The sequence below is a fragment of the Chiloscyllium punctatum genome, chromosome 1 (genome assembly GCF_047496795.1).
Source record: "Chiloscyllium punctatum isolate Juve2018m chromosome 1, sChiPun1.3, whole genome shotgun sequence".
Taxonomy (NCBI): Eukaryota; Metazoa; Chordata; class Chondrichthyes; order Orectolobiformes; family Hemiscylliidae; genus Chiloscyllium; species Chiloscyllium punctatum.
The window spans coordinates 146,786,835-147,075,192 of NC_092739.1; the positions used below are offsets into that span (position 1 = coordinate 146,786,835).

Here is a 288,358-nt window from a genome sequence, read left to right on the forward strand (position 1 = left end):
GATACGGCGGAGGCGGAGAAATTGGGAATACGGGATGGCATTTTTGCAAGAGATAGGGTGGGAAGAGGTGTAATCCAGGTAGCTGTGGGAGTTGGTGGGTTTGTAAAAACAGTCAGTGTCAAGTCGGTCGTCATTAATGGAGATGGAGAGGTCCAGGAAGGGGAGCGAGGTGTCAGAGATGGTCCAGGTAAATTTATGGTCAGGGTAGAATGTGTTGGTGAAGTTGATGAATTGCTCAACCTCCTCGCAGGAGCACGAGGTGGCGCCAATGCAGTCATCAATGTAGCGGAGGAAGAGGTGGGGAGTGGTGCTGGTGTAATTATGGAAGATCAACTGTTCTACATAGCCAACAAAGAGACAGGCATAGCTGGGGCCCATACATGTGCCCATGGCTACACCTTTGGTCTGGAGGAAGTGGGAGGATTCAAAGGTGAAATTGTTAAGGGTGAGGACCAGTTCGGCCAAACGAATGAGAGTGTCAGTGGAAAGGTACTGTTGGGGACGTCTGGAGAGGAAAAAACGGAGGGCTTGTAGGCCCTGGTCATGGCGGATGGAGATGTAGAGGGATTGGATATCCATAGTGAAGATGAGGCATTAGGGGCCGGGGAAACGGAAGTCTTGGAGGAGGTGGAGGGCGTGGGTGTCTCGAACGTATGTGGGGAGTTCCTGGACTAGGGGGGATAGGACAGTGTCGAGGTAGGTAGAGATGAGTTCAGTGGGGCAGGAGCATGCTGAGACAATGGATCGGCCAGGGTGGTCAGGCTTGTGGATCTTGGGAAGGAGGTAGAACCGGGCAGTGCGGGGTTCCTGGACTATGAGGTTGGAAGCTGTGGGTGGGAGGTCTCCTGAGGTGATGAGGTTCTGTATGGTCTGGGAGATGATGGTTTGGTGATGGGGGGTGGGGTCATGGTCGAGGGGGCAGTAGGAAGAGGTGTCCTCGAGTTGGACAATACCATAATGTCAGTGTCACCCCTGGAGAAGGTGGGTGCCTGGGGAGGTGCCTTCTGGAACTATTGCAGTGATTGGGGTAAGGAAGGAGGTTCTAGCATTTTAATACAGCTACAGTGAAAGAACTAGTGACATACTTCCAACTCAGGATGATGTGTGACTTGGAAAGGTGCTTACATAAGGTGGTCTTCATATATATCTGTTGTCCTTTTCCTTCTAGGTTATAAAACAAGGCAAAATAGATAATTTTAATGAACCTGTTCAGATATGACACATTTCTGGAGCAGGTGGAACTTCAACTTGGGTCTTTTCGTCCAAAGATAGAGACATGACGACTGGATCACAACAAAGTAATCTAAGTACACCAGTATATCGGCTAGTTCATGCCAATTTGTGTGATTCATGTCTGTTACTGTTCAAAAGTGTTCAGATTTCCTGGGATACTATCAATTCACTTCTTTATTCACTGATCCATCTGAGAGTCTGTCTGATATATTTGGGACATTCTCGTAATGGGGAAAAGACTGGGGTAGTGAAGATCCAAGGCTCAAATCTAGAAGCAAAAGCAGGGAAATCACTGAAGAGAAAAGGTCACTGGACCTGAAACATTAAAACTCTGCTTTCTCTGCACTGATGCTGCCAGACATGCTGAGTTTCTCTAGCTATTTTTGTTTTGTTTCTGATTTCCAATATCTACACTTCTTTGGTTTTACTTTCTCAAAATTATACCAAGGCTGAAAGAGAGAGGGTACTTTAGAAATGACAGACCAAAATGAAGTCTATCAAATAAGACTATATACAGTTTTTTTCTGTTGTTGCATTCTTGTTAGTAGTACTGTTCCCATACAACAGTCTTCTAAATTAGCATTCCACATTCTGGGAAGACAACTCCCTAGTGCCATTATTAATGAACAACTCTAACCCTACACATTTCTTTCTTCATTCATTTTCAGGTTGTGGCTATTGCTGACAAGGCGAATATTTAGTATTGTTCATCTAATGGTGTGACATGGTGACTCAGTGGTTAGCACTGCTGTCTCATGGCGCCAGGGACCTGAGTTTGATTCCAGTCTCTCTGTGTGGAATTTGCACTTTTTCCCAGTGTCTGCATGGGTTTCTGCTGGGTGCTATGGTTTCCTCCCACGTTACAAAAAATGTGGATTAGGGAAATGCAAGGATAGGGTAGGTCTGGGTGGAATATTCTTTCGAGCATTTGTGTGGACTTGATGGGCTGAATAGCCTGCTTTCACATGGTAGAGATTCAGTGTTGTTACAACTAAGTGATATGCAGACTCCTTTGAAGAATCAATGTAGTGTAGGTGGTATAGGGCAGATTGGATAAAGATGACAACCTTAATGCAAAATGATGAAATTACTCCAATAACATAGAACAAAAGGCAAGCAAACAGCTAAGACAACATGGATGGAGTTACAAATTAGAAAAGGATCTGCACACAACCCAGATGATTGATAGATTACTCGGCAACCATGAGTTTTTAGAAGATTATTCCATAGGATATAGTTTATCAATGGGCTACGGGGTGGTTGGGTTGGTTGGTCCGGGTGTCCCAGAGGTTAAAAGGAGTTTGCACATTCTCCCCGTGTCTGCGTGGGTTTCCTCCGGGTGCTCCGGTTTCCTCCCACAGTCCAAAGATGTGCAGGTCAGGTGAATTGGCCATGCTAAATTGCCCGTAGTGTTCGGTAAGGGGTAGATGTAGGGGTATGGGTGGGTTGCGCTTCGGCGGGGCGGTGTGGACTTGTTGGACCGAAGGGCCTGTTTCCACACTGTAAGTAAGTAATCTAATCAACTCTGTCATTTACTGTCGATCACTAATTGTCCTTGCAAAGGTGGTGTTGAATCACCTTGTTAGACTATTGTAGTTTATGTGGTGGTGTATCCTGTGGTCCTCGAAGATGGGCAAGTCCAGGACTTTGACCCAATAATGTGAAGGGAATAGTGGGACTTGGACTGAAACTTGCCCATGGAGATGATCCTATGCCTGTGGTGACAGCACTCCAAATGAACAATCATTCAGGTTTGCAAATCTGGCTGGCTCCCACAGGCAGACAGTGTTCTCTCTTTCAAACCAACACCCCTAGACCTCGGAGGATTCCTTACCAGCAAACGTTTTAATAACATGCAATTGATTCAATGTCTTTAGCACGTAGCTGGTGTGCAACAAGGAAACTACAGATCAGTTCACGCTGCCATGCAGCAGATTCCCAAGGAGCTCCATGATGCTGTCATTCTTCCACATTCCAAACTGCTGGATGGAGCTGGAGCAGCCTCCAGGAATGGGAAACATAAGATACTCACCTTAAACTTAGCTGAAGATACCCAAGGAAGCATAAAAGTGTATACACTACTGATAGCCATTCGTATGTATGTGTACACAGATACGCTCAGCCTTGGTAGATTACACAGTACCTTTCCATACCGGGATCATTCTCAGCATGCAATGATCGTTATGGAGACAACTAACTTTTCCAAAGAAATGATTAGATTACTTAAAGCGTGGAAACGGGCCCTTTGGCCCAACAAGTCCACACCGACCTGCCAAAGCACAACCCACCCAGACCCATTCCCCTACACCTAACACCATTGGCATGGCCAATTCACCTAACCTGCACATTTTTGGACTGTGGGAGGTAACCAGAGCACTCAGAGGAAACCACACAGACACGGGGAGAATGTGCAAACTCCACACAGAGAGTCGCCTGAGGCGGGAATTGAACCCAGGTCTCTGGCGCTGTGAGGCAGCAGTGCTAACCACTGTGCCACCATGCTGAACTTTCAGTTAGCAACAGGAAACGTAATGCAACCAAATTCATGTTTATGATATTTTGTTTATTCGTTCACAGGTGTGGTGTCACTGGTTAGGCCAGTATTTGTTTCCCATCCTAAATGCAAGGCCCCTTCATAGAACCCCTACAGTATGGAAGCAGTCCATTTGGTCCATCGAGCTCAATCGAACTAACCTGCACATCTTTGGATATGCAGACCCAGAAAGAATATGCAAATTCCACACAGACTGTCACCTGAGGGTAGAATCAAACCCAAGTCCCTGGCACTGTGAGGTAGCAGTGCTAACTACTGGGCCACAGTGCCACTCCTTCAGAGTCAGTCATATTGCTGTGCATCTGGAGTCACTTGTAGACCAGTAGGTTTAATGCACTAAAGGGCATTAATAAACCAGATGGGTTTTTTTAAACAGTCTGCGATAGCTATGTCACTTGTTGTTCAATTTCAATTCCCTCTGCTGCTGTGGTGGGATTTGAACACACACCCTGAAGCATTTAGTCTGGGACTCTACAGGCCCAGTCCAGTGACATTACCACTACTACCTCTCCTGTTTGTATCAGAAAGCTAAAAACATTATCTTTGTTGGCAACTTTTTGCTTTAAGCTATGGATTGAAACACCCCCTTTTTATTTTTAGGATAACTAAAAAATGTCACAATTTGGATATCGAAGTCATTGTTCTCCAAGATATTAAAAATCACACAACACCAGGTTATAGTCCAACAGGTTTATTTGGAAGCACTAGCTTTCAAGGTGCTGCCTCTTCATCAGGATCTCCAAGAAGACATTAACTTTCCCTAGCCAAAATGATCATTAGCTCCCAAATGTTTACTTCTGTACTTATCCTGTATCAGCCTGGTAACTCTCAGAACTGTCCTTCACAATGACAATCCATTTATAATGCACAGCTTCATCATACTGAGATGCTACATGTTCTTCTTTCTGACAATAATCTATTCAATTAGATGCTTTAAAGTAAAACACCACCACTAAACACATCTTCCCCTCACTCCTATCTACATTTCACAGGGATCGTTCCCTCCAGAATACCGTCGTCCATTCCACAACCACCAACAGTATCCCCCCTCTTAATGGCACTGTCCCATGTAACCGCAGAAGGTGCAACACCTTCCCCTTCACCTCCTCCCCACTCACCATCCAAGGGCCTAAACAGTCTTTCCAGGTGAAGCAGCATTTCACTTGTACCTCCTCCAATCTTGTGTATTGTAGTCACTCCACCCAATGTGGCCTACTCTACATTGGAGAGACCAAATGCAGGCTGAGTGATCACTTTGCGGAACACCTCCGATCTATGCACAAGCAGGACCCCAACTTTCCCGTAGCCAGTCATTTTAACACACTGTCCTGCTCACATGCTGACATGTCCATCATTGTCATGCTGCAGTGTAAAACTGGAGGACCAAAGTCTCATCTTCAGACTAGACACTTTACAGCTTTCGGGACGTAATGTTGAGTTCAACAACTTCACATTGTGAACAAACTCCTCTTCCTTCCCTTTCTTTTAGGTTGGTACATTCTGTTATTATGTCCTCTGTGCCCTTCCCCCATTCAGTGGACTGTCTGTCCTATCCACGCTGTCAAATGCCACCATTGTTCTGCCATTCTCACATTCTGATCACTTCAACTGAACTAGCAACATCTTTTCTTCACTAGCCACTGCGCCCTCCACCTCCCCTCCCCCCAAATGATAGAGTAAATGCTGTCCCATCCACATTTTACTTCAGCTCTGATGAAACCATCTCGACATGATACGTTAGCTTGCTCGCTGTCCTTGCATGCTGTCTGACTCACTGTCATCTCCAGCAGTTGTTGTTTCCTGTGTTCAATACACTGACCAATAAAGGCAAGTATACCAAAAGCCTTCTTCTCTATCCTGTCTACTTGTGACTCCACTTTAAAGGAACTATGAACCTGCATCTCAAGGTCTTTTTGTTCAGTGACTCCCTCGGCCCTTACTATTAAGTGTATAAGTCCTGCCTTGCCCTGCCAGTTGAGATGGCTGGGATGACTCTGGATGACCTTAATGTCATAAGCACCCGACCATACATAATGTTCCACAACACTTTGTCTTTAGAATCTTGCAAATTCATCTTGAAGTTTTCTGACCACTTTGGCAAACCAGTCTTTGCCATTAAGAATTGATGGATCCTGACACACTGGCGTGGATGTACTGTAGGCACCCTCATTTGGTTTGAACCATCTGTCAAGAATTTTTGTGGTAATGGGAGACATAGACTGCCAGACAGAACCAAAGAAAAGTAGCTTGCTCTCTCTCCATGGATGCTGCCTGACCCACTGTGATCACCAGCATTTTACTCTTTTCAATCTAAACAGTAGGAAGGTCATCTCTTACACTCCTGACCTGTCTCCACCCAGAACCCTGTTTGACACAGAGTCAGATACAAGAGACATAATGATGCCAATTTCCTGGTGCTAGAAAGTTAGGGGAAAATGTGTTGGCCTGCTTGTTTTGTTTCTGGCTTGCTTGCTGTCATGAAATTCAGAAGTGTGGTGTTATTTATGATCTGCCTACAGAATTATACATGCAATAATTTGTAATCCCTCCCCCACCACATTTGGCACTGTTAACTGCTGTTTTCCATCCTCACACCAAACAGTTGCACTTCCCCAAAATTTATTTGGTGTAAAAGGTTTGTCTGACAGTCATCATTTATGCCAATTGCAATCGCTAACAATGAGTAATATTGAACCCAACAATTGTCCCCTGCTGTGCACAGCACTTTAATTCCAATTATCACATCAGGTGATGACGGGTCCCAGACAGAGGAGCCGGAAGATTGTCATTAAAATAATGCAGAGAGGAGATATGAATGCATTGAGCATTTTGTTAATAACTATAATTTCTGCAGCAAGGTTTTAACTTGTGCCAAGAACCATTTCGACCAGAGTTCATGAGTACTTGATGTTCAGTGCTAAAAAAAGTAGCAGTACTGTATAAATACATGCTGATTTCCTAATTACTGCCTGGCACGTACAGATTTGAATGATGCATGAAGTGATTACTGTCATTTCATGTAAGTGAGGGTTACAGTGCCCTAATTGTTAACGTCCTGCACCTTTTATGTTTTATGCATGTTTTTGTAAAATGGCACGCAAATCTTGGGGGATTTGAATTTTAGAAGCACCAGTTCTTTTTGGGGCTAAGCAGGTAGCAGCCTAGGTGAATGGCCTCAGATGTATTGGCTCCAGTTTTCTTTTCAGATGCTGTTCCCTGAATCGACAATGTGCAGCATTGTTACCTTACATGCCTGGAGCAAGTGGGATTTAAACTTAGGGCTGCCGGGTTCCAGGTGCGCCACAAGAGCCCCTCTAGTATTCTGACTCAACTTCCTCAAATACGTCTACGATAACCTTCCAGAGCAGGTTGGTCCTGAACCTGGACCTTCCAGCCCAGAGCAGCGACTCTAATACAATGCCACAAGGGCTCAGCACCAATCATCTTTTTGTGCATGTGAACTTTGAGATGAAAATCAACGATCGATGGGGAAGGCCACTCAGCTTGGTCTACCATTCTTCCTAACAAAGTTGCATCTTAACTGATGCCAGGGATTTGACCTCTGGTGGCTTACTCATAAACCTATTTTTTACATGACACATTCATTGAGGAGAGTTTAACCATCTCTCAGCTGGACGGGAGGGAGGCAGCACAGTCAGCTCTGCTGTAGTGCGGGAGCCCATTCTCATGCAATCCTGTGTTATAAGAAAATCACATAGTAGCAGCACCCTTTAAACCAATGGGGCCGGAACTGCCTAGTAACCAATACATGCTTTAAAAGTTTGTGCTAGAGAAGCCTAATTCATCAACTGCGTTATAGCTAATTCGCATTAACGAAACACACCTTATAGCAGAATAACCTGTAGTCAAATTACAGGAAGAGGGAGAGCTGATGGCTGAATAGTATGTTCGTTGGACTGTTAATCCAGCAACCCAGGTACAATCCTGGGGGCTTGGCTCCAAATCCTGACTTGATGGCTAGTGGACTTTGAATTCAATAAAAATCTGGTATTCAAAGTCTAACAATGACCAGGAATCCATTGCTGATTACTAGGGGGAAGCCCATCTGGTTCACTAATGCCCTTTAGGGAAGGAAACTGCTATCCTTCCCTGCTCTGGCCTACATGTGACTGCAGACCCACAGACGCTCTCTTCTCACACCTTACTGACAGTAGGCCTGGAACCAGACAGATTACCCAGCTCCTTGTGGAGAGCTGCCAGTTATGTGACATTTAACAGCGCCATTGGCATTTTGCCAATATCAGATCAAACTGTCCCATCAAGGGAGCAGGTTATAGATAAGTGTACTTGTTATAGTCACTGCAGTAGATTTATGGTTCCGTTTATTAATGGAGTTTAAATTCTATCAGCTGTGTTTGAAAGCACAGCTCAAGAGAATTGGTCTGGGTGACCGATCCTGAGACATTTGCACTTTGGCACTATGAGACTTTATAAAGCAATCAGGAGCTCACGAGTGGAGAAGCAGGTACCACAAGCCCAGACATATCTTCAGACGGGTTTTCATTCTAACATTCGGCCCTTTAAGTATTAAAAAATAAATTTCTTATCTGCTGTAATCCCATATCTTATCTGCCTGCTTAGAACATAGAATATTACAGGGCAGTAAAGGCCCTTTGGCCTTCGATGTTTTACCGACCTGTGAAACCAATCTGAAGCCTATTTATCCTACACTATTCCATTTTCATCCATATGTTTATCTAAAGACTATTTAAAAAGCTCTCACTGTCCACCCTATCCAACCCTCTAATTATCTTCTATGCCTGCTTTAGCAGTGACCACCATCCCTGCTGATACTGTTAAGCTGCCATCCCTCTGATTGGGCTGGCATTGTTGGAGGGAAGCTGCCTTCCTTAACAGGATGGCACTCTGAGAGCTGCCACTTAGATGGTTGTCATCGAGACAATAGTGTAGGGAAGTCCCATCTCTCTGCCTGGTCGATAACCTTCAGACTAGTGTGCAAAGACAACTCTGACATCATTTGTCTTTCCTTGTTGGAATCAGGATAAGATTGAAGCAGAGAATTGTTGGAGTTCAGGTAGAGGTTATTTGAATAGACCTTTCTCCTTAGCGAGAGATCAATAACTGGGAGCACAGTTTTAAGGTAAGGAGCGGGAGGTTTAGAAGGCTTTTTGAGGTAAAATGTTTTCACCCAGAGTGTGATGGGTGTCTGGAATTCGCTGCATAACAGAATGGTGGGTAAGGGAATCCTTAAGATATTTCAGGACTACATAGCTGAGGCTTGATGTCCCGTAGCAGGCAAGACTATAGGCCAAGTGCTGGGAAATGGGATGAGAATAGATGGACATTTAATTAATAACATGGACATGATGGATTGAAGGTCCTCTTGCTATGTAAAAACTCTATGACTCACTACCTCCATAACCCTGGAACTCGTTGACCTTTTTCTGCTGTCATGTCATATCCTAGATTCCCAATTCCTGTTGATGCATTTTAGATAATGTTGGGATCAGTATTTTCTCCCTCCTATGTAGACTTGCTAATTGATATGTGATGAGATTTTTGTGAATCATATACAGGAATTTACACACGGTGTCACACTCTTGCTATTGCCTGTAGCATCTTCTCTCACTCACTTTCGTTTCCCTCCAACCTCCTATGTCACTAATCCTGCCTGGCCTCTGAGCTGCCTATTCACTTGGAATAGTTCAACAACTCTCTCCCACCTGCAACTGTGCTAATAGCTGTGCTGCCCACTTTCACCTCACCCAATCCCTCTGTTCACTCATTCAAGATGCATACAGCCAATGATAGAGCAGGGAAAGCCCATATGAGTGGAAAGGTTCCAACATCCATGTCCTAAATGCCATTTGAGGAGAGAATCCTGGTCCTCACAGAAGAAGTCCAAGCCAGATCCTGTGGGAATGCCAAGCAGATTCCATACCCCATCAACCGAATAAGTGTTACTCATCATGCTACTGGTTACGATGCCTTAAAACCATAAAACCATTAAACAAAGCAGCAGAAGTAGGTCATTCAGCCCATTGAGTCTACTCCAGCATTCAGTGTGAGCATGGTTGCTCTGATAATCCTCAAACCCATTCTCCTGCCTTTTCTCCTTAACCATTGATACCTACGTGTCTAGACAGGGGTCCTCCAGCCTTAATGCAGTATTACGATTCAATATGGACACACTTCAGAGTCAATCGATGATGAATTAAACTGTAACTAGCAGACTTCCCTGCAAGATTGGGTGAGACCATTCATTTTAGATTTGTGAAAGAGAAGTTCTTCTCGTGAGAGACCAGGGGCTGAAAAAGGATTAAGAACAATTAAGCGCTACATCATGAGTGGCACGTTGGATCAATGGTGAGCACTTCTGCCTCACAGTGCCAGGGTCCCAGGTTCAATTCCAGCCTTGGGCAACTGTCTGTGTGGAGTTTGCACATTCTCCCTGTGTTTGTGTGGGTTTCCTCCCACGTTCCAACGATGTGCAGGTTAGGTGGATTGGCCATGCTAAATTATCCATAGTGTTAGGTGCATTAATCAGAGGAAAATGGGTCTGGATGCGTTACTCTTCAGAGGGTCGGTGTGGACTTGTTGGGCTGAAGGGCCTGTTTCCACATTGTACATAATCCAATCTGAAATGCTTGCACTTATGCATCACCTTAGAATGTCCCAAATTATTTTAAAACCAATAAATTAGTTTTGAATTGTAACTTCTGGTATAATATAGGCAACCAAGTTTGTGCAGTGAAAGGCCTCATAAACTATAATGTGATAAAGCAAAGGTAACCTGGGTATTTTCTTTGAGTGAAGTTGGTTCTGAATGTGAATGTTCACAGCATTGAGAACAAAGCAGATGAGCTGACAGCACAAACAGAAATAAATAAAAAACATCTTATAGCCGTTATAGAGACATAATTGCAGGATGGCATGTACTATACTGGGGTATACAAGATGTATAACAAAAGCACGGGGCTAGGAAGAGGTGGAGGGGCAGCTCTGTTAATTAATAGGCGTAACTAAAGAGAAAGGGACATCCTAAGTTTAGGATACCAGGAAGTAGAAGCAGTTTGGGTTGAGATGAGAAATAATAAAGGCAAGTTAAACACAGTATAAACTTTAAGAAAAACCACATGATACATAAAGATTTTTGGTCAGCAGAAGATTGGACGGAGTATAAAAGCAGCAAAACAAATGAGTAAAAGGTTTTGAAGGCAGGAATGTTTGAGTGCAGGAGGAAGGTAAGCTTGAAATATAAAACCAGATAGTACGCAATTTAATAGATATTGGAAATGGATAGATATTAATAAAATGTACAGTGGTCCTTTATAAAGTGAGTAACAATAAATTATTAATGAGAATGGGATCTAATAATGAAAAACAAAGTGACTACAGATGAATTGAACAGATATTCTGCATCAGTTTTCACTGCGGAGAATACAAGTAGCAGCCAAGAAATAGCTGTAAATAAGGAAATTGAAGGAGGAACTAAAGAAATTTCTTTATCACCAGGGAAGTGATACTGAGCTGATTGTTGATTCTGTGGTTGACAAGTCCCCAGGAGCTGATTGACTTCATTCTATGATCTTAAATGAAATGGCAAGGGAGATAGTTGACTTACTAATTTAATTTTTCTAAAATTCCCTAGATTTGCAGAAGGTTCCAAAAGCTTGGAAGATAGTGAAGGTAACTCATTTGTTCAAAAACTGAAGGAGACAGAAAGCCAGAAAAGCCAAAAAAAAGGACATTTTGGCTTAAGATCTGTCATAAGGAAAATGTTAGGAGCTACTATTAAAGGCATTATAGATAGATACTTAGAAAGGTTCAAGGTAATCAGATAGAATCACCATAGCTTTGTGAAAGGAAAATGATCTTTAACTACCTTATTGAAATTCTTTGAGGAAGTGACATAAACTGTGGATAAAGGGAATGGATATTTATCCCTAGGTTTCCAGAAGACACTTGATAAGGTGCCACATCAAAAGTTATGGTAGAAAATAAAGCTCATGGAGTACAAGGTACCTATCAGCATGGATACAATTCTGGCTAGCTAACAGAAAATGAAGAACAGTCAAAACGTTTTGAGTTGGCAAGATGTACCAAGTGGTATTGCCACAGGGATCAGTGCTGCAGCCTCAATCTTTCACAATTTAACCAAATGACTTGAATGATACAACAGAGTGCATGGTAGCACAAAGGTAAATAGAAAAGTAAGTTGTGAAGTCTATATAAAGAGGCTACAAAGGGAGAGAGATAGTTTAAATGAGTGGGAAGTAAAATCAGAAGTGAAGTACTATGTGGAGATATCTGAAATAAAAGAGAAACACATTTTCTAAATAGTTATTCAGTAGCATAGAACATTTTAGGGCTGTGCTTTTTTGGAGTGAAATCAGAAAACATTTCGCCACAAACTAGGGCAGTGTATGCAACTCTTTCTCTTAGAAGGCTGAAGATGCTGGGGCAGTTGAAAGTATTAAGACTGTAATTGATAGATTTTTGTATGGTAACGATGTCACATGGAAAGGCATTGGAGGAGAGACACAGACCTAACAGAATAGTAGAAAGGGAATGGGGTTGATTGGCTTAATTCTGTGCCCGAGTTGTCGTGCTGCTTTGCATTCCTTGACAAGGTCAATGCAGAGTCATTTCCTGTAAAGGCTGCAAAGTCCAGCAATCTCCTATCATTCTGAATGACTCAATGCCTGACATCATGGACTAGTCACATGACTCCTCTCTGCCTCAATGCCAGGCAATGGTTTGCCTGGTTCAGTGAGTAGAAATTGTTATATTACATAACCAGCTGTGGGACCAGATTACACACTGATGATCATAACTACCTCTGACTCATAGTCCATTCTTTTGACTATTGCTCAACTTTTAACTTTATCCTGTACTTTTCTTTCACCATACACATTTATCACAGTTTATCACATTTTATTACATTCAACTTTATCTGATGCATAAAATAATCAGTAGGTTAGATAGGGTGGACAGTGAGAGTCCTTTTTCCTCAGATGGTGAAGGCTAACACGACAGGACATAGCTTTAAATTGAGGGGTGATAGATTTAGGACAGATATTAGGGGTAGTTTCTTCACTCAGAGAGTAGTAGGGGCGTGGAACAGCCTGCCTGCAACAGTAGTAGACTTGTCGACGTTTTGGACATATAAATGGGCACTGGACATACACATGGATAATAATGGAACGGTGTAGGTTAGGTGATCAGATTATTCTCACAGATTGGCGCAACAGCGAGGGCCGAAGGGCCTGTTCTGCACTGTAACGTTCTATGTTCTATGTTTATTCGTGCAATACTTTTGCCATGTGTTTCAGCCTAACCGTAGTTTATCACATTTTGTCACATTCAACTTTATCTGTCATGGATTCATCCATTATTTTTACTTAGCTTCTGTTGTCACTCCTGGCTTTGGTTCTCAGATTCAACTGCCCACCCCATCTTATAAAACTTTGAAAAATTTCAGTTGATGTTACCGGGACAACAAAAGAACAAAGAAAATAATCAATGCCTCACTTGTGTTAGATTGTGGCTGATGTGTGCCTCAAAGTTACTTACTTCTATTTGTTTCATATCTCTGGACATCCATATCTGACAGCTTTTGTCCTGGAGATTCTTACAGGCTTATCATCTGTAGCCATTTCTTAGAGTCACAGTTTGGGAGCCCTCTATGTTTCGTATAAGGGAATGCTTTTAGATTTGATACTGAAAATACCCATTTCAACTTTTAAGATTGTCCCCTTCTCCTAATCTTTTTTTTTCTGTTTAAATAATCATCTATTCTCTTCTTGAATGCCTCAGTTCAAAATGCCTCCATCACATTCCCTGGCAGTGTGTTCAAAACTCTTAACTACTCACTAGGCCATAATGGTATCGCTCACACCATCTTTTGACAAGTCCCTTATACCTGTCCCTGACGTTCTCAGGAACAGCTACAGTTTCTATCTGTTCTAAACAGACCACTCATGATTATGAAAACTTGCACTGAATCCCTTCTTAGCATTCTCTTCTCCAGGAAAAAAATGTTTCCAGTTTCTTCAATTTATCCTCATAACTGAGGTTTCACGTCCCTGGAACAATTTTTGTAAACCTCTGCTGCATTTTCCCCAATACTTCTTAAGGTGAGGCTCCAGAACGATACACAATACTCCAGCAGAGGCCTACTCGTGAGTTCTACAAGTTGAATGTAACTTACTTGCTCCTGCCTGTGTGGCACTTTGATAGTCAAAAATCAGAAGGATAGAGTTCAAAATTTGCAGATTGGATGGAGAGAGAGGAACGTACATAAAGAGGAATTGTGCTCCCTCAGTGTTTTACTTGCTTCTGCTGGTCTGTAGAGAGAAAAATGGTGCTTTAGATACAAGTGAGTAGCAAAAGTGTCTTAGCCCATCCCGATCTAGCTGACCAGGAACTCCAAATGTGGTTGTGGCACAGTGCACTCTGTGTGCATGGTTGATAGGATTAAATTAGATTTAGACAACTCTCTTTCATAACCCATGATCCAAGTGGTTATGCCTAATGATGTGAGTCCACCCAGTTGAGAACCCAAGCGATTGCCTGAATGCTTTGCTAATGAAACAGGAGACAGGCTCCATTCCTACTCCTTCAGGGCAGTTGTTGGTTCAGGTACACAGATCTTTAAAATGCAGTGAGCACATGCAGAAAAGATTCAAGAAGACTAATGAATTCTAGCTGTCCAGAAGTCCTTAGAGAGAGAATAGGGCACCATGTTGGGGTACAAGAACAGCTTCTTACCTGCTGATATTAGACTGGTGATTGGACATCTATAATTTCAGTCAAGTGTTGACCTTACCTTCGTGCACTTCCTGTGCAGCCATAACCTTGTATGCCTCGTTCTGTCTAAACATCATCCGTCTGTCCTTGTTTGTTATGATCTGACTACTGCTTGCAAAACAAAACTTTTCACTACACTTAGGTACATGTGATAACAATAAATCAAATCAAATCAATGCTTTTTTTCCCCTTTTAATTCCTTCTTGGTTTAGTCCCCTCCATCTCTCCCTAGCTCTTCCTGACCTTTGATGGTTTGCATTCCCCCTAAGAGGCTCTGCATGTAAATTGTTCAATTGGAAAACACCGGAGGAGGTTAATAGATAAAAAAAAACATGGGTGGTTTGGTGAGGGGAGAAAAAAAATTCAGCTCTGTGTAAGAGCACTTTTGGATACAAAGGTCACTTAGAAAATTTTAAGAACTGGAAGGCTGGCCTTTGTATCTGGAGGACTGAAGTATAAGAACTCAGATATTCTGTTGCAGTTAGTCAAATCCCTGGTTATACCCCATTCAAGGGGCTGTGAACAGATCTTGCCTTCATTGCTCAGAGCATTGAGTTTAAAAGTTGGCAAGTCATGTTGCAGCTACATAAAGCTTTGTTAGCCACCATTTGGAGCATTGTGATGGCCACTGTATAGAAAGGATGTGAAAGGGTGTAAAACAAAGAAACAAAGTACCACCAGGATAATGCCTGGATTAGAGTGCATTAGCAAGAAGGTAAGAGTGGACTAACTTGAATGGCTTTCACTTTGGAGGCTGATTTGGAGCATTGAAGATGGAAGGATGGCCTGATAGAAGTATATCAAATTATGAGAGGTATGGATAGGGTGGATAGTCAGAAACTTTTCCCACAGTGCAGGGGCATAGATTAAAGGCGAGAGGGGGATGTTTAAAGGAGATGTAGAGGATGGTTGGAGCTTGGAGCATGTTGTATTTATGACAAAATCTAATTCTAACTCTAGGGCGCAATGTAATAGCAATGTTTAAGACACATTTGGACAGACACATGAATAGACAGAGAATAGAGGGAATCTGGATTAGTGGTGTTGGAAGAGCACAGCAGTTCAGCCAGCATCCAAGTAGCTTCGAAATTGACGTTTCGGGCAAAAGCCCTTCATCAGGAATGATGAAGGGCTTTTGCCCGAAACGTCGATTTTGAAGCTACTTGGATGCTGCCTGAACTGCTGTGCTCTTCCAGCACCACTAATCCAGATTCTGGTTTCCAGCATCTGCAGTCATTATTTTTACCTAGAGAATAGAGGGATACAGACCATGTGCTGGCAGATGGGATTAGTTGAGAATGGAATCATGGTGGGCCGAAGGGCCAGTTCCTATGTTGTACTGTTCTGTGTTCTCTGGTTATCCAGGCACAACACCTTAGGAGGGATGTATCAGCCAAAGAGGGGGTGTAATATAAGTTTGCAAAGATGATACATGAACATCAGGGGTTAAGCTTAGAAGAGAGATGAGACAAATTAGGCCTATTTTCTCTAGAATTTAGAAAGTTAAGGAGTGATCTGAGCAAAGTCTTCAAGACAATAACAGGAAAAGGCAGGTTAGATAAAGATAATCTATTTCCACTAGTTGCTGATTCTAAAACAAGGATCATAGTCTAAATATTAGGACCAAACTGTTCATGAGAGATGTTAGAAAGCACTTCTACTCACAAAGGGTGTTAAAGGCAGTGGTGGAGGGTCGCTTTCCAGCCTGGAGGCCTGTGACCAGTGGTATGCCATCAGGTACTGGATCAGTACTGGATCCACCGCTCTTTGTCATTTATAGAAATGTTTTGGATGTGAATGTAGGAGGTATGATTGCAGGTGACACCAAAATTGGAAGGGGAGTGAACAGCGAAGGTTACCTCAGAGTACAGCGGGATCTTGATCAGATGGGTTGAGGAGTGGTAGATGGAATTTAATTTAGAGAAATGTGAGGTGCTGCATTTTGGAAAGGCAAAGCATGACAGGACTTATACACTTATACACTGGGGAATGTTTCTGAAACAAAGAGACCTTGGAGTGCAGATTCATATATCCTTAATAATGGAATCTCAGGTAGTTGGATAGTGAAGAAGGCATTTAGCATGCTTTCCTTTATTAGTCAGAGCAATGAGTACAGGAATTGGGAGGTCATGTTGTGGCTGTACAGGACATTGGTTAGGTCACTTTTGGAAAATTGTGTCCAATTGTGAAACTTGACAAAGTTCATAAAAGACTTACAAGGATGTTGCGAGGGTTGGAGATTTTGAGCTATAGGGAGAGTTGAATAGACTGGAGCTGTTTTCCCTGGAGCATCAGAGGTTGAGGTATGCCTTTGTAGAGGTTTATAAAATCATGAGGGGCATGTCTTTTCCCTGGGTGTGGTGGAGTCTAAAAGTAGAGTGTATGGGTTTAGGGTGAGAAGGGAAAAATATAAAAGGGACCTAAGGGGCAACCTTTTCAAGCAGAGGGTGCTGTATTTATGCAGTGAGCTGCCAGTGGTGGACACTGGTACAATTTCAGCATTTAAAAAGGCATCTGAATGGATATGTGAATAGGAAGGATTTAGAGAGTTATTGGCCACATGCTAGCTTAGTTGAGGATATCTGGTCAGCATGGACAAATTGGACTGAAGGGTCTGTTTATGTGCTGTATAACTATATGATTATTCTGGATAATCCAAGATGGAGGATGGGAACAATTTCTGGCTGTAAGAGCTGCTCCTTTTTTTGAGGTATTTGAGGTGCTAGAGATGATTTCCTCGAATTCCAGGAGGAGCAATTACTGTGTTATATGCTGTTGCATTGTTTTGGAACTTTGGAAACAAAAGTCAAAACAACAGCAGTTTTAAAAGGGAGAAGAACAGACAAAGGAAGCACATGGTGAGGACAGTGCAGGAGAGAGAGAGAGAACCTTCACAGTTACTGCCTTTGTTGTTCGAATTCATGTATCGCTGGACATCGGAGTGCGTCTGGGAAAATTAACAAACAGTGAAATTCACAACTAATCTTGGAGGAACTGTTGGGCAAAGTTCACAGCACAGATTCAGATAAGTTAATTGTTGTTTTAAGTGTGTCCAATAGAAAGGCTGCAGTAGTGAGTAGAGTGGGTTCGTTCTTGATTATATGTTTTTGGAGAAATGTTTCTTGATTAAACTTAAAATATATGCCATAACTTAATTTAACCTGGGGCAGTGTTTGTAGAGGAATAAGATGGTGTTATTTTCTGGGTCTGTAGATTGTGGAGGAGCAAAAATGGCCTTTAGTACAGTGATATGTACTTCTTGTCAGATGTGGGCATTTACAGAGAGTTTGAGGGTTACTGCGGATTATATCTGCCATAAATCTGTTAGATGCGATTCTTATCAGATCAAATGGATCAGTTGGAGAGACAGTTAGAAGCGATGAGGAATTTGCAACAGCAACAGTATGTGATGGATGGCAGTTAGAGGAAGGGGGGAAAATCTCAGATACAGTCACATAGATGGGTTAACTCCAGGAAAGGTAAGAGAGGTAGGCCCCTAGGGCAGGAGTCTTTTGTGGATATACCCATTTCAAACAGGTATGCTGTTTTGAAAAATGTAAGGGGTGATGGATTCTCAGGGGAATGTAGCACGAATAGCCAAGTTTCTGGTATTGAGACTGGCTTCAATGCAACGTGGGGTATGTTGGGTTCCAAGAGATCAATTGTGATAGTGGATTCTGTAGTCAGAGGAACAGGCAGACGTTTCTGTGGCCAGCAGAGAAAAAGTGGAATGGCATGTTGCTTCCCTGGTGCCAGGATCAAGGATGTCTCAGAGAGGGTGCAGAATGTTCTCACGGGGGAGAGGGGCCAGCAAGGGGTCATTGTTCACATTGGAACCAACAATATAGGAAGGGAAAAGGCTGAAACTCTGAAGGGAGATTACAGAGAGTTAGGCAGGAATTTAAAAAGGAGGTCCTCAAGGGTAGAAATATCTGGATTACTCTTAGTGCCATGAGCTAGTGAGGGCAGGATTAGGAGGATAGAGCAGATGAATGCATGGCTGAGGAGCTGGTGTATGGGAGAAGGATTCACATTTTTGGATCATTGGAATCTCTTTTGTGGTAGAAGTGACCTGTACAAGAAGGACGGATTGCACCTAAATTAGAAGGGGACTAATATACTGGCAGGGAGATTTGCTAGAGCTGCTCGGGAGGATTTAAACTAGTAAGGTGGTGGGGGGGGAGGTGGGGGTGGTAGTGGGACCCAGAGAGATTGTGAGGAAAGAGATCAATCTGAGACTGGTACAGTTGAGAAAAGAAATGAATCAAACAGTCAGGGCAAGCAGGGACAAGGTAGGACTAATAAATTAAACTGCATTTATTTCAATGCAAAGGGCCTAACAGGGAAGGCAGATGAACTCAGGGCATGGTTAGGAACATGGGACTGGGATATCAAAGCAATTACGGAAACATGGCTCAGGGATGGGCAGGACTGGCAGCTGAATGTTCCAGGATACAAATGCTACAGGAAGGATAGAAAGGGAGGCAAGAGAGGAGGGGGAGTGGCATTTTTGATAAGGGATAGCATTACAGCTGTGCTGAGGGATGATATTCCCGGAAATACATCCAGAGAAGTTATTTAGTTGGAACTGAGAAATAAGAAAGGGATGATCACCTTATTGGGATTGCATTATAGACCCCCTAATAATCAGAGGGAAATTGAGAAACAAACTTGTAAAGAGATCTCAGCTATCTGTAAGAATAATAGGGTAGTTATGGTCAGGGATTTTAACTTTCCAAACAAAGACAGGGACTGCCATAATGTTAAAAGTTTAGATGGAGAGGAATTTGTTCAGTGCATACAAGACAATTTTCTGATTCAGGATATGGATGTACCTACTAGAGAAGGTGCAAAACTTGACCTACTCTTGGGAAATAAGGCAGAGCAGGTGACTGAGGTGTCAGTGAGGGAGCACTTTGGGGTCAGCGACCATAATTCTATTAGTTTTTAAATAGTGATGGAAAAGGATCGACCAGATTTAAAAGTTGAAGTTCTAAATTGGAGAAAGGCCAATTTTGATGGTATTAGGCAAGAACTTTCGAAAGCTGATTGGGGGCAGATGTTCGCAGGTAAAGGGATGGCTGGAAAATGGGAAGCCTTCAGAAATGAGATAACAAGAATCCAGAGAAAGTATATTCCTGTCAGAGTGAAAGGGAAGGCTGGTAGGCATAGGGAATGCTGGATGACTAAAGAAATTGTGGGTTTGGTTAAGAAAAAGAAGAAAGCATTTGTAAGGTATAGACAGGATAGATGGAGTGAATCCTTAGAAGAGTATAAAAGAAATAGGGGTACACTTAAGAGGGATATCAGGAGGGCAAAAAGGGGACATGCGATAGCTTTGGCAAATAGAATTAAGGAGAATCCAAAGAGTTTTTACAAATACATTAAGGACAAAAGGGTAACTAGGGAGAGAATAGGGCCCCTCAAAGATCAGCAAGACGGCCTTTGTGTGGAGCCACAGAGAGTGGGGGAGATACTAAATGAGCACTTTGCATCAGTATTTACTGTGGAAAAGGATATGGAATATATAGACTGTAGGGAAATAGATGGTGACATTTGCAAAATGTTTAGATTACAGAGGAGGAAGTGCTGAATGTCTTGAAACGGTTAAAAGTGGATAAATCCCCAGGACCTGATCATGTGTACCCGAGAACTCTGTGGGAAGCTAGAGAAGTAATTGCTGGGCCTCTTGCTGAGATATTTATATCATCGATAGTCACAGGTGAGGTGCCAGAAGACTGGAGGTTGGCAAACATGGTGACACTGTTTAAGAAGGGTGGTAAAGACAAGCCAGGGAACTATAGACTGATGAGCCTGACCTCGGTGGTGGGCAAGTTTTTGGAGGGAATCCTGAGGGATATGATGTACATGTATTTGGAAAGGCAAGGACTGATTAGGGATGGTCAACATGGCGTTGTGCATGGGAAACAATGTCTCACAAACTTGATTGAGTTTTGAAGAAGTAACAAAGAAGATTGATGAGGGAAGAGCAGTAGATGTGATCTATATGAGCTTCAGTAAGGCATTCGACAAGGTTCCCCATGGGAGACTGATTAGAGAGAACTAGCCATTTGGATACAGAACTGGCTCAAAGGTAGAAGACAGAGGGTGGAGGGTTGTTTTACAGACTGGAGGCCTGTGACCAGTGGAGTGCCACAACGATCGGTGCTGGGTCCTCTACTTTTTGTCATTTACATAAATGATTTGGATGCGAGCAAAAGAGGTACAGTTAGTAGGGTTGCAGATGACACCAAAATTGGAGGTGTAGTGGACACCGAAGAGGGTTACCTCAGATTACCACATGATCTTAACCAGATGGGCCAATGGACTGAGAAGTGGCAGATGGAGTTTAATTCAGATAAATGCGAGATGCTGCATTTTGGGAAACAAATGTTAGCAGCAGTTATACACTTAATGGTAAGGTCCTAGGGAGTGTTGCTGAACAAAGAGACCTTGGAGTGCAGGTTCATTGCTCCCTAAAGGTGGAGTTGTAGGTAGATAGGATAGTGAAGAAGGCGGTTGGTAGGCTTTCCTTTATTGGTCAGATTATTGAGTACAGGAGTTGGTAGGTCATGTTGCGGCTGTACAGGACATTAGTTGGGCCACTGTTGGAATATTGCGTGCAATTCTGGTCTCCTTCCTATCGGAAAGATGTTGTGAAACTTGAAAGGGTTCAGAAAAGATAGACAAGGATGTTGCCAGGGTTGGAGGATTTGAGCTATAGGGAGAGGCTGAACAGGCCTGTTTTCCTTGGAGCGTCAGAGGCTGAGGTGTGTCCTTATAGAGGTCTACAAATTATGAGGGGCATGGATAGGGTAAATAGGTAAAGTCTTTTCCCTGGGGTCGGGGAGTCCAGAACTAGAGGGCATAGATTTAAGGTGAGAGGGGAAAGATATAAAAGAGACCTAAGGGGCAACTTTTTTCATGCAGAGGGTGGTACGTGTATGGAATGAGCTGCCAGAGGATGTGGTGGAGGCTGGTACAATTGCAACATTTAAGAGTCATTTGGATGGGTATATGAATAGGAAGGGTTTGGAGGGATATGGGCTGGGTGCTGGCAGGTGGGACTAGATTGGGCTGGGATTTCTGGTCAGCATGGACGGTTTGGAGCGAAGGGTCTGTTTCCATGGTGCACATCTCTATGACTCTATGACTGTATGACTCTCTGTTCAGAACTCTCCTCCACCAATGGCAGTTGACATTGGATCAATTGTTAATTTCAAACCTGAGATAGATAAATTTTTGTTAATCAAGGGTATAAAAGGATCTGGGTCAAAGGCAGGTATATGGAGTTTGAGCATGTCATCTCATTGAACGGCAACAGAACAGGCTGAAGGAACTAAACGGGTTTCTGCTGTTCCTGTGAGGCTTTGTTGTCGGGTTGTCTTAATTTCAGTAGCTTTGAAATATATTGGGAATGTGAACATTTAGCCATCTTTCACTTCATGATAATGTGGCTTCAGTCTTCTTAAAAGTGCATTTGGTGGTTTCAAACTAGTAAATTCACAAGGAATTTTCATAAAGTCTGGCTTCACCTCAGTCATAATTGATCATTTGTTTCATTGAGGAACAGTAGGACTGTCACATTCACCAATGTCACACAATAAAAATAATGAATGTTTGTGTATCTATTCCATTTCATGTGTTCCGGGTAGGGTCTTATAAATGCAACTTGTACCATTCTGTAGAATTTTCTAATCCCGAAATAAAAAATGTTTCCTGATGTGATTTGTTGTCACAACTTCAGTGCCCCATTCCTTCTCCTGCAATACTTACTATTTCTAATTTACTGCATTTGTAACTCTTATTGCTCAGTTAAACCTATTTTGCTTTGCCCTTTTATGTTTCAAAAAAAGACTCTTCACCAATTCTTACAGCCACTCTCCTTGTGATTAAAACCAGGTTCCTAAGGACAGGATTGTGAAACACCGTACAGTTGACGTCAGCAGAACCGAATAGCTGGTGGATTATATAACAAATGTAAATGTCATTTTACATGGTTGTGAATTTCTACTCATGTGCAATTACATATCCATAGACTCATTCAACACAGTACGATGCCAATCAAGCCATCATCCCTGTGTGGGTTCTTGTGAAAGGTCAATACCCATCAGCCTCACTACCTCCGCTCTTTGCCCATAGCTCTGCAGATTTCTCCTTTTCAAGTACTTATCAATCTCCCTTTCGAGAGTTTAACTGAGTCTGCTTCCACCTACCTTTCAGGAGCACACTCCATGCTCACTGCACCACATTATGTCTAACACATTCTTTCCAGGAATCAAATTGTAATACTTATTCACACAGCCCTACAATCCACTGAGTTTTTCAACTCTTGCAATCTGAACTCTGCCTCTTGATTTATTTTGTCTTCTCTCCTGTTCTCTTCAACCTTGGCCATATCTCATACCGTGAGCTGTGATCCTTCACCTCCTTTCTTCCGATAAACAATACGTTTTGCCAACTGCGTTTTGAATATAGTTTTCCCACTGATTCTCTGCTTACAGTTTTTAGTAAACAAGCCAGCTATTCGTTTATCTGTGGGTAAAATATGTCTCCAGTTGCAATCCAGTCTATCCAGGTTATTGTATATGATTAAATCTGGTAAACATAGAGTGAACTAATTCTTTAATCATAGACTTTGGGCTGAACACTGCAGGCAGCAGGGTAGCTGACACCTACTTTATCTGCCTGTAGTCACAAGCAGAATTTATTTACACCTGAGGCCAGTTCAGAAGGGTCTCAGTGATGTGGCAGGGTCTCCCGCAGCTATCCAAATGCAATCACGTGTTGGTGCAGATAATTAATGAAAATAGCAGGAGGTGGCATACATTGACATGGCATGTGATGCCTAACACAGATGCAGGCACACCAGAGGCAGAGGACGCTGTAAATGTTGGAGCTGTGAGGGGAGCTAGTTGGTGAAGCTTAATGCAATTTTAAATAAATTGTTATGTCTCATTGGTCTTGGACAAGATGCTTGTTACGCGTACAGTTTAGATTGGGGCTGAGGGAGGTGTCGCCTGGTACATCAGTGATAGAGTTCCCTCCAGGCAGGGTTAATGGTGTAGAGTGATGGTGTTAATATTGAGCGCCTGGAAGAGGCCAACTCAAATGACCAAGGAGGCACAGACACTCTTCGTTTCAGTCACAGGCAGTACATCAGCTGCCAAGGGAGGGACAGCTCAAATGGGTCCGGTTCTGCCACAGAACGAATGACCTTCTCTGAATCTCAGGAGGAGTCTGATAGCATGCAACAGGGACTGCAAGGTGGCTGTGCAGCTCAATGTGTGCACCCGCAGCGGCTGCCTCACTGAATTTGTGCAGGTTTTAAAATGAAGAAGAAAGAAAAACACAGCACAAGAACAGGCCCTTCAGCCCACCAAATCTGCGTGGGCATATTTTGCCCTTATGTACTATAACTGTCTTCACCTACAGGATCCATGTCCCCCTCGTTCCTTCCTATTCATGTATTTGTCCAGTGGCCTGGCTTGGTGGTCTATGCCTGGCCTGGTGTTCTAGGCCCGGAACGGCAGTTTCAGTCTGGAATGGTGATCTCTTCCTGATCGTTTCGCGAGCGTATTCCATTGTTCCTTAATCAGCCTTTCCCAATCCCAGGAGCCATTCAACAAACTGTGATAAACTTTGTCTTAATTTTACGGCTTTTTTATTATCATGTATGTCTTCTGTCATGATATATATGCTGTGGTGCGGCAATTTATAAAACTTTCCATGTAAAAGTACATGTGACAATACATGACTATACTATTCTACTTACCTAAATCCCTTGCAATTGAAACAGTTTCCAGAGCCCTTTCAGGCAATGCATTCCACATCACAACTGACCACATAAACTCCTTTCTGCTAATGTCTTCTCTTACACCTCCATCCACATATTACCATGAATCCATGTTCTCTAGTAACTCACCTTTCTATAAATGGTTTACCTTTTACCTTTTTCCACAAATCCCCTCTAAACCTCCTGCCTTTCACCTTAAAATGATGATCTTTGTATTTTGAGCACTTCTCTTCAATTTTCCCTGAAGATTCATTGCTGTAGAGAGAACAATCTTAACTTAGAGTCATAGAGTCATAGAGATGTACAGCATGGAAACAGACCCTTTGGTCCAACCCGTCCATGCCGACCAGATATCTCAACCCAATCTAGTCCCACCTGCCAGCACCTGGCCCATATCCCTCCAAACCTTCCTATTCATATACCCATCCAAATACCTCTTAAATGTTGCAATTGTACCAGCTACCACCACATCCTCTGGCAGCTCATTCCATACACGTACCACCCTCTGCGTGAAAAAGTTGCCCCTTAGGTCTCTTTTATATCTTTCCCCTCTCACCCTAAACCTATGCCCTCTAGTTCTGGACTCCCCGACCCCAGGGAAAAGACTTTGTCTATTTACCCTATCCATGCCCCTCATAATTTTGTAAACCTCTATAAGGTCACCCCTCGGCCTCTGACGCTCCAGGGAAAACAGTCCCAAACTGTTCAGCCTCTCCCTGTAGCTCAGATCCTCCAACCCTGGCAATATCCTTGTAAATCTTTTCTGAACCCTTTCAAGTTTCACAACATCTTTCCAGTAGGAAGGAGACCAGAATTGCACGCCATATTCCAACAGTGGCCTAACCAATGTCCTGTACAGGCTGTCCCAAAATGCAGCACCTCACATTTATCTGAAATAAACTCCATCTGCCACTTCTCAGCTCATTGGCCCATCTGGTCCAGATCCTGTTGTAATCTGAGCTAACCCTCTTCGGTGTCCACTACACCTCTAATTTTGGTGTCATCTGCAACCTTACGAACTGTACCTTTTATGCTCGATTCCAAATCATTTATGTAAATGACAAAAAGTAGAGGACCCAGCACCGATCGTTGTGGCACTCCACTGGTCACAGGCCTCCAGTCTGAAAAACAACCCTCCACCACCACCCTCTGTCTTCTACCTTTGAGCCAGTTCTGTATCCAAATGGCTAGTTCTCCCTGTATTCCATGAGATCTAATCTTGCTAATCAGTCTCCCATGGGGAACCTTGTCGAACGCCTTACTGAAGCTCATATAGATCACATCTACTGCTCTGCCCTCATCAATCTTCTTTGTTACTTCTTCAAAACAATCAATCAAGTTTGTGAGACATGATCTCCCACGTACTAAGCCATGTTGACTATCCTGAATCAGTCCTTGCTTTTCCAAATACATGTACATCCAGTCCCTCAGGATTCCCTCCAACAACTTGCCCACCACCGAGGTCAGGCTGACCGGTCTTTAGTTCCCTGGCTTGTCTTTACCGCCCTTCTTAAACAGTGGCACCACGTTTGCCACCCTCCAGTCTCCCGGCACCTCACCTGTGACTATCGATGATATAAATATCTCAGCAAGAGGCCCAGCAATCACTTCTCTAGCTTCCCATTGAGTTCTCGGGTATGCCTGATCAGGTCCTGGGGATTTATCCACTTTTAACCATTTCAAGACATCCAGCACTTCCTCCTCTGTAATCTGGACATTTTGCAAGATATCACCATCTATTTCCCTACAGTCTATATTTTCTATATCCTTTTCCATAGTAAATATTCATGCAAAATATTCATTTAGTATCTCCCCCATTTTCTGTGGCTCCACACAAAGGCTGCTGATCTTTGAGTGACCCTTTTCTCTCCCTACCGTTTTGTCTATAATATTTTTTTAAAACCCTTTGGATTCTCCTTAATTCTATTTGCCAAAGCTATCGCATGTTCCCTTTCTGCCCTCCTGATTTCCCTCTTAAGTATACTCCTACTTCCTTTATACTCTTCTAAGGATTCACTCGATCTATCCTATCCTATCTATGCTTCCTTCTTTTTCTTAACCAAACTCTCAATTTCTTTAGTCATCCAGCATTCCCTATACCTACCAGCCTTCCTTTCACCCTGACAGGAATATACTTTCTCTGGATTCTTGTTATCTCATTTCTGAAGGCTTCCCATTTTCTAGCCGTCCCTTTACCTGCGAACATCTGCTCCAATCAGCTTTTGAAAGTTCTTGCCTAATACTGTCAAAATTAGTCTTCCTCCAATTTAGAACTTCAGCTTTTAGATCTGGTCTATCCTTTTCCATCACTATTTAAAAACTAATAGAATTATGGTCGCTGACCCCAAAGTGCTTCCCCACTGACACCTCAGTCACCTGCCCTGCCTTATTTCACAAGAGTAGGTCAAGTTTTGCATCTTCTCTAGTAGGTACATCCATATCCTGAATCAGAAAATTTTCTTGTACACACTTAACAAATTCCTCTCCATCTAAACCTTTAACACTATGGCAGTCCCAGTCGATGTTTGGGAAGTTAAAATCCCCTACCATAACTACCCTATTATTCTTACAGATAGCTGAGATCTCTTTACAAGTTTGTTTCTCAATTTCCCTCTGATTATTAGGGGGTCTATAATACAGCCCCAATAAGGTGATCATCCCTTTCTTATTTCTCAGTTCCGACTAAATAACTTCTCTGGATGTATTTCCAGGAATATCCTCCCTCAGCACAGCTGTAATGCTATCCCTTATCAAAAATGCCACTCCCCCTCCTCTCTTGCCTCCCTTTCTATCCTTCCTGTAGCATTTGTATCCTGGAACATTCAGCTGCCAGTCCTGTCCATCCCTGAGCCACGTGTCTGTAATTGCTATGATATCCCAGTCCCATGTTCCTAACCATGCCCTGAGTTCATCTGCCTTCCCTGTTAGGCCCCTTGCATTGAAATAAATGCAGTTTAATTTATTAGTCCTACCTTGTCCCTGCCTGTCCTGACTGTTTGACTCACTTCTGTTCTCAGCTATACCTGTCTCAGATCGGTCTCTTTCCTCACTATCTCCCTGGGTCCCCCCCCCCGCCCCCCCCCCACCCCCCCCAACCCCCCCACCCCCCCACCTTACTAGTTTAAATCCTCCCAAGCAGTTCTAGCAAATTTCCCTGCCAGTATATTAGTCCCCTTCCAATTTAGGTGCAATCCGTCCTTCTTGTACAGGTCACTTCTACCCCAAAAGAGATTCCAATGATCCAAAAATGTGAATCCTCTCCCATACACCAGATCCTCAGCCATGCATTCATCTGCTCTATCCTCCTATTCTCATAATGTAAATGGAATACCTGGTAATATTGCAGGTATTCCTCTGTATGTCTGTCTAAGCTAATGCCATTCTCCCTCAAGTATAATGGCTACGAAGGGAGTTTAGATGAAGTGAAATCGGTGATGCACAAAGGTTTAAAATTTTTAGTGGCTGTCAATTTTTTTCTTTCTTTTCCTTTCATCCCTTAATGTAGATTCATGCTGAACTATTGTCTAAGGACATGCAATGTAACATTCTCAATCAGCCATTCTACACCTGTAAAGACACTGCTTTCAGTAATCCAACCAGCACTCTAGGTGGGTCAGTGGTAAAACTAAATACATACAACTTCAATAGGGCATAGTTTGCAGATTTATCCTGCTCTGGTGTCAGGTTACTGTGTGGGCTCAATATCACGTACCTATGATTCTGTGATTTTGGGCATTTCCTTGTCCCGGATTCAGCCTCCTGTATCACTTTCACCAATTGCCTTGGTACAGGGCACTGCAACCTCAGATTCCAGTTAAAATCCCATTGAGGTTATTAATATTTTATCAGGCATTTCCATTGATAGATCATAGAATCATACAGTACAGAAAGGCCTTTTGGCCCGTTGACCCTGCATTTACAAAAACAAAATCTCCACTTGTTCCATTTTCCTGCAGTCAGCACATAGACTTGAAAATTATGACACTTCAAGTGCTCATTTAAGTACATTTTCAGAATTGTGAGGTTTCTTGTCTCAACTCTACCCTCCAAGGCGGTGTATTCCAGATTGTCAACATTTTTCCACAACTCTCCTCTAAACCCCCTGTCTTTCACCATAAAATGATGATCCTTGTTGCTGACCCTTCAACAGGAACAGCTGTTCTATCCACCGTGTCAATTCCCCTCATACTCTCGTTCATTTCAATCCAGCTCCACCACCCTCAACTTTCCCTGCTCTAAAGAAAACAACCTGAGCTTATCCAGCTTCTCCGAAATGCTTCATCCCAGGCAACATCCTGGTGACTCTCCTCAGCACCTCGTCCAGTGCATTCCCATCCTACCTGGGGCTCTGTTAGCTCAGTTTACTGGATGGTTGGTTTGACAGGATGGATTTGATGCCTGCATTGGCTGACCTTACCACGAAGGCCCCAGCTTCTCAACTTTGCCTCTTGCCTGACATTCAGGCTAAACCACAACAGGTTGTGTCTTTCTGATAAGAAAACAGTCCGATTGGTGACTTTATCTGACCTTTCATAGTGGGGTGATCAGAACTGCACAGTACCCCAGCTGTGACTTTACCAAATTATCATCAAGGACTCCAGTTCTCACAGTGAGCAGCCTTTATCATGTCACTAAACTATGGGGGCAACATGAGGACAAAAATGAAGCATCTGGGACATGATGGAGATTGGACAAACTTCCTTTTAATCCTCTGCCCACACCAGTCCCACCAGACAGCCAGGGTCGAAATTGAAATTTTCAGTGTCAGCACGAGGTAATTCCAGGTCAAGTACAAATATAGGCAAAACCTTTCCATTCTACCTTCAATTGCCTGCCTTCCCACCCACTGAACCCATGCAGTGACCTTTCTATTCTGCATTTCTGCTGCCTTGTGATTGCTTTGAGTGGGGCTGCCAATTATTTCTGGGAGTGGGTGTTGTTTTTAAATGTGATATCAGAGTAAGGGGTCAAAGTTTATAATGCTGGGCATCATCCTGATTGCGAAGTGTGAATGGGCGCACAAAGAAGAGGATGTCATCAAATAAATACTAAACATGGGTTTTTAAGAACCTGGAAACTGGAAGAGGAAGGAAGCACTGAACAACGGGTGGAGTTTTATAGTTACAGTCATAAGGCCAAGTGGGTGTTAGATTGTAAATGGTTTTCCTGCCAAAACTGGGAGAGATTAAAGACATTGTGCTGGAGCTTAAAAATAAGAAGTCTATTCAACAGAGTACTAAGCACAACAGTAATGACATTATGGACAGGAAAATAGTTTCCTAATTTTTTAGCTCCTGTGTAGGTTATAATGAATAATTGAGTCAACTCATTCATACAGTTTAGATTGAGGATCAGAATATATGAAAACTACTTAACATACTCAGTGGTTAATTCCTAAATCATTCACTTGAGAAGTCACTCGTAAAATTGGATTAATCTCGGAGGCTCTGGTTTGATGTTTAGTGATTTCATTATGATTTGTACAGGAAAGATAGCGAGCTAACATTACTCAAAAGCAATATTTCATCATTATGAGAAAGTTCATGAATAGAGAGAGATGGAAGCAAGCCAACATGGTGCTTAAATAGCCCAGATGACAGATGAGACAATATCAGAAAGGGTTGACCAGGCCACACCAAACTCTTAGACTATTTTAAGTGTGATTTGGAGGTGCCGGTGTTGGACTGGAGTGGGCAAAGTTAAAAATCCCACAACACCAGGTTATAGTCCAACAGGTTTATTTGGAAACACTAGATTTCGGAGCACTGCTCCTTCATCAGGTGGTTGTGGAGTATAAGATCATAGGACACAGAATTTGTAGCAAAAGTTTACAGTGTGATGTAACTGAAATTATATATGAAAAAAGACCTGGATTGTTTGTTAAGTCTCTCATCTTTTAGAATGAGGATATTGGTTTCAGTTCTTTCATACGTAAATTCCAGAACTTTCTCAAAGTTACATTCTCAAGTGAACTTTAACAATAGGTGTCATATTGGCCCAGATAAGACACTGAAGACATGAGGTGCCCTGTGCGAGGCTGTCTGTGCCCTAATTTTCAGGCTGATTCTAATCTAAAAAAGGGTTTTTGCAGAATCTTACATGGATTCATGCAGTTTTTGAGCAAAATAAAATGTAATTCTACAAGCGCAAATTCACCGTACAAACTTGTATGCGCGTGTTTGTGTGTGAGTGTGTGTGTGTGTATGCGCGCGCGTGGGGTGGTATATGAGTGTCAATGGAAGAGTGTGTGTATGTGTATGTGTGAGTGTAAAGGCATACATATCTGTGAGAGGGTGCGTGTGTGAATGTGAGAGTGTGTGGTTGAGGGTGGGAGTGTATGTGTGAGCATATGAGAGAGAGTGAAGGTCAGAGGTTGAATATCCCAGACCGCTGAACTGTTCTCTGACTTGGAGGAAACACTCCTGTCTGGTAATTGCTGTGCGGGGTCCATTCGTCCGTTGTCATAACCGTAGTTAAGTGTGCATTAGAAATTACCACGATATTACATGTCCAAACCTCTAGAAAGTGTTTTAATAGAATTATAATATTATAATAATGGATGTGTGAGGAAGTTAAGTAATTGGCTGGAAGCAATAATTACGAGGTGTGACTCAAGGTCCATGGAGTGGAATACTCCCAAAGATTTGTCGTACATTAATGCTTATGTCAGTGCCTTGTCTTACCATCAATCTGAACTGGAAAACCTCATCAATGTTACATCTAACTTCCTTTCTCTCACCATTATCTGGTACATCTCTGATTCTCCCTTGCCTTTTTCTACTACTTTGTTCCCATTTTAGGGAATGCACTCAAAATAAATATTAATTCAAGCCATAACTAACTCAACAACAGTTCCACACACATGCACACAAACAAAAACTGAAGTCGCTGGAAAATCCAGCAGGTCTGGCAGCAGTTGTGAAGAGAAAGTTCACATTTTTGGTCCGGTGACCCTTCCTCAGAACTGATGGTAGCTAGTAAAATGTTGGTTTATGTGCAGAAGATAGGGTGGGGGAGGGGGTAAACAAGAAACAACAGGTAGGGAGAGTGCCCCAAGAGAGACAAGAATATTTGGACAGACAAAGGTGTGGATAATGATCTATCTGTGAGGGTGAATGGTTGTTAATGGAGACTGTTCGTGGCTAACAATAGGCAGCGTGTAATAGCAGACTATGTGATAACAAGGCCTGGTGAGTGTGGTAGGGGGCTAGAACATGGGGGAGTTCAGGCCCTAAAATTATTGAACTCGATATTGAGATGCCGTGGTGCTGTTGCTGCAATGGAGCTGTTGTTTGAGTTATTGTGCTGCTGCAATGGTGTTATTACTGCAGAATGACTGGAATTTTCCATTTCAATAGCAGAAGACTCCCTCCTGATGCCAGGAAATTGCCGCTTCTCAAATTGTATGGCCCTTTGTTTCAGGATGTGGTGGTAAAAACACAGCAAAAAGCTCTGTTCTCTGGTGTCCTGATAGCGTAATTTTTCCCTGTTTATTGATGGCCATACCTTCTGCTGCCTGAACCTACAGGTCTACAAGTCCCTCCTTAATCCTATCCATGTCTCTACTTCTCTCTCCTTCTTCAACATGTTGCTTGAAGGCTATCATTTTGAACTCCCCTTTGGTAACCAAAAGAGAAAATGCTGGAAAATCTCAACAGGTCTGGCAGCATCTGTAGGGATAGAAAAGAGTTGACGTTTTCAGTCTAACTTACCCTTTGTCAAAGCTTTGATAAAGGGTCAGTTAGACTCAAAACGTCAGCTCTTTTCTCTCCTTACAGATGCTGCCAGACCTGATGAGATTTTCCAGCATTTTCTCTTTTGGTTTCAGATTCCAGCATCCGCAGTAATTTGCTTTTATCCCCTTTGGTAACCCGTCTTTATATAGCTTGGTGCGTACTGATATCTGATAGCACTCCTGCGAAAAGTCTTAATGTTTTACTAATTTAAAGGGGCCACCTGAATGCAAGATATTGTTGTCACACTTTAATTAGGACCCCATTTGTTTCTAACATCAGCACAAGCCACCTGAATGGGGTGGCCAACCTACTGCCTGTCTCGAACATCCACCTTCTGGAAAGTAGAAAAAATATGTTCAGTGTATATTTCATAGAATCATAGCATAGAAGAAAGCCATTAACCCCCTGTCTTTCTGCTGGCCTTCCTAAGGAGCAATTCACATATTGAATCCCACCCTCATGTCTTCATCCTACAACCTTATACATTCCTTCTCTCCAGATATTCAGACTGCTTAGGAAAGGTAGAGGTGTTTATGGCACAGGAAGAGGTCATTCGATCCACCATATCTACACTTACCAACAAACTATTTGTAGATCCATAAACTCCAACCAGCCATGATGCTATCAAATGGTGGAACAGGCTCAAGGGGCTGAACACCCTACTCACAGAGACACGGAAACAGACCCTTCAGTCCAATCATAATCAAAAACTAAACTAGTTCCACCTGTCTCCATTTGGCCCAATTCTCTCCAAGTCAAAATGTGTGGTGCTGGAAAAGCACAGCCAGTCAGGCAGCACCTCAGGAGCAGAAGAGTTGATGTTTCGAGCATAAGCTCTTCATCAGGAATGTGGGGGGCCCCAAGGGGCTGAGAGATAAATGGGAAGGTGGATGGGGCTGGGGGAAAGGTAGCTAGAAATGTGATAGGCGGATGAAGGGGGGCGGGGTGATGGTGATAGGTCAGAGTGGAGGGCGGAGTAGATAAGTGGGAAGGAAGATGGACAGGTAGGACAGGTCAAGAGGGAAGGTCCATATCCCTCCAAATCTTTCCTATTCATGTTCTCATCCAAAAGACTTTTGAATGTGATAACTGCATCCACCACTTCCCTGAAAGCTCATTCCACACACAAACCAGTTGTCCCTCATTTTCTTTTTAAAACTTTCTCCTCTCACCTTAAAAATATGCCCTCTAATTTGAACTCCCCTACCCAAGGGAAAAAGACCTTTGCCAATCTATGCTGCTCATGATTTTATAAACCTCTATAAGATCACACCTCCACCTCCTATACTCCAGTGACAAAAGTCCCAGCCTATCCAACCTATATTTATAACTCAAACCCTTCGTTTCCAGTAACATCCTGGTAACTCTTTTCTGAACCCTCTCCAATTGCATAATATCCTTCCCAGAGCAGGGCATCTAGAACTGCACACAGTGCTCCAGAACAGGCCTCGCCAATGTCCTGTACAACCTCAACATGACATCCCAACTCCTTTACTCAAAGCTCTGAGCAATGAAGGCTGTTCTTGTTTCTTATGGGTTTATAGATCCATGCAGTGTAGGCACTAATTTCTACATGCAGTAAGTTTTATTTATAGTGTTTTAGCACATCTACTCTACTTTTCAGCTATGGCTACTGGCCTTTTCCACACCTAGGTATGACTAATCAAAACATAGTGAGTATCAGTAGTAAACAGACTCACTCAAACAAACATAGACCAATTGAACTCTACAAACACATGTAGAGCACTTCACTTTCCATCAGTTGGCTTTGCAGCATGAAAAATAGGCCCCATTCCTTGACAATGGGCAAGAGATCACTGTAGGGGGCGATAGTTCTTCCATTGCCTTTAATCCCTAGTCAGTGAGGTTAAAGGCAGTTGCGCAATAGGTAAACCATTGGACTAGTAATCCAATAGCCTGGATTTGTGATCTGTTTAGAATATGAGTTCAATTCCATTGTGGTGTAAATTCAGTTTTTTTAAACAGCATTTGGAAACACAAAATATTGCTTGAAGTTGTTGAAATTTTTAAAACAACTCGAGTGATTCACTTTAAAATTCTCTGGGATAAAAATTTGATGCTGTTATTGTAATGGCTATAACAAGATCAGCCAGAGTGGACCTTAGAGACTATGTGTTCCCTGATTGGGTCTGTTAATATAGGCCAATCAGGGAGCCTTGGCTGACAGATATAAAAGTGTTAGAGATACTGCTACTCTGGTACCTGGCCCTGTACAAGGACTGTTCATGTGTAAATATAGAGTGACTTGGTGATGGAGACAGGCCTCTATGGAGTTATTTATCTTATCTGCTTGGGTCTTTGTGTGACTCTAGTCCTATGTAAATTGACTCTTACCTGGCATCCAATATGGCCCTGCAATAATCAGTTGGATACCTTCTCAGAACACCTAATCATGGGCAATTTGTCAGTCAATATATTGATAGCATACAGTGGGTCAGCCAGGAAAATGTACACTATATGCAGATAGTAGTTTATTTTGGATCTTCATAGAATTCAGGAGGCTTATATAGATAGATAAAGAGTTTCTGTGATACACCTTGAATTATATTATGGATTATATCAGAGGTTTCATTTCTTCCATTAGTGCATTTGTTAAGCCAATACTGATGCCAAGTCACTGTCTGTGGCATTTCAGCCCAGATTTTAAAGGGGTCCAGCAAGTGTATCCTGCCATGGAGACTTTGAGACAGCAGTGAATTATGAAAAAAGCAAAAACAATCAAGAGACAGCGTGGCTTGTGGCCTTAGTTCAAAAATAGCTTAGTGGAAGTTTAGGTTTGGTTTGACCTTAAAGAAAGCGACAAAAATTACTGAGTGCTTGGAGGTTGCTGACAGAAGTGAGAGGAGTTCACACAGGGGTCAGGCCTGAAAAGAAATATGGTCTTGTCAAATACACAGCAGAATCTGGTGCTTCTTCTAACCTAAACTATAAGGTACAAAAAAACCCCATCAAAAACCACAGTGATTGATCTGCAGCCATTAAACTGATTGCCTATCATCACTAGTAAAGTGTTTCCTATGGCAATGAAGTGTAACAACAAGGTCCTCATAAACAATGTGTCTCAGCTCATTGCCAAGAAGACAGAAGGATTGATATTCTTCTGGAGCAGTGACATGCTTTCATACTTTTACAATTTGGCTATGCTCTATGATCACTGTAGTTCCTTTCTATTATGTTTCAGCTGAGGAAATTCCATCCATACCTACCAGAGGATTTAACAATACCCGGGATTCGCTTAGAGAGGCAGTGGGAATTTGAAGATAATTGGGAATAAACAGATGTTGGTGAAATGCAAGGTGAACAATCTGGACAAAAGAAAGCCCCAGAAATTACTCCCTTAAATTATTACCACTTAAATTATTCCCCCGCTCGACCATTCATTTGTTTCGCTTTTTCTGATTTAAACCAAAGATTCAGGTGCAACATCTGCATTTCCAATAGCAACACTTTGACCAATCAAAGTCCACTTGTCAGTCAATCAACATTCTTCCCTCATGCAGTATAAATATGCGTTCTAATTAAGATTTGGTACTCTTGTGATTTTGTCCTGATGGTTGTAAGACGAAATGCCTCAACAGTATGTCTCTGTTTATCAGTAGTAATTAAGTTCTGTTAAAGTAAATGATAAACAATTACAGTTTGGTTAATGAAAATTGAAGGAACACAAATGTTCCCAAGTGAAAATCAATCAATATGAGTGAATGAGGCAAATTGAAAGTAGGAATGTATTGAAAGATCAGTATTCAGCCAAAATGGTGAGGTAGTGCTGCCACTTTCTACATATTGTGTTATGGATCATACCCAGACCGCCTCAAAATATTTTAAGAACATAACCTTTTCTTGGGCGGCACGCTGGCACAGTGGTTAGCACTGCTGCCTCACAGCACCAGAGTCCCAGGTTCAATTCCTATCTCAGGTGACTGACTGTGTGGAGTTTGTGCATTCTCCCCGTGTCTGCGTGGGTTTCCTCCGGGTGCTCTGGTTTCCTCCCACAGTCCAAGGATGTGCAGATCAGGTGAATTGGCCATGCTAAATTGCCCATAGTGTTAGGTGTAGGGGTATGGGTGGGTTGCGCTTTGACGGGTCGGTGTGGACTTGTTGGGCCGAAGGGCCTGTTTCCACACTGTGGGTAATCTAATCTAATCTTAATTTTAAAGGTAAATGTGAAGTGGATAGTCCAGATGTGATGCAGCAAAACACAATTTATTTAAACTATATAGTTAAAATACAAACAAAGTAGAGGAATTTAGAATAACTTAACTATTTGAAAATTTAACTGAATAATAGACACGGTACCAATTACTAGCTAACTGTTCCAATATAGTCACATAAATACACCTCTTGGCAAAAGTCAGACACAGAGTCTTGCATACCATTTAACTTCAAGAGAAAGTCACAGTTAGGAATCATTTACTGAAGCTCCAACCTTCTGGGGCATAAACAGCCTCTCACTGCTACAGCTATAAAAACCTGAGCTGGGAGAACTGACCACTCCCTGTCCATTGTTGCAACTGCTTTGAAAAAAAGTAATGGCCTCTTACTGTATTGACTTAGGCTGGCGCTTGGCAACTTTTGCACCTCTGCCTTTACATATACATTATATTGACCCTAAGCATGCAAACCTTCACTAGTAAGTTCTGTTTCAGTCCGTTTACTTCTGCCACCAAATACCTCTGCCATTCTTCATCCAAGAATATGTTGGCAATTACATTTTCCAGTTTTGCCATGTGCATAATTTTCAAACTGACTGGCTGCAATAATAAGCTCTGTCTGAACAGTCTGGAATTTTTGTCCTTAAATTTCTCCAAGAACTTTATGATCAGTACATACAATTGTCTCAGATGTATTACTGGCAATTAAATGTTGAAATGTTGTAGCCCACACCAAGTTCAAGGTCATCTTCTCAATTGTGGAATATTTCTGTTCATGAATATTCAACTTTCTGGAAAAGTTCCCAATAGGTCTCATTATCTTACCATCATCTTTTTGTTTGAGTACAGCACTGACACCCACATCACTCGCATCGATAGCCACCTTGAATGGCTTTGCATAATTAGTTTGGCTAATACTGAGGCAATGGTTAACATAGCTTTCAGGCTATCAAATGCTTTCTGACAGTCTGCCATCCACTGAAGTTTCTTGCAATTCTTCAATCAGTCAGTTAGGGGAGCACCTACATTGCTAAAATCCGGTCTGAATTTCCTATAAGACCCACTCGATCCCAGGAGTCGTAGTACTGCCCTGTTGATGGTTAGGGAAACTCCCCAATAATCTTTGTTTTCACATTTCATGGGGCCAGTCTGTCCATACCCATTAAAATGGCCCAGGAATATGACTTGCACTTTTGTGAATTCACTCTCAGCCAGGTTTATCACCAAGTCTGCCTTCCAAAGTCAATCAAATAATTTTGATAAATACGTAAATGTTCCTTCTGTGTGTGACTAAAAATCACCAGGTCATCAACGTGCACCACTCAATTGGGTAATCCAGAAATGACTTTATTGGTTAGTCTTTGAAATATGGCTGGCGCATTTTTCATATTAAATAACATGATTTTAAATTGGTACAGTCCATTGGGGGGTCATGAAAGCCAAAAAAGTCTTAACTGTTTCGGAGAAAGGTACCTGCCAGTATCCTCTGAGCAAATCCAATTTAGAAATATAAATTGCTTGTCTCACCTTCTTAATACAAATGAGGAATCAGATATGAATCAGACTTTGTAACTGTATTGACTTTGCAGTAGTACATACATAATCATTGGATAGCATCTGGCTTTAGCACCACTATGATGGGTGAGCTGCAACTCACTTCAATTATGTTGTCTTGGAGCATGCGTTCAATTTCTTTTGAACCTGTGCCAACTTTCGATGGTTAAGTCTATAAGGATGTTGCTTAATTGGAACAGCATTTCCTACATCTTCATCATACATAATTAAATTAGTACTTCCCAGCTTATTCCCACATATTTCCCAATGCAATAACATATATTCTTTCAAGTTATTTTGATTTTCCTCTGGAAGGCAACTCAACAATTTATCCTAATTTTTGTGAACTTCCTCATTGTCCAATTTAGTTTGAGGAATGCCCAATTCAGAATCCTCTGACCTTGACTCTTCACTCTGTGTTGTAACCAGTAATACATTTTTCTTTTGCTTTTGTTCCCTATCAAAATACCTTTTGAGCATATTCACATGACACATTCAATGAGATTTCTTTCTATCTGGAGTCCTTATCAAATAATTCATCTCATTCAATCTCCTTTCGATTTGATAAGGTCCACTAAAACTTGCTTTTAAAGGTTCACTTATTACTAGAAGTAACACTAATACTTTATCTTCATTAGCAAAATTGTGAATTTTTGATTTCTTGTCTGCTTCCTGTTTCATCATGTGCAGCGCTATTTTTAAATGCCAGCTCCCCTGCTGTATTTAATTGTTCCCTAAAATTTGACACATAGTCCAAATATGTGGTCTCTGAACTTTTGGGTATTCTTTTTAATTTTTACTCAGCTTGATGCTTTTGAAGAATTGTCTTTTTATTGAATTAGTTTCTGCCTATGCTGACCAGCATTGCAATCTCTTCATAGCTCATTTGCCATCTTTATTAGCACTGTGGTCTACATTGCCATATCATTCACAAAGGATTTGTAACTGTTTCTGTTTTCCTGGGGATATTTTCCCATTGATGAACTCTGATGGAATTTACTCCGACTCTCAACCTTCGGTATCATTTCTAACGACAAAAGATCATTTCCGTTGGTTGACAAATTGCTAAAAAGGTGAAATAGTTTGGAGATTATTTAAGCGATGATGTGAGAAATTAGGAATAATCTTTTCACACAGAGGAACATCAGGATGTGGAATTAGGATTCAATTCTTTCACTGAAAGGAGTGATTGTGAAAGCACAATGTCTGATTTAACATTTGATCAATGTTGCATAGGAACAGGAGTAGACCATTCAGCCCTTTGAACCTGTTCCACTATCTAATGAGATAATGGCTGATCGGTGGCCTAACTTCATATAACTGCCTTTGGCCCATATCTCTTCATACCTTTGCTTAACAGAAAATCGTCTGTCTCAGATTTAAAATGAACAGTTCACCTCGCATTAACGGCATGTGCCTTCCAAACCTGTACCATCCTTTGTGTGTAAGAGTGCTTCCTAACATCTCTTCTAAACGATCTAGCCTTAATTTAGAGACTATGCCCCCTCGTTCTAGAATTACCAACTGGTGGAAATAATTTATCTTTATCTATCCTGTCTTTTCCTGCTAATGTCTAAACTTAAATCAGATTACCCCATAACTCTCTAAATTCTCAAGAAACCAGGCCTTGTTTGTATCACCTCTCCTTGTAATTTAACCCCTGATATCCAGGTCTCCTTCCTGTAAATACACATTGTACTCTTTTCAAGGTCAATATATCCTTCCGGAGGTTTGGTGCCCAGCTGTGCCCACAGTACTCCAAGTAGGGTCTAACTAGATAACAGGTAACAAGTAAAAACATAACTGATGGTGATGGGGAAACTAATAGGAGGAATTCTGACTTCCTGCCACTCCAATTGTAGGATACAATGATCAAATTACCTTGGCTCCCATGGGCGCTATTCTTTGTTATCAGTCTCTCATGTGGAATCTCATCTAAAGTCTTGTTAATATCCAGGTCGATAATATCAAGTGTCTCATCTACACACCTTGTCACCTCTTTGAAATATTCAGTCAGACACGACTTTCCATTAACAAAACCAAGCTGACTATTCTTAACTAATCCCTGCCTCTCCAAATACAGATTAATTCCATCATAGAATCATTACAGTGCAGAAAGAGGCCATTCAGCCCATTGAGACTGCACCAACTCTCCGGGCAGTTCCCAACCTATCCCCATAACCCTGCATTCTCCATCATTAATCCACCTAACTTGCACATCCCTGAATACTACAGGGCAATTTAGCATGGCCAATCCATCTAACGTGTATACCTTTGGACTGTGGAAGGAAACTGGAGCACCCAGAGGTAATCCGAGCAAATCGTGTACACTCCACAGACAGTTATCCGAGAGTGGGATTGAACTCAGGTCTCTGGCACTGTGATGCAGTAGTGCTAACTGTTGAGGCATTGTGCTGCCCAGTGTCCCTTAGAATTGCCTCCAATACTTTCCCTTCCACCAACCTTCACAAGTTATAATTTTAGAAAAAAATGTTTTGAAAGAAATATGGACAGAAGATTCGGAAATAGGATTAAAGTAGATAGTGATAGAAAAACAATAGCAGATCAAATGGGTTAAATCTGCACTTCAGTTTGGTTTGTGTTGTTCCGAGGTATCGAGGTTCACTCTGTACATTGTAGAGACAGTTATCCTGTTTCTTTTCTGGTGATTTGTGGTCTATATTGGCTTTTCCCTTACCTATGATAAACGTTGGTAGATTTCTGCAAACTGGCTTATCTACACTGTTGTAATACTGTTCTCTGCAGCCTATGTATGGAGCTGCAGGAGATGGGGGAGATACTAAATGGGCTGAATGGCCTTACTTCCAGAGTGGACTCGATGGGCCGAATGGCCTTACTTCCGCTCCTATGTCTTATGGTCTTAAATGAATATTTTGTATCAGTGTTTACGATGGAAAAGGACATGGAAGATATTGAATGTAGGGAAATAGATCGTGACATCTTGAAAAATGCCCATATTACAGAAGAGGAAGTGCTGGATGTCTTGAAAGGCATAAAGGTGGATAAATCCCCAGGACCTGATCAGGTGTACCCTAGAACTCTTTGGGAAGCTAGAGAAGTGATTGCTGGGCTCCTTGCTGAGATATTTGTATCATCGATAGTCACAGGTGAGGTGCCAGAAGACTGGAGGTTGGCTAACGTGGTGCCACTGTTTAAGAAGCCAGGGACTATAGACCTGTGAGCCTGAAATTGGTGGTGGTCAAGTTGTTGGAGAGAATTCTGAGGGACAGGATTTACATGCATTTGGAAATGCAAGGAGAGTCAACATGGCTTTGTGCATGGGAAATCATGTCCCTCGAATTTGACTGAGTTTTTGAAGAAGTAGCGAAGAGGATTCATGAGAGCAGAGTGGTGGACGTGATCTATTTGGACTTCAATAAAGCGTTCAACAAGATTCCCCTTGAGACACTGGTTAACAGGGTTAGATCTCATGTAATACAGGGAGAACTAGCCATTTGGACACAGAACTGGCTCAAAGGTAGAAGACAGAGGGTGGTGGTGGAGGTTTGTGACCAGTGGAGTGTCATAAGGATCAGTGCTGGGTTCACTACTTCTCGTTATTTATATAAATGATTTGGATGTGAACATAGTTAGCAAGTTTGCAGATGACAACAAAATTAGAGGTGTAGTGAACAGCGAAGAAGGTTACCTCAGAACAACAGGATCTTGATCAGATGGGCCAATGGGCTGAGAAGTGGCAGATGGAGTTTAATTTAGATAAAAACAAAGTGCTGCGTTTTAGAAAAGCAAATCTTAGCAGGACTTATGCAGTTAACGGTAAGGTCCTAGGGAGTGTTGCTGAACAAAGAGACCTTGGAGTGCAGGTTCATAGTTCCTTGAGAGTAGAGTCACAGGTAGATAGGATAGTGAAGAAGGTGGTTGGTATGCTTTCCATTATTGATCAGAGCACTGAGTATAGGAGTTGGGAGGTCACACTGTGGCTCTACAGGACATTGGTTAGGCCACTTTTGTAATATTGAGTGCAATTTTGGTCTCCTTCCTTTCGGAAGGATGTTGTGAAATTTGAAAGGGTTCAGAAAACATTTACGAGGATGTTGGCAGGGTTGGAGGATTTGCACGGTTGGGAGAGTCCGTGGAACGAGCAGCATATTGGAACAGACGTACAGTATTTTCACTGTTTCAAGGTGTTTCGTAAGACTTGACTTAGACCCCAGACAAAAATTTCAAAAGAACTACAGATGCTGCAAATCTGAAACATAAACAGAAATTGCTGGAAAATCTCAGCAGCTCTGGCAGCATCTGTGTAGAGAAATCAATATTAATGTTTCAGGTCCAGCAACCTTTCTTCAGAACTTGGTTGTTGGCATGGTGGCTCAGTGGTCAGCATTGCTGTCTTATAGTGCTCGGGACCTGGGTTCAATTCCAGCCTTGGGGAGCTGCCTGTGTGCAGTTTGCACATTCTCCCTGTGTCTATGTGGGTTTCCTCCCATAATCCAAAGATGTGCAGGTGAAGTGAGTTGGCCATGCTCAATTGCCCACAGTGCAGAGGTTAGGTGCATCAGTCAGGGGTAAATATAGGGTATGGGTGGGTTACTCTTCAGAGGGTTGGTGTGAACCTGTTGGGGCGAAGGGCCTGTTTCCACACGCTAGGGATTCTTAGACCATTTTGCTTACTGCCCCTGCTAATCCACGCACTTTGGATTCAATTCCTCTGCTGTTGATTTATTTTCTTTATGCTTCAATTTGGAGCAAATAGTTGGAACAACACCTACTGCAATTTAATGGTTAAACCTTTTTGTTCTTTATAAAAAAAGTGATTGGCTTTAGATTAAAGAGAATTTGATACAGAACTGCTGAACCACAGGGCGTCCAAATTGATTACAGTTAATTAGCGTTCTAAAGTTAGCTGGAAATACACCCTTTCAGCCATCTGGGTGGAAAATGTTTTTGTTACTAGGAGTGGCAGCCCCATGTTTTGTGCCAACATGGCTCAGCTCCCTCTGAGTCAAAAAGGTCCATATTTTCAAACTTCAATTTGGGCCCTGAGCAGACAGTTTCATTTGGCTGTTCTGAGGAAGTGAGGCATTGTTCAATGTGTGCAGATAAAGTGATAAAGTCCCACCTGCCAATTTAAGGTGGACATTAAAGCTTTCATAGCACCTGTAACTCTTGGCGAACATTCACCCTCTTTAGATAACTCACCAAAATACACAGAAGCAAAAGAATGTGCAAGTGGAAAAGCAAGTTGGGTGGGATTACCCTTCTCCAATTGGCCTTGATGCTTACAGACTGTCCAAATCCATTGATCAACTGATTAATGTATTTTGAGCTGATGGCATTAGCATTTTGGCACAGTTGAGTGCTCCGTTTGTCTGGAGGTGAGGGAAGGAATGATGCTGTGGTGTATTGAAGATGATCAATGAAGACACGTGTGGCTTAAAAATCCCAAATCTAAAGTGAAAGCAATGTCACTCCACAAAAAAAAGCAATGCGAGGGAAACAATGTTCAGCTCTCCCATTGGCCTTCATTTGAGTCTGGGTTCAGTCCTGGTGCAACAGTAACATGGCATCTCAAGCATAGTCCCAGACATGTCTTTCTTCTAAATCCCATTCCTCAAGAGATAGATAACAGGTAAAAAATGCAATTCTGCCACTATGTGGAATCTCTTCTCACAGTGGAGAACATTAAGAAGACTTAGAGTCTGTATGAGCAAGGAGAAAAAATAGACCACTCAGCCCTGCTCTGCTATGACAATGACATAATTGATTGTATTTTCCATTCATTCATTTACAGGATATAGACATCTCTGGTTTGGCCCATCCCTATTTGTCCAGAGGATAGTTCAGAGTCTAAGCACATTGCTGTGGGTCTGGAGTCACATGTAGGCCAGACCAGGTAAAGACAACAATTTCCTTCCTCAAAGGGCATTAGTGAACTAGATGGGTTTTTCGTTAGACTCTTAACTCAAGATAATTATTGAATACAAATTCCACCACGCAGCAGGATCCAAAACGAGGTCCCCAGGACATTACCCAGGACATTATATGACTCTATGATTAACAGTCTAGTGATAAAACCATGAGGTCATCGCCTTCCAGTCAAACTTTTAAGTCCAGATATTAATTGAATTTAAATTCCACTACCTGAAATAGTGGGATTCAAACCAATGCCCCAGGACATTCTCTGGATCTGTCAATTACTAACCCAGCAACTATATCACTAGGCATCACCTGCCCAAGATGCTGGCATCAGCAGAACAGGATAGAACAGAATACAGCAGGGAAAGGAGCTTAAGAAAAAGACATACTTAGACACTAGAAAACTGTGAACAATCAGTGGAAATAAACAATGCTGATCTCATGAAGAGAGTGAGAGTGATGAGGAAGAGCCCAGGAAGGGTGTTAAACCTTATGGCAAAGGATCAGCCTTTAAGAGTGTTCATGTAGACATCTAATACTTTTATTTTAAACTGAGCAGTGTCTGCAAAAAAAACCCAGAAGATAAAATATATTGGCAGCTCAGGAAATTATTGAATTGAAGTCAGATCACAGTCCACAAGGAACAGGAAGGGACAGACAGGTGACTCCATAGGACAGAACTGAATCTTGAAAATTTCAGAGCCAAGGCCAGCTCATCAGGATTATTTCAAAGAGCAAACACAATGAATCAGAAGTCTTCAAGTCAATGAAGTAAAAATATCACAGGGTGATTCGGTCATCGAGTGGAACAGCAGCTCGAGTTGAGATATCATCAATTACCAGAGCAATTTGAAAATATTGAGGGCGTTCAATGAAGCCAGAAGTGACAATGTTGGAAGTAGCAGTTCCAGGCTTAGAGGATGGCATCAGGGTTGCATGCTAAGAAACATATCTGTCAGCTATTGGATCTCTGGAAATGATAACTTTGTAAGGCAAGGTATGGAAGAATTTGTTGCTAAACATTGAGGAGTTAGCCAAGGCATTTGACAAAATACTGTGGATGTGAAGCCGTAAAGGATGACTTAATCTTTAAGAAATCGTTTCACTATGGGAATCAGGGATGGAACCTTGTCTGATTTTCTTGGCTTTAAGGAAGCGATCATGCTGGAACAAGTGATCCAGTATGTTACTCATGGAAATTCAGGCTCAGAATCAGTCTACTCTTCAAGTTCTGAAGAAGACTCAAAGTGAACTTGGAACATTATCTCTGCTGGTCTCTCCACAGAGACTGCCATTCACCATTAGATCCTATTTCCTGTTGCTTAGTCAACTTTGTACCTGTCCTGCTACTGTCCCTTTGAATCTTTGAGCAGCAGATGTCCTGAGGTGGTACAGTGATGGCTGATGGAACATTGGGGGAAGCAGGTAATCTTGGTGATGAGATCTAAGGAGATCTATGTAATGAGATCTTCAGCTCTGAGTCCTATTTAGGACCAGCATTGTGAACAGTCTGGGTCAGCCAGGGCGAGCAAACAGCTTGGGAGCAGAATATGCAGCAGTGACTGAGGCAAGGTCCTTCTCAATAGTGAACTGAGAGTAAATGTCTCATCAACCAGTAACGGGGGTTGGATAAGCAGGCCGTATACACAACCTATTGTAAAATAAGGCTTTGTTCTTCACCTTGAAATAACCTTCTGAGATTCACTTGTTGAGCTGAAAGGCAAAGAGAAGATATTGAGCCAAGTGTTGAAAATTACAATAAGTGGGATATAATATTTCCTAACGATTAGGTAAACGCCTACTGTAATGTCTCTCAAAAGTATCATTGATGCAAAATGCAAGCATTCGTTTATATAATGGGAAATATTTCATTGTTCCTGAAGTTGTAGATATTGGACAAGTCATTAAGTGAACATTCATGTCAGCTTATCACTGTAATTAACAGGGCAGACAGTGTAATTATTCTCTGTACACAGAAGGTAAGACAATAATTAACTCAGTACACTCAGTGATTACAGGTATGTTGATAGTAAGTATGGATTATTGATGCCTGTTTTCACTTGTTGTTTGTATAATTTAGTAATTCTGTCATTTCTATTCACAGAAAAGTAGAATTCATTGAGAAGAATACGAGTAATTACTTAGAGATGAGGACTGAGCTGGCTGGAGTGAGCTAGGAAAGGGGTTTAACAGAAAAGATAGCAGAAAACAACGGCAGATGTTTAAGAAAACAGTTTATGGTTCACAGCAAATCCAAGTGACAAAGAGATCTTGGAGTGCAGGTTCATAGCTCTTTGAAAGTAGAGTCGCAAGTAGATAGGATTGTGAAAAAGGCGTTTGGTATGCTTTCCTTTATTGGTCAGAGCATTAAAAAAGGAGTTGGGAGGTCAAGTTGCAGCTGTACAGGATATTGGTTAGGCCACTTTTGGAATATTGTGTGCGGTTCTAGTCTTCTTCCTATCAAATGGATGTTGTGAAACTTGAAAGGGTTCAGAAAAGATTTACAAGGATTAGATCCCATTCAGAGTGGAAACAGGCCCATTGACCCTCTGAAGAGCAACCCACCCAGAACCATTCCCCTACATTTACCCCTGACTAATACACCTAACACTATGGGCAATTTAGCATAGCCAATTCACCTGACCTGCACATCTTTGGATTGTGGGAGGAAACCGGAAGAAATCCACACAGACACAGGGAAGAATGTGCAAACTCCACACAGACAGTTGCCCAAGGAGGGAATTGAACCCGGGTCCCTGGCTCTGTAAGGCAGCAGTGCTAACCACTGAGCCACCGTGCCACCTAGGATGTTGCCAGCTTTGGAGGATTTGAACTATCGGGAGAGATGAGTAGGCTGGGGCTGTTTTCTCTGGAGCGTTGGAGGTGGACGGGTGACCTTATAGAAGTTTATAAAATCATGAGGGGCATGGACAGGGTAAAGAGGCAAGATCTTTTCCCTGGGATGGGGGAATCCAGGACTAGAGGGCATAGGTTTAGGATGAGAAGGGAAAGATATAAAAGGGATTTAAGGGGCAATTTTTTCACATAGAGTGCGGTGCGTGTATAGAATGAGCTCCCAGAGGATACAATTACAGCATTTCAAAGGCATGGGTATATGAATAGAAAGGGTTTAGAGGGAAATGGGCCGTGTGCTGACAAATTGGATTAGATTAGGTTAGGATATCTGATTGGCATAGATGAGTTGGACTGAAGGGTCTGTTTCCATGCTGTATATCTCTATGACTATGATCTAAGAAGGACTCCAGGAGAGGGATAACCTAACCATAGTTAGCCAAGGACATTAAATCAAATTGTAAAAGAAAGCATACAATGTGGCAAACATTAGTGGTAAACCAGAGGAATTTTGTTTTTATTTTCGGAAAGTTTTAAAAGCCAACAAAGGATGACCAAAAAAAAGTGGAGAAAAGGAACCATGATGTTAAACCAGCAAGCAGACTATAAGACCACAAGACATAGGGACAGAAGTAGCTGTCAGGGAAGCATGGTGGCTTAGTGGTTAGCACTGCTGCCTCACAGCACCAGGGACCTGGGTTCGATTCTGCCCTCCAGTGGCTTTCTCTGTGCAGTTTGCACATCCTCCTGTGTCTGTATGGGTTTCCTCCTGTAGGCCAAAGATGTGCAGGTTAAATCAATTGGCCATGCTAAATTACCTGTCGTATCCAGGGATGTGCAGGTTGGATGGAATTACCATGGGAAATGCAGGATTACAATGATGGGGTGGATCTGGGTGGAGTACTTTTTGGAGGTTAGGTGTGGACTGAATGGTCTGCTTCCATTCTGTAGGGTTCTAGTGCTGTCTGCTTTGCTATTCAATGTGATTAAAGCTGATCTGATAATCTTCAACTTCACTTTCCTTCCGTTTCCCCATAATCTCCCTGATTAAACATCTGTCGGTCTCAGCCTTAAATGTACTTACCGACCCAGCTTTGACAGACCTCTGGAGTAAAGAATTCCAAAGATTTACTACCCTCTGGGAAAAGGAATTCCTCTTTATCGCTTCCCTCACTCGCTTTCCACAAATACTCTATCAAACCCCATTAAAGCTATGGTATGTTTCATTTAATTCATCTCTTCTGCTCAGAAGATCAAAAGGGACCATGAAATTAAACTATCAAGAGAAGTAAAAGAAAATATTGCCCTGAGACATTATGGAAATCCCTGCTGAGGGATGAAGGCTTTAGTAGATAACAAAGAATCTGGAGAGATAGCAGAGAGTGTGATTTTCAAACACGTAATTTTGTCAGGAAGTAAAGGATAGACTGAAATGTCTTTCAGCAGGTGAGGACTAAGTTTCCTGCCATCGTGGTTAGGAGTCAATGTGTACTGGTGAATTGTTTTGGTTTAAATCTTGCTGGCAGCTATACGTGCGTTAAAATGTCTAGGTCCTGGATTGCTGGGGTGTAGATATGAAACGATTGACTTTGATGGTGTGAGCCGATGAGGTTTCAGAACAGTGAGCAGGAAATGGCGGGCTGCCCATTGTGGGAGGAGAGGCCGAGAGTCATCAGCAAAAATTCAGACAGTGTCGAGTTAGAAAAGCAGACAAAGCTGCAACAGAGCTGAGCATCACCACATCTTATCTTTCAGCAGCATAGAAAGGGAAGAGATCGAGAGACTTGATGAGACCCACAGCCATTGGAACTTCTTGGCTTCATAAGTCTTGAATTTCTACAGCATATTTCAGAAACTGAACTCTCTTTTTTTAATTGTCGCAAAAAGTAAAATTAGTCCTTCTGTAGCACCACGAGTGAGCCGAGAACAGAGAATAGAGTGTAATACTGCTGCCCCATAATTTCCACCTCAAACTCCCTTCATGAGTTCATCGTTCTCATGGTGGGTGTCCTTTTATGAAGCAGCAATGAAACATTGACAGTGACCTTCTTGAATCTAAAGATGCCTGTAGTGAAGGAGCTCCCTGACCCTGTCCAGCTCTTCCAGGCAAATGTTTTAACACAAAAGGGGTCAATTCAGCTCCTGGCTCATGGCAACCTGTTAGGAAAGCTGTTAAACCCAATGAAATGATCCCTCATTATTCAGGCTCAAAAGTGTTGTTCAAACTGCATTCGTTGCTCAGAACGTGGTCTCCTCTACACTGGAGAAACAAAGCATATTCTAAGTGACTGCTTCGCAGAACATCTACGTTCTGACCACAAAAAAAACCCTGAGCTTCCAGTTGCCTGTCATGTCAACACACCACCCTATTCCCTGGCCAAAATCTCTGTTGCAGGCTTGCTGTAGTGCTCCATGGAAGCTCAGCACCAGCTGGAAGGACAACACCTAATTTTCCATTTGGAACCCTGCAGCCTTCCGGACTCAATGTCGAGTTCAATAATTTTAGGGCTTGAACTGCCCCATATCCTAGCCTCTACCCCACACACCAGGCCTTGTTATTACATAGTCTGTCATTACACACCACCTATTGTTAGCCACGAACAGTCTCCATTAACAGCTATTCACCCTCCCAGCCAGATCATTATCTAGTCCTTTGTCTGTCTAACTGTTCTTCTCTCTCTTTGGGGTCTATCAATTACTCCTCACCCTCTCTCCTTACGGGGAGAGTGCAGGTAAGTGGCATTGAAATGCCCATCAGCCATGATTGAAAGGGAGAATGGACTCGATGGGCCGAATGGCCTTACATCCACTCCTATTTCTTATGGTCTTATGGTCTCCTCCCACCTTATCTTCTGCATATAAACCAATATTTTTCTAGCTACCATCAGTTCTGAGGAAGGGTCACCAGATCTGAAATATTAACGAGATACTGCTAGACCTGCTGAGCTTTTCAGCAACTTCTGCTTTTGTTCAAATGGTGGTTTTACTCAAACCACCAAAACAGCATCATGATTCTGTGCTATACAAATTTGGTTTGTTACAGAACAACGTGACTAAAGCTGACTTCTGTAATGTTGAACTTCTGCATGGACCATGAGATGTGAGGGTGTCTGTTGATCTTTCGATAGCACATGAAAATTAAGCTGAGATCCAAGAGCATTTCATAATTGCAAGACTTCTTATTTCTCCAGTTTTGGGTAACGTAGCTCAGTTTTGAGACAGTTCCTGTTGCAAACCTGAGGCAGGTTCCGCTCCATTTCCAAACGCACAGCCTAAACTTGCTGGTGAGCAAAAGTGAGTTTTTAAGTCGAAGGGAAAGGTGATGCAGTGGTGGAAGGTGAGGCAAGTGCAGGCATTTGTCAGTTTCAGAAAGCATTGTAACAAGAAAACATGAGGGGTCTGAATCATACCGTTTTTGGCTAAGTCCAAGTTGTGTCAAATTTTTAGGTGGGTTTTTCACCGTGAGTCCTTGTGGGTTTTCTTACTGTGCCTTATCAGACATGTCTCATTAATGATCTACTACACTCCTATGGTGTTCCGCATGCCTGATTCTGGCTCCATCTTAGGTCATGCTGTTCAAAGAATAACTCACCACTCAATAGACATCCTGGAATTGATGGGCATCTCTTGTTTCCATGCCATCTTTAAGCCCATTGTGCACATGGACAAGCATTGACAATCCAGCACTGCCCTGCACAGTTCCTAATGTTTCCCTTGGACATGGCAAACAAGGGTAAACCAGTGCCTTGCTGGGTGGAGTGACTTAGAGGTCCTGCTGGATGGAGTGATGCAGATCTTCCTTCAGGATCATCAGTGGAGGCCACAATGCTAGCCCATGCTCCAAGTTTGCTCCATAACAGCCTCAGCCAGCTGGAGGAATGCACAGCACTCTGGGAAGAAGGTCAATGACCTCCTCCACTTTTTTTGGGACAGGTGCCACCATCTTCTTTCTAAGACTTCACACTCTCTCTATCTCTGTTGCTGTCTCCAACCAAAGCTCTACCACTCTCACTGTTGCCTGCAACATCTTCCCTCACTTGCTCTCATTTCTTTCAGGACCTGATGCCATCCTGCCTCCCTCTTGGTGGGGACATCTCCCCACCCAGCACCAACAGGAGTAGCTGTGCCACCCACTTTCATCTCCTACCATACCAGCCTCTCTCATTCTAGGAGGAGGAGAGCCCCAGGAGGGCTGCACAACATGAGATGGGTAGCGGGCCATGCGATATTTGGCTTTTCAGCTGTTATGAGGAGAGGATCCGAACTCTGCCTACCTCGAGTAACTGACTGACCGTGTCCAAGCCATGCACTGGCATTGGGTGTTGGGACGCCCCCTGAGTGAAGGCTACCTCTCGTGACGTGACTGAGGATTGCTGACAACGATGACAAGCTTCCTGTCTGCAGTAAATGGCACAGCAACAGGACAATAGCCTGGAATCTCTGGCCAAGAGGGCAAAAAGCAAAAAGGCATGGCAGGTTCAGAGTGAGTGAAGAGCCTAGAGATATAGCCTGGCCTAGTCCTGGAGCTGGGTGTGTATCCCTGAGTCCCCAAGGCTCTTGCAACGTCAATACAATGATAGATGCCGGTGCAGCCTGAGGTGCAGAAGCAAGAGGATCAGAGATATCTGTGAGTATGGGGTACCCATGGAGCATGTCCAACATGGAGGCCACTTGGAACAGGCAGTGAGCTGAATTTGCCTGTGCTGACATCCACATTGAGAATTCTCTTGTTTGGCAAGTTTGGAAAGATAGGAAGCTGAATATTAATTTAGTGAGTTAGGCTGACAACAAGTCACTTAACAACCAATAATCTCCCAAAATTGACAACTCTCTACTGCCTAGTGAGAATCTAACATACCGTTCATGAAAAGATGGAGCAACATTTCCTGATGTGAAGATGAGGCTTCTTGTCCAATTTGGCCAGAAACTTTGCCGTAGCCAATCCTGTTCAGACCATATCATAGAGTCATAGAGATGTACAGCACGGAAACGGACCCATTGGTCCAACTTGAAAATGCTGCCAAGGTATCCCAACCCAATCTAGTCCCATTTGCCAGCACCCAGCCCATATCCCTCTAGACCCTTCCTATTCATATTCCCATCCAGATGCCTTTTAAGTGCTGTAATTATACCAGCCTCCATCACTTCCTCTTGCAGCTCATTCCATACAGGCACCACCCTCTGCGTGAAAACATTGCCCTTCGGTCCCTTTTAAATCATTCCCATCTCACCTAAACTTAGTCTCTAGCTTTGGACTCCCCCACTCCAGGGAAAAGACCTCATCTGTGTATGCTATCTATGCCCCTTATGATTTTATAAAGCTCTATAAGGTCACCCCTGAGCCTCCAATGCTCCAGGGAAAACAGCCTCAGCCTATTCAACCTCTCCCTATAGCTCAAATCCTCCAAACGTGGCAAAACCCTTGTAAATCCTTTCTGAACCCTTCCAACTTTTACAACATCTTTCTGATAGGAAGGCAACCAGAATCCCATACAATATTCCAAAAGTGGCCTAACCAATGTCCTGTACAGCTGCAACATGACCTCTCAACTCCTGTATTCAATACTCTGACCGATAAAGGAAAGCATTCCAAATACCTTCTTCACTATCTTATCTACCTGCGACTCCACTTTCAAGGAGCTATGAACCTGCACTCCAAGGTCTCTTTTGCTTTCCCAAAATGCAGTACCTCACATTTATCTAAATCAAAGTCCATCTGCCACTCCTCAGCCCAGTTGATCAAGATCCCATTGTACTCTGAGGTAACCATCTTCAAAGTCCATTGCAACTCCAATTTTGATGTCATCTGAAAACTTACTAACTATACCTCCTATGCTCACATCCAAATCATTTACATAAATGACACAAAGCACCGATCCTTGTGGCACTCCACTGGTCACAGGCCTCCAGTCTGAAAAACAACCCTCCACCACCACCTTTGAGCCAGTTCTGTATCCAAATGGCTAGTTCTCCCTGTATTCCGTGAGGTATAATCTTGTACATCAGTGTCCCATGGGGAACCTCGTCAAACTCCTTACTGAAGCCCACATAAAGCATGTCTGCCACTCTGACCTTATCAATCCATTTTGTTACTCAAGTTCATGAGACATGATTTCCCACACTCAAAACTATGTTGACGATCCCTAATCAGTCCTTGCCTTTCCAACTACATGTACATCATGTCCCTCAGGATTCCCTCCAATAATTTGCCACCAGTGTTATCAGGCTCAGTGGTCTATAATTCCCTGGCTTTTCCTTCCCCTCTTTCTTAAACAGTGGCACCACGTTAGCCAAACTCTAGTCTTCCGGCACCTTTCCTGTGACTATCAATGATACAAATATCTCAGCAAGAGGCCCAGCAATCACTTATCTAGCTTCCCACAGAGTTCATGGGTACACCTGATCAGGTCCTGGGGATTTATCCACTTTTATATGTTTCATGACATCCAGCACTTCCTCCTCTGTATTATGGATATTTTTCAAGATGTCACCATTTATGTCCCACATTCTATATCTTCCATGTCCTTCTCCATAGTAAACAATGATGCAAAATTCTTGTTTAATATCTCCCTCATCTTCTGCAGCTCCATACAAAGGCTGCCTTGCTGATCTTTGAGGGGCCCTATTCTCTCCCTAGTTACCCTGTTGTCCTTAAAGTATTTATAAAATCCCTTTGGATTCTCCTTAACCCTATTTGCCAAAGCTAACTCATGTCCTATTTTTGCCCTCCTGATTTCCCTCTTTGTATACTCCTCCTTCCTTTATGCTCTTCTGGGGATTCATTCAATCTATCCTGTCTATACCTGACATATGCTTCCTTCTTTTTCTGAACCAAACCCTCAATTTCTTTAGTCATCCAGCTTTATCTACAATTACCAGCCTTTCTTTTCACCCTGACAGGAATATACTGTCTCTAGACTCTCGTTATCTCATTTCTGAAGGCTTCCCATTTTCCAGCTGTCCCTTTACCTGTGAACATTTGCCCCCAATCAGCTTTTGAAAGATCTTGCCTGATACTCTCAAAATTAGCCTTCCTCCAATTTAGAACTTCAACTTTTAGATCTGGTCTATCCTTTTCCATCACTATTTAAAAACTAAGAGAATTATGGTCACTGGCCCCAAAGTGCTCCCCCACTGACACCTCAGTCACCTGCCCTGCCTTATTTCCCAAGAGTAGGTCAAGTTTTGCACCTTCTCTTGTAGGTACATCCACATACTGAATCAGAAAACTTTCTTGTACACACTTAACAAATTCCTCTCCATCTAAACCCTTAACACTACAGCAGTCCCAACCTATATTTGGAAAGTTAAACTCCCCTACCATTATTCTAACAGCTAACTGAAATCTCCTTACAAATTTGTTTCTCAATTTCCCGCTGACTATTAGGGAATTCCAATAAGGTGATCATCCCTTTCTTATTTCTCAGTTCCACCCAAGTAACTTCCCTGGATATATTCCTGGAATATCCTCCCTAAGTACAGCATATCCCATATCAAAAACTCCACTCCTCCTCCTCTCTTGCCTCCCTTTCTGTCCTTCCTGTAGCATTTGTATCCTGGAACATTAAGCTGCTAGTCCTGCTCATCCCTGAACATGTCTCTGTAATTGCTAGGATATCCCAGTCCCACGTTCCTAACCATGCCCTGAGTTCATCTGCCTTCCCTGTTAGGCCCCTCTCATTGAAGTATTTGCAGTTTAATTTATCAGTCCTACCTTGTTCTCTGCTTTGTTCTTGCCTGCTCTGACTGTTTGACTCATTCCTTTTCTCAACTGTACGAGTCTTAGATTGATCTCTTTCCTCATTATCTCCCTGGGTCCCACACCCCCGACCTTACTAGTGTAAATCCTCCCGAGCAGCTCGAGCAAATTTCCCTGCCAGTATATTAGTCCCCTTCCAATTTAGGTGCAATCCATCCTTCTTTTACAGGTGACTTCTACCCCAGAAAAGATTCCAATGATCCAAAAATATGAACCCTTATCCCCTGCACCAGCTCCTCAGCCACACATTCATTTGCTCTATCCTCCTATTCCTGCCCTCATTAGCTCATAGAACCGGGAGTCATCCAGATATTACGACTCTCGAAGACCTCCTTTTTAAATTCCTGTCTACATTTCCATATTCTCCCTTTAGAATCTCATCCATTTCCCTTCCTATGTCGTTAGTTCCAATGTGTACAATGACCTCCTACTGGTCCCTCTCCCCTTTGAGAACATTCTGCACCCTCTCTGAGACATCCTTGATCCTGGCACCAGGGAGGCAATACACCGTTCTGGTTTTTAGCTGCTGGTTGCAGAAACATCTGTCTGTTCCTCTGACTGAAGAGTCTCCTAACACAATTGATCACTTGGACCCTAATGTACCCCTCATTACATTTGAGCCAGTCTGGATACCAGAAACTTGGCTGTTTGTGCTACATTCCCCTGAGAATCCATCACCCCCTATATTTTTCAAAACAGCATACCTGTTTGAAATGGGGATAGCCACATAAGATTCCTGCACTACCTGCCTAACTCTCTTACCTTTGCTGTAGTTAACCCATCTATGTGACTGTATCTGCGGGTTTTTTTCCCTTCCTATAACTGCCTTCCATTACACCCCCTTGCTCTTGTAAATTCCTCATTGCCTCTGACCGTGGCTCCAACTGATCCGATAGGATTCACAACCAAAGACACTTCCTGCAGACATTACCATCAGTAACATGGAAACTCTCCCTAAACTCCCACGTCCTACAGGAAGAGCATATCACTCTACTAAAGGCCATCTTTGCTCCTTCACAATTGACAGACCTAGAAAATAGCATCATTTTTTTTCTCTAAAATACAGTGCTCCAGGCTAATTTAGTACTTATGGTTTATAAACGTATAATCAAGAAAGTACCCACTCTACTCACGACTGCAGACTTACAGCGAGGTTACACGTAAGAACTATGCACTTATCAGTTCTTGTGCTGTGAGTTCTCCCGTACACCTTCCTCCAAGGTCAGCTGTGAATTTCGCTGTTTGATAATTTTCCCAGACGAACTCCAATGTCCAGAGATACATGAACTCAAACATCAAAGGCAGTAACTGTGCAGATCCACTACTGTGTCAGTTAGCAGTGTAGGTTTCTTTCTCTCTCTCTTTCACTGACCATGTGGTCGCTACCTTTTGTCTGTCTTCCTCCTGTTGTTTTGATCTTTTTTCCCTAAAGTTCCAGAACACTTCAACAGCTTAGAAAACAGTAATTGCTGCTCCTGGGATTCAAGGAAATCACCTCCAACACCTAAAATACCTCAAAAGGGAGCAGTTCTTACAGTCACAATTTTTCCCCATCTCCATCTTGGATTACCCAGAATCTTTTCAGATTGCACCTGAAGCATTGCTCCTGTGAGGTTAAACTGTGTATTGGTGCCGTTCTTGGAAGGAAGAGCTGAGTTCTTGAGGGAGTCATGTCATTGTGGTGTTGGTGGGCAGATTAGAACACAATTTCCCAGTTTTGAACTTCTGAAAATGCCATAATTTTGTGCCATCTACTTCCTCCTCAACTTTGTTTGAGGAACAAATAATCTTTCTGGAAACAAATTTGAATTCAATAGATATGCCATCTCTGCAATTTACATTCAGTACTTGGAGAAGCAGCAGAGTGGTGACGAATCCAGGTTTTCATCAGCATGAATTGCTGATTTGCCCCAAGAATGCTAGTGTCAGATTAATAATTGAGTGATGCAGCGTCTCCCTTTAGATCTGGATTCAAAACTAATCAATAAGGAGAGGCTGAATAATCGACCCCTGCTCCTGCATTCCTAGAATTTCATAGAGTCATCGAGCTGTATTTCAGATCAATGCTGAGTCTCACTCCTGCTGGCTGTGAAATTCCTGAGTTTAGTATCAATTCAATTTGCAATTTGCAGTAATTCTCTAATCTCGGATATGTAATTGGATTAACTTCATTCAGAGAGACTGTAGGGTCAGCCTGGGATAGGGTATGGAAGATACCAAGCGTGCAGAATAGGATGTGGTTATGCCGTTACAGCTAAGTTTGCTTTGTAGGGACAGGATGGGGACAGCTGTACTCTGTGATGTGCTGTTCCAGACATGCCACTGACTCAGAAAAAGGTTTCATTTCTCCGGAGTACAAAAGGAAAGAAGCTGATGTAGTTGCACAGAGTTTTGGTGAGTCCTCCTCCAGGCTGCTGTGTTCAGTCTTGGCCATTGCACCTCAAGAAGCTGAGGAATGCACGGTGGTATACTGCAGAATCACTGGAATAACCTAACTCCTTGAGTATAAGATGCAAAAGTGACCTGACCATACTGTTCAAATTGTTAAAAGGTTTTGATAGGCCATTTGCAGTTAAACTATTTCCTCTGCTGGGTCAATGAAATATAAGAGGATACTCTCAAAAATTGAGACTGTGACATGTGGAGGTGAATTCAGGAAGCACTTTTTTCTTAACCACTTGTGAGATATGGGTGCCATTGACTGAGCTGTCATTTATTGCCTGTCCCTAGCTGCCCTTGAGAAGGTGGTGGTGAGCTGCCTCCTTGAACTGTTGCAGTCCATGTGATGTGGTTGACCTACAATGCCATTAGGGATGGAATTCCAGGATTTTGACTGAGTGACACTGAAGGAACGGTGATATATTTTCAAGTCAGGGTGATGAGTGGCTTGGAGGGGAACTTGCAGGTGGTGGTGTTCCCTAGTATCTGTTGTCCTTGTCCTTCTAGATGGAAATGGTGTGGGCTTGGAAGGTGCTGTCTGAGGATCTTTGGTGAATTTCTGCAGTGCATCTTGTACACGGTCCTACTGAGCATTTGTGATAGAGTGAGTCGATGCTTGTGAATGTGATGCCAATCAAGCAGCTGAATGGTGTTAAATGTTGTTGGAGCCACAATCTTCCAGGCAAGTGGGGAGTATTCCATCACACTCCTGACTTGTGCCTTGTATGTAGCGAGAGGAGGAAAACTTCTTCAAGGCAGGCATCTTGCAAGAGGATTTGCAGTAGGGTTAAAATCAACGAGGTAAAAACAATAACTGCAGATGCTGGAAACCAGATTCTGGATTAGTGGTGCTGGAAGAGCAGAGCAGTTCAGGCAGCATCCAAGGAGCAGCAAAATCGACGTTTCGGGCAAAAGCCCTTCATCAGGAATAAAGGCAGAGAGCTTTCAGGCTCCACTAATCCAGAATTAACCTCATACTTTCAATGTATTATCTGAGATGACATGGCACTTGGAATTCCTGATGAAGGGCTTTTGCCCGAAGCGTCGATTTTGCTGCTCCTTGGATGCTGCCTGAACTGCTGTGCTCTTCCAGCACCACTAATCCAGAATCTGATTTCCAGCATCTGCAGTTATTGTTTTTACCTTGTAGGTAGCGTCGAGAGTGTGTTGCTGAAAAAGCACAGCAGATCAGCCAATATCCAAGGAGTATGAGAATCAACCTTTAGGGCATAAGCCCTTCATTTTCCTGATGAAGGGCTTATGCCTGAAACATCGGCTCTCCTGCTTCTCAGATGCTGCCTGACCAGCTGTGTTTTTCCAGCACCATATTCTCGACTCTGATCTGCAGTCCTCACTTTCTCCTTGTAGGCAGTGGATGTTTTGGAGAGTCAAGAGGTGGGCTACTCACTGCAGTATTCCTAGCTTCTGATCTGCTTTTGTAGCCACTGTGTTTATATGAAGAGTCAGCTTCTGGTCAACGGTAATGCCCAGGATGTTGATAGTGGGCGGATTCAGTTATGGTAACGCCACCGAACGTCATGAGATGGTGGTTAGATAACTCTTACCAGAGATGTTCATTGCCTGGTATTTTTGTGGGCCGGAATGTTACTTGTTATTTTCATACAATGAGTGGTAGTCATCTGAAGACCTGTTCCATAAAAAGCTTCAGATACAGAGTGAATGGAAAGATTTCATTCTGAGGTCAATTGATTTGTGTGAGATCAGGATATGAAGTGACATGTAGATGAAAATGAGGGACTGATAGCCTATTCCTGCTCCTACATTGTGAACATCCTTTTCCTTGAAAATTACAAACATTTAGCAGGAACAAATAAATACACCGCTCGATCATTTTTAGTATTTGAAGAGAAAGGTCACTCCTCCCTCACCTCAGAGGAGGGGTCAGTACCTTCAAAGCTAGTTTTTTAGAACACCATCTCTGAACATTGAGACCCAATAAAGCAAGAATATTCAGTAAATGGCGGAGATTCTATTTGAGAATGATTTTGATCTGAGGAGACTTCCAAATTCAGATCTGTGTGAGTGGGTTTCCTGTTTAGGGTTGGCTGTTTTAACAAAGGTTTGCACTCCATCAGCACCACCTTGTGGTGATGTCATGTACTGAGGACTCCATACTCATTCATCATCTCAGTAATGAAATCCAGAGCCACAAATTTACCAAAGTCTCAAAAATAAATGACATTGTACCTTATGTAGCTGTAGGCAAATAAGGATAAAAAAAAGATATGATCAGCTTAATTTCATGGACATAACTGTAGGAAATGGATTTCAATGTTAGCAAATGTGAGTAAATTCACTTTTGCACTGAAATAAACAGATCAAGCATTTTATTAAATGGTGTAAAAAGATACATGTCACGAACAAATGGTTGATAATGATATATAAAAGAGAGACTAATGGAATGTTGCTCAATACTTAGTGACGAGAATATAAAGGAATGATGTGATGCAGGTGTGTCAGGAATTGGAGCTTTAAGAATAATGTGACTTGTCAATTTGTGGACAGATATCTCCAAAAAACAGCTCCCTGATAATGGTCAGATAATCTATTAATTTTAATGATGTTGGTTGAAGGATATATTTATATATTTATAAAATGAGCCAGAACAGCTACAATAAATGCACTGCTCTGCTTTGAAGTAAAACAATCTTTTTTTAATTTCCACCTGAAAAGGTAGAGACAAAGTTTGTTTCACATTAATTAGATGCACATTTTGCTTTTAACTTGTCTATGACCTGCAATGAATTTCCAATGTTTTCTGTTTTTATTTCAGGTTCCAGACATATTTCTACGGTTTAGATATCAAATCCACATCAGATAGTTTATCTGATCTGACTGGGCCACTTCCGTGCTCATATGGAAGGACAGAGTGCGTTTTAACAGTGATTTAATGGTGATTGAAGATAATGAAATGCTTTTGCTTGTGGTTCTTGCTATTAATCTATGGTCCTATTAATCACTCTCTGAAAATTGTCTTGCAGCAAAGCATTGATGTCAATTATTGCACACAGCCGAGTCCAGTGGCACAGATGCTATTGAACGTGTGTTGGGTTGCCTCAATCTGATCTATTATTCAGAGGCCCTGAAGCATATGAGAAGGAAAACCATACAGAGCCTGTAATGAGCAGAAAATTCTGGTTTGTACCCCCCACCTCAAACTGAAATTTGATTTCATCCCTGAATTCCAATTATGGGTTTATACTCTGACCAATTTAGTCTTCCTGCCTTCCCCACATGAATACCCAACTCGAGCTTCGAGGGACTGAGTTTTATTGGTTCATTCCCCTCACAGTAAAGTAATTAAGGGATACGGTGAGAGGGCGGGTAAGTGGGGCTGAGACCGTGAAAAGATCAGCCATGGTGTTATTGAAAGGTGGAGCATGCTCTTAGGGACCAGATGGCTCCTAGCTCTTAGGTTCCTATGTTTATGTTCACCAATTGCTACCTGAGATGAGGTCAGAAAGTTAGTGATACTGGAACATTCAAGGTTTGAACGATTCAATAAAGTGGCTGAAAGTCATGGGACTGAAGTGCAGAATATCAAACAGTGGGGGAAGGAAGAAGTCATTTAGCCTCTTGAGACTATTCCGTCACTCAATGAGATCCTGGCTGATCCGTTGCAATCTAACCGTACACATCCACCTTTTCCTCATTGCCTTAATCCTTCTGGGTGATCATAAATCATAGGGCTGCTCTTTCATTCGAGAGAGAGAGTGCTGGCGGGCAATGGTTTAACCTGAGGGTCACCATGCCTCAGGTGAAGGGGGGGGAGGTTGAAAAGGAGAGTAACCTCAGGCAGTGCAGGAACTGAACTGAACGCACACTGATGCTATCAGTCTGCATTACAAACCAGCTAAACTAACTGACCATCACAGACTACCAAAGACAGCTTTAAAATTAATGAGAGTTACTTGATGTTTGCAGAGGAGCATGTCGAACGCTCACCAGCCTTTGAGTGGAAGAGTTGCCTTGTTTTAAACCCAAAAGGCCTGGATCAAATTGATAGAGACTGCCCATCCCTCTCATAAAGGAAATAGTGGGCAGAACTTTGCAGCCCCGTTAGCAGTGGGCGGGGATAGGAAAAGGCAGCAGAAAGCTGTGGCGAGGTGCTGGGTAGTGTGCCTCGTGTCTCCCTGCCCCAGTGACACATTGCTAACAGTGGGAGGTTACCAGGCAGCACAAACTGACCACTGAAGTGGCCAATTATAAGGGTCTATCCCTGCTTCAGTGAACACCCTGCCAGAGGAGTGGGTAAGGTGAGGTCTCTGATACAGGTGGTCACTGTCACTGAGAGCAGGGGGTGAGGTGAGGTCTCTGATATAGTTGGTTACTGTCACTGAGAGCAGGGGGTGAGGTGAGGTCTCTGATACAGGTGGTCACTGTCACTGAGAGCAGGAGGTGAGGGGGATCATGGTCCACAGTGACACCAACAACACTGGTAGGAATGAATGATCTTATTGTCGCATTATCTTTAAGATACAGCAAAAAGTGTTTTTTTCGCCACAATCCAGTACCATGTTGAGTTGCAAAAAGAATAAGAAGACATTACTTAACTAAGAGTTCATCTTCTGTTCAAGACCGGTTCCAGAGCTTCTGTAAGGTCTTCTGGTCCTCAAGGAGTCCTGCTCCTGCATACAGCAACAAGGACACTGATGGTCCAGGAGGCCCTGGTTCTGCAGCTGTCACCGCCCTCCCAACACCGCCAAAAATCCAGGGTCTGGGCCTACCACCACCAGGAGTACAGGTTCTGGTCTACAACCCCCAAGAGTCCAGGAGTACAGGCTCCAGGCCTACCATCACCTACCACCGCCAGGTCCAGGCTCTGGGCCTACCACCATCAGGAGTACAAGCTCCAGGCCTATCATTGCTAAAAGACCAGACTCTGAGCTACCACCACCAGAAGTCAGGGCACCACCACTGCCATCAGGAGTCCTGATTCTTGCCACCAATGTTGCAGTCACTGGCCCATCCACGCCCTTTCAGCCTCAAGATGAAGAAAGATAAGGAAAAGGCAATGAAAAATGCATAGAGGAAAATGTTAGCCTGCAACTGACGGGCTCCGACAAGCCTGAACACTGCCTACTTTGCCAGTGCTGCCACCTTGAAGAGGTAGGAAGAGGGATGAGGTCCTGAAGGCAGATTTCAGGGAATTAGGAAAAAAACTAAAGAACAGTAAACTCAGGATTTCTCCCAGCCCTCTCTGCTAATAAGCATAAGATCTCGCAAGGAATTAAGGGCAACAGGGACAGTACAGTTAAGTGGAATTGAAACGTCCATCAGCCATGATTAAATGGTAGAGTGGACTTGATGGGCTGAATGGCCTTGCTTCCATTTCTATGTCTTATGGTCTTTTGGTCTTATGAGAATTGATCGATTGAAGTCAGGGCTGAAGAACAGGTATAGGACACAGATTATCATATTCCTGAGACATTGGCACCAGTTCTGGGGCAGTGGGGACCTGCATAAGCTCTGCATTGACACAAAGCTAAGCAGCAATGCAGGCTGTAAGGGAGATGTGAGCTGTTTCAGGAGAATCTGGGCAGGAGTAGTGAGTGGGCTAGGACATGGCAGATGGAATATAATGTAGAAACATGTGACATTACCCACATTGTAGGAGGATCAGTTGTGCAGAGTCTTTCTAAAGTGCAGAGAAGTTGACAAGTGTCAAAATGGACCTAGGCATCAATAGCAACAAGTCACTAAAGGTTAACATGCCAGTGCAGCAAGCTATTAGGAAGGCTAGCATCATGTTAATATTTATTGTATTTGAGAAGAGGAATAGTGAAGTCTTGCTTCATTTGTATAGGAACTTGGTTAGACCACCCATGGAGTTCTGAGTGCAGCCTTGGTCTCCTTATTTCAGGAAAGCTATCATTGGAGTGTAACAACGGTTCCCCATCTTGATCCCAGGATGAAAGGATTGTCCGATGGTGCCAATGTTTGTTGTGAGAGGCAAGAACATTCTTTCACATTCCCTTGTCTTCCTTTTTTGTTAGTAGTTATTTTTCCCTTGGGGAATCTCCAACTTCACCACCTGGAACTTTCACTTGCTCCTTCCAGTACCTCTTGCACTAAGACCTCTGTATTTTCCAAGTGTGACTGGCTTTTCCCATTTTTCCCAGCACACTTCCTTGTTCCAGCTTTCCTGAAGAGCCTCTGAATGAAGTGTTGTCTTTGATGTGTTGAACTTGCCTTTTTCACAGCTACTGCTGTTTTTCTCTCTCTCTTCACAATCATGTTTTACTGAATAAAGTTGTAATACTCTTTTTAAAGTTGTAATACTCTTAATGTAATAGACTCACTTCCTTGACTTTTCTTTGTCTAGGTCATTAGGGATTCATCTCCTTGTTGTGGGGGTCAGGTCTGTACCTCAGTAATCATGTGGTATTATTTACATTGTTACCAATGGTACATTGTGATAGCTGCCATTATATGGCTCAGAAGAAGGATTGAATGAGATAGTTTGGGACCATCAATTCTCCTTTATCAATACTTTGACTTGGGCTATCTAATGGTCAGTGGAAGAGGATAGACCATCATGGAGTCTTTGCTGGAGGGGTACTGCTCCTAGTTAACAGTGTTTGATAGCAATAAGTACAATCATATTACTAATCAGGCCTAACAAATAGGGAGTTACCTATGAAGGTTACAAAGATCTCACTGTCTCCAAGCACTGACTTCATGTTACCAAAAGAGAAAATGCTGGAAACTCTCAGCAGGTCTGGCAGCATCTGTAAGGAGAGAAAAGAGCTGACGTTTCGAGTTTAACTGACCCTTTTTTTTACTGACTTCATGTTGGCAGAATGGGGGAGCTGAAGGTAATGTGAACATTAACTCCTTCAGAATCATATACAACACAACTCAGCCAGGCTCCTTTGACAGCACTTTCCAAACCACAAACTCTACGACCAGGAAGGCAGAAGATGTATGGTACTCCACCGTTACAAGGCTTCCCCCATGCTACCTGAATTATATTGCAATTCCTTCACTGGATCTAATTCATGGAATTCCCTCCTTAATAAGATTTTGGGTACCTATACACCACAGTTAAGAGTGATAGCCTTTCACGGTTGTGTTTAACTGCAGATGGTATCAAGGGGGCCTGGTGAAACGAATCAACTGGAGGCAAGCTGTCTGCTGCTGGAAGTTGGTCATCTCAGCTCCAGGACATCTCTGCGGGAGTTCCTCAGGATAGTGTCCTCGGCCCAACCACCTTCAGCTCCAACATCAATGAAATTCCCTCCATCATAAGGTCAGAAGTGGAGATGCTCACCAATGATTGCACAATGTTCAGCCCCATTCACGACTCCTCAGATACTGAAGCAGTCAATGTTCAAATGCAACAAGATCTGGACAATAGCCAGGCTTGGGCTGACAAGTGGGAAGTCACATTCCCGCTACACAAATGCCAGACAATAACCATCTCCTATAAGAGACAATCTTACTACAGTCCCTTGACATTCAATGGTGTGACCATCACTGAATCCCCCACTATCAAATAGACTCAATATAAAGACATTGGCTACAATAGCAAGTCAGAGGCTAAGAATACTGCAGTGAGTAATTCACCTCCTGACTCCCCAAAGCCTGTCCACCATCTACAAGACACAAGTCAGGAGTGTGATGGCACTTGCCTGGATGGATGCAGCTCCAACAAAACTCAAGGACACCATCTAAGGCAAAACAGCCCAATTGGTTGGCACCACATCACAAGCATCCACACCGTCCACAGCAACACTCAGTTATAGCAGTGCGTACTATCAACAACATATCCTGCAGAAATTCACCAAAGATCCTTAGACAGCACCTTCCAAACTCAGAGGAAGCTGGAAGAAGACAGCAAGCCAGGCAGGATCAGGAGGTGGAGAAGTCAATGTTTCAGGTGTAACCCTTTCTAGTCTTGAACAAGGTTACACCCAAAACATTGACTTCTCTACCTCCTGATGTTGCTGTGTTTTCCCAGCCTCCTGTTTGCCTACCTTGGATTCCAGCATCTGCAATTTTTTTGTCTCCTTCCAAACCCACAACCACTACCATACAGCAGGACATGGGCAGTAGGTGCATGGGAACACCACCTCATACAAATCCCTCTATAAGCCACTCACCATCTTGACTTGGAAATATACTGTCTTTCCTTTACTGTTGCTAGGTCGAAATCTTGGAAGACTCTCCCTAAGGGCATTCTGGGTCTACCTACAGCACACGGAATGTAGTGGTCCAAGGAGACAGCTCAGCACCACCTTCTCAAGAGCAACTAAAGACGGGAAATAATTACAGGCCCAGCTGGCGATGACCATGTCCTACAAGTGAATAAATATTAAAAAGGATTGCAGTGGTTCAAGAGTACAGTTCACAATGACCTTCCCAGTGGTAAGTGTGAATGGGTATTAAACATTGGCCTTGCCAGAAATACCCACATCCTGTGAAAGAATAAAAACAAATCAAATCCTGAACCATAAATTGACAGAAAAGTTTACAAGAGAGGAGAAATTGCAGATGAAATCAAGGGTAAATGAAAGGTGGTCTGTATTGATGTTACTATCTTGAACGATAAGCTCAATTATTCTCCAGAGCAGATCCATATTAATACAGTGACTGAACATTTCCTTTATTAATCTTATATTCATTTGGCACTGGCTGTAGGATGAATGCAGTTTCAACTCAGAAACCTGCCAGCTTTAGTGGGTGAGAGCACTCTGATTGTAAATATAAATCTGGGGTAGTCATCAGCTGGGTGACAGCAGGTAGCAGGTATGTTACCTTTCAGTTTTATAAACATGGTCCTGGTCATTAAACTACTTTTACTGAACATGGAGTGATCCCACTAATTGTTAGAGTTAGTTATTTATGTTTTCCTTATGATGACGAGCATGTAAACATGAAAAAGGGCTTTGTTGAAAGCAACTTGCTTTTCTGTCTGAAGTTTATTTAAAAATATCATTATGCAAATCTTGTTGACAATAAAGAGATTACAGTTACTTATGATTTTCCTGCAACAATAGTTTTGTCTTAACCAGTAAATAAATCATATTGTGGTCAAATGGGTTTTATGCGATTGAACGTTACAGAGAGGATTACTTTTAAAAAAGTTGAATCTCATTAAAGATCAGACCTTTTGGTCAGGATACTATAATACTGGAGAGGCAGTCTGTGTTCCTGAGTCAGGGAGATTTAGCTTGGATTTCTGTTTCAGAACACCACCTAGTTAGCTTCATTTTTGGTGAGTTATTGCAATGCATCATGTAGAAAGTACACAATGCTGTCATTGAATGTTGGTGGTAGCGGGAGTGAATGTTTACAGTGGTGAATGGGATGCAAATCAAGTTGGATATGTTTTTCTGGATGGTTTCAAACCTTTTGAGTGTTAAAGCAGCAACCATCCAGGCAAGTGAGGAGTATTCCATCACATTCCTGGCTTGTATCTTTTATGGAGGGTAGACTTTGGTGAGTAAGGAGATAAACTATTCACTGCAGAATTGCTTGCTTCTGACTTGCTCTTGAAGCCACGGTATTTAATGGAAATTTTATTGATGGAAAAACCATTAAATTTCGAGGAGCAATGTTGTCTTTTGTTAGAGATGACCAATTCATAGCAGAGAACATAGAACATATAACATTACAGCGCAGTACAGGCCCTTCAGCCCTCAATGTTGCCCCGCCCTGTGGAACCAATCTGAAGCTCATCTAACCAAACTATTCCATTCTTGTCCAAATGCTATCCAATTACCATTTAAATGCCCTTAAAGTTGGCGAGTCTACTACTGTTACAGGCAGGGTGTTCCATGTCCCGACCACTGTTTGAGTAAAGAAACTACCTCTGACATCTGCCCTATATCTATCAGCCCTCAATTTAAAGCTATGTCCCCTCATGCTAGCCATCAACACCTGAGGAAAAAAGCTCTCCCTGTCCACTCTATCTAACCCTCTGATTATCTTATATGTCTCAATTAAGTCACCTCTCAACCACCGTCTCTCTAACGAAAACAGCCTCAAGTCCATCAGCCTTTCCTCATAAGACTTTCCCTCCATACCAGGCAACATCCTAGTAAATCTCCTCTGCACCCTTTCCAATGCTTCCATATCCTTCTTATAATGCAGTGACCAGAACTCTACACAATACTCCAAGTGCAGCCGCACCATAGTTTTTGTACAGCTGCAGCATGACTTCATGGTTCCAAACTCAATCCCTCTACCAACAAAAACTAACACACCATATGTCTTCTTAACTACCCTATCAACCTGGGTGGCAACTTTCAAAGATCTATGTACCGGGTCATTGAGATCTCTCTGCTCATCTACACTACCAAGAATCTTACCATTAGCCCAGTACTCTTTATTCCTGTTGCTCCTTCCAAAGTGAATCACCTCACACTTTTCCTCATTAAACTCCATTTGCCACCTCTCAACCCAGCTCTGCAGCTTATCTATGTCCCTCTGTAACCTGCAACATCCTTCAGCACTATCCACAACTCCACTGACCGTAGTGTTATCTGTAAATTTACTAACCCATTCTTCTACGCCCTCATCCGGATCATTTATAAAAATGACAAACAACAGTGGACCCAAAACAGATTCTTGCGGTACCCTACTAGTAACTGAATTGCAGGATGAATATTTCCCATCATCCACCCCCTCTGTCTTCTTTCAGCTAGCCAATTTTTGATCCAACTGTTAAATCACCCTCAATCCCATGCCTGTATATTTTGTGCAATAGCCTCCCATGGGGAACCTTATCAAACACCTCACTGAAATCCATATACACCATATCAACCGCTTTATCCTCACCCACCTCTCTGGTCACCTTCTCAAAGAGCTCAATAAGGTTTGTGAGGCATGACCTACCCTTCACCAACTGTGTTGACTACCCCTAATCAACTTATTCCTCTCTAGATGATTATAAATCCTATCTCTTATATACCTTTCCAATACTTTACCCACAACCGAAGTAGGGCTCCCAGGTCTATAATTTCCAGGGCTGTCTCTACTCCCCTTCTTGAACAAAGAAACAACATTTGCTATCCTCCAGTCTTTTGGCACTATTCCTGTAGACAATAGTGACACAAAGGTCAAAACCAAAGGCTCGGCAATCTCCTCCCTGGCTTCCCAGAGCATCCTAGGATAAATCCCATCTGGCCCAGGGGACTTATTTATTTTTACATGAATATTACTTGTCACTTATCAATCCAAGTCATGAGAGTCATGGAACGTTGTACAATTATCAGTGAACATCCACACTTCTAACTTTATAATGAAGGGAAAGGAAGCAAGGATATTGGGCCAAGGACATTACCCTGAGGAGCTCCTGTAGAGATATCCCGGAGCTGAGATGATTGACTTCTAACCTGGCCCTTTCTCAAATTTTCCCTCTAAAGTCTTGTCAACTTCAGCCTCTTTGAGTCTCTCTCTGTGTCTGTTCATTCAGGAAAGCTGTTCTCCTCCATTTTGGTATTTACGCATATCAATGATTTCCTTTCTTCGTTCACTCAGTTGCTTATGCTGGAATAGGGCTTCATTTTTGGTCTCTCTGCTTCCCCTGGTGCAGGTCACCCCTAGTGGAATATTCTAGAAGTACAGGGTTACACCCTGTGTGTGACCTACTTCTGTGCACTCACCACTGACTCAAACCTTGATGCCACATGCTCACAGAACTGTTATGGGATAGGAGTCCAGTCAGCCCATCGTTTCTGTACTGGCTTTTTTGGCATTTCAACTTGATGTCAATTTCCTGACTGTTTCCCATAACCCCAAACATTGTTTCAATTTAGATAATCCTCTAATGTCCTCTTGAATGTTTCAATTGAACCTGCCAATATTTTCAGTATTCTTATAAAACAATTCCACACATTGATTTTCTTTACATTAACTTACGCTTCCAAAACTATTTGCTGTAAGCTCTTTTTAAAACGTACCCAAAAACAATGTGACAAGAGGAGTAAATACATTATGAGAGATACAAATGTGTTTTCTTTAAGAAGTAACTACCTTTCAATTTTGATTTAATTCAGAAAGAATTACAACATCCGGGCTTATAAAGATAAGGTGAGACCATTTTGGAGAACGGATATAATTTTCAGTTTTCAGTGCTCAGTTAATTCTGGATCAAGTAAAGTTTAATCTAGTCTGTTTCAGTGTGCATTAAACCAGGGGAACATTAATTAATTAGATCATAAGGACGTAAGATAAAGGAGCTGAATTAGGCCATTCAGCCCAACCTGACTGGTCTGTCATTGGCTGATATGTTTCTCAACTCCATTTTCCTGCCTTCTCCCTGGGCTCCTTGCTCCCTTATTAATCAAGAACCTGTTTATCTCTTTCTTAACTGCACAGGATGTGAAGGTGCTGGTATTGGACTGGGATGGGCAAAGTCAAAAATCACACGACAGTGGGTTATAGTCCAACAGGTTTATTTGAAAATATAAGCTTTTGGAGCCTCACTCCTTCTTCAGGTGATAGTGAGAGAGGATATATTGGACACTGAATTTAGAAGTAAAGATCAAAGTATCATACAACTGATGGGAATGTATTGAACAAACTTAGATTGCTGTTAAGTCTTTAATCAATTAGAATGGAGATACAGGTTTCGATTCATTAATATGTAAATCCCAGAACTTCTTTCTAGTCACTGCCCCAAGGTAATTTAAGGTTTTACCAGTTATAAAAGAGCTGACATCCTAGTTCAGACAATGCATTCTAGGCATGAGGCCTTGTTAGTGTTTGCCTGTGTTTTAACCACAGTTAACCATCTAGGTTTGTTCAATACATTTGCATCCATTGTATGACCCTTTGACCTTTCACTTATAATTTCTGTGTCCAACATATCCTCTCTCACCAGCTCCTGAAGAAGGAGTGAGGCTCCAAAAGCTTGCATTTTCAAATAAAGCTGTTGGACTATAACCCAGTGTCATGTGACTTTTGACTTTAACCACACTGGGACTCCAAGGCCTTCTGTGGCAATGGGTTCCACAGATTCACCACCCTCTGGCTGAAAGAATTCTCCTCATCTCAGTTCTAAAGAGTGATCCCTTCACTCTGAGGCTGTGCCCTCGGGTTCTAGACTCTCCACATGCACTCAATCCAGGTCTCTCAGTATTCTATAAATTTTAATCAAATCTCCTCCTCATCCTTCTCAACTCCATCACGTTTAGAACTAGATTCCTCAAGTGCTCCGCAGATGACAAGCCTTTCATCCCTAAGATTATTCTTGTAAACCTCCTCTGGACCTCCTCCAAGGCTAGCCCATCCTTCCTTAGATGAACCCTCCTTTCTAAGGCAGCACGGTGGCTCAGTGGTTAGCACTGCTGCCTCACAGCACCAGGGAACTGAGTTCGATTCCGCCCTTGGTTGACTGTCTGCATGGAGTTTGCACATTCTCCCCCTGTCTGCGTGCGTTTCCTCCCACAATCCAAAGACATGCAGGTCGGGCGAATTAGTCATGCTAAATTGCCCATAGTGTTAGGTGCATTAGTCAGGCTTAAATATAGGGTAGGGGAAGGGGTCTGGATGGGTTACTCTTTGGAGGGTTGGTGTGGACTTGTTGGGCCAAAGGCCCTGTTTCCATACTGTAGGGAATCTAATCTAATCTTAGGTACAGGGCCCAAAACTGCTCACAATATTCCAAATACACAATATTCCTTATATGGCCTCAGCAGTATATCTTTGTTCTTGAATTCTAATCTTCTTGAAATTAATGCTAACTTTGTATTTGTCTTCCTGATCGCAGAACTGAGAGACCCCTCCCAGGGGTTGCGATCTTTACCGGCACCTCCCACTTCTACTGCATTCCCAAAATCCACAAGTGGGGCTGTCAGCCTTGTCCTGACCCATTGAACTTATTTAGAGTCACAGGGTCATAGAGCTGTACAACACAGAAACAGACCCTTCAGTCCAACTTGTCCATGCCAACCAGATATTGTAAGTTAACCTAGTCGCATTTGCCAGCACTTGGCCCATATCTCTCTAAACCCTTTTTATTGATATACCCATCCAACTACCATTTAAATGCTGCAATTGTACCAGCCTCTACAACTTCCTCCGGCAACTCATTCCATATACACACCACCCTCTATGTGAAAAAGTTGCCCTTTAGGTCTCTTTTATATCTTTCCCCTCTCACCCTAAACCTATGCCCTCTAGTTCTGCACTCCCCCACCCCAGGGAAATGACTTTGTCTATTTACCCCATCCATGACCCTTGTGCTTTCTTCCTATCTTGATTTTATTTTCACCCCTTGTTCAGCCTCTTCCCATTTAAATTCGTCATTCTTTCGATACTTTACATTGGTTCCACAATGTCCCGTTTTCTTGCCTTAGCTGCCTCCTTTTCCCCACTGATGTGCAATCCATCTGCACATCCACACACCATCACGATTCTTTGAAAGCTCTCCATTTCTATCTTGAAAAGAGACCTGAACAGTCCCCTCCACTATCTACTCCCTTCACCTGGCTAAGCTCATTCTCACTTTTGAAGATTTTCTCTTTTAACTCATCTCAAGTCAAAGGTTTGGCCATGGGTACCATAGGGTCTCAGTTCTGTCTGTCTCTTTGTGGGATGTGTGGTACAGTTCTTGTTTGCATTAGACTCAGGCCAATACCCGTAGCTCTTTCACTGACACACCAACAAAGCCTTCAGTGCTGTTTTCTGCTCTCCTTCAGATTTCTTTTGGTGTAAAAAAAAACGCAGACTAGGTAGCTGCCTAGTGGAATATTTTTGATCTGTCTGAAATAATGAGCCCAACCTTCCTATTGCTTGCCATTTCAATAAACTATCTCACTCCCATGATAATATTTCCATCCTGGGCCTGCTACAGTGTTCCAATGAAACTCAATGCAAACTGGAAGAACAACTTTTTCTTCTTTTCTCATTTTTTCACTGAGGCACTTTACAGCCTCTAGGACTCACTATTGAGTTGAATAACCTCTGCCCTCCTTTTTTCTTACTCACCCTCCCCCAGCACAGGACAGTGTCTTGTTTGTATCTTATTGATGTTGCTCTCAACAAAGTGGCTCCACTTTCTCCTCCCACATATATCATTTACACCTATCTGACATCTCTGTCACTCCTTTACCACCACAAGCCCTCCGTTGTCCTTTATCCTTGGCATTCTCACAATCTGTTCCACTCAATCCTTCTCTGTCTCTGCCGAAGGTAGAAAAACAGTAATTTTTCAGCCCCTTTCAGATCCAAAGAAAGGTCTGTGATGATGCTGCCCCTTTAATAAGCTTATGGTGTCCTTGTTTTTTTTTCAAGAGGGATCGTAAAAGACAGAGGTTCCTATATGTCTGGAAATATTTACTTGGAAAGGCTTTTAAGTTTATTTTGAAAAGCACTTGTACAACGAAAGGGGAGTGGCCAGTTTTCCCAGTTTTTTCTGGTTTGGTTTTAAGCAAGCTGTCTGTTTGAAGCTTCTGGTCAAAGAAAGCTGCTAGGGGTGGAGGTTCCCTGATTCAGCAGAGGTTTTCTGGTTGACTCTGTCTCCCTGCAATCTCTCTCTTATAAGAACCTGAGTTTGAATTGATTTTTTTTCATACTTGATTGAATTTTTTTTAAAGTGGTGTCCAGGAAAAATGGCGAGGGCAACGCATTTGATGTGATTTACGTTGATTTGGCAGCAGACACACGAGAAAACTGTCAACTGCTGGTTCCCCTCCAAGCCACTCACCATCCTGACATGGAAATATATCGCCATTCCTTTACTGCCACTGGGTCAAAAACCTAGAATTCCCTCCCCAGGGGCATTGTGGGTCAACCCACAGCAGATGAGTTGTCGCGGTTCAAGAAGGCAGCTCATTCCCACCTTCTCATGGGCAATCTAGGGTAGGTAGCCTCAACAGAAACACCCTCAAACTGTAAAAGAATAAAAATAATGTATCTATCATACTAATCGTCTCTATTTTCTAATGCACTCATGTGTAGAATACGTTGATACATGCATTGTTGCTGTGATGAAACAATGTCGTAACTTTATAAAGACCATTAATGAAAAGGCATTTCAACATTTTTTAAGCATAACGATCAGTCTCTGAATTATAAATTTCAAAGTCCTACGTTATGACAAATGCATGTTGTATTTTTTCAGTTTTGATAATCAGTTTGAATTTCTTTGATTTTTATGCATCATTCGGGTGAGAGCTGCTCTCTGCTGGAGAATGTATGACATTACAGCATGATTTGGAGATGCTGGTGTTTTGGACTGGGGTGTACAAAGTTAAAAATCACACAACACCAGGTTATAGTCCAACAGGTTTAATTGGAAGCACACGAGCTTTTGGAGTGATGCTCCTTCATCAGGTTACATCAGTTACTGTGGGCCCAAACTCCAGTACTGCAGAACCAGGAGTATGTAGGCTGAAAATTTGGTCTCTTTGAGATGTGCCAGCTAACTCCTGTTATGCAATATTTTCCCGTGTGCTACTATAACTGTGCCAGTTATTTTAAATTGAAAAATCAAGGAGAGAAATGGATAGGGGAGGTGGGACAAGAGTGGGAAATAAAAAGGGGGCCAACTACAGTTCATTCCCTCTCCAACATCGCCTGTTACCCATGGGCACACTGGAAGAGTTGGAAAGTTGGGAGGAAGGAGAAGAGAAGGGAAGGAAAAGGCCTAAATAGAAACAAAATAGAATTCTGATATAGCTGGAGAAACCTAGCTGGGTCTAGCAGCACGTGTGGAGAGAGAAACAGAGTTAATGCTTCGGATCTGGTATGACTCCTTTTCACAACTTTCCCTCTCCACAGATGTCAGCAGGCCTCCCGAATTTCTCCAACATTTTCTATGTTAACTTTTGAATTAAAGGGCTGGCAAGCTCAGAGTATTTCCTCAAAATGTTGAAAAGTTTTAAATGTTTAAAATGTTATATGTTTCAAAATTCACTTTGAAGCTGTGGATATCGCATCACGATTTATTGACAATCACTGATTGTGTTTGAGGTGTTTCGGCCTTTTCTCTAGAAATGACTTTCCTTTTAAAAGTAAATTTTTATATTTATAAAAAGCTTTATACATATGCATAGTCACTTCAGCAGTTTGACTCTGTACAGTCTTTACACATGGAGAGCAAACAGACCCATGGTATTTCTTACTTATACAAGATTATATTTACATACTGTACAATTCATGTATTCGAGGTACCAGGAGGGTCTGATAACTGAATGGACCCCCATTGTACCTCAGCAGAAAGACCTTAGACAGTGGTCTTTCTCCATAGCACCTTGGTGGCAGTTCCTCAAGCTTTAGTGCATCCCTCAGCACATCGTCCAGCACCTTGGAATGTGCCAGTCTACAACACTTAGTAAGAGTCAACTCCTTGCTCTGGAAGCTTTGGGCAGACCAAACGGCATCTTTCACTGAGTTGATGGTCATCCATGTGCAGCCGATGTTTGTCTTGGTGAGCAGAGCATCGAGCAAAGAGGCCCGCGTTACAGAGCTGCTCAGGATGAACCTTGTCAAAAACCACTGCACCTCTCTCCAGGTTTCCTTTGCAAAAGGACATTCCAGCAGGAGATGTGTACAGTCTCTACACCCCCTGCAGCTGCTTCGAGGGCTGCATGTGGTGGTGCTGCCAAGAGGCATGAAGGATCTCCAAGAGAATGAGATCCTTCTCACCACCAGCCAAGCAATGTTGGAAAGTTCTGGTGATGAGGCATTCTGCCAAATGGCTTTGACAATCTGTTCAAGGAACAACCTGACAGGATCCACCCGACAGATTCCGTTTCCCGCAGGAAGCTATGGATGCTGTGTGCTGACCACTTCCTGATGAACTTGCCAAAGTTGCTTTTCTTTGCAAATTACTCCACGAAAGACAAGTGATAAGGAACGGTCTAACTACTGGGAGCGTACCACAGTAATGAGGCCAGTCCCATCCTTCGCAACCCTGGGGACAGGTAGCAACCTCACTACACAGCGACACTATGCACAGCTTTATGCAGCCACACAAAGTTGGCTATCAGGATGAGGGCAGCGTTGAGTATGTTGTTCACCCACCCCTCCCCCCTTATCCAGATATCCATACATGGTGTCCCGCAGACATGGTCTACCTCAGGCCTCCAGATAAACTGAAACATGGCTCGGTTAACTGCAATGGCACTGGTTCAGGGAGTGGGTCAAACCTGCATTCCGTACAACAGAGAGGGTGTCTCACACCTGATGACCAGGTCTTTACTTGCTGTGGAGAGGCAGCTGTCAGGCTCGTATCCTTCCTGATTGACTCAGCAAAGGACTTTACACAACACACAAACAAGGCAGGAGAGAGGGGGCAGCCCTGCCTGACTCTGGATCTGACCGGGACGCTTTCTGATTCCCACCCATTGATTGAGACTATGCTAATGATGTTGGTGAAGAGCAGTCGGATCTAATTGCAAATTCCTGCCCCCCGCCAGCCCATTATGGAGACCATGTTCCATATGTACGTGTGCATTATCCCGTTGAAGACCTCCTGGTCCAAACAGATGAGATACCCTCCTGTCTTGCATGTAGGCGATTGTATCCCTGAGGAACACAAAACTCTCAGAGATCATCCTGTCTGGTAGAGCACAGGTTTGGTCTAGGTGGGTCACTGATCCCAGGACAGATCTGACCCGGTTGGCAATGACCTTAGACAGGATTTTGTACATTCATTCAGCAGTGACCAGTTTCTAATTTCCTCCCTCTCCCCCTTCTGCTTGTAGATGAGGGTGCTCATACCTTTCCTCATGGATCCATACATGCTAACTGACAGAAGCACACACCTCCAGCAAGTCCTGGCCAATCAGGTCCCACAGAGCTGAATGCAACTCGGCCAGTAAGCTGTCGCTTCCAGGAAGATTATTCCTTTCTAGGGACCCGAAGGCATTGCTCAGCTCATTCAGTGATAACTGTCTTGCCGAATTAGTCCTCACCCTCAATAACTTTTCCTTCAATTCTTCCCATTTCCTCCAAATCCATGAGCTTGCCATTTGCGTGGGCATTAGCTACATGTACCTCTTTGTCAGCTACATCGAACAGTCTTTATTCAGTATGTACACCAGTACTATTCCCCAACTCTTCTGCCATTACATCAATGACTGCATCGGTGCAGCGTCCTGCACCCAGGCTGAACTAGTGCAGTTCATTGACTTCACACACAACTTCCACCCTGCCTTTAAATTCACTTGGTCCATCTCGGACACCTCCATTCCCTTTCTTGACCTCTCCATTTCCATCTTCGGTGACAGTTTAAGGATGATGTTTATTATAAACCCAATGACTCCCATAACTACCTGGACTACACCTCCTCCCACCCAGTATCCTGCAAGAAATCCATCCCATTTTCCCAATTCTTCCGTCTCCATTGCATCTGCTCTGACGAGGAGATGTTCCACTCCCAAACATCCCACATGTCCTCCTATTTCAAACAACGGTCTTTCCCCCCTTCTGTCATCTAGACAGTCCTCGACCACATCTCCTCCATTCCCAGCTTCACTTGTCTAAACTCACACCCCTTCCAAATGCAATAAAGACAGCCTCCACGTCCAATGCATCATCCTTAAACACTTCCACCAACTCCAATTAGACCCCACCACCCAAAGCATCTTCCCCTCCCTACCCCTCTCTGCCTTCAGCGAGGACTGTTCCCTTTACCACTCCCTGGTTCGTGCCATTCTCCTCATCCTTCCAAACCCCACAGTACCTTGCCCTGTTAGCGAGAAAGATGCAACACCTACCATCCACCCTATCCCTCACCTCCACTCAAAGTCCCCAAAAGTCCTTTCAGGTGAGACAGAGGCTCACCTGCATCTCCTCCAAACTAGTCTACTACATCTGGTGCTGCCAATGTGGTCTTCACTACATTGGTGAGATCCAATATAGACTAGGTGACCATTTTACTGAGCATCTTTGACGGGCCTGACACAGCCAGCCTGACCTCCTGGTCACTGCCCTTTTCAGTTCCCCCTCCCCCTCCCCCTCAGACATGTCCATCCTCAGCTTCCTCCATTGCTGCAGTGAATCAGACCACAAATTGGAGGAACAACAGCTCATCTTCCTGGGCAGCCTACAGCCTAGAGGAATTAACATTGAGTTCTACAATTTCAAATAACCTTCCCAGCAATCCTCTGGTTCCCTTTCCAGCCCCACCTCCTCCCTTCCATTCCACCTACCGACCCTTCCTTCCAGCTACCAACTGGATTCATTCCTCCCATCGACCAACCAGGTTGTACCCACCATCTGTATTCACCTATCACTACCTCACCAATTTGCTTCTCTCCCCACCACTATCTGTAGCTCCCCATCCAGTCCTGAAGAAGGGTTATACCTGAAACGTCGACTTTCAGCCTCTCCCAGCTGTCTTAAGACCACCACGATAGAGAACAGGAGCGACTGTGAGGCTGTGCTATCTGTGGGATTCCTGTCATAGAATCTGGAATGTAAGAATTTGCAGATCCTTAGGATATGAGGTTGAGATGACATTGCTGAGCCATCTTCTTCCTTCAGGCTGCTGGGCACAGAGCTCTCCCTGTGCACCTTCTAGAAGAAGAGACACAAGGACCTCCTATCCTGCTCCAACATGTGGATCCTGGGCCAGAAGATTATCTTGGAGGATTCTTAGGCAAAGAGTGAGGCTTGCTGGCTCTTGGAGATCCTCCATGACATTGACCCCCATTGTCTGCAGCAGGAGACGGTTCTGCATGGTTTTCTGGAGTTTGGACAGTTTTCCCTGTCTCTCTCTCTCTCACACACACACACCTTCTGAACATCTTTGAGGATAAAGAACCTCTTAGTGTTCCCCTTGACTGTCTCCCACCAGTCTGCTGAAGACTCAAAGAGGGGCTTCCCAGTTCTCCAATCTGGGTAATCCCAATTGAGCTCCTCATTATGTTCTGGGGTCAACAGTTTCCCATTTAGCTTCCACATTCCCTGCCCTGCTGGCTGGTCGTCCTGTAAATGGCAGTCAGCTAGCAGGAGGCAGTGGTCAGAGAAGAACACCAACATGACATCGGTGGACCTGACTGAGAACATGCGGGACATGTTCTTTGTCTGGAAATGACGCATTTTTAAAAATTTCAATAATTTACTTTATTCATACATCTTTATGCACATACATAGTCCCTAAAGCAGTTCTGTTATAGATCTTTCTCTTCACTTGCTGCCCTTGTCCTCTGAGGAAATGGGTGAAGGGATTGACCGTGCTAAAGGTGAGTTTTAGCATTCTCAAAACACAGTGTCATTGTAAAAATAATCAAAATGCAAATTAGACTGTTGGCTTAAGCATTTGCATTCTGGCTGCACTCCAGGAACGACATCGTCATTGATCAGGGAGAGAGAGCAAATATTGAAAGTCAAACTGCAAACTATTTTCTTGGCCTAAAGTCAATGAGTCATCAAGGTTCAAAGGGTTCCCATCGCTAGTTGTCCTAAACTCATTTCAATCTCCCTCGAAATGAACATTCTCTGTCATGATTAAAATATCTGGCATTTAGGAGGTGATATTCACCAGAACTTTGAACAAGCACCAATTCATTGCTTGGTTGGTGGTGAGAAGACCACAGTCTGTGAGATCCTTCATGTGAGGCTGGACTGTCTGTGCTGCCCTTGAAGTGGTTGTGGGGGAGAGGTAGAGACTGTAACACATCTCTTGCTAGAAGTTGAGGTTCGTCCGGAGCAACTCCATGACGAAGGGGTCTGTGCTCTACGGACTGTTCTCCGGACGCACACTGAGAGAAACATCAACTATGCCTGGAGGACCATTGACCTGGTGAAAGGTGGTCTTCAGTCTGCCCGAAACTTCAGAGTTTTGAGTTGACCTCGACTGAGTGTTGCAGACTGGTACATTCCAAGGTTCAGGACTACGTGCTGAGGGATGCACTAAAGCTTGGGGCAGCAGTGGGGAAAGACCACTGTCTGAGGTCTTTCTGCTGAAGTTAAATGGGGTCCATTCAGTTACCAGACCCTCCTGGTGTCTCAAATGGATGTAAACATAGTCTTGTACAGATAAGAAATGCCTTTGGTTTCTTTGTTGGATAGAGTTTGTTTCTTTATATGTTCCTGTACTGAACCGAACTGCTTTATTGACTGCATGTACATCAAGATATTTCCATGAATAAAGTATATTTCTGAAACAAAAGAAAAATTCCTGAGGCAACGTTTGAAGCTTTTCACAAACTTACATTTATTTTAAATTCCTAAAGCAGTGAACATATGATGGAAAGAGCAGGGCAAATAAATCCATTGTTCCAAAATTAGGGAAAAGAAGTAAGTATAGCAGTTAGGTTTTGTTATGTTAAAGGTAAGTTTGAGTTGATGAAATGGTGTGTTGAATCTGAAGCTGGGATTTGTGCATGAAGTAGGGGTGTGGGCCATGTCAGCAGTCCTCACCAGTGAGAAGTTTAAATAATTCGAAGAATAATTGGATGTTTAAAGTGCTGACCAGTGAAGATCACATCCAATTAGGAGCCTTCTCAATGAAGTAGCCCTGCTCTCCCTCCAAGCTGCTCACACATTGGATTCTGGGAGCTTTTGGGATATCACTGGAGCCCATGGTAATGAAGCCATAAAGGGCTGAACTGACAAGGAAGGGAGTGGAAGACTTTCAGGAGTCACGGTTTGGGGGTCATGACGAAAAAGGGGTGATGAAGATCAAGGGCAGATAGTTGGTATTTGGCTACAACTTCCTGGTCCCCAATCTTGCCTTCCCAATTGCCACCAGATTGAGACAAATGGATGCCATTCAATTACAAGGAGGCAGGCTGCACTGGTTTCCCTGTTGGGACAGGAGCTGCTTTCTTTACCAAATAAAAACCGAATGAACTGTGGATACTGTAAATCAGAAACGAAAAATGGAAGTTGCTGGGAAAGCTGAGCAAGTCTGGCAGCATCTGTGAAGAGGAAGGGTCACCAGACCAGTAACATTAACTCTGATTTCTCTGCACAGATGCTGCCAGACCTGCTGAGCTTTTCCAGCAACTTCTGTTTTTGACACTACTTTCTTTGCTGGGAAGGCTGTTAAAAGGGTTCTTGGAGAGTTTTGGCCCTTCAACAGCTATTAATTGGCCAGTCAAGAGTTTTGTTAGTAGTGGGTTGAGAAGTTATCCATGGATCTTTTTGCCCAGAACATAATTGCTGAGCACTAACGCCTCTACTTCCTCAGGAGGCTAACGAAATTCTGCATGTCCACAATGATTCTTACCAATTTTTATTGACGTACCATGGAAAGCATCCCATTCAGATGCATCACAGCTTGTTCTGGCAATTGCTGTACCCAACACCACAAGAAATTACAGAGAGTGATGAACACAGCCCAGTCCACCATGAAAACCAGTCTTCCATCCATTAACTCTGGCGATGCTTCCCGCTGCCTTGGGAAAGCAGCCAAAATAATCAAAGACCCCCCCCCCCACCAGGTTATACTCTCTTCCACCCTCTTTCATTGGGCAGAAGATACAAAGGTTTGAAAACACACACCAACAGATTTAAGAACAGGTTCTTCCCTGCTGTTTTCAGGCTTATGATGGGACCTCTCATATTAGAGATGATCTTGCTCTGCACCTTTAGGGGAAGGAAACCTGTCTTTTTTCCCAGTCTGTGTTACATGTCACTTCAGTCCTGCAGCGAAGTGATTGAATCTGAAATGACCTGGTAAAGCAAACTGTTCATTTTTCAGAAACGAATGCTGCGTCCACCTTCATTGGGTAACTAGGGATGGGAAATAAATTCCAGTGTCACCCAACTCTTGGGAGGAAGCAAGTAAAAGATGTAGAATGTATCTCGGATGAGTGTCACAGGGTCAGCTCAGCCAGAGTGGATGGAATTCACAGAAACAACAGGTTGTATTTGACAGTAAATGTGGCCCAGATGTCTTTTCTAATTATGCCTCCATTTTTCTCCAGGTTGAAGTTTCTCTGAACATGCAGGATACCTCGGGTTCATTCAATGTCACCAGCTCATCAGGCTGCAGAATAGCTAACCGATGCTTATCAAGCACTGGAACACCTACAGTCAGGACTGGCCTTTATCTTTTTATAATGGTCACCGCGGCAGCCACCTTGGCTGGTGATCTCCTCATGGCTCTGGTTGTTACTAACTTTAAGCAGCTCCGCTCTGCAACCAATGCTTTGGTGCTGTCACTATCCATAGCTGATTTCTTTGTCACGATCATGGTGATGCCCTACAGCATGAGCAGGACTACTGAAGGATGCTAGCACTTTGGACCCACCTTCTGTCAAATCTATTCTAGCCTGGATCTGCTGTTCGGCACTGCCTCCATTCTTCACCTGAGTTGCATTGCTCTTGGCTGTTACTATGCCATGTGTCACCCTCTGATATATCGTTTTAAGATGTTGCCCAGTAAGGTGGCTGTTCTACTCCTTGCTTGCTGGACAGTGGCTGCTGCAAAATCTGCTATCCCAATAATGTTGCACAGATTAGATGTTGATCCTGACTTGCTGACCAATAGAAGCTGTAGGCTCATGGTGAAGCAGACCTATGCTACCTGGGTCTCTCTCATATCCTTTTACCTGCCCCTGGTGGTTATACTGGTAGCATATTGGAAGATATACCGGCGAGCTAGGAAGTAAGCAATTCAGATTGATGCTGTCAATAACCAAGTCCAGGGGTATGCTTCAGGCTTGGTAACAACCTATGCACACAAACAATCCATTAAATGGGAAAGAAAGGCAGCTAAAATGTTGGGCATCATTATTGGCACATTTCTTTCCTCCTGATTGCCCTTCTTCATGGCAAATTTCATTGACCATTCCTTGGTTCCTGATGAAGAGCTTATGCCCGAAACGTTGATTCTCCTGCTCCTCGGACGCTACCTGACCTGCTGTGCTTTTCCAGCATTACACTCTCGACTCTAATCTCCATCATCTACAGTGGTCACTGTCTCTTTTCCTCGGTTAAAAGACAGACAGAGTGAGTTGGGAGGCATTGGTCTGGTTTGGCTACAGCCCTTCTTCCAGGAGTCCATTCAGAATACCGAGTTATGAACCGATCCTTCTGATGAGCATTCCCCAACATCATCAGCTGGAAGGTCTGTGATCCCCAATCTCAGCAAAATATTGACTTGTCCAACAGTGAGCATCTTGCTGCACACGAGATGGTGCGCTGAATGGCCGGGCACTGGATGTTGTGAGGATTTGTGCCCTGTACCAGCTGCAATGTATGGTGACAGTGGTCAATGGTTTAGAGAGTCCAAATGATATTCTGCCATATGCCACTGCAACGTCACTTGCGTTTCTGTTCCATGGATTGATCTACCTGAAGTTGGGATGTAGGAGAGCTTCTTGGAGCTAATTTTCATTTTGGGTGGGTTTTAGTGCAGGAGGTAAACAAAGTAGAAGAGAACAGAATGAATTTCTCTAATTGCTGGTTTTGGTCTTGCATTTGTTCAATAAAGTCAGAAGTCACACGACACAGGATTCCCATCCAACAGGTTTATTTGAAATCACAAGCTTTTGGAGCACTGCTCTTTCATCCTAACCCTAACCCTAACCCTAAATCTAACCCTAAATCTAACCCTATCCCTTACCCAAGCCATAACCCTAACTTTAACCCAAACCCTAATCCTAATCCTAACTCTAATCGTAACCCTAAATGCAACCTGAACATTAATTTGAGCCCCAACCCTAGTCCAAGACCTAGCCCAACCCTAGCCCTAAACCTAACCCTAACCTTAGCCCGAACACTAACCCTAACCCTAACCCTAACCTTAACTCTCACCCTAACCCTAGCCCGACCCTAACCCTAACCCTTAATCTTAGCCCAAGCCCTAACACTAGCCCTAGCCCTAAACCTAACCCTAACCTTAGCCCGAACACTAACCCTAACCCTAACCCTAACCTTAACTCTCACCCTAACCCTAGCCCGACCCTAACCCTAACCCTTAATCTTAGCCCAAGCCCTAACACTAGCCCTAGCCCTAAACGTAACCCTGATTCTTTACCTTGGCCCCACCTTAACCCAAGCCATAACCCTAGCTCTAGCTCTAGCTCTAATCCTAACCTTAACTTGAACCCTAACCCTAACCCTAACCCCAGTCCAAGACCTAACTCTAACACTAACCCTAACCCTTATCCAGCCAGTGATAACTACATGCTATGAATGAATAATAATAAATGCCACCTGGAACCCAGGTCACTTGAGGAATTTGTTAGAACCCCTATTGTATATTCACTATTATATGTTTAAATATTCACATGGGTGAGGTGACATTGCACTAATAAGACAGAGACCTGGGCTCATCGCCTGGAGATTTCTTTTTATCCTTTCACTGGATGTGAACATCACTGACAAGGTCAGCATTGTTCTTCATCCCTTTATTATCCTCAAGATGTGAGTTCAAAAACACACCACGGTAACTGGAGGATGTAAATTAATTAGCTAATTAAAGAAACCTGAAAGCTGGCATTCATGATATGCTCTTCAAACGACTGGATTACTGTAAAAGCCCAGACGATGCACCATTGCCCTTTTACTCAGTGTACTTTATTTGAGGCTTTCAGGCTTACATTGGTGAGGTTGAATCTTAAATGCTCTCTGTAATAACCGAGCAAGAAACTCAGTTGTAATTCCTAAAGAGATTCAACTAGTTGCTTTGCAAAGATTAGATTCCCTACTGTGTAGAATCAGGCCCTTCAGCCCACAAGTCCACACCAACCCTCCAAAGAGTAACCCACCCAGACTCATTCCCCTACCCTATATTTACCCCTGACTAACGCACCTAACACTATGGGTAATTTACACAGCACCACTGGGCCATGATGTCAAAAGTCCATGAAGTGCTTTTCATTAGCCCTCCCTGTCAGAGTTCTCTATGTCCCACAGTGTGTGAGGGAATGCTGACTGCTCACTTCCATAAGGATTTGTTGTGTTTCTTTGGAAACATGGATCCAACCACAGCAGAGACCAATATCACTGTGAACAAGGTGCAAAGGGGTAGACAATAGACAATAGACAATAGATGCAGGAGTAGGCCATTCTGCCCTTCGAGCTGCATCACCATTCAATATGATCATGGCTGATCATCCTTAATTAGTATCCTGTTCCTGCCTTATCTCCATAACCCTTGACTCCACTATCCTTGAGAGCTCTATCCAACTCTTTCTTAAATGAATCCAGAGACTGGGCCTCCACTGCCCTCTGGGGCAGAGCATTCCACACAGCCACCACTCTCTGGGTGAAAAAGTTTCTCCTCATCTCTGTCCTAAATGGTCTACCCCGTATTTTTAAGCTGTGTCCTCTGGTTCGGCACTCATCCATCAGCAGAAACTTGTTTCCTGCCTCCAGAGTGTCCAATCCTTTAATAATCTTATATGTCTCAATCAGATCCCCTCTCAGTCTTCTAAACTCAAGGGTATACAAGCCCAGTCATTCCAGTCTTTCAGCGTAAGGTCACCCTGTAATCTCCTAACATCCTCCTCACATTTCACCCTGCCACCCAGCTTAGTATCATCAGCAAATTTGCTAATGTTATTACTAATATCATCTTCTATATCATTTACATATATTGTAAAAAGCTGCGGTCCCAGCACTGATCCCTGCAGTACCCCACTGGTCACTGCCTGCCATTCCAAGAGGGAGCCGTTTATCACTACTTTTTGTTTCCTATCAGCCAACCAACTTTCAGTGCAAGTTAGTACTTTGCCCCTAATACCATGCACTCTAAGAGAAATTGAGAAATTGAGAAGGAACAGCAAATACAACAGGGAATTATAAATGTGGTAGGATTACTGAAACCTTGTCTCCAGTCCCCAGGCCACCCAAGACAGGCAGCAGTGCAGGTTGGTCAATATTTACAGCTTACGGTGACAGGAACTCAACTTTATGCTCTTTGCAATCTCGGATCATCTTTGTGAATTGTGGCCCACAGCCCTGACCTCGACCTGTGATGACTTCTCTTTCACAGAGCCTGTGTGCACACACTGCACCCACTCTGGTTTGTCAGCAGCCATTTCCCATTCAGATGAGGATAGAAGGCAGGTCAAGGTCACGGTTTGCAGAGTGAGCCTCAGGGTCAGCCTGTCGGTTGAGCTGACCTCACAAATCTTCATGTTTCTTTCTTCCTTGCATTTCCTCTCAACTCTATTAGTTCTACCTTCCACCCATTCTCACCCAACTCTTTCATTTACACCTTTATCTCCCAGTGTTACCCCCCACCAAGCTCTGGCCCTACAGCTTAGCTATGTCAAGCATCATACTGCACCAACCCTGTTGAAACCAGAGTGATGGTGACCATCATGTCAGATCCTCCAATGTACTACTGTCTCCCACCTTCATATATTGAGTGTCTGCTCTTCACAATATTGTCCTCTCTGTATCCCAGTATGCTGTTTATAATCCTCACAAACTAACTGCCCCGACCTCCCAACCACAGCAATGACCCCTGATAATCTCTCCTCCGCTTTCATGGAACTGATTCCCCAAGACTGACTGTGGCCTACACTCCTGACCGATTCGGTAGGACCTGACCCCTGACAGATACCCCAGCTCCCAACTAACTCACTGCTAATCCCTGGGCTGGTTACACTGGAGCCACAAGATTGACTGTGGCCCACTCCCCAGGACACATGATCTTGACTGCCTCAAGCAGGTGTCTGTTCCTGTCTGAGGCCCTGCACTGAAATGTTGCTCTTGACTGACTGTTTCCTCCCATTGACCAACCAGGTCATAGCCTCTACCTGTCTTCACCTATCCTCAACTTGTCACCCTGCCCCGCCACTCACTTTATCTGCAGCTCTCTCTACACCCACCCCCAGTCCTGAAGAAGGGTTACACCTTAAATGTTGACTTCTCCACCTCCTGAAGCTGCCTGGCTTGTTGTGTTCTCCCAGCCTCCTGCTTGTCTATCTTGACTGACTGTGGCAGCAGTCCCCGACTAAGATTGTTCTCCCTCACTTGACCAAGGAGTTCTTCCCTGAGAAGAATTTTGAGCATGGTCATTTGGCAGAAGCACATGTAGTGTGTTTACTCTATAAGCTGCGGGCACATGCTGGAGATGTGACATTGACATAGCTCATTACGTACAGCAATGTGTTCATCTCCTTGACTGATCGCTGCTATCTGATTGTATGGCTGTGTTGAAAGGCAAGACAAGACTATAGTGTATTGAGTCTTGTGATGTAAGCCATATGGAGGTGCCAATATTGGACTGGAGTGGAAGAAGTCAGAAGTCACATGACACCAGGTTATAGTCCAACAGGTTCATCAGGTGAGGAAGGAGCAGCGCTCCGAAAGCTTGTGATTTCAAATAAACCTGCTGGATTCTAACCTGGTATCATGTGATGTCAGGTGTTGATTCTACAAACTTTAATATCATTTGTTTTCAGACTTTTGAATTAATGGAATGTGGTTTTTCTGTGTGTCTGAAGGCGTTTAATTTTGAACTTGTAAGTAGTTCTGAGCCAGAGTGATTTCTTTTAAAACATGACATGAGAGAGGGAAAAGCTAGAAAGAGCCAGGGATTTGTTAACACTGGGACAGGTTACAATGAACAAAGTAGACAGTGTAGTACATCAGACTTTCAGATAGAAGGTTTTGATATTTGGGGGTGGGGGAGATTTGTGGAAACAACCATAGCTTGAAAAGACTTCTAGGTTTCAGTTGGGCATTTTGCAGAAGTCGTGGCTAAAGCTGATGTTTCAAAACACTTGCTCCTGAGAAAGACAGGTCATTTTAGAACGATTAAGAATAGGTTTACCTCAGTGCAAGGAGATCAGTTTAAAAGTTTCAGATCACAGGTTTTTGGTTAAAACCCTGAAGAGGTCATGTGAAGCTGAGAAAGTCTAGGCTCTGTATTATGATGACTCAAAGAAGAGACTATTAGGTTCTCATGGTAGCAAATTGAAGGCACAGTTGAATTAAGGCCTGTAGAGGGGAAAAGAAGAAGTTGTGTCTAGTGAGTACTGTAAACGAGTGTTTTTGAGATCAATGTGATGTATTTTACCATATGTTTTTAAATATTTAAATTTGTGTTACATGTAAATAGTTTGGTTTATACTATTTTATCTTCATTTCATTTGTATAATAAACTGTTTTATTACATGCTTGTTTTTCACTGAAAGAATACCTAATTAAAACCAAAATAACACATGATCTTTCAAGCCAAATTTTAGATTGGGATCTAACTTGTTCATTAATAATATCAGCTGGGATCATAACAGCCGGTAAATTCTGAGTGAGGTATCAATGCATAAAGAGGCAAGGCTCAGCAAAAAAGGGATATGCATTGATTAGATTAGATTTGATTCCCTACAGTGTAGAAACAGGCCCTTCAGCCCAACAAGTCCACACCAGTCATCCGAAGAGCAGCCCACTCAGACCCATTCCCCTACAACTAACATTATGGACAATTTAGCATGGCCAATTTACCTAACCTGCACATCTTTGGACTGTGGGCGGAAACCGAAGCACCCGGAGGAAACCCACACAGACATGGGGAGAATGTGCAAATTCCACACAGATAGTTGTCCAAGGTGGGAATTGAACCTGGGTCCCTGGCGCTGTGAGGTAGCAGTGCTAACCACTGTGCCACCATGCCACCCATAAGCCACTGTACCACCCAAGGAGGGGCAAAGTGGGTGAGTGTTGATGGAGTAAGTGAAGAGCCCAGAGGTGCAGCCTGCTCTGATGTCAGAGCTAGGTGCCTGTCCCTGCACACAAAGCAGTCTGGCAGCAGCATTGTAATGCCAGGTGTTTGTGCGTTTCAAAGTGCAGCATTGTAGAACCATTTTCGAAGTGAGTTTGAAATGTGCCATGGTGACAGGTGAGTCTGCTGTGTGTTTGATGCCAACCTCCATGGATAGGGAGGTGTTGAAGGTTCATGAAATGTGCCCTGATGTCTTGGAGAAGGTTGGCCAAGGTGGATACCCTGAGGCATTGGCAGGTACCCACTCTGACTTTCACATTGGCAATTGTTACCATCTAGCTTCTCTCTGCCATGAGGGAGGGCAGGTATTAAGATGGTGAGATTACAGGTTAATGGATGAAAATAGATCCCTCATTGCTCAGTAGCAAAATTCCCATCTCACTGTTAACAACTTGGTTGGAAAATTCATTTAAGTTAGCAACACTCACAATTCTCAGTTCGAATGTTCTGGGTTCAAGTCCTACATGAGAAACTTGAGCACAAAATTGGGGATGACACACCAATGCAGCATGAAGGGAGTGCTACAATGCTGGGCATTTGGATAAGGTGTTAAACTGGGGCCTTAGCAATTCCATAGGTATTCATGTGACATAAAATTCCCAAGGCTGCTTCCTTCGAGAAGTAAGGAAGTTATTGGCAGTATCGTGAGCAATATTTACTGATAAATTTTACAAAGACAAATGATCAGATCATTTCACACAGTTTGCAGAGTTCAAATTGGCACCTGTGTTCTGTACATTACAACAATAACCAAACCTCGTTGGCTGTCTTGGAGATGCTTTAGAAATCTAAGTTCATCTGAGTTACAAATATTGAAATAAAACTTCAAATCTATTTCATTGTGAAATGACAAAAGCAGGGGAGACTTTCATCACTGGTACTGACTGCAGTTGCAGTGTTTTTTTTAGACCAATTCATTGTATGTTGAGTTTATGACCAGCTGAGGCCAATAGCTGCTCACATCATAAGGTCACAAGAGCAGGTCCAAGGCTAGGGATACTGCAGCGAGTAATGCCTCAAAGCCTGTCCCCAACGCAAGGCACAAATCAGGAGTGTTATGGAATAGTCTCCATTTACCTGGATGAGTGCTGCTCCAACAACACTTGAAAAGCTTGACACCATCTAGGATAAAGCAGCCCGCTCAATTGGCATTATATCCACAAACATCTGCTAGCTCCACCACTGACCTTAGTCGCAGCAGTGTGTACAGGCAGTTCTTCTATAACGTGATGGTTGTGTTTTTGTGCAACCCCACATTATAGAAAATTCACGCTTCAGAAACAGCACTTAAAGTGTTGACGATGTAATCGCGTTGCAGCCAACACATATTTTAAACGTTCACGCTTTAGAAACAGTGTCCGCAATTCATCAATTGTGTTACAGCCAATTCATGTTGACACAATGTTTGTAAAAGCAGAATGACCTGTACTATTTACAAGATCCACTGCAGAAAATCACCAAAGATTCTTAGACAGCACCTTCCAGATCCATGACCACTTCCATCTCGAAAGACAAGGGCAACAGATACATGGAAACACCACCTTCAGGTTCCCCTTCAAGCCACTCACCATCCTGACTTTGAAGTATATCTCTGTTCCTTTACTGTTGCTGGGTCAAATTCCTGGAATTTCCTCCCTAATGGCATAGTGGATCTACAGCACATGGACTGCAGCAGTTCAAGAAGGCAGTTCACTACCACCTTCTCAAGGGCAATGAGGAATAGGTAATAAATGCTGGCCCAGCCAGTGACACCCATATTCCTGTAGTGAGTAAAGGGGAGAAAGATAATTTCACAAGTTCAAGACACCACCAGGATAATCCAGCAGGGGGAGGCAGTCATTTATAAATCGTCTACGCTTTACTAGTTAGAATATTTTACTGTATACACGACATGGAGACAGCCCTGACCCGGGCTGCAATAACCTCAAGACCTGTGCTGTCAATGCCCTCTAACTGAAATATCATCTGCTGCTTCAGCATGGAGATAAAAGGTCACTTGGCATCGTTCAAAGGAGGAGTTAGAAGGTGCCTTAAGACTTCCTGAGGTTATTCTTTGCAATAAATAAATCTTTGCATTAGCAAGGGTCAATGGCCAGCAAAGAAAAGCCAAAATCCTGCCTGTGTCTTAATTTAGTTACTAAAGTATTTCCGTGAAAAGGGATATGATTATGTGAAAGGACTGAGGACGTCTTTGAAGAGCGACTGAGATCGAGAGATGGGAGAAAAGAGTGATAATGTGAGGAAGCAATGAAGGAGAGAAAAAAAGAGAAGGGCTGCGTAAGAGGGGGTGAGAGGTAATGCCAGTATAGTTTGCACTAAATAATCATTTGGGATATCATACCCTGGACACAAATGGGAGAGATTGGCAATAGTTGAGAGGCTGAGGAGCACAAACACAGACAGACATAGAGATGTACAGCACAGAAACAGAACCTTCGCCCAACTCGTCCATACCGACCAGATATCCTAAATTAATCTAGCCCCATTTGCCAGAATTTGGTCCATATCCCTCCAAACCCTCCCTATTCATAAACCCATCCAGATACCTTTTAAATGTTGTAATTGTGCCAGCCTCCACTTCCTCTGGCAGCTCATTCCAATCACGCACCACTATCTATGTGAAAAAACTGCCCCACGGGTCCCCTTTAAATCTTTCCCCTCTCACCTTAAACCTACGCCCTCTATTTTTGGACTCCCCCTATCCTGGTAAGGAGGTTGCTTCGATGTGCTCTGAAAATCTAACACTGAGGCAGAGAGAAGGATAGGTCTCTCCAATGTATCTATGTCAGAATTAGGACATGGGACCCAATGTTTGTGGATTGTCGAAGGATTGGAATCGGGGCTTTCGTGCGATGCTCAGGGTGGTGGGTTGAGCTCCTTTCTGATTTTTCATTGTTTTCATTAATTGTGGGCTGATACTGTGGGGATGTGTGGGGATATGTGTAGGGATATGGAGGTGATGTGTGGGATGCTGGAGTAATGTGTGGGGATGCTGGGGGGATGTGTGGGGGTGCTGGGTGCGGGGTGGGTGGCGATTTTGGGGCGATGTGTGGGTTATTGGGGAATGTGTGGGAACATTGGGGGGATGTGTGGGGATACAGGGGTGATGTGTGGGATTTTGGGGCGATGCTTAGGGAAATTGGGGTGATGTGTTGACTTACAGGGGTGATGTGTGGGGATGTGGAGGATGTGTGGGTATATTGGGGAATGTGTGGGGATACAGGGGTGATGTGTGGGGATTTTGGGGCGATGCTTAGGGAAATTGGGGTGATGTGTTGACTTACAGGGGTGATGTGTGGGGATGTGGAAGATGTGTGGGTATATTGGGGAATGTGTGGGGATACAGGGGTGATGTGTGGGGATTTTGGGGCGATGTGTGGATATATTGGGGAATGTGTGGGGATATTGGGGTGATGTGTGGGGATACAGGGGTGATGTGTGGGGATGCGGAGGATGTGTGGGTATATTGGGGAATGTGTGGGGATACAGGGGTGATGTGTGGGGATTTTGGGGCAATGTGTGGGTATATTGGAGAATGTGTGGGGTTATAGGGGTGATGTGTGGGGATACAGGGGTGATGTGTGGGGACATAGGGGTGATGTGTGGGGATACTGGGGGAATGTGTGGGGATACAGTGGTGATGCGGGGGGATTTTGGGGTGATGCTTAGTGATATTGGGTAAGGTGTTGGGATACAGGGGTGATGTGTGGGGATGCGGAGGATGTGTGGGCATATTGGGGAATGTGTGGGGATACAGGGGTGATGTGTGGGGATTTTGGGGTGATGTGTAGGTATATTGACCTCAGTGCTACAGCGGGCGCACAGAGAGGGGAGCTGGAAGGTAAGCGGAGACCAGTTTAAATTAACGCTTTTCTTTTCGCAGTCTGTGGTTTTTTTTTCAACTAGGAGCGGGAACCCGGAAGTCATCAAAAGAGACTTCTGGGAAGGTAAGAAGTTTGAGTGTGGACATGAGCGAGACTCTCGGATGGTTTGTTGCCTCCTGGGTGCCAGGACCGTGTCTTCAGAATCCTTAAGGGAGAGGGTGTGCAGCCAGAAGTCATGGTGCACATTGGCACCAACAACATAGGTAGGAAGATGGGTGGGGAGGTCATTCAGGAGCTCAGGGAGTTAGGCTGGAAGCTAAAAGCTAGGACGGACAGAGTCGTCATCTCTGGGTTGTTGCCGGTGCCATGTGACAGTGAGGCAAGGAATAGGGAGAGAGTGCAGTTGAACACGTGGCTGCAAGGATGGTGTAGGAGGAAGGGCTTCAGATATTTGGACAATTGGACTGCATTCTGGGGAAGGTGGGACCTGTACAAGCAGGACGGGTTGCACCTGAACCAGAAGGGCACCAATATCCTAGGAGGTAGGTTTGCTAGCACTCTTCAGGGGGGTTTAAACTAATTTGGCAGGGGGATGGGATCCGGACTTGTAGTCCAGCAAGTAGGTTAGCTGTTTTTCAGGATGTCCAAGAATATAGGGAGGCTGTGAAGAAGGTAGCACTGATAGGGAATACTTGCGGACACAGAGATGGGTTCAAGTGTGTATACTTCAACGCAAGGAGTATCAGAAATAAGGTGAGTGAACTTAAGACTTGGTACTTGGGACTATGATGTTGTGGCCATCACGGAAACGTGGATAGATGAGTGACAGGAATGGTTGTTGGAGATTCTTGTTTACAGATGTTTCAGTAAGATTAGGGGGGTGGTAAAAAAGGAGGGGGGGCTGGCGTTGCTAATTAGAAATGGTATAACGGCTGCAGAAAGGCAGTTCGAGGGGGATCTGCCTTTGGAGGTAGTATGGGCTGAAGTCAGAAATAGGAAAGGAGCAGTCACCTTGTTGGGTGTTTACTATAGGCCCCCCAATAGCAGCAGAGATGTGGAGAAACAGATTGGGAAACAGATTTTGGAAAGGTGCAGAAGCCACAGGGTTGTAGTCATGAGCGATTTCAACTTCCCAAATATTGATTGGAAGCTCTTTAGATCAAATAAATTGGACGGGGCGGTGTTTGTGTAGTGTGTCCAGGAAGCTTTTCTAACTCAGTATGTAGATTGTCCAACCATAGGGGAGGCCATATTGGATTTGGTACTTGGTAACGAACCAGGACAAGTGATGGACTTGTTAGTGGGTGAGCATTTTGGTGATGGTGACCACAATTCTGTGACTTTCACCTTGGTTATGGAGAGAGATAGGTGTGTGCAATGGGGCAGGTTTTACAATTGGGGGAAGGGTAAATATGATGCTGCAAGGCAGGATCTGAGGAGCATAAATTGGGAGCATAGGCTGTCAGGGAAGGATGTCGTGGAAATGTGGAACTTTTTCAAGGAACAGATACGACGTGTCCTTGATATGTATGTACCTGCCAGGCAGGAAAGAGATGGTCGTGTGAGGGAACCTTGGTTGATGAGGGAGGTTGAATGTCTTGTAAGGAGGAAGAAGGAGGCTTACATAAGGTTGAGGAAACAAGGTTCAGACAGAGCGTTGGAGGGATACAGGATAGCCAGGAGGGAGCTGAAGAAAGGGATTAGGAGAGCTAAGAGAGGGCATGAAAAATCTCTGGCAGGTAGGATCAAGGATAACCCCAAGGCCTTTTATGCGTATGTGAGAAACATGAGAATGACGAGAACGAGGGTAGGTCCGATCAAGGACAGTAGTGGGAGACTGTGTATTGAGCCGGAAGAGCTAGGAGAGGTCTTGAATGAGTACTTTTCTTCAGTATTTACAAATTAGAGGGATTACATTGTTGAAGAGGAGAGTATGAAATGGACTGGTAAGCTAGAGGAGATACTTGTTAGAAAGGAAGATGTGCTGGGCATTTTGAAAAACTTGAGGATAGACAAGTCCCCCGGGTCTGATGGGATATATCCTAGGATTATATGGGAAGCAAGAGAGGAAATTGCAGAATCGTTGGCAATGATCTTTTCGTCTTCACTGTCAATGGGGATGGTTCCAGGGGACTGAAGAGTGGCGAATATTGTGCCCCTGTTCACAAAAGGGAATAGGGATAACCCCGGGAATTACAGGTCAGTTAGTCTTACTTCAGTGGTAGGCAAAGTAATGGAAAGGGTACTGAGGGATAGGATTTACGAGTATCCGGAAAGACACTGCTTGATTAGGGACAGCCAGCATGGATTTGTGAGGGGTAGGTCTTGCCTTACAAGTCTTATTGAATTCTTTGAGGAGGTGACCAAGCATGTGGATGAGCGTAGAGAAGTGGATGTAGTGTACATGGATTTTAGTAAGGCTTTTGATACGGTTCCCCATGGTAGGCTTATGCGGAAAGTCAGGAGGCATGGGATAGAGGGAAATTTGGCCAGTTGGATAGAGAACTGGCTAACCGGCCGAAGTCAGAGAGTGGTGGTAGATGGTAAATATTCAGCCTGGAGCCCAGTTACAAGTGGAGTTCCGCAGGGATCAGTTCTGGGTCCTCTGCTGTTTGTAACTTTTATTAATGACTTGGAAGAGGGAGTCGAAGGGTGGGTCAGTAAATTTGCAGACGATATGAAGATTGGTGGAGTTGTGGATAGTGAGGAGGGCTGTTGTCAGCTGCAAAGGGACTTAGATATGATGCAGAGCTGGGCTGAGGAGTGGCAGGTGGAGTTCAACCCTGTCAAGTGTGAGGTTGTCCATTTTGGAAGGACAAATAAGAATGTGGAATACAGAGTTAACAGTAGGGTTCTTAGTAAGGTGGAGGAGCAGACGGATCTTGGGGTCTATGTTCATAGCTCTTTGAAAGTTGCCACTCAGGTGGATAGAGCTTTTAAGAAGGCCTATGGTGTATTAGCGTTCATTAGCAGAGGGATTGAATTCAAGAGTCGTGAGGTGATGTTGCAGCTGTATAGGACCTTGGTAAGGCCACATTTGGAGTACTGTGTGCAGTTCTGGTCGCCTCACTTTAGGAAAGATGTGGAAGCTTTGGAGAGGGTGCAGAGGAGATTTACCAGGATGTTGCCTGGAATGGAGAATAGGTCGTACGAGGATAGATTGAGAGTCCTATGCCTTTTCTCATTGGAACGGCGAAGGATGAGGGGTGACTTGATCGAGGTTTATGAGATGATCAGGGGAATAGATAGAGTAGACAGTCAGAGACTTTTTCCCCAGGTACAACAGAGTGTTACAAGGGGACATAAATTTAAGGTGAAGGGTGGAAGGTATAGGGGGGATGTCAGGGGTAGGTTCTTTACCCAGAGAGTGGTGGGGGCATGGAATGCGCTGCCTGTGGGAGTGGCAGAGTCAGAATCATTGGTGACCTTTAAGCGGCAATTGGATAGGTACATGGCCTGTTCTGTGCTGTATTGTTTTATGTTCTATGTTCTATTGGAGAATGTGTGGGGATATTGGGGTGATGTGTGGGGATACTGGGGGAATGTGTGGGGATACAGGGGTGATGTGTTGGGATATTGGGTGATGTGTGGAGATTTTGGGGCCATGCATGGGGATATTGGGGTGATGTGTGGGGATACAGGGGTGATGTGTGGGGATACGGAGATTTTGGGGGGATGTGTGGGGATGCTAGGAGTATGTGTGGGGATACTGGGAGATGTGTGGGGATACTGGGGGGATATGTGGGGATTCTGGGGGGGATGTGTGGGAACTTGGACGATGTGTGGGGATATTGGGAGATGTGTGAGATTCTAAGGGGGATGCATGGGGATACTGGGGGGTCATGTGGGGATACTGGAGAGATGTGCGGGGATATTGGGGTGATGTGTGGGATTCTAAGGGGGATGCATGGGGATACTGGGGGGTCATGTGGGGATACTGGAGAGATTTGCGGGGATATTGGGGTGATGTGTGCAGATACTGGGGGGGATGTTTTGGGATACAGAGGGGATGTGTAGGGGTACTGGAGGTTGCAAGAGGGGAAGAAAGTGGCATTTCTTAATCCTGATGCCCTTATGCCGGAGGGTCAGAGTCTGTGGGGTGACCTTATAGAGGTTCATAAAATCATGAGGGGCATGCCTGGGGTAAATAGACAAGGTCTTTTCCCTGGGGTGGGGAAGTCCAGACCGAGTAGACACAGGCTTAGGTTGAGAGGGGAAAGATTTAAAAGGGACCTAAGGGGCAACTTTTTCACATAGAGAGTGGTATGTGTATGGAATGAGCTGCAAACTGAAGTGATGGAGGCTGGTACAATTACAGCATTTAAAAGGCATTTGGATGGGTGTATGAATAGGAAGGGTTTAGAGGGACATTGGCCAAGTGCTGGCAAATGGGGCTAGATTAATTTAGGATATCTGGTCAGTATGGATGAGTTGGACCGAAGGATCTGTTTCCATGTTGTACATCTCTATGACTTTTTGTCCAATAGAGCCAACACATTGTGAGACTGGGACAAGGAGAGGTGATGGCCTAATGGCATTATTGCTGGCCTGTTAATCCAGAGGCCCCGGTAATGTTCTGGGGACTGGGGTTTGAATCCCACTGCGATAGATGGTGGATTTTGAATTCAATTTTTAAGAAGTCTGGAATTTAGCATTGATTGTCGATTGTCGATTTTGCTCACTTGTGTTAAGTGTACGTGCAGACTCATTGAGCACATTTAAGCGACTGCTGGACATGCACATGGATAACAGTGAGTTCAGGGGTGTCCAGGTTACGTTATTATATTTTACATTAGGATTAAACCTCGGCACAACATCATGGGCCAAAGGGCCTGTTCTGTGCTGTACATTTCTATTAGATTACTTACAGTGTGGAAACAGGCCCTTCGGCCCAACAAGTCCACACCGACCCGCCGAAGCGCAATCCGCCCAGACCCCTACATTTGCCCCTTACCTAACACTATGGGCAATTTAGCATGGCCAATTCACCTGACCTGCACATCTTTGGACTGTGGGAGGAAACCGGAGCACCCGGAGGAAACCCACATAGACACGGGGAGAATGTGCAAACTCCACACAGTCAGTCGCCTGAGGCAGGAATTGAACCCGGGTCTCTGGCACTGTGAGGCAGCAGTGCTAACCACTGTGCCACCGTGCCGCCCACCACGTTCTATGTCCTATGTCCTATGTCCTATGTCCTTTAAGGAAGAAATCTACCAACCGTACCTGGCCTGGCCTACATGTGACCTCAGACCCATAGCAATGTGGTTGACTCTTAACTGCCCCCTGGGCAATTAGGGATCGGTAATAAATGCTGGCCAAAGATGCCCTCATTCCATGAGTGAATTAAACAAAACTACTTTGGGAATATTGCATTGTGGTTTTTTGAACTGCAAATCCTGTTGCTCCTTTACACTATTGCCCAAGGGAAGACACAACAATCTCCAGGGACCAAATAGTCTCCAGTGATTGGAGCAGACTCACACAGTACACTGCCCTCGTGTGCTCTCACACTGTAGATCAGTGAAGTGCGTGGGGAGGTTGGGACTCCTGGTATAGTTGTTTGTTAGTCTAAGGAACATTGGAATTTCTCTCATTTTATCTCAGTGTGTAGCCATCCCCACTGTGTATATCATCCAGCCCTACGTTTGCAACCTTCCTGACTTCTTTCTTAGTTATTTCCGTTCATGTTAAGTGTACGTGCAGATTATTATTTGCTGTTGTTTTCCTTTATAAAATTCCCCATCGTTTTCAGCTGTACTACGTGAGCCGCACGTGTCATCAGGGAGGTTATGACAAACAAAGATGTCAATCACTCCAAGAAAAGACCCTGTGCGAGAACAGACTATAAAAACAGTGGGAGCCAAACGGGAAGCAGAGGGAAAACATCAGGGGAAGTAAAATGAGAGAAAGCAAAGACAAGAGAAGCTGTTTAATTGCTGAAAATTGGTTTGTCTAGCATATCTAGTTTTAAACAAAAACAGAAATTACAGTCATAGAGTCATAGAGATGTACAGCATGGAAACAGACCCTTCGGTCCAACCCGTCCATGCCAACCAGGTATCCCAACCCAATCTAGTCCCACCTGCCAGCACCTAGCCCATATCCCTCCAAACCCTTCCTATTCACATACCCATGCAAATGCCTCTTAAATGTTGCAATTATACCAGCCTCTACCACTTCCTCTGGCAGCTCATTCCATACATGTACCACCTCTGCGTGAAAAAGTTGCCCCTTAGGTTTCTTTCCCCTCTCACCCTAAACCTATGCCCTCTAGTTCTGGACTCCCCCACCCCAGGGAAAAGACTTTGCCTATTTACTCTATCCATGCCCCTCATAATTTTGTAAACCTCTATAAGGTCACCTCTCAGCCTCTGACGCTCCAGGGAAAACAGCCCCAGCCTGTTCAGTATCTCCCTATAGCTCAAATCATCCAACCCTGGCAACATCCTTGTAAATCTTTTCTGAACCCTTTCAAGTTTCACAACATCTGTCCGATAGGAAGGTGACCAGAACTGCACACAATATTCCAACAGTGGCCTAACCAATATCCTGGATTAGTGGTGCTGGAAGAGCACAGCAGTTCAGGCAGCATCCAATGAGCAGCGAAATCTACGTTTCGGGCAAAAGCTCTATCCTGTACAGTCGCAATATGACCTCCCAACTCCTGTACTCAATACTCTGACCAATAAAGGAAAGCATACCAAATGCCTTCTTCACTATCCTAACTACCTGTGACTCCTCTTTCAAGGAAATATGAATCTGCACTCCAAGGTCTCTTTGTTCAGCAACACTCCTTAGGATCTTACCATTAAGTGTATAAGTCCTGCTAATATTTGCTTTCCCAAAATGCAGTGCCTCGCATTTATCTGAATTAAACTCCATCTGCCACTTCTCAGCCCATTAGCCAATCTGGTCAAGATTCTGTTTTAATCTGAGGTAACCCTCTTCGCTGTCCACTACACCTCCAATTCTGGTGTCATCTGCAAACTTACTAACTGTACCTCTTATGCTAGCATCCAAATCATTTATGTAAATGCCAAAAAGTAGAGGACCCAGCACCAATCCTTGTGGCACTCCAATGGTCACAGGCCTCCAGTCTGAAAAACAATCCTCCACCACCACCCTCTGTCTTCTACCTTTGAGCCAGTTCTGTATCCAAATGGCTAGTTCTCCCTGTATTCCGTGAGATCTAACCTTGCTAACCAGTCTCCTATGGGGAACCTTGTCGCACACCTTACTGAAGTCCATATAGATCACATTTACCACTCTGCCCTCATCAATCCTCTTTGTTACTTCTTCAAAAAACTCAATCAAGTTTGTGAGATATGATTTCCCATGCACAAAGCCATGTTGCTTATCCCGAATCAGTCCTTGCCTTTCCAAATACATGTACATCCTGTCCCTCAGGATTCCCTCCAACAACTTGCCCACTACCGAGGTCAGGCTCACCGGTCTATAGTTCCCTGGCTTGTCTTTACCACCCTTCTTAAACAGTGGCAACCACCAATCTTCCAGCACCTCACTTGTAACTATCGATGATACAAATATCTCAGCAAGAGGCCAGCAATCACTTCTCTGGCTTCCCACAGAGTTCTCGGGTACGCCTGATCAGGTCCTGGGGATTTATCCACTTTTACCTATTTCAAGACATCCAGCACTTCCTCCTCTGTAATCTGGACATTTTGTAAGATGTCACCATCTATTTCCCTACAGTCTATATCTTCCATATCCTTTCCAACAGTAAATACATTTAGCATCTCCCCCATTTTCTGTGGCTCCACACAAAGGCCGCCTTGCTGATCTTTGAGGGCCTTATTTTCTCGCTAGTTATTCTTTTGCCCTTAATATATTAAAAACCTTTTGGATTCTCCTTAATTCTATTTGCCAAAGCTATCTCATGTCCCCTTTTTGCCCTCCTGAATTCCCTCTTACGTAAACTCCTACTCCCTTTATACTCTTCTAAGGATTCACTCGATCTATCCTGTCTTTACCTGACATATGCTTCCTTCTTTTTCTGAACCAAACCCTCAACTTCTTTAGTCATCCAGCATTCCCTATAACTACCAGCCTTTCCTTTCACCCTGACAGGAATATACTTGTTCTGGATTCTTGTTATCTCATTTCTGAAGGCTTCCCATTTTCCAGCCGTCCCTTTACCTGCGAACATCTGCCTCCAATCAGCTTTCGAAAGTTCTTGCCTAATACCGTCAAAATTGGCCTTTCTCTAATTTAGAACATCAACTTTTAGATCTGGTCTATCCTTTTCCATCATGATTTTAAAACGAATAGAATTATGGTTGCTGGCCCCAAAGTGCTCTCCCACTGACACTTCAGTCACCTGCCCTGCCTTATTTCCCAAGAATAGGTCAAGTTTTGCACCTTCTCTAGTAGGTACATCCACATACTGAATCAGAAAATTGTCTTGTACACACTTAAGAAATTCCTCTCCATCTAAACCTTTAACACTATGGCAGTCCCAGTCTATGTTTGGAAAGTTAAAATCCCCGACCATAACTACCCTATTATTCTTACAGATAGCTGAGATCTCCTTACAAGTTTGTTTCTCAATTTCCCTCTGACTATTAGGGGGTCTATAATACAATCCCAATAAGGTGATCATCCCTTTCTTATTTCTCAGTTCCACCCAACTAACTTCCCTGGATGTATTTCCGGGAATATCCTCCCTCATCACAGCTGTAATGCTATCCCTTATCAAAAATGCCACTCCCCCTCCTCTCTTGCCTCCCTTTCTATCCTTCCTGCAGCATTTGTATCCTGGAACATTCAGCTGCCAGTCCTGTCCATCCCTGAGCCATGTTTCTGTAATTGCTATGATATCCCAGTCCCATGTTCCTAACCATGCCCTGAGTTCATCTGCCTTCCCTGCTAGGCCCCTTGCATTGAAATAAATGCAGTTTAATTTATTAGTCCTACCTTGTCCCTGCCTGCCCTGACTGTTTGACTCATTTCTGTTCTCAACTGTACCAGTCCCAGATTGATCTCTTTCCTCACTATCTCCCTGGGTCCCACCCCCCCCACCTTACTAGTTTAAATCCTCCCGAGCAGCTCTAGCAAATTTCCCTGCCAGTATATTAGTCCCCTTCCAACTTAGGTGCAATCCGTCCTTCTTGTACAGGTCACTTAGTACAGCTATCCTTACTAGCCACACACACAGATGACAAGCAACATGAGTTTGACTGGGACAACACTACTATTATAGGACAAGCCAAACAGAGAACAGCCAGGGAATTCCTACAGGCATGGCACTCATCCACAGATTCAATCGATAAGCACATTGACCTGGACCCAATATACCGACCACTTCAATGGACAGTTGGAACTGACAACCGGAAGCGGCAGATTCAAACCACTACAAATGCCAGAGGAAAGATCACAGAAGCGCTTCACAGGAGGCTCCCAAGCACTGAGGATGTCATCTAGACAGGGGACAAAATGTCTGCAACACAAATTCCCAGCTCGGCGAACACAACCACAACAGGTGACTTCTACCCCAAAAGAGATTCCAATGATTCAAAAGTGTGAATCCTTCTCCCATACACCAGCTCCTCAGCCATGCATTCATCTGCTCTATTCTCCTATTCCTGCCCTCACTAGCTCGTAGCACTGGGAGTAATCCAGATCTTATTACCCTTGAAGACCTCCTTTTTAAATTTCTGCTAACTGTAATCTCCCTTCAGAATCTCAACCTTTTCCCTTCCTATGTCATTGGTTCCGATGTGGACAATGACCTCCTGCTGGCCCCTCTCCCCCGTGAGAACATTCTGCACCCTCTCTGAGACATCCTTGATCCTGGCACCAGGGAAACAACACACCATTCTGCTTTTTCTCTGCTGGCCACAGAAATGTCTGTCTGTTCCTCAGACTACAGAATCCCCTAACACAATTGATCTCTTGGAAGCCGACGTAACCCTCGTTGCAATAGAGCCAGTCTCAATAGCAGAAACTTAGCTGTTCGTGCTATGTTCCCCTGAGAATCCATCACCCCATACATTTTCCAAAACAGCATACCTGTTTAAAATGGATATATCTACAAATGACTCCTGCCCTAGGTGCCGACCTTTCTTACCCTTCCTGGAGTTTACCCAACTATGTGACTGTATCTGAGACTTTGCCCCCTTCCTATAACTGCCATCCAACACATACTGTTGCTGTTGCAAATTCCTCATAGCTTCTTACTGTCTCTCCAATCGATCCATTCGATCTGATAAGATTCGCATCCAACAGCATTTATGGCAGATATAATCTGCAGTAATTGCTGGAGAAATTGCTGGAAGAAGGGTCCCTGGGTCCCAAATGTTGACTCTCTTTTCTCTTCGCAGATTGCCAAATGCTGAGTTTCTCCAGCAATTTCTGTTTTCGGTTCAGATTTCTAGCAGCCAGCATTCTTACAGCAAACTTACTATTAACAGGTATCTATGGGACCAGGAGTTCACCAGTTGATCAAGTATTCCAGCTAATCAAGAGGTCGACATAATCATTGTAAAAACACCCATGCTCAGTAATGGAAACATAATGCAGGGGGCATACACATCACAGATATACTTTATTTACAGCACAAATCACTGAAATAATAATGCAATTTTACCTTAAATAAAACATACTGACAGAGACCCTTCTCATCCACACCCTCAAATGACTACAGTCATTACGGAATTTGAGGAGAAATTGACTCAATATTGAATCAACTGTTGATATTTCATGTGTCCATTGATTGAAGGACAATCATCTTTATATTGAGGTAAATAAATTTAAAACTACAATAATTGGACAGAGCATGTTTGTGGTATTTGAGGTATATACGTGTTGCTCGTTTATAGAGGGTGCTGGTTAAAACAACGTTTGCTGCACTTGGTTATTGAGGGGAGTTTGTGAGGTTGGCAGTGAATATTTGTGGACACTTTAGCCCCAGAAATGTGGGCAAAGAAGCCAAGGAAGGGGAGGGAGAATAGTGAACCAGATGAAACTGGTCAAAAGGGAAAATTGGAAGCAGAGTTGCTAAAGTTTTCCAACTCAGAGTGAGAGCAGGACACTACACCAGTACAGCCATTAATGTTCAGGGAAAAGAATTGAGGAAGGGATTCTAAGGCAGCCTGGAACGGAAGTGTTCCACATATGCCATAAAAAAGAGAGTCAGGTGTCGGGCATTACTACAGATTTTCAGAACCAGAGCAGCACGATGACTCAATGTTTAGCACTGCTACCACACAGTGCCAGGGATCCAGGTTTGGCTCCACCCTTGGCTGACTGTCTATGTGAAGTTTACACGGTTCTCCCCAGGTCTGCATGGGTTTCCTCCCACAATCCAAAAATGTACAGGTTAGGTGGATTGGCCATGCTAAATTGTCCTGTAATGTTCAAGAATGTGTGGGTTAGCCATGGAAATGCAAGGTTAGAGGGAATGGGGTAGGTTATTCTTTGAAGGGTCAGTGTGGGCCGAAGGACTTACTTCCATTCTGTGATCCTATTTTGCTTTTAGATTAGAATAAATCCCAGTGTGTGCTCCAGCAATGGTGTCTATATCAATGGTATCCAATCACCATCCCAAGGATTCATCTGAGATCAACACAAATTAATTCCAGATGGCTGAGGGGAAATCTGTTTGAAATATTCAAAATAGGAGCAGTCTGGACAAAGTAGATAAGGATAAGACATCCCCACCTGCGACAGGATCAAGAATGAGGGGGTTCAGATATAAAGTAATTCATAAAAGCAGTGGAAATGATATGAGGGCAAACCTTTTAATGTAGCAGGTGGTTGGGATCTGGAATCCACTGTCTGAGAATGTGGTGGATGCAACTTTAATCAAAGTTTCCCATAGAGAGTTAGATGGTTATATACAGGATGTCGGGAGAAGGTGGGACAATGGCACTAGGAGAGATGAAACCCAGCACTGTGATGATTGGACGAATGGCCTCCCTTTGCATTGGAACAATTCTGTGCTTTTGTGTGAGCAATGCAGGAGGAATTTCATGTGGGAGGGGGATGGGTGGAACATGAAAAGTATGATTCTTCTACCTTTTCTTCAAAAGCTTTATTCAGTAATAAAGGTATCATAAATAGGGGAACAAGTCAAGTTCATTAACTGGGTGAGGAAGGCCATTTGATTAAAAGTCCAGGAATGTGCCCACCTAGAGTTGACAACTTGACATCCCGGAAAAGTACATCGGTGAAACGTATCCCGTTTATGCCTAGGTTGTCTGCATGGGAGATAATGCTGATCACCAAATATAAAATAAAATAAAGAACTGCAAATGATTGAAATCTGAAACAAATGCAGCAATAGTTGGAAAAACTTAGTAGGTTTGGTAGCATCTGTGGAGAGGAAGCAGACTTAACATTTTGAATCCAGTGATCCTTCTTCAGAACTGGGATATCAGAATTGCTGGTTAGGTCAGCATTTGTTACCCATCCCTCTTCTGATGATGGTGGTGAGTTACTTTTCTTAAACATTCAGTCCATGTAGTGTAGGTAAAAGGGTGGTGAGGTCCAGGATTTTTACCTCATGACAACAAGGTCTCTTCTGGAGTACTGTATCCAGTTCTGATTGCCCTGTTGTAGGAAGGATGTTATTAAGCTGGAGAGGATTCAGAAAAGATTTATCAAGATGTTGTCGGGAGTGGAAATTTGAGTTATAAGGAGAGGCTGGATAGGCTGGGACTCTTTTCCCAGGAGCGAAGAAAGTTGAGGGTTGACCTTATAGAGATTTACAAAATCATGAAGGATATAGATAAGGTGTCTTTTCCCTCGGGTGGGGTATTTCAAGACTGGGGGTAAATTTTTAAGGTGAGAGGAGAAAGATTTGAAGAAGACATGAGGGACAACTTTTTTACACAGAGTGTAAATGTGATGAACTGCCAGAAGATGCGGGTATACTTACAACTTTTAAAAGATATTTGGAGAAGTTCATGAATAGCAAAGTGCAGGCAGGTGGGACTAGTTTAACGTGGGAATATGGTCAACACAGACTAGTTGGAAAAAGGGTCTGTTTTTCCATATGGTATGACTCTACAAAGGAATGTGATATACTTCCAAATCCTTGAAAACATCCCTTCATTGCCATCAACCATTGTCATTTTGTTGAGGATTAATAATGTGTTAGGTCTTTGGTCTGTGCATGAGCACTTTCCTATGAAAGTCTCTTTCACACATGGTGCAGGTTTGTGCACAGATACAGGATGGTATATGATTAGATTACCTGCAGTGTGGAAACAGGCCCTTTGGCCCAACAAGTCCACACTGACAAGAAACCTACCCCCCTATATTTACCCCTGACTAATCCATCTAACACGACGGGCAATTTAGCATGGCCAATTCACCTAACCTGCACATCTTTGTAATGTGGGAGAATGTGCAAACTCCACACAAACAGTTGCCTGAGGGGGAATTGAACCCAGGTCCCTGGCGCTGTGAGGCAGCAGTGCTAACCACTGCCACCATATAAAGGAAGGTTTAGGAACTTGTGCACATCAGCACTGACAATAAAATAACGTCCTATTTGAAAAGTTAAATCTTGGTCAGTACACAGTCTTCAGCCTCATAAAATGGCTTTCATGTTAGTTTCTTGACTCCATATTTGACTGAATTGATGATTACAGAATGCAATTTATAAATATTGTTGATTAGTGCCGCTTCATTATTTAACTTTGTAACTCTGCTTCCGTCACTTCAACTTCTTCTTCAATTGTACTTCAATCAGTTCAAATCATAAACATTATTTCGGGATTGAAGAAACAGGAAGCCTGAAGGGTGAAAACCCAATAAACACGCGTAAGTGGGTTAAGCTTCTACAACAGGGCAAAACAGTAAGGAACCTACAGGAAAATTTAAAGAGCAGCGTATAATCAGAAATAAGCAGGTAATAAAAAAATGTACCTCAGCAGGATTTAAAATTTCTGTGGCCACCATTACAAGAACTACACTTCTATGTAAGATTTGGAGGTGCCAGTGTTGGACTAGGGGTGTACAAAGTTAAAAATCACACATCATGTTATAGTCCAACAGGCTTATTTGGAAGTTTCTAAATAAACTTGTTGGACTATAACCTGGTGTTGTATGATTTTTAACTTCTATGTACATCAGCTTTTCTCCACATTGTGTTGTTAAGATGAACACTGGCAGTGGTGACAGCTTTAATCATGACTAGTGTGTATCACTCTGTCCCCTCACTTAGACCACAGTCTCCCAAAGCAATGATATCTCACTTTACCACAAATGAATAGGGAACATGTGGATGACCATTGCTACATTCCTGGTCCTCCTTGGGGAAGGTCACAGGTAAGTGTCCAATGCTACACAAATCCATAAGTAGAATACTACGGATGCAAAAATCTGACATTAAGGTAGAAAACGCTAAAAATACTCAGTAGGAGCATCAGTCTATATATAGAGAGACGCAGAGTCAACATTACAGATCGATGACCTTTCATATCAGATTGATGACCAACAAAGCACTTTGAGTCACAAAGAATCTCTTCACTTGGCTATTGTCAGTCAAACAATGAACTCAGGGCATTCATCTTAACAGGGCCACCTCACAGTCGCAGGGCCTAACAGAGACCTGGACAGTTTAGAAAAAGTCCTAGTTGGCTCTGCTTATCTTGGGTTACTCAACTTTTTATTTATATTTGTAAAAAGTCATTCTCTTCTGTCAGGAGTGACAGTTCTCCTGGTCAATATGAGCATGTGCATGTATGTGCATTCAGGTTTGTTTCCACAAATTTGTTACATTGGTATCCTGTAAGGCCAGCACACTGGGTATAAAGATTGAGTTCAAACCTGCATTTGATCAAAGAATTCATGTCAGGGGATGGAAGAACCAAACTGGTTACTGGGCATATCTATGCTTGTTTATAAAGGCAGCGTTAATCTAGCACCTCTTTTGAGGAATACCCTAGTGTATTTCACGAACAATAAGTTGTTTGAGTTAGTTGTCACAAGCAGTAAAAGTGCTCATGTGAATTATATTAATGGTCAATTAGTCTTTATTTGTTTTCACAGTGTTAGTTGCAGGAAGGATCTTTGGCCTATCACGCTTCCTATGTAAGATCACCAATGCTATCTGAACAACAGAAGAGGCAAAGAGTGGGGGTTTCAGTTCAATGTCTGAAGGATGACACCTCTGAAGATGAAGCACTCCCTCCTGCACTGCATTGGAGTGGTAGCCTAGATAAAGCCTTCAAGATTTATAGTATGGTTTGAACCCTTGGACCTTCTAACAAAAGAGGAAATGCTAACATTAAGTCTAATTTATAATCCCAGATTGTCCCAAGGAAAAAATACAAATTTCATGTTGTAATTGTATGAATTATATCTGATTTGACTTTTCATATCCCACATGGCAGGAGGTATAAATCAAGGATAAATTCATTAGTATTTTGTGGTGACTGATTTTATAAGCCAAATCCCACCAAAATGGACATAAAAATGTAAATTTTCGGTGAATCCAATGACCTGAGGATTGTTGCCCAGACTGTGTGGGAAAGGTCATCTCGCTGCAAATGACTGTCTTCCTATGGCTATGTGCCAAGAGGAAACTGCTGGATTTGATCCAGGAGACTTGATAACTTTCAAGTAACAATCAATTTGAAGATACCAAAATCAACTGAGGACTGAGCCCTCTGTGTGACACAGTTGAAGCTTTTAGCATAAGATATGTCTAACAGCAATGGCTCTGGGGCTAGAGGAATTGGACATGCACAGACAAAACAGCAGTGAACACGATATTTACCACAGCAGATGAAAATTAACCCAAACCCCAACCATTGGCAAAAGAGTTTATAGTGGAGGCCCCAGGAATGATACCAAGTAGAAATAAAAATGGAAAGGGTGGGAAAAATTAAGCAGTATCTATGGAGACAGAAACAGAGACAAAGTTTCAAGTTCAATATAACTTTTCTTCAAATAAAATAAATCTCTGCCTTGCCTCCATAAACTATATTACAGAGTCACTGATGTACCACCATCGTGTTTCCATTTGTGATTGCAAGATCAGACATTCGAAGGCTTCTTATCAAACATCAAAAGTATTTCAGAATAAAAAAGATGATTGACCAGAAGTTAAAGTGCTTGTGATATTCATATTTTGCCTTCTGACTTTTTTTCAATTTTTTCAGACCAGCTTTCCTCATGATTTTAGAAAATGCAAAGATTTAAAGCGCAAAGCTGGACTGGTTTTAATTCTTCATCTCTCAGAACACAACATAAGGACTGGGAGTAGGGGTAGGCCATCTGGCTTATCAAGCCTCTGCCCCCATTCAATAGGATCATGGCTGGTCTTTTCATGGCCTCAGCTCCACTTACCTGCCCAATCACCATAATCTTTCATTCTTTTACTGTTCAAAAATCTATCTTTGCCTTAAAAACATTCAAAGGAGTAGCCTCAACTTCCGTATTTTCACAACATTTTGGTTGAAGAATTTCCTCCTCAACTCAGTCCTAAATCTGCTCCCCCTTATTTTGAGGCTATGCCCTGTAGTTCTAGTTTCACCCACCAGTAGAAACTACCTCCCTACTTTTATCTTATCTATTCCATTCGAAATATTATATGTTTTTATAAGATCCCCCTTATTCTTCTAAATTCCAATGAATATAATCCCAGTCTACTCAATCTCTCCTCATAAGGCAACCCTCTCAACTCTGGAATCAGCCCACTGAACCTCCTCTGCACCCCCTCTAGTGCCAATATATCTTTCCTCAAGTAAGGAGATCAAAAGTGTACATAATACTCCAGGTATGGCCTCACCAGCACCTTAAACAGCTGCAGCATAATACTCTGTACCTCTAGCAGTGAAGGACAATATTCTATTTGCATTCTTAATTACCTGCTGCACCTGTAAACCAACTTTTTGTGATTCATGCACAAGGCATCCAGGTCCCTCTGTACAGTAGTAAGCAGTAATTTTTCACCATTGAAATAACAGTCCATTTTGTTGTTATTCCCACTACAATGGATGACCTGAAATTTATCAATATTGTACTCCATCTGCCAGACCCTTGCCCATTCACATAACCTGTCCATATTCCTCTGTAGACTTTCAGTGTCCCCTGCACACTTTGCTCTGCTACTCATTTTAGTGTCATCTGCAAACATTGACTAACTATACTAACTAACTAACCAATTCTAAATCATCTGCGTAACTTGCAAATAATTGCATTCTCAACACTGATCCCTGAGGTCCACCATTAGCCACTGATCGCCAACCAGAATAACACCCAGTTATCACCACTGTTTTTTTTTGGTTAGTTAACCAATCTTCTATCTATAGAACATAGAACATAGAATAATGCAGTGCAGAACAGGCCCCTACGACCCTCAATGTTGCACCAAACTGTGAACTATTCTCAGCTCATCCCCCTACACTATCCCATCATCATCCATGTACTTATCCAAGGATTGTTTAAATCTCCCTAATGTAACTACATTGGCAGGTAGGGCATTCCACACCCTTACCACTATCTGAGTAAAGAACCTGCTTCTGACATCCATCTTAAATCTATCAGCTCTCAATTTGTAGTTAGGCCCCCTCATACAAGCTGACGTCATCATCCTAGGCAAAAGCCTTTCACTGTCTACTGTCTCTGATCATCTTGTATGTCTCTATCAAATCCCCTCTTAGCCTTTCTCTTTCCAATGAGAACAGACCCATATGCTAATACATTACCCATAATGCTGTGCACTTTTCTCTTATGCAGCAGCCTTTTGTGTGGTACTTTGTCAAATGGCTTCTGGAAATCCAGACACATTGCATCCACAGGTTCTCTGTTGTCCACCCTGCTCATAATGTCCTCAAAGAATTCTAGTAAATTAGTTAAACATGACTTGACTTTCATAAACCCATGCTCTATCTGCCCAGTGGGACAATTTCTTTCCAGGTATCTTACTATTCCTTCCTTCATTATAGATTCAAGCATTTTCCCCAGAGATTAAGCTAATGGGTTTAGTTACTCTCTTTTTGTCGACCTCCTTTTTAGATAGTGGCATCACATTTTCTGTTTTCCAACCTGCTGGAACTACCCCACAGTCCAGCAAATTTTGGTAAATTACCACAAGCGCTTTTGCTTTTTCCCCTACTATCTCTTTTAGTACCTTGGAATGTATTCCATCAGGGCCAGGCGACTTGTCTACCGTTAGCCCCATTAGCTCGCCCAACACGATCGCTATATATCGAGATACCTGGGAGTAGCTAAGTTTTATTGTGCACTATGGATTTGGCAGAGATTGTGTTTGCATGTGAGTTAGAATGTATTTGTACACAATATCCATACCTGTAATAAGCTTGCAGATACATGCTTGTATCTATGGCAACTGAGCACCTGGGTTGACTGGCTCTTGCAAACAGACCAAAACTAGGCAAAGGATCACTTGTCCCTAGTAGTCCCCTCCTTAAATTGCCAACCATTATCAGAGGATAGCCTATATTTTATGTAATAGTGTCTTTAAATACCTGCAAGACTTTGCAGACATATGGGTTCAAGTACATCTGCCTATTTTTGCATATGTTCACACACAGGTCTCTAACTCGACATGTATATCTGAGTGTATGTTCCTGTGTCTTTGGGTTTGTCTGTGTGACTATGTGGGTGCATGTATGGATCTCCTCTTCAATGTTTGTTCTGGAGTTATGCTTTAGGTTAGCAATGGCATCAACTTCTTAGTGTTTTTAATTTGCATTTCCTACAGTGCTGCTCACCTGGAGGACACACTGCATTATAAAATATTCCTGGAAGTCTCCAGCCAGCACCATCATTGAAGGTGCGAGCAGAGCCACAAGTCCTGCCACTTCTCTATAAGGGATTTTAACTGATTGTATTCTCGCTTGTTCAAATCACAGTCAATCAACATCCATGCACTCGAATGATCTCCCGCTTCAACCATGCCTTAACTTCAAAATTCAACTTCCTCTGGCCTTCACTTACCCTTACCTGTACATCCTCTTCCAGATCTATAACTCTTGTTGTACTTTTGGTTCCTCCAGCTGTGGTTTCTTGTGTAATCTGTACTGTTCTCGGTCCATTATTGAAGGCCATGTCTTCAGCTGCCTATACATTAAGCTCCAGAATTTACCCAGAAATCTCTCTGCCAATCTTCTCAATTGAGACACTCCTTAAGACACAACTCTTCAACTAAGCTTTTAGTTACTATTGTACTGTTTCTTAAATTGGAGTCAATTTCAGTCTGATTGTGCTCTGGTGTACCATCTTGCAATATGATACTTAATTAAAATGTATTGTATAAATTAAAGCTGTTCTTATGTGCCTTTTCTTTCCACCCAGCGCATGAAAATTAGATTAGTTACAGCATGGAAACAGGCCCTTCGGCCCAACAAGTCCACACCAACCCGCCGAAGCACAACCCACCCATATCCCTACATTTACCCCTTACCTAACACTATGGGCTATTTAGCATGGCCAATTCACCTGACCTGAACATCTTTGGACTGTGGGAGGAAACCCGAGCACCCGGAGGAAACCCACACAGACAATGTGCAAACTCTACACAGTCAGTCGCCTGAGGCAGGAATTGAACCTGGGTCTCTGGCGCTGTGAGGCAGCAGTGCTAACCACTGTGCCACCGTGCTGCCTGTGAAGGTACATCTGTATTTTTCTTCTTCCTCATTCAGGAAGGAAGGTTTCCTTTTATACTTCCCAGAAAATACCTACCCCATCTTGGTTTTCTTTCTTTCCCCATCTTCTTCTGATGGTATCGTGCTCACAGAAACAGACCATACTTCAGTAGTTGCCATTTATTTAGAAGTGTACTGGTAAGCATGGATTATTAAAGTTGGGTTGAATTTATGTCATGGCTAAGCGTTGCAAGCTGAAGAGCAGGGTTATGGATTGGACTGAGATGTAGCCAGGCTAAGGAGCACAGGGAGTCAAAGAGTCCTACTGCACAGAGACAGGCCCTTTGGCTCAAACTGTTCCATGCTGACCAAAATGTCCATCTATGCTAACCCCATTTCCCTGCACTTTGTCCATATCCTTCTAAACCTTTCCTTTCCATGTATTTGTCCAAATGCCTTTAAATGTTGCTAATGTACCTGCCTCAAATGCTTCCACTGTAAGCTCATCCTATATGCTTACCACCCTCTGTGTAAAGACGTTGCCCCTCAGGTTCCCATTTTATTCTTTCCCCTCTAACCTTAAACTGATGCCCTTCTAGTCCTTGATTCCCCAACCTGAAGAAAAAGACTGAGTGCATTCACCTTATCCATGCAACTCATAATCTGATACACTTCTATAAGATCCCCCCTCAGCGTTCTATGCTCTAAAGAAAAACGTCCTAGCTTGTCCAGCATCTACCTATAACTCAGACCGTTGCATCCTGACAACATCCTTGTAAATTTCTTCTGCACTCTTTTCAATTTAATAACACCCTTCCTATAGCAAGGTGACCAAAGCTGAACACAATACTGCAAGTGGGGCTTCACAACCATCCTGTACAACTGAACATAACTTCCCAACTTCTATACTGAATGCAGTGATGGATGAAGGCCATTGTGCCAAAAGCCTTCTTCACTGCCCTGTCTACCTGTGACTCCACTTTCAGAGGATCATGCAAATGAATTCCAAAATCCCTCTATTCAACTACAGTTTTTAAGGCCCTACCATTCACTATGAAACTCCTACCTTGATTTAACTTTGCAAAATGCAAGACCTCACACTTATCTATATTAAACTCCACTTGCCATTTCTCTCTCCACTTCCCCAGCTGATCAAGGTCCTGCTGCAATTTCTGATAACCTTCCTCAGTGTCCACGATACCACCTATTTTAGTGTCATCTGCAAATTTACTAATCATGCCTTGTAAATTCTCATCCAAACCATTGACATAGATAACAAACAGTAATGGGCCCAGCACTGATCTCTGAGGCACACCTCTAGTCACAGGCCTCTAGTCTGACCAACATCCTTCCACTATTACACTTTGCTTCCAATCATCAAGCCAATTGTGTATCCAATTTGCCAGCTTCCCTGGATTCCGTGCGATCTAACCTTCCAGAGCAACCTGCCATATGGAATCTTACTGAAATCCAAATAGACTATGTCCACCACCCTGCCCTCGTGAGCATTCCTGATCACTTCACTAAATAACACTAATAAATTTGTGAGGCATGATCTACCATGCACAAAGCCATGCTGAATATTCCTAATCAAATCCTGTCTTTCGAAATGCATGTATACCTTTACCCTCAGAATCTTCTCAAGTAACTTACCAACTAAAGATGTTAAGCTTACTGATCTATAGTTTCCACGTTTTTCCTTGCAGCCCTTCTTAGATAAGGGCACAACATTCACTACCCTCCAGTCTTCTGGGACCTCACTGGTGGCTAAGGTGGCAGAGTACAAAGAACCAGCTACTCTCAGAATGTAAAGTTGTTTTCATTCACTCATGGGATGAGGGCTTCACTGGCTGGGCCAGAATTTATTGTCCGTTCCTAGTTCACCCTTGAAAAGGTGGTGGAGAGCTGTCTTCTTAAATTACGACAGACATTTGGCTTAAGTGCAGTAACAAAGCATTAGGAAGGGAACTCCAGGACTTCAACCCAGTGACACTGAAGGAACAATGGTACATTTCCACGTCAGGATGGTGAGTGGCTTGAAGGGGAACTTGCCGGTGATGGTGTTCCCATGTATCTGCTGCCCTTATCCTTCTAGATGGAAGTGGTCATGGGTATGTAGGTGCTGTATAAGGACCTTTGGTGAATTTTTGCAGTGCATCTTGCAGATAGTGCTGCTACTGTACATGGGTGGTGGAGGGAGTTTGTGAGTTTGTGATACCGATCTAGCAAGTTGCTTTTTCCTGGTTTCTAGCATATTGTTGGAGTTGCACATGACTAGGCAAGTGGGAATATTCCATCAGACTTCTGACTTGTGCTTTTTAGATGGTGAATAAGCTTGGGGAACTCAGGAATGAGTCTGTCACCAGACGATTCCTGGCCTTTCACCTGCTCTTTATAACAAACTATTTCTGTGGCAGGTCCAGTACAGTTTCTGTTAAATGGTAACTCCATTGATATTGACATTCGGAAAGATAGCAATGATAATACCATTGAATGTGAAGAGGTGATTGCTAGTTTCTAGTCATGATTTGGAGATGCTGGTGTTGGGCTGGGGTGCACAAAGTTAAAAATCACACAACACCAGGTTATAGTCCAACAGGTTTAACTGGAAGTACTAGCTTTCGAAGCGACGCTCCCTGATGAAGAAGTGGCACTCTGAAAGCTAGTGTGCTTCCAATTAAACCTGTCGGACTATAACCTGGTGTTGTTCATTTTTAGCTAGTTTCCAGGTTATTTATCACTAGGTAGGTTATTCCTAGGCACTTGTGTGGCATGAATGGTACTTGCCATTTGTCAGCCCAGACATTTTCCAGCTCCTGCTATTTGCTGGCAGGACTATGACTTATCTAGCATGCCATTTAATGGAAAATATTGGACGAGTGAAATGGAGGAAACTGCCAGTCACTGTGTGAGACAGGAATAACTTTCATCGCAATCACAGAATATTTTTCTTAAGTCTCTCAGTCTCTTTCCTCAAAATTAAGAGGTGAGTCACAGATCTGCTACATTACTCTCTTCAGTCGACTGTCTTGTTGAGCAACTCATTCCCTTTTATTGGTGTGTTTGTGGAACATCATACAACACCTTTTCAATTCAAAAGGAGAAAATCATGCAGATTAAACTCTGTTTCTTTAATACAGTTTAAAAATATAATTTAACATCAAATATGGAGTTTGGTAAACTTACAAAAATAATAAACTTGGAATAACAATATAACTTAAGGAGGTTGTATGTATTCAATAATTTACCAACACAGGAGTGACTATGTTGAATGACAACATAAGTGACTTTGTAATTATTTCCTCAGAAATTCCAATGGAATCATAAAGGTTTTCTTTGTGCAGAAAGACTAAACAGAGGAAATCTTCACAAAAAACATTTATGTTGATGCTGCACATAGTGACCAGAGTAGATTTTATTCCATTTTCCCCTGCCAGCACTTACAGTGCAGAGACCAGACAAACATAGAAACTGGATAATTTCTAAATATATGCGGGCTTATTTTTTTTTTCAAATGATGTCCCAAGCCCGAAAATACCTGTTTGTAAACATCAGGATAATCTGTTGTGAAACTTCACTTCGGGTTTTACTGACAGTATAGAACTAGTGAGAAGGATTGACCCCCCCCCTCCACCCCCCCACCCCCCCCACTGAATGTTCAACCTCACACCTATATTAGCCTTAAAAATGCAAACACTCAATATTCAAAATACATTTGAACCATAACAAAGCAATGTCCAACTTGTGTAGCATATTGCAACAAGCCTATTTTTAATGCTGTCAATGCAACCCGTAGCTTCAACATGTTTCTCAATGTCCACCTTTAACCTGTGTGAGAGCACACGTGGAGAGAATGAGGCCTCAATGTGATGACAAACAAATGCTAATTGGCAAATCTGGTGCAGGCGGAAATCTCTCTGATGTTTGTTTTAAAATTCTATAATTTAGGTTAACAGATTCTGGTTTAGAATTTTAAAGCTGCAGACGAGTTAAAAAGCTAACTTTAACAAAACTGCCTGAAAGTAATGGTTATCTGTTTATTTTAAAGCTGCAGACTAGTTTAAAAAGCTGACTTTAACAAAACTGCCTGAAGGTAGCACGCTTATCTGTCAAGTAACTGAAAGTGTTACCTGAATATGCGTTTATTACAGCAGCAGGAAGATGGTTTACCTGGCTGCAACTCACCAGCTCTCGATAAACTTTTCATTCCTCTATGAACATAGACAAATTTTGTGACCACACAGCGGGAATCCCGAGTGCAATAAATAATTTGTGCTAATGTAGGAGTCTGGTGGCTGTGGCAATTTAATACAGAGGAGAAATGTGCTGCTGCTTTTTTAGATATTTCTTCCAACTTCCAGTAACTGGTGAGTATTCAAATACTTTAAAGGCGAGCTGAACTGCAAGCAAAATAGAAGTGTAAGATGAATCAGATTTGAATGCATTCCTCCAAGCTTGGTGTGGGAGAAATATATTTTGATTCAGAGGGCACTGGTGCAGTACAGGGGAAAGATGGAACTGAATGTTGGGATTGCCTTTCTCAACTGCACTCAGATTGGGATGTAGTGGGGGGAGGGGTTGCTTTTGAAAAGGAGAAGGAGAAAGGACAAGGCAATAATATTGGGAAAGATGACTGACTTAATTATTTCAGATATGCACCAGCACGTATGGGTAAAATAGCGAAAAAATGTGTTTAAAATGAGCAAGGGGGAAATAAGTTTTGGGTAAAAGGGTTTTCAGAAATCCAGAAATAAAAAGAGGTGGCAAGGTTGAGGGGTTAAACCTTAGTTAAAATCATGAGGGGTATTGATAAGGTGAATGGCAGGTCTCTTTTCTAGGGTAGAGGGTTTCAAGACTAAGGGGCATATTTTTAAGGTGAGAGGAGAAAGACTAAAAAAAAGGCATGGAGGGGCAACTTTTTTACACAGAGTGGTTTGGGTATGGAATAAACTTCCAGAGGAAGTTGGGGATGCAGTTACAGATACAATGTTAAAGACATTTTGATAAGTACATGAATAAGAAATGTTTGGATGGATATGGGCCAACTAATGTCCTTTAGGGAAGAAAACTGCTGTCCTTACCTAGTCTGGCCTACATATGACTCCAGACCCACAGTGAGAGGTTGACTCTTATCTGCCCTTTGGGTGATTAGGGATGGGCAATAAATGCTGCCTCGCCAAAAAACCCCTCATCTCGTGAATGAATTTTTAAAATAGCGCAGGCAGGTGGGACCAGTTTAGTTTGGAATGGTTGTTAGTTTAGTTGGTGGACTGGTTGGACCGAAAGATCTGTTGCTGTGCTGCATGACTCTATAAAGACAAACTGAGTGGGACAGCAAAGGGACATGGAGACTAACAGTAACAATGCATCAGAGAGTAAGTACCTTAGCTCAGATAATCAGGAAGTGGAACAAGAGTAGGTGGATCGAAAGGATCAGAAAGCACTTCTATGAGTTATCTTCCCCCTAAGAGTCATTATACTTCTGGACAAGAGTATTGCATCAGAAATTATTGGAGTTTTTAAAAAGGACAATGTAAAAGCTGTGAGGGACTTTAATCTTCATCTAAACTGGAACAGTCAAATTGGTAATTGGGGTGTGACAGATTAGTTTGTAAAATGCTTTTGTCACCAGTTCCTGGAGAAACATTTCATTGAACCAACAAGGGATAAAGCTAAAATAAGTGCAGAATGCTGTAGATGCTGGAGATCTAAAATGAAGCAAAAAACATTTTGTTAGTATGGGACAGGGTTAATTTATAATCTGATAGCAAAAATATATCTTTGGGAAATAGTGTTCAAGTGCATTTGAATTCCACATGAACTTTGATAACAACAATTTCAAACTTGAATATATCTGCTTTGCAGGAAGCCTGAGCAATACACTTAGAGCTCTCCTTTCACCAGGATGGAAAAGCTGTCTGTTGTGGTGAAAGTAGCACATTTCCCAGGGACTGGAGTCTTATCATTCTGTAGGCTTGGTTCATGGAGGCAGGTGACCATGTCAGTCATCAGCTCCCTCCATTAAAAGAGGCATTTTGATAAGCCAAAGTGTGCAGAGCAAACCTGGTAAGAGCAGATTAAAACTTCCAATTTCTTTGGATAAGCAGGGTATCCCTATAGAGAGATGGGGTCCCCCTTTAAATCTGATCTGGGATATTTTTATAAATTCGGTATAAGGGCTATAAAGGGGAAAGGATTAGGTGAAGGGGAATACTTGGACATGGAAGATATGAGGGACAAAGGAGTGGGGCATACCTTTACTGGGGGACATGAGAAACCATGGATATTGTTCATTCAAGTTTGTTGAGGATGTAACTGATGAAGGGCTTATGCCCGAAACGTCGATTCTCCTGCTCTTCAGATGCCTGACCTACTGTGCTTTTCCAGCACCACAGCATCCTGAGTATGTAACTGGTAGGGTAGAATTTTTTTGTACTCGTTCATGGATGTAGGTGTCACTGGCTAGGCCAGCATTTATTACTCGTCCCTAAATGCCCAGAGTACAATTCAGAGTCAACCACATTGAAGTGAATAGGGAGTCATGTGTAGGCTAGAGCAGGTAAGAATAGCAAATTACCTTCCTTTGAAGACTTTTGTGAACCAGCTGCTGATGACCATTGGCTATTTCTGCTTACACTCTGTGTCCTGTCCATTAACCAGTCCACTATCCATGTTAATTTATCACCCCCAAATCCTTACATTCTTATATTATGTATTAACTGTGTGTGTGGTGCTTGATTGAACATCTTTGGGAATTTAGGGGTGCAACTTCGAATGATGGTGGGGGAGCGATGGTGCTGAGGTGATGTTTTGGACTAATAATCCAGAATCTCAAGTTAACATCTGGGAATGTGGGCTCAAACCCCACCACAGCGGATAGTGAAACTTGAATTCAATGAAAGGTTGGCTTAATGATGAGCATTAAACCACTCTCAATTGTTGGAAAATCCAATTGGGTTCACCAATTTATTTTAAGGAAGAAAATTTCCCAAGTCTCAATGTGGAGACTTCAGTTTTTTTTTAGATTACTTACAGTGTGGAAACAGGCCCTTCAGCCCAACAAGTCCACACCAACCCGCAACCCACCCAGACCCATTCCCCTACATCTATCCCTTCACCTAACACTACAGGCAATTTAGCATGGCCAATTCACCTAATCTGCACATTTTTGGACTGTGGGAGGAAACCCACACAGGCACAGGGAGAATGTGCAAACTCCACACAGTCAGTTGCCTGAGGCGGGAACTGAATCCGGGTCTCTGGCACTGTGAGGCAACAGTGCTAACTACTGTACCACCACACCGCCCACAGTCGCTTCTTACTTATAGATAAGACATACACAGAATAAGCAAGTGGTCAACAAGGTAGCAAACTGAGTATAACATATAGAAATGTGAAGAGAATAGAAAAGACCAATATTTTTTGAAACGTATGAAACTTGTAAATGTTGACATTTAGAGAGATTTGGTATACTCAATAAAGGAACAGATGAACTTTGCATGGAAGTAAACTAAGTAATTAGTAAGGCAAATGACATGTAGGCCTCTATTGGAAGGGGATTAGGGTGCAAGAATGAAGATGTCTTGCTACAATTGTATGGAGCCTTGGTGAGACCACATCTGAAATACTGTGTGCAAGTTTGGTTTTTATATTTAAGGAAGGATATAGTTGCTTCGAAGGCAGCGCAGTGAAGATTCACCAGATTAGTGTCTGGGATGAGTGGATTGTGTCCTAGGATGAGAGGCGGGGCAAGCTGGATCTCTTTTGTAAGTTTAGAAGAATAATAGGTCACCTTATTGTAACATTTAAGAGTAGGAAGGAGTTTGAAAGGGGTACTGGCACATTGCTCCCCCTCGTTGGCGAATCTAGCATATTGTTTCAGGTCAAGCAACCTATAAGGACTGAGAGTAGGCCTTGATTCAAAAGGTTATGAATCTTTGGGATTTTCTACCCTAGAATTGAGTGGAGACCTCATTGTTGAATATATTTGAAGCTGGGATAGGCATATTTTGGTCTCTCAGATGATTCGAGGGACATGGGGAGAGGGTGGGAGAATGGAGTTGAAACTCATAATCATATGGAATAGCAGTGCAGACTCAAGAGGCCATTGGCAGAAGGGGGTACTGCAGATGCTGGTGATTAGAGTCAAGATTAGATGGCGCTGGAAAAGCACAGCGGGTCAGGCAGCATCTGAACAGCAGGAAAATCGACGTTTCTGATTAGATGAGATGACATTACAGTGTGGAAACAGGCCCTTTGGCCCAACAAGTCCACACCGACTAACCGAAGCGCAACCCACCCATATCCCTACATCTACCCCTTACCTAACACTACGACCAATTTAGCATGGCCAATTCACCTAACCTGCATATCTTTGGGAGACTGTGGGAGGAAACCGGAGCACCCGGAGCACACCCACACAGACACAGGGAGAACATGCAAACTCCACACAGTCAGTCGCCTGAAGCGGGAATTGAACCTGGGTCTCTGGCGCTGTGAGGCAGCAGTGCTAACCACTGTGCCACCGTGCCACCCACAACAATCACCAAACCTCAAACAGATCATTGTTCGTAGCAAACTGCCCAGCTTTCAGGACAATTAGATTAGATTAGATTAGATTCTCTACAGTGTGGAAACAAGCCCATCGGCCCAACAAGTCCACATTGACCCTCTGAAGAGTAATCCACCCAGACCCATTTTCCTCTGACTAATGCACCCAACACTATGGGCAATTTAGCATGGCCAATTCACCTAACCTGCACATCTTTGGACTGTGAGAGGAAACCAGAGCACCCGGAGGAAACCCACGCTGACACAGGGAGAATGTGCAAACTTCACACAGTCACCCGAGGCTGGAATCGAACCTGGGACTCTGGTGCTGTGAGTTCGCAGTGCTAACCACTGAGTCACTGTGCCACCCATTTCGGGCAAAAGCCCTTCATCAGGAAGGGCTTCCTGATGCTGCCTGACCTGCTGTGCTTTTCCAGCACCACTGTAATCTTGACTCAACAAGCCATTGGGTCTATTCCTGCTCCTATTTCCCATGCTCTCAAAAAGCTAGGTCTGAACTTGTCACACATCATCTTCTGATGCGTTTGCAGTTCTATGTTTACTCTGTGTTGCATTACTTTAATGAAGATGAAAGGAAGTTCAAAAGTGGAATGATTTAATTCAAACATGCCCACAGTCTTGCTTAATGCAAACTAGGAGCTTGTCCCAGTGCAGTCTGGTTTTTATCACATTAAATAATGGAGGTGTGAGGTGATAGTGGTGGGTGGACTTTATTCTGTTAAAAGTGCATCATATGAAACTCTCCTCGACCTGGGTGATTTTTGTAGATAGTCAGGAGAAATTTCCACAACATTCTTTGAGAAGAGAGGCCAGTTCTTTGTTACCACATAGTTCTGCCTCTCTGGTGTGCATTACTGATGATCAGAGGACATTAATCCTTGAACTCCCTTCCTAACTCTGTTTTGGATGCACCGAGCCGAGGCTGCAGTGGTTCTGGAAATCAGGGCAATTAGGGGGAAGTAAAATAAATATTGACTTGGTCAGAGAAACGCACAGCCTGTGAAAGAGTAAACAAGTGCAGCATTAGTGTTTCCATTGACTGACACAATAGTTTCAGCTGGAAACCCCTACAGGTACAACTCCAACCATGCTCAGATGCTCCTTCTCTCCATCATAAGGCCAAAAGTGGGATAATCGCTGTACACATGCAGCAGAACTCCTGACACTTCAGCCACCAAAGCAGCTTGTGTTCCCACGCAGCAGGATCTGGATAACATCCAGGCCTGGGTTGATAACTAGAGAAAAATATACGCGCCACATAAGTATCATGACACTGAATGGCATTATATTCCTGAATGTCTCAGTTTCAACATTCTGAGGGTAACCATTGGTCAGAGACTGAGCTGGACTAGTCATATAAATTCTGTGGCTACAATCGCAGGTCAGAGGCCAGGAATCCTGCAGCGAGTAACTGACTCCTGTGCATCTTACTACCATGTGCTCAAGTGAATCAGGGATGGGCAATAAATACTGGCATAGCCAGCAAAACCCACATCACATCAATAACTTTAAACAAAAGGTGTAAAACAAATGCTTTTCCAGGGGATAACACCGCCACACCCGAACAGAAACAATTTTTGTTCCTCCTCCTTGGGCTAATTCCCTAGGCAATGTGCACAACTGGGTCAGCTGTGGAGATGAAATTCCTGGGGCAGAAAGAAACATTTCGGTCTTAGGTGATCAGATGCTGACATAGCACTGGGTGAATAATGGGCTAAGACTGAGAGTCATAGTCATAAAGTCATATGGCATAGAAACAGACCCTTCAGTCCAACCAGTCCATGGTGAACAGAATCTCAAACTGAATTAGTCCCACCAGACTGCCCCTGGGAGCCCATATTCCTCTAAACCTTTCCTGTTCACGTACTTATCCAAATGTCTTTTAAACATTGTAACTGTGCCCACATTCATCACTTCCTCTGGAAGTTCGTTCCATACACGAACCACTCTCTATGTGAAAATGTTGCCTCTCGTCTTTTTTAAAACTTTCTCCCCTCACCGTAAAAATATGCCCACTAATCTTGAAATCCCCCATCTTAGGGAAAAGACAACTACCATTAACCCTATCTATACCCCTCAGTTTTATAAACTTCTGTCAGGTCAACTCTCAACCTCCTACGCTCCAGTGAAAGCGGTCCCAGATTACCCAGCTTTTTTTAATAACTCGAACCTCCATACCCACCAACATTCTGGTCAATCTCTTTTGAACCCTCTCTCAATTAATAATCTTATTTCTATAACTGGGTGTCAAGAACTGTATTCCAGAAGAGGCCTCACTAATGTCAACATGACTTCCCTCCTCCTATACTCAAAGGATTGAGCAATGAAGGCAAATGTGCTAAACACCTTCTGAACCACACTGTCTATTGTGATGCAGGCTTCAAAGAATTATGCACCATTACCCCTGGGTCCCTCTGTTCTACAACACTACCCAAGGCCCTACCATTGGCCGTACAAGTCCTACTTCTGTTTGTTGTACCAAAATGTAAAACCTCTTTAATGTTTCAGGCTTCCTTGCATTTCTTCATTTTTTTTTGCTGTACAGGAACATCACTGTAGTATTTCTGTTGTGACTATCTGCTAAATATAGTGGGGTGCAGAGATTAACTGCAGATCTTTGAGTCGTAGACTTGAAAACACTGATTTATTCCCTGTTGCGTACTTACAATGTTTGTGATTAAAGAGCAGATTGGGAAATATCATAAACAAATCTCAACAAACTCAAGGTTATATATAACCCTGGAATTGACGTTAATGATAAATTCCCTACACTTACCCTACATGTGCACAGGACTGGTGGACCTGTGCGTGTTTAGATTTATAAGGCCTGTAATTGTCATTCCCTATTCATGTTCAGTTTCAGATTGGCAGATAGCCCTCAACAGGAACTTATCCAAAATAAAACTGCTTGGCCTGCACATTCATCAACTGCAGCCCATACACAGTAAGAGAAGAAGCAGTGCTACGTTAGGAGTCACAGCGCATAAAATACCATGCTTCCATTCCTGGCTGATTTCAGACTGAGCAGCAGAATGCGATTCTTGGACTATGCAAGGAGGTAAGTAAGCAGCCTGTGTTCCCATGCCTGATAGCTACCCAGTGAGTGAAGTACACATGTGTGACTATCAGAAGCAAAAAGCCATGCAATGTCCTATACTGCTGGATAACCTCACTGCTCACTCATTGCACATGGTCAAACATACTGCTGTTTTCCGAAGAAAAGTGGAAAACAGTGAAAAATACCTAATTAATGCAAAAGAAACTTCTTTTCTACATGAAACAAAGCATTTTTTCTTTACTGAAAACTATAAACTCTCCTGTGCAAATGAATAAATTCATAAGAGTTCATAAAACACTGGAAAATAATTAGGCCATTTGGCCTATTGAGTTCAATCCACCTTTTGTACATGGCTGTTAGGTTTCTCAACCCCATTCTGAACTGAACTAATCATATAAAACCTTTTCCCTGTAACCTTTGATCCCCTTACTAATCAAAAATCTATCTTTGTCTTAAATACACTCAAATGACTTGACGCCCACAGCCCTCTCTGTGGCAATGAGTTCCACAGATTAACCACCCTCTAGTTAAAGAAATTCCGCCTCATCTCAATTCTAAAGGGTTGTCCCTTCCCTCTGAGGCTGTGCCCTTTGATCATAGACTCTCTTGACAAGTGGAAAACATCTTCTCCACATCCACATTATCCAGGTCTCTCAGTATTCTGCAAGTTTGGTGTCATGATGTTTGCATGGACTCTTGCTGCCTCTGTCAATGCCAGTGGCCAATATATTTTAATCCATTATCAAACTTGTTAATGAGTTGGGTTAAATAAAAATGAAATGGGTGGTTAAAACATCAAAGCGATATTTTTATCTGATCTGTCAACATTTTCATGGTTCATTTTGTATGGTGCAGCATCAAGGCAACTGAGAATGAAGAGTGGCTGAGTAAATGTGATCAAAAACTTGTCAATAATTGCAGCAAGCTCTGTGTATTAATCACTAATATTGCAAGAGGTTATTTTCTGACTTCACACATGCTTTTTCCAAGACATTTAGAAAGTCAGGGGATAGGTATCCCATTTCTCTGAGAATGCACCCCAATCAGCACTGAGTTTGAAAATTACTTCTCATTTGAATTTACTTGCTTCTGTTCATTTTCATTGATCCCAGACTGTTTTTATTAAAGCGCATACATAAAAGTTACCTTGCAGAGACCGGACATTCTACTTACCCACGCTACACTACCACTGATCCTCCGTGCAAACTCATAGTCCTAGTCACATCTTCACAATTTTTGCAATATTCCTTAATTACTCTTTCCATCTTTCACTTATCTGACCTTTGTTCATTTTTTAGATGTGGGCTTGCTGACAAAGCCAGCATTATTGCCCATCCCGAGTTCCTCCTGAGAGGGCGGTGGTGAAGTGTCATCATTAAATACTGCCGTTCACATGGTGAAGCTACATAAGATGAAAGGAATGGGACCAGGTCACTCATCCCACTGGTCTGCAACAGCGTTCAAGCAGATCATGGCTGATAAGAGTCATACAGCATGGAAAAAGACCCTTCAGTTCAATTCAACTATGCCAACCAAGTTTCCACTGTAAACTTTTGCTATAAATTCTGTGTCTTACAATTGTGTCTTCCACAACCACCTGATGAAGGAGTGGCGCTCTGAAAGCTAGTGTGCTTCCAATTAAACCTGTTGGACTATAATTTGGTGTTGTGTGATATTTAAGTTTCCCAATCTAAACTATCCCACTTGGTCTCCATCTCCCATCTTAGCCACATGTACTTTAATATCTTTGATTAACAAAAATACATAAACCTCCAATCTAAAATCATAATTGATTGAAAAAATAAGTTGCAGTCTTCTTCCAGCTATTGTGTGCAGAACTGTTTCTTAATTTCATTCCCAAAAAGACTGGTTCTCATTTTTTGACTATTCTCTCTAGTCCTAGACTCCAAGTAATTTTTCTTATATCCATCCTATCTTAATCAAATTTGCATTCTAATTTCGAGAGGTGCCAATCAGTGATTTTATAATCCCCCTCAGAAATTAGCCTACAGTTATCATTGTGGTACACTGCACTCCGAGGCGTAGTCATTGAGAAAATAAGGGGAGAAATAGCGGTTCTCTAACCTCCTGGTAATTTCAAAAAAAGGTGCAGCTTGGTCATATCCCTTTTGTTTGCTGAGGGTAGATCTCTGTGGATGATGGCAACATCTCAGCTCATCAGAACCAACTGCACTCTTTTCTCCAATAGCATAGATCATTGAAATCTGATTTCTTTGTGTTTGTTCTGATGAATGCAAAACAAAAGGTTTCAGCAACATGTCTCTCTTTTCAGCAACAATCAAGTTCTACACTGGCAAACAACTGCTTAAAATCTGTTCACCATTTTTGACCATTCACTTAATCCATCAAATTAGATTCCCTACAGCATGGAAACAGGCCATTTGGCCCAACACGTCCATACTGACCCACCAAAGAGAACCCACCCAGACCCATTCCCCTACCCAATATTTACCCCTGACTAATGCACCTAGCCTATACATCCCTGAACACTATGGGCAATTTAGCATGGCAAATTCACCTAACCTGCACATCCTTGTGATTGTGGGAGGAAGCCCATGCAGACACATGGCAAAGGTGCAAACTCCACACAGACAGTCGCCTGAGGGTGGAATCGAACCCAGGTCCCAATCGCTGTGAGGTAGCAGTGCTAACCACTGTGTTCCTCCTTGTGATTTCACACTTCCATTTAGATTGCTTACAATGAGTGGAAGCTCCCCAACTTTAACATTTTCAGATCTCTGGACAATTTCAATGTCTTGACCCACTCACTTCCACAGTCCACCTGCTGGTACTGAGTGACTGGAGACCACATTCCAAATTAGCAGGTCTACCCCACTCTTCTGGTCCAATGGCTGGTGGATCTCAAGCACATGAGAGAAATCCGACAACCCAGAGACCTGAAACGGACTCAGCCTCACCAGATGAAGTGAGCACTGCTGACATAGTTCGTTGAGCACAATGGTGCCTCAAAGTGAAGGCAGTCAGCTGAAATCTTTAAGACTGAGAAGGCCTACATTGATAAAGGCCATCAATGTGGCCACAGCGGTGCCCTTTCCATCAGGTGGAGCGATGTATTTGGGGGGGGGGGGGGGTGCGGAGGGGAGATTCTGCTGGCAACATTTGGCACTTGTTGCACTTTCAATGGTCAGCAAATCTCTATCGCTTTTGAAAGGGTGACAATTTGTATGAGGTTCCTGTTTTCAGTAGGGTGCAATTGGCCAACATGAGTGGGAATTCAGCATGATATCAATATAAACGACATTAGGGCACGTAATGTCCCACAGGGTGCAAAAATAAAAATTCCAGAAGAATTTTTATTTTGAATAATTATATAGTTATTTCCAAAGCAATATCTGGTTTTCCCTTAAAACATGGAAGATTTGGAATTCTATAACCTTCCTAGAATTCTGTGTCTTCTATATTAACCATCCCATGGAGTGCTGTGGGAACACACGCCTTATTTTTAGTCAATTTTGTGTTCAAAAAGAGGAAGGATATCAGCAGACTGGGAACTGGGAGGTTTATTCACAGTAAGCATTAACAGTACAGCTTTCAAATCTATCCAATACGCCTTAATTCCCATCTCTCCACTATAACCCGAGTCTCCCACATTTCTATCATCCCATTCTAGTCAGCTTTGTGATGTCTCTGGTGATAATGTTCATGATGTGACCTGGGTCCAATTGCAAATCATACATGACTCGTCCACGTTTCTGAGGGCAATTAGGGAAGAGCAATAAATCCCAAGAATGAATTAAAAAAAGACGCACTCTTAGCGATTGACTGAGGAGGTTTGAACCCCTAACACTGAGATAAGACTCGAATGGCTGAGCAGAGGTGGAATGAGAATGAGGACATCAATAAATAAATGAACTGGAATGCTTCTCCTGCCCCACACTCACATGTTGGACACTGTTGCCAGGATATTTTTCAGGAATGCTTTTGAGCAGCTCCCTAAGTTCAGCAGAAGTTTGCATTGTCTACCTGGTGTGTTGTTGCTCTTCTGGCAAAGTTACTGTGACTGAATGCAGAGGGTCCCTGGAAGGAGGTGGGTGGGTGATCAGGTTAGACTCTTGAACAACATGGGGGAGCCATCAGAGACCCAAGCCCCAGGAAATTCCCGGCCCCATATTTGAAAGCAATCTTCGTTACTCTCGCTAAAGTTGGCAATGTAAACACAACACCAATCCATGAAAAGCACAGTTACAGAACATTTATCTCATTCCTTCCTGGCTCCCACCTTAAATATCCGTCTCTTTCAGTCCGTAACAGTCAGTGACTTCGTATATTTGATAAGCTGTGTGCTCTTTGAATTCCTGGCATACCCCAATGGAGATGGACTCCACTGGGACATTGTCTACCTTACTGGCAGCTGATGTGCAGGGCCTGTGCTGTCCCATTCGGATTTTGTTGGAGAGGTTGTTCATTTTCTCTCGGAGTTGGAAGGGTGATTTGGAGAAGGATGGGAAGAGTTTCCAGCCGTGAAGGCTGAGTGTCCGACTGGTACCGCTGCTTCCGCTGATGCCCTCGCTGCTGCTGCTCCCTCGGTGCCTTTGGCTCAGCGCAAAGGAACTGCTCAGCGACAATGTCCTGCAGCTCCCGATGGACCTGCTCAGCACATCAGCCTCGGAGCTGCGTTCCGAACTGTAGGTAGATGCCCTCCAGTCACGGTGACCATACACTCGCCAGGGTGGTCGCCGTCTCCTCCGGCACTGACACTTCAGCAGCCTGATGAAGGCTCGTTTGAACTCCTTGCTCGAGCATGGGTATATAATGGGATTGATGCAGCTGTTGAAGTAACCCAGCCAGAAGATCACCTTGAAGACCACATCAGAGGGCTTGATAGACGGAAAGAAAGCACCTGAAACATAGTCAAAAACAAAAAACGATTAACTACTCTCTTTTTATTTTGTTTGCAGAGTGGGAATAGGCCAATTGGCCCCATCTGGTCAAACCCAGCACTGGGTCCCTACTATTGAACTTCACCCAGCTTTCTTTTCACTGAAGTGTAGGAGGTTGAGGGGCAACCTCATTGAGGTTTATAAAATAATGAAGAGTGTAGATGAGGTGAATGGCAGGTATCTTTTCCCTAGGATGGGGGATTTCAAAACTAGCAGGCATATTTTTAAGGGGAGAGGAGAAAGATTTTAAAAAGAGATGAGGAACAACTTATTTACAGAGAGAGTGGTTCCAATGTAGATTGAACTTCCAGAGGAAGTAGTGAATGTGGGTACAGTTACAACATTTGAAAAGGCTTTTGGATAAATACATGAAAAAGAAACGTTTGGAGGAATATGGGCCAGGAGCAGGCTGGTGGGACTAGTTTAGTTTGGGATTGTGGTCGACATCGACTGGTTGGACTGAAGGATCTGTTTCTGTGCTGTAGGAGTCTTTGACTCTATCTAGTTTGATCTTTCTATCAAGTCAAAAACACCTTCCTTGCATCTACATCGGTGCAGTTACAGGGTCTACTGCAAGCTGACTGTAAAAGATATGTAATAAGCTCATTTGAATGATTGAGTATCAAATCTGAATTTAATTTCCAGGGTGTTATTTATCCAACTTATTCAGATGTGACATTAATTGAAGTCACATTCCATTTAAATAGGAACAGAGAAGAAAAAGCTTGCCTTTACGCAGTGCTCTCGGCCACAATTCCAAACATTTCTTTTAGTTAATTACCTCCTCCTCAATGTATGTGACTGCAATTAAAGTGTATGCCTAAGGCTATTTATGAGAGAGAAACTAAGTGTCAGAAAGTTACACTGAAGGAGGAAGCTAGAATTAAATGACAGCTCAATCAGGCAGAAATCTGAAATGCCCAGTGGGAGCTAGTGGTAAGGGAGGGAGTAGGTGACAGCATACACGTGGCAGTGGCATGGTGGTTAGCACTGCTGCCTCACAGTGCCAGGGACCTGGTTCCATTCTACCCTCAGGCAAGTGTCTGTGTGGAGATTCCACATTCTCTGAGTTTGACTGGGTTTCCTCTGGTGCTCCGGATTCCTCCCACAGTCCAAAAATGTGTAGGTTAGGCGGATTAGCCATGGTAAATTGACCAGTTAGATGAGGGAATTGCAGGTGTAGGGGTTGGGTCTGGGTGGGATACTCTTCGGGGGGTTAGTATGGACTGGTTAGCTTGCTGCCCTACTGTAGGGATTCTATACGACATCCACAAAGAGAACAAAGAAAATTTACAGCGCAGGAACAGGCCCTTCGGCTCTCCAAGTCTAAGCCGAAAGTTTTAACTCGAGTCACATTAGCATCCAACCAACAGGTGCCCATCAGAATTCAGATTGTTTCAGGTGCCCATGACTAATGTTGACATAAAATGGATGCTGGGCACTTTTTAGCTTACATATGATGGCCGAAAGGAAATTTAGCAGCTACATATCACAGACTTTCACAGTTAGACTTATGGTCTCCAGCCAGAGTTACCTGATAAGATAATGAAAGGTCCTGTGAGATTTATAGTAGGGTCCCGGTGAGAAAAGACAGGGAAATTTAATGAGATTTCTGTAGAAAGACAACTCCAAATATCTTGAAAAGCAGCATCCTTGAAAAACCTAGAAAAGAGACACCTGGGCACTAACCACAGTCCCAAGTTTGTTATTTAGTAAAATGTGGAAGGAATAGTCTGATCCCACAGTATTCCAAACTTTTTAAGTAACTGTAAATTAAAATGCAACCTACAAACTAACATTAAGGGATGTAACTGAATTCCTTTAACAGATAGCTGGAGGCAGTAAAGAAAATGCCTGCTCTGCAAACCAGAACAGAAGCAACAACTAGTGTAAACAGATAACATCTAAGACAGCACCATGAGACAGTTGACATGGTAGGTAGTGTAGGAGGTTGTAAAACATGGTCAGTGTAACTTCAAGAAAATAAGTAATTGCAGCTTTATAGCTCAGCAAACAGCTAGTGGAACTGCAGATAATTTGAGCAGACCCTTGCATCCAAAGATCAAGGGGAGAAGGATAGAGATCATTCTTAGATAATCTCTTGTCATTCTCTCACCAGTTATAAGATAAGGATGAGGGTGAGGTCATGTCCTGTTGTATCTTGAGAATCCAAAACAGTTTCTTTTAATGACTGTGAAAGTGATTGAATTCCCTTATCAATGGAATTTGAATATATGCTGTCTTATCAACTAAAAATAGTATGAAAGGTATTCAAAATAGAGACAGTAAGATTTATCCAGTAATGAAACTTTTGTTTAAAACCAACTTACAGCATGCAAATATCAGAGGTCTTAAACTGCAGCTGCAAGACAGAGGGGAGGGGGGGAGAGAGAGAGAGAGAGAGAGATTGAGAGATTGAGAGAGAAGCTGCTTCCCAGTTTGTCAGCTTTGCCAAATAATTATAACATTAATTATGACAATATAATTGTAATGAAATATAATGAAATTACAAGTTCTATAACAGTTGGTAGAAATAGGTGATAAAGATGTCTGGTAAACATCATGAGATCATGGAAAGACCAAGGGCTGTCTGTAGAGATGCCCATCATTGATGATTTGGAGATGCTTCCAATTAAACCTGTTGGACTATAACCTGGTGTATTTTTTAACCCCATCATTGATGGTATGTTTACAGGATTGGATGTGTAGTTTGGGGGAGTGGCTAATCATGATATCGGCGTTGCATGTAACATGGAATGTATAAAAATGCTTGGTTGAGAGAGAGTAGCCTGTTTCCAAAGACCTCTCCCACGCTGTGCTGGAAAAGGACTCGGAATAAAGATTGACTTGTGCTGCTGTACACAGTAAGGTAAAAACAATGACTGCAGATGCTGGAAACCAGATTCTGGATTAGTGGTGCTGGAAGAGCACGGCAGTTCAGGCAGCATCCAAGGAGCTTCGAAATCGACGTTTATTCCTGATGAAGGGCTTTTGCCCGAAACGTCGATTTCTAAGCTCCTTGGATGCTGCCTGAACTGCTGTGCTCTTCCAGCACCACTAATCCTGCTGTACACAGTAACCTGCCTAGTTACTGACATGTACAGATCTAGCTGCTCAGAGGGTTGTCTGCTGCCACTCAGGTAAATTGCGGATGAAAAAGGTTTGGCAATGTGCATGGTGGAGGGGTGGGGTGGGGAGATGACTCATTCTGTGTAGAGAAACAAAGTCCCAATCCTTCCAGTTAAAGTCTGCACTTGGCTTGTGGCTGGTTCCACTGACTGGAAAGATCTCAGAGCTCACATACCAATGGGCTTCTGAAACAACTTTGGAGGTGAGTCTGAATCTCTTCATAGAGACAAAAAAAAACTGCAGATGGTGGAATCCAAGGTAGACAGGCAGGGGGCTGGAAGAGCACAGCAAGCCAGGCAGCATCAGGAGATAGCGAAGTCAACAGAAGTAGTGCCAGAAGATTGGAGGATAGCAAATGTTGTTCCCTTGTTTAGGAATGGGAGTCAGGACAACCCTGGTAATTATACACCAGTGAGCCTTACTTTGGTTGTGAGTAAGGTGTTGGAAAAGAGATAGGATTTATAATAATCTGGAAAAGAATAATTTGATTAGAGATAGTCAACACTGTTTAGTGAAGGGTAGTTCGTGCCTCACTAACCATATTGGGTTCTTCGAGAAGGTGACAAAACAGGTGGATGAAGGTAAAGCAGTTGATGTGGTATATATGGACTTCAGTATGGTGTTTGATAAGGTTCCGCATGGTAGACTATTGCATAAAATATGGAGTTTTCAGGATTGAAGGTGATTTAGCGGTTTGGATCAGAAATTGGTGAGCTGAAAGAAAACAGAGGGTGGTGGTTGATGGGAAATGTTCATCCTGGAGCTCAGTTATCAGTGGTGTGCCACAAGGATCTGTTTTGGGGCCTCTGCTATTTGTAATTTTTATAAATGATCTGGAGGTGGACATTAAAGGATGGATTAGGGCATTTTCAGATGACACGAAGGTAGGCAGAGTTGTGGATAGTGCCAAGGATGTTGTGGGTTACAGAGGGACATAAATAAGGTGCAGAGCTGGGCTGAGAAGTGGCAGATGGAGTTTAATATGGAAGTGTGAGGTAGTTCACTTTGGAAGAAGTAACAGGAATGCAGACTACTGGGCTGATGGTAAAATTCTTGGCAGTGTAGATGAACAGAGAGATCTTAATGTCCAGGTGCATAATCCCTGAAAGTTGCCACCCAGGTTGATAGGGTTGTTAAGAAGGCATATTGAGTTTATTGGTAGGGTGATTGAGTTTTGCAGCCACAAGGTCATACTTCAGCTGTACAAGACACTGGTAAGGCCGCACATGGAGAATTGTGTGCAGTTCTGGTCACTGCACTATAGGAAGGATGTGGAAGTTTTGGAAAGGGTTCAGAGGAGATTTACTAGGGTATTGTCTGGTATAAAGGGAAGGTCTTACAAGGAAAAGCTGAAGGAACTCAGACTATTTCGTTGGAGAGAAGAAGGTTGAGAGGTGACTTAACCGAGACATATCACAGGTTTAGATAAGGCAGTGAGAGCCTTTTTCCTCGGATGGTGAAGGCTAACATGAGGGACATAGCTATAAATCGAGGGGTGATAGATTTAGGACAATATTAGGAGTAGTTTCTTTACTCAGAGAATAGTAGGGACGTGGAACGGCCTGCCTGCAACAGCAGTAGATTCGTCGACATTAAGGGCATTTAAATGGACATTGGGCATACATATGGACAAAAATAGAATGGTGTAGGTTAGATGGGCATCACATTAATTTCACAGGTCAGGGCAACATCGAGGGACAAAGGGCCTGTATTGCTCTGTAACATTCTATGTTCTAAGTCAATATTTCGGGTGTAAGGGGAGCTGCAGATAGAGGGATTGGGGATGGTGAGGTAGGAATTGGTGATCACAGGTAGAGAGTGCAATCTGGTTGGTCAATGGGAGGAATGAATCCGATTGGTAGCTGGAAGAAAGGATCAGTTAGAGGAATTGAAGGGAGGGGGAGGGGCTGGAAAGGGAGTTGGGGGATGGGAAGGGCAGTTATTTGAAATTGGAGAACTCAATGTTCAGTCCTCCAGGCTTTCCAGGCTGAAGATGAGGTGTTGTTCCTCCAATCTGTGGTCTGAATCATTGTCGCAATGGAGGGAGCCAAGGCTGGTCATGTCAGAGAGGGAGTGGGAAGGGGAATTAAAATGGGTGATGACTGGGAGGTCAGGTTGGCACCTGCAGGCCCGGCTGAGATATTTGGAGAAACCTGCCCTGATTTTATATTTGGTCTCCCCGATATAGAGAAGACAACATTGGGAGCACCGGATACAGTAAACTAGGTTGGAGGAGAGGCAGGTGAACCTCTGTCTCACCTGGAAGGACTGTTGGGGCCCTGGATGGAGCTGAGGGGGGTGGTGTGCTGGCAGGTTTTGCATCTTTTAAGGTTTCAGGGGAAGTTACCTGGGGTTTTGGGGTGGGGGGGTATTAGTGGGGAGGGTGGCATGAACTAAGGATTCATGAAGGGAATGGTCCTTGCAGAAGGCAAAGAGGGGTGGGAAGGGGACGAGGTTCTTGTTGGTGGTGTCTAATTAAAGTTAGCAGAAGTGTTTAAGGATGATACATTGGATATGGAAGCTGGTGGGGTATATCTAAGGACAAGGGGGGGACACTGTCTTTATTGCATTTAGACAGAGCAATGGAATGGGAAATGGTGGAGGTGCAGTATAGGGCTGTCTGGATGACAGAGCGGGGAAAAGAACATTGTTCGAAATAGGTGGACATCTGGGATGCTGAGGAGTGGAATGTCTCCTCGTCCGATCAGATGCGGCAGAGGCGGAGGAATTGGGAGAATGGAATGCAGGATATTGGGTGGGAGTTGTTGCTGCATCCTGCACCCAGGCTGAGCTCAATTTTGCCCACAAATTCACTTGGTCCACCTTGGACACATTCCTCCCCTTTCGTGACCTCTCCAATTCCATCTCCGGTAACAATCTCCAGACGGATGTTTATTATAAACCCACAGACCCAGTATCCTGCAAAAACCCCATCCTGTTCTTCCAATTCATCTGCCTCCATCGCATCTGCTCGGTCGAGGAGACATTCCACTCCCAAGCATCCCAACGGTCTTTTTCTCCCGACAGCCCTGCACAGCACCTCCTCCATTCCCCATTCCACTGCTCTAAAACCCCCCAACAAACGCAATAAAAACAGCATCCCCCTTGCCCTCACCTTCCAATCTACCAGTGTCCACATCCACCATATCATCCTTAAACACTTCTGCCAACTCCAATTAGACCCCATCACCAACATCTTCCCCTGCCCACCCCTCTCTGCCTTCCACAAGGACTGTTCCCTCCAACAGTCCTTGGTTTGCGCCACTCTCCCCACTGACCCCGGCACCTTCCCCTTCAAATGTACAAGGTGCAAAACCTGTCAGTACACCACCCCCCTCACCTCCATGCAGGCCCAAACAGTCCTACCAGCTGAGACAGAGGTTCACCTGCCTCTCTCCTCCAACCTAGGTTTCTGTATCTGGTGCTCCCGATGTGGTCTTCTCTACATCGGTGATACCCAATGTAAACTCAGGGCACGTTTTGCTGAGCATCGCAGCTGGGTCTGCAGGGGCTGACCTGATCTCCCAGTCACCACCCATTTTAATTCCCCTTCTCACTCCCTCTCCGACATGACCATCCTTGGCTTCCTCCATTGCCACAATGAATCAGATCCCAAATTGGAGGAACAACACCTCATCTTCCACCTGGACAGCCTATAGTCCAGAGGACTGAACACTGAGTTCTCCAATTTCAAGTAAGCTCCCTTCCCATCCCCCAAACCCCTTTCCCAGCCCCTACCCTCCCTTCCATTCCTCTGATTGACCCTTCCTTCCAGCTACCAGTCGGATTCATTCCTCTCATCGACCAACTAGGTCATACCTTCTACCTATCCCTACCTATCTCACCTCACTACCCTGCCACACACCCCCAACACCCATCTTTATCTACATCTCCCTTTACATCCACCCCCTGTCCTGAAGGGTTACACCTGAACCATTGACTTCTCCACCCCTGACGCTGCCTAGCTTGCTGTGTTCTTCCAGACTCCTGTGAATCTCATCATTACCATACAAGTCAGATGGATGGCCCAACTGCTCGACGTTAAACTGGCAGTGAAGCAGAATCAGAACAGAAACAAAACAGAAACATGTTTTTAAATCCCACGTTTGGTCCTGCCTGTTGAATGAGGGGATTAACAACATCCAGCCCGTCAGAAGCTAGGTTATATTTGGCATGTATTCCTTTATTAAAGGAAAAATGAACTCAATGGGTACTCCCTGCTTAAGAAAGCTACCAATGGTTATTTTGTGGGTAAGATTAGTTAATTATTGCCTTACATTGTCCAATGCTTACAATACTTGTATTTAGACTGCACCTTGTAATGTGAAACGCCTCATACAATGAACTATTTTTAGACCTCTGTGACAATTGTGATGTAAGCAATAACTATCCAGCTAACTACAGTCTGAGTTCCAGTACGGAGCAGTGATATTGAGACATGATAATACATCCTAACACTTCAGCTTGGCACCAACTAAAACCAACCTCTTCATTATCTTGTCTTCCCTCCTACTCTTTGCAGGTTTTCCCAGCATTACGGGCTTTGGCCCTTCACCATAACGTTTCTCAATTGGAGACGGAATTCACATTCTTTCCACAGATGAATGGCCTCCCTTATGCGTGCAGTAAATTTCTGATATGAGTGCCATTGTTTCGGTGATCCAATATGGTGCAAGTCCTGCTATGGGAGAACACCCACCCTCCAGAATATGAACCCAAGTATGTGTGAAATTTAATTAAGTTAGCAGGACTCAATGGCAGACTCCCACATGTCTGTGACACTCTGATTATAATGTAAGGGAATGCCAAAACTGAGTGGTATTAAAGGCCCTGGTTTTATGAGCCACCTAAATCTATCAATCTATTCCAACCACTTACTGAACATGAGCAGCAAGAGGGCAAAACAATACAAATATAATTATATACCCAAATTAAGATTCACATCTCTTCCACTGGATCTCCCATCTATGCCCAGATGCTTCTGTTTGAGTGTCGCCACCCTTGGACCTGGTCTTATAACTGACAATTGAACAAATGTACTTCCATGGGATAGAGCTTCACCTGCTCAGTACATAACTGGGTGATGGGAATGTGGAGTAATCAGCCCAGATCTTATTCAAAGGTAGAGCAGGTTTGAGGAGCCAAGTGGCTAACATCTGTATAGACACAGGCAAGTATTTTATTGATTAGATTAGATTAGATTAGATTACCTACAGTGTGGAAACAGGCCCTTCGGCCCAACAAGTCCACACCAACCCGCCGAAGCGCAACCCACCCATACCCCTACATATTACCCCTTACCTCACACTACGGACAATTTAGCATGGCCAATTCACCTGACCTGCACATCTTTGGATTGTGGGAGGAAACCGGAGCACCCGGAGGAAACCCACACAGACACGGGGAGAATGTGCAAACTCCACACAGTCAGTCGCCTGAGGCGGGAATTGAACCCGGGTCTCTGGCGCTGTGAGGCAGCAGTGCTAACCACTGTGCCACCGTTGTTATAGAGTTTTTAAAAATACAATCTCTACAGTGTGAAAACAGGCCATTTGGCCCAACAAATCCACACCAACCCTCTGAAGAGTAACCCACGCAGACCAATTACCCTACTCTATTGCTGTACATTTCCCCCTGACTGATGCACCTAGCCTATACATCCCTGAACACAATAGGCAATTTAGCATGGCCAATTCACCTAACCTGCACATCTTAGGGAGGAAACCCATGTCGACACAAGGGGAAGGTGCAAACTCTACACAGTCACCTGAGGAATCGAACCCGGGTCCCTGGTGTTGTGAGGTAGAAGTACTAACCACCATGCCACCCCAGGAAGGGGATTCGAGGAACACAGATCAGCAGATCCTGTCAGAAATTCAATCCCACAGACATTTACAGCGCTCAGGAACCCATATGGTCCATCGTGTCCATGCTGATAAAACATTTTGACTTTTTTAACACCATTTTTTAGCTCTTCACCTGTAGTCCTGGAGACTATGGTAATGCACATGATTATGTATATACTGCTGAACTATTCCTTACTCAACCATTCTTTTAGGCAGTGACTTTTAAACACTCATCAATGTGATAAAAGTCCCCCTCAACCCTCCTCTCAGCCTTAATCTGTGGTTTTTGATCTTGACATTTTTGGAATACACTCTCAGAATGTGCCGCACATGCTGCCTGTCTGCATTCATAAAATCTATGCAGTGATGTGAAGCAGATTGAGGGAATTTTTTAGGTGACGCAAATGATGGACTTGAATACATTGTTTGAAGCAGCCTGTTAGCTCAGTGGGCTAGCCTGTGATTCAGAATAACAAGCAACAGGATGGCTGCAATTCCATTTCCAGCTGAGGTTCTGTCTCATTGGGATCTGTCTCCTTGCCCTATCTCGAAGGGATAAGTCAGTGACAAACCACCTGGAAACAACTGCCCAGAAGGTGGCTCGGGGTGAAGCTGAAACAGACAACGAGCCAAAGATCTGCCTTTGGGCAGAGCATTTCTGAATTAAGTGAACTCAGTCGAAGCTGATGCGTCACACAACACTGAGGAAATGTTGCAGCTCTGAGGGAGGACTGCATTTTACTTTCAAAATGAGCTCGAATCTTCTTGTTCAGTTGAACATTGGTACTATTCAATGATCCAACAACTCTATTGTCGACTTTGCGTTTGAAGAGTGGCTATTTGGCCACTCTACTCGTAAGCTGTTTGTTGGGATCTTGCTGCATGCAATGTCGATCCCATAGCTGACTAAAGATCAGAGATGACTGCATCTCAAAAACAATCAATGGGTTGTAACTTACATCAGGAAGCCCTGCTGTGAAAAAGAGAGACACAAGTGGAAAATTATTTCTTTGATGTTATAAACTTTCATTGGTATTTTGAATTCTGCTGAGAACAATTCATCATAGTTTAGGCCAACAATCAATCATTCCCATGCTTCATAATAATAAGCTGTAGTCAGCGAAGAATTGGCTTGAGCCCTCCCAGCAGGCAAAACGTTACCTTCGTATTCCAGTTTTGGATGGATTTATTCATTCTTTTAAAGGAAATGGGTTTTGCCACTAAGAACAGAAGAAAAATCATCCTCAAAAATGGGCATCTATCAATGTCAATTAATTATCTTGGTTGATGAACCTGCAGTGATGTTGCATCATTTTTGACCATCGAGACAACCAACAGGCTTCACAGCCAGTTGAATACTTTTAAAGTGCGCTCATGTTTGCAATGAAGACGCGGGCAGACAGGACTTGGCACGAACTCCTGCTGCTGGTGCATTTGAAGCACATCTGTTTGCTGTTTCAGTGAATAGAAGTTACATCCTCAGTGAAAGGCTTCAAATAATGACTGCCAAACAACTGTCAACAGATAAAGGATAGCTAAACACATAGATATTGTGTGGAAATGTAGGTAGTAACATTTGGAGAAGTTAATGCTCCCTGGGGTGGGGTAGTAGTGCATGTGATTGGTGATAATTGGAGGTGGGGGAGGGAGGTTAAAAATCCTGCTGCTCTTGCACTTCCCTCCAATGAGGTGTGGCATTGAAGTCTGGTATTCAACTAGTGACAAGTGAGGGAATAGATTCAGGGAGACACAACAGTCAAACCCATTAGATTTGCCAGTGATCTATTGGCGGTGTCGCTCAGCCTGTGTCCCTGTGCCCGATCAAGGGATTCAACATTAGGAAGGGTAGGACTTAGAATCATAGAACATATGAGCAAGTGTGGGCCATTTGGCTCCTTCAAACTGCTCTGCTATTCAATGCGGCCATGACTGATCATTGAGCCTAATCTTGCCCTTCCCCCATATCCCTTGATTCTTTTAGCCATATCTATATACAGAGCTATATCTCTCTCCTCCTTCAAAACACAATGGTTTGGCCTTTTCTGTGGCAGTGAAATTCCATAGGGTCACCACCCTCTCGATAAAGACATTTCTCATCTCCATCCTTAAACTATGACCTCTGTTTCTGGACTCTCCCACCATTGGGAACATCCTTCCTGAATGTAATCTGTCTAGTCCGGTTAGAATTTTACTGGTTTCTGTGAGATTCCCCCCTTATGCTTCTAAATTCCAGTGAGCTTACAATTCTAAACGACTCAATCTCTCAACCTCCCAGCGAGGAAGCTAATCCCTTTTCCTTGCATCTGACTACCCTTCACCCCATGGCTGATTGTTCAACCCCCTAACTCATCCATACTCATTCCATCTGTGAATCAATCAGTGATCAGTAAGCCCCACTATAGTACTGACAGTGGCCACTGTTCCTGAAGACGCTGTCCATACTGGATAGCTGCTGGCAGCTCTGAATGGATGGGATTTCTGCCTATCTGCTGAGTTAATTGGATGGGAGAACCAACACTGTCTAGACTGGCAGAATGGTATGATTAGATTCCCTACAGTGACCCTTTGGCCCAACAAGTCCACACCGACTCTCTGAAGAGCAACCCACTCCCCTACATTTACCTCTGACTAATGCACCTAACATTACAGGCAATTTAGCATGGCCAATTCACCTAACCTGCACATCTTTGGACTGTGAGAGGAAACCAGAGCACCCGGAGGAAACCCATGCAGACACACGGAGAACATGCAAACTCCACACAGACATTTGCCCGAGGCGGGAATTGAACCCAGGTCCCTGGCGCTGTGAGGCAGCAGTGCTAACCACTGAGCCACTGTGCTGCTCCTTTCTACTGCATCTGGTATTCCCAGCCGGTCTCCCATCCAAGCACAAACCAGGCCTGAGTCTGCTTAACTTCCGAGATCAGATGAGATTGGCTGTTTTCACACTAGTACGGCTGTAGGCCTCACAGAGAAGCTAGGAGAAAGTGATGTTGGAGATTGGAGTTGAGAGAGTGGTGCTGGAAAAGCATAGCAGGTCAGGCAGCATCCGAGGAGCAGGAGAATCGCTTATGCCTGAAACGCGATGTTCCTGCTCCTCGGATGCTGCCTGACCTGCTGTGCTTTTGCAGCACCACACTCCTGACTCCCAGAGAAGCTACCAAGCTTTGTGTAAATTTTGACTCTGATTGGTCAAGACATTTCCCTGAGAAGTAAACCAGAGAATGTTTGTTACCTATTCAGTTGATTTGAGCTGAAATTAACTAAGTGTGAAGATAATAACTCTCAGTCATCTGGTGCGTTTTCCATGGCAACACCTCACCCAGTCAGAATTCACTTGACAACCAATCAGCAATCTCTCCTTCTACAGTGTTAATGCTGTTCTCCCTTTAACTTTGGTACTTCTGAATTATCCTGATGAATGCAAGATGAAAAGCTTTGACATAATGCGTCTTTTTCCAGGAATACTCAAGTTTATTGAATTTAATGATGGACGGCTTTCACCTTCCATCTGCTGAATGAAATGGCTTACTGCAACACTCTGTAGCTTTTGTCATCTGATTCTAAATGGCTTTGATATTTATTTTTCAAAGTGCTATCTAGTGTCAGTGAGCACTAATTCTCGGAAAGCTTCCGATCAGTGACATGGTCAACAAATAAAAAGATAAACTACTTCATTTAAAATAATTTTCATTGTAAGTTAATAACGCTTGCCCCTTCAGTTCTAATACAACATGACTGTGGAGGCTAGATTGAATTTAAAATATATTTAATGAATCAAAACTGTAAAGGCTGTACCTTTCTTTTATTTTTCTGTATTCTTGATTGTGGATGGAAATGAAGGAGAATTGTTTTAACATCCAAAAGGTTGTTGAACAATGGGAGCATTTTCTAAACGTGTGTAATCTGACAATCACTGTAAGTATTGTTTACACAGCTGTTTGTTCAAGCAGTGGTGGCAGCTTAGTTTGCAGTCAAGCTGGAAGCAAAGGGTGTGGATGAATAGACCCTTGACTGGCAACACATAGCTGATTGGTCTGTGGACCAGTTACCAGTTTATCAATGACAGAACACATGAAGCCATAAGAAGATAGATGAAGGTGCTGACGACCCAATAACTAACCTTCAGATACATCAGACAAAAGGCAACAGCGATGCATTAACACAGGAATAAAAATGCACACCAGACAGAAAGGTGTGTAGGATCTACAGATGACCACATGAGCTCACAGAGGAAATATCATGCTGAGCTTGTCCAAAGCCCAGTGACTAGGGGAAATATGTACAGAATAAAGAAACAGCTTCCAGAGAAATGTAATTCAAATCAGGAAGAAGGCGAGAAATGAAGTCCACAGCCATCAATCTGAAGGTGAACTTTGATACCAGAACACAGGGTAATATCATCCCACTCAGACTACAGCAGCAGAACTTGGCTGAAAGTTTGGAAGCCATTGACACTCCGAAGCTGAATCGTGCCATGTAAGGAAACCTGACAGCTAGGAACAACCTGAGAATGAAAAGTTGCAAAGAGCCGCAGTTGATGCCAGTGAGTTCCATGGTCACAAAGCCTACAGTGTGGGTAAAAGCCATTGATGTGGGAACAATAAAGAAGAATCTCTACTCTTTTCCAGCATTAAACTATAAGACACGAGGACAGAATGATGCTATCTGGCCCATCAAGTCTTTCTGATTATCCTCAATCTGACCTACCTGCCTTTTCCCCCTAACCCTTGAACCCCTTAATTGGAACAGATTATTTTGGTACAAGCAGTGTCAATGGCTTTCAGCCAGCCTGATGCCATAAGTTGAGACTGGAAGATGAAGCTTAATGAAAATTCATCAACTGTTTCTGACGTACAACACACGCAGTTCCACTTTTGCCACTGGTATCATTAGAGGGGGAGCAGAGGCAGCTGGCTATGTGGCTGACAGACTGTCTGTTTGACTGAAGACTCCTACCTCCTTTCCAACCCAGCTGCGGGGTTAAATTAAATTAAATATTTGTTAAATCCAGCGCAATGTTTCTGGAGTGAAATTAGTAAACAGTTCTAAACCAAAAGGATAATAGAACTTTGTAACTCCCTTCCACAAACAACGATTGATGCAAGATAAATTGTTAATTATAAATCCGAGATTGTTCATTCTTAATTAAAGGCATTAAGGGATTGGGGTAAAAGATAGGTGCATGGAGTGAGATCACAGATCAGCCCTGATTTCATTGAACGGTGGAATAGGCTTGAGAGATGAATGATTTATTCTGTCGCTATGTTTCTGCATTTTTATGAAATGCTTCTTGCAAGTGTTTTAGAGCTGATATTCTGCATATCAAGGCAAGATACACACTTACACACCTTTTACAACCTCAGGAAGTCTCTAAGCGCTTTACAGTCAATTAACAAGTGTCCGTCACTGTAGCAATGTGAGAAATGATTAAAAGAAAATAACTTGTAAATGACCTAAATATGTTACTTTTTGAAGCAACAGAAATTAAAAAGGATCAATGTAGTTTACCATAGTAGCTAAATTTGAACTCTCGAGTTATTATAATGCAATGTCTTATTATTAAATTGGCACCATAGGAAACCTGAGAGTTAATGTAGTGAAAACAGATTCCACCAAAATAATGACAGCAACATGTTTGTTTTCATACAGTCCAGGAGATTTATGACAGATTCTGTGAAATTACCAGAACATTGACCTAATCTGAACCTGTTACATGAATGCAGTGACAGATACATGTTCAAAAACTCAATTGCCCTGTCAACAAGCTATCAGAGAAAGCATTTGTTAACACTACACTTCTACTTGTTGTTCCTGGTTTCCTGTCATTCTTTCTGGATTCACTCAGTGGGCAGATTAAAATTTTAAATGGATTTGTTCCCGTACAGGAAATTCCTTTATTCCCATTGCAAGCCCATTTGGCGTAGTTCAAAGCCCATGTCCCTAATTATGAGCAATCTCATAATGCAACAAGGACTTGATGAAAATAATCTCAAATTTAGGGCATAGCTAGCTGCAGCAATTGTGAGCACTGCAGCTATGAACACACTTCAAAGCGATTTCACTGTTTGTATGGCGCTTTAGTATGGACTGTGGTCATGAAAAGTACTTGACAAACGCAATTCATAATTCCCTTTCTTCTTTCTTCTGGACCCAGCTAATCACTTCTTTACCTCCTGCAAACTACATGCTGAACAGCAGAGGCTAGTAACAAATCAGTTAATTCATCCAATGGTTTAACAGGGACATTTCACTTGGTGCTTGCATATAAACCATGTTTTTGTCCCACGTTTGATGACCATCTGATACAAGAGCAGGAAGAATCCTGAGGAAATTTCCAGCTAAGCCCCGATTCAATCACTGACAGTGCATCCCACAGTCTCATACCTCCGTATAGAGAAACAAGCTCCTTAAATATTTTACATTTCAGTTTGAATTGATGTCCCTTCATTCTAGACTCATCAGCCACCCAGAAACAGCTTGCTTTAATCAACTCTGCCTTATCTCTTCATAACATGAACAACACCTCTGTCAAATTATTCTGCAATCTCAACTGTTTTAATGAAAACAGCTCCAAATTTTCATATGTTCCTTTGACATGGACAGGGATTCCTTACAAAAGCTACATCTGAATATCCATGTGTCTTGAAAATTCCTTTGCTTTGGTTATGCAGCAAACATCAGACACTTGAGCTAAATTGTAAATGGACCAATCTCGAATCGAATTGAACATAGTTTTTCCTCATTCTATGCTTCCTTATGTCCTTTTTTTTGTTGGTCTCAACCTATTGTGGATCTTTTGCTTATTGAACATCTGAAGGGGACAAAGGTAGAGAAGAAGACATTTAGTATGTTGGCCTTTATTGGACAGTGCATTGAGTACAGGAGTTGGGTGGTCATGTTGAGACTGTACAGGGCATTGGTTAGGCACTTTTGGAATACTGTGTGCAATTCTGGTCTCCCTGCTATAGGAAGGACATTGTGAAACTTGAAAGGGTTCAGAAAAGACTTACAAGGATGTCTCCAGGGTGGAGGGTTTGAGCGACATGGAGAGGCTGAATAGACTGGAACTAATTTCTCTGGAGTGTCAGAAGCTAAGGGATGACCAAATATAGGTTTATAAAATTACAAGGGGCATGGTTTAAATAAATAGACAAGATCTTTTCCAAAGGGTGGGGAACTCCGAAACTAGAGGGCACAGGTTATTGGTGACAGGGGAATGATTTAAAAAGGACCCGAGGGGAAGCTTTTTCATACAGAAGGTGGTACGTGTATGGAATGAACTGCCAGAGGAAGTGGTGGGGGCTGGTACAATTACAACATTTAAATGGCATCTGTATGGATATATGAATAGGAAAGGTTTAGAGGGAGATGGCCCAAATGCTGGCAAATGGGACTACATTTATTTTGGATATCTGGCCAGCATGGACAAATTTGACCAAAGGGTCTGTTTCCGTGCGGTACATCTCTATGACACTAATTGTCAAATAACTTTTGCAATTCAGCAAAAGTCCGTCCCCAAATCTTACCATTTTTTTGGTGTCAGAAGAAGTCACATTCAACTCAAAATTTTAAGTGTCTTTCTCTAACACTTTCTGTTTTTACTTAAAGATTGTTTGGTCTGGTTCTGGTGAATCAAATGCATCAACTGTCAACAGAAGAATAAGTAATGTTCCAAACATCATAAGGTTTTGATTAGCTGTGGACACCGGCATGAAATAAACTAGAATAAAAATACCTAATCTACAGAAGACCAGCTTGCATGAGTTAAGAATGTACTTGGTCCAAGTACATTGGATTGAAGGTTTGGCAGGTAATAATAAAACAATAATAAAACCAGCATAATAAAACAATGGAGATCATTCAGTTATAGTTGAGGCATATTTCTGTGAGTGAAAAGGTAGGGCACACTAATCCAGAGCTCCAACAATAACAAAAGGGACGGAGTAAGATAAAGGAGAAAAATGGTCCATATGACAAACACAAGTGAGAAGCAGATTAAGTATACATACTTCAGGGGTGAAGTGAAAAAGGAAATATAAAGCAAAGAGGGAACATTAGAAGAGATTGGCAGCTAACATAAAATGGAATCCAAAAGAAGCATGGTTGAAAAACTAAATGAATGCAGTTGCCTTAAAGGACGAAGAAAATGCCAGAGAATAGATGAAAGAGGAGATGATTGAGATGTTGGATAAACAAAAAAATTAATTACAGATAAATATTAGAAAGGATGGCGGTGCTTAAGTTGATAAATCACCATCATTGGAGGGATGTATGTGTGGGAATGACAGAGGTACAGGCAATAATCTTCCAAGTCTCTTGAGAGGTAGTGCAAGCAGACAGGAGAATTGCCAATGTTACGTTCTTGTTCAAAAAAGGGCAAGGGTAAACCTAGCAACTAATGTAATCAGTTTAGTTTTGATGACAGGAAAGAGTTTAGAAGAACGAAAATCCAAGATCAAATAATAGTCACTTAGACAAGTGTAAATTAATTAAAGACTTCCAGCATGAATTTTCTCAAGGCAAAGCATGTTTAATAAATTTAACAGTTTGTTTGAGGCAATAGACAGGATTGACAAGAATACTGCATATTGTGCAGTGACAATGGACTTCCCAAAGGTATATAATAAAGTAAAACACAATGCACTTGTCAACAAAGCTAAATCATGTGGAAATAAAGGGATGGTGGCAGCATAAGAAACATGAACAGGAACAGGCCGTTCATCCCCTCAAGCCCACTTCACCATTCAACAGGATTATGGCTGATCCGATATTCCTCACATCCATTTTCCTGTGTTTTCCCTGTAATCCTTCATTCCTCTACTGATCAAGAACCGATCTCAGCCATAAGTATACATAAGGATTCTGCCTCCACAGCTTTCTTTGGCAAGGAATTCCAAAGACTGAAAGAAGAAATTTCTCATCTCAGCCTTAAATTGATGCCCCTTTATTCTGATGCTATGCCCTCTGGTCTTAGACTCTGCCATGAGGGGAAACATCCTCTCAGCATTTACCCTGTCAAGCCCCTTAAGAATCCTATGTGTTTTACTGAAATCATCTCTCATTATTGGAAGAAAGTGAGGACTGCAGATGCTGGAGATCAGAGCTGAAAATGTGTTGCTGGAAAAGCACAGCAGGTCAGGCAGCATCCAAGGAGCAGGAGAATCGACATTTCGGTATGAGCCCTTCTTCTGATTTCTGAAGAAGGGCTCATGCTTGAATCGTCGATTCTCATGCTCCGCAGATGCTGCCTGACCTGCTGCGCTTTTCCAGCAACACATTTTCAGCTCATCTCTCATTATTCTAAACTTCAGTGAGTAGAGTCCCAAACTGTTAAGCCTTTGTTCATAAAACAATCCCTCCATTACAGGGATCATCCAGTGAACCTTCCCGGAACTGCCTCCAAGGAAATGACACCTTTCCTTAAGTAAGGGGACCAAAACTGCTCATCATACTCCAGATGTGGTCTCACCAGCAACTTGTACAGTTGTAGTCAGACTTCCTGACTCTTATACTGTAACCAAGTTTGTTGAGTTACAGAGAACAGTGAGTAGTGATTGTTTTTCAGACTAGAAGGACTGTCATCATCAGAGTTTGTAGTTGAGACCATTGTCTATCTTGACTGACTTAAATCTGTGTGGATAGGGTATTATTTTGGACTTTTCATGTGACACACAACTTGGAAATACCGTGAATCATGAGAAAGATAGACATTAAGAAATCAAAGGCAGGCTGCTGGGATGTGCTGGCATATGATAGATAACTTTTGATACAGAAAAATATGATGTGAAACATCTTGAAGGGATGGAGGTATAAAGTTAAAGAAAGGGTACTTTTTTAAATGGGGTGCAGGGACACAGAGACATGGGAGTCTAAGTGCACAAATAATTGGACAAGGCAGGGATGATAGTGAAAGTTTTGAAGAAGGTGCTTGGAATACAGTATACACACAAAGAAGTTATGATGATCCTTCATAAAGTACTGATTTGGTGTGAGCTGGAATATTCTGTCCAATTTTGTCCACCATACGGTCTACTAGCTAGCTGACAAATCTCTGAAAGGTTTTACGTTTAAATAAATCTGTTGGACTATTACCCAATGTTATGTAATTTTTAACATTGCTCACACCAGTCTAACACTGGCACTTCCACATAAGGTCAGAAGTGAGGGTGGTCAAGATGACTACACAATGTTCAGCACAATTTGCAACTTCTCAGATACTGAAGTAGCGTATATCCATACACAGCAAGACGGGGACAATATTCAGGATAGGGCTGATGCATGGCAAGTAATATTCATGCCATACAAGTGCCAGGCAGTAACAATGTCCAACAAAACTATTGTTACTTCACATACAGTGGTGTTCCCACCACTGAATGCCTCACTATGAACATTCTGCGGGTTACTATTGATGAGAAAATGAACTAGACTGGCCACATAAATAATGTCTTCAAGAGCAGGTCAGAGGCGAGGAATATAGCGGTGAGTAATTGACCTCCTGCCTCTCCAAAGCCTACCCACCATCTCCAAACCACAAGTTGGCGGGGTGACAGCATACTCCCTCCTTGTCTCAATGAGTGCAACTCCAACCATACTCATGGAGTTTGACACCATCCAGGATAAAACAGTCCGCTTGCTTTGCACCCTGTCCTCCATCTTCAGCATTCACTTCCTTCATCACTAATGCAGCAGTGTGTACTATCTATAAGATGCACTGCAGTAACTCATTAAGACTCCTTTCACAGCACCTTGCAATTCTGTGACCATTGCCATCTGGAAGAATGAGGGCATCAGATAAATGGGAACACCACAACCTGCAAGGCCCCTCCCCTCTCCCTGCCAAACTCCACAGTATTCTGCTTTGGAAATATATTGCTGCTCAGTTGCTTAGTGTTGAGTCAAAATCCTGAAACTCTCTTTCTAACAGCACTCAAAATGTGCCTAGTCCCCATTGACTGCAACGGTTAAAGAAAGCAGCTCACCACCACCTTCCCAAGAGCAATTAGGGATGGATAATAAATGCTACTGACACCCACATCCCTTAAACAGAAGAAAACAAAATTTGGTGTATCATACTTTGGAAAGGACCTGGGTTGTACAGAGAGGATTGAGAATGAGGCATTTAATCTAGATGGATTGATTAGAGAAGCTACTGTTGTTTTATTTAGGCAAGATTGGGAGGAGAATTGACAGATGTTCAAAACTATGAGGGGTTAAGATTGTGCAAATAGAGAGAAATTGTTCCCATGAGTGGAAGGGTTGAGATCCAGAGGATACTGGTGCAAGGTGATTGACAAAAGAATCCAAAGGTCCACATGAGGAAAATCCTCTTTCTGCAGCAAATGGTGAATGGACCTCCTGCATATGTGGTGGAGGCACTGTCAATCCTGGCAGTTGAAAGCGAATTGCAGAAGGATCTGAACAGAGAGAGAGAGAAAAAAAATTACAAGGCTATAGGAAAAGGTAGACAGCCAAATTCCCATTGCAGAGTGCAGTCAAGTCCTCAATGGTCTGAATGGCCTTCCTCTGTGCTGTACCCAGTCTGTCAGGTAGTTCGTTTTTGCAGTTCTTCACACCCCTTGCCTCACTTCAAGCTGTGTAACCTATTATAAGCTTCATGACGTGAAGGTTGTTTTGACATATGCATACTTTGTGGGAAATGGACGGAAAATCATGCGGAATGTTCTGATTTCTGCCATCCATGAGAGAAGCTCAGTGCCTAAGCCACATGCTTGGTAAAGTAGATTGTACAAACTCTTTCTGTGCTACTATGAAATTACGCAAATGCAGTTGCCAGTTACATATAGTTCTTAGAGCTAAAGGGATCAAAGAGTATGGGGAGAAAATGGGAACAGGATGCCGAGTTAGATGATCAGCCATCATCATTATTGAATGGAAGAACAGGCTTGAAGGCCTACTCATGCTCCTATTTTCTGTTTACAATCCTCCAGTTGTGCACTAGTTAACACATCCATTGAAAATTCCATTTAGGACATTGATCATTTATAAGCACAGGCAATTATTGGGCAGGAATAGATCAGATGGTCTATCAAGTCGGCTTCAGACCATGAAGTTGAGGGGTTAATGACTAAACCCATCTTCCCTCCCTTTCACCATCTTTGGCTCCAACCATCCCTGACCCCTTTTCCCAGCCATTGAATCATAGAATCCCTACAGAATGGAAGCAGGCCATTCAGCCCATCAAGTCCACACTGACGCTCCAAAACGCATCCCATTCAGACTCACTTCTCTACCCTACCTCTGTAACCCTGCACTTCCTATTCCTAATCCATAGCTAGCCTGCACATTCCTGAGCAGTACGGAGCCATTCCATCTAACCTGCAGATCTTTGGAGTCCAGGAGGAAGTTGGAGCACCCGGAGGAAACCCATGCAAATTATGGGAAAATGTGCAAACTCCACACAGACAGTTATTCAAGACTGAACACAAACGCAGGCACGGTAAGGCAGCAGTGCTAACGCAGAGCCACCGTGCTGACCTGTGTCATTTCCAAGGACAGGAAAAAGAAAGAGACAAAAGCTCAAGCCAACAAAGAAGTCTTAACATGAACATGTTAGCTAATGTGCTGTCAGAAAAATAAATCTCCTGTGGGCAAGTTGCAAGTTATGCATAAATCACATCTGCACTCAGGTAATTAGCTTGAGTCACAGTTGAAAAGCTTTTTAATTTGAGACTTGTTTGATATTTATTGCAACAATTAATATCCACAATTAAGTGACCAAAAATAGCAGCAGATGATGACTCACGATAATTTAGAATTTGCAGTCTGACTGGCCGTTCCAGACCAGTTGGCTCTCAATAATTGCCTAAATTGATGATTTTAGAACATCTGGCTTAAACAATGTCTCAGCCCAATCAGAAGTTACAAATGAATATCTGTGCTGAAATCACCATTTCACATGTAGCATCCACGATGAAAGTCAATTGGAAAAGTGCCCTTCACTACTCAGCTGTTTTAACAAATGACAACACACTGGTCAATGGGAACAGTCACAGAACTTTCTGTTCTTGCTCAGAGACAGCGAGTTATATCAATATTAGCATCTATCAATAATCAGAATCATGCTCTTGTGCTAATCAAGCACAAGAATACTCATATTCAAAAGTATTTCACTGGTTACAAAGCACATTGAAATATCTTGAGGTGGTGAAAGACACGATTCTTGGTTTGTTCTGTAGAACACAGTACAATTGTGCTTTGATTATTGCAATCTCAATGAAACTTTAATAATTAAGGATACCACATTTACTCATTTATGCATGTTTTCTACATAAATACAAACACAATAAATTCTACATTCCATTTAATGATAGTTTTGGAAGTCTGTAAAATGCCTGAATGAAATGTGAGGTGCTTGTCCTTGAGTTTCCATTAAGCATCACTGGAATAATATGCAAAAATCCTCTCTTAAAGTTCTGGACGCATTCATTAAAATCACAACTTTAAATGAAACCACTTCAACTGAAAGATAAAAATAGAAATTGCTGGAAAAGATCAGCAGGTCTGGCATCACCAGAGAAATCAGAGTTAACGTTTCGGGTTGAGTGACCCTTCCTGAGAACTGATGATAGCTAAGAAAATGTTGGTTTATTTGTAGAAGTTAGGACGGGGTGGGGGGAAGGAGTAGGGACTAAATGATAGGTGAGGATAGACCCCAAAGAGAGAGAAGAACAGTTAGACAAAGGAGTGGATAACGATTTGGGTAGGAGGGTGTTTAGTCCAAGTAACTGTGGGAGTCGGTTGGTTTATAATGGGTATTAGTGGCCAGTCTATCTCCAGAAATGGAAACAGATGTCAAGCAAGGGAGGAATCAGGCTGGACCAGGTGAAAGTGAGAGCTGAGTGGAAATTGGAAGTGAAATCCATGAACTTTTTCAATTCCGGATAAGAGAGGCAGGCAGTGCTGATGATGCTGATTATGTGGGTAGGGGCCAGAACAGGACTGGATCAAGGAATGTTTCACGTACCTCATAAGAGACAGGTGTAACTGGGGCCCACACACTTACCCATGGCCACCCCTCTGACCTGCAGAAAATGAGAGGAGTTAAAAGAGAAGTTGTTGAGGGGGAAGACTAGCTCAGCCAATCGGAAGAGGCTGGCAGTGGTGGGCACAGTTCAGGAAGAAGTGGAGAGACCTGAGACCATCCTAGTGGGAGATGGATGTGGAAATGGATTGGAAAGGTTTATCGATTTTGCTTCCAAGTTCCACTCCACTCTTATCTTTGCTTGGTCCACCTCTGACTCCTCCCTTCCCTTTCTCGACATCTTTGTTTCCATTTCTGGGGATAGACTGACCACCAATATCTACTGCAAACCCACTGACTCCCACAGTTACCTGGACTGTATATTGTTATACCCTGTTTCCTGAAAAGACTCCATTCCATTCTCCCAGTTCCTCTGTCTCCGTGCATATGTTCCGATGAGTTGAGAGTGTGGTGCTGGAAAAGTACAGCAGGTCAGGCAGCATCTGAGGAGCAGGAAAATCGATGTTTCAGGCAAAAACCCTTCATCAGGAAACCTGAAACATTGACTTTCCTGCTTCTCAGATGCTGCCTGACCTGCTGTACTTTTCCAGCACCACAGTCTCAACTCTAATCTCCTCACTTTCGTCCATATGTTCCGATGAGGCCAACTTTGACAAGGGAGCCTCCGAAATGTCTACTTTCTTCCACAACTGAGGATTCCCCAGCACCGTTTTCAACAGGGGGCTCACCTGGATCTGACCCATCTCCTGCACTTCCACCGTCACCTCCTCTCTTCCTTCCTGCAACAGTGAAAGGGTCTCCCTTGTTCTTACCTATCATCCCACCAGCATTCAAATCCATCCACCTCCAGCAGGATACCACCACTAGAAACATATTCCCCTCACCTTCCTTGTCAACCTTCTGCAGGGACACCCTGGTCCAGTCTTCCTTCACTCCTAACACTCACCTCCCCAACAGTCTCATGGCATCTTCTGCTACAACAGCAGAAGATAAAACACCTGCCCATTTACCTCCTCCCTCCTCAGTAGGGTCCTCAGTATCCATGGACCCAACCACAGCTTCCAGGTTGAGCAGTACTGAGCAGTGCTCAGTGAAGCGTTTGATAAGGTTTCCCACTGTACACTATTGCAGAAAATATGGAGACAAGGATAAAGGCTGATTTAGTGGTTTGGATCAGAAATTGGCTAGCTGAAAGAAGACAGAGAGTGGTGGTTGATGGGAAATGTTCATCCTGGAGTTTAGTTACTAGTGGTGTACTGCAAGGATCTGTTTTGGGGCCACTGCTGCTTGTCATTTTTATAAATGACCTGGATGAGGGCATAGAAGGATGGGTTAGTAAATTTGTGGATGACACTAAAGTCAATGGAGTTGTGGACAGTGCGGAAGGATGTTGCAGGTTACAGAGGGACATAGATAAGCTGCAGAGCTGGGCTGAGAGGTAGCAAGTGGACTTTAATGTGAAAACGTGTGAGGTGATTCACCTTGGATGGAGCAACAGGACTAAAGAGTACTGGGCTCATGGTAAGATTCTTGATAGTGTAGATGAGCAGAGAGATCTCAGTGCCCATGTACATAGATCCCTAAAAGTTGCTACCCAAGTTGATAGGGTTGTTAAGAAAGCGTATGGTGTATTAGCTTTTATTGGCATTGGGATTGGGTTTAGGAGCCATGAGGCCACATTTGGAGTATTGTTCTGGTTGCCCCATTACAGGAAGGATGTGGAAGCTTTGGAAAGGGTGCAGAAGAGATTTACTAGGATGTTGCCTGGTATGGAGGGAAGGTCTTATGAGGAAAGTCTGAGGGACTTTGAGGCGGTTCTCGTTGGAGAGAAGAAGGTTAAGAGGTGACTTAATGGAGGCATACGAGATGATCAGAGGATTAGATAGGTTGACAGTGAGAGACCTTTTCCTCAGATGATGATGGCTGGCATGAGGGGTCATAGCTTTAAACTGAGGTGTGATAGATATACCACAGATATCAGAGGTAGGCTATTTACTCAGAGAGTAGTAAGAGTGTGGAATGCCCTGTCTGCAATAGTAATGGACTCACCAGCTTTAAGGGCATTTAAATGGTCTTTGGATAAACATATGGATGATAATGGAATAGTGTCAGCTATTGGGCTCTAAATTGGTTTCACAGGTCGGTGCAACATCGAGGGCTGAAGGGCCTGTACTGCGCTGTAATGTTCTATGTTCTACACTTCTCACAACCTAGTCTATTGCATTCGCTGCTCACAATGTGGTCTCCTCTTCATTGGGGAAATGAAGCATAGACTGGGGGACCGTTTCACAGCACAAGTGTTCTGTCTGCAAAAAGGACCCCGAGCTTCCAGTTGCCTGCCACTTTAACACACCACCCTGTTCCCTGGCCAACATCCCTGCCACAGGCTTATTGAAGTGCTCCAGTGCAGCTCAGCGCAAACTGTAAGAACAACACCTCAATTTCCACCTGGGGACCCTGCAGCTTTCCAGACTCAATATCAAGTTAAATAATTTTAGGACTTGAGTTCTCCCATGTTCTTACCCCAAGCCCCACAACCACATAGTCTGCTATTACATAAGCCCCACAACCACATAGTCTGCTATTACATACCGTCCATTGTTAGCCACTAAAGTTCCTAATAACAGCTATTCACCCTCCTAGCCAGATTGTTGTCCAAACCTTTGTCTGTCTAACTATTGTTCTCTCTCTTTGGGCTCTATTGTTTATTCCTTATCCCTTCCACCCCACCTTCTCTTCTGCATATAAACCTATATTTTCCCAGCCACCATCAGTTCTGAGGAAGGACCACTTGAACCAAAATGTTAACTCTGATTACTCTCCACAATCCAAAGATGGGCAGGTTAGGTGAATTGGCTGTACTAAATTGCCCATAGCATTCAGGGATACATAGTTTAGGGGCATTAGTCTGGGGTAAATACAAGTTAGGGGGAAATGGGTCTGGGTGGGTTACTCTTCGGAGGGTTGGTATAGACTTCTTGGGCCGAAGGGCCTGTTTCAACACGGTAGAGATTCTGTGATTCTACAAATGCTGCCAGACCTGCTGAGCTTTTCCAGCAATTTCTATTTTTGTCTCTGATTTACAGCATCCGCAATTCTTTTCATTGTTAACTTTAATTGAATCATAGATTCCCAATTGGAACTGCTGCTGAAACGGGAGTTAATGTTTTTGTGTACAATTCCTGCCTGGAAAAACTGATGCACAGTTTGGTGCAATACTATGTATTCCTAAATTTCTAATTTGTAGAATAATATAAACCACTAAAACTAAAATAAAACAGTTGTTCTGCATTTTATCAGAAAAGAAAGCATTAAACAATACAAATTGAAAAGCTGTACATTCTTAAATGTCTACATTCATGAATAAAGTAACCTACAAAACAAAATAAATTTAGAAATATATAAGAAATGCAATATCAGTATAACTATAAAATATTTGGTCTCTAGAAGGAGTTGCTGAAAGGGGTCTCAGGACTTTGTAAGAAATGGAAACAGAAAGTGGTAGAAAACTCAGTAGCTTGGATAGTATCTGTGGAGAGAAAAACAGTCAGAACTGAAAGCAGTCAGGAAATGGTAGTCTTTATGCTGATAGTGAGGGTGGGAGAAGGAGTTAGAGGTGTAGATGAAGAAAGTGCCCAGAAAGGCACAAGAGGAATCAGACAAAGGGATTGTGATACTATGCCAGGGAAGAAGAGAAGATGAATAGGTGAGAACAGAGAACAGTAGAAAATGGCTTGGTTGTTAGGGGAGGACAGGACCTGGGACTGTTCACACTCTGAAACTGTTAGACTCGATGTTGGGTCCTGAGGGCTTTACGGAAGATGAGGTGTTGTTCCTGCAGCTTGCATTGACTTTGCTGGATCACTGAGGGAGGTCCAAGGCAGAAACATAGGAACAGGAGGAGGCTATTTGGCCCCTTGAGCCTGCTCTGCCTTTCAATAAAATCATGGCTGATCTGTGGCATAACTCCATAAGCCTGCCTTAGGCCACATCCCTTGATACCATTGCTTAATAAAAGTTCATCTCAGATTTAAATTTAACATTGAATTAGCATTGAATGCCATTTGAGGAAGATAGTTTCAAATCTAAATTACCCCCTGCACGCAGCAAAGTTTTCTAACTTCTCTCCTGAATGATCTGGTCCTATTTCTGAAATTATGCCCCTTGATTATAGTGTCTAACAATTTTCCTACCACAGATGTCAGGCTAACTGGTCTATAATTTTCTGGTTTCCTTCTGTCACCATTGTTAAGGAGCAGAGTGACATGAGCAACATTCCAATCCAGTGGTACATCTCCAGGGAACTCTGAAAGGTCATGGTTAGGGGCATCAGCAATGTGCTCTCCTACCTCCTTTAGCACTGTGGATGGAAACTATTAGATCCTGGGCATTTGCCGATCTTCAGTTCTATCAAGTTCCTCATTGTTGATGATTTACTTGAGGTAATTTTACTTAGATCCTGTCCCTGAGCCTCTGTTCATTTCTTTGGGACTTCCAGCAAGCTATCTTCCTTTGCTGTTGTGAATATTGACACAAAGTAACCGTTCAGTATGCCTGCCATTACCACATGGACATTGACAAGACTCTCAGCCTTCAGTGGGCCAAATGGACTCGCTTTCCCTTTATATTACTACAAAATTTCTTCTTAGTCTTTTATGACTCTTGCAAGTTTCCTTTCATAATCCTTTTTTAGCCAGTTTTATAAGCTGCATTTTGTAGCCCTTTGTTTGCCTTTGTATTTCTTCCATTCTGTGGGATCTGTACCATTGGCATAGCAACATGGTGTTGTTGAAGTGACAGGCATAAGAAGCTCAGGGTCATTCCTACAGACCAATGTAAGTGTTCTGCAATGCAGTCTGCATTTCATCTCTCCAGTGGAGAGGAGATCAGAGTGTGAGCAAGGAATTCAGTAGGCATTACACTCAGTAAGAGCAAGTAATTCAATATTTCACCTTGGGTAGCAAGGAGGGAGGAGGTAAATGGGTAGGTGTTACAACTTTTCCGATTGCATGGGAATGGTGCAGCATAGATGTGGGAGGGTGTTGGAAAAGGAAGAGGAATACACCAAGTTATTCCAGATGGAACAGTCCTTGTGGAATGCCAACAAGGGAGGGGCATGTGTGCCTGGTGGTATTTCACTGTGAGGTGGCAGAAATAACAGCTTCTGATTGTTTGGATGTGGAGGTGAGGTGACAGTGAAGATTTGGGGGACCTCACCCTTATTGTGGAAAGGGGGGGGAGGGCAGAAGAACTGGAAATGGGTTGAACATGGCTAAGGGCCGTGTCAACTATGGAATCCTTGGTTGAGGATGAAGGTGGACATCTCTGAGCACCCGCTGTGGGAGCTGGCATCATCAGAACAGGTGCGATGGAGATGGAGAAACTGGGAAAACGAGGTGGAGGCCTTACAGGAAGAGGGATATGAAGATGTACAGCCAAGGTAACTGCGGTAGTCAGTGGGTTTGTAGTGGATATTGGTGGTCAGCCTATTCCCAGAAATGGAAACAGATGTGAAGGAGGGGAAGGGAGGAGTCAGATTTGGACCAGATGAAGGTGATGGAAATTGGAAACGAAATTGATAAATTTTTCCAACTTTTGATGAGTGAGGGAAGCAGCACTAATCATGTTTTTGATGTACTGGAGAAAGAGCTGAGGGGAGGGGCCCAAGCAGGATGTGAATAAGGAACATTCCCTGTCGCCCACACAGATGGGCATAATGGGGACCCATGACAGTACACCTGGCCACAGCTTGGTCTGAAGACAGTGGGAGGACTGAAAGGAGGAGCTATTTAACATGAGCTCAGTCAGCTGGAGGAAGGTGGTGGTGGATGGGAAGAGTTCAGGCTTTTTTTTAAAGAATAAATGGGGAGCCCTGACACCATCACTCAGAACTTTTGTTGCCTGCTTACAGCAGGAATATAACCAAGGGGAAAGTGGAGCCAGCTGAAAAAGCTGGATCTACAGCAGATCGAGCAGCCGGCTAAAGAAGCCCCCAGTTGGTGGCAACCCGAACCAGAGATTTTAAAGGTGAAAAAGGTGGGCGGGAAAGGGGGCAAGGAGAACGAGGGTGGGAGTGGAGGGAAGAGAAGAAACAGAGTAATCTTCAGTGGTAGCGTACTAATCGACAGGGGAAATGTCAGAAGGTGAATGTGCACGTGTCAGATGTGCACCCACAGCACAGAAAGTCTCTTGCAATTCCGACTATAACACCAATTGTAATGTTAAATAAGACCATAAGGAAAAAGTACAGGAGTAGGCCATTCGGCCCCTTGTGCTGCTCCACCATTCAATAGGATCATGGCTGATCTGACATTCCTTACATCCAATTTCCTGCACTTTGTCCTAAACCCTTGATTCCCCTACTATGTAAATCAAAACAAATTTGACTGAGGTAATATTAAACAGAGAACTTAATGACAGAAATAGAAACACAGGAACAGGTGCAGATCATTTAACCACTGGATAATTCCACCACTCAATGAGAACAAGGCTGACAGGTGATTGAATTCGACATGGCAATTTCCTTTGAAACATTAAACAAATAGTTAATTATTGATCAACAAAATCTGTCAAGCTCAGATTTAAAGTTAACAATTCACGAGCATTAATTTTCATTTCTGGAGGAGAATTGTAATATCCTTCAGTGCTCCCATGCTCTAAGGGTAGAAGTGATTTTTGGGGGAGAGGGAGGAAGAGGTTTTACAGTGACACTCCCCAGCCACAGTGCAGTTAAAGGTGAGAGCAGATACTCTAAAGTGAGTGGCTAACCCACTTCCTTCCAGGTCATCCTGAAGCTCTTCCTCATATTATGGGCGGGGGGGGGGGTGTCGCGGGGAGGGTGCAGACATCTATCAAAGCATATAAATTGCCAACTAAAGGACACTTAAAGACCTCAGTTCACCTCAGCTGCTTATCATGTGGTGTGCAGGGGAAGGTGGAGAGCAAACAGGCCTGTCACAGCGAGAACATATAAATGAAAGAGACAGGCTCCTCTTCTGGGGAGTCAGTTGCATAATGGCAATGGCACTGGACTAGTAATCCAGAACGCCCAGGCTGACGCTCTGGAGATAGGAGTTCAAATCTCAGAAGATGGTGAAATTTGCATTAAATTGAGCCCTGAAGAAGGGCTCATGCCCGCAACATTGATTCTCCTGCTCCTTGGATGCTGCCTGACCTGCTGTGCTTTTCCAGCAGCACATTATCAGCTCTGATTTCCAGCATCTGCAGTCCTCACTTTCTCCCATTAAATTATAAACATCTGGCATAAAAAAAACTAGTCAAATGGTAACCATGCAGTCACCAGAGATTGTCAGAAAAGCTAAACTGGGTCACTCATTTCCTTCCATTTAGCAATCTGGTTGACTCAGAGGAATTAAGGATGGACAATAAATGCTGACAGTAGTCAGTGATGTCCACATCCTGCGAAGGAATAGAAAGGAGGGTCCTTCATGCTCATGAGGGCACACCCAAAGTGGCACCCCTTCCCTATGTGACTCCTCATTCCAGTCTCCAAAACCTAATTCTTCAACACCTTGCTACAATCCTCAGTCCCTGCTTGACCAAAGTCTGCAGGCTTACCTCAAAGGCTGGTAGCAACGTTACTTCTTGATATTGCCTTCAATCCCAGCAATGGCTATGGCTGTTTTCTATCATTGCCTGGACTGCTCAGTTGCCAGCTAAATAGATTAACCATCAATTCTCATGGGCGGGTCTTCCTGTCCCTCAGGTGGAAAGCCTCACCTTGTTGGCATCACTCCAAGAGTAAGTAGTAAGGTAGAAACTTACCTTTTGGTTGGGAGGGTGTGGGGTGGGGGAAGAGAGTGGGTGCAAGGTATTCCCCCCCACACAGCAATTTCACTTCTGAAAGGCTTGACTTTTATTTTAGACACTGTCACCCAGCAATACAATCTCCTACCATCGGAAATAGTTTCTAACTAGTTTAGCTGTTCCCTTTACCATCTGGAAATCTTTGATCTTTAACCTTCTAAATTCCTAAAAGTACAACACTAATTTCTGAAAAATCTTGCTCTTTAATCTTGGGAGTTCAGGTCTCTTTTCGATAAAGCTACACAGCCCTTCCTGCAAAGCAGTTATGGTGCTTAAGACTGCTCATAATAATCCAGTGTGTCTAACCAGGGTGGTGTCGAGCTGAAAAAATACTTCTAATCCTTTGTATTCTATTGGTCTAGATTTTACCAATAGATTCTATTGGTAAAGACCACATTTCATTACCTTTTCAATTATTTTCTGAATATGTTCACAAAATTTTAATGTTCTTGACCCTCCATTATATTTAGCTTTTACAGTTTAGAAAGTATTTTGTTTTGTTGTTAATAGGTCCAAAATAATCAACCTTTCATTTGGGTATTGTGAAACTTATTTGCCCAGCTTTGCCCATCCACTTTAACTCTTTCTATCTCATTGCCATATTGTGTTCCTATCTGCAATGCTGCTTACCTTTGTGACATTGGCATTCTTGGATATGTGACTTTTCATTCTATTGTCTGAGTTGTTACCAGGCAACCAGAAGCTCAAGTTCAAGCTCGTGATTTGAACAAAAGTGCTCAGCAAAGTGACTACTCCGTCTGCACCTTGCCACCACAGCTTGGAGGTACAGTAAGATGCTGTTCCACCTGGAAGGAGCGTTTGAGGAATGGACCGGAGTTTTGCAGAAACAGTGAGTGAAACTCAACGTTGGGCTCAACAATGTCAGATTGTAACCTTGTCAGAAAAATTGTTAGAAAATCTCTTGCTGTTCTGTTTTATCATGCCACCTGTTTCAACTCAAGCAGTATCATCAATGTTTGCACCTACTGTTTACTCTTTATTGAACTCATTGAGTTTTTTTATTGTATTATGGTTATTAAAAAAGAAATCTGGGTGTCACGATCAACAGTACTCAGTGCCTATCCCTGGTGGCTCTTGAAGTGGTAAAGCTTGCTAACCAACTGAGAGGACAGTTAAATGTTGACCACATTAATTAATGGCTGAATTTAGGTCGACATGAGGTTGGAACAAGGATTGTAGATTTCTTTCCCCTCCCTGATCAGAAATGTCATGGTTTTAAAAATCCCATCCTTGTGGACAAATCAGTCCATTGCCCACTTGTCTCATCCACATCCCCATAAAATTATTTTGGTGGTGTCAAATTCTTTGCACAGATACTAGGTATCATACAGATTGCTGCCAGGATGTAATTCTCAGAATCACAAAGCTATTACCTCACGAAAGGAGACCATTTGGTCCCATTGTCTCTACACTGGCTCTCCAAATGAGCAGTAAGGGAGTGAACATTGCCAACAAGTCTCTCAGAATTTAGCATTTCTCCAAACCTGACCTTCTGCACTTTCCCGAATTTATTTGTTATACCTTTGACGCCTCAGACTTCAAGACACTAGTCCTGGAATAAGCTCCTTAAACCTTTTCATTTCCATTCCTCTCTCACACTCTACTTGAAGTGGAGTCATACAGAACAAAAACAGACCCTTCGGTTCAACCAAGCCATGCCAAACATAATCTCTAACTGCCTGCTCCTGGCCCAAATCCTTCTCACCCTTTCCCATTCATGTACTTATTGAAATCCCTCATAAATGTCATAATTGTATCCACATTCACCACTCTGTCAGGAAGTTCATTCCACACACAAACTGTGTAAAAGATTTACCCCTCATATCTTTTTTAAAACTTTTTTTCTCACCTTAAAAACATGCCCCCAGTCTTGAAATCCCCCAAACTTGGGAAAAGACAACCACCATTAACTCTGTCTATACCTCTCATTATTTTACAAACTTCTATCAGGTCGCCTCTCAGCTTCCTACACTCCAGCGAAGAAAGTACCAGTCTATCCAGCCTTTCTTTATATCTCAAGCCTTCCAGATCAGGGAACGTATTGGTAAATCTCTTCTGAACCTTCTCCTGCTTGATAATATCCTTCCTATAAGTGGGTGACCAGAAATGGACACAGTATTCCAGAAGAGGGCTCACCAATGTCCTGTACATCTTCAACATAACTTCCCAAACTAAACTCTAATCATCGTCTGATATGTCCCAGTTTTCTTTGATTTTCTTCCTTTTGTGAAGCATCTCATGACAATTTATATTGTTGAAGGTACATGAAGTTGCTGAATTATTTTCCTTTGATGCCAATCTAACAGCTTCACGTATACTTGATGCCAGTTTCTTATCTTCAGATTTTTAAAGTTAAATGTACATTATTAAACAGCCATTGTGGGTTTGGCTTTCATGTTCTCTGCATTATTAGTTGAGATCCTAAATTGATGATGCACGAGTATATCTCTATTACACTGTAACAAAAATAATTCTGTAGAATTCAGTCCAACAGTCCTATTAGTACACTGATAACATTTAGGGAAATCAAACATCTGGATAACTACTTGTTAGGACTGAGGCAGAAAGTAATTCTCAAGGTATTTGCAATTCAAAATTAGGTAGATAAACTAACCTATTAAGAAGAATTCTGACAATACTGCCTGGTTTGGAGTGTTTTAACTATGAAGAGAAGCTCAGCTGTTTTCTTCAGAACAGAGAAGGCTGAGGGGCACCTAAATGAAGTACAGCCAGTTCTTTTATAATGTGATGGTTGCGTTCTTGTGCAACCCTGCGTTATAGAAAAATTGCACTTTAGAAACAGCGCTTGAATTGTTGGCACGGTAATCACGTTACAGCCAACGCATGTTTTAAAGTTTGTGCTTTAGAATCAGCACGTTTTGAGAAGATTTGTAGCTCAGGTTGAGGTTCTGGATGTAGGTTTGCTCGCTGAGCTGGAAAGTCCATTTCCACACGTTTCATCACCCTACTAGGTAACATCTTCAGTGGGCCTCTGGGCAAAGCACTGCTGATAATTCCTGCTTTCTATTTATATGTTTGGGTGTCTTTGTGTTGGTCACAGGAGATGACATCACTAACCTGAAGAAACCCACACATATAAATAGAAAGCAGGAATTATCAGCGGCACTTTGCCTGGAGGCCCACTGAAAATGTTACCTAGTAAGGTGACGAAATGTCTGGAAATGAACCTTTAGAATCAGTGTCCCCAATTAGTCAATCATGTTACAGAGAATTTGCACGTGATAACAGAATGATCTGTATATAAGATCGATGAGGGACAATGACAGGGTAGAAAGTAAACAGCTGCTCTCTGTAATTTAATTGTCAAAATGAGTGAGGGATAGTTTTAAGGTGAAGGCAAAAGATTCAGAGGAGATTTGAAGAAGATACTTTACTTTACACAAAGTAATGCATTGCCCGGGGAGGGTGGTACTGCTGGGAAGCTTCAGAACATTTAAAAAGTACTTGAGCAAGCATTTGAACTGTCATAACAGTGAGTGGCACTGTGGCTCAGTGGTAAGCACTGCTGCCTCACAGTGCCAGGGATTAGAGTTCATTCAATTCCAGCCTTGGGTGGCTATGTGTGTGCAGTTTGCACATTCTCCTTGTGTCTGCGTGGATTTCCTTCAGGTGCTCTGGCTTCTATCCACAGTCCAAAGGTGTGCAGGTTAGGTGGACTTGGTAAATTGCCCATAGTATCCAGAGATGTGCAGGTTATGTGAATTAACCATAAGCAATACAGGATTACGGGGATAGGGTAGGAAGGTGGGTCTGGGTGAGATGCTCTTTCGCAGGTCAGTATGGACTTGATGGACCAAACTGCCTGCTTTCACACTGTAGGGATTCTATGATTACATTCAAAGCTATGGGCCAAGTGCTGGAAAGTGAAATTAGTGTAGATAGGTTGAAGCAGAAGGGACTCTTCTCTTCTGTATGATTCTATGACACTGACGAAATTAAGGGAAAGATGAGATACTGGCAATTCAACTACAGTCAATGCACGATTCCAAACCAACTACTTCCATGGTTTGTTCAGAATCTTCTAGGACACTGTAATTGGTTCCAATTGTACTCTTGGTGCCGAGATAGTTTCCATTGACCTTGCTGCATTAACTTCTGCACAATTATGCTGTGAACTGAATGTTTAACATTTGCAAACAAAAAAAAGTCTCGCAGCTCTTGATTGCAAAGGCTAATCAGTCTGACTGGAATTCACGCTCTTCACCGTTCACCTGATGATAGGCTGCACTTTGACCACAGCAAAAATCACTTAACAATTAGGCACCAACTGTGAAAGCTGAAGTTATAATTGTTTCTTGTCTTCCTAATGTCTTCATGACTCACATTCCGAGAGAGTTATAGGGAAGCCCCAACAGGTTTTTTTGTTGGAGATTGCAATACTTCCACTTGCTTTATGCAATCAACCACGGAATAGCATATTTTGCAATTTGAATGCAAATGCACTGAAGTTGAATTTTAGAGGACAGAGTGAGACCACTGGAGGTAAAATCCCCAGTGTGTTTGTGGCAATCACAGAGCCAATTAACTTAGGTAGTGATGGAGCACGGCTGTTATAGCAGAACTTAACAGCAAGCAATCTATTGTACAGAAAAGCACCAATTTATTTAAAGTTTATAGGTACACCACAGCAAACTATCAACAGAGACTATTTGGAATGAAACTCTATGAACTCATGACTAAAACTGCTTCTCCTGATAAAAGCAAAGACACAGTAAATGGAGGATAGTTACATGATATCCATAGACTCAACCTCAGTCACTTGTGTTGTACATGCAGTTGAAGCAAATCTTCACGTGAGCATTGGGTAAGTTTACTGTGTCCAGCTGCTTGTAGTGTAATGATTTCACAGGGCCTACTATGAAAGAGGAAAACCACTTCCTGGTCTAATTAGAAGACGCTCTTGGATTGAACAAGAAATAGTTTATTGAATGTTAACAACTGGCTACAGATTAGAGAGACATTATTCCAGAGACTGCATGGAGGACCTGGATGTCAGGTCTTATTTCTCAGATTGTAAGCTGTTTTCCCACAAATCCACACAATATCATTGCAATGGGTGGTGCTTAAGGCACTCCTCACTGTTAACCCTTTAAAATCCTTAAATAAGAAGATACAGTATTGCATTCTCCAGGTCTGGAGGGCTTCACCCAATCACCACCACTCTGGTCGACAATACTGTTGTGGCTCTATGCAGTTCAGACTCACACTCTGAATGGGATTTCATATTCCCCCATCCCCATCTCCACCTCCAGCTGCTCCACCACAGCTACAGGATGCAGGGGGCTTTCGATTGGGCAGCTGAGTGTGGGTTGGGAACGCCACCACCTTCCCAATCAGCTCAGGCCTGGCTGGGTAGACAGCAGCCTTCCTTCTCAGAGAAAACCTGAGGCTCTGAAATAGTCAGCTACGGGCCTTAACCCAGCAACATGGGTGGGATTCTCCATCCAGGCAGACCCAGCCCTACTAAGGGCTCACCTAAAGGGCTCCCTCATTCTAGGGAACTCTCTCTTTGAGAAATCTAGCAAAAGGGGTTGGGGGGGGGGGGGGGGGGTGGGGGGGGAGAGCACTAAAATCATTCTCTGACCTCACTTCCCATCTGTCTCACACTCACCTTTATCTGGGACTCCATAGGTCAATCCTATCTCCAGACCCTTGTGTGGTACCAGCTGGGACTACCACTCTCAGTGGTGATGCCAGTCCAGAAGAGCTGCCTGCTCCCAGCTCAGGGGGAAACTGCAGTTCTACTTGAGGCTGTGCGTGTCCGTGTGGGGGGGGGGGGGGGGGGGGGGGGGGGGGGGGGAGAGTGGTGGGTGGCATCCTGGTGCTGGCCAGCTCAGTGTCTGAGTAGCCAGGCCTTCCAGAGATGCTCAGACCAGCAACGTACTCATTAAGTTTCACTTAACGGTGACCTTTATGCAAATCTGTTGCAGTTGATTCACCGTTCCATGAAACAATTTAAAGACAATTTTAATACTTCATTTCTCACCTTCTGAGGAGGTGCCTCACCTTCAATTGCAATGGTTGCCATAAATTTGGGAGGAGCGAAACAGACGGAGGCCAAGTGGGCTTTCTACTAATCCTGGCCAAGGTCGTGACAACCAATCGAAAAGTTCGTTCAAGGGAACCCCTAACATATATGTGCAGAAAAAGGAGATCATCACACTCATGATAGGACATTCCTGTTGTGTAGGCTATGCCGTCATGGAGTGATGAATGAAGGTTATACTGTTACACAGAAATATTGGTGTCAGGGAGAAAGTTCACTGTGGATTCTCTTCTTGGAAGTGCTCTCACATTATTCATCCTCCTTATAAGATTAAAAGGATTAAAAAGTTGGATAGAGTCCATTACAGTAAACGCTTTCACCTAATCTGCAAAAGAAACAAGGCTCAATAAGCCAAATGAATTTTTCTTCTTGCATAACATGGGACTGTGCCAATATATATAACACAATGAACAGGATTATAACGATAGTGTCAGGCTCTCTGTCATTAAGTTTTTATTTAACTCTTTCATGGGATGTGGGCATCACTGGTAACGCTAGTATTTTTTGCCCATCCTTAATGCCTTTAACTCCATGGCTTGCTAAACCAGTTCAGAGGGCAATAAAGAGCCAATAACATTGCTTTGGGTCTGAAGTCACATAAAGGCAAGCTTGATAAGGATAACAGATTTCCTTTCTTAAAGTGAAGTAGTCAACCAGATAGGCTTTTAGAAAAAAAATGTTAATTATGATTAGCATTGTCAAAAGTCCAGTCAGTTCTGCTATAACGTGCATTACTTCAACACGAATTGGCTATAACGTGATAGATGAATTTAGACCATTACTTATAGAACGTGAACTTTCCTCAGCTGTATTGGTTCTAATGCAATTCCAGCTTCATTAGTTTAAATAGTGATGCTATTATGCGATTTTCTTATATCGTGGGGTCGAACGGGAATGGAACTATCGCGTTATATCAGAACCGACTATAGCCAATTCTCGACTTATTAATTAACTTGAAATACCAGTAGCTGTGATGGTGGGAATTGATAATACTATCTGATATTTTGCCTAGTTCTCTGGATTACTAATCTAGTGACATTACTGTGACACCACAATCTTCTCTCAGATCAGCAAGAGTACCTCACTGACTGTGAACAAACTGTTGATGTCATTATGATTTTGCTGTATCTATCAGAGGGAAAATTTTAAAAGCTATTATTAAAGAAGTTAAGAAGGGCACTTAGAAAACTTCAAGATAATCAGGCAGAGACATCATGATTTGGTGAAAGGGAAGTCATGTTTAATCAATCTATTTGGGTCCTTTGAAGACAATAGCGAACCCCTTGCATCAACTCCAACACTGGCATCCACCCAAAACTTGAAAAATTGCCCAGCTATGTCCTGTACTCAGAAAAAAGGATTAATTCAACCCAGCAATTACCGCCCTCCCAGTATACTCTCAATCGCCAGTAAAGTGATGGAAGGGGTCACCAACAGTGCTATCAAGCAGCACCTGCTCAACAATAACCTGCTCAGTGACGCCCAATTTGGGTTCTGCCAGGACCACTTAGCTCCTGACCTCAATACAGTCTTGCTTCAAACAGGGACAGAAGAGCTGAATTCGAGAGATGAGGTGGCAATGACAGCCCTTGACATCAGGACTGTATTTATCACGGGTGGCATCAGGGAGCCCTAGCAAAACTTAAGTTGTGGGATTCGAAGAGTCTGCTGGTCAAAAACATATCTAGCACAACGGCTCACCTTATAGTGAGAGACTGAGCAGTTTAGACATGTATTCACTAAAGTTTAAAGGATGAGAGGAAGTCCAATTGAGGTGTACAAGAGCTAAAGGCCATTGATCAAGTAAACGAACAGTGGATGTTTCCCATCATGGGGCATTCCACAATGAGAGATCATTGTTTTCAGCTATAGGATAGCAGACTTAAAACAGATGACGAGGAATTGTTTCTCTCAAAAGGTTGTGGATCTGTGCAGTTCACTCACCCAGAGTGCAGTGAATACTGGGACACAAAATAAATTTGAGGAGGAGTGAGACATATTTTAATTAGAAATGGACTAAAGAATAATGGGAAGTGGGTAGGAAAGTGGAATTGAGGCAGAGATGAGTTCAGCCATGTTAGTATTAGGTGTGGGAGTAGACTCAAAGGTCTGAACTGCCTTCTTCTGCTTCTAGTTCTTATTTTCTTATGTGAAGTAAGTGGTTGTGGTTGTCAGAGGTCAGTCATCTCAGCTCAAGGACATCTCTGCAGGAGTTCCTCAGCATAGTGTTCCAAGTCCAACAATCTTCAGTTGCTTCATTAATGATCTTTTATCCATTATAAAGCAGCGGTGGGGATGTTACTGCTGAAGGCACAGCTTGCGACTCCTCAGGTGCTGAAATACCCTATGTCCATATGCAGCAAGACCTGGACAACTTCCAGGTTTAGGATGACAAATGGCAAGTAACATTCGCAGTACACAAGTGCCAAGCAATGACTGTCTCCAACATGAGACAGTCTAACCATCATCTCGTGACACTATCATCACTTAATTATCCAGTCAATACACTAGCTATATCATCAAAACATAGAAATGTTACAGTGCATGACACCATTCGGTCCATCAAGCTTGTACCAGCTCTTCAAAAGAGTGTCACTAACTAGTGCCTATCTCCTGCCTTTGTTGTGGTTGGTAGCACCTTTTAGGAATAACCAGGAGACATAGAGAATTCATCAAGATGATAAGCCTTTCCTTGCAAACAAAAGCCGTTGCCATCACAGAAGTCAACCCTGAAAGCCCCGGACAGCGAGAGTACTCTAATGTTTATGTTATTCTAAAAGCTATGCCCTATCCCTGTTACATTAGCATAATCAATCGCACTTAACCCTACGTTATATCCCCTTAACCAATCAGACTCTGCTCCAAGTGTCGTCTGGATTGCTGCAGACCATCACGTTGTGCCGTGGTCATCTTTCTTTACCTTTTGTCACCTGACAGGCTGCACTCTGGATCTGGTGTTGTGCAACAAACTGGATTCGATCAGGGACCTCGAAGTAAAGGAGCCATGAGGAGGTAGTGACCATAATATGATAAGTTTTAATCTGCAATTTGAGAGGGAGAAGGGAGAATCGGAAGTGTTAGTATTGCAGTTGAACAAAGGGATCTACAGGGCTATGAGGGAAGAGCTGGCCAAAGTTCAATGGTTCAATACCCTAGCAGGGATGACTGTGGAACAACAATGGCAGATATTTCTGGATATAATGCAGAAGGTGCAGGATCAGTTCATTCCAAAGAGGAAGAAAGATCCTAAGAGGAGGCAGGGGCAGCCATGGCTGACGAGGGAAGTTAAAGACTGTATAAAGAAAAGAAGTATAACATAGCAAAGATGAGCGGGAAGCTGGAGGACTGGGAAACTTTTAAAGAGCAACAGAAGATAACTAAAAAGATAATACGCAGAGAAAAAACGAGGTACGGAGGCAAATTGGCCAAAATTATAATGGAGGATAGTAAAAGCTTTTTTAGGTATGTGAAAAGGAAAGAAATGGTTAAGACTAAAATTGGACTCTTGAAGACAGAAATGGGTGAATTTATCATGGGGAACAAGGAAATGGCAGAAGAGTTGAATAGATACTTTGGATCTGTCTTCACTGGGGAAGACACAAGCAATCTCCCAGATGTAATAGTGGCTGCAGGACTATTACACGTAATGAATGACCTGAAGGGAACTTATATCAGATAGGAAATGGTGTTGGATAGACTGTTAGGTGTGAAGGCTGATAAGTCCCTGGGACCTGATGGTCTGCATTCCAGAGTATTTAAGGAAGTGGCTCTAGAAATCATGGACAGATTGGTAATCATTTTCCAATGTTCTATTGATTCAGGATCAGTTCCTGTAGATTGAAGGGTGGCTAATGTTGTCCCACCTTTCAAGAAGGAAGGGAGAGAGAAAACAGGGAATTATAGACCGATTAGCCTGATGTCAGTGGTGGGAAAGATGCTGGAGTCAGTTATAAAAGATGAAATTACGATTTGTTAGGATAGCGTAACAGGATAGATCAGAGTCAGTATGGAGTTACAAAGGGGAAATTGTGCTTGACTAATCTTCTGGAATTTTTTGAGGATGTAACTATGAAGATGGACAAGGGAGAGCCAGTGGATGTAGTGCACCTGGATTTTCAGAAACCCTTTGATAAGGTCCCAAATAGGAGATTAGTGAGCAACATTAGGGTACATGGTATTGGGGAAAGGTATTGACTTGGATTGCAAATTGGCTGGCTGACAGGAAGCAAAGAGTAGTGATAAACGGGTCCATTTTGGAATGGCAGGCAGTGATCAGTGGGGTACCACAAGGTTCAGAGCTGGGACTGCAGCTGTTTACAATATACATTAATGATATAGATGAAGGCACTAATAGTAATATTAGCAAATTTGCTGATGACACAAAGCTGGGTGGCAGAGTAAAATGTGAGGAGGATGTTATGAGAATACAGGGTGACTTGGACAGGCTAGATGAGTGGACGGATGCATGGCAGATGCAGTTTAATGTGGATAAATGTGTGGTTATTCACTTTGGTAGCAAGAACAGGAAGGCAGATTACTATCTAAACAGAGTCAGGTGAGGTAAAGGGGAAGTACAACCAGATCTAGGTGTTCTTGTACATCAGTCAATGAAAGCAAGCATGCAGGTACAACAGGCAGTGAAGAAAACTAATGGCATGCTGGCCTTCAAAACAAGAGGAATTGAGTATAGGAGCAAAAAGGTGCTTCTGCAGCTATACAGGGCCCTGGTGAGACTGCACCTGGAGTATTGTGTGCAATTTTGATCTCCAGATTTGAGGAAGGACATTCTGGCTATTGAGGGAGTGTAGCATAGGTTCACGAGGTCAATTCCCAGAATGGCAGGACTATCATATGTTGAAAGACTGGAGTGACTGGGCTTATATACACTTGAGTTTAGAAGGATGAGCAGGGATCTGATTGAGACGTATAAGATTATTAAAAGATTGGACACTCTGGAGGCAGGAAGCATGTTTCCACTGATGGTGAGTCCAGAACCAGAGGACACAGTTTAAAAATAAGGGGTAGGCCACTTAGAACAGAGTTGAGGAGAAAGTTCTTCACCCAGAGAGTGGTGGATATATGGAATGCTCTGCCCCAGAAGGCATTGGAGGCCAAGTCTCTGGATACTTTCAAGAAAGAGATGGATAGAGCTCTCAAGGATAGTGGAATCAAGGGTTATGGAGATAAGGCAGGAACAGGAATACTGATTGTGGATGATCAGCCATGATCATAATGAATGGTGGTGCTGGCTTGAAGGGCTGAATGGCCTACTCCTGCACCTATTGTCTATTGTCTCACAAGGCTAACATGAGCATGCAACTGAGACCTTACATTTACGCAACATCAGGTGAATTGGCCATGCTAAATTGCCCGTAGTGTTAGGTAAGGGGTAGATGTAGGGGTATGGGTGGGTTGCGCTTCGGCGGGGTGATGTGGACTTGTTGGGCCGAAGGGCCTGTTTCCACACTGTAAGTAATCTAATCTAATCTAATCTAATCCCAACATGTATTACTTTGTAGTTATATATTCATATTTACCATACCTGTTCCAGATACCACATTTCTATCTAAATAATCATCCAATGATCGCTTGAATGTCTCAATTGAACTGTCTCTACATTTCCAGGCAGAACTGTCCATACGTACGTTAAGTGTGTGAATATGTTTTCTCCCATCACCCATCCTTCCTTTGCACATCATTTAAAATATATGACCTCTCAACTTTGTTCTGTTTATGAGTGGGAACAGCTTCTCCCTATTTACTGTCTAAAAATACTTTGGCCACAAGAGCAGATCATAGATTCGGAATCTTACAGTGGGATACTCCCCTCCTGACTCCCCAAAGCTTATCCACCAGCTAGAAGGCACAAGTCAAGAGTGTGATGGAACACTCATCACTTGCTTGAATGAGTGCAGCTACAACAATACCCAAGAAACTTGACACCATCCCGGGCAAAGCAACCTGAGTAGCACCATATCCAGTGCATCCACTCTCTCCACCATTGGCACTCAGTAGCAGCAATATGCATCATCTACAGATAGCACTGGAAACATTCATCAGGGATCCTTTCAACCCCATGACTATCACCATCTACAAGGACAAAGGCAGCAGATATGTGGGAATGTAACCACCAAACTACTGCACATTCTAACTCAGAGATATATCAGGGTTCCTTCTTGTTAACGGTTCAAGATCATGTCATTAGAACTCCCTCCCTAATGGAATTGTGGGTCTACTATAGCACATAGACTTCAGCAGCTCATGATGGCAACTTGCCACCCCCTTCTCAAGGGCAACTAGAGACACCTAATAAAAGCTGGCCAACTAGAGAAGCCCAAATTTGATTTGATTTATTATTCTAACATATACCAAGACACATTGAAAAGTATGGTTTTGCGTGCTTACCAAACAAATCATACCCTACATGATAATAGAATCAGGATAATAGAACAGAATGTAGAATATAGTGTTACAGAGGCTGTAGTCTATTACCAAGGGAGTGATTACAAGACCAGAATTTAAACAGGTAGGACTGTAAATTGTAAAAATTGTGTTCTAGAATTTAAGTGCTTAATGGGCCTTACAATACATTAATGTCAATGTGTCACTGCTACTTACACAGTAGTAATTACCCAAATTAAGTGTGAAACGCTCACTCACCTCCTTATTATAGACTACACAGAAAGTGCAGAGAACGATCAACTCTAATATACGAGATGTCCATTCACAAGTGTGATAACAGTGAAGAAGAAGCTGTTCTTGAATCTGTTGGTGTGTTTTCAAACTTTTGTATCATCTGCCCAACAGAAGAGGGTAGAACAGAGTATAACTGGGCTGGGAGGGGTCTTTGATTATTTTGGCTGCTTTCCCGAGGCTGCAGGAAGTGTAGACGGAGCCAATGGAAGCAAGGCTGGTTGTCGTGATGGACTGGGCTGTGTTCATAACTCTCTAATTTTTTGCAGTCTTAGGCAGACCAGTTGCCATATTAAGCTGTGATGTATCTGGATAGGATGCTTTCTATGGTGCATCTATAAAAATTGTTAAGAATCATTGTGGAAATGTCCAATTTCCTTAGCTTTCTGAGGAAGTACATGTGTTGGTGTGCTGTAACATCAATGTGGATGGACCAGGATAGATTGGTGATATTTACTCCTAGGAACTTGGAAGCTCTTGACCACCTGCACCTCAGCATCACTGCTACAGACAGAGGTGTGTCCTCCATGCTGCTTCTTGAAGTCGTTGACCAGCTCCTTCGTTTTGCAGACATTGAGGGAGAGATTATTGTCTTTATACCATGCCAATAAGCTGTCTAGCCCTTTCCTGTACTCAATCTCATTGCTGTTTGGGATCCAACCCTCTACAGTGGTGTCATCATCAAATTTGTAAATGGAGTTAGAACTGAATTTGTCCACACAGTGGTGAGTGTATAAGGAGTACAGTAAAGGGATGAGTACGCAGTCTATCCTTATTGATTGTGGTATGTGGATCAGGAAATCGAGGATTTGGTTACAGAGGGGGAAGCAGAATCCTAAGACTTGGAGTTTGGAGATGAGTTTTGTTGGAATTATGGTTTCAGATTAGATTAGGTTATCTACAGTATGGAAACAGGCCCTTCAGCCCAACAAGTTCACACTGACCCTCAGAAAAGCAACCCACCCAGACCCACTCCCCACCCTACATTCACCCCTGACTAATGCACCTAACATTGGGCAATTTAGCATGGCCAATTCACCTAAACTGCATATCTTTGGATTGTGGGAGTAAATTGGCAAAGGCGAAGCTAAAGTCATTAAGTAGGAGTCTAATGTAGGTTTCCTTGTTATCCAGAGATGAATGTAGGGCCAGGGAGATGGTGACTATTGTGACAGTAGGAGAACCAAGACAATCAGGGAGGCTGGAGTTGATGTGTGCCATTACTAATCTCTTGAAGTAGTTCATAATGAAAAATGTCAGAGCCACTGGATGGTAGTCATTAAAGCACGTTGCCTGATTTTCCTTTGGCACGAGGAATTTATATTCACAGAATTATTCACAGAATTATCACATGTATACGGATAAGAGGTTTAGAGGGATATGGGCTAAGTGCCGGCAAATTTCAGATGGAGGGATCGAAGGTGTAGTTGCAAACATTGTTGATAATGAATTTGAGGTTACAATAATAATTATCTTATTAAATGGCTGAGCAGGCTGTAGGCCTAGTCTAGCTCTATGTTTATTTGTTTGTATGTTCAATCCCCAGGTATTGTTGGCCTCAATTCAGAAGATCTTAAAATGTTTGTTCTATGAATTACACTGGTGAACAACAGCAATCTATACTTACATAGCACCATGAACAGAGTGAAACATCACAAATAATTCCACAGAAGCATTGGCAAAGAAAATCTGACAGTGAGTCACAGAGGGGGAAAAGAGGATAGGTGACTGAAAGCCTAAATAGTCGATTTTTAAAAAAATTAGCATCATACAGGAGGCGAGTGAGCTGGAAAGTTCAGCAAGAGATTTCCAAAGCGCAGAGTCGAGGCAGCTGAAAGTATGGCCGCTTTCCAATGCCAGAGAGATGAATATCGGGAATATAGGAAAAGCCAGAAATGGAGAAGTGAAGAATGGTGGGGGTTTGAGAGTTGATGGAGAGTGGTGAGCCAGTGAGAATTTTAACTGTTGATGGTTACTACAGTAACTATACTCCCAGGTTTGAAAGACTACCTCCCGTCATTTAGAAATTTGCACACGGTCTTAGTTTGCACTTGTTTCCCCTGTTGCATTTCACACTTAATTTGGGTAATTATTACTGTGTAAGTAGCAGTGACACATTGACATTAACGTATTGTAAGGCCCATTAAGCACTGAAATTCTAGAACACAATTTTTACAATTTACAGTCCCACCTGTCTGAATTCTGGTCTTGTAATCACTCCCTTGGTAATAGACTATACTTAAATAATGTTTCAATTTGATTTCATTGTTGAATTGTCTTTGGTTCTGCCAGTTCTTTATACAAGAGACTGAATTTAATGAATGCTTTAATCAAAATTAAGGAACTTATTTTAAATCTCACAACGGGAATATTTAAAAGGAATTAGTGCCACATACCTCAGGACAAGGGTTCAGACAAAAATATTTCCCACAAAGTCATGGGTGGTCTAGATACTGTCGATACTAGACTCTAGATACTAGGCACTGTCAATAGAGAGAAAATATTCTCAATGATGGAAGGATTCAGAACAAGAGGGTTCAGATATAAAGGAATTGGCAAAAGATGCAAAGGTAAAATAAACATTTCAGACAGCGTGTGGTTCAACTCTCAGCCACACTATCAGAGTGGTGAAGAGCTTTTTTTTTATTTTATTTTTTTTTCTTATTTTACCTTTGCATCTTTTGCCAATTCCTTTATATCTGAGCCCTCTTGTTCTGAATGGGAGGTTGAATGAAGACATTCAGAAAACAATTAGCTTGTTATTTGGAAGGAACAATGCGCATAAGAAAAGATAAATAGCCAAAGTCTTTTTCCAAGTGTCCAAAACTAGAGAGCAGAGCTTTAAGGTGAGAGGGGAAAGATTTAAAAAGGACCTGAGGAGCCACTTTTTCACACAGAAGGTGGTGCACATTTTTTCTTATTCATTTGTGGGATGTGGGTGTCTCTGGCTGGGGCAACATTTACTGCTCATTCCTGTTGCCCTTGAGAAGGTGGTGGTAAGCTGCCTTCTTGAACCGCTGCAGTCCACCTGCTATGGGTTGACCCAGAATGCCTTTGAGGAGAGAATGCTGGGATTTTGACCCAGTGTATGGAGTGAGCTGCCACAGGAAGTAGCAGAGGGGGGTACAATTACAACATCAAAAAGATGTTTGGACAGGTTTATGAGTAGGAAAGATTTAGACGGATCTGCGCAAAATGCAGCCAAATGGGACTAGTTCAGTTCCGGAAACCCGGTCGGCAGGAAGGTGTTGAACCGACGGATCTGTTTCCATGCTATATGACTCAATGTGCAGACTTACAGAGAGAAAGCAGAAGAAAAACTCATTGAGCAAGTTACTGCAGATGCAATGGATTTAATAGCCTCCTTCGGAGCCATAAGAAATCCTACAATTCTGTAATTCCAAGAAGAAAAAGGTGGACTCCCAAATCTACACCCTCGGAAATATTAAAGAACCTATAGAGAAAGCTAAGCCAAATATGAAGTAAAACAAATTGCCCTTAAGTCTTTCTATCCTCAAGGAAGCACAAATACATAAACACACTTCTATGTTGCAGCACCTTACTCTGTTTTTCAGGCATTTCCATTTTGTAGCAATGTCAATGCCTGAAACCCAATGTAAACAATTTTGCACATTAATAACTGCCAACACAACAGAAACACTAGTACACTCAACTGCAATCTATGCCAATTTTTGGCAAGCAGCCATTGAGCTGCACATGTTGTTTATATTATCTTATTACATGGTTGCACAAAATAATAATAATTGAACAAAATGCACTCACATTGTGGGGCATGTCACAAATTTTGACCTTGCAATCATCTGAAGAATTAATACTCTGAGCTGCACACTTATTACTGTAGAAAGGGGTCACATTTCCTGAATTTGAAAAGTAACAAATGAGAAACTTCAAAATGTTTCACACAATTTGTTATATAAATACAACTGTAATTGTCTAAATGTTCTTTTAAAGATTTTCATTCAATATTCATTCTGATAATAAGGATGTACACAAGTCTGATGGCACACTCTTTATTCCCCTGGATGGGTGCAGCTCCAACAATACCCAAGACATTTTACTCTATTCAGGACAAAGCAGCCCACTTGATTGGTACCACATCCACAAACATCCACTCCCTCCACCACTGATGCTCAAGTGCACCACCTATAAACACATTGCAGAATTTCATCAAATTAGGCAGCAACTTCCAAACACACACAACCACTTCCTTCCAGAAGAACATGAGCAAAGGGAACACCTGTAAGATTACCTCCAAACTATTCACCATCCTGACTCGGAAATATTTTGCTATTCCTTTTGTGTTATTGGGTCAAAATCCTGGAATTCCCTCTCTAATAGCAGTGAGGGTCTACCCTCACATGGACTGCGGCAGTTCAGCAAAGCAGCTCACCACCATTTTCCCAAGGGCAATTAGGGAGACAGGCAATAAATGAAAAAAAAATCCGGTTTGGCAGTAGGGGTTTAAATTCAATTATGGATTGGATGTTCTAAGTCCAGCATCATCAATTCAAATTGAATGTCATAAGTCTTCAAGACCACTCCCAAACCTGCAACAAGGGCAGCAGATGCATGGAAACACCATAAACGACAAGTTACACACATCCAAACATTTTTCATTTGTTCATTTGGTTGGGTGACAAGCTGGTCAGCCAACCGCAATCAGACGGCAGGTGGGACCACTTCGGAGGCAGTTCAGAGCAAACATATTGTTGTAGGGCTGGAATCACTGTAGATCAGACCAGGTAAGGAAGACAGCTTGCCTTCCCAAAAAAGCATCAGTAAACCAGTTGTTAACATTTTATTTTACCAATAATCTTAATGGTTTCATGATTTGAACATTTTCACTCAGATTTATTAACCACAGGTTTCATGTTTGAAATTCAAGCATTCTTGAAAGAGCGTGCTGATCTCATTCTTCCACTCCTGTGAAAGCCTGGATCTGGGACATACTAATCTTGAATTCCTTTCTTGTTCAATGTTTATTGCTGGCAAAGTTATGTCAATTGTTTTCCATTCTCTATTTTCATGCACAAACATGTAAAATGTATCTTTCACTGTTGAAGTTATTAACAACACTTGCAGAGCAAGGTATAGAGGCCTCTGCCTCAGTTAATCCCTTTAGCTAAGCACTCCAATCTATAACAAGCTCTCAAACTAATTCAGTGGAGTAGGCACTATAGAACTGAATGGACAAAATTATGGTCCTTGATATATGATAAACATAATTTAAGTGTCAGTGCTAAGATCCTCTGCATACTTGTTGGTTGAGTTGAAATGTCTGTATACTCCTACACTTCTGATGATTTTGCATTTCCGTCTTGTGCAATATACTTAGTTGCAAAGAAGTCAAATTATTAATCGTCAACTTTCCAAGATGTCCAGTATCTAGGTTTTCACAGCAGCATGGGAACTAGATGAGCACACTATTGCAAAAATCCCTGGATTTCAAACATGCAATTTGTGATTAATTAATCTGGGATAAATGTTAGTCTCATTAATAATTATCATGAATCCACTGGTTAAAAAACAGTTAAAGAAAACTGGTTTACTGATGCTTTTCAGGGAAGGCATACTGTCTTCCTTATCTAGTCTGATCAACAGTAACTCCAGACCCATAGCAATGTTTGGCTCTGAACTGTCCTCTGAAATGGTCCCACTAAGCCATCTGATTGCAGTTGGCTGATCAGCGTGTCTGTTTGTTCATATTACAGGAACACATTTAAAATGTTTGGGTGTGTATAACTTGCAGGTTATGGTGTTCCCATGCATCTGCTGCCCTCATCCTCCTAGATAGTTGAGGTCACAGGCTTGAGAGGTGGTCTTGAAGGCTAAGACATTCGATTTGAATTCTTTCTTTTCCTTTTGTTTCTTAATTTTTCATTTCTCTTTCTATCACTTCCTACACCTTCTCAATTGGGTAACTAGGTGACCCTCAGTTTTTCACTTCACCTTTTCCTCATGGTCACTTAATCAATGGTGGTCTGGGGAGAATGAGAGGGATGATGGTCTCCATTCCCCACCAACTCACCCACACTGTGGATCTAGTGAGACTTTACATTGTCATTTATTTCATCATATGAACGATATTGAGAACTGAACATACAAGGTATCAAGGGATCAAAATCCTAAAAATCTTTGACACATAATGTTAAGGTGCACTCTCCCAACTGAAAAGCTTTTTCTGTTGTCAGTGGCAGACTTTTATTTAACTACATTTTATGCAAGCCTGGAGCAAGATACTGTCATCCAAACCATTATGAAACCAGTTTTATCACCAATGACTAAACTGTTCATGTACATGTAATATACGATCAAACATAAACTAAACGTGTTGGAAATCCCAACATCAGGTAAAGTTTAGGAATATACACACATTTCACCTCACTAAAAGGCATGCAGAGGGAGCTTAGCACAGGCACTGTAATTATGTTTGACATTTGTCATTTTGTCTGTTTACTTGTACAGTGTCTCTTACACTACAGTGGTTTTAGACTTTATTGTAGCTTGAAGTGCTTTTAAACCTTTTTTTGAAAATGTTAATGATGGTTTCAGACCGTGGAAGATACGGAGCTACACAGAGAGCAGGGCAATCTGATTAGTTGTGGATTATTCTAATATAGCATGTGATGGCCAAATGGCCAATCAAGGTGCTACAAGATGGTATGACTCCATGTGAGAAAATCTCCTGCTATATCTTTAATTTGCAATGATGTCCACAGAGTGCTGCCTTTCACTTTGCACTAGCTCTGCCTTAGATATCAGCCACAGTACTGTTTGTCGGATTCACCCCTCTCCATCAGAGCGTTGTGGGTTCAGGATTCAGACTGACTGGACAGTAGTGAGACCATATTGCATTATCAAAGCTGCTGTCTTTTGGATGGGACTTTAAACCAATACCCTTTTTGCCCTCTTACATAGATGAAAAAAAATCCCATGGAACTATTCATCCAGTTTCTAGGACACTAATTATTCCACATTCAACATTATAATTCAGAATCTTTATCACATTTCCGTTTTGGAGTTTACTGTGCACAAACTACTTTTGAATGACAACATGACTACATTTCAGAAGGGTTCAACTGCCTGTACTTTCAGGTGCCCTTCATCGTGAAAGGCACTATATAAATGTGACTTTTGTTTTCTTTGTAAACTTGTGTGAATACTTGGAACTTTGTAAAACTACACTTCAACATAGTTTTAGGGTGTTTTCAGAAAAGAACGAGCACTATACCTACAAGCACAGTTTGCTTGTTAATCTGAGAGGCGAAGTTCCTCTCCAGATATCATTCTACCAAAGTAATAAACAGATTTGTGGGATTTGATAACCAAATGAATCAAAGGCAGTTTCTGCCCTGTGAGTTTCAAAGATGTTTGCTGATGTTTAACAGTTGTTGTAAGTTGGGATTACAGACAGTCTTGAACTCATCCTTATCTATGACTGTTAACTGCAACATCTGCTAAAAATCTTAATTGTACAAGCCCATTATACACTAAAGACACTTGCTTTTTACATCCTGATGTCTACAGCTTTGATGGTGCGGCAAAGTACTTGGCTTGAATTTGCTAGAGTTGGATTTTCATTTTTAAAAATGTGCTTGTTGATTGCTGAATCTTTAGAATTAATGTGGTGTTTATAATTCTCTCAATTCAAGATAATCAACAACAACAGCTTACATTATGGAACTGATGCATTAAACAGCCCAACATGTTTTCCAAAAGTACTACCAAACAAAATTTGACACTGAGCTATTAAAAGGTGAGACGAGGACAGTTGGAGTTAGAGTTTAATAGAGTTTTTACAGTGGGGAAAAAGCCAATTCAGCCCACCATGACCACTGCTGGTCATCAAACATCATCCATTCCAATCCCATTTCCAACACTGGGTTTGAAGCTAGCGAGCCATATGCTATGATGTTTCAATGTTCATCGAAATAGTTCTTAAATCTGTTAAGATTTCCCACCTGTATCACCTTTTAGGCAGTGAATTCCAGGTACCCACCAACCTCTTGGCTAAAATGACATGACTCAAAAATTCCCGCCAAAGCTCCTGCACATTACCTTAAAACCATGTCCCCTTGTTATCAACTCATCCACTAAGGGAACAAGTTTCCCCCTATTACCCTGACTATGCCTCTCAGTACTTTGTACATCTCAGTCAGACTCTGCCTTCAGCCTTCCCTGCTCTAAGGAAAACAACTCTAGCCTGTCTAATCTCTTTATAACTGAATTGCTCCAACACACGCAACATCCTGATGAATCTCTTTTCTACCCTCTCTAAGTGTGGTGATCAGAAACTGCACATAGCACTTCAGCTGTGGCCAAATTAATGTTACATACAGCTACGTCATGTCCTCCTTGCTCTTGTAACCAACGTTCTAATGAATAAAAACAAATATCCCTTGTGTTTCAGTAAAGCCTTTGACAAGGTCCCTCATGGCAGACTGGCACAAAAGGTGCAGTCACATGGTATCAGGGGTGAGCTGGAAAGCTGGGTACAGAACTGGCTTAGTCATAGGACACAGAGGGTAGCTGTGGAAGGTTGTGTGAATGGAGGGTTGTGACTAGTGGTGTTCCACAGGGATCAGTGCTGGGATCTCTGCTGTTTGTGGTCTTCATAAATGATTTGGAGGAAAACACAGCTGGTCTAATTAGTAAGTTTGTAGATAATGCAAAGATTGGTGGAGTTGCGAATAGTGAGGAGGATTGTCAGAGGATATGGCAGGATATAGATCAGTTGAAGGCATGGACGGCAAAATGGCAAATGGAGATTAATCCGGACAAATGTGAGTTGATGCATTTTGGAAGGTCAAGTACAGGTGAAAATTATACAGAGAATGGCAGAACCCTCGGAGTATTGATTTGCACAGGGATCTGGTTGTGCAGATCCACAGATCACTGAAGGTGACAGTGCAGGTAGATGAGGTAGTAAAAAAGGCCTATGGCATTTCATTGGAAGAGACATTGAGTACAAGGATAGACATGTTATGCTGCAGCTTTATGGAACTTTAGCTAGGGCATACTTGGAATATTATGTACAGTTCTGGTCACCACATTACCAGAAGGATGTGGATGCTTTGGAGAGGATACAGAAAAGGTTTAGTAGTATTTTGCCTGGTATGGAGGGTTTCAGCAATGAAGAAAGGTTGGATAGACTGGGTTTGTTTTCACTGGAACACAGGAGGTTGAGGAGTGACCTGGTAGAAGTTTATAAGATTGTGAATGACATGTATAGAATGGAAAGGATGAGGCTTTTTCCCAGGGTGGAGGGATCAATTACTGGTGGTTACAGGTTCAAGGTGCAGGAGAGGGGTTTAGGTTTATTTTTGCAAGGCCATTTCTTTCCACAAAGGGTGGTGAGTGCCTGGAACGGGCTGACACAGGAGTGGTGGAGGCAGACACAATAGCAGCATTCAAGAAGCACGTGGGCAAACACATGAACAGGAAGGGCTGAAGGGCCTATTCCTGTGCTGTATTGTTCTCTGTGCCTTCTTAACAACCATGTCTACTCATCCTGCTGCTTCAGGCACACTAAGTCCCTCTTATCCTATGTACTTACTACTGTACTACCATTCATCAAGTACCCTCTTGTTAGTCTTCCAAATGCATCATCTCATACTTTACAGGATGAACTTCTATTTACCACTATTCAGCCCACTTGACCAACCCAACCCTGTAGTCGAAGACCTTCCTCATCACTATTCATCATGCCACCAATGCCATCTGAGAACTTATTGATCATGCCTCCTAGATTCACGATGATACTGGAGAGGTTGAGTTTAAGGAGTGTCTCAGTCAAATCTTTGTTTGTTCCCAATGTAAAAGTCCTGAAAATAATTTGCTATATCATTTTATATTTGTTGTAATTGACCAGTTCCAGTATCTTCTATAGATCATCGGAAAGTCTTAACTTGCTTAAATTTATATTTTGAAAGAGAGTTTTGATTCATAGTGAATTGTTGATACAGAGAGTGGTGGGTACATGCAATGCACTGCCAGTAGTGGTAGTAGAATCAGATACATTAGGGTCATTTCAGCAACTCTTGGATAGGCACATGAATGATAATAAAATGAAGGGTATGTAGGTTAGTTTGATCTTAGAGTAGGATAAAAGGTCAGCACAACATTGAGGGCCAAAGGGCCTGTGCTGTGCCGAACTGTTCCATGTGACTATGTTAATTCTGGAATGCACTGCCTTATGGTGTTAATAGATTTAATCTTAATTTTTTAAAAGAGAATTGGATGAATCCTTAGAAAGAAAAAACAAATGAAGGGCTATAAAGAACTCATGGACTTAGACTAATTGGCTGACTCTTTCAAAGAGCTGCGGCTGGCATGGTGAGCTGAATTGCCTCTTTCTCTGTCTGTCTTCCATAAAAGCATTTGGAAGAATTCTTTATGATCTTTCCATTTACTCACCAGTTGTTAAGATTGCAAACTTTGTACTGTTACAGGGACTTCCACACTCTGAGATAGCACACTTGGGATCAGCCCTTCGATATCCAAATGTTATTTTAAATATAATGCTTAAATGCAACATAGGTAGGTCTTGCCTGAAATTGAATTAATAAAATTAGCTAACTCTAAAGTGCATTATTTCAGTCCATGCTTAATTTGATTCAAATTCAGGTGAATCAAATGACAAGTAACTTTTGTTTGCTTCCAAATGAGAGATTTGTTGATCTGTTTTTAATTCAAATTTAAGTCATTAATGCTGTCAAAAATGATAAGACTGAAGCTTAGTATTCAAATTATAAGTTTAGATCACAGAGAAAAATATTATTACTAGTCTACGTGTCATCCTCTCCTGCTGGTTTCTATCGCGTTCCAGTTAGTCTTGCATGATACCAGCGATTCATGTTGTACTCAGAAATAAGAACCCTAAAATAAAAATTTGATGAAAAGAAAAATCTGCATTAAAACATCTTTTCAGAGAGGAGGACATCCTGGAGTGTTTTACAGTCGGTGGAGTCTGTTTGAACTACAGTATCTTTGAAATGTAGAAAATGAAAACTTGGTGACAAAGGGTAACATATGCCTGTAACCCAGTTAAAAGCAAGTTTTGTGTTCATCCAACCATTACTCTGATTGTGTTTGTTTCGAAAGCAATTAAAATCTTCACTCGAGAAATAAAAGAAAGATTAAGCATGATAGCTTTTAAAAGGGGAAGTTTTCTTAACCAAACTACTGAATTCTTCAAAAAATAACGGGAAGTATAGACAAAAGTAACGTGGTCCACGTAACAAATTTGGATTTTCAAGAAGTATTCAATAATGCAAAATGTAGACTAAGTTGGGGAGAAAATGGATAGCAAGCTGGTAACAAATCAAGTCACAGAGATAAGGGATCAGGTGGGCAAAATGTGTTCCAAAAATTACTGGGGCTACTGTTGCTTGCAATTGTCATTAATGATTTGAGTGTGGGAATTGGATGAACAACTTCCATCTTTGAAGTGACACAATATGTTACACATAAAAAGGATAAAAGTGACCAATTTTCTATTTCTTTCTTCATGAGACTGTGGGTGTCTCTGGGTAGACCAGCATTATTGCCCATCCTTAATTGCTCTTGAGAAATACATGAACGATATAACAAACTAAGACCAAAGGTAATATTGTGAAATGAATATAGAAATAGACATAGGTGTCAGGCTGGTTATTTGGTTGTAAAAATAAGGAGGACACCTACTCCTTTGATAATCAGGAGTCTGAAATGATTAGATTCCCTATAGTATGGAAACAGGCCCTACATAGGACAAACAGAAAGACAGCTAACGATCCGTATCGATGAACACCAACTAGCCATGAAACGACACGACCAGCTATCCTTAGTAGCCACACACGCAGATGACAAGCAACATGAGTTTGACTGGGACAACACTACTATTATAGGACAAGCCAAACAGAGAACAGCCAGGGAATTCCTAGAGGCATGGCACTCATTCACAGATTCAATTGATAAGAACATCGAGCTGGACCCAACATACCGACCACTGCAACGGACAGCTGGAACTGACAACCGGAAGTGGCAGATTCAAACCACTACAAATGTCAGAGGAAAGATCACAGAAGCGCCTCACAGGAGGCTCCCAAGCATTGAGGATGTCACCTAGACAGGGGACAAAACGTCTGCAACACAAATTCCCAGCTCGGTGAACAGAACCACAACAACAGGCTCTTCGGCTGAACAAGTCTGCACCGACCCTCCGAAGAGTAACCCACCCAGACCCATTTCTCTCTGACTGATGCACCTAACACAATGGGCACTTTAGCGTGGCCAATTCAGCTGACCTGCACATCTTTGGATGGTGGGAGGAAACCCATGGTGAGAATGTGCAAACTCCACACAGACAGTCGCCCAAGGCTAGAATCAAACCTGGGACCCGGGTGCTGTGAGGCAGCAGTGCTAACCACTGAGCCACCATGCCGCAGTGGAAGATCAGACAAAATCAGCACAGATCTTATGCATCACTAAAACCACTGAACTTCTCAAACTATTAAAAGTAACTATATTGGTTGATGTAATCATAAAAAAGCATTCATCTGTAGATAGATAGAATTGAAAGGCCCTTGGGAATCATATTGAATTTGAATCAAAGTTTAATGAAATTCGGAAGTTTGCAGTTCTAATCTGACTGTTATTAGAAAGACATCAGAGAAGATACAAAAGAGATTCTTGAAATTACATCAAAACTGAAAGGATATTTTATTTTATAAAGCAAACTCCTCGACATTTTTAAGATGCTAAAACAGTTTGATAGTGTCACTGAAGAGAAAATATTTCTTGTTGTGAGAAAGTGCAAGTTTTCAGTAATTAATCCAACAATAAATTAAAGAGAAAATTCTTTAACCAAAGAATGATAAGAAAGTGGAACATGATGATGGTATTATTGATGTAAATAATGCCACATTTAAAGGAAGATAAGAAAGCTCATGAGGCAGTACCATGCTGCACTGAAGATTAAATGCAAGTGTAGACTGATTAGTTTCTGTGTTGTAGACATAATATAAATGCAATTAGTTTCAGGAAATGAAACAGTATATTGTAATTGTAATACCAATCAATTATTTGTACACCTGAGACAAAAGTACACTAAATAGCAAATTAGGGATATCAACAACATAATCAGTTACAGGACAGTTAAGAACATACAATCTATCTAAATTTCTCTGAAGGTGCAGCAGACCTAAATTTTACCGATGTTCCTTTCCAAATATAACACAAAGGCATAAACTGTTCATTAGGAAAACAGAAATTTCTACTACCGTGACTTGATTTCAACATTTTTAAAATTAAATGGGTAAATGCCTCTGTTAAAATAACAGACGAGTTTAATAGGAACCTATTAAGGGAAGCAGCGGTATTAAGGATTACTATACAAATGTGGGAAAATGGAATTCACAGACAAATCAACTATGAAGGGCACTCTGAATGAGCTCGTCCTATTTTTATGTTCCTTTCAATGCGCTAAGGGTTCATACCCAACAAAACTGTAATCAATGGTCATTAAAGAGCAAACTGTCCACTCCTTGGAGTCAGACCTGGCACAAAGGAAGATGGTTATGGTTGCTGGAGGTCAGTTTGCCCAGCTTCAGGATTTCTCTACTGGAGTTCCTCAGGGTAGTGTCCTAGGTCCAACCATCTTGAGTTGCTTCAATGACCTTCCCTCATCATAACGTCAGGGGACATTTGCCAACGATTGCACAATTTTCAGCACCATGTGCAACTCCTCAGACACTGAAGCTGTCAATGTTCAAATGCAACAAGATCTAGGTTTGGGCTGACAAGTGGCAAGTGACATTCACACCACATAAATACCAGGCAATGACCATATAAATTAAGAGACAATGTAATCACTGCCCCTTGACATTCAATGTTGTTACCATCAATGAATCCCCTATTATCAACATTCATGGGGTTACCACTGACCAGAAACTCAACTGGACTCACTCCAGCAACACACTGGCTACAAAAGCAGGTCAGCTGCTAGTAACACTACAGCGAGTAACTCCTCAAAGCCTGTCCACTATTGACAAGACAAAGGTCAGGAATGTGATGGAATACTCCCCATTTGCCTGGATGAGTCCAGCTCCAACAACACTCAAGAAGCTCAACACCATCCAGGCCAAGGCAGCCCACTTGATTGGCACCACATCCACAAGCATCCATTCCCTCCACCACCAATGCTTAGTAGCAGCAGTGTGTACTGTCCATAAGATGCACTGCAGAAATTCACCAAAGATCCTCAGGCAGCACTTTCCAAACCCATGACCACTTCCATCTAGAAGAACAAGGGCAGCAGATAAATGGGAACACCACCGCCAGCAAGTTCCCTTCCTGATTTTGAAATATGTAGCTGTCCCTTCACTGTTGCTGGGTCGAAATCCTGAAATTCCGTCCCTAACGGCTTTATTGGTCAACCTAGAGCACATGACTGCAGTGGTTCAAGAAGGGAACTCGCCACCACCTTCTGGAGCAACTAGAGATGGGCCCAGCCAGCGATGCCCACATCCCATGAGCTACCAAAAAAAAAACACAACAGTATCTTTCGGTGTGAAGTCTCACCCTTACATTCCGACCAGAAGAGTGGCGCCTAATTTCTACCCCAGAGTTTCATTCCCACAGATCAGGAAACCTGTATTCTCACTGCACTCTGCTCGTCTGAATTTAATCTGGGCCGTGAGATTTTGGGCGGGTCTGCTAAAACGGGTCAGGAGCAATGATGGGAACATCACTTTTTGACAAAAACATTGAGGAGCATTTCAATTCTGAGCCGCCTTTACTGCCCGCATTGAAACTTGTCCCGTCCTTCCTTCGAGTGGCGATCATGAGTTGAAACCTAACAGGACATAAATAAACTTTTTTTTACCCGCAGTGGGATAGTAAAACTCATACAGCGTGACTGAACTGAGTGAGCCACAAGGCTCTCGGATGGAAAGACGGCGAGTTACCTGAGTAACTAGGAAGCCTTTCAAGTGAAGAGTGTGCCCCGACGGGAGGCTTGGAGGTTTGGAAAGACGGCGTGCGTCCCTTTGAGTGTGAGTTCTGACGCGTGGTCTGGATATTAAAAACAAATATCTTCAAATCCCGAATCCTCTTTCTCTCAGAGTTAGTGAGGGAGGGGGTGTTAACCGGTGATTCCTGAATTACTAAGGACTGACGGGGCACAGCGGCAGCATTGGACCAGAGGACCCGAGTTCGAGTCACACAGTGAATCTCTCATTGGTTAATAAAAAAACATTGTGGACATTTGATCTCAATAGGAGGATGGGTATATGAATAGGAAGGGTTTGGAGGGACAGGGGCTGGCAGATGGGACTAGATTAGGTTGGGATATCTGGTTGGCATGGACGGGTTGGACCGAAGGGTCTGTTTCCGTGCTATGGGATCTATTTGATTTGGAGATGCCGGTGTTGGACTGGGGTGTACAAAGTTAAAAATCCCACAACACCAGGTTATAGTCCAACAGGTTTAATTGGAAGCACTCGCCGATGAAGGAGCGTCGCTCTGAAAGCTAGTGTGCTTCCAATCAAACCTGTTGGGGCTGTAACCTGGTGTTGTGTGATTTTTAACTTTGTACAGCTCGATGACTCTCTATAACTCAAAGGTTTTAGATTCAGGGAAAGTTGCAACGCAGAACCAGAGATCCACTGCATTTGGACTTCCTTATGTCCTGACGGTCAAGTTTAACATGGAGCGGAGGTGGGACACACACACACACACACACACACATAGACCGAGATAGAGTGGAAGAGCCCTGTTTGACCCAAGTTAACCCTGTCCCAAACTCCGCACAAGTTTCCCTGCAGTAGCGCCGCAGACGCTGTGCTGGGCTGTACCTACCGAGCGGTAAGATGGTGAAGAAGGGGAGCCAGCAGAGGACGAACACTCCCACCACGATGCCCACCGTCTTGGCCGCCTTCTTCTCCCGGGAGAACTTGAGGAGGCGCATGGAGAGGGAGCTGCGGAGGGGCGGCGGCGGCGGCAGAGCCTGGCCCCTGGTCCTGAGGGAGGAGCCGGCCTCCTCCGCCGAGCCGGCCGCACTCCGGCAGTGGATCCTGAGCACCAGCTCGGTGCGGTTGCCCCCCCGCTCCCTCTTGACCCCGGCCTCCAGGCTGCGGGTGGTCCTGCGGGCCACCACGTAGATGCGGCAGTACATGGCCAGGATGACGGTGAGGGGCAGGTAGAAGGAGAACAGGGAGGAGAAGAGGGCGTAGCCCGGCTCCTCGGTGATGCTGCAGACGGTGTCGTCGGCGGGAGCGGGCTCCTTCCAGCCCAGGAGGGGTCCCACCGAGATGACCAGGGAGGACAGCCACAGGAGCAGCAGGATCCAGAGCGCCTTGCGCTCGGTCATGATGGCAGGGTAACGCAGGGAGTAGCGTACGCCGATGTACCGGTCGATGGAGATGGTGCACAGACTCATGATGGACGCGGTGCAGCAGAGCACATCCACCGCCGCCCAGACATCGCAGAAGGGCCGCCCGAAAGCCCAGTAGCCGAACACCTCGAGGCTGGCCGAGAAGGGCAGGATGGTGGCGCTCAGCAGCAGGTCGGCCACCGCCAGGTTCACCACGAAGTAGTTGGTGACCGTCTGCAGGTGCCGGTTGCACGCCACCGACAGGATCACCAGGATGTTGCCGGCGATGGCGAAGGCGATCAGGGCGCCCAGCGCCACCCCCAGCGCCACCGCCTGCCTCTGGGACGCCGAGCCGTCCGCGCCCGACCTGTTGCCGGCCGCCCCCGAGCCGTTCCCGTCCACGCTGCGGTTCGCCCACTCTGCCCAAGTCATGGTGGAGCAGCGGGGCTCTCCATTGGAGAGGGAGGGAGGGAGGGGAGCGGGAAGGTTTGGGCAACTTCTTCCCTCGTCCCCGCACGCCCGCTCAGGGGATGCTCTCACTCATTCCTCACTGGACCTTCATTCCCCCCCTTCTCTCCCTCTCTCTCTCTCTCTCTCATGCATCCTCTTCCTCCCATTGACTTCCAGTTGCAACTTTTTTTGCTTGTTTTTCTCAGTGCAAGCCCAGATGAAGAAATCTTGCTGTTCAAGAGCGGTCCGGAATATCGCCCGCGCTGACCACTGAGGGAAATCTCTTCAAAGCAGTTGGATGATGAGGCTTGAAGATCACTTTTCAATCACATTAAACCTCGCCTCCTCGGGATGGTCCCAACGTCACGGGGCTGTGTGTGTCTGTCTGTGTGTGTGTGCGGCTGTAGGGGACACTGACAGAGGGCAGCAAAGAGCTGGCTCCTGTTCAACCCCCCCACTTCATTCAGAGTCAGCTCGCTTCTCCCATCGGTAACCCACTGAAGAAAACTTAAAACTCTTGATTTCTCTCCCACAGACGCTGCCAGACCTGCTGAGCTTTCCCAGCCATTTCTGTCTCTGAAGCTGAAAACTACTCCTTTGCACTGGCGAAAACTCACGAAAGACTTGCCCCGTGCAAAGTAAGGGACACAAATCTCTCCACCAATTTGCTGTGTGGAATCTCCGCGTGATGATTGGTCTTGAGAAGGGGGGTTCGACCGCTGTCTTTTTATTCACCTAACGTTTCCACCGCTGGCTTTTTTTAAGTGAGATAAAAACAATCATTTCTGCTTGTCAGTAGTAAGCCCGTTTCTCTTCTCTCTCTGCCGCTGAACGAATGCAAATTGAAAATGGTCTTCCAGATGTTGAATCCCTCGAAGGTAAATGTAACGGGGAGGGGGGTGGATTTACCAGTTCCATTGTAATAATCCTTTAAGGTTAACTTTAGTGATGCGATTACGATCGGTCACTGTCATGCCTCTAAAGGCACTGCTTAAAGCGGGCTCTGAGCTCACGACTCGCAGCCACATCATTAGTTTTTGTTTTCATCCAATGCAAGTGGTTCACTGTCGGAACTCAGTTGCTTTTGCTCGTCTCGATGTAACCAAGACGGAGGTTTAATCATCACCCGATGAAGGAGCGTCGCTATGAAAGCTAGTGCTTCCAAATAAACCCGTTGGACTATAACCTGGTGTAGTGTGATTTTTAACTTTGTCCACCCCAGTCCAACATCGGCATCTCCAAATCTTAATTAGGAGAGGTGAGGTCAAACTCACCGAAATGTCTCATCTGTTCCCATTTAATACGACTGGCTTCTTCCAATAACCTACATTAATGTGAAATCAATATTCCCACTATGACATGGTCCAGTAAAATGTGGCATTAAACAGACTTGCTTTTCTAAAGATTTTTACATCTATGTTGAAAACAGTCGCCCCATCAATGTGGAAAATTATCAATGAGGAAAATGTCTGATAATATTCTGCTGTCTCCTCTGATTTGATCTTTTCCCTATTTTTGAGAACCTCCGGCTTCATTCGTTCCTTTATCCTCCCTCTCTCTCTCGCGCGCGCGTTGTTATCCCCTCTCTGCGCCCAAATGTCTTTCAACTCCTCAATATTCCCGTCTGTGTTTTTTTTTGTCTTGTTTCTGTTGCTCGCTCTGCGTCTCTTCCCCGGCCGCTCTTCTGTGGGTCTCCTCTCCGTCCCAAAGACCCAATCTCCAGTTCCCGTCTCTCTCTCTCTCTCTCTCTCTCTCTGTCTGTCTGTCTCGCTTCCCTGCTCGCTGCCACTTTCCAACCCTCTCAAACTTTGTTCTTTCCGCCAACGGCTCCCTTGTCTATGACTGACCTGTCCCTTTCAACAGTCACCCAGCACTTTCTAACTTTCCTGACTGAGCGAGCAGGTTCGATTTCTGTCATCTCTCTGCACCTTTCTGCCTCCCCTCTCACTCTCACTCCCTGCTGTTGGTTCTGTTCCTCCCTCGGGAAAGGGCCCGGGGAGAGTCGTCCATTCTAATTTGTAAGGGACCATTATAAGTGTAGTGGGATTTCTGCTCAATAAATAAAGAAGCGGCGGAATTAATCCACAGTCTCCGGGCAGCTCAGGGTTACATTATGGATGATTAATGTCAAAAGAAGTTGGTGGTCTCCCAGCCTAACATGGAATCTTATTCTAACCAGCGTTTGGCTGTGAAGATTCAGATTCACAACTGAACAAATGAAGGGATTAATTGATTGACTCAGAATTCAGATCAATCCCCTCGGATTCCCAGCATTTGGTGAAATTTGAATCCAATAAAAAAATTGGAATTAAGAATCTAATGAAGATCACGAAACCACTTTCGATTGTCGGGGGAAAAGACCCCTGGCTCAATAATCTCCATGAGGAAAGTGCCATTCTTACCAGGTCTGGCCCACAAGTGACCCTAGACCCACAGCAACGTGGTTACTTCCCAAGTGCCCTCTGGCCAATTAGGGGTAAGTACAAAACACTGCCCCAGCCAGCAATGCCCTCTTCCCGTGAATGAATATTAATACAATTGCTGGAGACCAGAATATCCGCGTTTTCCTCCTCTTTATATCTGAGGAATTCGTGGCTGATATTTTATTGAGATCGAGTTAAACGAACAGAAAATTCTAAAGGTACTGGTTGAGAAGGAGCCAGATTTATCTCAATTTCCCGCCCCATTTCAGTCTGAGAGAGCCAGGGGAAGCAGTCCTCAGGTCAGCGTGAGATCAGTGCACCCACACTAGGTGAGGAAATTACTGATCCACCCGAAAGGTCGTCAACACTGCTCAGCCTGCCACTCGGAAAACAAAATGCTGCTTGAAATTATTAACAAGAAAATTTAGGAAATTATTTTAAAAATTAAGAAATTATTAATAAGAAAATCGCACGCTCCCTTCCCTTCACTCTCGGAGTTTTGTAAATCTCCTCAATATCACAACCATTAAAGTATGTGCTGGGAGGATAGTAATTCGATGTTAGAGTGCACTAACATTTCTGAAACTTTACTCCCGCGCCGGGATCACAGAAATACCAGCAGCCGCTGCTGTGTTCCCTACTGGAGTGCAGACCCAACAACGCCGAGAGTCAGGCTGTGTTACTGAACTGGATACCGGCCCACAACTAACACTCAGCTGAGCAGAACCGATTTCAAGCCATTGCTAAAAGCAGCAAGTGCGGTCTGAGAAAGGTAGACATAGGAGCTGGAACACGCTGCCTGAGGACGCGGGGGGGGGGGGGGAGGAAGATTTAGTTCAAACGCGAGTTCGGTTGTTATCACAGGAAACTCCGATTGGGGGGTTAATGGGAGAGTGATCCGTACTGAGGTGCCCACTACCAGTGGTCGGCACGATGCTCCTTCTGCCCTCGCTCTGCCTGCGATTCTGAAAGTGTAAAACGCAACCTGGGAAGGGACTGAAACCTCATCTGTAGTCGGTGCGCTTTGTAGAGATAATGCTGCAATTTCTGGGAAAAGTTAAAAATCACACAACACCAGGTTATAGTCCAATAGGTTTAATTGGAAGCACACTAGCTTTCGGAGCGCCGCTCCTTCATCAGATTTACAACACTCCGAGAGTGAAGGGAAGGGAGCGTGTGATTTTAACTTTGTCTACCCCAGTTCAACACCGGCACCTCCAAATCATGGGAAAAGTAGGAACACACTTCCCAGATGTTCCAGGATAGTGCCCACCTGCTCCCGCAGCGGGGTTTGCACACCTTGGGCAATTTTGTTTTACTCCGGCAGTGACTTTATTCAGTTCAAGGGCCGCAAGTTCCCTACAGAATGAATCCAAACAGAGGACGTAGACCATTCGGCCCAACCAGTCGGTGCTGGGGATGATATTCCACAGGAGCCAACTTGAATTCCTTCTGCCCCCAAATAAAATTTTCTCCATGTCTCGTTTTTCCGTCTTCTCCCATGTTCTTGTCCAGTTTTCCTCTGAAAGTTTCTGAACAATGTCCTTCAATCACCAATGAAATCGACTGATTCAGCCCATGTGGAATCTTATTTTCTCAAACTGAAGAGATGTTTCTGTTTTCCTTATCCAAATTACATCTATGTTAAAGTTCATTCGCCATGTAACTTCTTGGTCTGGGAACCTTCTCATATCCTCTTGTATTCTTTTGCTTTCCTGTTCAATGTTTAGCTCTTTTTGTCTCATAGCTTGGTATCATCTGCAAATGTCGATCTTGAGTAACTTGCTTCTATGTCTAAAGTATCAAAGAATTAAAAACAAATGGGATCGTTTTCAAAGACAGGGCCATAATTTATTGCCCATCCCTAATTGCCCTGAACAAGATGGTGGTGCCCACCTTCTTGAACTGCTGCAGCCTTTGAGGTGTAGGGATACCTGTTGTGGTGTTAGGCAGGAAGTTCCAGATTTGGATGCAGCATCAGTGAAGGGGCAGCAATGTAGTTCCACGTGCCTTAGCTTTTCAAAATTCATCTGGAGTGTCATTTACTTTTATTGCTCTAAACCATCTTCAATCACTACTTTAGAATAGATTCTAGTCATTTTCAGAACCAAGATGTTAAACGCACTCACACTGAGAGCCCAAGTGTTCTTTTTACTCTTGGGAAGCATTTGCTGGATGCAAGGACACTGGCACTATTCCTATTACCTGTGTTTTTGAAAACTCAGCTACCTCCTCTCTAATTTCCATGAGTACTTTAGAGTGCAGACCACTCTGATTTGAAATTTTATCCCCTATTTGGTTTGTGATATTGTTAATTTTTGTCTTCTTTCTATTCCAATTGTATTGTAATGGTAGGGCTCTAGATAGTGTTTAAAAATGTGTTGCTGGAAAAGCGCAGCAGGTCAGGCAGCATCAAAGGATCAAAGGCAGCATCCTTCTCCTTGGATGCTGCCTGACCTGCTGCGCTATTCCAGCAACATATTTTTAAGCTCTGATCTCCAGCATCTGCAGTCCTCACTTTCTCCTCTAGATAGTGTTGTTGATCAGAGAGACCTAGCAGTTCAGATGCATAATTCTTTGAAATTTGCATCACATGTAGACAAGTTGGTTAAGGAGGTGGTTGACGTGCTTGCCTTCATGATTCAGATCTTTACATATTAGAGTTGGGAAGGTGGTGAGGCCGCTTTTGGAGTACTGTATGCAGTTCTGGAGGCCCTGCTATAGGAAGGATATTAAAAATTTGGGAATGGTTCTGAAAATATTGACCAGGATGTTGCTTGGATTGGAGGGTTTGAGTTATAAAGGCAGAGTGGGTAGACTAGGACGTTTTTCACTGGAGCATAGGAGGTTGAGATGACTTATAGAAGTTTATAAAATCATGAAGGGCATAGATAAGGTGAATAACAAGACTCTTTTCCCTAAAGTGAGGGAGTTTAAAACTAGAGGGCATATTTTTAAGGTGAGAGGAGGAATATTTAAAAGGAGTATGAGGGGCAAACTTTTTTACACAGTGAGTGGTTTGTGTGTGAAATGAACTGCCAGAGGAAGTGATGAATACATTTACAGTTACAACATTTAAAAGACATTTGGACAGGTACATGAATAGGAAATGTTTGGAGGGTTATGGGCCAAAGTGGGACCAGTTTGTTTTGGGAACATGGTCGAAATGGACTAGGTGAATCGGAGGGTCTGTTTATTCTTTTCAAGCTCATCCATAAATTTTATTGCTCCCTTGGTTAAAAATTGAGGCAAATCAGTGCATCTGCCATCTTTTCGAAGAACCTCTAAGAGGTTATTTTTCTCATCTTTTTGTGCTCTTCTTCTTGGTTTATTAACATCTGCTAATTTCAATTTGTTATTTATCTATTTACAAGATTTTATGATGTATCCATAGAACAGTATTAATTATTTATATATTTAATAACAATTTGATTTCACAATTTCTCTTTGCTTTCCTTAATTTTTTAAGTTTGCTTCTAAAATTCCTCATATTGCTTTTGATCCTCCTGTCTTTCAGTTTCTAAGTACTTGCTTTTGACTCAATTTAGTTTTCCCATTAGTCCTTTATTAATCCTCAGTGCCCTATAATTAACTTGCTTGTTTTTGGCTTTTATTATGGAACGTATTTCTATTGAACTCTATTGATTACATTTCTAAAAACTTACACCTAGTTTTCTGTTTTGGTTTTTCAAAACTTTCTTGCAATTTCATTTCTTTAGTCCTCATGATTTTTCTCTTTTTTAAACTCGTAACTTTGTTTTGTTTTCCCTCAATCCATCCTCAAACCCTAACATCACTGTTTTTAGAGTGCTTTACACTTTGTGATTATTTTTATTCATTCTCAGGGTGTGGTCACTGGCTAGGCCAACATTTATTACCCATCCCTAATTGTCCTGAGAACAGTTAAATGTAAACTGATTTGCTATGGATCTGAAGTCACGCGTAGGAGAGACCAGGTAAGGTTTTTTCACTTCCTGATTTGTCTGTTCTGGTTCAGTGCAGGGTTCAAAGTGCATGGCTTCAGTGGGAAAATTTTCCCTGGAGAGCAGGCATTTTGTCTCTGTGAACTGAATAATGGTCATAGAAAACACAAGGTATGTCACCCCTTTGAATTTCGATTGGGTTAGTAGCAAGGACAGGAGACAAAATCTGTGAGGAACTGCTCCTCCAATCACAGATTCTGTCCTTCCTATGTTACTGCTTCAGCTCATCCAATCACATGTCCCCATTCTTAGGCTCTATTTTGTTTCTGAATTTGTCTTTTTTTTCTGGCTGGTTTAATGTTTCCTTAGATGTGGGTAGATACCTTAATCTCAACAGTTGTCGGGTCAGCATGGGCTCCAGGCCAGCCCTGGTATCCTCAGTGTAAGTGAATCTCGTGCACTGTTCAGTAGTCTGTGGAATCAGTCAATGAGGAAGTAGAGATTAGCTCTGGAGGAGCAGGTCTTGGTCTTGGCATGAACTGGTATCATCTACTGAGAGCACTACCTGTCAGGAAGGAGCGGCTGTGAGTTCCAATCCTGCCTGTTCCTCCTCTGGTGGAGAATGATTCCCAGACATGCGTTATGGGCTCAGGGTGATCTATCTATAACTGTGTTCAAGTCTTTTCTTCAACTGATGCAGTTTTGTATCTTGGGAGAAGTGAAAATCCACAGTTGTATGGAGGGGTGGAGAAATATAGTGGAGCATTGCTCTGTGGTTCAGGTTCACTAAATTCTATTCGGCAATTTGGTACTTTGATCAACTCTTGTCAAACAAAATGCAGTAAGTGAGAATTGAGCTGAAAGGAAGTTATTTCTCCAGCTCAGTGAGAAAACACTCTTCTATATTGTCAACGGATCTCAGCTGTCTTACAGTTGGAAATCTTGAGTAGATTGCTTCTTTATGTTAAAGCTTTTTCTATTGATTTACACTCACGCTTTTTCTGTATAGTTCTGTCATATCTGTGTCGATGGGTCAAAGCCAGGGATTAGTATTTTTCTCAAAATTGGCAACTCTACTTCGAATCAAATTTTAGAGAAAATATCAAGCAATGAAGGAAAAACAAATACCTTGAATGCTTCCTGTGAAATTGAGAAAGGGAACCCTAAAATCTAAAATGACTCAAAAACTCAAACCATCTCCCTTGAGAAAGTCTCAGAAAGCGGTCTGGAGAGAAATCATATTTTGACACTGTTACAAAATCCATCTTAACATCTTGAATTTCTTGCATACTAAGGGGGAAATTAGCTTTGTACACATGGAAAATCTCAATTTCTCTTTCCCCACTATTTGCAGGGATGTGATTATTGCTTGACTATTAATCCACAGACCCTGGTGACCTACCATGGCAAAGAGTGGAATTTAAACTTGATAAATATCTGGAATTCGAAGTCGAACAATAACCATGGAATGATTATCAGGAAAAGTCCGCCTGGTTCACTAATGTTCTTTAGGGAAGGAAACTGCCATCCTTACCTGGTCTGGACTACATGTGACTCTAGACCCACAACAATGTGGTTGACACTTAGGGATGGGCAATAAATGCTCCCCTGACCAGTGACATCTATATCCTGTGAATGAATAGATTTAAAATAAAAGTTGATTTAGAGAAATCTGCGTCAGGAAGACCACTATCATCCTGGTGCCAAAGAAAATCAGGCAACATGCCTTAATGACTACTGCCAGATAGTTCTGACATCATCAATATGAAGTACTGCGAGAGGTTAGTAATGGCAGACATCGATTTCAACCTCTCAGATTGTGTTGAAGATTCGCCTACCCTCACAATAGGTCTATAGCAAACACCATCTCCCTGACCCTACACTCATCCCTGGAACATCTGGTTAGCAAGGACATCTACATCAGATTTCAATGTATTAGCTTTAGCACCACTTTCAACACCATAATTCCAACCAAACACTTCTCCAACTTCCAAGACCTAGGACTCTGTTTCCTCCTCTGCAACTGGATCCTTGACTAGCTGACCCACAGACTACATCAGTAAGGATAGGTGACAACACGTCCTCCACAATAATCCTTATCACTGGTGCCCTGGAAGGCTGCATACTTAGCCCTTTACTCCTTATGCACTCAGGATTGTGTGGCTAAATTCAGCTCTGACTCCCTTTATAAATTTGCTGATGATGTCAGCATTGTGGGTCGGAATCTTAAACATGACAAGACAGAGTACAGAAAAGAGAGAGACATGTAGTGGCAGGGTCTAAAGACAACAATCTCTCAATGCCAGCAGAAATGAAGGAGCTGTTCATTAATTCAGGAAGTGGAGTGGAGTACACTGCATGTATCAATGGTAGTGAGCTTCAAGTTGCTAGGAGTGAATACCATCAACATTCTATCCTGGACCATCCATGTTGATGCTGTAGGCAAGAACACACACAAATGTCTCTACTTCCTCAGAAGGCTCAGGAAATTCAGCATGCCCACAATGACTCTTACTAGTTTTTATAGGTGCACCATAGAAAACACCCAATCCAAATGCATCACAGTTTTGTATGACAAACACACTGCCCAAGACCGCAAAAGATTACAGAGAGTTGTGAACGCAGCCCAATCCATCACAAAAACCAGCCTTCCTTATGTTGACACTTCCCACTGCCTGAGGCAAGCAGCCAACATAATCAAAGATCTCTTCCAATCTCTTCCATTCTCTTCCATTGGGCAGAAGATACAAAAATTTAAAAACACACACCAACATATTTAAGAATAGCTTCTTCCCCACCGTTATCAGATTTATTAATGGATTTCTCATATATTAGAGTTGATCTTTCTCTGCACCTTCTCTGTAGCTGTGACGCTATATTCTACATTCTGTTTTATTACTCTCATGTACTTATGATTTATCTGGTTAGCATACAATACAGTACTTTCCCCTGTATCTCGGTTCATGTGACAATAATCAAATCAAATCAAATCAAATCTCCTGCTAGCATTATGTGATGCCTGCTACTCACATCATATCTTTGCTGGGTAATCTTTTGTCCAATTTCATCTACTATTTGGTGGTTTGTAAATAGTTCTCAGGAGGCAAGCTGAGATTGACCACTGTTACATCAAAGCAGCTTTACTCCCACCACTACTGTGGCTTCCAAAGTAAAATTGGATAATTGTTAGGAAAGTAAATAATTTGCAGAATGATGGAGAAAAGGTTAAGGAATGAGACTTGCTGAGTGGTTCTTAAGTGAGACAACTTTCACTTGATGAGTCAAATGGCCTCCTGTGCTGTAACCATATCTGTGAATTTGTTTTAAATCTGGTGATTTTAAAAATCTGTCCTTTGACATCAACTCCTACTCTCCTTTGTTTTGTCCTTCCCTTTTGATTTCTCTTTTGTAGACAGTTAATGCCATGCACTTATTGTTCTCAATTTGCCTTTCTTTTTCCAATAATAACTTCTTTACAGATATTGGATGGACTAGCTCTCACCAGAAGTGGGAAGGATGCAAATGTTTTTGTTCTGATCCTAATGAGTCGGCTAGCTGTCAACTGATGCTTTCCTTCAAATTAAATCCAGGATTTAAGAGCCAAGCTTGCAGCAAAGCCAATAAAAGATGTGTTAAACTTGCCAAAGTGTGCCTGGAGAATTTTAATACTGATTAGGAACATTGTACAGCAGTGAAAGGAAGGTACTCCTAAATGGCTCAGACTGCATAAAAAGTATAAATATATCTTCCTCATCACTCTGTATATAAACGACCCATGCTACTATTTTCCCAGATCTAGAACTCTGTACATATTCACAGCCGGGACTAATTCTGAACATTCTCGGCATGCCAAGAAGTTAAGTGTTGAAGCCTGAGTACACATGTTTTGAACTTTTTAAGACTTGAGCCAAAAAATGCATTTTTTTTTTTGCAGAAAAAAAAATCTTCTTTGATAGATTTAAGTTTGGTAAGCCTGCCAAAATCTGTTTTCCTTATTTTCAGATGCATTTAAAAGGACCTTTTTGAATGTATTCTATTTTTCTGCCCTCTGCAACCCCTGACCAAATCCTCTGCCCCGCACAGACAGACTTGAATTGCTAAATAAAGCTGAGATTACTGGCATGTTTATGTTTTTGCAGGTATAACATATCACTTAATATTGCTCAGAGACCAAACCTGAGGGAGACAGGAAATTAAAGTCTGTTCGACCTGCGGTAACATGATAATTGATCTCAGTTGTGTAACAATCAAACTATAGTTCAGTGTCCTACATTGGCATTACTTTTTTTGGAAGGGTGACGAAAAGTTGGCTAAATAGATGGCGCTTTGACCAAAATGATATGTGTCAATGGCTCTTTCATAATTATCAAGCAAACAGAAAAGCAATCATTGTAAGTGTGATATCATGACATTTCAGCTACTGTAGAATGCCAAACTATAGCTTGAATATTTTATGATTGAGAAGAAAGTGAATGATTGCCATAATTTTGCAAGTTTGAATAGACTGAGCAGGGGCAGATCTGTTGATGCCCCTTTAGGATGCTTTTGTAGCTGAAGACCTTATTTAACACATGCTGTGCAGCGAACTCTCTTGTGGCATATTACTGGTGCAGTGGCTTCATTTCTCAAAATGCCCATTGACATTGACTTCCAGATTAATGACCTCCTCACTTACTTCTGAATAAAACAAAATCAAAGAGTCACAGGGTTGTTTACAGCACTGAAAGATATCATTCTTGCCAATTATCCATCAAGCAATCCAGTCAATTCCACCTCTATGTCTGATCCTTTTCAAGCCCGTCCAATTTCCCTATGCAATCACAGTTTGTTTCTGATGCCCTCACCATCATGAACAGCAGGGTTCTAGGTCATTACCATTCATTGAGTAATAAAACCTTCTTTACATTGCCCCTGCATCATTTACCTAACACCTTAAATTGCATCCCTTCATCCTTGTATAAAAAGCCATTAAGAAGAGTATTTCCTTGTCCTATTGTATCTAACCTGCCATATGGCTACAAATCTCTCTCTGGTCTCCTTTGCTATGAGAAAAACAATCCAGCTTCTCCAACCTAGTCTTACAGCAACAATCATTCATCCCTGGAACCATTCCAGTAAATTTCCTCCGCATCCATTCAAAAGAGCCGGACATTTTTCCGAAAGTGTGGGGACCAGAACTTGATTCAATATTCTACCTACAGCCTAACCAGAACTTTATAAAGGTTCAGTATAACTTCCCTGCTTTTGTACTCAATGTCACTATTTTGTGAAGACTAAGATCCCAAATGCTTTTCTAATCACTTTCTCAAAACATCCAGAAACATTCAAAGGTCATGCAATGAACCCCTGGGTCCCTCTTTTCCTGCACACTCTTTAAAACTGTGCTATTAACACTATATTGCTTTTCCCTATTCCTTTTACCAAAATGCATCACTTCACAGTTCTCTGTTTATTATTAAATTCTATCTGCCATTTGCCTGTCCATTGTGCTAACTTATCTAAGTCAAGCTGTCGGTGATTTGTATCATCTTGTTTCTCATTCCTCCAGATTCGGTATCACTGGCAAATTTTGAAATTCTACACTGTACTCTAAGATCAAAGTAATTTATAAATAGCAAAAAGCAATGACCCATTGGGGAACACCACAATCTATCATCTTCTCATCTGAAAAATATTAATTTCCCAACACCCACTATTTCTGTCTTGAACTCAAAATTTGATCCAGTTGGACAAAGATCTTCCAAATCCATGAACCTCAATTTTGTTAATCAGTCCTTTATCATAAATATTTTCTTAAAATCCTTATCCCCCTCAAAAGATTTCAAGAAGGTAACCCAGACCCTAATGTTTGTAATTGTTTTAGGCAGATGTAAGGTGGATAACCCAGGACTGATGCAGCTGATCAAACCAATTGGCTTCAAGTAATTCAGAATTTATTTACAGACCACTGAATGAAGCACAAGCAAAAGAAAACAGAATTTAGAATAACAATTGTTCGAAAACCCAACTGACACTCTATCCCTGCAATTTAGCAAATTTCCAATTTCCTGCAACATCACCATAAACACATCCCTTCGCAAAAAATGTAAATTCAAACATGGGTTTTACAGGAGAGATGTTAGAGAGAGGGAGAGTCAGCCAGAAATGTCTGCTGAATCTGGGAAGTTTTTCCCAGAAACTTCCTTTTAGCAGCAACTTCAAACAGACTGCTTGCTAAAACCAAACCAAACCAGGTAAAAACCTCTGAACTGGAGGAAGTGGCCACACCTCTTTCATTATCCAAATGTTTAAAACAAAAGCCGAAAACCCTTTTCCCTGATTGTTGCCTTAGGTAGTGTCTGTTAGCCATTAGCAAAGACCCCAAACATCAGATAAACCGGAACCACTGCCTTTTACAACCCCTCTTGAAAAAACCAAGAACAACATAACCATGTTAAAGGAATGGCATCGTCGCACAGTATCTACCACATTCTCTTCATCAACCAGCATCAACAATTTTAATTTGTTTAGTCAATCTTATTCTCCCTTTTACAAATCATTGCTTGGTCCTCTTAAGTAACTGAAATTTCTCAAAGTACTGGTTGATGTTTCCCAGATGGGCTGTTTTCTTAAAACTTATCCCTTTATGTTGATTCTCCTATCCCATGTGCCACATATTAAACTATCAATAGGTCTTTTGCTTCACCTGGAGGACTGAAAGACCTTGGAAAGGGTAGGTATTTCCATTCCAGGGGAGGGAAATAGAGCCTGTGAGCAGACAGAGTGTGTTTCATACTGTTCGCACTTACTGAAACATCAGCAAGTATTAGAGCCCCAAGTTAACTGAGGGCCCACCAAGACTATCAACTAACAATAAAAAGGAACAGTTGATAATGTCTTTAGAGGTCAATGATGCCTTATCTCTCTTCCATTCGTCCTTGCAGGAGGAATTGGTTCACATTTTGAAGGGTCCCATGCAGGAAGGGGAGTTTTTCTCTTACACACTGTAACAATTGACTGGGGAGTCATGGCGATCACTTAGATCATTTCACTATGTAAAAGTTGGGGGAGACAAAGTGGGAATTCCTGATGGTTATAGAAGATGGGTGCGAGTGGTGTTATCCAGGATCAGTTATAGTCAAATTGAATAGCAAAGCTGTCTAGGTGGGCCTCATGGCCTACTCCTGCTCCTGGTGTTTGCCTTTTGTGTTCTAAAACATGCAGTTCTTTGGAGAATGCGGAATCGTCCATTGGTTTTCTCCAATTAAACTTTGTTGGGATCCTGGACAAATAAATCAAAAAAGAAAATGCTTTGATTTATTTAGTGTCTTCAGCACCTTAGCAATTCCCAAAACACTTTCATGGGATGAGATCATCACTGGTGAGGGCAGTCCCAATCCCTAATTGCTCTTGATCTGAGTGGTTTGCTAGACAAGTAAGAGTCAACCATATTACTGAGGGTGTGGAATCACAGCTAGGCCAGGGGCTGCACAGCAAGGTCGCACAAACAGTAATGTGATACTGATCAGATCATTTGTTTCTGGCAATGCTTATTGTAGGATATATTTGGACTGGACACTAGGGAGATCTTTCCAAAATAGTGCCATTGGAATATTTATGCCACCTGATCAGGCACAGAAGACCTTGGTAGAACCTCTCAAAAATACAGCTGATTTGGTAGCCCAAATTCTCTGCTCAAGTCCCTGACGTTAAGAGCCGGTGATGGCCATCCACACCTTTACTTCCTGTGAAATGCCATCCTCCCATGATTGGGCACACTCCCACATAATTAAGATCTGGAGTAGATCAGAACACAGCAGGTTATTGTAGGAATGATATTGTCTGGGCTCAGTGATAGTGCAAAATCAAATTAACACATCAATTGAGGTCTGATGCAAATTTTAACAGAACAATTAGGAAAATTGGCAAACTCTTACATTCATAGCTTTTTCTGCATCTTAAGCTTTAAGATATAGATTACACTTTATGAGGTGCTTTAATTAACATTTTGCCTTCCAGTTAAACAGCAGACAACATGGTATATTATTAGCATTCATTAGCAGAGGGATTGAATTCAAGAGTCGTGAGGTGATGTTGCAGCTGTACAGGACCTTGGTAAGGCCACATTTGGAGTACTGTGTGCAGTTCTGGTCACCTCATTGTAGGAAAGATGTGGAAGCTTTGGAGAGGGTGCAGTGGAGATTTACCAGGATATTGCCTGGAATGGAGAGTAGATTGTACGAGGATAGGTTGAGAGTGCTAGGCTTTTTCACATTGGAACGGCGAAGGATGAGGGGTGACTCGATAGAGGTTTATAAGATGATCAGGGGAATAGATAGAGTAGACAGTCAGAGACTTTTTCCCCGGTACAACAGAGTGTTACAAGGGGACATAAATTTAAGATGAAGGGTGGAAGGTGTAGGGGGGATGTCAGGGGTAGGTTCTTTACCCAGAGAGTGGTGGGGGCATGGAATGCGCTGCCTGTGGGAGTGGCAGAGTCAGAATCATTGGTGACCTTTAAGCGGCAATTGGATAGGTACATGGATGGGTGCTTAAGCTAGGACAAATGTTTGGCACAACATCGTGGACCGAAGGGCCTGTTCTGTGCTGTATCGTTCTATGTTCTATTATCTACAAGGCATGAAGAACACTGAAAACACGATATTTTGAAAATACTGTTTGTGTTTCGGACATGGGATAGAGCTGCAGTATTACTGCTAGCAATGAGATTTAATCAATATCTCACTGATACTTAGTCAAACGTTTTGGTTATTCAGTTGGCTTTCATTGAGGATTTTTCCCTCCTATCTCATCAGTTAGACTGATTCGATCCATTGTACAGATCTTGAATTATTATTTGGTGCACAGAATGAAGACCATAGGACAGTGGAGCAGAAATTAGGCCATTCAGCCCATCAAAAACGCTCTGCGTTCAATCATGGCTGATAAGTTTCTCAACCCTATTCTCCAGCTTTCTCCCCATAATTCTTGATTCCCTTGATAGTCAAGAACCTATCTATCTTGGTCTTAAATATACTTAATGACCTGGCCTTCATAACCTTCTGTGGCAGTGAATTCCAAAGATTCACCACTCTCTGGCTGACGACGTTTCTCCTTATCCCCATTCTAAAAGGTCTTCCCTCTTACTCTAAGGCCCATTCCGTATTCTACATGTTTCAATTAGACCTCCCCTCATCCTTCTAAACTCCATTGAGTATAAACCCAGAGTTGTCAAAAGTTCTTCATATTAAGGTTTTCATTCATGGGACCATTCTTATGAATCTCTTCTGAACACGTTTCAGGGCCAGTACATCCTTCCTGAGATATGGGGCCCAAAACTGCACATAATACTCCAAATGTGGTCTCACCAGAGCCTTATAGAGCCTCAGAAGTACATCCCTGCTTTTATATTCAAGTTCTCTCAAAATAAATGCCATCATGGATTAGATAGATTAGATTAGATTAGATTACTTCCCGCCTCAGGCGACTCTCTGTGTGGAGTTTGCACATTCTTCCCGTGTCTGCATGGGTTTCCTCCGGGTGCTCCGGTTTCCTCCCACAATCCAAAAATGTGCAGGTCAGGTGAATTGGCCATGCTAAATTGCCCGTAGTGTTAGGTGAAGGGGTAAATGTAGGGAAGTGGGTCTGGGTGGGTGGTGGGTTGGTGTGGACTTGTTGGGCTGGAGGGCCTGTTTTCACACTGTAAATAATCTAATCTAATCTAATCTAATCTATAAAGTGAAAATTTGTGGTTTCAACACTGAGTCTTGCGGAACACCACTTGTCACTGGCTGCCATCCTGAGAAGGACCTTTTTATCCCCCCTCTCTGCTTTCTGCCAGTCAGCTAAGCTTCTATCCATGCTAGCACCTTGCCTGTAACATGATGGGCTCTTATCTCAGTAGCCTCCTGTGCAGTACCTTGTCAAAGGCCTTCTTGAAGTCCAGGGAGATAACATCCATTGGCTCTCCTTGGTCTAACCTGCTCATTACTTCCTCAAAGAAGTCTAGCAGATTTGTCAGGCATGACCTTACCTTGATGAAACCATGCTGACTTTACCCTATTTTACCAAACATGTCCAAGTATTCAGAAATCTCATCCTTCACAATGGATTCCAGAATCTTACCCATGATCAAGGCTCGGCTAATCGGTCTGTAATTTTCCATCTTACTTCCTCTTAAAACAGGGGTGTCACATTCACAATTTTCTATTCCTCAGGGACCCTCCCTGATTCAAATGATTCTTGAAAGTAAGAAATGAATTCCTGAAAGAAATGAATTCAAAATAAAGAGGATCTCTTCATGCACAATTTAAGAGGATTCTAATTGTAAGTTGTACTAACTCTTGCATTCTCTTTCAAACAAAATGATGTTGATGATTTACATAACATTGAGCAAATAGCTGCATAAAAATGAGTGAGAGTAGACCATCGGGCAGAGCTAAAATTCATTGCACCTATTTGGTCATGTTTCTTAGTGCATCAGTCTTTATAAAACATTTCTAATGGTGTGTTCTCAAGAGGTGGATGGAATGCATAAACAGAAGAAAAAAAAAATCTCTGGCCAATTCATCTCTGCAAAATTCCACCCTAAGACTTCCAAAGAATTAAAGAAGGAAATTTTAGAAAACCATTGTCTCTGCTTTTCTCATTTTCTGTAATTCATTGATGAAAAGTGTGTGCCACTGGATGGGTCAGTATTTATTGCTCATCCTTAGGTATCATTGCAAAGGTGGTGATGAACTGGCATCTTGGACAGTTGCAATCATTTAACAGAATAGAATCCCTACAGTGTGGAAGCAGGCCACTCAGCCCATCATGTCCACTGAGACCCTATGAAAAGCATCCCACCCAAACCTGCCCCCTAACTTATCCCTGTAATCCTGTATTTCCCTTGCCCAATCTACCTGACCTGCACATCCCTGAACACTATGGGCAATTTACCATGAACAATCCACATAACCTGCACATCTTTGGACTGTAGGAAGAATCAGGAGCACCTGGAGGAAACCCATGCAAACATGAGGAGAACAGATAAACTCCACACAAACAGTCTACCCAAGGTTGGAATCGAACCCAGGTCCCTCGTGCTGTGAGATAGCAGTGCTAACCACCAAGTCACCCCATTTAATAAACAAGGATGGTGGTAGTGCTTGTGAGCAGTGTTGGGGGGTGTTGGTTTGTAGAGGAGTTCCAAGCTTTTGGCTCAGTGACAGTGAAGAAAGAGCAATACATTGCCAAGTCAGGATTGTGAGCGCCTTTGAGGGGAACTTGAAGGTGGCTATGTTCCCACGGATCTGCTGTCTTGATCCCTTTAGATGGAAGTGTTTGTGCATTTGGAAGATGCTGACTAATGATCTTTGGTGAATTTCTGAAGATAGTAGATTAGATTAGATTAGATTACTTACAGTGTGGAAACAGGCCCTTCGGCCCAACAAGTCCACACCGCCCTGCCGAAGCGCAACCCACCCATACCCCTACGTCTACCCCTTACCTACACTACGGACAATTTAGGATGGCCAATTCACCTGACCTGCATATCTTTGGACTGTGGGAGGAAACCGGAGCACCCGGAGGAAACCCACGCAGACACGGGGAGAACGTGCAAACTCCACACAGTCAGTCGCCTGAGGCGGGAATTGAACCCGGGTCTCTGGCGCTGTGAGGCAGCAGTGCTAACCACTGTGCCACCGTGCCGCCCTGCACCTGCACAGTACTCACTACTGCTACTGATCTTCGATAGTGGAGGGAGTGGATGCTTATAGATGTAATGCCAATCAAGTGGGCTGCTCTGTCCTGGATGGTGTTAGTCTTCTTGAGTGTTGCCGGAACTGCATTCAGCCAGAAGAGTGAGGAGTATTCCATCACATTCCTGACTTGTGCCTTGTAGATGTAGACAGACTTTGGGGTGTCAGGAAGTGAGTTACACACTACAGTATTCCTGGTCTCTGACCTGCTCTTGTAACCTTTGTGTTTATGTGGTGAGTCCAATTGAGTTTCTGATCAGATCAGATCAGATTCCCTACAGTGTGGAAACAGGCCCTTCGACCCAACCAGTGCACACCGATCCTCTGAAGAGTAACCCACCCAGACCCATTTCCCTCTAACTAATCACCTAACTCTATGTGCAATTTTGCATGTCCAAGTCACCTTACCTGCACGTCCTTGGACTGTGGGAGGAAACCGGAGAACCCAAAGGAAACCCCGGAAAGACATGGGGAGAATGTGTAAATTCCACACAGACAGTCACCTGAGGCTGGAATCGAACATGGGTCCCTGGCGCTGTGAGGCGGGTCCCTGGCGCTGTGAGGCAGCAGTGCTAACCAATGAGCCACCATGCTGCCCACAATGGGCAATGGTAAACCTAAGGATGCATATAGTGGGGGATTCACCAATGGTAACACCATTGAATGTCAAGGGATGGTTGTTAGATTGTCTCTTATTGGTTGGGATTTATGTGGCATGAATGTTACTTGCCACCCATCAGCCCAAGGCTGGATATTGTCCAGTATTGTTGCATTTTAATATGGACTGCTTCAGTAACTGAGGAGTTGCGAATGGTGCTGAACACTGTGCAATCATTGGCAAATGTCCCGACTGACCTTATGATGGAGAGAAGGTCATTGATGAAGCAACTGAAGATGTTTAAGCCTGGGACACTAACCTGAGTAACTCCTGCAGAGATGTCTTGGAGCTAAGATGATGATCTCCAACAACCAGACCATCTCCTTATATGCCAGGTATGATGCTAGCTAGCAGAGAATTTGACCCTTGATACCCGTTGATTCCAGTTTTGTGAGGCCTCCTTGATGCTACAGTACATCAAATGCAGCCTTGATGTCAAGGGTTGTCACCTCTTTTGTCCATGTTTGAACCAAGGCTGTAATGAGGTCAGGAGCTGAAATGCTCCAAACTGGGTGTCACTGAGCCAGTTATTGCTGAGCAGGTGCTGCTTGACAGCACTTTGATGACACTTTACTGATGATTGAGAGTTGGCCCAAAGGGCAGTAATTGGTTGTATTGACGTTGCCATGATGTTTATGTACAGGATGTACCTGGGTAATATTCCACATTGTTGTAACTGTACTGGAAAGAGTTTAGCGAGGGGAGCAGCTACTTCTGGAGCTGAGTCATCAATACTGTTGCCGGAATATTGTCACGGTCCATAGCCTTTGAATTTTCCAGTGCTTCCATGATTTTGTAATATTGCATGGAGTGAATCAAATTGGCTGAAGAGTCGGATCTGTAATGTGGGGGAGCACTGTAGGAGGCCAAGATTGTTCATCCCAGACTTTCTCCCTGATTTCTAGACCCATGTAATCCATTCTGACAAAAATATTCATTTAGTTCAGGTGAGTGTAATGGATATTGGGGAATTGGGGTGGGTGTGTAATGGATATTGTGGATTTGGGGTGGGTGTGTAATGGAATTTTTGGATTTGGGGTGGTGTGTAATAAGTGTGTTGTGGATATTGTGGATTTGGGGTGGTGAGTAATAAGTGTGTTATGGATATTATGGATTTGGGGTGGGTGTGTAATGGGGGTGTAATGGATATTGTGGATTTGGGGTGGTGTGTAATGGGTACGTAATGGATATTGTAGATTTGGGGTGGGTATGTAATGAAATGTGTGGATTTGGGGTGGTATGTAATGGATATTGTCGATTTGGGGTGGGTGTGTAATGGATGTGTAATGGATATTGTGGATTTGGGGTAGTGTGTAATGAGTAATATGGATATTGTGGATTTGGGCTGGGTGTATAATGGATATTGTGGATTTGGGCTGGGTGTGTATGGGGGGTGAGCAGTTACCCAGACCAGTACAGATTTAGATGTAGTCGTTAACATGCTCTTACTGCTCATATGACTTCCTGCTGAATCTCATTCTGATTGTTTTGCCTCCCCATCAAAGTGAGATTTTCCATGCGACAGTAATGTCGATCATTGTCCAAATATGTAGTTGTGAAGCAAGTAAGAAGGAATTAAACAATCTAAATATCTCAAGCACTTATCATAGTTTTACCCACATCATCATTGTCAAAGTAAAGAAATCAGAATTTTTTTCCTGCTTATGTTTCATAAGGAGGTTTCTTTTGTTTTTTCATGTGATCTGCCGGCCTCAGTTGTCAGATTAGCTCCCCATAATTGAAACCTTGAAGACAGCAATAAAAATGAATTGCTGCAGCTCAGTCTGGTGTATGTGGTTTTCTGGTGATGCAGTCCCTCTGCAATCTGGATGGAAATGGGATAGCATTGAGCCTCACTCCCCTTACAAACAAAACAAGCACAGTGAGTCTTGAAATAATCCTTATGTGAATCTTAGGAGCTGGATGAGTACAATTGGATCTTGTTTTTTTTTCACTGGGACTTCACAAAACAAAATCCCTATGAAAACTATTTGTCTTAGCTCAGATATTTCAGTGATTATGATAGCTTTAAAAGCTGGGGCCATCCTCTATGGAGAAGAATAAATGAATGATTTTATTGTCACATGTATTTTACAGTAATACAATAAAATACAGTGACAGGCTTCCATTTGTTGCCACGATTCATTTTGAGTAATTTAAGAATAAGAAAAAAAAAGAAAGATACAGTTTAAGGAGATACTGGATTAGTGGTGCTGGAAGAGCACAGCAGTTCAGGCAGCATCCAACGAGCAGCGAAATCAACGTTTCGGGCAAAAGCCCTTCATCAGGAATAAAGCCCCGAAACGTTGATTTCGCTGCTCGTTGGATGCTGCCTGAACTGCTGTGCTCTTCCAGCACCACTAATCCAGTATTTGATTTTCAGCATCTGCAGTCATTGTTTTTACACAGTTTAAGGAGAGTCCATCAGTCCTGGGCCAGCTCATCTCGTCAATGATATCTGTGCTGCCATCTCCCTGCCACCATCTCACAGCCACCTGCGACAGACTCATCAATGGAGCTGTGTCTCTAGCTGCTGGGCCACCTCGTCGATGTTGCTGTGATACCCTTCCACCTCTGCTTTGCCTCTGCCAGTGTAAGACTCAACCAACAAGGAAGTCGGCGATCCTCAGGCGCCATCTTTCACTGCTGGGGTTACCTTACCGACGTCGCCCCTGATGCCAGATCCTGTGCTTGCTCCAGACAAGTAAGTAAGGGCTCACTCGAGGTACATGCTGGGCCAGACTGAGGTCTGTGTACTGGACCTACTCGAGGTTTGCACCCTGGGCCCAATCACGGTGGGCCCTCGTTGCCGCTGATGCTATCCAACCTCGGGGCACCAAGTTAGTAAAGGTGTGGAAAGAAAAATCTAACAAGAAAAGAGACAAGAAAAGTGAAAGAAAAGCGATTGGAGTGGGTAAAATCCGATGCAGAAGCCCTACTCCGATGCCATCTTGTTCATTAAAAGAACAAAACAGAAGGCCGAGATGAGATTTGATCAAAGTATTAAAATCATGAGTGGTCTGAGCGGAGCAAATAATGAGAAAAGGATCTCACTTGTGAAAGGGTTGGGAATGAGCGGACACAGATTTTGAGTAATTCCTAAAAGTTGCAAAAGTTTAATGAAGGCTTTGAACTAATTTTACAATGGTGTGAGAACCAGGAGAGAATACTTGAGAAGAGTGTCACGGTTCACAAAATATTTGGAGATGCAGCTATCATTAGTGTAGAGAGTAGAAAATCAATAAGTGGTGTTGGAGTCAGGGAGAAAGTAATGAAATCTGAATCAGGCTTACTGTGTAAATATGTGAATGCATGGAGTATAGTTAATAAGATAGGAGAGTTACAGTCACAGGTTGTCATGTGGAAATATGATGTGTGGCGATAACAAAGACCTGTCTCAAGGAAGGACAGGACTGGGTACTAAATATTCCTGGGTATGTGGTAATCAGAAAACATAGAATGAAAGAGGAAAAGGGGACAGTACTGGTGGTTAAGGAGAGCTTTGCAGTGCTGGAGAAAGAGAATGTCTCAGAGGATTCAAGGACAGAATCAATTTGTCTAGAGTTGTGAAACAAGAAGAGTGGAATTACACTGCTCCGTGTAGATCACCAACTAGTAAGAGGGATGGAGAAGAACAAATCTGCAGGGAAATTAAACATGGATGTCAATATTATGCAGTAGTTATAATAGGAGACTTAATTAGCACTTTTTGAGAAGATTTGTAGCTCAGGTTGAGGTTCTGAATGTAGGGTTGCTTGCTGAGCTGGAAAGTTTGTTCAGACTTTTCGTCATTATACTAGGTAACATTATCAGTGAGCCTCCAGATGAAGCACTGGTGGTATGGTCCACTTTCTACTTATGTGTTGAGGTTTCCTTGGGTTGGTGATGTCATTTCCTGTGGTAACATCGTTTCCTGTGTTTACATACATACAGATGAGGAAGGACACCACTTCGACTGGGACAACACATTCATCCAAGGACAAGCCAAATAAGGACATGCATGAGAATTCCTAGAAGCATGACATTCCAACCAGAAGTCTATCAACAAACACATTGACTTGGACCCCATTTACTACCCTCTGAGAAAAAGAAAAGGAAATGATATCATCAAACTAAGGAAACCTAAACACAAGAAAGTAGGCAATACCACTAGTGCTTCATCCGGAGGCTCAAAGATGGTGTTGCCTAGAATGGTGACGAAATGTCTGAAAATGAACCTTTCAGCTCAGTGAGCAAACCTCCATCCAGAGACTTAATTACCCAGATATAGGTGAGATACTGGTAGCATCCGGAATAATGAGGGACAAACATTCCGAGATTATACTTGGGAGAATCACTAAACAGTACCTGTGTTCAACACTGAAGGATGCATTGTTGGAACTGTTTCTTGGCAATGGGGTGGACAAAATAGGTCAAGGGTCACTGAAAGCATTTAGGAGTCAGTGATCATTGTTTCATCTCGTTTAGGATCGTAATAGAGACTGACTATAGTCAATCTAGAGTAAGAAGTATAATTGACAGAGAACTGCCTTAAATGGAACAAGAATATAGCTGGGTTGAATTGACTGGAACAACAGGCAGGTGGGAAAACCTATAACTGAACAAGTAGGCTACCTTCAAAGAGGAGATGATTTGGGTATAGTAAGGGTATATTCCCTCAAAAGGGAAAGGTAGGACAAAGAAATCCAGAGTTCCCTGGATGGAAATGGAGATAAAAATTAAGATGTAAAAGGAAAAAATATGCTAATGACATGTGTCAAATAGAAAATGCAATTGAGAATAAAGGATATTAAAGGTTCAGAGGAGAGAGGAGAAAAGCATAAAGTGAAACAAAGAGGTTTAATAAGAAAAGGCATTCAAACAAAAGCAGAACCCCAATGTGTTGTATAGGCCCATGAGCAGTGAAAGAGTGGTGAAAGAAGGGGTATGTACCCATTAAATGCCAATAGGGCAAAGTCCTGACTAAACAGATTCAACTTGTCCAAATTAGATGTAGTGTATTGACTTCAATGAGCATGAATGAGCACATTCTCCATGGCATTATCTCGACCAGTAAGTGTCCACTTGCCAGGAAACCAACACTCCCCTCCCATGCCATATAAATGTTGGTTCAATTGTTGCACTTTTGGTTCTGTTCACCGAGCTGGGAATTTGTGTTGCAGACGTTTCGTCCCCTGTCTAGGTGACATCCTCAGTGCTTGGGAGCCTCCTGTGAAGCGCTTCTGTGATGTTTCCTCCGGCATTTATAGTGGTTTGAATCTGCCACTTCCGGTTGTCAGTTCCAGCTGTCTGTTGCAGTGGCTGGTATATTGGGTCCAGGTCGATGTGCTTATTGATTGAATCTGTGGATGAGTGCCATGCCTCTAGGAATTCCCTGGCTGTTCTCTGTTTGGCTTGTCCTATAATAGTAGTGTTGTCCCAGTCGAATTCATGTTGCTTGTCATCTGTGTGTGTGGCTACTAAGGATAGCTGGTCGTGTCGTTTTGTGGCTAGTTGGTGTTCATGGATATGGATCGTTAACTGTCTTCCTGTTTGTCTGATGTAGTGTTTTGTGCAGTCCTTGCATGGGATTTTGTACACTACATTGGTTTTGCTCATGCTGGGTATCGGGTCCTTTGTCCTGGTGAGTTGTTGTCTGAGAGTGGCTGTTGGTTTGTGTGCTGTTATGAGTCCTAGTGGTCGCAGTAGTCTGGCTGTCAGTTCGGAAATGCTCTTGATGTATGGTAGTGTGGCTAGTCCTTTGGGTTGCGGCATGTCCTCGTTCCGTTGTCTGTCCCTTAGGCATCTGTTGATGAAATTGCGCAGGTATCCGTTTTTGGCGAATACATTGTATAGGTGTTCCTCTTCCTCTTTTTGTAGTTCTGGTGTGCTGCAGTGTGTTGTGGCCCTTTTGAATAGTGTCTTGATGCAACTTCGTTTGTGTGTGTTGGGGTGGTTACTTTCGTAGTTCAGGACTTGGTCTGTGTGTGTGGCTCTCCTGTAAACCTTTGTGGTGAATTCTCCGTTCGGTGTTCTCTGTACCATCACGTCTAGGAATGGGAGTTGGTTGTCCTTTTCTTCCTCTCTAGTGAATCGGATTCCTGTGAGTGTGGCGTTGATGATCCGGTGTGTGTTCTCTATTTCTGTGTTTTTAATGATTACAAAGGTGTCATCCACACATCTGACCCAGAGTTTGGGTTGAATTTGCGGTAAGAGTGTTTGTTCTAATCTTTGCATTACCGCTTCTGCTATGGGTCCAGAGATAAATGCTGGAGGAAACATCACAGAAGTGCTTCACAGGAGGTTCCCAAGCACTGAGGATGTCACCTAGACAGGGGACGAAACGTCTGCAACACAAATTCCCAGCTCGGCGAACAGAACCACAACAACGAGCACCCGAGTTACAAATCTTCTCACAAACTTTGTTGCACTTTTATTCTTGTGAAATGTCCTGGTAAAGAAAAAGTGTGGACTGCAGATGCTGGAGATCAGAGTCGAAAAGTGTGGTGCTGGAAAAGCACAGCAGGTCAGGCAGCATCCGAGGAGCAGGAGAGTTCACATTCTTGAGCATGAGCTCTTCTTCCTAATTAAGAGCTCGTGCTTGAAACGTCGGCTGTCCTGCTCCTCGGATGCTGCCTGACCTGCTGTCCCTTTCCAGCAACACACTTTTCGAAAGTGTCCTGGTAAGTACAAGATTAAATCTTTGAGGAAAAGCATCTTTTTAAGCTATGAATGATGTAATTGAGCTTCTCTTGAACTTGGTAGTGTTTCATAACTTGAATAAAGTTAACTTGAAACCATTCCAGTGAAGCACGCTAAAGGTCACACAATTCTTCACAAATTGCTCACCTCAAAATGATCCCTTTCCCATGGTTCTCCCAGAATTCTAACTTGTAGCTTTAGAGGGGAATGAAAACCAATTGTCCATCCTCCCTCCCATGTTAATAGCATCTCTTAGAAAGTTCCCTCTCTCAGACTTGAATATACGACAAAACTGAATAGGCTGCTGACAATCGCTGCCTGGATTTACACATGATGGGCGGTAAGTTGGACATTGAGCTGACAGGAACTGCAGCATAACTATCAAATCTCAGAGAAAGTTGGATCAAGCAAAACAATTTTTTTTGTGTTCGTGAAGCATTAAAAACAATCGTTCATCTCACTGTGTAGAAACTCTTCCTAAATAGTTTCTGAACTGAGTTGAATTTTCCTGAACTTTTATCTGGGCTGAACTACTGGCACAAATGTGATGAAACAATGAAGCAACAAGTCATAGCATTCTGAATTATCTGAGAGGTATTGAATATAGAAGTTGGGAGGTCATGTTACAGCTGTACAGGACATTGGTTAGACCACTTTTCGAATTTGTGTCCAGTTCTGGTCTCCCTGCTAATAAGAAAGGGGTTGCCAAACTTGAAAGGGTTTAGATAAGATCGACAAGAATATTGCTGGCATTGGAAGGTTTGAATTCTCAGGAGAGGCTGAATAGACTGGGACTATGTTCCCAGAGGCTGAGGGGTGACCTTATGAACCTTTATAAAATCATGAGGGGTATGGATAGGGTGAATAGCTAAAGTCTTTTGCCCAGTGTAGAGGAGTTGAAAATTAGAGGGCATAGATTTAAGGTGAGAGGGAAAAGATTTAACAGGGACCTAAGAGGCAACTTTTTCATGCAGAGGGTGGTACGTGTATGGAATGAGCTGCCAGAAGAAGCGGTGGAGGCTGATACAATAACAACATTTAAAAGGCATCTGGATGTGCACATGAATAGAAAGGGTTTAGAGGGATATTGACCAAATGCTGGTAAATGGGACGAGATTAATTTAGGATACCTAGTCGGCATGGACAAGTTGGACTGAAGGGCCTCTTTAAACACTGTACATCTCTATGACTCTATATCACATCAGACAAAACTTAACTGGCACCTTTGGGAAAAGAAACTAAATAAAAAAACAAAAAAAAATGGGTGACATGGTGGATCAGTGGTTAGCACTACTGCCTCACAGCACCAGGGTGCAAGGTTTGTTTCCAGCCTTGGGCAACTGTCTGTGTGGAGTTTGCACATTCTCCCCATGTCTGCGTGGGTTTCACCCCACAGTCCAAAGATGTGCAGGTCAGGTGAATTGGCCATGCTATAGTGTCAGTGGTGAATATAGGATAAGGGAATGAGTCTGGGTGGGTTATTCTTTGGAGGGTCAGTGTGGACTTGTTGGGCGTAAGGGCCTGTTTCCATACTGTAGGGAATCTAATCTAAAAAATCTCTTGAGAAGGTGGAACTTGAAATGTGACCTTCTGGCTCAAAGGCAAGAAGGCTACACTGCATGACAAGAGGCTCTGAATGAAACATAGAAGCTTATTGTCAGCTTGGGAAACTGACAGTCAGCATTTCAATTACATTTTAAATTTGTTATCATATATTAAGTGACATCACCTTTCTTTGCAATGAGACAAGATAGCCTATCTGATCAATTGGAAGGTTGAATTGCAGTTGGTCACTGAGATAAGTTGTAAGTGGAATTTACAAGAAGTGAGATTATACATTATTTACTCACTATTGCTGGTTGGAATTTGAACCTAAAACACTCAAGTTTTACAAAGCGATAACAGTTTCTGAATCATAGTTGTGGTTATGCTTTTTTTATTTGTCCCCAGTTAAATTACCTTTGACCAAAAAAACCCTTCTAAAATGCAGAAATGCAAATGTAATCTGCTGGATAAACTCAGTAGGTCTGCCAGCATCTGTGGAGAGAGAAACAGGGTTAAAATTTCAGGTCAATGATCCTTTGCCAGAATCAGATAAAAATGGTTATCAACCTGAAACATTAATTAAACTTCTCCTCTACAGATGTGGTCACATCTGCTGAGTGCTTCCATAATTTTCTGTTTATATTTTAGATTTCCAGCCTCCGCAATATTTTGCTCCTAAAATGTAGTTGAAAAATAAAACTTTACCCCTGGGAACTTACTGCAGCCAAAACTAATTGCTGTCTTGCACAAAAACTTTTTATTTCAAGACGTTCCAGCTGTTTTTAGAGATAAGGAGAAGGCCACTTGTTGCGAATGCACTAATTGCTTTTATTTAAATATTTGGACTGCACTTTTGCAGAGGAATGGAAATGAAATAACAAACGAGTCTGGAATTGCAATCAGAATTGTTAATTTTAAAGATGCTCTGCAGTTTGATGAGGAACTCTTTCTGACAGTGAGGTGCATGTTCTGTAACTTTGGAAACTGTTTATAAGTATGAACTTATAATCAAATTGCTTCAGTATTGTGCACTAACCCAGTCAAGAAAGCACACATTATCCATTTTACAGCCCTGGGAGAATACAAAGAATGTCACAACCACTCATTAAGAATAATGTACAATAGATTGCAAACTCTAGATGGAGGCAGTTAGTCAGGTCCACTCCAGGCTGATCTGTGAATCCCTCTATATGGCTGTACAGATCATTTTTTCATTTTTTTAAAGCCTGTTTTAATAATTGAGTTCTGAATCAATTTTATTCACAGTGGAAGTGAATAAACTTTTTGACATGTTCATGGATCTTAACAGCCTTTTGCTTTTGATGATAATAGTAGATCAGTACTTTAGTTGCACTGATTTGTTTCTTGATCTGCTATTTTAAATAGGAAATGGGCCCATTTATCTTAAAGTCATAAACTTGTAGTTGAGACAATGCGATAGCAATTCATTTTTATATTTGAAATATAACTCTTGGCTTGAATGGGAGAATTGAAGATCCAAAATCCCAGAAAGCAAACCAGGTTCAGTAGAAAAAGGAATTCTGAAGAAAGGTCACTGGACACCAAATGTTAACTTTGCTTTCTGTCCACAACTGCTGCCAGACCTGCTGAATTTTTTCAGCAATTTCTGAGTTTGTTCCTGATTTCCAGCATTCACAGTTCTTTTTACAGTAGATAATGGGCTTGTCTTGAAGATGAATTTTGTCCCTTTAACAATCAGTGAGTGCTAAATACACCACTGTTGTAAACAGCAATTAATTTACTTTGAGGCTGGCCCATAGATTTAATGTTAATGAAGTCTGCAGCTTGCCCTCATGACAGGCTGGTGCCCAGACTTTCAATAATTCCCAGAAAGAGATACACAGGGGCAGGCAGTATAGACTCTGCATGCTCCTTTTCACGTGGTTAACTGAACCTTTGGAATTAGTGCTGGGACATCATTGAACAATTTGCTGATTTGACTGCAAGAGTTCAATGGAGACCAATAAACTGGGCAAAAGAATACTCTCTCCCTAAACTTACTTCTGTCCATCTGTGTTAAGACTTACCTTAAATCAGCCTCTTCAGCCAAGATTGAATCAATCTGCCCTAATATCTGTTCATCTGCATTATTACCAATTTATGTTTGATTCTACAGTTGTAAAGTGCCTTGGATCATTTTATTCCAGTTCTTGGTTTTCTTACTAATTGTCTCTGGACCACTGGAAAAAGGACTGGGTCCAGTTGATTTCCTAAAGTGAAAATGCACTTGTCAAGTAAGTTTCTATTGACGTGAGGGAGCTTCCTAATTAACCATTCAGCAATCAAGGATTTCAGGCAAGATGTAACGATTTCTAGCCTCTTCCTGACCAGCGTCAGCCTAAAGTATCAACCTGCTCTTTTTCGAACTAATTATGGAGATGTCAACTCTGTGTTTCTTTCCTTCTCCACTTACCATTCCTTACTTTTGAAATTCCAAGTGGAAGAATTTTTCTGGGTGCCCCGTTCCAACATGGAAATTGGATTTGTGCCTCAGTATTTCTTAAACACCTGGGCTCTTTTAAACCTGAGTAACCTTTGCCTACAAATTCTTGTTTTACGTCTAGTATAAATATTGGAAGAAGAAGTGACAGAAGGTGTAACAAATCCTTCACTCAGCTTTCAGAAACAATAAGTTTGGTCAAGTTTCATTCCCAAATATTTTGGACTCATCTCAGGTAGGAATTGACAACATATTTGAGGTTAGTAAGGAACAATAAAAAGGGAAGATCCTAAGCATGTGATTCCATTGCAACTTGTTCTCTGAACTCAGAAACGCATTAAAATGCACCACTGGTTGCTGAATCATGCAGTCTATAAAGACTTCCAACTCTATTTTTCAACTTTAACAGTTTTAAAACAAATTCAATACATTTTTGTCGAAACTGATGTCTCAAAGCAATTTACAGTCAAAGGAGTACCTTTGGCAATGTTGTAAATAAGGGGAACCGATGCTGTCATGGCAAGATCACTTGACTATTAATAGACAAGTATTGGATTAGTGGTGCTGGAAGAGCACAGCAGTTCAGGCAGCCTCCAATGAGCAGCGAAATCGACGTTTCGGGCAAAAGCCCTTCATCAAGAATAAAGGCAATGAGCCTGAAGCATGGAGAGATAAGCTAGAGGAGGGTGGGGGTAGGGAGAGAGTAGCATAGAGTACAATGGGTGAGTGGGGGAGGTGATGAAGGTGATAGGTCAAGGAGGAGAGGGTGGAGTGGATAGGTGGAAAAGGAGATAGGCAGGTCGGACAAGTCCGGACAAGTCAAGGAGACAGTGCTGAGCTGGAAGTTTGGAACTAGGATGAGGTATTAATAGACAACCCCAGGCTAATGTTCTTGACACATCGGTCCAATTCTCACTCTGGTGGGTGATTAAATTTAAACTAAAATTAAAAACTTACATTGTAAAATTCTCGGTGACTAATGTTCTTTCGGGAATAAAACCACCATCCTTACCCAGTCCAGCCTACACGTGATTCCAGAGCCTCAGTAATATGGTTGGCTCTATACTGCCCTCTAAAATGTGCCTATCCACCACAAAATGGTACCAAACCATTAAATAGTCTCATGAAAGCGGATTAAACAATTAGCATTGGCTTCAGATTAATGTACCTGAGCAAGGAAGGGACAGACAAAAGTCTCTTTGACTCAATGGGCCTGTGTTGGCTCTTTGAAATTGTTATCCAACTAAGACCTTGCTTGTGATTGCTGAACAATAAAAGGTAAAGTTGCCATGGCCTTACCAGATCGTAGGGCTGCACCCTCATTGGAGAAAGACAACCAGTACTGGTTTAACCTGAAGGTCACTGCGTCTCAGACAGGGGAAAGGTTGAGAAGGAGAGTCCTTCATGGTAATCTCAGTTTTTGTGGGAATTGAAACCATGCTGTTGGCATAACTCTGCATTGCAAAACAGACATCCAACCAACTAAGCTGAGTAATAAAAAACCAAAGAACTGTGGATGCTATAAATCAGAAACACAAACAGAAGTTGCTGGAAAAGCTCAGCAGGTCTGGCAGCATGTGTGAAGAGAAATCAGAGTTAACGTTTCAGGTGCAGTGACCTTCCTCAGTTCTGAGTGAGGAAATGTTAACTCTGATTTCCCTTCTCAGGTGCTGCCAGATCTGCTGAGCTTTTCCAGTAGCTTCTGTTTTTGTGAGCTGAGTAGTACATCTCTGCTCTGTATTGGGTCAATCACAACTGAGATCAGAATCACAGCAGGCTAAAATTCCACATTCCCAGTCATTAGGAATATCCTATTGTTTTTAGTGGAACGGATGTTTTCTATTTTGATCACTGAGAGGGAGGGAATGGCGCATAGTTTTAGGTACATGTTTTTAAAGGGTAATTTATGGGGGTTTGATTCTGAGGAGGCTTGTTTGTTTGCATGCATTTTAAATGAGCTCTTATATCACTTGCAGTGGAGAAATGGGGGCTTGTCGACTAGAGGATTAAAATAAATATATACACCTAAAAAAAAACTGTTGGTGAAGCAGTCAGCAGATGTGTGCCGCAAAGCGCTCCTGCAACCTGAGGTGAGGGAACTTGTGTGTTTCGACTGAAGTTAAAGTGACAGTGAATTCAGTTTGCAAATTTAGGTGATTCAGGGTGAGTTAGCAGCTGAGGGAAAAGCATCTCGTGAATGTGCAGAGACTCACGAGAATGAAAACTAAGTGCGATGTTGCCGGTTGGAGCCAGAAACTGGGGTGAGGAGAAAGCGGGAACTCCTCATTTGAAATTTTAGGATGTGTCAGGATATTGCTGGGACAAAGGGAATAGTGTGAATTTGAAACCTTTTCTGATGTCTTTAATTAAATCTTTCCACCTATTTTGTGAGAGGATATTTGTCAGAATCGGAGTAGTGAGAGGGCTATAGTGAGAAGCCAGACAAGGCCTATCTGACTTCGGGAGCATTTCACTTCATTATTTATGGTTTTCACAAGTGGTGAGTTTCTCACCCGATAGTGGTAAGTCGCCAATTAAGGGGAATTATTGCTAATTATTTTATTCACTGGATAGACCAGCATTTATTTCCCATCTCCAGTTGTCCAGAGTGCAGTTAAGAGTCAATCACCTTTCTGTGAGTTGAGTCACATAAAGGCCAGACCAGGTAAGGATGGCAGTTTTCTTCCCTAAATGAGATAAGTGAACCAGATGGACTCTTACTGACCATTAGCAATGGCTTTATGGTCATCATTAGACTCTTAATTCCAGACTTTTATGGAATTCAAATTCCATTATCTGACATGGCAGGATTCAAACCTGGTACTCCAGAACATTACCTGGCTCTCTGGATTAACAGACCAGCGATAATATTAGGTGCTTTCTCTTAAGTGCCTTCATATGAGTCTCATCAGATATTAATATTCAGCTTTCTATCTTGCCAAGCCCAGTAAACAAGCTAGATGCCAAGAAACTCACCATGGCAACCCAAGTGGGAACCTGGCAGATTCAGCTCACTGCTTCGTTCGAATGACCTCTGTTGTGTTTGATCAAACAGTATCTCAGACATGATCCACTCTCAGCATGCGTTGTGCACTGACATTAGCATCCACATAATTGTGACTATATTTGTGATATACTTCTCATTTACTCATGAGGCACAGATTTGCATTGCAGGGAGCACCGATAGCAATGTTGGAAAGTTGCAGAATGGGCACTTTAAAGACACTGCTCAGACAAGGCTGCATCTCAAAACTTCTCACTTGCTGTTTTAGCACTTACTCACTGAGTGTCTGCAGCATCCACACCTCAACCTGCCGTTAGTGGTTGGCATTTCAGTCTGAACCAAAGGTTCTTGGTGCTGCCATTTTGAGGTGTCCTTTTGCACAGACACAGCAGCAGGCTATTTGTCACCAGGAATCTGTCCAGTTGGTTTCAGTTCCAAACGCTGATGCTTACAGGCTGAGAGAGATAGTACTGCATCCTTGCAAACTTCTCCAGCAACTGCAACAGCCTCTAGGTATCTACTGAAATAAAAAAAAAGCTATCTCATTCCAGGCAGGCAATATTAGCATGAATATGTTTGGAGTTTTCAAGTCAGTTTGCTCAACTACTCACATTACACAAATGCCAGGCAATGACCACCTTCAATAAGAGACAATCTAACCACCACACCTTGACATTCAAAGGCATTGCCATCACTAATTAGTCCTGTATTATTAAGATTCTAGGGGTTACCATTGATCAAAAACTCAGTTGGACTTACCATATCAATACGGTGGCTACAAGAACAGGTCAGAGGCTAGGAATACTGCAGTGAGTAACTCAGTCCCTGAATCCCCAAATCCTTCCCACCATCTATAAAGCACAAGTTAGGAATGTGATGGAATAGTCTCCACTTGTCTGGATAGATATATCTCCTGCATCACTCAAGAAGCTTGATAGCCATCTAAGGCAAAGCAGCCCATTTGATTGGCACTACATCCATTAACATCAACTTCCTCCACCACCAATGCTCAGTAGCAGCAGTGTACAATCTACAAGGTGAACTGCAGAAATTCATCAAAGATCCTGACAGCATCTAGCAAACCCATGACAACTTCCATTTAGAGGACAAGGGCAGCAGATACATGGGATCCGGCTATCTACAAGTTCCCCTCCAAGCCACTCACCATCCTAACTTGGAAATATGTTGCCGTTCATTCACTATTGCCTCGGTCAAGTTCCTGGAATTCCACATTGTGGGCCAACCTACAGCACATGGTTCAAGAAGGCAGCTCCTCACCATCTTCTCTCAGGCAGAGAGTGATGGGCTATCAATATTGGCCAGCTAACAACACCACATCCCAAGAGTGAATAGAAAAATGATAAAACTTTCCCAAAATCTCCCTCCAGGACTTCGCTTGCCATTACCTTGCAAAGTCAGTTTTTTTTACTTTTTAACAGCAAATCTAGTTTAATCTCCTTTACATTTTTGCCTTTGCAATTCCAAACAATCACATGATAAATGGAACATGATAGTATCCTAATGTTCATTTTCCAATTCTTATAATCCATATATAAGCATTCACAACACTTGAATACCTTAAAAGTTACCCCTATCTTGGTTTAACTAAGACAATATCCAAATTAGTGAATGCAACTCATGGAACACATTCAGAAAGTTGCTTATTTCGATCTGTTAATTTGTATGAAATGATTACATTTTATTTTCTCTTCGATATTGAGGGTTGGGACATTGCACTCAGACAACGTTAATTCCAAAAGCCCCTAATGTGTCCTGCCTTAAAGCAGGATGTAAGATAGTGAACCATCTGAAAAGTAAGAAGGAGCTCCTATTATGCCTTTGGTCAAGGGGTGGTGGTTAGATTGTCTCTTATTCCCCTATTATGGGGACCATTGTACCCTCGAAGATTGAAGAGCCAGCAGTCACATGTGAAAAAGCGGCGAGTTGTTGTGATCTAACATGCACTGCCTGAAAGAGAGCTGGAAGCAAATTCAATAAATTTTAAAAATGAATTTGAGATATACTTGAAGGAGAAAAATTCACAATGCAATTGAAAAAGCAGGGGAGTAGTACCAGATGGTTAGCGTCATCCTATTCTTTTAAAAGAAAATATTAATCAAATTTAACAGTCTCTGGTGATGCACTGTGATGTAAACATATTTTAATGTTCAATGGAAACTTGCAAAATAAGAATGGAAGCTTACTAAGGGCAATTCAAAATAACTTTCCTGGGATGATGATGCACCACATCTTGTAAGGTGCCCACAGTTAACTGGCTATGGACCCTGATAACATTACAATGACTGACCTTGCAGCACCCCCTCGCCAAGCTATTCTAGCCTATTTACGACATTCGCATCTACCTGACAATGTAGAAAATTGCCGAAGTCTGTGGTGCACACAAAAATTAGGACAAATCCAACCTAGACATTTACCACCCCATCAGCCTACCCCTGTTCACCAGTAAAGTGATGAAAGGTGTCGTCCACAGTACCATCAAGCAGCACCTGCTCAGCAATAACCAGCTCAGTGACACCCAGTTTGGGTTTCACCAGGGTCACTGCAGCCTTATTTCAAACATGGTCGAAAAGAGATGAATTCCAGAGGTGAGATGAGAGTGACTGCCCTTGACATCAAAGCTGCATTGACTGAGAGTGGCATCAAAGAACCCAGCAAAACTGGAGTCAATGGGAATTAGGGGGCATACTCAACCTCCTACATTCCAGGGAAAACAATCCCATCCTATTCAGCCTCTCCCTATAGCTGAAATCTTCCAACCCTGGCAACATGCTTGTAAATCTTTTCTGAACCCTTTCAAGTTTCACAACATCCTTCTTATAGCAGGGACCAGAATTGAATACAGAATTCCAAAAGTGGCCTAACCAATGTCCTGTAAATGACCTCCAAATAGTCTGACCAATAAAGGAAAACATACAAACATCTTCTTCATTATATTAACTACAAGATGCACTTCATAAATTCACCAAAGATCCTTATACTGCACCTTCCAAGCTCACAACCACTAACATCTTGAAAAACAGAGCAGCAGATACATGGGAGCTCCACCATCTTCAGGTTCCCCTCCAAGCCACTCACTATCCTGACTTGGAAATATATTGCCACTCTCACTGGGTCAAATCCTGGAATTCCTTAATGGCATTATGGGTCTACCTACAGCACATGGACTGCAGAAGTTCAAAAAGGCACCTCACACCACCTTCTCAAGGGCAACTGGGGTTGGACAAGGAATGCTGGCACCAGGGATGTCCACGTTCCATGAGGGAATTAAAAAAAATCAAATACAAATTCCACCACCTGACAAAGCAGAATTCAAATTTTCTGGGTCTCTAAACTAACAGTCTTGCAATACTACCACACATCCATTACCTTCCCATGCTACATAACATTCAGGTACAAAACATTTCATTTAACATTTTCCTTTCTTTGTAAATTGTCGCCTTATCAGTCAGTTGACTCTGATTCATCCTCACTATCCCTTTCTGTCGCAGTCTGGTTGTCATTCATATTTTTGTCTTTGTCCTTGCCTGTACTCTTTGATTTACCACATCTGACCAAATTTGATTCTTTGCCCCAGTTCACTTTAAAATCCTCTCTACTTCCCACAGTTGACAAGAAGACGGGTCCCAAAATGGTTCAGGTGGAGTTTATATTATTGGGATAAAGCTCACTTTTCCCCATACTAATATGTGCCACATGGATTGGAATCTACTTGTACTCCACCAATCTTGAGCCAGGCATTCATCTCTCGAATCTAATTTGTGCTCTGCCAATTTACGTCGGCTCTGTAATAATGCAGAGATTATGACTTTTGTGTTTTTGCTTCTTATTTTGATAGGGAGGGAATTCCAGGATGTTGTCCCCTTTCATGAAGGGGAGTACAGACAGCCCTGGTAATTATAGACCAGTGAGCCTTACTTCGGTTGTGGGTAAAATGTTGGAAAAGGTTCATAGGATTTATAATCACCTAAAGAGGAATAAATTGATTAGGGATGGTCAACATGGTTTGTGAAGGGTAGGTCATGCCTCACAAACCTATTGAGTTTTTTGAGATGGTGACTAAACAGGTGGATGAGGGAAGGTGGTTGATTTGGTGTATATGGATTTCAGTAAGACGTTTGATAAGGTTTCCCATGTTAGGCTATTGTGCAAAATATGGAGGCACAGAATTAAGGCTGATTTAACGGTTTCAATCAGAAATTGGCTAGCTATAAGAAGCCAGAGGAGGGTGGTTGATGGTAAACATTCATCCTGGGGTTCAGTTACTAGTGGTGTACTGCAAGGATCTGTTTTGGGCCACTGCTGTTTGTCATTTTTATAAATGACCTAGATGAGGGCGAAGAAGGCTGGATTAGTAAATTTGCAGATGACACTAATGTTGGTGGAGTTGTGGATAATGCTGAAGATGTTGCAGGTTACAGAGGGACATAGATACGCTGCAGAGCTGGGATGAGAGGTGGCAAATGGAGTTTAATGCAGAAAAGTGTGAGGTGATTCATTTTGGAAGGAGCAACAGGAGTAAAGAGCACTGGGCTAATGGTAAGATTCTCGGTAGTGTAGTTGCCTCCCAGATTGATAGGGTTATTAAGAAGGCATACTTTGTGTTAGCTTTTATTGGTAGAGGGATTGAGTTTCAGAGCTACAAGGTCATGCTGCAGTTGTACAAAACTCTGGTATGGCCACACTTGGAGTGTTGCGTACAGTTCTGGTTATCGCATTGTAGGACAGTAGGAAGGATGTGTAAGCTTTGGAAAGGGTTCAGAGGAGATTTACCAGGATGTTGCCTGGTATGGAGGGAAAGTCTTATGAGGAAAGATTGAAGAACTTGAGGCTGTTTTTGTTTTAGAGAAGAAGTTTGAGAGGTGACTCAATTGAGACATAGAAGATGATCAGAACATCAGATAGGGTTGACAGTGCGAGCCTTTTTCTTTGGATAGTGATGGCTAGCATGAAGGGACATAGCTTTAAATTGAGAAGTGATAGATATAGGACAGATGTCAGAGGTAGTTTGTTTACTCAGAAAGTAGTAGGGGCGTGGAATGCACTGCCTGCAACAGTTGTAGACTTGCTAACTTTAAGGACATTTAAATGGTCATTGGATAAACATATGGATGAAAATGGAATAGATGGGCTTCAGATGGGTTCCACAGGTTGGCACAACATCGAGGGCTGAAGGGCCTGTACTTCGCTGCAATATTCTATGTTCTATACCTAGCACTTCATTCTGACTACTCAAAATTTCCTTTTTTGTTCTCCCTATGTCATTGTCTCCCTATGGACTATGATGACTGGATCCTCTTCCTCCCACCCCAAGTTGCTCTTCAGCCCTGAACAGATTTCCAAACTCTGGCACCATATAAGCAAAACTGACATTTGGACTCACACTCTGATGCAGAGAATAGTGTCGATCCCCCACACTATACTGTCCTCTATAACCATTATGTTCCTTCTTACTTGTCCCCCTTGAATGGTTTTCTATACAAGGGTGCTGTCTTCCCTGCAGCTCTCCTCATCCACATAGGCTGAAGAAACCTCAAACTTGTTGGATAATTAGAGTCACTGAGTCATCGAATTTTACAGCATGGGAAGAGGCTCCTTGGCTCATTGTGTCCATGCCAGTCATCAAGCACCTATGCACTTTAGTCTCATCTTCCAGCATTCACCCCAAAGCTTTGTATTCCATGGCATTTTAGTGTTTATCTAAACACCTCTTAAATGTTGAATAGTTCATACATGTACCGTCCTTCAGGCATTGAGTTCTAGATACATTCTCTAAATGGAAAAAAACTTCCAACAATACCTCTAAACTCTTGCCTTTTACCTTGACCCCTGTATTAAGCAGAAATGTTTCTTCTTATCCACCTCTGCCCCTCATTACATTGTACGTTTCAATCAGGTCCCGACTCAGCCATCTCTGCTTAACGGAAAACAGCTCCAGCCTATCTAGTCTCTCTTCATAGCTGAATTGCTCTAGTCCAGTCAACATCCAGAGGTGAATCTCCTCTGCACTTTTTTTTTCTCATTCCCGTAGTGTGGTAACCAGAATTGCATTAGTTAGTGGCCTAACTAATGTCTTATACAGTGCCATCATAACCTCCCTGCCTCTTGTATTCAATGCCTTGACTAATAAAGACAAGTATTCCATATGCTCTTTTCATCACCTAATCTACCTGTACTATTGCCTTCAAGGACATATAACACAAAGGTCCCTCTGCTCCTCTGTACTAGCTCCTGCAATTGCAAAGGCTGAGACTCCTGTGGTCCTGCCTTTTGGATCTCCTTAGCTGTCTCACTCACAGTTTCATTCTCCTATCCCTGAACACTAACCAAATTACAGATCACTTCCTAAGAATTATGACTGTCTCCTGGTACAAAGAACCAAACTAACTTTCCCACTTCCTGATGCTGTGCATGCAATTCTGCTTCCATTGATACTGAAGGAATGGTGACATATTTCCAAGTCAGGATGCTGTTTGTCTTGTAAGGGAAATACAAGCGGCGGTCTTCCCATTTATCTGTTCCCTTTGACCTTCTAGATCGATGTGGTTATGGATTTGAAAGGTGCTGTTGAGGGAGCTTTGTTCAATTACTGCAAAGAACCTTGTTACTAATATACACCATTGATGGAGAGAGTGAATGTCTAAGGTAACCTTATCTTCGTGAACTGTCACCCCTCAGAAATACTACCTAAGAACCTCTCGAGCAGTGTTCACGTAAAGCAGAGTTGACTCAATTTTCAACATAACTTTTTAAGACTTATTTATAAAATAAAGGTGAAAAATCCTTTCCATGTCGCAGTGTGTACGAAATAGTGGGAGTTGAATGACAACTTTGATATTTAAATTCTTGTCTCTGTACTTAACATTGACAACATGATAATGAATACATGATTTCAAAAAGTTCTAAATAGGACTCAAGAATATCATTAGTTACATCCCTCAGGATATTTGACTCATAAGATGAATATGATCAGAAACACAAACATATTTATTTTCATGGATAAGATTCCCATATGAAATATTCAATGTGTAATAATTTCCTCCAATGAAATTCCACTCATTAGCCACCAATGCTATCCCTTTTTCTCTCAAATATCTTGAACTGAACCAGACCATTTGCAACATTGGTGTTATGCTTGATCATGAAATGGAATTCTCAACACAACTTTCCTATCACTGAAATCATTGTTAATTGCTGTGAAAGCTGATCTGGTTCACTAATGTCCATTTAGGGAAGAAATCTGCCATCCTTACATGGTCTAGCCTACATGTGACTCCAGATCCACAGGAATGTGGTTGACTCTTAAATGAAATCCGAAGCCAATGAATGTCTAAGGTAACCTTATCTTACTGCAGCAATATGGGAATGAAACCAGACAGATCACCAGGCAATAGCAAACTGCAGCATCCTGGTCAACCCTGCAAAGTCCTGCTTCTAATATTATGACCTGGAGATCTGTGCCAAAACTGGGGGAGCAGACCTACATTCCAGCCACACAACAGAATGAGACAGACATGTTCATGGAATCAAACCTGACAGACAATGTCCCAGGCATTTACATCATCTTACCTGGTCATGTCGTATCCCACTATCAGGACAGACCCACTAGGGGTGGCATCACAGTGGCACAGTTTCTTCCCCCAAGCCATCAGGCTCACACAGTATGATCAGACTTTTTCCCATCTGAAATTCTTTGCACGACTTTGAATTGCTGCTAGAAAAATGTCTATTATTTTTCATTCTTCTATTACATTGTAACTTGTGTATCTTGCACTTCCTTTGCATTTTATGCCGTGTATGATTGTGTAGTTTGTGCTGTCCCATAGCACCCTTGGTCCTGGAGGACTGCTGTCTTGTTATTACTGTATCAGTTGTATATGGTAGAAATGACAAATAGAAAGCTGCTCTACTCTACTCTACTCTCTATGGTCGAGATAGAGTTGTCCTGGGGCTCTTCGACTTTGAATCTGGACTTGAAGTATGCTAATTGTGTTTGATCAAACATTGGCAAAGAGTTATTCTACAAGTTATTACAGGTCACTCCACCTCAGCCGATGATCATTCTCTTTCATGTTGAACATTAATTTGAAGGAGGACTGAGGGTGCAAGAACACAGAGCATACTCTGGAAAGACACTTGGATGTTCAATACCAAGAACGGCTCAGCAGCAGCACTATTGATCAAGCTGGCTGGTTCCTAAAGGACATAGCTGTTAGACTGGGTCTGCAGCAGTTGGTGAGGGAACCAACAAGAGGGAAACACATACTTGACTTCTTCTTCACCAACCTAACTGCTCAAATACATCTGTCTGTGGCAGTAGCAATAAGAGTAGCCACTGCACAGTCTTTGTGGAGACAAAGCCTCGCATTCACATTGAACGTATCTACATAGTGTGGTGTGGCACTATCACTGTGCTAAATGGAACAGGCTCCATGTGGTCCATCAGCAACAGCAGAATGACAGTGCAATACAATCTGCAACCTCATGGCCCACACATTCCTCCCACTCTACCATTACCATTATTGACCAGACCAATTGGCAATTAAACAACTCACTCGAGGAGGAGGCTCCACAAATATCCATATCCTGATGGGGGAAGTCTTGAACATCAGTAGAAAAGATAAGGCTGAATGATTTGTAATAATATTCATCCAGAAGTTCCACAGAGTGTTCTATTTTGGCGTCCTCCTCAGGTCCTTACCATCAAAGATGCCAGTCTCCAGACAATTTGCTTCATGTACCATCAAGAAATGGTTGGAGGCACTTGATACTACAAAGACTATGGGCCCTGATAACAATTCAGCAATAGTACTGAAGCCTTGTTCTCCAGAGCTAGCTGCATCTTGAGCCAAGCTGTTCCAGTACAGTCACGTTACTGGCATCTACCTGGCAAAGTGGAAAATTGCCCAGGTGTATCAAGTCCAACTTGTTCAGCAATAACTTGTACACCGATACTCAGATTAAGTTCTGCCAGGGCCACTCAGCTCCAACTCATTGCAGCCTTGGCTCAAACATGGACAAAAGAGCTGAACTCATGGGATGAGGGGAACTAGCCTTGACATCCATGCTACAATTGACTGACTGTGGCCTCAGTTTGTCCTTATTATCAAAATCAAGAGATCTCCTGAATGTTTAAAATGCTCATCTTGTTAGCAAACAAGTGACTGGTAGTGAGGTTAGAGAACTGTTCTCTCAAAAAACTAACTTCTATCATTTGAATCCTGGCTTTAGTTTAGAACAATGAGGCTTTTTGTGGCCCTTAAAGTACAATTTTCATACTAAATAGATACATGTTAAAGCATGTCTTCCTCGAAGAGGCTGGACTGAAAAAGCACTGAGCAGCACTGTTCATCTGTGCTGCTGATCAGTAATAAAAGCAGAAATTTCTGGAAAAGTTCAGCAGGTCTGGCAGCATCTGCAGAGAGAAAGCAGAGTTTAACATTTCAGATCCAGTGACCCTTCTTTAGGACTGATTGTATTTAAGAAAACGTTTGCATATATGCTGAAGATGGAATGGTGGAGAGAGGGGAGGAATGAACAATAGGTGGGGATGGAGCCCAGACAGAGATAAAAACAGTTGAGTAGAGAATGGAATTGGGAGATGTCAGCTTGGGAGAATCAATTAGGGTCTCCGAGTGGAAAATGAGATGGGTTCCTGCAGCCTTCGGGACTTAATATGTCCTTACCATAACCCCCACACACCAGGTCTTGTTATCACATGGGCTGCTATCGCAAACAACTCATTATCAGTCACCAGTGGACCCCATTAGCAGCTGTTGATTCCCCAAGGTTGACTTTTTGCCCAATCATTTATCACTCAATAGATTTTCTCTCTCTCTGTGCTTCATCTCCATCTGTTGTTTCCTCTTTACCTCTCACCCCAACCTTCAGCATATCTACTAACCTTTTCCTTGCCATCAGTTCTGAAGAACCGAAAGTGCAAACTCTGCTTTCTCTCCACAGGTGCTGCCAGACCTGCTGAGTTTTTCCAGCAATTTATGATTTTGTTTCTGATTTCCAGCATCTGCAGTTCTTTGGGGTTTTTTTCCACTGGACATTAACGTTTGGTGATTCTTTGACCCTTGCTGCAGTGTTTTATCAATATGTAGATCAGCGCTATTTAGTTAGCAAAGCTTATGCTCCTTTCTGTTATCAGAATGTGCAAATACTCAGCTGGTTGTACAGGAGTAGAGACGGAATTAGATTATGAACAGAATGTCATTTTAAATTTCATTAGGATGAAGCCAGTTGCAAAAGTGATATTTTAATGAAATTTTGGAGCCTAAACAAAGGATGCTATTCCACCAAAAGAAAAATTGAACATTTTAATGCCACATGTTTCTCCACTGAATAAAATTTTACAGTTGACTGTGACATGATTGTACAAATGCTTAATGCTTAATGCCCATAGATTTTGCCTTCTGTCATTTTAATGGAGATATTAACCAATAATTAAAAGATAAGCTTAATGACTCTTAGAAGAGGCGTGCAGCAAGGTAATTGAAATAAGAAACCCTGGCATTTGTATCACTCTATTTGAAGTAATTTCCTGATGTACTTCCCACAGTTTAAATTACACTGAAGCATTAATTCACTTCAGTGAGTGTGGTTTGAACATTCCTTTAAGGTTGCCAAATATGTTGCATACTTTTAATGAGCAAGTGGAACTTGTGAGAAGCTAACAAGTGCAGATTCTGTGTGCCATTTTGAACATTCTGATCATCTGCATAAGGGAGCCATGTTTATGGAACTTTCTGCTTCACCAACGGAGCTGCCATTTTTCAATGCCATCTGCTGTAGGTTAGGTTGGTAAACCTGTGGAATTGGGAGACTGTGGGAGACAGAAGTGAGGACTGCAGATGCTGGAGAACACAGTCGAAGAGTATGGTGCTGGAAAAGCACAGCCGGTCAGACAGCATCCGAGGAGCAGCGTCACCCGATGCCTGGAGGAAGAACACCTCATCTTCCGCCTTAGGACCCTCCAACCCCATGGCAACAATGTAGATTTCACCAGTTTCCTCCTTTCCCCTGCCCCCACCTTATTGCAGGTCCAACCTTCCAACTTGGCACCGCCCTTTTGAACTGCCTTACCTGTCCATCTTCATTATCACCTATCCGCTCTATCCTCCTCTCTGATCTATCACCTTCATCCCCTACTTCATCTACTTATCGCATTCCCAGCTACCTTGCCCCCAGCCCCATCCCCTCTCATTTTTCTCTCAGCCCTCTTGGATCACATCTTCATTCCTGATGAAGGGCTTATGCTCGAAGCGTTGACTCTCCTGCTTCTCGAATGCTGCCTGACTGGCTGTGCTTTTCCAGCGCCACACTCTTCAAAATCTCCAGAATTGTCCAAAAGTCCATGGGGAGCTATGGGCTATCAGCAGCAACACATTAGTATTCAGAGTCACCTCATGGCCTGGCAGATTCACGCACTTTCCCATTACTATCCGGGGGTTCAATATTTCAATAAGAAGTGTGTGAGAGGATGTTAAGAACAGCACCAGGAGTAGCTACAACATAGGACTACATGCAGGTCAAATGACAGAGGCAGCAGGCGATAGACAGAGCTGGACAATCCCATAATCAGATTGGTTCTGTCATGTTTAGTCATGAATGCTTGTGGACAATTAAGCAACCAACTGGAAGAGGGATCTCCAATAAATAACCCCATTCTTCATGATGGGGGAGCCCAGCGAATTAGTGTAAAAGAAAGACTGAAGTATTTGCAAACATGGACAAAAGTGTTAAACCCCAGAGGTGAGAGTGACTGCCCTTGACATCAAGGCTGCATTCAACCATATGGGACATCAAGGAGCCTGAGCAGGACTACAATCATTGGGAATCAGGGTACAAACTCTCCACTGGTTGGAGTCATATCGAATGCCATCCACAAGTTTGCTGACAACGCCACCATTGTAGGATATCGAACAATGAAGAGACAGAATAGAGGAAGGAGATAGAATGGTTGGTCATGTTGCCATGATAACAACGTCTCCCTGAATATCAGCTAAACTAAAGAACTGATCATTGACTTCAGGAGGAAAGGAGGAGAACGTGCCTTTATCTGCATCAATGGAGGTGAGGTGGAGAGGGTTGAGAGTGTCAAATTTGTAGGAGTGACGATGACCAACAATCTGTCCTGGTCCTCCCACATGGATGTGACAGCCAAGAGGCACAACAATGCCTCTTCTTCTTCAAGAGGGTCAGGAAATTCAGCATGTCCATAAGGACCCTCACCCACTTTTACAGATACACCACAGAAAACATTCTATCTCAGCATGTTACAGCCCGGTATGGCAACTGCTCTGACCAAGATGGTAAGGAACTACAGAAAGTTGTGAACACAGCCCGGACCATCAATCAGGCCAAATTCCCATCCACGGACTCCATTTGCATTTCTTGTTGCCACAGAAAGGCAGCCAAAATCATCGACGACACCTCCCACCCTGGTTATAATCTCTTCCAACTTCTTCTGTCAGGCAGAAGATACAGAAGCTTGAACACATGCACCAACAGGTTGAAAAACACCTTATTTCCTGCTGTTATTAGACTGCTGAATAGACCTCTCTAAAATGCACCTCCTGTGCAGCTGTAATCTTACATGCCTCACCCTATCTCCTTGCCTCTGATCTATATGTCCTTGTATGTTATGATCTGCCTATAATGTATGCAAGAGAACAGTTTTTACTGCACTTAGGTACACATGACAATAATAAATTCAATCAAATCAAAATAAGAAGAGGGTTGTGGTTGTTGAAAATAATGATCTCAGTTCCAGGTCACCTCTGCAGGGTTCCTCAGGGGAGTGTCCTTGGTCCAACCATCTTCAGCTGCTTCAGCAGTGACCTTCCCTCCATCATAAGGCCAGAGTGGGGATATTCGCCAATGATTGCACAATGTTCAGCACCACTCATGACTCCTCAGATACTCAAGCAGTCCATGGCCAGATGTTGCAAGACCCATACAATGTCCGGGCTTTGGCTATTAGGTAAAAAGTAAAATCTGGGCCAGGCGTATAGCTGACAATGACCCAATCAAATGAGAGACTCTAATAATCTCCACTTCAATGACATAATTCTCTCAGATTTGCCCACTGTCAGCATTCTGAAGCATACTAACCAAACAGCATCATCTAAAAACATGGCTTCTACCTAACTGAGATGGATAAGGGCAGCAGATAAATGGGAACTCCACCGCTTGCAAGTTCTACTCCAAGCAAATCAGCATCCTGACTTGGAAATATATTGTCAATGGGACCAGATCTTGGCATTCCTTCTCTCGTGACATTGTGGGTCTTCCTATAGCACATAGACAACAACGTTTGAAGATGGCAACTGATATCACCTTCTCAAGACAGGAAATGTCAGCAATATCCATGTATCATGAGTGGAATTAATAAAAAATTCTAGGTATGAATCTTATTGGTGTCTGAGATCTCAGTGTCACTGACTAGACCAGCATTTATTGCCCAGTGGAAGAGTCAATCACATTGCTGTGAGTCTGGAATCACATGTAGGCCAGACTAGGTAGGGATGGCAGATTTCCTTCCTTAAAGACTATTCATGAACTGGATGGATTTATCCACAACAGTTTCATGCCAATAAAATTTTCATTGAGTTCAAATTCCACCATCTGCTGGGTTCCCATAACATTACTTAGGTCTCTAGACTAAGATATCACCTCCCATGACATGGATGACATAGGCAAGCAACATTGGCATCAACTAACACCATTCTTTTCATGAGTGGTGTGGTGAGATTCTCTCCAGACAGTGACCTGAAGCCAATGGATGGACAAATGCTTGTTAAACATCTTGTTAATGGTACAACTCACCTCATTAGTGATTAGTCTCCAATCTTACCAAATTCTTGAAACAAGCTGGATTTTGGGGAACCTTGACAATGAGACCAGAGTAGGTGAAAGTGAGGACTGCAGATGCTGGAAACCAGAGTTTAGATCAGAGTAGTGCTGGAAAAGCACAGCAGGTCAGGCAGCATCCGAGGAGCAGGAAAATCGATGTTTTGGGCAAAAGCCCTTCCTGATGAAGGGCTTTTGCCTGAAACATCAGTTCTCCTGCTCCTCGGATGCTGCCTGACCTGCTGTGGTTTTCCAGCACCACACTCTTGACTCTAATGCCCAGCATCTGCAGTCCTCACTTTCACCCACTTGATGCTTTAAGACTGCTCCTTCATTCAATATGATCATTACTGATCATCCAGCTCTGTAGCCTGTTCCCGTTTTTCCCCCATAAGCTTCAATCACATTAGCCCCAAGTGCAATGTCTGATGCTTTTTTGATATGATGCAAAGTTTTGGTGTCGACTGCTTTCTGTGATAATGAATTCCACAGGCTCACCATTCCCTGAGTAAAGAAATTTCTCCTCATTTCTTCTCTTTTGGAAAATGAAAGTAGGTGGCACAGCTATTCTTGTTGGTGCAGGCGGAGAGGTGTCTGGAGAGGGCACATGGGGTTAATATTTCCTGGAGTTGGGATGGGTGACACCCAGTGAGAAAGATGATGCGAGCGTTAGTGAAAATGGCTCAGCTCGAGTGTTGTTGGCTGATGGGTTCATTGAACAGAGATAGATTGGGTGTGAAGGATCCAAGAAAAGAGGCTGGCAGACTGGAGAAGGACATTGAGGTTCTTCAACATCCCTGACACAGCTGGTCAGGGACTGGGGAAGCAAAAAGCCTTCCTCCAGGAACCTGCCTGCAAAATTGGGTGCCAATTTCTCCCTATCTGACACATGCAGGGAAGCTCAGGCCTGACGGTGCTGTTGGTACCTGCACAATGTGCTTTTCAAAAAGCATGCAGTCTCCAGGGATGCCAGTGATATCCCTGATATCTGCTGAGTGACATATTGTCTGGGAATGGTGGATGCTAAGATGGCATGGAAATCGGGATGTGAGAGCTGCCATGGGACGGGTAGGTAGTTAATGTTTAGAGTTTGGCCTAGCCTCTAAAAAACTCAACATTACTCGTATTTAGCCAATAAGATGTAAGATTCAGCTCTGTGTCTTTAGTAAAATCAATTGACAACATCTTGGATTGCCTGTGCTTATCTGTTGTTGAAACTGTCATCCATGACAGTCTAACCTTTCAATGGATTATTCCAATAAGTTCCCAGGCAATCCTTCCATTCTACACCCCACAAATCTGAGGTCATCCAAAAAGCTCTGCAGCCTGTGTCCCAACTTGTATCAAGCTCTGGATTAGTGGTGCTGGAAGAGCACAGCAGTTCAGGCAGCATCCAAGGAGCTTCGAAATCGATGTTTCAGGCAAAAGCCCTTCATCAGGAATAAAGGCAGTGAGCCTGAAGCGTGGAGAGATAAGCTAGAGGATGGTGGGGGTGGGGAGAAAGTAGCATAGAGTACAATGGGTGAGTGGGGGAGGGGATGAAGGTGATAGGTCAGGGAGGAGAGGGTGGAGTCGATAGGTGGAAAAGGAGATAGACAGGTAGGACAAGTCCAGACAAGTCATGGGGACAGTGCTGAGCTGGAAGTTTAGAACTAGGGTGAGGTGGGGGAAGGGGAAATGAGGAAACTGTTGAAGTCCACATTGATGCCCTGGGATTGAAGTGTTCTGAGGTGGAAGGTGAGGTGTTCTTCCTCCAGGCGTCTGGTGGTGAGGGAGCGGCGGTGAAGGAGGCCCAGGACCTCCATGTCCTTGGCAGAGTGGGAGGGGGAGTTGAAATGTTGGGCTACGGGGCGGTGTGGTTGATTGGTGCGGGTGTCCCGGAGATGTTCCCTAAAACGCTCTGCTAAGAGGCGCCCAGTCTGCCCAATGTAGAGGAGACCACATCGGGAGCAACGGATACAATAAATGATATCAGTGGATGTGCAAGTAAAACTTTGATGGATGTGGAAGGCTCCTTTAGGGCTTTGGATAGAGGTGAGGGAGGAGGTGTGGGCGCAGATTTTACAGTTCCTGCGGTGGCAGGGGAAGGTGCCTGGATGGGAGGGTGAGTTTTAGGGGTGCATGGACCTGACCAGGTAGTGAGGGAGGGAACGGTCTTTGCAGAAGGCGGAAAGGGGTGTGGAGGGAAATATATTCCTGGTGGTGGGGTCTGGTTGGAGGTGGCAGAAATGTCGGCAGATGATTTGGTTTATGCTAAGGTTGGTAGGGTGGAAGGTGAGCACCAGGGGCATTCCATCCTTGTTACGGTTGGAGGGGTGGGGTCTGAGGGCGGAGGTGCGGGATGTGGACGAGATGCGTTGGAGGGCATCTTTAACCACGTGAGAAGGGAAATTGTGGTCTCTAAAGAAGGAGGCCATCTGGTGTGTTCTGGCTACCCCTTTGGTCTGGAGGAAGTGGGAGGATTCAAAGGAGAAATTGTTAAGGGTGAGGACCAGTTCGGCCAAATGAATGAGAGTGTCGGTGGAAAGGTACTGTTGGGGACGTCTGGAGAGGAAAAAATGGAGGGCTTGGAGGCCCTGGTCATGGCGGATGGAGATGTAGAGGGATTGGATATCCATGGTGAAGATGAGGCGTTGGGGGCCGGGGAAACGGAAGTCTTGGAGGAGGTGGAGGGCGTGGGTGGTGTCTTGAACGTATGTGGGGAGTTCCTGGACTAGGGGGGATAGGACAGTGTCGAGGTAGGTAGAGATGAGTTCAGTGGGGCAGGAGCATGCTGAGACAATGGGTCGGCCAGGGTGGTCAGGCTTGTGGATCTTGGGAAGGAGGTAGAACCGGGTCGTGCGGGGTTCCTGGACTATGAGGCTGGAAGCTGTGAATGGGAGATCTCCTGAGGTGACGAGGTTCTGTATGGTCTGGGAGATGATGGTTTGGTGATGGGGGAGTGGGGTCATGGTCGAGGGAGCAGTAAGAAGAGGTGTCCTCGAGTTGACGTTTGGCTTCAGTGGTGTAGAGGTCAGTGCGCCAGACTACCACTGCGCCCCCTTTATCCGCTGGCTTGATGGTGAGGTTGGGATTGGAGCAGAGGGATTGGAGGGCTGTGCGTTGTGAGGGTGAGAGGTTGGAGTGGGGGAGGGAGGTAGACAGGTTGAGGCAGTTAATGTCCCAGCGGCAGTTGGAAATGAAGAGATCGAGGGCAGGTAATAGGCCAGCGTGGGGTGTCCAGGTGGTTGCAGTGTGTTGGAGGTGGGCGAAGGGGTCCTCGGAAGGTGGGCGGGAGTCCTGATTGTGAAAGTAAGCTCGGAGGCGGGGGCGACAGAAGAATTGTTCGACGTCACAGCGTGTATTAAATTCATTGATGTGTGGATGGAGGGGCATGAAGGTGAGTCCTTTGCTGAGGACTGATCGTTCATCCTCAGTGAGGGGGAGGTCTGGGGGGATGGTGAAAACTCGGCATGGCTGAGAGCTGGGATCTGGTGTGAGTGTAGAGCTGGGAGTGGGGGCGGAACCTGTAACTGGAGTGGGTGTGATGGTGGGGGGAATGGGGGTGGAGTCATGAGCAGGGGTAGTGTTCCCCTTGGGGTTCTGGGGGGTGGGGATAGTGACTTTGGGGTCTGTGGGGGGCATGTCAGCAGAATGCAGGTGAGTGGCGCTGGTGGGGGCGGAAGTGATGGTGACCACAGCAGTTGGGGTGGCAGAAGTCACTGAGCATGTGCTATCAGCGATGATGTGAAGGGCAGAAGTGATGTCAGGTGTGATGCATGAGGAATTGTGAGGGGTGGAAGTGGTTGTGGGAGTGGCCATGATGGGGGCGGAAGTGACATCATCAATCAACGTGGGGTTGGCAGCTGCATCAGCTGCATGGCTAATGGCAGAATAGATTCCGAGATGAGGGGAATCTTCTGGAATGTTTGAGGAGCGCTGGTTATGGAGGTGGGTGGATAAAAGTTTGTTGTACTTACAGTTTTTGATGTTTGAGATGGAATTGAAATACTGTTTGTTGAGAGTATGAATTCTCCTGAGGATGTAGTACAGAGTGGGTCCTTTGCAATTCTGAGAGAGTGTGGCCCTCAGCTGAGGCAGGGCTGACTGTAGAGAGGTTAGGTGCCGGCGCATTGCTGCAAGCGTGGAGCGGAGGATCTTGAAGGAGAACTGTTGCTGGTGTTTTTGAACCTGTAGTCTGTACTGTTTGTCCTGTTCAGGTTCGAACTCTGCTGGTTTAAAGGTGGTCTGGAGTCCGTGTGGGTTGAGTTGGTTACGGAGGCAGGCAGTGAGGAAGCAAATGTGGCTGTGGTAGCGAGTTTGTTTCAGGACATGGTTGAAGAACTTCAGGGAAGAGGAAATGACCTGGGAGTTGCAGTGGGAGAGGGACTCCCTGAGATTCTTGTGGAGAGAGGAGGAAAACTTCCTCAAGGCAGGCATCCTTGCAAGAGGATTCGCATTGGGATTAAAATCATTTCATAGCTCCTTGGATACTGCCTGAACTGCTGTGCTCTTCCAGCACCACTAATCCAGAATCTGGTTTCCAGCATCTGCACTCATTGTTTTTACCTTGTTTCAAGCTCTGGTCACCCATGTTTGTTCCCGCTGACCAACATTATAGTTAATCCCCTCCCTGGGGAGGAGGCAGTGGACTGGGACTCCAGAACATCAGGCTACATTCACTTGTATTCGTATCTGACCATGGTAGATGGAGACATTTGAATTCAATAAAAATCTGGAATAAAACCTTAGCCCTAATGGTGACCATGCAACACTACTGTTTTACAAAACCGATCTGGTTCACTAATACCCTTTCAGGAGACACATCTGGCTTCATCTGGCCTACATTCAACTGCAGACCCATGTGATAGACTTTAACCAGCCCGGTTAAATGACAATGGGAGTTGGGTAACAAATACTTGCCCAGGCAGTGATGCCCACATCCCATGAATAAAGAAACAAACACAATGCCTCAAATTCAACATTCTCACACTTCTTCTGAAATCCCCACAGTGTCACCAAATCCCAACTCTGTAACCACTACCAGCAGCACAGCCCTCCTGGATATCCCTGCTCCTCCTGTTCGGACATGGAAAAACCCAAACGCTAATTGCTCAATCAACGGTGACCATACATTCAGTGGTTGAGGTCCGAAGCTTTAGAATTCTTTCCTAAAGTTGTCCTCTTTCTTTTTTACTTTCCTCCATTGAAAACACTTCTTACAATCTGTACGTTCTGTTCATCTGCCCTAATATTTCCTGAGGTGGCTCAGTGAGATCCCTTGTTTGTTCATGCTTTGTGTAGAGATTTGTAACATTTTACTATATTAAGGGGGCTAAGGGCTTTTGCTCAAAATGTCAATTTCCCTGCTCCTTGGATGCTGCCTGACCTGCTGCGCTTTTCCAGCATCACTCTAATCTAGACTCTGAATTTCAGCATCTGCAGTCCTCACTTTTGCCTACACTAATGCAAGCTGGTTGTTGGTAATGTCCTTAAGGAATGAAAACATAAAGGATATTAGCGTCATCTTGAGAAAAATAGTCAATGACAATGCCAACCTTTCGTCAGCGTCTTGCGTTGAATTATATCCATTAGGTGAGACAAAGAAAAATAACTGTGACAGCTTAACTAAAAGAAGGGAAATTAAATAACTGATAACAACAATTTCACAACCAAAGAAAAATAGAACTTTTGTTCATGTAATGGCTGACCTGCACATTTAATAATGGACTGTACTGATGATGTGATGAGTCCTGCATAGAGTTCAGTAAAATGAGATTTTTAACAATGTAAAGAGTGCGCTTGAGACAAAATTTGTTGGTTCCCAGGCAGATTATTAACTGCGATGTAGCTGTGGGGACACATGGATTTGAGTCATTGGAACACGTTGAGATCCATGAGGTTAATAATGTGTAATGGTTAATAATGGTCATGCTCAATGGCAGCATCCACAGCAGCATTGTGTGAGTTTGTAGCAAAGCATTTTGTTCCTTTTTGGCCAAGTTTATTTTTGTGGCAGTTCTTTTCTGGTGGCTGGGTGATGGGATGTCTAATGTTGTTTTGCCATTCATTGACTCAAATGAAAGCCCCCACTGTCAGGTTGGGTCATTAGGACAATTGCCTTCTGTAAGAAGCAAAATTCATCATTGAAAGTTGCAAAAGCCACTCAAGCCCTGAAAAGCATCAGTGGTTTAAATGAAATACTGTTGGAGGTATACAGAAATTGACTGAAGCTTCCCAAGATGTATTGTAAATGCCAAAAGATGTTTCGAATGAAGGTAACCTGTGAATCGCTGTGGGTTCTTGTTTATTGCAGATAAAGAGAATCACAGATCCCTTTTAGAAAAGAACAGTTTAAAGCTGTTGAACGTTTAGCAGGAGATCCAACAGCCATGAAGTTGGGTTAAAACGTACTTCTAAAACGATGCCTCATTTTTGTTCCCAGTCAGAACTTTGGTGAAAAAATTGTGTAACTTAGAATCAAAAACCCAGATTTCTGTCACTGAGACAGCTAAATCAAGAAATTTGCCAGCTTCCCACACTTGTATCAAAAGAAAGGACCCCAAGTGATGGCACTCATCATGGATTTAGGGCTGGGGATAGAATCTGGCCAACCACCTGTAGAAACAGAATAGAGCATGGCACAAGGATGGCTAAGATCTGAGGCTTGTTTGTTTCTATGGGACTTTGTGCCAAGTGTGTTACAAGACTTTATGATCTCTAGTGGGCCTCACCTATAATACCTCCTCAAACTTACCTACTCTCAATGCTTCCCTACATATCCATGCCAACTCCCAGCATCTAACCTTGGTAGGAATCAGATGAAGATGAAATAAAACAAATTTCTACAAACTGAAAATTGCTCACACCATACAGATGTGATAACAAATAAAACTCCAAATGTATCATGAAAGTCTCAAATGATTAATGCCTTATAAAAGCAAATAAACGTGTATCATGCCCTACATCAAAATTAGGTAATCCTCCAAAAGCATCTTTAATCTGTGAATCAAACAGTGAATTAGGTTACCACCTACAAAGATAATGGTAGTTTTTGGAAATTGGCCATATATTCATAAAGTGCCCTGAGTGAAGTATCAATATTGAAATTATTAGACCAGCAATACTTACAAATACTCATTGATACTTGCCGATTTTTATCATTAGAATCATTGTCATGGAGATCAACATTACAGAAAAAGCGCTTAAGATCAATGAAACAATCACCTAACTATTCTAATACCACTTTCCAACACTTGGTCAACAGCTTGTTTGCATTGGCATCATCAGTTTTAAATCAAAATACTCCTTGAACGTTATGAGGATTTCTACTCCTATCACTCTTACAGACAGTGAGCTAGAGATTCCCATCACCCTCTGAGTGAAGAATAGGTTTCCTCACATCTCTTCTAAATGTCCTGCCCCTCTCTCTACCTACGTCTGACCACCACGCCCCCACCCCCCCAAGTCCTGACAAAATGTTTCGCCCTGAAACATTGACTTTCCTGCTGTTTCATTGAGCCCTTCACAAAGGGAGAAGTTTCTTTCAGTCTACCCTGTCTAACCCGACTGCAGCCCGTCACAGTTTCAGTCATCTCCCTCAGTCTCCACTGCTCCAAGGAAAATAACCCCAGTCTGTCCAATAGATGTGAAGCTGGAAAATCACAGCAGGTGAGACAGCATCCCAGGAGCAGGAAAGTCAATGTTTCAGGGCGAAACATTTTGTCAGGACTTTGGGGGGGTGGGGGGGTGGAGGCGTGGTGGTCAGATGTAGGTAGAGAGAGGGGGTGGGGCTGGGGGAAGGGTAGGTGGGATGGTGATAGGTGGATGCAGGTACAGGATTATTGTGATTGGTCAGTGGAAGCGTTCAGTGGATACGTGAGTGGGAAGGTCAGGGAGGTGAGAACATAGAACATAGAACAATACAGCACAGTACAGGCCCTTTGGCCCTCGATGTTGTGCCGATCCAAGCCCACCTAACCTACACTAGCCCACTATCCTCCATATGCCTATCCAATGCCCGTTTAAATGCCCATAAAGAGGGAGAGTCCACCACTGCTACTGGCAGGGCATTCCATGAACTCACGACTCGCTGAGTAAAGAATCTACCCCTAACATCTGTCCTATACCTACCACCCCTTAATTTAAAGCTATGCCCCCTCGTAATAGCTGACTCCATACATGGAAAAAGGTTCTCATGGTCAACCCTTTCTAAACCCCTAATCATCTTGTACACCTCTATCAAGTCACCCCTTAACCTTCTTTTCTCCAATGAAAACAGTCCCAAGTGCCTCAGCCTTTCTTCATAAGATCTTCCTACCATACCAGACAACATCCTGGTAAATCTCCTCTATACCAGTTCCAGTGCCTCCACATCCTTCCTATAGTATGGCGACCAAACTACACACAATACTCCAGATGCAGCCGCACCAGAGTCTTATACAACTGCAACATGGCCTCAGGACTCCGGAACTCAATTCCTCTACCAATAAAAGCCAGTACGCCATATGCCTTCTTCATAGCCTTCAGGCTTACACCCCAGATGTTGATTCTCCTGCTCCTTGGATGCTGCCTGACCTGCTGTGCTTTTCCAGCACCACACTCTCAACTCTTTTAAGGATCTGATTGTTGAAGTTGTAGCCCAGAGTGGGGGTCTGTCAGTGGTATGTTGTGGGCTGGTGTAGCCCAGAGCAGGGGTCTGTCAGTGGCATGTCGTGGGCTGGTGTAGCCCAGAGCGAGGATCTGTCAGTGGCATGTCATAGGCTGGTGTAGCCCAGAGCGAGGATCTGTCAGTGGCATGTTGTGGGCTGGTATAGCCTAGAGCAGTGGCATGGCATGGGCTGAAGTCCTGAGTGGCACTGTAGTAGGGTAAGACCTCATGAAATACAAGAGGAACTAGCTATTTGGATAGAGAACTGGATCAAAAGACAGAGGGTGGTGGTGAAGGGTTGTTTTTCAGACTGGAGGCCTGTGACCAGTGGAGTGCCACAAGGATCGGTGCTGGGTCGACTACTTTTTGTCATTTTTTAAAATGATTTGATATGAACATAAGGGGTACAGTTAGTAAGTTTGCAGCTGACACCAAAATTGGAGGTGTAGTGGAAGGGAAGAGAGATACCTCAGATTACAACAGGATCTTGGTCAGATGGGCCAATGGCCTGAGAAGTGGCAGATGGAGTTTAATTCAGATAAATACAAGGTGCTGCATTTTGGAAAAACAAATCAGAGCAGGACTTATACACTTAATGGTAAAGTCCTAGGGAGTGTTGCTGAACAAAGAGACCTTGAAGTACAGGTTCATAGCTCCTTGAAAGTAGAGACACAGGTAGATAGGATAGTGACCGCTGCTGCCTCACAGTGTCAGAGACCTGGGTTCAATTCCCGCCTCAGGCAACTGTCTGTGTGAAGTTTGCACATTCTCCCCGTGTCTGCGTGGGTTTCCTCCAGGTGCTCCCGTTTCCTCCCACAGTCCAAAAATGTGCAGGTTAGGTGAATTGCCCATAGTGTTACGTGAAGGGGTAAATGTAGGGGAATGGGTCTGGGTGGGTTGCTTTTCTGAGGGTTGGTGTGGACTTGTTGGGCCAAAGGGCCTGTTTCCACACTGTAAGTAATCTAATCAAAAAAAAAGTCAACTGAATGGGTATATGAATAGAAAGGGTTTGGAGCGATATGGGCCAAGTGCTGACAAATTGAGCGAGATTAGGTTGGGATATCTGGTCAGCATGGATGAGTTGGACCAAAGGGTCTGTTTCCATGCTGTACATCTTTATGACTATGACTAACTGCAGATGCTGGGAAACAGAAAGAGAAACAAAAATTGATGGAAAATCTCAGCAGGTCTGGCACCATTAACGGAGAGAAAACAGAATTAATGTTTCAGGTCCTGTGACCCTTCTTCAGCACTAATGTAGCTCAGAAAAGGTTGGTATTTATGCTGAAGATTGGGTTACCCAATCCTTTAAGCACTCTTGTCTCTCTGGTAAATCTCCTCTGCACCTTTTCCAATGCAAATTGGAATTGTTTTAAGTTGCCATGAAAGTGGTTGGAAGTAGTGTTGCAAAGCCACTTTCTCAGTGAATGTTTCCACTGATCCACCATTGCTGATCACGTTCCTGGACATATGTCCTTTCAATCACACTCAGTTTTTATTTCAGCACATGGGGGAATGCACTTCTCTCCTTTAATTTCCCTTGAGCGCAATAACTGGACATAAATGCGGGCTGGAACTTGTGCCTACATATGTCAGTAAGCAAATCAGGCTACCTGAATCGTTGCCATAGCTCCCCTCCCTCCCCAATCACTCTTCGCTGTTATTAACTGTCTTGGAATCCAGCAAAATACAATCTTTCTTCATTGTGATTTCCCTTTGTCGTTTCATGTCAAAATAATCAAACTCTTCTAAATAAATGCAAGCGCTAATCACGGCCATGATCATCCTCTCATCCCACTTTCTCAAGTTTGTTATTGTTTCCAGGATACCACATGCCTGATGAAATACACCATCACCTTGGCGTAATGGAAGAGGAACCTTAGCGTGCAAGCTGAGCAATTCGTAACAGTGCCCAGCAATACAGCTGCAAACCCATTAGAAACAGGGTTAAAAATCACACAACACCAGGTTATAGTCCAACAGGTTTAATTGGAAGCATACCAATTAAGTGTGCTTCCAATTAAGCCTGTTGGACTTTAACCTGATGTTGTGTGATTTTTAACTTTGTACACCCCAGTCCAACACCGGCATCTCCAAATCATTAGAAACAGGGACTTCTCAAGACTGACAAAATCAGGTAACAAGTGGCTTTGATGGTTTCATGTTTCATGTGCATGTTGCTTCACTGAAATCCTGCCCCCTGGAGAACTGAGTGAAGTCGGTGACCATTCAAGGAGTGGTAATTGTTTTCGTTCTTATCCAGTCCCCTGATTCATTGTGATTCACACCACTCACTGAAAGCCAGTGCCCCTCAGCCAGCCTCAAGTCACTTATTGTACATGGAGGTGAGAAGTGTTATTTGGAGCTTTTCTTTGAACCTTCCACATGAGTCACCAGCAACAAAGGGGAAAAAAATACATTGATTGCATAACCTGCTGAAGTATAATAACTCCATGGCTCCAGCCCAAAACAGCCACCATTTGTACACACAGGGGACTGAAATAAGTAATTACTTAGGTCAGACTGTTCTTGAGCTGGATGAAGACGAGCATTTTAAATACCTAATGACAGCACTGCTTCATGAAAGAGAGCACTGCAGCCTGTTTTGCTTTATTGTCTGAGTGAAGCCAGCTGGAGACAGCAAACTTTGCATTTCAAATTCTCACTAACTGTTTCCCAGACCGAACCATGAGACCTGTAGAAATTATACAGCATGGAAGGGGTGAAGGGGGGTGGCATTCAGCCCATCTCTTCTATGCTGACTCAAACACTCCCAGATGGCCTTCTCATCTCATTTTCCTGCAGATGGTTCACAGCCCTGCAACTTACTGCACTTCAGGTGTAGGTTCAGGTACTGTTTAAAAGCAATTCAGGTTTCTGCCTCCACTACCAACTCAAGCAGCAAATCCCAACAGCCAGCACCCTCTGCATTAGAACATAGAACAATACAGCAGAGAACAGGCCCTTCGGCCCTCGATGTTGTCGACCTGTGAACTATTCTCAGCTCGTCCCCCTACACCATCCCTAAATCATCCATGTGCTTATCTAAGGATTGGTTAAATCTCCCTAATGTGGCTGAGTTGACTACATTAACAGATAGGGCATTCCACACCCTTACCACTCTCTGTTTCTGACATCTGTCTTAAATCTATCAGCCCTCAATTTGTAGTTATGCTCCCTCATACAAGTTGATGTCATCATCCTAGAAAAAAGTCTTTCACTGCCTACCCTATCTAATCCTCTGATCATCTTGTATGTCTCTATCAAATCCCCTCTTAGCCTTCTTCTTTCCAATGAGAACAGACCCACGTCTCACAGCTTTTCCTCATAAGACCTTCCCTCCAGACCAGGCAACATCCTGGTAAGTCTCCTCTGCACCTTTTCTAATGCTTCCACATCCTTCCCGAAATATGGGGACCAGAACTGTAGACAATATTCCAAGTGTGGCCGCAGCAGCATTTTGTATAGTTGCAGCATGATATTGCGGCTCTGGAACTCAATCCCTCTACCAATGAAACCTAACACACCATCTGCCTTCTTAACAGCACCATCCACCTGGGTGGCAACTTTCAGGGATCTATGTATATGGACTCCAAGATCCCTCTGCATATCCACACTACCAAGAATCTTTCCATTGATCCAGTACTCTGTCTTCCTGTTATTCTTCCCAAAGTGCATCACCTCACATTTAGCTGCATTGAATTCCATTTGTCACCCCTCAGCCCAATTCTGCAGTTTATTCAAGTCCCCGTGAAACCTGGAACATTCTTCCACACTGTGCACTACTCCACCGACTTTAGTGCCATCTGCAAATTTACTAATCCATCCACCTATGCCTGCATCTAAGCCATTTATAAAAATGACAAACAGCAGTGGTCCCAAAAGAGATCCTTGTGACACACCATGAGTAACCAGACTCCAGGCTGAATATTATCCATCAACCATCACACGCTGCCTTCTTTCAGAAAGCCAGTTTCTCATCTAAACTGCTTCAAGGAAAACAATCCCAACCTCTCCAATCTCCCCTCGTAGCGACAATTCTCCAGCCCTGGCAACACTGCGTAAATCTTCTGTGCACTCTCTCCAGAGTGATGACAACCTTCCTGTAATGTAATGACCAGAACCGCAGCACTGGCCAAAAGTACAATTTTTAATTTTGTATGATGAATTTTTGCAGCGATTACCTTGTAAACCCTAAAGCCACTTCAGAGATTTGCATTTTTGTTTTATTTTCAGAGCGTATTGCTGTACAATTGGGCCCAGCCATTTTAATCTCTTTAGTCAAAGGTAGATTGCTTTCCCCTTTCAATAAAAATATCAGATATTGAAAAGTTCCTTCTCTTGACTCCCTCAGTCATTCCTATTAGGGTCTCTCTCCCTCCTCCCTCCCTGTTGTTGAAGGCAGTTACAAATGTAAGAGCAAAACACTTCGCCCAGACCACTTCTCCTGCTCCTCGGATGCTGCCTGACCTGCTGTGCTTTTCCAGCACTACTCTAATCTTGACTCTAACCTCCAGCATCCGCAGTACGCACTTTTGCCCACTTCGCCCAGAAGATGTGTATCTCCATTTAGAACATTTATCAAATTGTGAGTTAAAATTGTAATTTTAATCCTCTATGTAAGGAACAATTTTGGGTGTGGTGGGTGGTTGTTGGTGGTGGGAGAGAGCTTGGTTGGCCTTAATGCTGGTGCCTACTTTGTAATATCGCCAAATAATCTATTCCTGTTATTGCTGAGGTAGGACTGGGTATGTCATAGTCCCGACCAGGTGGTAAGACCACAAACAGGAGGATAGATGCCTGCTGGTTGAGGGACGGGACAGGCCTCTGAGCCGTCAGGGTCTAGATTAGAGTGGTGCTGGAAAAGGACAGTAATTCAGACAGCATCCGAGGAGCAGGACCATCGACGTTTCAGGCAAAAACCCTTCATCAGGAATACAACTCTGGTTTTCAGCATCTGCAGTCATTGTTTTTACCTCTCTGAGCTGTCAGGGGGTTGGGAGAAGATAAGATTCTCTCCTTTGTGCACCACCTGCAATACCATTACTGAAGGGAGCAAAATACCGCTTGAGGCAGTGTGTGAACGAATAATGGAGTGAATAAGTGAGAGATGGTGTCAGGGAATGAGAGTGTGAGAGTGAGAGAGAGTCTGAGGGAGTGAGTGAGTGAGAGACAGTGTGAGGGAATGAGAGAGAGAGAGAGAGAGAGAGAGACAGTATGACAGAGTTAGAGACAATGTAAGGGAGTGAGAGAGTAAGAGACAGTGTGATAGAGTGTGAGTGTGAGAAACAGTGTGACAGAATGAGAGAGCGAGTGAGGGACAGTGTGATGGCTGAGAGAGTGTGAGATTATATGTGAGCGAACATGTGTGCATGGTTGCCTGGAAGAGAGTGAGTCTTTGTGCGTTGTGGAAGGATAGATGCCAGAGTATGTTGATGTTTGGGAAGGATTGTGTTGGGTTGAAGGACTGGGCGGGAATGAGATTGTGTGTGTGTGTGTGTGTGTGTTGTGTGTGTGCGTGCGCGCCCTGGCAGGGAGAGTGTATATATGCATGGGTGTGCATGTTTGTTTGTGTGTGTATGAGTGTGTGGGTGAGACACTGAGTGTGTGTGTGTGAGTGGGGGGGTGAGATACTGAATGTGTGAGTGTGTGAGGGTGGGTGGGGGGGGTGGTTTTAGTGAATGTGTGAGTGTGTGTATGTGGGTGGCTGGGTGAGTGTATGTATGAGTGTGGGGAGTGTTGAGAGGGTGTGTGTGTGAGTATGTATGTTTGTGTATGAGTGTGTGTGGGTTGCTGTGGGAGTTTGTGCATGTGTGTGAGTGTGCATGTGTTTGTGTGTACATTGAGTGTGAGCATGTCTGGGTGGCTGGGAGAGTGAACAAAGAGCAACACAGCACAGGAACAGCCATTTAGCCCTCCAAGCCTGCGCCAGCACATTTTGCCCTTCCATACTAAAACTGTCTTCAATTACAGGATCCGTATCTCTCTGTTCCCTTCCTGTTCCTTTCCTGTTCAGGTGCTTCTTGAATGCTCCTACTGTGTGTACTTCCACCACCTCCTCTGACAGCACATTCCAGACACTCACCAGCCTTTTTGTGAAAAACATGCCTCGCACATCTCTTTTAAACTTCTCCCTTTACACCTTGAACCTGTGTCCCCAAGTAATTGCCCCCCCCCCCCACCCTGGGAAAAAGCTTCATACTTTCCCTTCTATCCATGCCATCCACAATCTTATAAACTTCTATGGTTGCCTCTCAACCTCCTGTGTTCCTGTGAAAACAAATCCAATCAATCCAACCTTTCTTCATAGCTAAACTCCCCCATACCAGGCAACATCCAGGTAAACTTTTTCTGTACCCTCTCCAAAGCTTCCACATCCTTCTAGTGTAGTGACCAGAATTATGCACAATCTTCCAAGTATGGTCAAACTAAACTTGTATAAAGCTGCAGCATAACTTGTTTATCCTTATACATAGTGTCCCTTCCAATGAAGGCTGGCATGCCATAGGCCTTTTTAACTACCTTAATTACCTGCACTGCCACATTCAGTGATTTATGAACCTGCACACCCATATCCATCTGTAAATTAGTATTCAGAAAGATTCTGCCACCAATCTTTGTATTATCTGTACAAAAAATAATTAGACTAGCTACGTTTTCCTCCAGTTCATTGATGTAGATCATGAACAGCAAGGATCCCAGCACTGATCAGAGCCCTCCATTCCGAAAGGCATCCTTCCACCGCTACCCTCTGTCTCCTATGACTAAGCCAGTTCTGTATCCATCTAGCCAGCTCACCCTGATACCATGTGACTGCACCTTTTGTACCAGTCTGCCATGAGGGACCTTGTCAAAGGCTTCACTGAATTTCATGTAGAAAACATCAGCTGTTTTTCCCTCATCAATAATCTTCATCACCTCCTCAAAAAACTTGATCAATTTAGTGAGGTACAACCTTCTCCGTCAAAACCATGCTGTCTATCACTATGTATCTAAAAATGTATAGAGCTTGTCCCTGAGAATCTTTTCCAATAATTTCCCTCCCACATGCCTGTAATTTCCAGGATTATCCCTGCTACACTTCTTAAGCAATGGGACAACATTGGCTATTCTCCAGTTCTCTGGGATCTCACTTGTGGCCATAGAGGATGCAAAAATGCAATTTCTTCTCTTTCCTCCCTCAATATTCTGGGATAGATCTCATCAGGATCCATGGACTTATCTACCTTAAGACTTTTTAAGATGCATGACATCTCTTTCTTTTTAATAGCAACTTGGCTTAGAAACTTGACACTCCCTTCCCTGAGATCATCTTCCACCAATTTCTTCTCTTTGGAGAATACTGACACAAAATATTGTTTAGGACCTCACCTACTTCTTCTGGCACCACACAGGGGGAGTGATGGCCTAGTGGTATTCAAGATCCAGATAACATTCTAAGGACCTGGATTCAAATCTCATCATGGCAGATGGGGGAATTTGAATTTAATAAATATCTGGAATTAAGAATCTAATGATGACCATGAATCGATTGTTGGAAAATCCCATCTGGCTCACTTATGTCCTTACCTGGTCTGGTCTACACATGACTCCAGACCCACAGTAATATGATTAACTTTAACTGCTCTCTGGGCAATTAGGGATGGGCAATAATTGCTCTCATCTGCTGAATGGATAAAGGAGAAAAACTACAAAGATTCCCTACTTGCCCTTGATTGGGCCAAATCCTTTCCCTTGATACCCTCTTGCTTTTTATATATGTGAAAAAAGCCTTGAGATTCTCCTTAATCTTGTTTCCTAATGGCTCTTCATGAGCCCTTTTAGCCCCTCTAACTCCTTGCCTAAGTTCTTTCCTACTTTCCTGACATACATCAAGGGCATCATCAGTTCCCATCCTCTTCGACTTTACATATGTCATGGAGTCCTACAGCACAGAGACAGGGCCTTTGGTCCAAATTGGTCCATGCCAACCAAAATATCCATCAATACTGGCCCCAATTCTCTGCATTTGGTCCATATCCTTCTGATCCTTTCCTATCTGTGTATTTGTCCAAATGGCTTTTAAATGTTGTTAATGCTCCTGCGTCAACCACTTCCACTGGCAGCTCATTCCACATGTGTACCACCCTCTGTGTAAAAAAGTTGCCCCTCAGGTCCCCTTTTATTCTTTCCCCTCAGACCTTAAACTGATGCCCTCTGGTCCTCGATTCCCCAACTCCGGGAAAAAGGCTGAATGCACCCTGAATTCACCCTATTCATGCTTTTCATAATGTTACACTATTCTATAAGAAACCCCTCAGTCTCCTGCGCTCTAAAGAAAAACGTCCTAGTTTGTCCAACCTCTCCCTATAACTCAGACCGTTGAGTCCTGGCAACATCCTTGTAAATTTCTTCTGCATTTACCCTTCCTGTAGCAAGGTGACCAAAACTGGACACAATACTGTAAGTGCGGCCTCACAAACATCCTGTACAACTGCAACATAATTTCCCAACTTCTATCCTCAATGTCCTGACTGATGAAGGCCAGTGTGCCAAAAATCTTCTTCACTGCCCTGTCTTCCCTGGACTCCACTTTCAGAGACTGTGCATCTGAACTCCAAGTTTCCTTTTTTCCACTACACTCCTTAAGGCCCTACCATTCACCATGAAAGTCCTACCTTGATTTGACTTTCCACAATGCAAGACCTCACACTTATCTATAATAAACTCCATTTGCTATTTCTCGGCCCACTTCCCCAGCTGATCAAAGTCCTATTGCAATTTCTGATAACCTTCCTCACTGTCCACAATACCGTCTATTTTAGTGTCATCTGCAAAGTTAGTAATCATGCCTTATATGTTCTCATCCAAATCACTAATATAGATAACAAACAGTAATGGGCCCAGCACCAACCCCTGAGGCACTCCACTCATCACAGGCCTCCAGTCCAATAAGCATCCTGCCACTATTACCCTCTGCTTCCTATCATCAAGTCAATTGTGTATCCAATTTGTCAGCTCCCCCTGGATTCCATGCGATCTAATCTTCCAGAGCAGCCTATCATGTGGAACCTTATCAATGGCCTTACTGAAATCCACATAGACTATGTCTACCGCCCTACCCGCGTCAACCTTCCGGGTCACTTCATCAACGTACTCTAACAAATTTGAGGCAAAATCTCCCACACACAAAGCCATGTGCTTCCCTTTCTTTTGTGGATGTGTTTGTGAGTGTGCACTTGTGTGTGTGAGACTGTGAGTGTTTGAGTGCATGTGTTGAGGGTCTGTGTACCACCACAACATAACATCTGCAAAACAGTCAGAAATTATTGAAAGGAACCAAAAGAAATTCTTTGGCATCTATAACCCAGACTGGTGCCAGATCTATGTTTCTCTTTTATTTCTTTCCCCAACTGTAATATTTGTGATTTGTCTCATTCTGTGCCTATTTGTCCTTGCATGGGAACTTGTTGAAAAATAGGGTCAAGTTTAATTTATCAAGTTATATATTATCAATTCATGTTTATAGAGTCATAGAGTCATACTGCATGGAAAAAGATCCTATGGTCCAGCCTCCATGTCAGCTATAATCCCACCTGCTTGCACTTGACCCATATTCCTCCAAACATTTCATATTCATGTACTTATCTAACTGTCTTTTAAATGTTGTAAATGCATCCACATCGACAACCTCCTCATTCCACGCACGAGCCACTCCCTATTTTAAAAAAAACACCTTTCTGTGTTTTTTGAATCTTTCTCCTCTCACCTTAAAGATGTGCCCCCTAGTCTTGAAATCCCCCACCCAAGGAAAAAGATATCTGCCATTCACCTTATCTATACCCCTCATGATTTTAAAAATGTCTGTAAAGTCACCCCTCAATCTCCTACACTCCAGTGAGAAAAATTCCAACCTATCCAGTCTAATTTTAGAATTTATATCCTCCATTCTTGGCAGCAGCCTGGTAAAACCTTTTCTGTTTCTTTTTTGGCATTGGTAGGAACCAGTCTGATCACAATAAATAGTTATTTTCTTGCTAATGGAAAAACCTGGTGGGCATATTCCTTTGATCTGAATTAGACAGTTGGAGAATTTGGTAGTTTCATCAGATTGTCCCATTGTGATGACTCTGAATTGTGGTGCCCAATTTCCAGTGCATTATGCCAGTGATTCATGACACAGATGTTAGAAAAATTCTAATCCTTTTTCTCTAATAGCGTGGCTATTTGTGACAACATATCTTAATCATTCTGTTGATAGTCTGATTGTATCTCTCCAAAGCTCCTTGTGTTTGCTGATGATAGGTAATGGACTTGAATTGTTTTACACATAAATTACTTATTCTGTTTTAGAAAATTTTAAGACCTAGACCTGGAACATTGATCTGACTATATTTCTATTGTAGTTCATAGCCCATTTGGGGTTATAAATGCAGAAATTTCTTTTGCTGTCTCTGATAGAAGTACCTGCCAGTAACCATGCAGTAAGTCCAACTTGGTGATGTAGCTGGCTTGTCCGACTTTCTCGATTCAATCCTCCAATCTAGGAATTGGATATGAGTCCGATTTTGTAACGGCATTGACTTTCAGATAATCCATGCTGAATTGATGAATCCTGACCGGTTTGGGTACTAAAACGATCAGTGACCTCCTCTCACTCTGGCTTCTCATCGAGCCTGGCCTCCACCTCCTTCTGGATCTGTCTGGCTTTGAAAGGCTTTGCCGATAAGGGTGTTAATGAAGGTGTAAAGCTGAGGAGCTACAGGAGAGTGCACAGCCTAGGCAGGACTGGATATGGAGTTAGTACCTGATCTCTACAAAGAATTTGCCTCTGTGGGTAAAGTTTACTCAGAAAGAACAGGGGGAGAAGGATAAAAAGTTATAATTTTGAGAGATCACTGATAGTAAGAGATGAGTGGATATGCACTCTTTCTGATCTGTTACCTGAGAGTGCGGTAATTTGTGGGATAGATGGACAGAAATTTAATGTTCCCCTATGCAAGATCAGGTTGGAGTGCAAAACTTAAGACTGGAGAAGTTACAGTGGGAGTGATTGACAGAGTGTCAGTTCCAGAAATTCAGTTTGTTCTTGGGAATGATTTAGCAGGATCCAAGGTGGGAGTGACATCCCTTGTCATGGAGAAGCCCAGGGAAGATCAAGAAACTGAGGAGTTAAGACAGAACTATCCTGATATTTTCCCAGACTATGTAGTAACCAGGCCCTACTATCATAAGTCACAGCACAAAGCAAAAAGTAAAGAGAAAGATGAAGGAGTTGAGGTTCAGTTAGCGGACACCCTGTTTGACACAATGGCGCAGGAAAAATGTGGACAGGCAGAGGGAGAGTCAGAGGTCTTTAGTCCTGAAAGGCTAAGGGACTTGCAACAGCAAGACAAGACGATAAAAGATATATACGTGGATGTGTACTCTGAAAGGAGGCAGGGAATATTCCTGAGGGTTATTTTCTGGAAGATTGAATCCTCAGATGGAAATGGAGGCCATTTTAGGTCTCTGCTCTCTGCAGGTTAGAGCAGAGGAGAAATGGGCCAAAGTGAACCACACTGTGTTGCTGGTAGCATACAGACAGGAGGTGTTACAGTAGCACATGACCAATAGGAGGTCACCAAGGGGTATGAAAGACTCAGGCTAAGGTACAAAAACATTTTTATTGGCCTGTAAAGCACAAGGATGTGGTTAACTTTTTCCATACGTGTCATATATGCAAAATGGCAGGTAAGATACAGGCGGTAATAAAACCAGCACCTTTACTGCCAATTCCCACATCTGAAGAACCTTTCATATGGGTTATAGTTGATTGTGTAGGTCCCCTCCTGAGAACTAAAAGTGGGAACAAGTATTTGTTAACCATAATTGATGTGTCTACCAGATTTGCAAAGGCAATTCCATTACGGAGTATCAAGGCAAAAAAAAGTTGGTAGTGGAGTTAGTAGCTTTCTTCACACAGTATGGGCTACCCAGAAAGATTCAGTTGGACTAAGGGTCAAATTCTACTGCTAGGTTGTTTAAGGAGGTTATGGATAGCTTAGGTATACAGCACTTTAAATCTAGTGTGCATCATCCTGAAACTCAGGGAGCTTTAGAAAGGTGGCATCAGATCTTGAAGACCATGTTGAGAGCGTACTGTCCGGATTACCCGAATGATTGCAATAAAGTTATCCCATTCGTATTGTTTGCCATTGGAGATCCCCCAAATGAATGTACTTAGTTCATGCCCTTCGAGTTAATATTTGGTCATGAAGTGAGAGGCCTTTGAAATTAATTAAAGAAAAATTGACAGGACGAAAGTCAGAGATCTCACACTTAGATTATGTATCGGAGGTGAAGGAGAACTGACAAGTCACCAACAGTTGCAGACTGCCCGGATTGTAGCTCTCTTAAAGATACCTATATCTATCAATGACTGTGAAACAGAAATCCCTACAAAGTGAAAAGGAAGATAGAGGAAGATACAACCAGAAGAGTCGACAGCTGGCTGGTTTTGAAATTTGAATTTTTTGGTAAATCTTAATTGGGGGTTTTAGCAGACTGGTATCGTAGAGGGGGAGGTAAAAGATAGGTTAGAGAAAGGAGTTGTAAGTAATTGTTAATTAATTATTCTCTGTTAGACTTTGAAAAGTAAAGTTGTTAATTTTTACTCTAAGTAGTGACTTTTGGGATAATTCTTGGCCTCAAATTTTCGCAGATTACCGCACAGGGTAAATCTTTTCTGTGTTACTGGTTTAAATTAGCAGGGGTTGTTTACTCTGTGTCATAACAGACTATATTTCTAATGAGGTTCATAACTTGTCAAAACAAACTGTATTATTTTTCTCTATCAGTATACTAGCTGCTATTGTCCTCAAAGGAATAGTTTCTGGAAATAAGATTGTCATGTAGTAACTGTAAGTATATATTAGTGTCCTGGTTTCATTTTAGCATACTAACATTTTATTCATTTGTTTTTAAAACCAACTGACTTAGATATGAAAGGTAACTGTTTTATCACATGTTGAGGTTTGACATGTATACCTGACATGTATGCCAAATTTTATAGGACTAGTTACATCCTCATGAAGCCTTGGTTATGTAAACTGCCTATTTATTAATGCTTTGAGTTTTCCACACCCGGAGTCAGCAAGTCTCACAAAAGTATCAAATCCAGTTTCTTCAAAAGTTGCACGATTTTGTCTAATGATCACTAAATAGTTCCACATTCTGGTCATTAAAAAAAAGAACAAACACCTGATATATTCTCTGCAATGCAGCAATGTTCTAACTTCCAGTTCTCCTTATTTGTATGGTGTTGATTGGGTTTACACAGTCTACATGTAGATTGAAGTCGCCCCTGATGACTGCGTTCCTCTTGTTAGATGCATCTCAGATGTCTTGATTCTTCTATCATCATTACTGTTGGGTGCTCTATAAACAAGTGCCACCAAGATTTCCTCCAGCCTGTTTCTTATTTCCAGCCAAACAGTTTTGAAGTCTGTTCTTCCAACTGGAGATCCTCTTTTGCTAATACACTGATCCCATCCTTTATTATTAACATTACCCCACTTATGTTTCCTTTTATGTCAATCCCTCTTAAATAACAAATATCTTTTAACATTCAGAACCCAGTCTTGGTTACACTGCAGCCATATCTTCATAACAGCAATGAACATGCCCTTTTACTTTTGCAAGTGCCATTCATTTACCTACCTTGTTGTGCATACTGTGCGCATTCAAATAGAATGGTATTAACCTACCCTCTTTATCACTACTGTTAATTGACCCTGCATGACTGTGGGATTTATTTCTGTTGCTTACAATTTCATTTTAAGACTTTTTGCTTCTCATAATCAACTTGATTTTTATTCTAAACAATAAAAAAAACAAACAATGGTAGATATTGGAAATCAATTGTTTTTATTCTACTTGAATTCTCTTTCAGGTTCTCATCTCCTTGACAGACTTGTTTAAACACTCCCAACAGCACAACAAATCTCCCCATGAAGATATTAATCCTTGTTCTGTTAAGGACAGGTCCCATCTGCCCCAAACCTCTCTCGAATATCCCAGAAATCTAAAACGTTTTCTTCTACACCATTTTTCCAGTCACGTGTTCAATCACTCAATCGTTTTATTTCTATTCTCAGTAGCACATGATACTGTGTGGGGTGGCATGGTCGCTCAATGGTTAGCACTGCTGTCTCACAGCGCCAGGACCCGGGTTTGATTCTCAGCCTCGAGTGAATGTCTGTGTGGAGTTTGCACATTCTCCTCGTGTCTGTGTGGGCTTGCTCCGGTTCCCTCCCACACTCCAAAGATGTGCAGGTCAGGTGGATTGGCCCTGCTAAATTGCCCATAGTGTTAGGTGCATCAGTCAGAGGGAAATGGGTCTGGGTGGGTTACTCTTCGGAGGGTCGATGTGGACTTGTTGGGCCGAAGGGACTGTTTCCATACTGTAGGGAACCTAATCTAATACTGAGTAATCCTGAGATAACTACCTTGGAGGACCTGCTTTTCAGCACAAGGGGGAGATTACATACCATCTTGGAGTCATGTCTACAGCCAGACATTATATCTTTTTGAATTAAACAGAAGTCTCAGGGACTATGGATCCCTGCTTCATTTTCTATGGCAACAACTCAACCAATAAGAGTCAACTAGCCAACCAATCAGCATCCTTTTGTAAATGCTTTATAAATTATTGTTCCCTTTGAAATATGATATTTTTGCATCTGTCCTGATGAGTGAAAGATGAAAATCTTCAACATCATGTCTGTTTTATTTCAGCATCAGATAAGGGTGAAAGTTGCTGCATGGGTTGGCGAGATAATATCTTGCCCCAGCCACCATTATAAGAGATTTCCCAATCTTTGGCTACATTCTATTAACACTAAGAGCAATCACTGAATCACTATACATACTATGCTGAACACTTGCAGGACTCAGAGACACATGGTGAACTAGTTAGCTCCTTTCAGGAACCCATATCCTGCTGGGAAGGTGAAGGGTTTTTGCCCGAAATGTTGATTTTCCTGCTCCTTGGATGCTGCCTGACTTGCTGTGCTTTTGCAGCACCACACTGTCAACTCTAATCTCCAGCATCCGCAGTCCTCACTTTCACCTCGATCTGATCCTGTGATGTCAGTTCACCCTTTCAGGTGTTAGTTAATTTATACAGCAAAGTCCTGAAATGTGAGTTGAACTGGGAGACTCAGAGGCAGAAATACTACCAGCAGGTTGATGCTCATACTCAAATATAGTTTATATCCACAATATTGTGTTAGGCCAGATCACTCAAAACATTCTAAAGCAGGCTGCCCCAGGCTATAACTTTGCAATTTGTTTTAGTAAGTATACAATGAGAATTACCCAGAGTAAGATAGCTCAATTGACTATTAGATTTTAAAACAGACAAAACTTTATTCACAAAATTACACAATGAAACACAAAGAACAAAATAAAGAACCCCTACAGAACTCAGCCTATCCAACTAGAGTTAAAAATCACACAACACCAGGTTATAGTCCAACAAGTTTAATTGGAAGCACACTAGCTTTCAAAGCAATGCTCCTTCATCACCTGGGTTCAATTCCCGCCTCAGGTGACTCTCTGCTTGCACATTCTCCCCTGTGGAGTTTGCACATTCTCCCTGTGACTGCATGGGTTTCCTCTGGGTGCTCCGGTTTCCTTCCCCAATCCAAAAATATGTAGGTTAGGTGGATTGGCCATGCTAAATTGCCCGTAGTGTTAGGTGTAGGGGAATGGGTCTGGGTGGGTTGCGGGTTGATGTGAACTTGTTGGGCCAAAGGGACTGTTTCCACACTGTAAGTAATCTAATCTAAAGGGCTGACCACTCCCTTTTTATTATACAGGTCACTTCTAAAATATGACCACTTTGGCCTGAAGTCTTATCTGTTTACATCCTTTCATGAAAAAGACAAATCCTTTTCATTCAAACCAGACTGATTGGAGCCCAGTCCGGTTTATTATCGCTCTGAGAAAAAAACCAAGGATGGAGTCTCCTTGATCCAAGGAACAGCTTTTAGAAAAAAATGGACAAGCTTTTTGGCAATTGAGCCAATATTCCCGACCACAGGAAACAAAATCTCAGCATGATACCACTATATCTAGTGCCTACATTTCTCTGGCTGGGAGTTTTAAAAAGGTTCAATATTTTAACTTTGTCCAGGTGACAGAAACTAAATGGGCAGGCAGTGAGAATTGCTCAGGGAATCTATTCTTTAAATGTGCCATTCAGAGGTCAATATCCATGATTCTAACCTGGTCTTTGGAGTATTCATGGATGAGATTTGCCAACGCTGAGGGATAGTCTTTTGTATTTTCAGGTTAGGCTCTGTAGACATCATTAGGCTTAATTGCTAAAGTATTGTGGCTTCTCATGCTATCCTTAAAGAGCAAATGACCCAAAAAGGCAAGTTCACAGGGCAACAAGAAGCAGGAAGTCTCTTTCAGACCCTACAAGGAAAGGTTCTTTGACTTCTAAATCTTCTGGAAACCCACTCATTGACAATATACTGGATTGCCTCTGGTCATGACTCAGCAGAGGCCTAACTGAACCTGTTATCCTTTGCCTCATTCTGCTGAGATGAGAATGATTCAACTCAGAACTTCAAGGGCAACATCTTTGATGAATGGTTTGCAAGTTTTAATTGGCAGCCACTGACTTTTAATGATATTCGCTTTTGTTTTTTAAGAAGTTTAATCCTTTGATATAAGATATTAGGGGTGGAAATTGCGGGGTTAGAATCTTCCAACACGTTTTAAATATGGGGTAGTGCCAGAGGATTGGAGAACATAGATGGTACACCCTTGTTCAAAAAAAAGGTGTGTAAGGATCGGCCTAACAACTAAAGATCGATCAGTTTAATGGCAGTGGTGCAAAATCCATCACAGCCAACAATTGAATCACATGGTCCAAAGTGGAAAACAACAGGGGTTTGTTAAAAGCAAATCACAATAAACTAGCTTGATGGAATATTTTGTTGAACAGAAATGGTTGATAAGGGGAATGTGCTGGATTTTGAGTGTGTAGGCTTCCGAAAGGCAATGATAGAATGTGACATAATAGATTTGCCAGCAACATAGGCCACTGAACAAAAGAAATAGTGCCATCATGGATACAATGTTGAATTCTGATGGAATCTGGTCATGAATGCGATACTGAATCCCACTAATCTTATCTTCCAAAACATACTGCATGAAAACCATAACCCTGACAGTCATGAGAGCTTACAACAGGGTAACACTGCGTAAGATGCTTTTCTGCTGATAACCCAAAGCCTAGTAAATTGTGACAGATTGTGCTTAAACCACAGCTGAATCGTGACTAAGTTACAACTCTTGATATCACAGCCATCAGAATTACGAACAATTTGACCGATGTAAGTGCTCCAGATTATAAATGCATAGTTGGAAATCAAGTTAGTGACTTGGAAATTAAATTGCTTTACAATGAGTTCCAAAAGATATTCTTGGAAGCTAGCTAGAAAAACTGTATCAATATTTGAATCTTACTTGAGGTTTACAGATTCATTTGACTGCTTCAGTGTTTTTCAATGAAGATACAGTTGTTCGAACAAGACAATGATGATCCTCCCTTAAATGAGCCAGAGGCATTTCTGCTACTGAATCCAGAATTTCAGATAAATGCTTCTTTAAGATTTGATGGATATGCTATTTCAATATTATGCTGAAACAATAATCAAATTTAAAAATTGCATTCTCTACTCCAAATAATACTGCGTTTCTTTCTCAGGAACTGTTAAGATGGCGATTGATGACCTGCGTTTCAATATAGTTTAGATCATACATTGTCTGTCACAGGTTTCTCTGTCTCTAACTTGTAAACCTCAGTATACCCTTTGGTGAGGGGATGCATAATTAAGGACATATCCCAGCACATTTAATCTTTCCTGCACTCCGCCCTGTCCAATAATTTATTTTGTCCATCCTCTTTCTCCTGCTGAATGAAATAAAATCCATCACATAATCTGCCTCCCTTCCCCTCCAAGAAGGTCATATTAAACTCAAAATATGACCTCTTTTTCTCTCTCCATAGACTTGCTGAGCATTTCCAGCATTTTATGTTTGGCTTCAGCTTTCACATTCACAGTGTGGATCTTTTGTTTCAAGACTGAGGGGCAAGTTGACTGAAGAGTTTGAGATCATGAGGGATCTAGACAGACTAGAGAGGGAGAAACTGTTCCAATTATCGGAGGAAGGAGGCATTGTTGAGCTTGTACAAAAGGCTCCTTAGTCCTCATAGTCATAGAATCATACATCGTAGCTGTAGTAGCTGTGGGTGTCACATTATAGGAAATATAGAATACATTGGAGACAGTGCAGAAATGATTCATAATAATGGTTATGTAACATTGGGGCAGCATGGTGGCTCAGTGGTTAGCACTGCTGTCTCGCAGCGCCAGGGACCCGAGTTCGAATCCAGCCTCTGGCAACTGTCTGCGTGGAGTTTGCACATTCTCCCCGTGTCTGCGTGGGTTTCCTCTGGGTGCTCTGGTTTCCTCCCACAGTCCAAAAATGAGCAGGTCAGGTGAACTGGCCATGCTCAATTGCCCTTAGTGATAGGTGCATTAGTAGGGGAATGGATCATGGGTGGGTTACTCTTCAGAGGGTCGGTGTGGACTTGTTGAGCCGAAGGGCCTGTTTCCACACTGTAGGGAATCTAATCAAAAAACAAAGATAGAGCAGCAGAATTAGGCCATCCAGCCCATTTGATCATGGTTGATATGTCTCTCCAACTCTATCTCTTGCCTCCTCCCAATACCCTTTGATCTCCTTACTAATCAGGAACTTATCTCTCTGTCTTAAACACACTCAATCACTTGGACTCCACACCTTTTTGCATTAATGAGTTCCACAGATTCACTGCCCACTAGCTGAAGAAATTCCTCCTCATCTCAGTTTGAAAGTGCCATCCCTTCACTCTGAGAGTGTGCCTTCAGGTCCTGGTCTCTCCTACTAGTGGGAAGATTTTTTCCATGACCACTCTATCCAAGCTTGCAAGGTCCTGTAAATTTCAATCAGATTCCCCCTCATCCTTCTCGACTCCATCAAGCAGAGACCTCAAACGCTTCTCATCAGACAAGCCCTTCATCCCTGGGATCATTCCTGTAAATCTCCTCTTGGCCCCTTTCAACTCTTTCCTTAGATATGGGACCCAAAACTGCTCACAATATTCCAAATGTGGTCATATTGTTCCAAATGTCTCAGCAGTGCATCTCTGCTTTTGTATTCTCACCCTCTTGAAATAAATGCTAATGTAGAGGATTCTGGGTAATCCAAGATGGAGGACAGGAAAAATTTCTGGCTGTAACAGCTGTTCCTTTACTTGAGATATTTTAGGTGTCTGAGGTGACTTCCTCGAATTCCAGGAGCAGCAATTATTGTTTTATATGCTGTTGCATTGGTTTGGAACTTTGGAAAAAAAAGTCAAAACAACAGCAGATTAAAAGAACAGAACAAGGAAGCACATGGTGAGGACAGTGCAGGAGAGAGAGAGCGAGAGAGAGCGAGAGAGAGAGAACCTGCACAGTTACTGCCTTTGCTGTTTTTGAATTCATGTATCGCTGGACAAACAGTTAATTTCACAACTAATCTTGGAGGAACCTGTTTGGCGAAGTTCACAACACAGAATCAGATAGGTTAATTGTTGTTTTCAGTCTGTCCAAGAGAAAGGCTGCTGTAGTGAGTACAGTGGATTCTTTCTTGATTATGTTTTTTGGAGATAAGTTTCTTGATTAAACTTAAAATATAAGCCACAACTATTAATTTAACCTGGGGCAGTGTTTGTAGAGGAATAAGATGGTGTTATTTTCTGGGTCTGTAGATTGTGAAGGAGCAAAAATGGTCTTTGCAGTGAGATATACATCTTGGCAGATGTGGGAGTTTAAAGAGATACTGCGGATTATATCTGCCATAAATGCTGTTGGTTGTGAATCTTATCAGATCGAATGGATCAGTTGGAGAGACACTTAGAAACGATGAGGAATTTGCAACAACAACAGTATGTGATGGATGGCAGTTATAAGAAGGGGGGAAAGTCTCAGATACAGTCACATAGATGGGTTAACTCCAGGAAGGGTAAGAGAGTTCGGCACCTAGGGCAGGAGTCTTTTGTGGATATACCCATTTCAAACAGGTATGCTGTTTTGGAAAGTGTAGCAGGTGATGGATTCTCAAGGGAACGTAGCACGAACAGCCAAGTTTCTGGTATTGAGACTGGCTCTAATGCAACGAGGGGTACATTGGCTTCCAAGAGATCAATTGTGTTTAGGGGATTCTGTAGTCCGAGGTACAGACAGACATTTCTGTGGCCAGAATAGGAAAAGCAGAATGGTGTGTTGTTTCCCTGGTGCCAGGATCAAGGATGTCTCAGAGAGGGTGCAGAATGTTCTCACGGGGGAGAGGGGCTAGCAAGGGGTCATAATCTACATTGGAACCAATGACATAGGAAGGGAAAAGGTTGAGATTCTGAAGGGAGATTAGAGAGAGTTAGGTAGAAATTTAAAAAGGAGGTCCTCAAGGATAGTAATATCTGGATTACGAGTTAGTGAGGGCAGGAATGGGAGGATAGAGCAGATGAATGCATGGCTGAGGAGCTGGTGTATGGGAGAAGGATTCACATTTTTGGATCATTGGAATCTCTTTTGGGGTAGAAGTGACCTGTACAAGAAGGACGGATTGCACCTAAATTGGAAGGGGACTAATACTGGCAGGGAAATTTGCTAGAACTGCTCGGGAGGATTTAAACTAATAAGGTTTGGGGTGGAGCGGGGGGGGCGGGGAACGGTGGGAGGTGGGAGGTGGTGGTGGTGGGACCCAGGGAGAAAGTGAGGAAAGAGATCAATCTGAGACTGGTACAGCTGAGAACAGAAATGAGTCAAACAGTCAGGGCAGGCTGGGACAAGGTAGGACTAATAAATTAAATTGCATTTATTTCAATGCAAGGGGCTTAACAGGGACGACAGATAAACTCAGGGCATGGTTAGGAAAATGGGACTGGGATATCATAGCAATTACAGAAACATGGCTCAGGGATGGGCAGGACTGGCAGCTGAATGTTCCAGGATACAAATGCTACAGGAAGGATAGAAAGGGAGGCAGGAGAGGAGGGGGAGTGGCATTTTTGATAAGGGATAGCATTACAGCTGTGCTGAGGGAGAATATTCCCGGAAATACATCCAGGGAAGTTATTTGGGTGGAACTGAGAAATAAGAAAAGGATGATCACCTTATTGGGATTGTATTTTCGACCTCCTTATAGTCAGAGGGAAATTGAGAAACAAACTTGTCAGGAGATCTCAGCTTTCTGTAAGAATAATAGGGTGGTTATGGTAGGGGATTTTAACTTTCCAAACATAGACTGGGACTGCCATAGTGTTAAAGGTTTAGATGGAGAGGAATTTCTTAAGTGCGTACAAGACAATTTTCTGATTCAGTATGTGGATGTACCTACTAAAGAAGGTGCAAAACTCTTGGGAAATAAGGCAGGGCAAGGCAGGTGACTGAGGTATCAGTGGGGGGAGCACTTTGGGGCCAGCGACCATAATTCTATTTGTGTTAAAATCGTGATGGAAATGGATCGACCAGATCTAAAAGTTGATGTTCTAAATTGGCGAAAAGCCAATTTTGATGGTATTAGGCAAGAGCTTTCGAAAGCTGATTGGAGGCAGATGTTCGCAGGTAAAGGGACGGCTGGAAAATGGGAAGAAATGAGATAACAAGAATCCAGAGAAAATATATTCCTGTCAGGGTGAAAGGAAAGGCTGGTAGTTATAGGGAATGCTGGATGACAAAAGAAATTGAGGGTTTGGTTAAGAAAAAGAAGGAAGCATATGTCAGGTATAGTCAGGATAGATCGAGTGAATCTTAGAGCGTGAAGGCAGTAGGAGTAGACTGAAGAGGGAAATCAGGAGGGCAAAAAGGGGACATGAGATAGCTTTGGCAAATAGAATTAAGGAGAATCCAAAGGGTTTTTACAAATATGTTAAGGACAAAAGGGTAAAATAGGGAGAAAATAGGGCCCCTCAAAGATCAGCAAGGCGGCCTTTGTGTGGAATACAGAAAATGGGGGAGATACTAAATGAATATTTTGCATCAATATTTACTGCGGAAAAGGATATGGAGGATATAGACTGTAGGGAAATAGATGGTGACATCTTGCAAAATATCCTGATTACAGAGGAGGAAGTGAAGAGGGTTACCTCAGATTACAACAGGATCTGGACCAGATGGGCCAATGGGGTGAGAAGTGGCAGATGGAGTTTAATTCAGATAAATGTGAGGTGCTGCATTTTGGGAAAGCAAATTTATACACTTAATGGTAAGGTCCTAAGGAACAAAGAGACCTTGGAGTGCAGGTTCATAGCTCCTTGAAAGTGGAGTCGCAGGTAGATAGGATAGTGAAGAAGGTATTTGGCACGCTTTCCTTTATTGGTCAGAGTATTGAGTACAGGAGTTGGGAGATCATGTTGCAGCTGTACAGGACATCAGTTAGGCCACTGTTGGAACTTTGTGTGCAATTCTGGTCTCCTTCCTATCAGAAAGATGTTGTGAAACTTGAAATGGTTCAGAAAAGATTTACAAGGATGTTGCCAAGGTTGGAGGATTTGAGCTATAGGGAGAGGCTGGACAGGCTGGGGCTGTTTTCCCTGGAGTGTCGGAGGCTGAGGGGTGACCTTATCGAGGTTTACAAAATTATGAGGGGCATTGATAGGATAAATAGGCAAAGTCTTTTTCCTGGAGTCAAGGAGTCGAGAACTAGAGGGAATAGGTTTAGGGTGAGAGGGGAAAGATACAAAAGGGCAACTTTTTCACGCAGAGGGTGGTACGTGTATTGAATGAGCTGCCAGACGAAGTGGTGGAGGCTGGGTAGAATTGCAATGTTTAAGAGGCATTTGGATGGGTATATGAATAGGAAGGGTTTAGAAGGATATGGGCCGGGTGCTGGCAGGTGGGACTAGATTGGGTTGGGATATCTGGTTGGCATAGACGGGTTAGACCGAAGGGTCTGTTTCCATGCTGTACATCTCTATGACTCTCTTTGCCTTCCTAACTGCCAACTGTATCTGCATGTTCACTTTAAGAGAATCTTGAACTTGGGTTCCCAAGTCCCTTTGTGCTTCAGATTTCTGAGGCCTTTCCACATTTAGAAAGTAATCCACAACTCTCTTCCTCCTACCAAAGTGCAAGGCCTCACGCCTTCCGACATCGTATTCCATCTAGATCAGAGTGGTGCTGGAAAAGCACAGCAGGTCAGGCAGCATCCGAGGAGCAGGAAAATCGACGTTTCGGATAAAAACCCTTAATCAGGAATGGGAGCAGGGAGCCTCCTGTGTGGAAAGGTAAATGGTTGGGGGGTGGGGGGCTGGGGAGAAGGTAGCAAAGAGTACAATAGGTGAAGGGGGGGTGAAGGTGATAGGTCAGAGGGGAGGGTAGAGTGGATACGTGGGAAGGGAGATTGGCGGGTAGGATCCTCTTCCAATCTGTCCAAGTCCTTCTGCAGCTTTCCACTTCTTCAACACTATCTGTCCCTTCACCTATCTTTGTTGTACCTGCAACTTAGCAACAATGCCCTCAGTTTCTTTTTCCAGATTGTTAATGTTCAACATGAATAGTTGTGGTCCCAACACTGACTCCTGTCAAACCCTACTACTCACCAGCTACAATCGAGGGAAAACCCTTTAACTCCACTTGCTGCATTCTGCCAGTCAGCCAAAACTCTCTGCATTGCAAATATCTTTCCCCTCACACCATGGGTTCTTATTCTCACTTAGCAGCCTTTTCTGCAGCACCTTGTCAAAGCCCTTCTGGAAATTCAAATAGATCACATCCACTGGCTCTCCATTGTTTAACTTGCTCATTACCTCCTCAAAGAATTCTATAAGGTTGGTCAGGCATGACCTTCCTTTGCGAAGAGACTTTGAAGTTCTCATCCAGGATTCTCTCAAGGTAACCTTGCAGGTTGAGTCAGTAGTTAGGAAGGCAAATGCAGCGATGGCATTTATTTTGAGAGGAGTTGAATATGAAAACAGGGATATACCTCTGAGACTGTATAAGGTTTTGGTCAGACCACATTTGGAATATTGTGTGCAATTTTGGGTCCCATATGTCAGGAACGATGTACTGGCCCTGGAGCATGTTCAGAGGAGATTCATAAGAATGGTCCGAGGAATGAACACCTTAACATATAAGGAACAATTGAGGCCTCTGTGTCTATACTGGATGGAATTTAGAAGGATGTGAGGGGATCTAACTGAAACTGACAGATCATTGAATGGCCTGGGCAGAGTAGATATTGAGAAGATGTTTCTATTGATAGGAGAGATGTGGACCTGAAAACACAGACTTAGAGCAACAGGAAGACCTTTTAGAATGGAGACAAAGAGAAATTCCTTCAGCCAGAGAGTGGTGGATTGATGGGATTCACTGCCACAGAGGCTGTGGAGGCCAGGTCACTGAGTGCATTTAAGATGGAAATAAATAGGTTCTTGATTGTCAAGGGGATCAAAGGTTACGGGGAGCAAGTGGGACAATGGAGTTGAGAAACTTATCAGCCATGATTGAATGGTGGCGCTAGGTTGTTAGGTTGAATGGCCTAATTTCTGCTCCTTTGTCTTATGGTCTTATGATTTTATAGATTATCTCATGCACTGTCTGGAAATGTGATGGAAGCTTGTTCAGTTGAGGCCTTCCAAAGCTATTACATGGATACAAACGGTGTACGAAATGGTATAGGAAAAAGGTGGGACGATGGGCTGAATGGCCTCATTCTGCACAATAACAATTCTATGATTCTGTGGTGGAATAATCTTGAACCTGAGAACGTCAACGTAACCTAGCTGAGAAATGAAGTGACGGTGTCATGAGGAAATCCTTTTTATGCAGTCAATGGTTTAGATCTGGAAAGCACTGCATGAGAGATGGGGAGGCAAATGCTATCAGGGTTTCACAATGAAATTCAATAAGCACCTGAAGAGAAACTGTTTACAGGACAACAACAAACTGCAGAATTGTGGGTCTATCTGAGTTTCTCTTGCAGAGAGCCAGCACAGATTTGACTGGGCCACATAGACTCCTTCTGCACTTTAAACATTCGCTGATTCTATGTTTATAAAATGATAACAAATTCAAATAAAAGGAATTGGTCATACAACTGAACTTAAGTCATGGTTGAACCTTCCTGGCTTTTTCAGTCTGATAGTTATGCCTTGTTGTTTTACAGCTCAGGGTGTTAACTCTTGTAGGCCTTCACATTAGCACGGTCCAAAGGCTACTGAATTTTCCAGCTCTTCATATTGTTACACTTTAAAGGTTTTCAAATATTTCTTACCGGTAAACTACAATGCTAATGTTACAGCTCAGCTGATTGTCTCCTCGACAGAAGATTGTAAGTCCATGTCTTACACCAGGAATTCAGTGCAAAAGCTTTGACATGGTTGTGCATGGCAGAAACTGTGATTGGTATAGCCTTTGGATGAGGAATTAAACTCAAGCTGTGTCTGCAATCATAGACAAACAAATAGATCGGATGGCACCATTTAAAAGGGAAGGAGAGCTATTTGGTTTTCCTGACCACTATTTGTCCCTCAGTTATTACAAAATATTCACGATTTGGTCATTATGACATTACTGCTTGTGGGAGCTTGCTCAGTGCAAATTGGTTGCTGCATTTCCAACACAGCACAATGGTGGTTACTCCAAAAGCACCTCATTGGCTGCTGAGAACTTTTGGTCCTCCTGAAACTGATGGTTGCTTATACAAAAATAAGCTTTACTTTTTCTTGTTCCATTCCTTAATTATTTTGTGTTCAATGCTACCTTCGCTCCAGAGCCCCATTTATTCACTAGAGATAGAGTGGGAACTGGAGGTTACTTTGACCCCAGTGAAGCTGGAAGGTATGGTTCATTGACGATCCAGCCAAATCTAACTGTAGGATCAGATCAACCTTTTAAACATTTCTGTTTCCAGATAACAGCTGGACAGACTGAGAGCTAGGTAATGGGACTGGCTATGGGTGAGGGTAACTGGTTTAGCAGGAGGCTGCAGTTGGGGAGTGGAGTGGAGCTGGGGGAGTGAGGAGTGAGGATCAGAGGTGTGAGTGGGTTCTGAGGTCCAGGACGTCGCAAGCTCCAGTCAGAAGGGGCACATACTGGAGGGAGTAGAGAAATGGGAATGTTCTGGAGGGAGTAGAGAAACTGGAATGTTCTGGAATGGGAAGAGAACTGACATGTTCTGGAGGGAGTAAAGAAACCGACACATCCCAGAGGGAGTAAATGAATTAGCACGTCCCAGAGAGGAGGTTGTGGGGAAATCTGAGAAATGTAAAGGAAGGAATCTTCTAACAGCCAACAGTCATCAGTTCCTGATTTACCTCAATACCTCTGTCCCAAACTGATTCAATTGGAGGAACAATAAATCTGTGCAATGGCGATGTTGAAAGCAATAATCCTTTTGGCAGCAAGAAGCTAAGAGAGAAAAAGGCCTTAAAGCTGTTGATCATTTCATATTCATGTCAGCAACTATAAATCGCAACAATCATTCCAATATTGGAGAGTTACATTATTAAATCCCTTTTGCAAAATGTGTCATAATGTGAAAACATCGAGCGAAAGAGAACATTCAAGAGATTCAATTTGAGATAAGCTTAAATTTGTAAGTGATAAAACAAAACCTTGCCTTCATAAATCTGATGGATAATGAACTGGTTGTTGATCTGCTGTGACAACAGATAATTAAAATTTTCTTGCGGGTGATGATCTTCCACTAAAGTGAATTTAACTAATATTTTCATAAATTTCACTTTGTAATATTACTAACCTGCAAAGCTCTTCCTACCTGTATCACTAATTGATCACATTTTAATAAAGGTAGTATGCGCTGGAGAATTTCAGCAAGTCTGGCAGCATTTGTGGAGAGACAAAAAGAGTTAATGTTTTGAGCCCGGTGACCCCCCTTCAGAACTGGAAGGTATTTATGCTGGTGACAGGGGTTGGGGAGTAGTAGCAGGGGAAGGGAGGAGGAGTGAGACAAATAGACCAACATTTTTCACAATGTTTTTGTTAAAGATGACTGTGGCTTCTATTTTCCACAACAAAGCACATCTTCAGTTTCATGACTTGGTGAACTGTGGAGAGGCTAGAAGTGAACAAGCATAAAACCCTCATTTATTCTCCATGGATCAACCATTTTTTAAAGTTGTGCTGAGGATGACTACAGCAGTATGTGATATATATCCAATGCCCTGATACGCTGAACTGCCCAGCATTAATTTTGCCCACTTAAAATAAAACTTCAAGGTACATTAGGTGGATAAATTTGTGTTCAAGGTCATTTTTCTTTTCGGTCTTATTACTTGGGATCCTTTTGTAAAATTAGTTATGGCTGAATGTCTTCTATTTCTTCCTTCACAACACTAATCATTTAGTAAATGTTTCTGAGAGTCAACGAGTCACAGAGAAACCAACCCCTCATCATTTTCTTGCAAAAGGACAAGAAGCTGCATCAGGGAAATAGAAATTTATTGTCAAGTGCACTTTTACATAAAAAATTCAGTGAGAGTTTTAAAAATATATTTCTTTACCCACACACAACCTCCTGACTGCGATAGTGCTTATATTTTCCCCAGCACCCATGTTGTGTGTGTGTGTGTGTATGTAGGTGTGAGACAGTGAAAGACAACAGGTATATTCATTTCCCACCACCAGGAAGAAAGGAAACACCAGGGTGGCCAGTGACAAGCCATGCCCTTCTCATCAAAGGGCAAAGTGAGAGGTTTTATAAGTAACGCCTATAGTAACCACAACACCTATAGTAATGACAGAAGTCATCCGTACTAATAAAAAAAGAAAATTTAAGACAAAGTTCAGTTAACAGCTCCTGGGCTCAGGGGAAGCCCATTAAGGAACAAGGGAATACCGAGAAGACACAGCTGGTGTGAGGCATCATTCAAGCATGAGACTGGGACAATACATCCATCCTAGGACAAGCCAAACAAAGAAATGCACGAGAATTCCTAGAAGCATGGCATTCCAACCGGAACTCTATCAACAAACACGTCAAGTTAGACTATCTACCACCCCCTGAGGAAACAAAAAAACAGGAAATGACTTCACCACAGGAAATAACATCCCCAAAGGAAATGACATCACCAACCCAAAGAAACCAAAATATATAAATAGAAAGCAGGAAGTTTCAGCATTGCTTCGCGTGAAGTCCACTGAAGATGTTACCAAGTAAGGTAATGAAATTTCTGGAAATGAACCTTTCAGCGCAGTGAGCAAACCTACATCCAAAGCACAATACCGTCATTCCGGGGCAAGAATGCCATTCCAGGATGAAACTGCCACACCAAGCTGCTGGAATACCTGGAAGTTGATGCTAAAGATGACCTACACATGGGGATGAGATTGCCACTCCGGGAGATTGCCACACGGGAGATTGACAAGCTGGGAGACCACCACACGGGGAGATCGTCACACTCAAAGACTGCCACATGGGGAGATTACCACAATGGCAGATCACCACACAGCGAGACCACCACACCAAGAGACTGTCATACAAGGAGAGCACCATATCAGGCGATTGCCACACTGAGAGACCTGCACACTGGGAGACAGCCACATTGAGAGAGACAGCCACATTGAGAGAGGGAGCCACATTGAGAGAGTGCCACACTGAGAGACCAATAGACTAGGGAGCGGCAGACAGGGAGATTACCACACTGGGAGACAGCCGCACTGGGAGATAGCCGCACCGGGAGACTTCCACACTGAAAGCCGTTTTTTTGACAGTTGTGTTCAGGAGGGTTTCCTTACTCAGTATGTAGACAGGCCGATGAGGGGAGAGGCCATTTTGGATTTGTTGCTCGACAATGAGGCAGTATAGGTGTCAGGTCTCGTGGTGGGAGAACACTTTGGTGACAGTGATCACAACTGCCTCACATTTACCATAGCCTTAGAGAGGGAAAGGAGCAGTTACCGAGGGAAGATATTTAATTGGGGAAAAGGAAATTATGACACTATCAGACAGGAGTTGGGAAGTACAGACTGGGAGCAATTGTTCCACAGAAAGGGCACAGCAGACATATGGAGACTATTTAAGGAGCAGTTGTTGCGAGTGATGCACAAATTTATTCCTCTGAGACCGGGAAGAAGGGGTAAGATTAAGGAACCTTGGATGACAAGAACAGAGGAGCTTCTCATCAAAAGGAAGAAGGCAGCTTACGTAAGGTGGAGGAAGCAAGGATCTAGCACAGCTTTAGAGGATTACAGGCTTAGAACATAGAACATAGAAATTACAGCATAGAACAGGCCCTTCAGCCCACGATGTTGTGCCGGGGATTAATGTTAAAACAAAATAAAACAACTTAACCTACGCACCCCTCAATTCACTGCTATCCATGTGCATGTCCAACAGTCACTTAAACGTCCCCAATGACTTCGCTTCCGCCACCACAGCTGGCAATGCATTCCATGAATTCACAACTCTCTGCGTAAAGAACCTACCTCTGACGTCTCCTTTATACCTTTCCCCTAATATCTTCAAACTATGACTTCTCGTACCAGTCAATCCTGCCCTGGGAAAAAGTCTGGCTATTGACTCTATCTATTCCACTCATTAGGAGAAAGTGAGGACTGCAGATGCTGGAGATCAGAGCTGAAAATGTGTTGCTGGAAAAGCACAGCAGGTCAGGCAGCATCCAAGGAGCAGGAGAATCGACGTTTCGGGCATGAGCCTGAAGAAGGGCTCATGTCCGAAACGTCAATTCTCCTGCTCCTTGGATGCTGCCTGACCTGCGCTTTTCCAGCAACACATTTTCAGCTCTATTCCTCTCATTACTTTGTACACCTCGATCAGGTCTCCACTCTTCCTCCTTCTCTCCAGAGAGAAAAGTCCGAGCTTAGTCAACCTTTCTTCATAAGGCAAAGCCCTCCAGTCCAGGCAACATACTGGTAAAACGTCTTTGCACCCTCTCCAAAGCCTCCTTATCTTTCCTATAGTAAGGCAACCAGAACTGGACACAATATTCCAAGTGTGGTCTCACTAGGACCTTGCAGAGTTGCAGCAAAATATCACGGCTCTTAAACTCGATCCCCCTGTTAATGAAAGCCAAAACACCATATGCTTTCTTAACAACCCTATCCACTTGGGTGGCAACTTTGAGGGATCTATGTACTTGAACACCAAGATCCCTCTGTTCCTCCACACTGCCAAGAGTCCTGTCTTTTATCCTATATTCAGCATTCAAGTTCAACCTTCCAAAATGCATCACTTCGCCTTTATCCAGGTTGAACTCCATCTGCCATTTCTCAGCCCAGATCTGAATCCTGTCTATGTTGTGCTGCAGCCTTCAATAGCCCTTGATACTACAATGACACCTCCAACCATTGTGTCATCGGCAAATTTACTAACCCACCCAACCGCCTCCTCAGCTTAGTCATTTATAAAAACTACAAAGAGCAGAGGCCCAAGAACAGAGCCCTGTGGGACCCCACTCAAAACTGACCTCCAGGCAGCATGCTTTCCATTTACAACCACTCTGTCTTCTGTCAGCCAGGCAATTCTGAATCCAGATAGCCAAATCTCCCTGTATCCCATACTTCCTGACTTTATGAATGAACCTACCGTGAAGACCCTATCAAATGCCTTGCTGAAGTCCATATACACCACATCCACTGCTTGACCTTCGTCAATCTATCTTGACACCTTCTCAAAGAACACAATAAGATTTGTGAGGCCTGACCTGCCCCTCACAAAGCCATGCCGACTGCCTTTAATCAAACTATGCTTTTCCAAACTGTCATAAATCCCAACCCTCAGAATTCTTTCCAAAACCTTGCTGACCACAAACGTAAGACTGACTGGTCTGTAATTGCCAGGGATTTCCATATTACCCTTCTTGAAAAGAGGAACAAAATTCGCCTCCTTTCAATCCTCCGGTACGAGTTCTGTGGAGAGTGAGGAAGCAAAGATCTTTGCCAGTGGCTTAGCAAACTCCTTTCTTGCTTCCTGGAGCAACCTCGGATAAATCTGGTCTGGCCCTGGGGGCTTATCAATCGTAATGTTTGCCAAAATTTCCAGCACATCAGCTTCATCAACCTTGATCTGGTCAAGACTGTAGCCCAGCTCCTCAAAGTTCTCATTCACAACAAGGTCCCTTTCTTTAGTGAAAACCGAAGCAAAACACTCATTTAGAGCTTCCCCTATCTGCTCAGACTCCATGCACAAGTTCCCTACACTGTCCTTGATCGGCCCTATCTTCTCCCTGATCATTCTCTTATTCCTCACGTATGAGTAAAATGTCTTTGGGTTCTCCCTAATCCTCCCTTCCAAGCCTTTTTCGTGCCCCCTCCTGGCCCTCCTCAGTCCATTTCTGAGCTCCTTTCCAGTAAGCCTAGGACTGCCGGGAAGGTGAGTGTAACAGTTTAAAAAAACTTACCTCAGGCTTCGGGGTGTCCACTTGTCGATAGGTGCGAAGGAGGAGCGGAGGACTGGTGGGAAGGTGAGTAAAATACAAAATGTTTTGAACAGTGCAGCGAGGAGTGAGAGAGAGAGCCACACTGAGAGACCACCAAGGGAACTCTCTTCCCCTGCAGCACACTGGCTGTGACCAGCCAGCCTGGAGTCAGTCCACTGATCTCAGGAGATTCAAAACCCTTTGTTGGGACTTTACACTATAGTGGGACTCCCATCACCGCAAAAGGCTGCAGTAATTCAAGGGGAAGATTCACCACTAGATTATCACAGAAACTAGAGATGGACAAATATGACCTTTACTGCATCATTTGCAATCTGAGAATGAATTACATTTTAATTGACAGAAATTATTGATAATTTATAATTAATATCAATATTCTTCCAAAATAACCAATAACCAGTAAAATAATCATTTTGCCTCAATATGAATTCGACCATAAACTTAGAAAATTAAGTTAGCACATCTTGTTCAGTGCTTCACTGAATGAAGTTATGCCTTTTTACCAACTAATGGAATAATTGTCAGAACAACTCTATTGCAATCCAATGCAAAAGGGTCAGTCAGGATGTGTTTAGTCACTCACTCAATAACATTACCCGTCAGTGCAAACATTTAATAACATTCTTTTCTGCTTACTCAAAGGTTTTAGAACTGAACTAGTTTCTGGAATTCCTCACGTATTTTAATTTAACTCTTGGTATTATAAACAAACGTTCACATATTGTGGGAATATGATAACTCTCACAAAACCCCTTCTTTAGGGGAGGAATTTCTTAAGTTATCAAGGGTGACTGTATCTTAAATACGTCAATGATAATTCACTCTGGCAATGACCTCTGGTGAATTTACATACAATTCATAGCACAGAAATATGGCCAAATTAATTTCTATTGCAGACTCTGCCCCAGAAAAGTCATAGAGTTATACACCATGTAAACAGACCCTTTGGTCCAACCAGTCCATGCTGAATATAATCCTAAACTGAACTCGCCCAATCACCTGCTGTTGGCCCATATCCCTCCAAATCCTTCCTATTCTTGCACCGATCCAAATATCTTTTAAACATTGTAATTGTACCCGCATCCATCACTTTCTCTGGAAGTTCATTCCACACATGAACCAGCCTTTGTGTAAAATATTTGCCCCTCATTTCTTTTTTAAACCTCTCTCCTCTCACCTTCAAAATATGGCCCCAGTCTTGAAATCCCCCATCCTAGGGAAAAGACAATTACCATGAACTCTATCTGTACCGCTCAGCATAGTTTTCTAATCCTTCCTCATGTCCTTGCTATGCTTCCCCTTCACTGCATCTGTAATAGTTGCCTCAACTACACCTTGCTTAAAGAATTCCCACATCATAACTACTCACAGGTAAAGAATTTTCTCCAAAATGTTTTAAGGATTGATTAGTGATTACCTTATAGACATAGGAACCACTGCAAACAGAATCTTTCTCTCCACATCTTTGCCCTCAAAACCCTGAATAATTTAAAACCCATCGATCACGTCACCCACGTGATGTTAGCTTCCTTGCAATAAAGAGTTTTAGCTTGATCAGTCTTTCTGAAGGTTCTGTCATCAATCTGGTAAGGGTCCTTTTGCACCTTCTCCAGTGCCTTTCATCTCCTTTTGTGATGAGGCCATCAAACTTTGCAGAAAGACAGTAAGTGTGGTGAAATAATAAACACATTGAATGATTTGTTGATGTCACTGCTTAGGGAGTAATGTGGTAGAGGGGACGATGTTGCTTTGGAGTCTCTAACAGTAGGTGACTCACTCCATCACAGGATCACAGAAAAAATTTAATTTAATTTAATTTTTGAAGATGTCATAGAGTCATAGAGATGTACAGCATGGAAACAGACCCTTCAGTCAAACCCATCCAATGCCGACCAGATATCCCAACCCAATCTAGTCCTAACTGCCAGCACCCGGCCCATATCCCTCCAAACCCTTCCTATTCATATACCCATCCAAATGCCTCTTAAATGGTGCAATTGTACCAGCCTCCACCAATTTCTCTGGTGCTCATTCCATACATGTACCACCCTCTGTGAAAACGTTGCCCCTTAGGTCTCTTTTATATCTTTCCCCTCTCACCCTAAATCTATGCCCTCTAGTTCTGGACTCCCCCACCCCAGGGAAAAGACTTTGCCTATTTATGCTATCCATGCCCCTCATAATTTTGTAAGCCTCTATAAGATCAACCCTCAGCCTCCGATGCTCCAGGGAAAACAGCCCCAGCCTGTTCAGCCTCTCCCTGTAGCTCAAATCCTCCAACCCAGGCAATATCCTTGTAAATCTTTTCTGAACCATTTCAAGTTTCACAACATCTTTCCGATAGGAAGGAAACCAGAATTGCACGCAAAGTTCCAACAGTGGCCTAACCTCCCAACTCCTGTACTCAATACTCTGACCAATAAAGGAAAGCATACCAAACGCCTTCTTCACTATCCTATCTACCTACGACTCCACTTTCAAGGAGCTATGAACCTGCACTTCAAGGTCTCTTTGTTCAGCAACACTCCCTAGGACCTTACCATTAAGTGTATCAGTTCTGATAAGATTTGCTTTCCCAAAATGCAACACCTCGCATTTATCTGAATTAAACTCCATCTGCCACTTCTCAGCCCATTGGCCCATTTGGTCCAGATCCTGTTGTAATCTGAGGTAACCTTCTTCGCTGTCCACTACACCTCCAATTTTGGTGTCATCTGCAAACTTATTAACTGTACGTCTTATGCTTGCATCCAAATCACTTATGTAAATGACAAAAAGAAGAGGGCCCAGCACCGATCCTTGAGGCACTCCACTGGTCACAGGCCTCCAGTCTGAAAAACAACTCTCCACCAACACCCTCTATCTTCTACCTTTGAGCCAGTTCTGTATCCAAATGGCTAGTTCTCCCTGTATTCCATGAGATATAACCTTGCTAATCAGTCTCCCATGGAGAACCTTTTTGAACGCCTTACTGAAGTCCATATAGATCACATCTACCACTCTGCCCTCATAAATCCTCTTTGTTACTTCTTCAAAAAACTCCATCAAGTTTGTGAGACATGATTTCCCATGCACAAAGCCATGTTGACTTTCCCTAACCAGTCCTTGCCTTTCCAAATACATGTACATCCTTTCCCTCAGGATTCCCTCCAACAACTTGCCCACCACCGAGGTCTATAGTTCCCTGGCTTGTCCTTACCACTCTTCCTAAACAGTGGCACTACATTTGCCAACCTCCAGTCTTCTGGCACCTCACCTGTGACTCTCGATGATACAAATATCTCAGCAAGAGGCCCAGCAATTACTTCTCTAGCTTCCCACAGAGTTCTCAGGTACATCTGATCAGGTCATGGGGATTAATCCACCTTTATCCATTTCAAGACATCCAGCACTTCCTCCTCTGTAATCTGGACATTTTGCAAGATGCCACCAACTATTTCCCTCCAGTCTATATCTTCCATATCCTTTTCCACAGTAAATACTGATGCAAAATACTCATTTAGCGTCTCCCCCATTTTCTGCGGCTCCACACAAAGGCCACCTTGCTGATCTTTGATACAAACAAAAGTGGAGGAAGTCTTCATTATTGAATCATAGAATCCCTACAGTGTGGAAACAGGATATTTAGCCATTAAGTTCACACCAACCCTTCGAAGAGCATCCCTCCCAGACCTACCCCATCCTTGTAACCCTGCCTTTCCTACGGCTAATCCACCTAGCCTGCACATCGCTGGACACTATGGGTAAGTAAGCATGGTTAATCCACTTAATCTGCGCAGTTTTGAACTGTGGGAGGAAACCCATGCAGACACAGGGAGAATGCGCAAACTCCGCACAGACAGTTGTCCAAGGGAATCGAACCTAGTTCTCTTGCACTGTGAGGCAGCAGTGCTAACCACTGAGGCACCCATGCTACCCGTTTGAGGCAGTTACACAGAGTGATTCTTCACCTTGAATACAGTGAGTTCTTATTTTGTTTGTTGGTCACATCCTACATGACCTGTGTGGTCATGACAGTCATCACCACCATAACAAGCTTGGCATCCACCCAGATATCCCACAGGACACACAAAACCTGACAGCCGCAATGTCTGTTATCCTGGGGTAAGAAACAAGATGAGACAGGTTTGTGGTTTTCAGCTCATTTACCTTGCAATGTTCAGACAATGTCATCAAGTATAAGTTTAAGAGCCATGAGGTTTTGCTGCAGCTCTACAAGTCCCTGGTGAGACCACGCTTGGAATATTTTGTCCAGTTCTTGTTGCCCTATTATAAGAAAGATACGGAAGCTTTGAAGAGGGTGCAAAGAAGGTTTACCAGGATGCTGCCTGGACTGGAGGGCTTGCCTTATGAAGAGAGGTTGACTAAGCTTGGACTTTTCTCTTTGGAGAGAAGGAGGAAGAGGAATGACCTGATCAAGGTATACAAGATAATGAGAGGCATGGATAGTGTCAATAGCCAGAGACTTTTCCCCAGGGCAGGGTTGACTGGCATGAGCGGTCACAGTTTGAAGATATTAAGGGAAAGGTATAAAGGAGACGTCAGAGGTACGTTCTTTACACACAGAGTTGTGAATGTATGGAATGCATTGCCAGCTGTGGTGGTGGAAGCAGAGTCATTGGGGACATTTAAGCGACTGTTGGACATGGACGTGGACAGCAGAGAGTTGAGGGGTGTGTACATTAGGTTATTTTATTTTAGATTAGGAATAATCCTCGGCACAACATCATGGGCCGAAGGGCCTGTTCTGTGCTGTACTTTTCTATGTTCTATAATCTATAGAAACTTGGGCTGGAAGTTGACCATAATTGTGAGTATGGTTGAGTTGGAATTCCATGCCCATCTAGATCGAACTTTGGTTCTGATAGCAGAGAAAGTCTGAAACAAGCTTTTAAAAAAAAAGTTCTTCTTCTGAGTGGATCCTGACATTAAGTCCTTGAACTGTGGCATCAGTAAGTCCTTGAATGAGCAGCTGGCTTGGGTTGCAGGTCAACAAAGGTCAAGTCAAGGTTAGCCATTTTGGAAAAAAGGCACATTGAAGGATAAATCATTCTGAGTTGACTCCACTTGCAGATCAAAGAAGGATGAATTACCATTGCACTTTTCATCTAATAGAGCTTTAAGGAGTTGATAACCATTTCTCAAGCAATTGTAGGCATTTGTAGTTAAGCAAGACTTGTGACAGCTGCAGTAGCAGAGCGAGTCAGCCTTACAAGTTTTCTCCATAAATTGTATTTATTTACAAACAAACGCTGAAAGCTGCTCAGTTTTATTGTTATAACTTTAATTATTCTTTTGCATGCAGACGGCTTTATTTTTTTTCCTTCTTTTTATTCTAAATCCCCTGTTTATATATTTTTTCTTTCTTGTCTAATCCCCACACTACAGCCTAAAACAACGGTAGTGCTTATATTTTCCCTGGCACTCATGATGTATGTGTTCAGGTGTGAGACACAGTGAAAGAAAACGGGTGTACAAATCTTTATTCACTTCCCACCACCAGCAAGAAAGGAAACACCCGAATGGCCAGTGACGACCAGTGCCCTTTACATCAAAGGGCAATGCTGCATCATCAAAAAAGTGAATGGGGGGTGCAGACAGCTTTATTGAGTTTGATAGTAGCTTGGAACTCATCAGGGAAAAGAATTAGGAAGAACACTCAATGTCTCAAACATCTCAGGATGGCTACTCAAAGGTGTTGGCTCCTTTTACAATTTTGTTAATCAGTTCCGACAAAGAAAAGTATTTTAATTACGCCCTAGATTTAGACTAAAACCTTCTGATCTCGACTGGAATATCCAATTCTTGCCCAGGTCGGACAAGGAGGCACAGTCTCGCTCTCCTTGGGTTTTTCAGGCCAGATGCTGCCGGGACTGGCGGGCATGTCTTATGAAGAAAAGTTGAGGGAGCTCAGGCTTTTCTCACTGGAGCAAAGAAGGATGAGCCGTGACTTGATAGAGGTCTACGAGATGTTGAGAGACATAGATAGAGTGGAGACAGAGAGACTTTTTCCCATGGTGGCAATGTCTGTCACGAGGGGATGTAATTTTAAGGTGATTGCAGGAAGGTTTTGGTAGGTTCTTTACACAGAGAGTGGTGGGTGGGTGAAATGCACTGCCACTGGTGATAATAGGGTCAGAGACATGAGGAACATTTCAGCGACTCTTGGATGGGCACATGCAAGATAGTATAATGAAGGTTATGTAGGTGAGTCTGATCTTAGAGTGGGATAAAAAGCTGGCACAACATTGAGGGCCAAAGGGCCCATTACTGTTCTGTGATCTGTGTTCTATGTTCTGTGTTCTGTGTCCTATGTTCCAAGATTCGTGTTCTACGTTCTGTGTTCTATGTTTTATGTTCTGTGCTCTATGTTCTATGATCCATGTCCTACATTCTGTGTTCTATGTTCTATGATCTGTATTCTCTGTTCATGTTCTATGTTCTATGATCGTTGATCTGTGTTCTATGTACTATGTTCTGTGTTCGATGATCTGTGTTCTGTGTTCTCTGGTCCACGTTCTATGTTCTATGATCTTGGTTCTGTGTTCTATGATCTCTGTTCTATGATCTCTGTTCTATGATCTCTGTTCTATGATCTCTGTTCTATGATCTCTGTTCTATGATCTCTGTTCTTTGTTCTATGATGACTGATAATTCATTCCACCAGACACAGTGTAAAAAAAATATACAAACGCATGGAATCTTCACAGAAGCCATCAGTCCCTCATTTTTAAGAGAACAATTGCTGCTCTATTCCAGTAAGTAAGCACAGTCTAGAGTTCCAAACTACTTTCTGGGATGGGAGGACTGTAGTATGAAGAGGTACTGCATTAGTTAGGATTATATTCACTGATGAAAGGGTGTCGTAGAAACCTGTAAAACTCTAACAGGACTAGACGGTAAATGCAGGAGGTTGCTCTTGGTGATCAGGATGTCCAAAGCAGGGGTCACAGACTAAGGATATGGGGTCGGCCACTTAGCTTTGAAATGAGGAGCAACATCTTCACCCAGAGAGTGGTGAGCCTTGGGAATTTTCTGCCACACAACGGGCCTGAGGTCATACATTGAGTGCTTTCAAGGAGGAATTGGATATAGTTCTTTAGGCTAAAGGGGTCAAAGGGAGTGGGGAGAATGCAGGAACAGGGTAACAAGTTGGACCATCGGTCATAAATGCACTTCATGGTGGAGCAGGCTTGAAGGGCTGAATGGCATTCTCCAGCTCCTGCTTCCCATGTTCCCACATCCTAAAGCCACTTTCAAAAGCTGAAGAGAGAAGACAGTGCATACGGTCAATGGGTGATGGCAGGATGCAATATAGACAAGAGGATGGCTGCCAAGTAGGCAGCTGGGTAAGGAGGTGGTAGGCATCATGGCAACCGGGGGAGAGTTGTATCAGGACAGGTAAGTGAGTGAGGGGGAGGATGGCTTGGGTGTTGGGGTAAGGGTGAAGGGTTTATTCATTCCTTCCTAGTCTATGCCAGCATTCATTACCTCATCCTAGTAGCCCTTGAGAAGGAGATGATAAGCTGCCTTCAGTCTGTTTGGTGTAGGTACACCCACAGTATTGTCAGAGAGGGAGTGCAGGTATCTGAGCCAACGATACTGAAGGAATAGTGATTCAGTTGTGGTTAGCGAGTGACTTAGAGGAGATCCTGAGAATGGCGTTATTCACATGTAGCTACTTGGTGGAGTTTACCTCTGTTTTCCAGGGAATAAGATGTCAGAGATGATATTTGGGAGTTGGATCTCAAAATGGCCAGGGTGAGAGTTTGGGAAGTCAAGTGTAAATGCTTGGGGATTGCTGGGGGTCACTGAATGGTGTGGGAAGTCCAGTGTAGAGGTGGGGATTGCTGGGAGTTACTATAATTGGTGTGGGGAGTCCAATAGAAAGTTGGTGTTTGGTGGGGGATTTCTAAAGATTCTGAACAAGGGTCATACTGGAGTTGAAACGTTAACTCTTTCTCTCTTCACTGATGCTACTAGATCTGCTGTGTTTCTCTAGCACTCTCGGTGTTTGTCTAGCTTCCTGTTTATTGGTAAATAGATCTCTCCAGGATTACTGCTTCCCTCTTCTGGAGCATCTAGGAACGTAAAATGGGAGCATTTGCCCGGGTTCAGCCTTAAGATCTGTTTCATAAGAACATAATCACCACAACAGCAGTAGGAAACCCAGCTCCTTGACCCTGTTCCACCAGTCAATATGATCATGGCTGATCTCTTCTCAGCTTCAATCGCATTACCTACCTGTTCTCCACAACATTGCAACTCATTAGGAAAAAAAAACCTATCCATTTCCACCTTGGATTCCCTCTGTCGAGATCTGAGTCTCTCATGATCCTGGAGAACATAGACCACCCTCATTGCTGGTTTGAACTCGTCCACCACCTGCCCAATCTTGGCCAGCTGTCCTTCAACCTTAAACAAAGGAAAAAAAATCCAAAGAACTGCGGATGCTGTAAATCAGAAATAAAAGCAGAAATTGCTAGAAAAGCGCAAAAGGCCTGGCAGCACCTGTGGAGAGAAATCAGAGTTCATACCTTGGGTCAGTGACCCTCCTTCAGAACGGTTTGGCCAGACTTGCTGAATTTTTCCAGTAATTTCAGTTTCTGTTCCTTTCAACCTGGTCCACCATGTCTTAATGCCTAGGCTGTGGAATCCTGCTGACTATGCTAGAAATACAACATGAGACTTGAACACACGCAAGGTCCAAGGATCCTGAAGCAGGGATTCTTCATTCTGCTGGCATAAGGTCATTACAAACGAGATGGGAAGTGAGGAATAAATTAGAAACTATTTACAACATGTAGATGGAATGAAGCATGTAAGTTATCATGGAAACTACCATCTGAGCCACTGCCCCTTTTAATCAGCCTCCTGCCACTGAAATTTCCTGCTTTTATCCAGCAAGATTTCCTTCAACAGTTCCAGCTACTCGCCCCTCCCTTGATACAGCCACCTGCTGGTGGATGTCCCAGTGAACTGCTCAGCTTCTTCGTTCAGTGTCCCTTCATCACCATTGCCCACCTGATGCTGGGAGGTCCTGTCACACATACTCAAATACTAACTGTCAACAGTGAATCATTGAATAAATACTTGCTGGGTGGCGAGGGGGGAGTGGAATCACAGGGTCATGATAAAAAGAGCAACGGAGTGAAATTGATTGATTGAGTTTATCAAAGGGTTTATTCATAGGCACGATATGCTGATTGTGATGCATGAGTCTGTGGTTTTGTCATACAGCGAAATGGCTGGATGCTCATTTTGTCATTATCATCAAGATCAAGAGATCTCTTGAGGATTGTAAACGCTTGTCTTGTTAGCAAACAAGTGACTGGTAGTGAGATGAGATAGCCGTTCTCTTAAGAAACTAATTTCCTTCATACAAATGCTGGCTTTTGTTTAAAACAATGAAGGTCATTATGGCTCTGGAAAAATAACTATCACACTTAATAAGTACATACTAAAGCCTGTCTTTCCCTGAAAAGGCAGGACTGAAGTAGCATTGAGCAGTGTTCTCTGTGCTGCTGCTCACTAATATTTCATACACCTTTGATCCTTGCTGCAGTGCTATTATCAATATGTAGATCAGTCCTGTTTAGTCAGCAAAGCTGAGGCATTGCATGTCTTCCTTTCTGGTATCAGAAAGTGCAAGTACTGAGCTGGCTGTATGTACAGGAGTATAGAAGGAACTGGACTATGAACAGAAAGTCATTTTATATTACATTGGGATGAAGCTGGTTGCAAAAGGGACATTTTAATGTAAACTTGGGTCCCTAGACAAAGGAGAAAGTGAGGACTGCAGATGCTGGAGATCCGAGCTAAAAATGTGGTGCTGGAAAAGCGCAGCAGGTCAGGCAGCATCCAAGGAGCAGGAGAATCGACATTTCTTCATTCCTGAAGAAGGGCTCATGCCCGAAACGTCGATTCTCCTGCTCCTTGGATGCTGCCTGACCTGCTCCCTAAACAAAGGAGACAATTCCACCTAAAGAAGCATTGAACATTTTGATGCCACGTGTCTCTATTGAATAAAATTTCACAGCTGAGTGCAACATGATTATACAAATGCTTTAATGCTCATAGATTTTGCCTTCTGTCATTTTAATGGAGATATTAACCTATAATTAAAAGATAAGCTTAATGACTCTTAGAAGAGGCGTGCAGCAAGGAAATTGAAATAAGAAACCTTGGCATTTGTATCACTCTATTTGAAGTAATTTTCTGATATATATTTCCACTGTTCAAAACTACATTGAAACCTCAATTCAGTTTAGTGAATACGACTCTTGCGGGCTCCCATAGAGCAGGAGGGTTAGACGGGGAAGAACTAGTTACGTGCATTCAAGTGGGTTTTTTGAAACAGTATAGGGATAGCCCAACAAAAGGAGGGGCCGGACTGGACTTTGTATTGGCAAATGAGCCTGGCCAGGTGACTGACCTTACAGTGGGAGAGCATTTCGGAAGCAGTGATCACAACTCCTTATGTTTTAAGATAGCTATGAGTGAGGATAAATCAGGACTTTGCAGGAAGGTACTAAACTGGAGGAGGGAAAGTTATGTTAGTATTAGGCAGGAGCTAGAGAGTGTTAATTGGGAAGAGCTGTTATCAGTAAGTCCACATTTGGCATGTGGGAATTGTTCAAAGACCTACTGATCAGGACTGGTAAGTTTCAGGAAGGAGAAAAGACAAGGATGGCAAGGCAAGTGATGCATGGATAACAAGGAAGGTTGTGAATTTAGTCAAAAGGAAAAATGAAACTTTATGATTTTGGAAGCTAAAATTGGACAGAGCCTGTGAGGAATATAAAGAAAGCAGGAAAGAAGGCAAGCAGGGAATTTTGAGTGCAAGAAGGGGCCATGACATGATCTTGGAAAGGAGGGTTAAAGAGAATCCCAAGGAATTCTATAAATGCATTAAAAACAAGAGGATAACTAGGGAGAAGGCAGGATCACTCAAAGATAAATGAGGGAAGTTGTGCTTGGAGGCAGAGGATGTGGGTGAGATCCTGAATGAATACTTTGCATTCCTCCAAGAGAAGGATATGGAGGATAGTGAGACTTGTGTGGCGCATGCTAATATGCAAGGGTGTTATGAGGTCAAAAAAGAAGTGATGTTGGATCTCTTGAAGAGCATCTAGGTGGATAAGTCCCCAGGGCCCTATGATATCTACTCAGTTTATTGAGAGAGGCAAGAGAGGAGATTGATGGGGCCTTGATGAAGAATTTTTGTATCCTCAAATAAAAACCAAAAGAACTGTGGATGTTGTAAATTAAAAACAAAAACAAAAATTGCTGGAAAAGCTCAGAAGGTCTAGCAGTATCTGTGGAGGGAAATCAGAGTTAAAGTTTCAGGTCCCGGTGATTGGGGGAGGGTCACTGGACCTGAAACATTAACTCTGATTTCTCTTCCGAGATGCTGCCAGACTGCTGAGCTTTTCCAGTAATTTCTGTTTTGCTTATCTTTGTATTCTCATCAGCCACTGGAGAGGTTCCGAATGATTAGCAAATAACTAATGTTGTTCTTCTGTTCAAGAAGGGAAGTAGAAATAATCAGGAAACTATAGACTGGTGACTCTCACATTGATGGCTGGGAAGCTATTGGAGAAGATTCTTAGGATTTACCTGCATTTGGGTGAGGGGATGACAAAGGAAATCAGTCAGGTTAGAGCAGTGGACGTTGTTTACATGGATTTTAATAAGGCTTTTGACAAGATCCCTCTTGGTAGACTCATCCAGAAGATTAAGATACATGTGATTCATGGTGACTTGGCTGCATGGATTCAGAATTGCCAAGCCCAAACAAGGCAGAGGGTAGTGATGGAAAGTTATTTTTCAGGCTGGCAGCCCATGACTGGTAATGTTCCACAGGAATCCGTACTGGCATCTCTGCTATTTGTGATATATATAAATAACTTGGATGAAAATGTAGATGGGTGGGTTCGTAAGCTTGGTGGAGTTGTGGATTGTGGAGAAGATTGTGAAAGGTTACAGTGGGATATAGATCATTTGTTGATATGAGCGGAGAAATAGAAGATGGAGTTTAATCTGTGCAAGTGTGAAGTGCTACACTTTGAGAGATCAAATGTTAAGGAAAAGCAAGACCCTGAACAGCAATGATGTACAGAGGGATCTTGGGGTTCAAGTCCATAGCTCCCTGAAATTGGAACTATTCAAGTAGATAGAATAGCATGGCATGTTTACCTTTATTGGCCAGGGAATTGAGTACGAGTCAGGATGCCATGTTGCAGCTTTATAAGACTTTGGTTAGGCCACTCTTAGAACACTGCGTTAAATTCCATTCACCACATCACAAGAAAGATGTGGAGGCTTGAGGGAGGGTGCAGAAGAGGTTTATCAGGATACAGCCTGGATTAGAGGGTATGAGAGACTAGAAAAGGTCAGGTTGTTTTCTCTAGAGTGGTGGAGGCTGAGGGAGACTTGATAGTAAAATCATGAGATGCATAGATAGGGTTGACGGTCAGAATCTTTTTCCCAGAGTTGAAATGTTTAAAACTAGGGACATGCATGTAAGGTGAGAAGAGGAAAGTTCAAAGGAGATATGAGAGGCAAGTTATTTTACACAGAGAAAGGTAGGAATCTGGGACACAATGGCGTGGTGGTGGAAGTAAATACGCTAGGGGAGTTTAAGGGACTTTAAGGTAAGTGCATGAATTTGGAAGGAATGGAAGGTATGGACCAAGGGAAGGCAGAAGGGGTTAATTTGGTGTCATGCCCAGCACAACATCGTGGGCTGAAGGGCATGTTCCTGTGCTGTACAGTTCTGTATTCTGTTCTATGTGTGGTTTGAACATTCCTTTAAGGTTTCCAAATATGTTGCATACTTTTAATGAGGAAGAGGAACTTGTGAGAAGTGAACAAGTGCAGAATCTGTGTGCCATTTTGAACATTCTGACCATCTGTATAAGGGAGCCATGTTTGTGAACTTTTCTGCTTCGCAAAAGAGGCTGCCATGTTTAGTGTCATCTGCAGTAGGATGACCTACGGTTGCCAAATCTCCAGAATTGTCCAAGAGTCCATGAGGTGCTATGGGCTATCACAAGTGGCACATTAGTATTCAGAGTCACCTCATGGCCTGGCAGATTTCCCAACTGGGAAAGTCCATAATGGATTTCCCATTACCATCTGGGGGTTCAGCCCTATTTCAACCTGGTGAAGCTACAACATAGGACTACATGCAGGTCAAACAACAGGCAGCAGGTGATAGGCAGAGCTGAACAATCCCATAACCAACAGATCAGTCCTGCCATATTTAGTCATGAATGATTGTGGACAATTAAGCAACCAACTGGAAGAGGGATCTCCAATAAATAACCCCATTCTTCATGATGGGGGAGCCCAGCGAATTAGTGCAAAAGAAAGACTGAAGAATTTGCAAACATGGACAAAAGTGTTAAACCCCAGAGGTGAGAGTGACTGCCCTTGACATCAAGGCTGCATTCAACCATATGGGACATCAAGGAGCCTGAGCAGGAGTACAGTCAGTGGGAATCAGGGGCAGGTTTCCCTGCTGGTTTTAGTCATACCTGACACATTAGAAGATAGAGGAAGTGAGGACCGCAGAGGCTGGAGATCAGAGTCAAGGAGCAGGAGACTTGATGTTTCGAGCATAAGCTGTTCATCATTTCAGATAAAGGGCTTATGCTCAAAATATCGACCCTCCTGCTCCTTGGATGCTACCTGACCAGCTGTGCTGTTCCAGGACCACATTTTTTGACATAAGAAGATGTTTGTGATTGGAGGTTTGTCATCTCAGCTCCAGGACATCACTGCAGGAGTTCCTCAAGATAACTGCCTTGGCCCAACCATTTTCAGTTGCCTCACCAAAGATCTTCTGTCCAAGATAAGGTCATAAGTGGGGATGTTCGCTGATGATTGCACACTGTTCAGTACCATTTGTGACTCCTCAGATACTGAAGCAGTCCATGTTCAAATGGAACACAATCTGGACAATATCCAGGCTTGACCTGAACCAGTAGCAAATACCATTTGTGTCACACTAGTGCCAGATTATGATCATCTCAAACAAGAGGTAATTTAATAATTTCTGTTTGACATTTAATGGAATTCTCATCACAGAATTCTCCAATATCCATTCCTTTGAGATTATAATTGACCAGAAATTATACTGGAGTAACCATTTAAATA

The 288,358-nt window shown here is 43.0% G+C and overlaps 1 protein-coding gene, 1 long non-coding RNA gene and 2 pseudogenes across 4 annotated transcripts; 2 read left to right on the plus strand and 2 right to left on the minus strand.

Annotated features, from left to right (window-relative positions):
- The first annotated feature begins 61,222 nt into the window (after positions 1-61,222).
- Positions 61,223-113,338, plus strand: LOC140480142 (trace amine-associated receptor 1-like; annotated as a pseudogene).
- A 12,238-nt stretch (positions 113,339-125,576) lies between these two features.
- On the minus strand, positions 125,577-188,184 carry adra1d (adrenoceptor alpha 1D). Of its 2 annotated transcripts, none has more exons than XM_072576874.1 (2): positions 186,818-188,184; positions 125,577-127,328 (listed from the first exon to the last, which is right to left on the minus strand). In XM_072576874.1, exons 1-2 carry the CDS (start codon positions 187,761-187,763, stop codon positions 126,709-126,711), a joined length of 1,566 nt encoding a protein of 521 aa, XP_072432975.1. In that variant the 5' UTR covers positions 187,764-188,184; the 3' UTR covers positions 125,577-126,708. The 2 variants fall into 2 exon arrangements, with proteins under 2 accessions (XP_072432975.1, XP_072432985.1); XM_072576884.1 differs by lacking the exon at positions 125,577-127,328 and adding an exon at positions 145,619-147,760 and having other exon boundaries at positions 186,818-188,165.
- LOC140482973 (5S ribosomal RNA) lies at positions 139,190-139,308 on the minus strand (annotated as a pseudogene).
- On the plus strand, positions 186,977-188,966 carry LOC140481145 (uncharacterized). Of its 2 annotated transcripts, none has more exons than XR_011961475.1 (2): positions 186,977-187,337; positions 187,988-188,966. It is a non-coding gene; the product is annotated as an uncharacterized lncRNA (long non-coding RNA). The 2 variants fall into 2 exon arrangements; XR_011961474.1 differs by lacking the exon at positions 186,977-187,337 and adding an exon at positions 187,408-187,523.
- Positions 188,967-288,358: the final 99,392 nt, after the last annotated feature.

What these genes read in the sequence shown, in the direction of transcription:
- adra1d (XM_072576874.1), bottom strand. Translation starts at nt 187,763, where the DNA reads ATGACTTGGGCAGAGTGGGCGAACCGCAGCGTGGACGGGAACGGCTCG. An exon ending in CTTCACCATCTTACCGCTCG is followed by an intron (nt 127,329 to 186,817) that starts GTAGGTACAGCC and finishes ACTATGTTTCAG; the next exon opens with GTGCTTTCTTTCCGTCTATC.